Source organism: Opisthocomus hoazin, chromosome 12 (genome assembly GCF_030867145.1).
Source record: "Opisthocomus hoazin isolate bOpiHoa1 chromosome 12, bOpiHoa1.hap1, whole genome shotgun sequence".
NCBI lineage: Eukaryota > Metazoa > Chordata > Aves > Opisthocomiformes > Opisthocomidae > Opisthocomus > Opisthocomus hoazin.
In genome coordinates, this window is record NC_134425.1 from 28057867 (window position 1) to 28332427 (window position 274561).

At 58.7% G+C, this 274561-nt stretch overlaps 9 protein-coding genes across 12 annotated transcripts; 6 read left to right on the plus strand and 3 right to left on the minus strand.

Annotated features, from left to right (window-relative positions):
• The first annotated feature begins 56798 nt into the window (after positions 1-56798).
• Positions 56799-62504, plus strand: LOC142362813 (coiled-coil domain-containing protein 157-like). The gene is made up of 8 exons (XM_075433434.1): positions 56799-56838; positions 59212-59721; positions 60039-60116; positions 60336-60526; positions 60666-60833; positions 61650-61818; positions 61950-62089; positions 62336-62504. The coding sequence occupies exons 1-8, from the start codon at positions 56799-56801 to the stop codon at positions 62369-62371; spliced, it is 1332 nt and encodes a 443-aa protein (XP_075289549.1). The 3' UTR covers positions 62372-62504.
• A 1391-nt stretch (positions 62505-63895) lies between these two features.
• On the minus strand, positions 63896-68464 carry RNF215 (ring finger protein 215). Its single transcript, XM_075433435.1, has 11 exons — positions 68321-68464; positions 68132-68221; positions 67136-67264; positions 66903-66974; positions 66740-66825; positions 66143-66197; positions 65446-65550; positions 65187-65303; positions 64988-65110; positions 64661-64763; positions 63896-64577 (listed from the first exon to the last, which is right to left on the minus strand). Exons 1-11 carry the CDS (start codon positions 68462-68464, stop codon positions 64555-64557), a joined length of 1047 nt encoding a protein of 348 aa, XP_075289550.1. The 3' UTR covers positions 63896-64554.
• Positions 68465-71406: 2942 nt separating this feature from the next.
• Positions 71407-76729, plus strand: SEC14L2 (SEC14 like lipid binding 2). 2 transcript variants are annotated; one of them, XM_075433513.1, is made up of 12 exons: positions 71407-71496; positions 72985-73060; positions 73170-73213; positions 73400-73459; positions 73551-73739; positions 75053-75148; positions 75302-75362; positions 75442-75525; positions 75710-75816; positions 75902-76041; positions 76133-76302; positions 76403-76729. In XM_075433513.1, the coding sequence occupies exons 1-12, from the start codon at positions 71443-71445 to the stop codon at positions 76552-76554; spliced, it is 1233 nt and encodes a 410-aa protein (XP_075289628.1). In that variant the 5' UTR covers positions 71407-71442; the 3' UTR covers positions 76555-76729. The 2 variants fall into 2 exon arrangements, with proteins under 2 accessions (XP_075289628.1, XP_075289629.1); XM_075433514.1 differs by having other exon boundaries at positions 73671-73739.
• A 92-nt stretch (positions 76730-76821) lies between these two features.
• MTFP1 (mitochondrial fission process 1) lies at positions 76822-80350 on the plus strand. Its single transcript, XM_075433518.1, has 4 exons — positions 76822-77541; positions 78955-79082; positions 79149-79381; positions 80100-80350. Exons 1-4 carry the CDS (start codon positions 77490-77492, stop codon positions 80173-80175), a joined length of 489 nt encoding a protein of 162 aa, XP_075289633.1. The 5' UTR covers positions 76822-77489; the 3' UTR covers positions 80176-80350.
• Positions 80351-80367: 17 nt separating this feature from the next.
• GAL3ST1 (galactose-3-O-sulfotransferase 1) lies at positions 80368-87439 on the minus strand. Of its 3 annotated transcripts, none has more exons than XM_075433515.1 (3): positions 87206-87439; positions 84957-85090; positions 80368-82426 (listed from the first exon to the last, which is right to left on the minus strand). In XM_075433515.1, the coding sequence occupies exons 2-3, from the start codon at positions 85079-85081 to the stop codon at positions 81277-81279; spliced, it is 1275 nt and encodes a 424-aa protein (XP_075289630.1). In that variant the 5' UTR covers positions 85082-85090; positions 87206-87439; the 3' UTR covers positions 80368-81276. The 3 variants fall into 3 exon arrangements, with proteins under 3 accessions (XP_075289630.1, XP_075289631.1, XP_075289632.1); XM_075433516.1 differs by lacking the exon at positions 87206-87439 and adding an exon at positions 86126-86228; XM_075433517.1 differs by lacking the exon at positions 87206-87439 and adding an exon at positions 85708-85781.
• A 4352-nt stretch (positions 87440-91791) lies between these two features.
• On the minus strand, positions 91792-99202 carry PES1 (pescadillo ribosomal biogenesis factor 1). Its single transcript, XM_075433976.1, has 15 exons — positions 99133-99202; positions 98623-98702; positions 97709-97862; positions 97505-97614; positions 96801-96972; positions 96534-96623; positions 94957-95073; positions 94773-94850; positions 94331-94420; positions 94056-94186; positions 93803-93928; positions 93472-93656; positions 93253-93392; positions 92762-92929; positions 91792-92390 (listed from the first exon to the last, which is right to left on the minus strand). The coding sequence occupies exons 1-15, from the start codon at positions 99154-99156 to the stop codon at positions 92304-92306; spliced, it is 1752 nt and encodes a 583-aa protein (XP_075290091.1). The 5' UTR covers positions 99157-99202; the 3' UTR covers positions 91792-92303.
• Positions 99203-99437: 235 nt separating this feature from the next.
• Positions 99438-115694, plus strand: TCN2 (transcobalamin 2). The gene is made up of 13 exons (XM_075433589.1): positions 99438-100105; positions 100636-100822; positions 100908-100988; positions 101098-101234; positions 101310-101471; positions 101543-101718; positions 102203-102377; positions 102471-102663; positions 102831-102946; positions 110522-111336; positions 112487-112717; positions 114075-114146; positions 115045-115694. The coding sequence occupies exons 1-13, from the start codon at positions 100021-100023 to the stop codon at positions 115345-115347; spliced, it is 2733 nt and encodes a 910-aa protein (XP_075289704.1). The 5' UTR covers positions 99438-100020; the 3' UTR covers positions 115348-115694.
• A 2398-nt stretch (positions 115695-118092) lies between these two features.
• OSBP2 (oxysterol binding protein 2) lies at positions 118093-197784 on the plus strand. Its single transcript, XM_075433569.1, has 14 exons — positions 118093-118376; positions 138380-138588; positions 164079-164329; positions 182601-182799; positions 184103-184220; positions 184878-184944; positions 185340-185507; positions 189026-189271; positions 192629-192749; positions 193517-193620; positions 194017-194112; positions 194417-194601; positions 195437-195657; positions 195779-197784. Exons 1-14 carry the CDS (start codon positions 118108-118110, stop codon positions 195919-195921), a joined length of 2397 nt encoding a protein of 798 aa, XP_075289684.1. The 5' UTR covers positions 118093-118107; the 3' UTR covers positions 195922-197784.
• A 3473-nt stretch (positions 197785-201257) lies between these two features.
• Positions 201258-205870, plus strand: LOC142362815 (uncharacterized). Its single transcript, XM_075433437.1, has 9 exons — positions 201258-202041; positions 202274-202436; positions 202619-202691; positions 202928-203029; positions 203566-203697; positions 204162-204337; positions 204471-204590; positions 204731-204811; positions 204950-205870. Exons 1-9 carry the CDS (start codon positions 201258-201260, stop codon positions 205140-205142), a joined length of 1824 nt encoding a protein of 607 aa, XP_075289552.1. The 3' UTR covers positions 205143-205870.
• The last annotated feature ends 68691 nt before the right edge of the window (positions 205871-274561 follow it).

Here is a 274561-nt window from a genome sequence, read left to right on the forward strand (position 1 = left end):
GTTTCAAGTTTGAGGTGGTAAGACAAGCAAGCAGCCCCAGTCTCTGTGCCTCTGTGCGATCAGTGCCGTGGGCAGATGAGGCTGAGCAACAGCTTTCCAGGCTAGCCCCTTATGGCTGCGACCTTTCTGAAGACGTTCGCATTTTCAAAGCAGGGTTGCTGGAGGGGCCTGGAATGGACGCCCCCATCTCCGGGCTGTGTTGAAGTTTGAGGTGGCAAGACAAGCAAGCAGCCCCAGTCTCCGTGCCTCTCTGCGAGCAGTGCCATGGGCAGATAAGGCTGAGCAACAGCTTTCCAGGCTAGCCCCTTCTGCCTGCGAGCTATCTAGAGATGTTTGCATTTTCATAGCAGGGTGGCAGAAGGCGCCTGGAATGGTCACCCCCATTCCCGGGCTACTTTGGAAGTTTGAGGTGGCAAGACAAGCAAGCAGCCCCAGTCTCTGTGCCTCTGTGCGAGCAGTGCCATGGGCAGATGAGGCTGAGCAACATCTTTCCAGGCTAGCCCATTCTAGGCTTGAGCTTTCTGAAGAGGTTCACATTTTTAGAGCAGGGCTGCTGCAGGGGCCTGGAATGGACCCCCGGACTACGTTTGAAGTTTGAGGTGGCAAGACAAGCAAGCAGCCCCAGTCTCGGTGCCTCTGTGCGAGCACTGCCATGGGCAGATGAGGCTGAGCAACAGCTTCCCAGGCTAGCGCCTTCTGCCTGCGAGCCATCTGGAGCCGTTCTCGTTTTCGGAGCAGAGCTGCGAAAGGAGCCCAATAGGGACACCCATCCCCGTTCTACGTTTGAAGTTTGAGGTCGCAAGACAAGCAAGGAGCCCCACTCTGTGCCTCTGTGCGAGCAGTGCCATGGGCAGATGAGGCTGAGCAACAGCTTTCCAGGTTAGCCCCTTCTGGCTGTGAGCTTTCTGAAGACTTTCACATTTTTAGAGCAGGGCTGATGGAGGCGCCTGCAATGGAGCCCCCATCCCCGGGCTACGTTTGAAGTTTGAGTGGGCAAGACAAGCAAGCAGCCCCAGTCTCTGTGCCTCTGTGCGAGCAGTGCCATGTGCAGATGAGCCTGAGCAACAGCGTTCCAGGCTAGCCCCTTCTGGCTGCCAGCTATCTGCAGATGTTTGCGTTTTCGCAGCAGGGCTGCTGGAGGCGCCTGGCATGGACGCCCTCATATACGTTTTCAGTTTGAGGTGGCAAGACAAGCAAGTAGCCCCAGTCTCTGTGCCTCTGTGCGAGCAGTGCCATGGGCAGATGAGGCTGAGCAACAGCTTTCAGGCTAGCCCCTTCTGCCTGCGAGCTATCTGGAGAGGTTTGCATTTTCGTAGCAGGGCGGCTGAAGGCGTCTGGAATGGACACCCCCATCCCCGGGCTACGTTTGAAGTTTGAGGTGGCAAGACAAGCAAGCAGCCCCAGTCTCTGTGCCTCTGTGCGAGCAGTGGCTCATTGAGAGGGCTTTAAACTAGGTTCGAAGGGGGAAGGGGATATTGCCCAGCTCACTAGGTATGAGCCTAGGCTTGGCGTGCCAAGGCCAGGGGTGAGATTGACAGCCCAGCTCAAGTGTGTTTACACCAATGCACGTAGCATGGGCAATAAACAGGAGGAGCTGGAAGCCATTATACAGCAGGATGGCTACGACTTGGTCGCCATCACAGAAACGTGGTGGGACAACTCACATGACTGGCATGCTGTCATAGATGGCTACAGACTCTTTAGGAAAGACAGACCAACAACGAGAGGTGGGGGAGTTGCTCTGTATGTGAGGGAGCAACTGGAATGCATTGAGCTTGGCCCGGGGGCAAATGAGGAACGAGTTGAAAGCTTGTGGGTTAGAATTAAGGGACAGGCTCACACGGGTGACATTACGGTGGGCGTATACTACAGGCCACCTGACCAGGAGGAGGAGGTTGATGAGGCCTTCTACAGGCAGCTGCAAGCAGCCTCACGGTCACAGGCCCTGGTTCTCATGGGGACTTCAACCACCCTGACATCAGCTGGGAAGACCATACAGCTAGGCAGGCGCAATCCAGGAGGTTCCTACAGAGCATCGATGATAACTTTCTGATGCAAGTGGTGGAGGAACCAACAAGGAAAGGCACGCTGCTGGACCTCATGTTAACAAACAAGGAGGGACTGGTGGAGGATGTGAAGGTTGGAGGTAGACTCGGCTGCAGTGACCATGAAATGGTTGAGTTCAGGATCCTGCGTGGAGGAAGCAGGGCGATAAGCAGGATCAAAACCCTGGACCTCAGGAGGGCTGACTTTGCCCTCTTCAAGGAGCTACTGGGAGGAATCCCGTGGGCCAGGGCTCTCGAAGGCAGGGGGGTCCATGAGTGCTGGTCGCTCTTTAAACAACACTTCTTCCATGCACAGGAGCAATGCATCCCCCTGAGAAAGAAATTTAGCAAAGGAGGCAGGAGACCTGCATGGTTAAACAAGGAGCTTCCAGCGGAGATCAGGCAGAAGAGAAAGGTCCATGGAATGTGGAAAGAGGGACAGGCCACTTGGGAAGAGTACAGAAACGTGGTGAGAGCATGCAGGGATGCGACAAGGAAGGCCAAGGCTCACCTGGAATTGAAGCTGGCAAGGGATGTCAAAAACAACAAGAAGGGCTTCTTCAACTACATCAGCAGCAAAAGGAAGGCTAGGGACAACGTGGGGCCACTGCTGAATGAGGCGGGTGTCCTGGTGACGGAGGATGTGGAGAAGGCAGAGCTACTGAATGCCTTCTTTGCTTCAGTCTTCAGTGCTAAGACTGGCCCTCAGGAATCCCAGGCCCCGGAGGTAAGAAGCCTACAAAGAGGACGACTTTCCCTTGGTTGAGGAGGACTGTGTGAGGGATCGCTTAAGTGATCTGGATGTCCACAAATCCATGGGCCCCGATGGAATGCACCCACGAGTGCTGAGGGAGCTGGCGGATGTCATTGCTGAGCCACTCTCCATCATCTTTGAGAGGTCCTGGAGGACAGGAGAGGTGCCCGAGGACTGGAGAAAGGCCAATGTCACTCCAATCTTCAAAAAGGGCAAGAAGGAGGACCCAGGGAACTACAGGCCGGTCAGCCTCACCTCCATCCCGGGAAAGGTGATGGAGCAGCTTATCCTGGAGGCCATCATGAAGCAAGTGGAAGAAAAGAAGGTTATCAGGAGTAGTCAGCATGGATTCACCAAGGGGAAATCATGCCTGACCAATCTGATAGCTTTCTACGATGACATGACTGGCTGGGTAGACGAAGGGAGAGCCGTGGATGTTGTCTACCTTGACTTCAGCAAGGCTTTCGACACAGTCTCCCATGAAATCCTCCTAGGGAAGCTGAGGAAGTGTGGGCTGGATGAGTGGTCGGTGAAGTGGATAGAGAACTGGCTGAATGGCAGAACTCAGAGGGTTGTCATCAGTGGCGCTGAGTCTAGTTGGAGGCTGGTAACAAGTGGTGTCCCTCAGGGGTCAGTACTGGGCCCAGTCTTGTTTAACTTCTTCATCAACGACCTGGATGAAGAGTTAGAATGTACCCTCAGCAAGTTTGCTGATGACACCAAACTGGGAGGTGTGGTAGATACACCAGAAGGCTCTGCTGCCATTCAGCGTGACCTGGATAGGCTGGAAAGCTGGGCAGCGAGGAACCTGATGAGGTTCAACAAGGGCAAGTGCAGGGTCCTGCACCTGGGGAGGAACAACTTCATGCACCAGTACAGGCTTGGGGTGGACTTGCTGGAGAGCAGCTCTGCGGAGAGGGACCTGGGTGTCCTGGTGGACGACAGGTTAACCATGAGCCAGCAGTGTGCCCTGGCTGCCAAGAAAGCCAATGGGATCCTGGGGTGCATCAAGAAGAGTGTGGCCAGCAGGACGAGGGAGGTTCTCCTTCCCCTCTACACTGCCCTGGTGAGGCCTCATCTGGAGTACTGTGTCCAGTTCTGGGCTCCCCAGTTCAAGAAAGATGAAGAGCTACTGGAGAGAGTCCAGCGGAGGGCTACGAGGATGGTGAGGGGACTAAAGCATCTCCCCTACGAGGAGAGGTTGAGGGAACTGGGCTTGTTCAGCCTGAAGAAGAGAAGGCTGCGAGGGGACCTTATAAATGCCTACAAATATCTGCAGGGTGGGTGTCAGGAGGATGGGGCCAAGCTCTTTTCAGTGGTGCCCAGTGACAGGACAAGGGGCAATGGGCACAAACTGAGGCACAGGAAGTTCCGTCTGAACATGAGGAAGAACTTCTTCCCTCTGAGGGTGACGGAGCACTGGAACAGGCTGCCCAGGGAGGTTGTGGAGTCTCCTTCTCTGGAGATATTCAAGACCCGCCTGGACAAAGTCCTGTGCAGTCTGCTGTAGGTGACCCTGCTTCGGCAGGGGCGTTGGACTAGATGACCCACAGAGGTCCCTTCCAACCCCTACTATTCTGTGATTCTGTGATTCTGTGATTCTGTGATTCTGTGATTCTGCCATGGGCAGATGACGCTGAGTACAGCTTTCCAGGATAGTCCCTTCTGGCTGCCAGCTATCTGCAGACATTCGCATTTTCACAGCAGGGCGACTGAAGCCGCCTGGAATGGACACCCCCATCCCCGGGATACGTTTGAAGTTTGATGTGGCAAGACAAGCAAGCAGCCCCAGTCTCTGTGCCTCTGTGCGAGCAGTGCCATGGGCAGATGAGGCTGAGCAACATCTTTCCAGGCTAGCCCATTCTAGGCTTGAGCTTTCTGAAGAGGTTCTCATTTTTAGAGCAGGGCTGCTGCAGGGGCCTGGAATGGACCCCCGGACTACGTTTGAAGTTTGAGGTGGCAAGACAAGCAAGCAGCCCCAGTCTCGGTGCCTCTGTGCGAGCACTGCCATGGGCAGATGAGGCTGAGCAACAGCTTCCCAGGCTAGCGCCTTCTGCCTGCGAGCCATCTGGAGCCGTTCTCGTTTTCGGAGCAGAGCTGCGAAAGGAGCCCAATAGGGACACCCATCCCCGTTCTACGTTTGAAGTTTGAGGTCGCAAGACAAGCAAGGAGCCCCACTCTGTGCCTCTGTGCGAGCAGTGCCATGGGCAGATGAGGCTGAGCAACAGCTTTCCAGGTTAGCCCCTTCTGGCTGTGAGCTTTCTGAAGACTTTCACATTTTTAGAGCAGGGCTGATGGAGGCGCCTGCAATGGAGCCCCCATCCCCGGGCTACGTTTGAAGTTTGAGTGGGCAAGACAAGCAAGCAGCCCCAGTCTCGGTGCCTCTGTGCGAGCAGTGCCATGGGCAGATGAGGCTGAGCAACAGCTTTCCAGGCTAGCCCCTTCTGCCTGCGAGCTATCTGGAGATGTTTGCATTTTCATAGCAGGGTGGCTGAAGGCGCCTGGAATGGTCACCCCCATTCCCGGGCTACTTTGGAAGTTTGATGTGGCAAGACAAGCAAGCAGCCCCAGTCTCTGTGCCTCTGTGCGAGCAGTGCCATGGGCAGATGAGGCTGAGCAACAGCTTTCCAGGCTAGCCCCTTCTGCCTGCGAGCTATCTGGAGATGTTTGCATTTTCGTAGCAGGGCGGCTGAAGGCGTCTGGAATGGACACCCCCATCCCCGGGCTACGATTGAAGTTTGAGGTGGCAAGACAAGCAAGCAGCCCCAGTCTCTGTGCCTCTGTGCGAGCAGTGGCTCATTGAGAGGGCTTTAAACTAGGTTCGAAGGGGGAAGGGGATATTGCCCAGCTCACTAGGTATGAGCCTAGGCTTGGCGTGCCAAGGCCAGGGGTGAGATTGACAGCCCAGCTCAAGTGTGTTTACACCAATGCACGTAGCATGGGCAATAAACAGGAGGAGCTGGAAGCCATTATACAGCAGGATGGCTACGACTTGGTCGCCATCACAGAAACGTGGTGGGACAACTCGCATGACTGGCATGCTGTCATAGATGGCTACAGACTCTTTAGGAAAGACAGACCAACAAGGAGAGGTGGGGGAGTTGCTCTGTATGTGAGGGAGCAACTGGAATGCATTGAGCTTGGCCCGGGGGCAAATGAGGAACGAGTTGAAAGCTTGTGGGTTAGAATTAAGGGACAGGCTCACATGGGTGACATTACGGTGGGTGTATACTACAGGCCACCTGACCAGGAGGAGGAGGTTGATGAGGCCTTCTACAGGCAGCTGCAAGCAGCCTCACGGTCACAGGCCCTGGTTCTCATGGGGACTTCAACCACCCTGACATCAGCTGGGAAGACCATACAGCTAGGCAGGCGCAATCCAGGAGGTTCCTACAGAGCATCGATGATAACTTTCTGATGCAAGTGGTGGAGGAACCAACAAGGAAAGGCGCGCTGCTGGACCTCATGTTAACAAACAAGGAGGGACTGGTGGAGGATGTGAAGGTTGGAGGTAGACTCGGCTGCAGTGACCATGAAATGGTTGAGTTCAGGATCCTGCGTGGAGGAAGCAGGGCGATAAGCAGGATCAAAACCCTGGACCTCAGGAGGGCTGACTTTGCCCTCTTCAAGGAGCTACTGGGAGGAATCCCGTGGGCCAGGGCTCTCGAAGGCAGGGGGGTCCATGAGTGCTGGTCGCTCTTTAAACAACACTTCTTCCATGCACAGGAGCAATGCATCCCCCTGAGAAAGAAATTTAGCAAAGGAGGCAGGAGACCTGCATGGTTAAACAAGGAGCTTCTAGCGGAGATCAGGCAGAAGAGAAAGGTCCATGGAATGTGGAAAGAGGGACAGGCCACTTGGGAAGAGTACAGAAACGTGGTGAGAGCATGCAGGGATGCGACAAGGAAGGCCAAGGCTCACCTGGAATTGAAGCTGGCAAGGGATGTCAAAAACAACAAGAAGGGCTTCTTCAACTACATCAGCAGCAAAAGGAAGGCTAGGGACAACGTGGGGCCACTGCTGAATGAGGCGGGTGTCCTGGTGACGGAGGATGTGGAGAAGGCAGAGCTACTGAATGCCTTCTTTGCTTCAGTCTTCAGTGCTAAGACTGGCCCTCAGGAATCCCAGGCCCCGGAGGTAAGAAGCCTACAAAGAGGACGACTTTCCCTTGGTTGAGGAGGACTGTGTGAGGGATCGCTTAAGTGATCTGGATGTCCACAAACCCATGGGCCCCGATGGAATGCACCCACGAGTGCTGAGGGAGCTGGCGGATGTCATTGCTGAGCCACTCTCCATCATCTTTGAGAGGTCCTGGAGGACAGGAGAGGTGCCCGAGGACTGGAGAAAGGCCAATGTCACTCCAATCTTCAAAAAGGGCAAGAAGGAGGACCCAGGGAACTACAGGCCGGTCAGCCTCACCTCCATCCCGGGAAAGGTGATGGAGCAGCTTATCCTGGAGGCCATCATGAAGCAAGTGGAAGAAAAGAAGGTTATCAGGAGTAGTCAGCATGGATTCACCAAGGGGAAATCATGCCTGACCAATCTGATAGCTTTCTACGATGACATGACTGGCTGCGTAGACGAAGGGAGAGCCGTGCTTGTTGTCTACCTTGACTTCAGCAAGGCTTTCGACACAGTCTCCCATGAAATCCTCCTAGGGAAGCTGAGGAAGTGTGGGCTGGATGAGTGGTCGGTGAAGTGGATAGAGAACTGGCTGAATGGCAGAACTCAGAGGGTTGTCATCAGTGGCGCTGAGTCTAGTTGGAGGCTGGTAACAAGTGGTGTCCCTCAGGGGTCAGTACTGGGCCCAGTCTTGTTTAACTTCTTCATCAACGACCTGGATGAAGAGTTAGAATGTACCCTCAGCAAGTTTGCTGATGACACCAAACTGGGAGGTGTGGTAGATACACCAGAAGGCTCTGCTGCCATTCAGCGTGACCTGGATAGGCTGGAAAGCTGGGCAGCGAGGAACCTGATGAGGTTCAACAAGGGCAAGTGCAGGGTCCTGCACCTGGGGAGGAACAACTTCATGCACCAGTACAGGCTTGGGGTGGACTTGCTGGAGAGCAGCTCTGCGGAGAGGGACCTGGGTGTCCTGGTGGACGACAGGTTAACCATGAGCCAGCAGTGTGCCCTGGCTGCCAAGAAAGCCAATGGGATCCTGGGGTGCATCAAGAAGAGTGTGGCCAGCAGGACGAGGGAGGTTCTCCTTCCCCTCTACACTGCCCTGGTGAGGCCTCACCTGGAGTACTGTGTCCAGTTCTGGGCTCCCCAGTTCAAGAAAGATGAAGAGCTACTGGAGAGAGTCCAGCGGAGGGCTACGAGGATGGTGAGGGGACTAAAGCATCTCCCCTACGAGGAGAGGTTGAGGGAACTGGGCTTGTTCAGCCTGAAGAAGAGAAGGCTGCGAGGGGACCTTATAAATGCCTACAAATATCTGCAGGGTGGGTGTCAGGAGGATGGGGCCAAGCTCTTTTCAGTGGTGCCCAGTGACAGGACAAGGGGCAATGGGCACAAACTGAGGCACAGGAAGTTCCGTCTGAACATGAGGAAGAACTTCTTCCCTCTGAGGGTGACGGAGCACTGGAACAGGCTGCCCAGGGAGGTTGTGGAATCTCCTTCTCTGGAGATATTCAAGACCCGCCTGGACAAAGTCCTGTGCAGTCTGCTGTAGGTGACCCTGCTTCGGCAGGGGCGTTGGACTAGATGACCCACAGAGGTCCCTTCCAAACCCTACTATTCTGTGATTCTGTGATTCTGTGATTCTGTGATTCTGCCATGGGCAGATGAGGCTGAGTAGAGCTTTCCAGGATAGTCCCTTCTGGCTGCCAGCTATCTGCAGACATTCGCATTTTCACAGCAGGGCGACTGAAGCCGCCTGGAATGGACACCCCCATCCCCGGGATACGTTTGAAGTTTGGTGTGGCAAGACAAGCAAGCAGCCCCAGTCTCTGTGCCTCTGTGCGAAAAGTGCCATGGGCAGATGAGGCTGAGCAACAGCTTTCCAGGCTAGCCCCTTCTAGCTGCCAGTTATCCGGAGACGTTTGCGTTTTCGCAGCAGGGCTGCTGGAGGAGCCCGAAAGGCATCCCCATCCACGTTCTACGTTTTCAGTTTGAGGTGGTAAGAAAAGCAAGCAGCTCCAGTCTCTGTGCCTCTGTGCGAGCAGTGCCATGGGCAGATGAGGCTGAGCAACAGCTTTCCAGGCTAGCCCCTTCTGCCTGCCAGCTATCTGCAGACGTTCGCATTTTTGGAACAGGGATGCAGGAGGCGGCCGGCACGGACACCAAGGTCTACGTTTCAAGTTTGAGGTGGTAAGACAAGCAAGCAGCCCCAGTCTCTGTGCCTCTGTGCGAGCAGTGCCGTGGGCAGATGAGGCTGAGCAACAGCTTTCCAGGCTAACCCCTTATGGCTGCGACCTTTCTGAAGACGTTCGCATTTTCAAAGCAGGGTTGCTGGAGGGGCCTGGAATGGACGCCCCCATCTCCAGGCTGTGTTGAAGTTTGAGGTGGCAAGACAAGCAAGCAGCCCCAGTCTCCGTGCCTCTCTGCGAGCAGTGCCATGGGCAGATGAGGCTGAGCAACAGCTTTCCAGGCTAGCCCCTTCTGCCTGCGAGCTATCTGGAGATGTTTGCATTTTCATAGCAGGGTGGCTGAAGGCGCCTGGAATGGTCACCCCCATTCCCGGGCTACTTTGGAAGTTTGATGTGGCAAGACAAGCAAGCAGCCCCAGTCTCTGTGCCTCTGTGCGAGCAGTGCCATGGGCAGATGAGGCTGAGCAACAGCTTTCCAGGCTAGCCCCTTCTGCCTGTGAGCTATCTGCAGATGTTCGCGTTTTCAGAGCAGGGATGCTGGAGTCACCCGGCACAGGCCCCCTAAGATACGTGGGAAGTTAGAGGTGGCAAAACAAGCAAGCAGCCCCAGTCTCTGTGCCTCTGTGCGAGCAGTGCCATGGGCAGATGAGGCTGAGAAACATCTTTCCAGGCTAGCCCATTCTAGGCTTGAGCTTTCTGAAGAGGTTCACATTTTTAGAGCAGGGCTGCTGCAGGGGCCTGGAATGGACCCCCGGACTACGTTTGAAGTTTGAGGTGGCAAGACAAGCAAGCAGCCCCAGTCTCGGTGCCTCTGTGCGAGCACTGCCATGGGCAGATGAGGCTGAGCAACAGCTTCCCAGGCTAGCGCCTTCTGCCTGCGAGCCATCTGGAGACGTTCTCGTTTTTGGAGCAGAGCTGTGAAAGGAGCCCAATAGGGACACCCATCCCCGTTCTACGTTTGAAGTTTGAGGTCGCAAGACAAGCAAGGAGCCCCACTCTATGCCTCTGTGCGAGCAGTGCCATGGGCAGATGAGGCTGAGCAACAGCTTTCCAGGCTAGCCCCTTCTGCCTGTGAGCTATCTGCAGATGTTCGCGTTTTCAGAGCAGGGATGCTGGAGTCACCCGGCACAGGCCCCCTAAGATACGTGGGAAGTTAGAGGTGGCAAAACAAGCAAGCAGCCCCAGTCTCTGTGCCTCTGTGCGAGCAGTGCCATGGGCAGATGAGGCTGAGAAACATCTTTCCAGGCTAGCCCATTCTAGGCTTGAGCTTTCTGAAGAGGTTCACATTTTTAGAGCAGGGCTGCTGCAGGGGCCTGGAATGGACCCCCGGACTACGTTTGAAGTTTGAGGTGGCAAGACAAGCAAGCAGCCCCAGTCTCGGTGCCTCTGTGCGAGCACTGCCATGGGCAGATGAGGCTGAGCAACAGCTTCCCAGGCTAGCGCCTTCTGCCTGCGAGCCATCTGGAGACGTTCTCGTTTTTGGAGCAGAGCTGTGAAAGGAGCCCAATAGGGACACCCATCCCCGTTCTACGTTTGAAGTTTGAGGTCGCAAGACAAGCAAGGAGCCCCACTCTATGCCTCTGTGCGAGCAGTGCCATGGGCAGATGAGGCTGAGCAACAGCTTTCCAGGTTAGCCCCTTCTGGCTGTGAGCTTTCTGAAGACTTTCACATTTTTAGAGCAGGGCTGATGGAGGCGCCTGCAATGGAGCCCCCATCCCTGGGCTACGTTTGAAGTTTGAGTGGGCAAGACAAGCAAGCAGCCCCAGTCTCTGTGCCTCTGTGCGAGCAGTGCCATGTGCAGATGAGCCTGAGCAACAGCGTTCCAGGCTAGCCCCTTCTGGCTGCCAGCTATCTGCAGATGTTTGCGTTTTCGCAGCAGGGCTGCTGGAGGCGCCTGGCATGGACGCCCTCATATACGTTTGAAGTTTGAGGTGGCAAGACAAGCAAGCAGCCCCAGTCTCTGTGCCTCTGTGCGAGCAGTGCCATGGGCAGATGAGGCTGAGCAACAGCTTTCAGGCTAGCCCCTTCTGCCTGCGAGCTATCTGGAGAGGTTTGCATTTTCGTAGCAGGGCGGCTGAAGGCGTCTGGAATGGACACCCCCATCCCCGGGCTACGTTTGAAGTTTGAGGTGGCAAGACAAGCAAGCAGCCCCAGTCTCTGTGCCTCTGTGCGAGCAGTGGCTCATTGAGAGGGCTTTAAACTAGGTTCGAAGGGGGAAGGGGATATTGCCCAGCTCACTAGGTATGAGCCTAGGCTTGGCGTGCCAAGGCCAGGGGTGAGATTGACAGCCCAGCTCAAGTGTGTTTACACCAATGCACATAGCATGGGCAATAAACAGGAGGAGCTGGAAGCCATTATACAGCAGGATGGCTACGACTTGGTCGCCATCACAGAAACGTGGTGGGACAACTCACATGACTGGCATGCTGTCATAGATGGCTACAGACTCTTTAGGAAAGACAGACCAACAACGAGAGGTGGGGGAGTTGCTCTGTATGTGAGGGAGCAACTGGAATGTATTGAGCTTGGCCCGGGGGCAAATGAGGAACGAGTTGAAAGCTTGTGGGTTAGAATTAAGGGACAGGCTCACACGGGTGACATTACGGTGGGTGTATACCACAGGCCACCTGACCAGGAGGAGGAGGTTGATGAGGCCTTCTACAGGCAGCTGCAAGCAGCCTCACGGTCACAGGCCCTGGTTCTCATGGGGACTTCAACCACCCTGACATCAGCTGGGAAGACCATACAGCTAGGCAGGCGCAATCCAGGAGGTTCCTACAGAGCATCGATGATAACTTTCTGATGCAAGTGGTGGAGGAACCAACAAGGAAAGGCGCGCTGCTGGACCTCATGTTAACAAACAAGGAGGGACTGGTGGAGGATGTGAAGGTTGGAGGTAGACTCGGCTGCAGTGACCATGAAATGGTTGAGTTCAGGATCCTGCGTGGAGGAAGCAGGGCGATAAGCAGGATCAAAACCCTGGACCTCAGGAGGGCTGACTTTGCCCTCTTCAAGGAGCTACTGGGAGGAATCCCGTGGGCCAGGGCTCTCGAAGGCAGGGGGGTCCATGAGTGCTGGTCGCTCTTTAAACAACACTTCTTCCATGCACAGGAGCAATGCATCCCCCTGAGAAAGAAATTTAGCAAAGGAGGCAGGAGACCTGCATGGTTAAACAAGGAGCTTCTAGCGGAGATCAGGCAGAAGAGAAAGGTCCATGGAATGTGGAAAGAGGGACAGGCCACTTGGGAAGAGTACAGAAACGTGGTGAGAGCATGCAGGGATGCGACAAGGAAGGCCAAGGCTCACCTGGAATTGAAGCTGGCAAGGGATGTCAAAAACAACAAGAAGGGCTTCTTCAACTACATCAGCAGCAAAAGGAAGGCTAGGGACAACGTGGGGCCACTGCTGAATGAGGCGGGTGTCCTGGTGACGGAGGATGTGGAGAAGGCAGAGCTACTGAATGCCTTCTTTGCTTCAGTCTTCAGTGCTAAGACTGGCCCTCAGGAATCCCAGGCCCCGGAGGTAAGAAGCCTACAAAGAGGACGACTTTCCCTTGGTTGAGGAGGACTGTGTGAGGGATCGCTTAAGTGATCTGGATGTCCACAAACCCATGGGCCCCGATGGAATGCACCCACGAGTGCTGAGGGAGCTGGCGGATGTCATTGCTGAGCCACTCTCCATCATCTTTGAGAGGTCCTGGAGGACAGGAGAGGTGCCCGAGGACTGGAGAAAGGCCAATGTCACTCCAATCTTCAAAAAGGGCAAGAAGGAGGACCCAGGGAACTACAGGCCGGTCAGCCTCACCTCCATCCCGGGAAAGGTGATGGAGCAGCTTATCCTGGAGGCCATCATGAAGCAAGTGGAAGAAAAGAAGGTTATCAGGAGTAGTCAGCATGGATTCACCAAGGGGAAATCATGCCTGACCAATCTGATAGCTTTCTACGATGACATGACTGGCTGGGTAGACGAAGGGAGAGCCGTGGATGTTGTCTACCTTGACTTCAGCAAGGCTTTCGACACAGTCTCCCATGAAATCCTCCTAGGGAAGCTGAGGAAGTGTGGGCTGGATGAGTGGTCGGTGAAGTGGATAGAGAACTGGCTGAATGGCAGAACTCAGAGGGTTGTCATCAGTGGCGCTGAGTCTAGTTGGAGGCTGGTAACAAGTGGTGTCCCTCAGGGGTCAGTACTGGGCCCAGTCTTGTTTAACTTCTTCATCAACGACCTGGATGAAGAGTTAGAATGTACCCTCAGCAAGTTTGCTGATGACACCAAACTGGGAGGTGTGGTAGATACACCAGAAGGCTCTGCTGCCATTCAGCGTGACCTGGATAGGCTGGAAAGCTGGGCAGCGAGGAACCTGATGAGGTTCAACAAGGGCAAGTGCAGGGTCCTGCACCTGGGGAGGAACAACTTCATGCACCAGTACAGGCTTGGGGTGGACTTGCTGGAGAGCAGCTCTGCGGAGAGGGACCTGGGTGTCCTGGTGGACGACAGGTTAACCATGAGCCAGCAGTGTGCCCTGGCTGCCAAGAAAGCCAATGGGATCCTGGGGTGCATCAAGAAGAGTGTGGCCAGCAGGACGAGGGAGGTTCTCCTTCCCCTCTACACTGCCCTGGTGAGGCCTCACCTGGAGTACTGTGTCCAGTTCTGGGCTCCCCAGTTCAAGAAAGATGAAGAGCTACTGGAGAGAGTCCAGCGGAGGGCTACGAGGATGGTGAGGGGACTAAAGCATCTCCCCTACGAGGAGAGGTTGAGGGAACTGGGCTTGTTCAGCCTGAAGAAGAGAAGGCTGCGAGGGGACCTTATAAATGCCTACAAATATCTGCAGGGTGGGTGTCAGGAGGATGGGGCCAAGCTCTTTTCAGTGGTGCCCAGTGACAGGACAAGGGGCAATGGGCACAAACTGAGGCACAGGAAGTTCCGTCTGAACATGAGGAAGAACTTCTTCCCTCTGAGGGTGACGGAGCACTGGAACAGGCTGCCCAGGGAGGTTGTGGAATCTCCTTCTCTGGAGATATTCAAGACCCGCCTGGACAAAGTCTTGTGCAGTCTGCTGTAGGTGACCCTGCTTCGGCAGGGGCGTTGGACTAGATGACCCACAGAGGTCCCTTCCAACCCCTACTATTCTGTGATTCTGTGATTCTGTGATTCTGTGATTCTGCCATGGGCAGATGAGGCTGAGTAGAGCTTTCCAGGATAGTCCCTTCTGGCTGCCAGCTATCTGCAGACATTCGCATTTTCACAGCAGGGCGACTGAAGCCGCCTGGAATGGACACCCCCATCCCCGGGATACGTTTGAAGTTTGGTGTGGCAAGACAAGCAAGCAGCCCCAGTCTCTGTGCCTCTGTGCGAAAAGTGCCATGGGCAGATGAGGCTGAGCAACAGCTTTCCAGGCTAGCCCCTTCTAGCTGCCAGTTATCCGGAGACGTTTGCGTTTTCGCAGCAGGGCTGCTGGAGGAGCCCGAAAGGCATCCCCATCCACGTTCTACGTTTTCAGTTTGAGGTGGTAAGAAAAGCAAGCAGCTCCAGTCTCTGTGCCTCTGTGCGAGCAGTGCCATGGGCAGATGAGGCTGAGCAACAGCTTTCCAGGCTAGCCCCTTCTGCCTGCCAGCTATCTGCAGACGTTCGCATTTTTGGAACAGGGATGCAGGAGGCGGCCGGCACGGACACCAAGGTCTACGTTTCAAGTTTGAGGTGGTAAGACAAGCAAGCAGCCCCAGTCTCTGTGCCTCTGTGCGAGCAGTGCCGTGGGCAGATGAGGCTGAGCAACAGCTTTCCAGGCTAACCCCTTATGGCTGCGACCTTTCTGAAGACGTTCGCATTTTCAAAGCAGGGTTGCTGGAGGGGCCTGGAATGGACGCCCCCATCTCCAGGCTGTGTTGAAGTTTGAGGTGGCAAGACAAGCAAGCAGCCCCAGTCTCCGTGCCTCTCTGCGAGCAGTGCCATGGGCAGATGAGGCTGAGCAACAGCTTTCCAGGCTAGCCCCTTCTGCCTGCGAGCTATCTGGAGATGTTTGCATTTTCATAGCAGGGTGGCTGAAGGCGCCTGGAATGGTCACCCCCATTCCCGGGCTACTTTGGAAGTTTGATGTGGCAAGACAAGCAAGCAGCCCCAGTCTCTGTGCCTCTGTGCGAGCAGTGCCATGGGCAGATGAGGCTGAGCAACAGCTTTCCAGGCTAGCCCCTTCTGCCTGCGAGCTATCTGGAGATGTTTGCATTTTCGTAGCAGGGCGGCTGAAGGCGTCTGGAATGGACACCCCCATCCCCGGGCTACGATTGAAGTTTGAGGTGGCAAGACAAGCAAGCAGCCCCAGTCTCTGTGCCTCTGTGCGAGCAGTGGCTCATTGAGAGGGCTTTAAACTAGGTTCGAAGGGGGAAGGGGATATTGCCCAGCTCACTAGGTATGAGCCTAGGCTTGGCGTGCCAAGGCCAGGGGTGAGATTGACAGCCCAGCTCAAGTGTGTTTACACCAATGCACGTAGCATGGGCAATAAACAGGAGGAGCTGGAAGCCATTATACAGCAGGATGGCTACGACTTGGTCGCCATCACAGAAACGTGGTGGGACAACTCGCATGACTGGCATGCTGTCATAGATGGCTACAGACTCTTTAGGAAAGACAGACCAACAAGGAGAGGTGGGGGAGTTGCTCTGTATGTGAGGGAGCAACTGGAATGCATTGAGCTTGGCCCGGGGGCAAATGAGGAACGAGTTGAAAGCTTGTGGGTTAGAATTAAGGGACAGGCTCACACGGGTGACATTACGGTGGGTGTATACTACAGGCCACCTGACCAGGAGGAGGAGGTTGATGAGGCCTTCTACAGGCAGCTGCAAGCAGCCTCACGGTCACAGGCCCTGGTTCTCATGGGGACTTCAACCACCCTGACATCAGCTGGGAAGACCATACAGCTAGGCAGGCGCAATCCAGGAGGTTCCTACAGAGCATCGATGATAACTTTCTGATGCAAGTGGTGGAGGAACCAACAAGGAAAGGCGCGCTGCTGGACCTCATGTTAACAAACAAGGAGGGACTGGTGGAGGATGTGAAGGTTGGAGGTAGACTCGGCTGCAGTGACCATGAAATGGTTGAGTTCAGGATCCTGCGTGGAGGAAGCAGGGCGATAAGCAGGATCAAAACCCTGGACCTCAGGAGGGCTGACTTTGCCCTCTTCAAGGAGCTACTGGGAGGAATCCCGTGGGCCAGGGCTCTCGAAGGCAGGGGGGTCCATGAGTGCTGGTCGCTCTTTAAACAACACTTCTTCCATGCACAGGAGCAATGCATCCCCCTGAGAAAGAAATTTAGCAAAGGAGGCAGGAGACCTGCATGGTTAAACAAGGAGCTTCTAGCGGAGATCAGGCAGAAGAGAAAGGTCCATGGAATGTGGAAAGAGGGACAGGCCACTTGGGAAGAGTACAGAAACGTGGTGAGAGCATGCAGGGATGCGACAAGGAAGGCCAAGGCTCACCTGGAATTGAAGCTGGCAAGGGATGTCAAAAACAACAAGAAGGGCTTCTTCAACTACATCAGCAGCAAAAGGAAGGCTAGGGACAACGTGGGGCCACTGCTGAATGAGGCGGGTGTCCTGGTGACGGAGGATGTGGAGAAGGCAGAGCTACTGAATGCCTTCTTTGCTTCAGTCTTCAGTGCTAAGACTGGCCCTCAGGAATCCCAGGCCCCGGAGGTAAGAAGCCTACAAAGAGGACGACTTTCCCTTGGTTGAGGAGGACTGTGTGAGGGATCGCTTAAGTGATCTGGATGTCCACAAATCCATGGGCCCCGATGGAATGCACCCACGAGTGCTGAGGGAGCTGGCGGATGTCATTGCTGAGCCACTCTCCATCATCTTTGAGAGGTCCTGGAGGACAGGAGAGGTGCCCGAGGACTGGAGAAAGGCCAATGTCACTCCAATCTTCAAAAAGGGCAAGAAGGAGGACCCAGGGAACTACAGGCCGGTCAGCCTCACCTCCATCCCGGGAAAGGTGATGGAGCAGCTTATCCTGGAGGCCATCATGAAGCAAGTGGAAGAAAAGAAGGTTATCAGGAGTAGTCAGCATGGATTCACCAAGGGGAAATCATGCCTGACCAATCTGATAGCTTTCTACGATGACATGACTGGCTGCGTAGACGAAGGGAGAGCCGTGCTTGTTGTCTACCTTGACTTCAGCAAGGCTTTCGACACAGTCTCCCATGAAATCCTCCTAGGGAAGCTGAGGAAGTGTGGGCTGGATGAGTGGTCGGTGAAGTGGATAGAGAACTGGCTGAATGGCAGAACTCAGAGGGTTGTCATCAGTGGTGCTGAGTCTAGTTGGAGGCTGGTAACAAGTGGTGTCCCTCAGGGGTCAGTACTGGGCCCAGTCTTGTTTAACTTCTTCATCAACGACCTGGATGAAGAGTTAGAATGTACCCTCAGCAAGTTTGCTGATGACACCAAACTGGGAGGTGTGGTAGATACACCAGAAGGCTCTGCTGCCATTCAGCGTGACCTGGATAGGCTGGAAAGCTGGGCAGCGAGGAACCTGATGAGGTTCAACAAGGGCAAGTGCAGGGTCCTGCACCTGGGGAGGAACAACTTCATGCACCAGTACAGGCTTGGGGTGGACTTGCTGGAGAGCAGCTCTGCGGAGAGGGACCTGGGTGTCCTGGTGGACGACAGGTTAACCATGAGCCAGCAGTGTGCCCTGGCTGCCAAGAAAGCCAATGGGATCCTGGGGTGCATCAAGAAGAGTGTGGCCAGCAGGACGAGGGAGGTTCTCCTTCCCCTCTACACTGCCCTGGTGAGGCCTCACCTGGAGTACTGTGTCCAGTTCTGGGCTCCCCAGTTCAAGAAAGATGAAGAGCTACTGGAGAGAGTCCAGCGGAGGGCTACAAGGATGGTGAGGGGACTAAAGCATCTCCCCTACGAGGAGAGGTTGAGGGAACTGGGCTTGTTCAGCCTGAAGAAGAGAAGGCTGCGAGGGGACCTTATAAATGCCTACAAATATCTGCAGGGTGGGTGTCAGGAGGATGGGGCCAAGCTCTTTTCAGTGGTGCCCAGTGACAGGACAAGGGGCAATGGGCACAAACTGAGGCACAGGAAGTTCCGTCTGAACATGAGGAAGAACTTCTTCCCTCTGAGGGTGACGGAGCACTGGAACAGGCTGCCCAGGGAGGTTGTGGAGTCTCCTTCTCTGGAGATATTCAAGACCCGCCTGGACAAAGTCCTGTGCAGTCTGCTGTAGGTGACCCTGCTTCGGCAGGGGCGTTGGACTAGATGACCCACAGAGGTCCCTTCCAACCCCTACTATTCTGTGATTCTGTGATTCTGTGATTCTGTGATTCTGCCATGGGCAGATGAGGCTGAGTAGAGCTTTCCAGGATAGTCCCTTCTGGCTGCCAGCTATCTGCAGACATTCGCATTTTCACAGCAGGGCGACTGAAGCCGCCTGGAATGGACACCCCCATCCCCGGGATACGTTTGAAGTTTGGTGTGGCAAGACAAGCAAGCAGCCCCAGTCTCTGTGCCTCTGTGCGAAAAGTGCCATGGGCAGATGAGGCTGAGCAACAGCTTTCCAGGCTAGCCCCTTCTAGCTGCCAGTTATCCGGAGACGTTTGCGTTTTCGCAGCAGGGCTGCTGGAGGAGCCTGAAAGGCATCCCCATCCACGTTCTACGTTTTCAGTTTGAGGTGGTAAGAAAAGCAAGCAGCCCCAGTCTCTGTGCCTCTGTGCGAGCAGTGCCATGGGCAGATGAGGCTGAGCAACAGCTTTCCAGGCTAGCCCCTTCTGCCTGCCAGCTATCTGCAGATGTTCGCATTTTTGGAACAGGGATGCAGGAGGCGGCCGGCACGGACACCAAGGTCTACGTTTCAAGTTTGAGGTGGTAAGACAAGCAAGCAGCCCCAGTCTCTGTGCCTCTGTGCGATCAGTGCCGTGGGCAGATGAGGCTGAGCAACAGCTTTCCAGGCTAGCCCCTTATGGCTGCGACCTTTCTGAAGACGTTCGCATTTTCAAAGCAGGGTTGCTGGAGGGGCCTGGAATGGACGCCCCCATCTCCGGGCTGTGTTGAAGTTTGAGGTGGCAAGACAAGCAAGCAGCCCCAGTCTCCGTGCCTCTCTGCGAGCAGTGCCATGGGCAGATAAGGCTGAGCAACAGCTTTCCAGGCTAGCCCCTTCTGCCTGCGAGCTATCTAGAGATGTTTGCATTTTCATAGCAGGGTGGCAGAAGGCGCCTGGAATGGTCACCCCCATTCCCGGGCTACTTTGGAAGTTTGAGGTGGCAAGACAAGCAAGCAGCCCCAGTCTCTGTGCCTCTGTGCGAGCAGTGCCATGGGCAGATGAGGCTGAGCAACATCTTTCCAGGCTAGCCCATTCTAGGCTTGAGCTTTCTGAAGAGGTTCACATTTTTAGAGCAGGGCTGCTGCAGGGGCCTGGAATGGACCCCCGGACTACGTTTGAAGTTTGAGGTGGCAAGACAAGCAAGCAGCCCCAGTCTCGGTGCCTCTGTGCGAGCACTGCCATGGGCAGATGAGGCTGAGCAACAGCTTCCCAGGCTAGCGCCTTCTGCCTGCGAGCCATCTGGAGACGTTCTCGTTTTCGGAGCAGAGCTGCGAAAGGAGCCCAATAGGGACACCCATCCCCGTTCTACGTTTGAAGTTTGAGGTCGCAAGACAAGCAAGGAGCCCCACTCTGTGCCTCTGTGCGAGCAGTGCCATGGGCAGATGAGGCTGAGCAACAGCTTTCCAGGTTAGCCCCTTCTGGCTGTGAGCTTTCTGAAGACTTTCACATTTTTAGAGCAGGGCTGATGGAGGCGCCTGCAATGGAGCCCCCATCCCCGGGCTACGTTTGAAGTTTGAGTGGGCAAGACAAGCAAGCAGCCCCAGTCTCTGTGCCTCTGTGCGAGCAGTGCCATGTGCAGATGAGCCTGAGCAACAGCGTTCCAGGCTAGCCCCTTCTGGCTGCCAGCTATCTGCAGATGTTTGCGTTTTCGCAGCAGGGCTGCTGGAGGCGCCTGGCATGGACGCCCTCATATACGTTTTCAGTTTGAGGTGGCAAGACAAGCAAGTAGCCCCAGTCTCTGTGCCTCTGTGCGAGCAGTGCCATGGGCAGATGAGGCTGAGCAACAGCTTTCAGGCTAGCCCCTTCTGCCTGCGAGCTATCTGGAGAGGTTTGCATTTTCGTAGCAGGGCGGCTGAAGGCGTCTGGAATGGACACCCCCATCCCCGGGCTACGTTTGAAGTTTGAGGTGGCAAGACAAGCAAGCAGCCCCAGTCTCTGTGCCTCTGTGCGAGCAGTGGCTCATTGAGAGGGCTTTAAACTAGGTTCGAAGGGGGAAGGGGATATTGCCCAGCTCACTAGGTATGAGCCTAGGCTTGGCGTGCCAAGGCCAGGGGTGAGATTGACAGCCCAGCTCAAGTGTGTTTACACCAATGCACGTAGCATGGGCAATAAACAGGAGGAGCTGGAAGCCATTATACAGCAGGATGGCTACGACTTGGTCGCCATCACAGAAACGTGGTGGGACAACTCACATGACTGGCATGCTGTCATAGATGGCTACAGACTCTTTAGGAAAGACAGACCAACAACGAGAGGTGGGGGAGTTGCTCTGTATGTGAGGGAGCAACTGGAATGCATTGAGCTTGGCCCGGGGGCAAATGAGGAACGAGTTGAAAGCTTGTGGGTTAGAATTAAGGGACAGGCTCACACGGGTGACATTACGGTGGGCGTATACTACAGGCCACCTGACCAGGAGGAGGAGGTTGATGAGGCCTTCTACAGGCAGCTGCAAGCAGCCTCACGGTCACAGGCCCTGGTTCTCATGGGGACTTCAACCACCCTGACATCAGCTGGGAAGACCATACAGCTAGGCAGGCGCAATCCAGGAGGTTCCTACAGAGCATCGATGATAACTTTCTGATGCAAGTGGTGGAGGAACCAACAAGGAAAGGCACGCTGCTGGACCTCATGTTAACAAACAAGGAGGGACTGGTGGAGGATGTGAAGGTTGGAGGTAGACTCGGCTGCAGTGACCATGAAATGGTTGAGTTCAGGATCCTGCGTGGAGGAAGCAGGGCGATAAGCAGGATCAAAACCCTGGACCTCAGGAGGGCTGACTTTGCCCTCTTCAAGGAGCTACTGGGAGGAATCCCGTGGGCCAGGGCTCTCGAAGGCAGGGGGGTCCATGAGTGCTGGTCGCTCTTTAAACAACACTTCTTCCATGCACAGGAGCAATGCATCCCCCTGAGAAAGAAATTTAGCAAAGGAGGCAGGAGACCTGCATGGTTAAACAAGGAGCTTCCAGCGGAGATCAGGCAGAAGAGAAAGGTCCATGGAATGTGGAAAGAGGGACAGGCCACTTGGGAAGAGTACAGAAACGTGGTGAGAGCATGCAGGGATGCGACAAGGAAGGCCAAGGCTCACCTGGAATTGAAGCTGGCAAGGGATGTCAAAAACAACAAGAAGGGCTTCTTCAACTACATCAGCAGCAAAAGGAAGGCTAGGGACAACGTGGGGCCACTGCTGAATGAGGCGGGTGTCCTGGTGACGGAGGATGTGGAGAAGGCAGAGCTACTGAATGCCTTCTTTGCTTCAGTCTTCAGTGCTAAGACTGGCCCTCAGGAATCCCAGGCCCCGGAGGTAAGAAGCCTACAAAGAGGACGACTTTCCCTTGGTTGAGGAGGACTGTGTGAGGGATCGCTTAAGTGATCTGGATGTCCACAAATCCATGGGCCCCGATGGAATGCACCCACGAGTGCTGAGGGAGCTGGCGGATGTCATTGCTGAGCCACTCTCCATCATCTTTGAGAGGTCCTGGAGGACAGGAGAGGTGCCCGAGGACTGGAGAAAGGCCAATGTCACTCCAATCTTCAAAAAGGGCAAGAAGGAGGACCCAGGGAACTACAGGCCGGTCAGCCTCACCTCCATCCCGGGAAAGGTGATGGAGCAGCTTATCCTGGAGGCCATCATGAAGCAAGTGGAAGAAAAGAAGGTTATCAGGAGTAGTCAGCATGGATTCACCAAGGGGAAATCATGCCTGACCAATCTGATAGCTTTCTACGATGACATGACTGGCTGGGTAGACGAAGGGAGAGCCGTGGATGTTGTCTACCTTGACTTCAGCAAGGCTTTCGACACAGTCTCCCATGAAATCCTCCTAGGGAAGCTGAGGAAGTGTGGGCTGGATGAGTGGTCGGTGAAGTGGATAGAGAACTGGCTGAATGGCAGAACTCAGAGGGTTGTCATCAGTGGCGCTGAGTCTAGTTGGAGGCTGGTAACAAGTGGTGTCCCTCAGGGGTCAGTACTGGGCCCAGTCTTGTTTAACTTCTTCATCAACGACCTGGATGAAGAGTTAGAATGTACCCTCAGCAAGTTTGCTGATGACACCAAACTGGGAGGTGTGGTAGATACACCAGAAGGCTCTGCTGCCATTCAGCGTGACCTGGATAGGCTGGAAAGCTGGGCAGCGAGGAACCTGATGAGGTTCAACAAGGGCAAGTGCAGGGTCCTGCACCTGGGGAGGAACAACTTCATGCACCAGTACAGGCTTGGGGTGGACTTGCTGGAGAGCAGCTCTGCGGAGAGGGACCTGGGTGTCCTGGTGGACGACAGGTTAACCATGAGCCAGCAGTGTGCCCTGGCTGCCAAGAAAGCCAATGGGATCCTGGGGTGCATCAAGAAGAGTGTGGCCAGCAGGACGAGGGAGGTTCTCCTTCCCCTCTACACTGCCCTGGTGAGGCCTCATCTGGAGTACTGTGTCCAGTTCTGGGCTCCCCAGTTCAAGAAAGATGAAGAGCTACTGGAGAGAGTCCAGCGGAGGGCTACGAGGATGGTGAGGGGACTAAAGCATCTCCCCTACGAGGAGAGGTTGAGGGAACTGGGCTTGTTCAGCCTGAAGAAGAGAAGGCTGCGAGGGGACCTTATAAATGCCTACAAATATCTGCAGGGTGGGTGTCAGGAGGATGGGGCCAAGCTCTTTTCAGTGGTGCCCAGTGACAGGACAAGGGGCAATGGGCACAAACTGAGGCACAGGAAGTTCCGTCTGAACATGAGGAAGAACTTCTTCCCTCTGAGGGTGACGGAGCACTGGAACAGGCTGCCCAGGGAGGTTGTGGAGTCTCCTTCTCTGGAGATATTCAAGACCCGCCTGGACAAAGTCCTGTGCAGTCTGCTGTAGGTGACCCTGCTTCGGCAGGGGCGTTGGACTAGATGACCCACAGAGGTCCCTTCCAACCCCTACTATTCTGTGATTCTGTGATTCTGTGATTCTGTGATTCTGTGATTCTGCCATGGGCAGATGACGCTGAGTACAGCTTTCCAGGATAGTCCCTTCTGGCTGCCAGCTATCTGCAGACATTCGCATTTTCACAGCAGGGCGACTGAAGCCGCCTGGAATGGACACCCCCATCCCCGGGATACGTTTGAAGTTTGATGTGGCAAGACAAGCAAGCAGCCCCAGTCTCTGTGCCTCTGTGCGAGCAGTGCCATGGGCAGATGAGGCTGAGCAACATCTTTCCAGGCTAGCCCATTCTAGGCTTGAGCTTTCTGAAGAGGTTCTCATTTTTAGAGCAGGGCTGCTGCAGGGGCCTGGAATGGACCCCCGGACTACGTTTGAAGTTTGAGGTGGCAAGACAAGCAAGCAGCCCCAGTCTCGGTGCCTCTGTGCGAGCACTGCCATGGGCAGATGAGGCTGAGCAACAGCTTCCCAGGCTAGCGCCTTCTGCCTGCGAGCCATCTGGAGCCGTTCTCGTTTTCGGAGCAGAGCTGCGAAAGGAGCCCAATAGGGACACCCATCCCCGTTCTACGTTTGAAGTTTGAGGTCGCAAGACAAGCAAGGAGCCCCACTCTGTGCCTCTGTGCGAGCAGTGCCATGGGCAGATGAGGCTGAGCAACAGCTTTCCAGGTTAGCCCCTTCTGGCTGTGAGCTTTCTGAAGACTTTCACATTTTTAGAGCAGGGCTGATGGAGGCGCCTGCAATGGAGCCCCCATCCCCGGGCTACGTTTGAAGTTTGAGTGGGCAAGACAAGCAAGCAGCCCCAGTCTCGGTGCCTCTGTGCGAGCAGTGCCATGTGCAGATGAGCCTGAGCAACAGCGTTCCAGGCTAGCCCCTTCTGGCTGCCAGCTATCTGCAGATGTTTGCGTTTTCGCAGCAGGGCTGCTGGAGGCGCCTGGCATGGACGCCCTCATATACGTTTTCAGTTTGAGGTGGCAAGACAAGCAAGTAGCCCCAGTCTCTGTGCCTCTGTGCGAGCAGTGCCATGGGCAGATGAGGCTGAGCAACAGCTTTCAGGCTAGCCCCTTCTGCCTGCGAGCTATCTGGAGAGGTTTGCATTTTCGTAGCAGGGCGGCTGAAGGCGTCTGGAATGGACACCCCCATCCCCGGGCTACGTTTGAAGTTTGAGGTGGCAAGACAAGCAAGCAGCCCCAGTCTCTGTGCCTCTGTGCGAGCAGTGGCTCATTGAGAGGGCTTTAAACTAGGTTCGAAGGGGGAAGGGGATATTGCCCAGCTCACTAGGTATGAGCCTAGGCTTGGCGTGCCAAGGCCAGGGGTGAGATTGACAGCCCAGCTCAAGTGTGTTTACACCAATGCACGTAGCATGGGCAATAAACAGGAGGAGCTGGAAGCCATTATACAGCAGGATGGCTACGACTTGGTCGCCATCACAGAAACGTGGTGGGACAACTCACATGACTGGCATGCTGTCATAGATGGCTACAGACTCTTTAGGAAAGACAGACCAACAAGGAGAGGTGGGGGAGTTGCTCTGTATGTGAGGGAGCAACTGGAATGCATTGAGCTTGGCCCGGGGGCAAATGAGGAACGAGTTGAAAGCTTGTGGGTTAGAATTAAGGGACAGGCTCACACGGGTGACATTACAGTGGGTGTATACTACAGGCCACCTGACCAGGAGGAGGAGGTTGATGAGGCCTTCTACAGGCAGCTGCAAGCAGCCTCACGGTCACAGGCCCTGGTTCTCATGGGGACTTCAACCACCCTGACATCAGCTGGGAAGACCATACAGCTAGGCAGGCGCAATCCAGGAGGTTCCTACAGAGCATCGATGATAACTTTCTGATGCAAGTGGTGGAGGAACCAACAAGGAAAGGCGCGCTGCTGGACCTCATGTTAACAAACAAGGAGGGACTGGTGGAGGATGTGAAGGTTGGAGGTAGACTCGGCTGCAGTGACCATGAAATTGTTGAGTTCAGGATCCTGCGTGGAGGAAGCAGGGCGATAAGCAGGATCAAAACCCTGGACCTCAGGAGGGCTGACTTTGCCCTCTTCAAGGAGCTACTGGGAGGAATCCCGTGGGCCAGGGCTCTCGAAGGCAGGGGGGTCCATGAGTGCTGGTCGCTCTTTAAACAACACTTCTTCCATGCACAGGAGCAATGCATCCCCCTGAGAAAGAAATTTAGCAAAGGAGGCAGGAGACCTGCATGGTTAAACAAGGAGCTTCCAGCGGAGATCAGGCAGAAGAGAAAGGTCCATGGAATGTGGAAAGAGGGACAGGCCACTTGGGAAGAGTACAGAAACGTGGTGAGAGCATGCAGGGATGCGACAAGGAAGGCCAAGGCTCACCTGGAATTGAAGCTGGCAAGGGATGTCAAAAACAACAAGAAGGGCTTCTTCAACTACATCAGCAGCAAAAGGAAGGCTAGGGACAACGTGGGGCCACTGCTGAATGAGGCGGGTGTCCTGGTGACGGAGGATGTGGAGAAGGCAGAGCTACTGAATGCCTTCTTTGCTTCAGTCTTCAGTGCTAAGACTGGCCCTCAGGAATCCCAGGCCCCGGAGGTAAGAAGCCTACAAAGAGGACGACTTTCCCTTGGTTGAGGAGGACTGTGTGAGGGATCGCTTAAGTGATCTGGATGTCCACAAATCCATGGGCCCCGATGGAATGCACCCACGAGTGCTGAGGGAGCTGGCGGATGTCATTGCTGAGCCACTCTCCATCATCTTTGAGAGGTCCTGGAGGACAGGAGAGGTGCCCGAGGACTGGAGAAAGGCCAATGTCACTCCAATCTTCAAAAAGGGCAAGAAGGAGGACCCAGGGAACTACAGGCCGGTCAGCCTCACCTCCATCCCGGGAAAGGTGATGGAGCAGCTTATCCTGGAGGCCATCATGAAGCAAGTGGAAGAAAAGAAGGTTATCAGGAGTAGTCAGCATGGATTCACCAAGGGGAAATCATGCCTGACCAATCTGATAGCTTTCTACGATGACATGACTGGCTGGGTAGACGAAGGGAGAGCCGTGGATGTTGTCTACCTTGACTTCAGCAAGGCTTTCGACACAGTCTCCCATGAAATCCTCCTAGGGAAGCTGAGGAAGTGTGGGCTGGATGAGTGGTCGGTGAAGTGGATAGAGAACTGGCTGAATGGCAGAACTCAGAGGGTTGTCATCAGTGGCGCTGAGTCTAGTTGGAGGCTGGTAACAAGTGGTGTCCCTCAGGGGTCAGTACTGGGCCCAGTCTTGTTTAACTTCTTCATCAACGACCTGGATGAAGAGTTAGAATGTACCCTCAGCAAGTTTGCTGATGACACCAAACTGGGAGGTGTGGTAGATACACCAGAAGGCTCTGCTGCCATTCAGCGTGACCTGGATAGGCTGGAAAGCTGGGCAGCGAGGAACCTGATGAGGTTCAACAAGGGCAAGTGCAGGGTCCTGCACCTGGGGAGGAACAACTTCATGCACCAGTACAGGCTTGGGGTGGACTTGCTGGAGAGCAGCTCTGCGGAGAGGGACCTGGGTGTCCTGGTGGACGACAGGTTAACCATGAGCCAGCAGTGTGCCCTGGCTGCCAAGAAAGCCAATGGGATCCTGGGGTGCATCAAGAAGAGTGTGGCCAGCAGGACGAGGGAGGTTCTCCTTCCCCTCTACACTGCCCTGGTGAGGCCTCATCTGGAGTACTGTGTCCAGTTCTGGGCTCCCCAGTTCAAGAAAGATGAAGAGCTACTGGAGAGAGTCCAGCGGAGGGCTACGAGGATGGTGAGGGGACTAAAGCATCTCCCCTACGAGGAGAGGTTGAGGGAACTGGGCTTGTTCAGCCTGAAGAAGAGAAGGCTGCGAGGGGACCTTATAAATGCCTACAAATATCTGCAGGGTGGGTGTCAGGAGGATGGGGCCAAGCTCTTTTCAGTGGTGCCCAGTGACAGGACAAGGGGCAATGGGCACAAACTGAGGCACAGGAAGTTCCGTCTGAACATGAGGAAGAACTTCTTCCCTCTGAGGGTGACGGAGCACTGGAACAGGCTGCCCAGGGAGGTTGTGGAGTCTCCTTCTCTGGAGATATTCAAGACCCGCCTGGACAAAGTCCTGTGCAGTCTGCTGTAGGTGACCCTGCTTCGGCAGGGGCGTTGGACTAGATGACCCACAGAGGTCCCTTCCAACCCCTACTATTCTGTGATTCTGTGATTCTGTGATTCTGTGATTCTGTGATTCTGCCATGGGCAGATGAGGCTGAGTACAGCTTTCCAGGATAGTCCCTTCTGGCTGCCAGCTATCTGCAGACATTCGCATTTTCACAGCAGGGCGACTGAAGCCGCCTGGAATGGACACCCCCATCCCCGGGATACGTTTGAAGTTTGATGTGGCAAGACAAGCAAGCAGCCCCAGTCTCTGTGCCTCTGTGCGAGCAGTGCCATGGGCAGATGAGGCTGAGCAACATCTTTCCAGGCTAGCCCATTCTAGGCTTGAGCTTTCTGAAGAGGTTCTCATTTTTAGAGCAGGGCTGCTGCAGGGGCCTGGAATGGACCCCCGGACTACGTTTGAAGTTTGAGGTGGCAAGACAAGCAAGCAGCCCCAGTCTCGGTGCCTCTGTGCGAGCACTGCCATGGGCAGATGAGGCTGAGCAACAGCTTCCCAGGCTAGCGCCTTCTGCCTGCGAGCCATCTGGAGCCGTTCTCGTTTTCGGAGCAGAGCTGCGAAAGGAGCCCAATAGGGACACCCATCCCCGTTCTACGTTTGAAGTTTGAGGTCGCAAGACAAGCAAGGAGCCCCACTCTGTGCCTCTGTGCGAGCAGTGCCATGGGCAGATGAGGCTGAGCAACAGCTTTCCAGGTTAGCCCCTTCTGGCTGTGAGCTTTCTGAAGACTTTCACATTTTTAGAGCAGGGCTGATGGAGGCGCCTGCAATGGAGCCCCCATCCCCGGGCTACGTTTGAAGTTTGAGTGGGCAAGACAAGCAAGCAGCCCCAGTCTCGGTGCCTCTGTGCGAGCAGTGCCATGTGCAGATGAGCCTGAGCAACAGCGTTCCAGGCTAGCCCCTTCTGGCTGCCAGCTATCTGCAGATGTTTGCGTTTTCGCAGCAGGGCTGCTGGAGGCGCCTGGCATGGACGCCCTCATATACGTTTTCAGTTTGAGGTGGCAAGACAAGCAAGTAGCTCCAGTCTCTGTGCCTCTGTGCGAGCAGTGCCATGGGCAGATGAGGCTGAGCAACAGCTTTCAGGCTAGCCCCTTCTGCCTGCGAGCTATCTGGAGAGGTTTGCATTTTCGTAGCAGGGCGGCTGAAGGCGTCTGGAATGGACACCCCCATCCCCGGGCTACGTTGGAAGTTTGAGGTGGCAAGACAAGCAAGCAGCCCCAGTCTCTGTGCCTCTGTGCGAGCAGTGGCTCATTGAGAGGGCTTTAAACTAGGTTCGAAGGGGGAAGGGGATATTGCCCAGCTCACTAGGTATGAGCCTAGGCTTGGCGTGCCAAGGCCAGGGGTGAGATTGACAGCCCAGCTCAAGTGTGTTTACACCAATGCACGTAGCATGGGCAATAAACAGGAGGAGCTGGAAGCCATTATACAGCAGGATGGCTATGACTTGGTCGCCATCACAGAAACGTGGTGGGACAACTCACATGACTGGCATGCTGTCATAGATGGCTACAGACTCTTTAGGAAAGACAGACCAACAAGGAGAGGTGGGGGAGTTGCTCTGTATGTGAGGGAGCAACTGGAATGCATTGAGCTTGGCCCGGGGGCAAATGAGGAACGAGTTGAAAGCTTGTGGGTTAGAATTAAGGGACAGGCTCACACGGGTGACATTACGGTGGGTGTATACTACAGGCCACCTGACCAGGAGGAGGAGGTTGATGAGGCCTTCTACAGGCAGCTGCAAGCAGCCTCACGGTCACAGGCCCTGGTTCTCATGGGGACTTCAACCACCCTGACATCAGCTGGGAAGACCATACAGCTAGGCAGGCGCAATCCAGGAGGTTCCTACAGAGCATCGATGATAACTTTCTGATGCAAGTGGTGGAGGAACCAACAAGGAAAGGCGCGCTGCTGGACCTCATGTTAACAAACAAGGAGGGACTGGTGGAGGATGTGAAGGTTGGAGGTAGACTCGGCTGCAGTGACCATGAAATGGTTGAGTTCAGGATCCTGCGTGGAGGAAGCAGGGCGATAAGCAGGATCAAAACCCTGGACCTCAGGAGGGCTGACTTTGCCCTCTTCAAGGAGCTACTGGGAGGAATCCCGTGGGCCAGGGCTCTCGAAGGCAGGGGGGTCCATGAGTGCTGGTCGCTCTTTAAACAACACTTCTTCCATGCACAGGAGCAATGCATCCCCCTGAGAAAGAAATTTAGCAAAGGAGGCAGGAGACCTGCATGGTTAAACAAGGAGCTTCCAGCGGAGATCAGGCAGAAGAGAAAGGTCCATGGAATGTGGAAAGAGGGACAGGCCACTTGGGAAGAGTACAGAAACGTGGTGAGAGCATGCAGGGATGCGACAAGGAAGGCCAAGGCTCACCTGGAATTGAAGCTGGCAAGGGATGTCAAAAACAACAAGAAGGGCTTCTTCAACTACATCAGCAGCAAAAGGAAGGCTAGGGACAACGTGGGGCCACTGCTGAATGAGGCGGGTGTCCTGGTGACGGAGGATGTGGAGAAGGCAGAGCTACTGAATGCCTTCTTTGCTTCAGTCTTCAGTGCTAAGACTGGCCCTCAGGAATCCCAGGCCCCGGAGGTAAGAAGCCTACAAAGAGGACGACTTTCCCTTGGTTGAGGAGGACTGTGTGAGGGATCGCTTAAGTGATCTGGATGTCCACAAATCCATGGGCCCCGATGGAATGCACCCACGAGTGCTGAGGGAGCTGGCGGATGTCATTGCTGAGCCACTCTCCATCATCTTTGAGAGGTCCTGGAGGACAGGAGAGGTGCCCGAGGACTGGAGAAAGGCCAATGTCACTCCAATCTTCAAAAAGGGCAAGAAGGAGGACCCAGGGAACTACAGGCCGGTCAGCCTCACCTCCATCCCGGGAAAGGTGATGGAGCAGCTTATCCTGGAGGCCATCATGAAGCAAGTGGAAGAAAAGAAGGTTATCAGGAGTAGTCAGCATGGATTCACCAAGGGGAAATCATGCCTGACCAATCTGATAGCTTTCTACGATGACATGACTGGCTGGGTAGACGAAGGGAGAGCCGTGCTTGTTGTCTACCTTGACTTCAGCAAGGCTTTCGACACAGTCTCCCATGAAATCCTCCTAGGGAAGCTGAGGAAGTGTGGGCTGGATGAGTGGTCGGTGAAGTGGATAGAGAACTGGCTGAATGGCAGAACTCAGAGGGTTGTCATCAGTGGCGCTGAGTCTAGTTGGAGGCTGGTAACAAGTGGTGTCCCTCAGGGGTCAGTACTGGGCCCAGTCTTGTTTAACTTCTTCATCAACGACCTGGATGAAGAGTTAGAATGTACCCTCAGCAAGTTTGCTGATGACACCAAACTGGGAGGTGTGGTAGATACACCAGAAGGCTCTGCTGCCATTCAGCGTGACCTGGATAGGCTGGAAAGCTGGGCAGCGAGGAACCTGATGAGGTTCAACAAGGGCAAGTGCAGGGTCCTGCACCTGGGGAGGAACAACTTCATGCACCAGTACAGGCTTGGGGTGGACTTGCTGGAGAGCAGCTCTGCGGAGAGGGACCTGGGTGTCCTGGTGGACGACAGGTTAACCATGAGCCAGCAGTGTGCCCTGGCTGCCAAGAAAGCCAATGGGATCCTGGGGTGCATCAAGAAGAGTGTGGCCAGCAGGACGAGGGAGGTTCTCCTTCCCCTCTACACTGCCCTGGTGAGGCCTCATCTGGAGTACTGTGTCCAGTTCTGGGCTCCCCAGTTCAAGAAAGATGAAGAGCTACTGGAGAGAGTCCAGCGGAGGGCTACGAGGATGGTGAGGGGACTAAAGCATCTCCCCTACGAGGAGAGGTTGAGGGAACTGGGCTTGTTCAGCCTGAAGAAGAGAAGGCTGCGAGGGGACCTTATAAATGCCTACAAATATCTGCAGGGTGGGTGTCAGGAGGATGGGGCCAAGCTCTTTTCAGTGGTGCCCAGTGACAGGACAAGGGGCAATGGGCACAAACTGAGGCACAGGAAGTTCCGTCTGAACATGAGGAAGAACTTCTTCCCTCTGAGGGTGACGGAGCACTGGAACAGGCTGCCCAGGGAGGTTGTGGAGTCTCCTTCTCTGGAGATATTCAAGACCCGCCTGGACAAAGTCCTGTGCAGTCTGCTGTAGGTGACCCTGCTTCGGCAGGGGCGTTGGACTAGATGACCCACAGAGGTCCCTTCCAACCCCTACTATTCTGTGATTCTGTGATTCTGTGATTCTGTGATTCTGCCATGGGCAGATGAGGCTGAGTAGAGCTTTCCAGGATAGTCCCTTCTGGCTGCCAGCTATCTGCAGACATTCGCATTTTCACAGCAGGGCGACTGAAGCCGCCTGGAATGGACACCCCCATCCCCGGGATACGTTTGAAGTTTGGTGTGGCAAGACAAGCAAGCAGCCCCAGTCTCTGTGCCTCTGTGCGAAAAGTGCCATGGGCAGATGAGGCTGAGCAACAGCTTTCCAGGCTAGCCCCTTCTAGCTGCCAGTTATCCGGAGACGTTTGCGTTTTCGCAGCAGGGCTGCTGGAGGAGCCTGAAAGGCATCCCCATCCACGTTCTACGTTTTCAGTTTGAGGTGGTAAGAAAAGCAAGCAGCCCCAGTCTCTGTGCCTCTGTGCGAGCAGTGCCATGGGCAGATGAGGCTGAGCAACAGCTTTCCAGGCTAGCCCCTTCTGCCTGCCAGCTATCTGCAGATGTTCGCATTTTTGGAACAGGGATGCAGGAGGCGGCCGGCACGGACACCAAGGTCTACGTTTCAAGTTTGAGGTGGTAAGACAAGCAAGCAGCCCCAGTCTCTGTGCCTCTGTGCGATCAGTGCCGTGGGCAGATGAGGCTGAGCAACAGCTTTCCAGGCTAGCCCCTTATGGCTGCGACCTTTCTGAAGACGTTCGCATTTTCAAAGCAGGGTTGCTGGAGGGGCCTGGAATGGACGCCCCCATCTCCGGGCTGTGTTGAAGTTTGAGGTGGCAAGACAAGCAAGCAGCCCCAGTCTCCGTGCCTCTCTGCGAGCAGTGCCATGGGCAGATAAGGCTGAGCAACAGCTTTCCAGGCTAGCCCCTTCTGCCTGCGAGCTATCTAGAGATGTTTGCATTTTCATAGCAGGGTGGCAGAAGGCGCCTGGAATGGTCACCCCCATTCCCGGGCTACTTTGGAAGTTTGAGGTGGCAAGACAAGCAAGCAGCCCCAGTCTCTGTGCCTCTGTGCGAGCAGTGCCATGGGCAGATGAGGCTGAGCAACATCTTTCCAGGCTAGCCCATTCTAGGCTTGAGCTTTCTGAAGAGGTTCACATTTTTAGAGCAGGGCTGCTGCAGGGGCCTGGAATGGACCCCCGGACTACGTTTGAAGTTTGAGGTGGCAAGACAAGCAAGCAGCCCCAGTCTCGGTGCCTCTGTGCGAGCACTGCCATGGGCAGATGAGGCTGAGCAACAGCTTCCCAGGCTAGCGCCTTCTGCCTGCGAGCCATCTGGAGACGTTCTCGTTTTCGGAGCAGAGCTGCGAAAGGAGCCCAATAGGGACACCCATCCCCGTTCTACGTTTGAAGTTTGAGGTCGCAAGACAAGCAAGGAGCCCCACTCTGTGCCTCTGTGCGAGCAGTGCCATGGGCAGATGAGGCTGAGCAACAGCTTTCCAGGTTAGCCCCTTCTGGCTGTGAGCTTTCTGAAGACTTTCACATTTTTAGAGCAGGGCTGATGGAGGCGCCTGCAATGGAGCCCCCATCCCCGGGCTACGTTTGAAGTTTGAGTGGGCAAGACAAGCAAGCAGCCCCAGTCTCTGTGCCTCTGTGCGAGCAGTGCCATGTGCAGATGAGCCTGAGCAACAGCGTTCCAGGCTAGCCCCTTCTGGCTGCCAGCTATCTGCAGATGTTTGCGTTTTCGCAGCAGGGCTGCTGGAGGCGCCTGGCATGGACGCCCTCATATACGTTTTCAGTTTGAGGTGGCAAGACAAGCAAGTAGCCCCAGTCTCTGTGCCTCTGTGCGAGCAGTGCCATGGGCAGATGAGGCTGAGCAACAGCTTTCAGGCTAGCCCCTTCTGCCTGCGAGCTATCTGGAGAGGTTTGCATTTTCGTAGCAGGGCGGCTGAAGGCGTCTGGAATGGACACCCCCATCCCCGGGCTACGTTTGAAGTTTGAGGTGGCAAGACAAGCAAGCAGCCCCAGTCTCTGTGCCTCTGTGCGAGCAGTGGCTCATTGAGAGGGCTTTAAACTAGGTTCGAAGGGGGAAGGGGATATTGCCCAGCTCACTAGGTATGAGCCTAGGCTTGGCGTGCCAAGGCCAGGGGTGAGATTGACAGCCCAGCTCAAGTGTGTTTACACCAATGCACGTAGCATGGGCAATAAACAGGAGGAGCTGGAAGCCATTATACAGCAGGATGGCTACGACTTGGTCGCCATCACAGAAACGTGGTGGGACAACTCACATGACTGGCATGCTGTCATAGATGGCTACAGACTCTTTAGGAAAGACAGACCAACAACGAGAGGTGGGGGAGTTGCTCTGTATGTGAGGGAGCAACTGGAATGCATTGAGCTTGGCCCGGGGGCAAATGAGGAACGAGTTGAAAGCTTGTGGGTTAGAATTAAGGGACAGGCTCACACGGGTGACATTACGGTGGGCGTATACTACAGGCCACCTGACCAGGAGGAGGAGGTTGATGAGGCCTTCTACAGGCAGCTGCAAGCAGCCTCACGGTCACAGGCCCTGGTTCTCATGGGGACTTCAACCACCCTGACATCAGCTGGGAAGACCATACAGCTAGGCAGGCGCAATCCAGGAGGTTCCTACAGAGCATCGATGATAACTTTCTGATGCAAGTGGTGGAGGAACCAACAAGGAAAGGCACGCTGCTGGACCTCATGTTAACAAACAAGGAGGGACTGGTGGAGGATGTGAAGGTTGGAGGTAGACTCGGCTGCAGTGACCATGAAATGGTTGAGTTCAGGATCCTGCGTGGAGGAAGCAGGGCGATAAGCAGGATCAAAACCCTGGACCTCAGGAGGGCTGACTTTGCCCTCTTCAAGGAGCTACTGGGAGGAATCCCGTGGGCCAGGGCTCTCGAAGGCAGGGGGGTCCATGAGTGCTGGTCGCTCTTTAAACAACACTTCTTCCATGCACAGGAGCAATGCATCCCCCTGAGAAAGAAATTTAGCAAAGGAGGCAGGAGACCTGCATGGTTAAACAAGGAGCTTCCAGCGGAGATCAGGCAGAAGAGAAAGGTCCATGGAATGTGGAAAGAGGGACAGGCCACTTGGGAAGAGTACAGAAACGTGGTGAGAGCATGCAGGGATGCGACAAGGAAGGCCAAGGCTCACCTGGAATTGAAGCTGGCAAGGGATGTCAAAAACAACAAGAAGGGCTTCTTCAACTACATCAGCAGCAAAAGGAAGGCTAGGGACAACGTGGGGCCACTGCTGAATGAGGCGGGTGTCCTGGTGACGGAGGATGTGGAGAAGGCAGAGCTACTGAATGCCTTCTTTGCTTCAGTCTTCAGTGCTAAGACTGGCCCTCAGGAATCCCAGGCCCCGGAGGTAAGAAGCCTACAAAGAGGACGACTTTCCCTTGGTTGAGGAGGACTGTGTGAGGGATCGCTTAAGTGATCTGGATGTCCACAAATCCATGGGCCCCGATGGAATGCACCCACGAGTGCTGAGGGAGCTGGCGGATGTCATTGCTGAGCCACTCTCCATCATCTTTGAGAGGTCCTGGAGGACAGGAGAGGTGCCCGAGGACTGGAGAAAGGCCAATGTCACTCCAATCTTCAAAAAGGGCAAGAAGGAGGACCCAGGGAACTACAGGCCGGTCAGCCTCACCTCCATCCCGGGAAAGGTGATGGAGCAGCTTATCCTGGAGGCCATCATGAAGCAAGTGGAAGAAAAGAAGGTTATCAGGAGTAGTCAGCATGGATTCACCAAGGGGAAATCATGCCTGACCAATCTGATAGCTTTCTACGATGACATGACTGGCTGGGTAGACGAAGGGAGAGCCGTGGATGTTGTCTACCTTGACTTCAGCAAGGCTTTCGACACAGTCTCCCATGAAATCCTCCTAGGGAAGCTGAGGAAGTGTGGGCTGGATGAGTGGTCGGTGAAGTGGATAGAGAACTGGCTGAATGGCAGAACTCAGAGGGTTGTCATCAGTGGCGCTGAGTCTAGTTGGAGGCTGGTAACAAGTGGTGTCCCTCAGGGGTCAGTACTGGGCCCAGTCTTGTTTAACTTCTTCATCAACGACCTGGATGAAGAGTTAGAATGTACCCTCAGCAAGTTTGCTGATGACACCAAACTGGGAGGTGTGGTAGATACACCAGAAGGCTCTGCTGCCATTCAGCGTGACCTGGATAGGCTGGAAAGCTGGGCAGCGAGGAACCTGATGAGGTTCAACAAGGGCAAGTGCAGGGTCCTGCACCTGGGGAGGAACAACTTCATGCACCAGTACAGGCTTGGGGTGGACTTGCTGGAGAGCAGCTCTGCGGAGAGGGACCTGGGTGTCCTGGTGGACGACAGGTTAACCATGAGCCAGCAGTGTGCCCTGGCTGCCAAGAAAGCCAATGGGATCCTGGGGTGCATCAAGAAGAGTGTGGCCAGCAGGACGAGGGAGGTTCTCCTTCCCCTCTACACTGCCCTGGTGAGGCCTCATCTGGAGTACTGTGTCCAGTTCTGGGCTCCCCAGTTCAAGAAAGATGAAGAGCTACTGGAGAGAGTCCAGCGGAGGGCTACGAGGATGGTGAGGGGACTAAAGCATCTCCCCTACGAGGAGAGGTTGAGGGAACTGGGCTTGTTCAGCCTGAAGAAGAGAAGGCTGCGAGGGGACCTTATAAATGCCTACAAATATCTGCAGGGTGGGTGTCAGGAGGATGGGGCCAAGCTCTTTTCAGTGGTGCCCAGTGACAGGACAAGGGGCAATGGGCACAAACTGAGGCACAGGAAGTTCCGTCTGAACATGAGGAAGAACTTCTTCCCTCTGAGGGTGACGGAGCACTGGAACAGGCTGCCCAGGGAGGTTGTGGAGTCTCCTTCTCTGGAGATATTCAAGACCCGCCTGGACAAAGTCCTGTGCAGTCTGCTGTAGGTGACCCTGCTTCGGCAGGGGCGTTGGACTAGATGACCCACAGAGGTCCCTTCCAACCCCTACTATTCTGTGATTCTGTGATTCTGTGATTCTGTGATTCTGTGATTCTGCCATGGGCAGATGACGCTGAGTACAGCTTTCCAGGATAGTCCCTTCTGGCTGCCAGCTATCTGCAGACATTCGCATTTTCACAGCAGGGCGACTGAAGCCGCCTGGAATGGACACCCCCATCCCCGGGATACGTTTGAAGTTTGATGTGGCAAGACAAGCAAGCAGCCCCAGTCTCTGTGCCTCTGTGCGAGCAGTGCCATGGGCAGATGAGGCTGAGCAACATCTTTCCAGGCTAGCCCATTCTAGGCTTGAGCTTTCTGAAGAGGTTCTCATTTTTAGAGCAGGGCTGCTGCAGGGGCCTGGAATGGACCCCCGGACTACGTTTGAAGTTTGAGGTGGCAAGACAAGCAAGCAGCCCCAGTCTCGGTGCCTCTGTGCGAGCACTGCCATGGGCAGATGAGGCTGAGCAACAGCTTCCCAGGCTAGCGCCTTCTGCCTGCGAGCCATCTGGAGCCGTTCTCGTTTTCGGAGCAGAGCTGCGAAAGGAGCCCAATAGGGACACCCATCCCCGTTCTACGTTTGAAGTTTGAGGTCGCAAGACAAGCAAGGAGCCCCACTCTGTGCCTCTGTGCGAGCAGTGCCATGGGCAGATGAGGCTGAGCAACAGCTTTCCAGGTTAGCCCCTTCTGGCTGTGAGCTTTCTGAAGACTTTCACATTTTTAGAGCAGGGCTGATGGAGGCGCCTGCAATGGAGCCCCCATCCCCGGGCTACGTTTGAAGTTTGAGTGGGCAAGACAAGCAAGCAGCCCCAGTCTCGGTGCCTCTGTGCGAGCAGTGCCATGTGCAGATGAGCCTGAGCAACAGCGTTCCAGGCTAGCCCCTTCTGGCTGCCAGCTATCTGCAGATGTTTGCGTTTTCGCAGCAGGGCTGCTGGAGGCGCCTGGCATGGACGCCCTCATATACGTTTTCAGTTTGAGGTGGCAAGACAAGCAAGTAGCCCCAGTCTCTGTGCCTCTGTGCGAGCAGTGCCATGGGCAGATGAGGCTGAGCAACAGCTTTCAGGCTAGCCCCTTCTGCCTGCGAGCTATCTGGAGAGGTTTGCATTTTCGTAGCAGGGCGGCTGAAGGCGTCTGGAATGGACACCCCCATCCCCGGGCTACGTTTGAAGTTTGAGGTGGCAAGACAAGCAAGCAGCCCCAGTCTCTGTGCCTCTGTGCGAGCAGTGGCTCATTGAGAGGGCTTTAAACTAGGTTCGAAGGGGGAAGGGGATATTGCCCAGCTCACTAGGTATGAGCCTAGGCTTGGCGTGCCAAGGCCAGGGGTGAGATTGACAGCCCAGCTCAAGTGTGTTTACACCAATGCACGTAGCATGGGCAATAAACAGGAGGAGCTGGAAGCCATTATACAGCAGGATGGCTACGACTTGGTCGCCATCACAGAAACGTGGTGGGACAACTCACATGACTGGCATGCTGTCATAGATGGCTACAGACTCTTTAGGAAAGACAGACCAACAAGGAGAGGTGGGGGAGTTGCTCTGTATGTGAGGGAGCAACTGGAATGCATTGAGCTTGGCCCGGGGGCAAATGAGGAACGAGTTGAAAGCTTGTGGGTTAGAATTAAGGGACAGGCTCACACGGGTGACATTACAGTGGGTGTATACTACAGGCCACCTGACCAGGAGGAGGAGGTTGATGAGGCCTTCTACAGGCAGCTGCAAGCAGCCTCACGGTCACAGGCCCTGGTTCTCATGGGGACTTCAACCACCCTGACATCAGCTGGGAAGACCATACAGCTAGGCAGGCGCAATCCAGGAGGTTCCTACAGAGCATCGATGATAACTTTCTGATGCAAGTGGTGGAGGAACCAACAAGGAAAGGCGCGCTGCTGGACCTCATGTTAACAAACAAGGAGGGACTGGTGGAGGATGTGAAGGTTGGAGGTAGACTCGGCTGCAGTGACCATGAAATTGTTGAGTTCAGGATCCTGCGTGGAGGAAGCAGGGCGATAAGCAGGATCAAAACCCTGGACCTCAGGAGGGCTGACTTTGCCCTCTTCAAGGAGCTACTGGGAGGAATCCCGTGGGCCAGGGCTCTCGAAGGCAGGGGGGTCCATGAGTGCTGGTCGCTCTTTAAACAACACTTCTTCCATGCACAGGAGCAATGCATCCCCCTGAGAAAGAAATTTAGCAAAGGAGGCAGGAGACCTGCATGGTTAAACAAGGAGCTTCCAGCGGAGATCAGGCAGAAGAGAAAGGTCCATGGAATGTGGAAAGAGGGACAGGCCACTTGGGAAGAGTACAGAAACGTGGTGAGAGCATGCAGGGATGCGACAAGGAAGGCCAAGGCTCACCTGGAATTGAAGCTGGCAAGGGATGTCAAAAACAACAAGAAGGGCTTCTTCAACTACATCAGCAGCAAAAGGAAGGCTAGGGACAACGTGGGGCCACTGCTGAATGAGGCGGGTGTCCTGGTGACGGAGGATGTGGAGAAGGCAGAGCTACTGAATGCCTTCTTTGCTTCAGTCTTCAGTGCTAAGACTGGCCCTCAGGAATCCCAGGCCCCGGAGGTAAGAAGCCTACAAAGAGGACGACTTTCCCTTGGTTGAGGAGGACTGTGTGAGGGATCGCTTAAGTGATCTGGATGTCCACAAATCCATGGGCCCCGATGGAATGCACCCACGAGTGCTGAGGGAGCTGGCGGATGTCATTGCTGAGCCACTCTCCATCATCTTTGAGAGGTCCTGGAGGACAGGAGAGGTGCCCGAGGACTGGAGAAAGGCCAATGTCACTCCAATCTTCAAAAAGGGCAAGAAGGAGGACCCAGGGAACTACAGGCCGGTCAGCCTCACCTCCATCCCGGGAAAGGTGATGGAGCAGCTTATCCTGGAGGCCATCATGAAGCAAGTGGAAGAAAAGAAGGTTATCAGGAGTAGTCAGCATGGATTCACCAAGGGGAAATCATGCCTGACCAATCTGATAGCTTTCTACGATGACATGACTGGCTGGGTAGACGAAGGGAGAGCCGTGGATGTTGTCTACCTTGACTTCAGCAAGGCTTTCGACACAGTCTCCCATGAAATCCTCCTAGGGAAGCTGAGGAAGTGTGGGCTGGATGAGTGGTCGGTGAAGTGGATAGAGAACTGGCTGAATGGCAGAACTCAGAGGGTTGTCATCAGTGGCGCTGAGTCTAGTTGGAGGCTGGTAACAAGTGGTGTCCCTCAGGGGTCAGTACTGGGCCCAGTCTTGTTTAACTTCTTCATCAACGACCTGGATGAAGAGTTAGAATGTACCCTCAGCAAGTTTGCTGATGACACCAAACTGGGAGGTGTGGTAGATACACCAGAAGGCTCTGCTGCCATTCAGCGTGACCTGGATAGGCTGGAAAGCTGGGCAGCGAGGAACCTGATGAGGTTCAACAAGGGCAAGTGCAGGGTCCTGCACCTGGGGAGGAACAACTTCATGCACCAGTACAGGCTTGGGGTGGACTTGCTGGAGAGCAGCTCTGCGGAGAGGGACCTGGGTGTCCTGGTGGACGACAGGTTAACCATGAGCCAGCAGTGTGCCCTGGCTGCCAAGAAAGCCAATGGGATCCTGGGGTGCATCAAGAAGAGTGTGGCCAGCAGGACGAGGGAGGTTCTCCTTCCCCTCTACACTGCCCTGGTGAGGCCTCATCTGGAGTACTGTGTCCAGTTCTGGGCTCCCCAGTTCAAGAAAGATGAAGAGCTACTGGAGAGAGTCCAGCGGAGGGCTACGAGGATGGTGAGGGGACTAAAGCATCTCCCCTACGAGGAGAGGTTGAGGGAACTGGGCTTGTTCAGCCTGAAGAAGAGAAGGCTGCGAGGGGACCTTATAAATGCCTACAAATATCTGCAGGGTGGGTGTCAGGAGGATGGGGCCAAGCTCTTTTCAGTGGTGCCCAGTGACAGGACAAGGGGCAATGGGCACAAACTGAGGCACAGGAAGTTCCGTCTGAACATGAGGAAGAACTTCTTCCCTCTGAGGGTGACGGAGCACTGGAACAGGCTGCCCAGGGAGGTTGTGGAGTCTCCTTCTCTGGAGATATTCAAGACCCGCCTGGACAAAGTCCTGTGCAGTCTGCTGTAGGTGACCCTGCTTCGGCAGGGGCGTTGGACTAGATGACCCACAGAGGTCCCTTCCAACCCCTACTATTCTGTGATTCTGTGATTCTGTGATTCTGTGATTCTGTGATTCTGCCATGGGCAGATGAGGCTGAGTACAGCTTTCCAGGATAGTCCCTTCTGGCTGCCAGCTATCTGCAGACATTCGCATTTTCACAGCAGGGCGACTGAAGCCGCCTGGAATGGACACCCCCATCCCCGGGATACGTTTGAAGTTTGATGTGGCAAGACAAGCAAGCAGCCCCAGTCTCTGTGCCTCTGTGCGAGCAGTGCCATGGGCAGATGAGGCTGAGCAACATCTTTCCAGGCTAGCCCATTCTAGGCTTGAGCTTTCTGAAGAGGTTCTCATTTTTAGAGCAGGGCTGCTGCAGGGGCCTGGAATGGACCCCCGGACTACGTTTGAAGTTTGAGGTGGCAAGACAAGCAAGCAGCCCCAGTCTCGGTGCCTCTGTGCGAGCACTGCCATGGGCAGATGAGGCTGAGCAACAGCTTCCCAGGCTAGCGCCTTCTGCCTGCGAGCCATCTGGAGCCGTTCTCGTTTTCGGAGCAGAGCTGCGAAAGGAGCCCAATAGGGACACCCATCCCCGTTCTACGTTTGAAGTTTGAGGTCGCAAGACAAGCAAGGAGCCCCACTCTGTGCCTCTGTGCGAGCAGTGCCATGGGCAGATGAGGCTGAGCAACAGCTTTCCAGGTTAGCCCCTTCTGGCTGTGAGCTTTCTGAAGACTTTCACATTTTTAGAGCAGGGCTGATGGAGGCGCCTGCAATGGAGCCCCCATCCCCGGGCTACGTTTGAAGTTTGAGTGGGCAAGACAAGCAAGCAGCCCCAGTCTCGGTGCCTCTGTGCGAGCAGTGCCATGTGCAGATGAGCCTGAGCAACAGCGTTCCAGGCTAGCCCCTTCTGGCTGCCAGCTATCTGCAGATGTTTGCGTTTTCGCAGCAGGGCTGCTGGAGGCGCCTGGCATGGACGCCCTCATATACGTTTTCAGTTTGAGGTGGCAAGACAAGCAAGTAGCTCCAGTCTCTGTGCCTCTGTGCGAGCAGTGCCATGGGCAGATGAGGCTGAGCAACAGCTTTCAGGCTAGCCCCTTCTGCCTGCGAGCTATCTGGAGAGGTTTGCATTTTCGTAGCAGGGCGGCTGAAGGCGTCTGGAATGGACACCCCCATCCCCGGGCTACGTTGGAAGTTTGAGGTGGCAAGACAAGCAAGCAGCCCCAGTCTCTGTGCCTCTGTGCGAGCAGTGGCTCATTGAGAGGGCTTTAAACTAGGTTCGAAGGGGGAAGGGGATATTGCCCAGCTCACTAGGTATGAGCCTAGGCTTGGCGTGCCAAGGCCAGGGGTGAGATTGACAGCCCAGCTCAAGTGTGTTTACACCAATGCACGTAGCATGGGCAATAAACAGGAGGAGCTGGAAGCCATTATACAGCAGGATGGCTATGACTTGGTCGCCATCACAGAAACGTGGTGGGACAACTCACATGACTGGCATGCTGTCATAGATGGCTACAGACTCTTTAGGAAAGACAGACCAACAAGGAGAGGTGGGGGAGTTGCTCTGTATGTGAGGGAGCAACTGGAATGCATTGAGCTTGGCCCGGGGGCAAATGAGGAACGAGTTGAAAGCTTGTGGGTTAGAATTAAGGGACAGGCTCACACGGGTGACATTACGGTGGGTGTATACTACAGGCCACCTGACCAGGAGGAGGAGGTTGATGAGGCCTTCTACAGGCAGCTGCAAGCAGCCTCACGGTCACAGGCCCTGGTTCTCATGGGGACTTCAACCACCCTGACATCAGCTGGGAAGACCATACAGCTAGGCAGGCGCAATCCAGGAGGTTCCTACAGAGCATCGATGATAACTTTCTGATGCAAGTGGTGGAGGAACCAACAAGGAAAGGCGCGCTGCTGGACCTCATGTTAACAAACAAGGAGGGACTGGTGGAGGATGTGAAGGTTGGAGGTAGACTCGGCTGCAGTGACCATGAAATGGTTGAGTTCAGGATCCTGCGTGGAGGAAGCAGGGCGATAAGCAGGATCAAAACCCTGGACCTCAGGAGGGCTGACTTTGCCCTCTTCAAGGAGCTACTGGGAGGAATCCCGTGGGCCAGGGCTCTCGAAGGCAGGGGGGTCCATGAGTGCTGGTCGCTCTTTAAACAACACTTCTTCCATGCACAGGAGCAATGCATCCCCCTGAGAAAGAAATTTAGCAAAGGAGGCAGGAGACCTGCATGGTTAAACAAGGAGCTTCCAGCGGAGATCAGGCAGAAGAGAAAGGTCCATGGAATGTGGAAAGAGGGACAGGCCACTTGGGAAGAGTACAGAAACGTGGTGAGAGCATGCAGGGATGCGACAAGGAAGGCCAAGGCTCACCTGGAATTGAAGCTGGCAAGGGATGTCAAAAACAACAAGAAGGGCTTCTTCAACTACATCAGCAGCAAAAGGAAGGCTAGGGACAACGTGGGGCCACTGCTGAATGAGGCGGGTGTCCTGGTGACGGAGGATGTGGAGAAGGCAGAGCTACTGAATGCCTTCTTTGCTTCAGTCTTCAGTGCTAAGACTGGCCCTCAGGAATCCCAGGCCCCGGAGGTAAGAAGCCTACAAAGAGGACGACTTTCCCTTGGTTGAGGAGGACTGTGTGAGGGATCGCTTAAGTGATCTGGATGTCCACAAATCCATGGGCCCCGATGGAATGCACCCACGAGTGCTGAGGGAGCTGGCGGATGTCATTGCTGAGCCACTCTCCATCATCTTTGAGAGGTCCTGGAGGACAGGAGAGGTGCCCGAGGACTGGAGAAAGGCCAATGTCACTCCAATCTTCAAAAAGGGCAAGAAGGAGGACCCAGGGAACTACAGGCCGGTCAGCCTCACCTCCATCCCGGGAAAGGTGATGGAGCAGCTTATCCTGGAGGCCATCATGAAGCAAGTGGAAGAAAAGAAGGTTATCAGGAGTAGTCAGCATGGATTCACCAAGGGGAAATCATGCCTGACCAATCTGATAGCTTTCTACGATGACATGACTGGCTGGGTAGACGAAGGGAGAGCCGTGCTTGTTGTCTACCTTGACTTCAGCAAGGCTTTCGACACAGTCTCCCATGAAATCCTCCTAGGGAAGCTGAGGAAGTGTGGGCTGGATGAGTGGTCGGTGAAGTGGATAGAGAACTGGCTGAATGGCAGAACTCAGAGGGTTGTCATCAGTGGCGCTGAGTCTAGTTGGAGGCTGGTAACAAGTGGTGTCCCTCAGGGGTCAGTACTGGGCCCAGTCTTGTTTAACTTCTTCATCAACGACCTGGATGAAGAGTTAGAATGTACCCTCAGCAAGTTTGCTGATGACACCAAACTGGGAGGTGTGGTAGATACACCAGAAGGCTCTGCTGCCATTCAGCGTGACCTGGATAGGCTGGAAAGCTGGGCAGCGAGGAACCTGATGAGGTTCAACAAGGGCAAGTGCAGGGTCCTGCACCTGGGGAGGAACAACTTCATGCACCAGTACAGGCTTGGGGTGGACTTGCTGGAGAGCAGCTCTGCGGAGAGGGACCTGGGTGTCCTGGTGGACGACAGGTTAACCATGAGCCAGCAGTGTGCCCTGGCTGCCAAGAAAGCCAATGGGATCCTGGGGTGCATCAAGAAGAGTGTGGCCAGCAGGACGAGGGAGGTTCTCCTTCCCCTCTACACTGCCCTGGTGAGGCCTCATCTGGAGTACTGTGTCCAGTTCTGGGCTCCCCAGTTCAAGAAAGATGAAGAGCTACTGGAGAGAGTCCAGCGGAGGGCTACGAGGATGGTGAGGGGACTAAAGCATCTCCCCTACGAGGAGAGGTTGAGGGAACTGGGCTTGTTCAGCCTGAAGAAGAGAAGGCTGCGAGGGGACCTTATAAATGCCTACAAATATCTGCAGGGTGGGTGTCAGGAGGATGGGGCCAAGCTCTTTTCAGTGGTGCCCAGTGACAGGACAAGGGGCAATGGGCACAAACTGAGGCACAGGAAGTTCCGTCTGAACATGAGGAAGAACTTCTTCCCTCTGAGGGTGACGGAGCACTGGAACAGGCTGCCCAGGGAGGTTGTGGAGTCTCCTTCTCTGGAGATATTCAAGACCCGCCTGGACAAAGTCCTGTGCAGTCTGCTGTAGGTGACCCTGCTTCGGCAGGGGCGTTGGACTAGATGACCCACAGAGGTCCCTTCCAACCCCTACTATTCTGTGATTCTGTGATTCTGTGATTCTGTGATTCTGTGATTCTGTGATTCTGCCATGGGCAGATGAGGCTGAGTAGAGCTTTCCAGGATAGTCCCTTCTGGCTGCCAGCTATCTGCAGACATTCGCATTTTCACAGTAGGGCAACTGAAGCCGCCTGGAATGGACACCCCCATCCCCGGGATACGTTTGAAGTTTGGTGTGGCAAGACAAGCAAGCACCCCAGTCTCTGTGCCTCTGTGCGACAAGTGCCATGGGCAGATGAGGCTGAGCAACAGCTTTCCAGGCTAGCCCCTTATGGCTGCGACCTTTCTGAAGACGTTTGCATTTTCAAAGCAGGGTTGCTGGAGGGGCCTGGAATGGACGCCCCCATCTCCGGGCTGTGTTGAAGTTTGAGGTGGCAAGACAAGCAAGCAGCCCCAGTCTCTGTGCCTCTGTGCGAGCAGTGCCATGGGCAGATGAGGCTGAGAAACAGCTTTCCAGGCTAGCCCCTTCTGCCTGCCAACTTTCTGGAGATGTTTGCATTTTCGTAGCAGGGTGGCTGAAGGTGCCTGGAATGGTCACCCCCATTCCCGGGCTACTTTGGAAGTTTGATGTGGCAAGACAAGCAAGCAGCCCCAGTCTCTGTGCCTCTGTGCGAGCAGTGCCATGGGCAGATGAGGCTGAGCAACAGCTTTCCAGGCTAGCCCCTTCTGCCTGCGAGCTATCTGCAGACGTTCACATTTTCAGAGCAGGGATGCTGGAGTCACCCGGCACAGGCCCCCTAAGATACGTGGGAAGTTAGAGGTGGCAAAACAAGCAAGCAGCCCCAGTCTCTGTGCCTCTGTGCGAGCAGTGCCATGGGCAGATGAGGCTGAGCAACAGCTTCCCAGGCTAGCCCATTCTAGGCTTGAGCTTTCTGAAGAGGTTCACATTTTTAGAGCAGGGCTCCTGCAGGGGCCTGGAATGGACCCCCGGACTACGTTTGAAGTTTGAGGTGGCAAGACAAGCAAGCAGCCCCAGTCTCTGTGCCTCTGTGCGAGCACTGCCATGGGCAGATGAGGCTGTGAAACAGCTTTCCAGGCTAGCCCCTGCTGCCTGCGAGCCATCTGGAGACGTTCTCGTTTTCGGAGCAGAGCTGCGAAAGGAGCCCGGCAGAGACACCCATCCCCGTTCTAAGTTTGAAGTTTGAGGTGGCAAGACAAGCAAGCAGCCCCAGTCTCGGTGCCTCTGTGCGAGCACTGCCATGGGCAGATGAGGCTGAGCAACAGCTTCCCAGGCTAGCGCCTTCTGCCTGCGAGCCATCTGGAGACATTCTCGTTTTCGGAGCAGAGCTGCGAAAGGAGCCCAATAGGGACACCCATCCCCGTTCTACGTTTGAAGTTTGAGGTCGCAAGACAAGCAAGGAGCCCCACTCTGTGCCTCTGTGCGAGCAGTGCCATGGGCAGATGAGGCTGAGCAACAGCTTTCCAGGTTAGCCCCTTCTGGCTGTGAGCTTTCTGAAGACTTTCACATTTTTAGAGCAGGGCTGATGGAGGCGCCTGCAATGGAGCCCCCATCCCCGGGCTACGTTTGAAGTTTGAGTGGGCAAGACAAGCAAGCAGCCCCAGTCTCTGTGCCTCTGTGCGAGCAGTGGCTCATTGAGAGGGCTTTAAACTAGGTTCGAAGGGGGAAGGGGATATTGCCCAGCTCACTAGGTATGAGCCTAGGCTTGGCGTGCCAAGGCCAGGGGTGAGATTGACAGCCCAGCTCAAGTGTGTTTACACCAATGCACGTAGCATGGGCAATAAACAGGAGGAGCTGGAAGCCATTATACAGCAGGATGGCTACGACTTGGTCGCCATCACAGAAACGTGGTGGGACAACTCGCATGACTGGCATGCTGTCATAGATGGCTACAGACTCTTTAGGAAAGACAGACCAACAAGGAGAGGTGGGGGAGTTGCTCTGTATGTGAGGGAGCAACTGGAATGCATTGAGCTTGGCCCGGGGGCAAATGAGGAACGAGTTGAAAGCTTGTGGGTTAGAATTAAGGGACAGGCTCACACGGGTGACATTACGGTGGGTGTATACTACAGGCCACCTGACCAGGAGGAGGAGGTTGATGAGGCCTTCTACAGGCAGCTGCAAGCAGCCTCACGGTCACAGGCCCTGGTTCTCATGGGGACTTCAACCACCCTGACATCAGCTGGGAAGACCATACAGCTAGGCAGGCGCAATCCAGGAGGTTCCTACAGAGCATCGATGATAACTTTATGATGCAAGTGGTGGAGGAACCAACAAGGAAAGGCGTGCTGCTGGACCTCATGTTAACAAACAAGGAGGGACTGGTGGAGGATGTGAAGGTTGGAGGTAGACTCGGCTGCAGTGACCATGAAATGGTTGAGTTCAGGATCCTGCGTGGAGGAAGCAGGGCGATAAGCAGGATCAAAACCCTGGACCTCAGGAGGGCTGACTTTGCCCTCTTCAAGGAGCTACTGGGAGGAATCCCGTGGGCCAGGGCTCTCGAAGGCAGGGGGGTCCATGAGTGCTGGTCGCTCTTTAAACAACACTTCTTCCATGCACAGGAGCAATGCATCCCCCTGAGAAAGAAATTTAGCAAAGGAGGCAGGAGACCTGCATGGTTAAACAAGGAGCTTCCAGCGGAGATCAGGCAGAAGAGAAAGGTCCATGGAATGTGGAAAGAGGGACAGGCCACTTGGGAAGAGTACAGAAACGTGGTGAGAGCATGCAGGGATGCGACAAGGAAGGCCAAGGCTCACCTGGAATTGAAGCTGGCAAGGGATGTCAAAAACAACAAGAAGGGCTTCTTCAACTACATCAGCAGCAAAAGGAAGGCTAGGGACAACGTGGGGCCACTGCTGAATGAGGCGGGTGTCCTGGTGACGGAGGATGTGGAGAAGGCAGAGCTACTGAATGCCTTCTTTGCTTCAGTCTTCAGTGCTAAGACTGGCCCTCAGGAATCCCAGGCCCCGGAGGTAAGAAGCCTACAAAGAGGACAACTTTCCCTTGGTTGAGGAGGACTGTGTGAGGGATCGCTTAAGTGATCTGGATGTCCACAAATCCATGGGCCCCGATGGAATGCACCCACGAGTGCTGAGGGAGCTGGCGGATGTCATTGCTGAGCCACTCTCCATCATCTTTGAGAGGTCCTGGAGGACAGGAGAGGTGCCCGAGGACTGGAGAAAGGCCAATGTCACTCCAATCTTCAAAAAGGGCAAGAAGGAGGACCCAGGGAACTACAGGCCGGTCAGCCTCACCTCCATCCCGGGAAAGGTGATGGAGCAGCTTATCCTGGAGGCCATCATGAAGCAAGTGGAAGAAAAGAAGGTTATCAGGAGTAGTCAGCATGGATTCACCAAGGGGAAATCATGCCTGACCAATCTGATAGCTTTCTACGATGACATGACTGGCTGGGTAGACGAAGGGAGAGCCGTGCTTGTTGTCTACCTTGACTTCAGCAAGGCTTTCGACACAGTCTCCCATGAAATCCTCCTAGGGAAGCTGAGGAAGTGTGGGCTGGATGAGTGGTCGGTGAAGTGGATAGAGAACTGGCTGAATGGCAGAACTCAGAGGGTTTGCCATCAGTGGCGCTGAGTCTAGTTGGAGGCTGGTAACAAGTGGTGTCCCTCAGGGGTCAGTACTGGGCCCAGTCTTGTTTAACTTCTTCATCAACGACCTGGATGAAGAGTTAGAATGTACCCTCAGCAAGTTTGCTGATGACACCAAACTGGGAGGTGTGGTAGATACACCAGAAGGCTCTGCTGCCATTCAGCGTGACCTGGATAGGCTGGAAAGCTGGGCAGCGAGGAACCTGATGAGGTTCAACAAGGGCAAGTGCAGGGTCCTGCACCTGGGGAGGAACAACTTCATGCACCAGTACAGGCTTGGGGTGGACTTGCTGGAGAGCAGCTCTGCGGAGAGGGACCTGGGTGTCCTGGTGGACGACAGGTTAACCATGAGCCAGCAGTGTGCCCTGGCTGCCAAGAAAGCCAATGGGATCCTGGGGTGCATCAAGAAGAGTGTGGCCAGCAGGACGAGGGAGGTTCTCCTTCCCCTCTACACTGCCCTGGTGAGGCCTCATCTGGAGTACTGTGTCCAGTTCTGGGCTCCCCAGTTCAAGAAAGATGAAGAGCTACTGGAGAGAGTCCAGCGGAGGGCTACGAGGATAGTGAGGGGACTAAAGCATCTCCCCTACGAGGAGAGGTTGAGGGAACTGGGCTTGTTCAGCCTGAAGAAGAGAAGGCTGCGAGGGGACCTTATAAATGCCTACAAATATCTGCAGGGTGGGTGTCAGGAGGATGGGGCCAAGCTCTTTTCAGTGGTGCCCAGTGACAGGACAAGGGGCAATGGGCACAAACTGAGGCACAGGAAGTTCCGTCTGAACATGAGGAAGAACTTCTTCCCTCTGAGGGTGACGGAGCACTGGAACAGGCTGCCCAGGAAGGTTGTGGAGTCTCCTTCTCTGGAGATATTCAAGACCCGCCTGGACAAAGTCCTGTGCAGTCTGCTGTAGGTGACCCTGCTTCGGCAGGGGCGTTGGACTAGATGACCCACAGAGGTCCCTTCCAACCCCTACTATTCTGTGATTCTGTGATTCTGTGATTCTGTGATTCTGCCATGGGCAGATGAGGCTGAGTACAGCTTTCCAGGATAGTCCCTTCTGGCTGCCAGCTATCTGCAGACATTCGCATTTTCACAGCAGGGCGACTGAAGCCGCCTGGAATGGACACCCCCATCCCCGGGATACGTTTGAAGTTTGGTGTGGCAAGACAAGCAAGCAGCCCCAGTCTCTGTGCCTCTGTGCGAAAAGTGCCATGGGCAGATGAGGCTGAGCAACAGCTTTCCAGGCTAGCCCCTTCTAGCTGCCAGTTATCCGGAGACGTTTGCGTTTTCGCAGCAGGGATGCTGGAGGCGCCCGAAAGGCATCCCCATCCACGTTCTACGTTTTCAGTTTGAGGTGGTAAGAAAAGCAAGCAGCCCCAGTCTCTGTGCCTCTGTGCGAGCAGTGCCATGGGCAGATGAGGCTGAGCAACAGCTTTCCAGGCTAGCCCCTTCTGCCTGCCAGCTATCTGCAGACGTTCGCATTTTTGGAACAGGGATGCAGGAGGCGGCCGGCACGGACACCAAGGTCTACGTTTCAAGTTTGAGGTGGTAAGACAAGCAAGCAGCCCCAGTCTCTGTGCCTCTGTGCGAGCAGTGCCGTGGGCAGATGAGGCTGAGCAACAGCTTTCCAGGCTAGCCCCTTATGGCTGCGACCTTTCTGAAGACGTTCGCATTTTCAAAGCAGGGTTGCTGGAGGGGCCTGGAATGGACGCCCCCATCTCCGGGCTGTGTTGAAGTTTGAGGTGGCAAGACAAGCAAGCAGCCCCAGTCTCTGTGCCTCTCTGCGAGCAGTGCCATGGGCAGATGAGGCTGAGCAACAGCTTTCCAGGCTAGCCCCTTCTGCCTGCGAGCTATCTGGAGATGTTTGCATTTTCGTAGCAGGGTGGCTGAAGGCGCCTGGAATGGTCACCCCCATTCCCGGGCTACTTTGGAAGTTTGATGTGGCAAGACAAGCAAGCAGCCCCAGTCTCTGTGCCTCTGTGCGAGCAGTGCCATGGGCAGATGAGGCTGAGCAACAGCTTTCCAGGCTAGGCCCTTATGGCTGTGAGCTTTCTGTAGACTTTCAGATTTTTAGAGCAGTGCTGCTGGAGGCGCCTGGAATGGAGCCCCCATCCCTGGGCTACTTTTGAAGTTTGAGGTGGCAAGACAAGCAAGCAGCCCCAGTCTCTGTGCCTCTGTGCAAGCAGTGCCATGGGCAGATGAGGCGGAGCAACAGCTTTCCAGACTAGCGCCTTCTGCTGCGAGATATCTGCAGACATTCGCATTTTCACAGCAGGGATGCTGGAGGCGAACGGCACGGACACCCTAACCTACGATTGAAGTTCCAGGTGACAAGGCAAGCAAGCAGCCCCACTCTCTGTGCCTCTGTGCGAGCAGTGCCATGGGCAGATGAGGCTGAGTAACAGTTTTCCAGGCTAGCCCCTTCTGCTGCAAGCTATCTGCGGACGTTCGCGTTTTCGGAGCAGGTACGCGAAAGGAACCCGGCAGCGAAGACCATCCCTAGGCTTCATTTGAAGTTTCATGTGGCAAGAAAATCAAGCAGCCCCAGCCTCTGTGCCTCTGTGCGAGCAGTGCCATGGGCAGATGAGGCTGAGCAACAGCTTTCCAGGCTAGGCACTTCTGCCTGCGAGCTATCTGCAGACATTCGCATTTTCAGAGCAGGGATGCTGGAGGCACCCGGCAGGGACACATCATCCCTGTTCTACATTTGAATTTTGAGGTGGCAAGACAAGCAAGCAGCCCCAGTCTCTGTGCCTCTGTGCGAGCAGTGCCATGGGCAGATGAGGCTGAGCAACAGCTTTCCAGGCTAGCCACTTCTGCCTTCGAGCTATCTGCAGACTTTCACAATTTCAGAGCAGGGATGCTGGAGTCACCCGGCAAAGGCCCCCTAAGCTACGTGGGAAGTTTGAGGTGGCAAAACAAGCTAGCAGCCCCAGTCTCTGTGCCTCTCTGTGAGCACTGCCATGGGCAGATGAAGCTGAGCAACAGCTTTCCAGGCTAGGCACTTCTGCCTGCGAGCTACCTGCAGACGTTCGCATTTTCAGAGCAGGGATGCTGGAGGCACCCGGCAGGGACACATCATCCCCGTTCTACGTTTGAATTTTGAGGTGGCAAGACAAGCAAGCAGCCCCAGTCTCTGTGCCTCTGTGCGAGCAGTGCCATGGGCAGATGAGGCTGAGCAACAGCTTTCCAGGCTAGCCACTTCTGGCTGCAATCTATCTGGAGACGTATGCTTTTTCGCAGCAGAGCTGCTGGACGCGCCCGAAAAGCATACCAATCCCCGTTCTACGTTTGAAGTTTGAGGTGGTAAGACAAGCAAGCAGACCCAGTCTCTGTGCCTCTGTGTGAGCAGTGCCATGGGCAGATGAGGCTGAGCAACAGCTTTCCAGGCTAGCCCCTTCTGTCTGTGAGCTATCTGGAGACGTTCGTGACTTCGGAGCAGGTCTGCTGGAGGCACCTGGGATGGAGCACCCATCCCCGGGTTACGTTGCAAGTTTGAGGTGGCAACACAAGCAAGGAGCACCAGTCTCTGTGCCTCTGTGCGAGCAGTGCCATGGGCAGATGAGGCTGAGCAACAGCTCTCCAGGCTAGCCTTTTCTGGCTGCCAGCTATCTGCATACGTTAGCATTTTGGGAGCAGGGCTGACGGAGGCGCCCGGCAGGGACCCCCTAAGCTACTTTTCACGTTTCAGGTGGCAACACAAGCAAGTAACCCCAGTCTCTGTGCCTCTGTGCGAGCAGTACCATGGGCAGATGAGGCTGAGCAACAGCTTTCCAGGCTAGCCTTTTCTGGCTGCGAGCTTTCTGAAGACATTCGCGTTTTCAAAGCAGAGTTGCTGGAGGCTCCTGGAATGGAGCACCCAACCCCGGGCTATGTTGGAAGTTTGAGGTGGCAAGACAAGCAAGCAGCCCCAGTCTCTGTGCCTCTGTGCAAGCACTGCTATGGGCAGATGAGGTTGAGCAACAGCTTTCCAGGCTAGCCCCTTCTCCCTGCGACCTATCTGTAGACATTCGTATTTTCGGAGCAGGGCTTATGGAGGCGCACAGAATGGAGCATCCATCTCCGGGCTATTTTGGAAGTTTCATGTGGCAAGACAAGCAAGGAGCTCCAGTCTTCGTGCCTCTGTGCAAGCAGTGCCATGGGCAGATGAGGCTGAGCAACAGCTTTCCAGGCTAGCCCCTTCTGGCTGCCAGTTATCTGGAGACGATTGCGTTTTCGCAGCAGGGCTGCTGGAGGCGACCGAAAGGTATCCCAATCCCCGTTCTACGTTCTCAGTTTGAGGTGGTAAAACAAGCAAGCAGCCCCAGTCTCTGTGCCTCTGTGCGAGCAGTGCCATGGGCAGATGAGGCTGAGCAACAGCTTTCCAGGCTAGCTCCTTCTCCCTGCGACCTATCTGCAGACATTCGTACTTTCGGACCAGGGCTTATGGAGGCGCATAGAACGGACACCCCCATCTCCGGGACACGTTGGAAGTTTGAGGTGGTAAGGCAAGCAAGCAGCCCCAGTCTCTGTGCCTCTGTGCGAGCAGTGCCATGGGCAGATGAGGCTGAGCAACAGCTTTCCAGGCTAGCCCCTTCTCCCTGCAAGCTATCTGGAGACGATTGCGTTTTTAAAGCAGGGCTGCTGGAGGCGCCCGAAAGGTATCCCAATCCCCGTTCTACGTTCTCAGTTTGAGGTGGTAAAACAAGCAAGCAGCCCCAGTCTCTGTGCCTCTGTGCGAGCAGTGCCATGGGCAGATGAGGCTGAGCAACAGCTTTCCAGGCTAGCCCCTTCTCCCTGCAAGCTATCTGGAGACGATTGCGTTTTTAAAGCAGGGCTGCTGGAGGCGCCCGAAAGGTATCCCAATCCCCGTTCTACGTTCTCAGTTTGAGGTGGTAAAACAAGCAAGCAGCCCCAGTCTCTGTGCCTGTGTGCGAGCAGTGCATGGGCAGATGAGGCTGAGCAACAGCTATCCAGGCTAGCCTTTTCTGGCTGCCAGCTATCTGCATACGTTCGCATTTTGGGAGCAGGGCTGATGGAGGCGCCCGGCAGGGACCCCCTAAGCTACTTTTCACGTTTCAGGTGGCAACAAAAGCAAGCAACCCCAATCTCTGTGCCTGTGTGCGAGCACTGCCATGGGCAGATGAGGCTGAGCAACAGCTTTCCAGGCTAGCCCCTTCTGTCTGTGAGCTATCTGCAGACATTCGCATTTTTGGAGCAGGGCTTATGGAGGCGCATAGAATGGAGCATCCATCCCCGAGCTATTTTGGAAGTTTCATGTGGCAAAACAAGCAAGCAGCCCCAGTCTCTGTGCCTCTGTGCGAGCACTGCCATGGGCAGATGAGGCTGAGCAACAGCTTTCCAGGCTAGCCCCTTCTGCCTGCGAGCTATCTGCAGACATTCACGTTTTCAGAGTAGGGATGCTGGAGGTGCCCGGAAGGGATCCCCATCCCCGGACTAGTTTGAATTTTGAGGTGGCAAGACAAGCATTTGTTGTGGGGAACAAAATTAGTTCGATTTTGCTATAGCTTTATTTTAATTTTGTTATATTATTTTGCATCTATGTTAAGGCAAGTGTTAAACACTGTTATTCAGTTTAGTTCTGTTCTTTTGTAATCTTGCTAACAAGGACTGTTGTGGCTCAAATGTAGCCCACAAGGACTGCTTGTGAGACAGACGAAGAGAAACAAGGACTGATAACCAGAACTTTGTTGTCTGTAAGAAGCAACTCTCTAGCTGAAACTGCTTCTATGGTTTGGGACTCAGCCAACACAGACAACTCATGAATTTTTGGGCCAAAGGTGAAAGCACACAGCAAGAAAGACTACGAGCCTTCATCCAAAAGATCCCCACAGACGACCACCAGACGACACTGCGCAAGTGCTAAAGGGGGGTGTAGTATGATAATGAATTCCTAGAAATAACAATAGTCCAGCCTACTTAGATAAGCTTTGTAATAAATAGGTGCATGCTTCGTGACTCGGTGTGCAAGTGAGGAGGAGCGATCCCCTTTGCACCCGGCGCCGCAATAAACATACCTGCTTTATAACTCTCTGAGTTGTGAAGTTTGATTCTGCATGTCACAAGCAGCCCCAGTGTCCGTGCCTCTATGCGAGCAGTGCCGTGGGCAGATGACGCTGAGCAACAGCTTTCCAGGCTAGTCCCTTCTGGCTGCCAGCTATCTGCAGACGTTCGCATTTTCGCAGCAGGGCTGCTGGAGGCGCCCGGCACGGACCCCATAAGATAAGTTGGAACTTTGAGGTGGAAAGACAAGCAAGTAGCCGCAGTCTCTGTGCCTCTGTGCGACCAGTGCCATGGGCAGATGAGGCTGAGTAACAGTTTTCCAGGCTAGCCCCTTCTGCTGCAAGCTATCTGCGGACGTTCGCGTTTTCGGAGCAGGTACGCGAAAGGAACCCGGCAGCGAAGACCATCCCTAGGCTTCATTTGAAGTTTCATGTGGCAAGAAAATCAAGCAGCCCCAGCCTCTGTGCCTCTGTGCGAGCAGTGCCATGGGCAGATGAGGCTGAGCAACAGCTTTCCAGGCTAGGCACTTCTGCCTGCGAGCTATCTGCAGACATTCGCATTTTCAGAGCAGGGATGCTGGAGGCACCCGGCAGGGACACATCATCCCTGTTCTACATTTGAATTTTGAGGTGGCAAGACAAGCAAGCAGCCCCAGTCTCTGTGCCTCTGTGCGAGCAGTGCCATGGGCAGATGAGGCTGAGCAACAGCTTTCCAGGCTAGCCACTTCTGCCTTCGAGCTATCTGCAGACTTTCACAATTTCAGAGCAGGGATGCTGGAGTCACCCGGCAAAGGCCCCCTAAGCTACGTGGGAAGTTTGAGGTGGCAAAACAAGCTAGCAGCCCCAGTCTCTGTGCCTCTCTGTGAGCACTGCCATGGGCAGATGAAGCTGAGCAACAGCTTTCCAGGCTAGGCACTTCTGCCTGCGAGCTATCTGCAGACGTTCGCATTTTCAGAGCAGGGATGCTGGAGGCACCCGGCAGGGACACATCATCCCCGTTCTACGTTTGAATTTTGAGGTGGCAAGACAAGCAAGCAGCCCCAGTCTCTGTGCCTCTGTGCGAGCAGTGCCATGGGCAGATGAGGCTGAGCAACAGCTTTCCAGGCTAGCCACTTCTGGCTGCAATCTATCTGGAGACGTATGCTTTTTCGCAGCAGAGCTGCTGGACGCGCCCGAAAAGCATACCAATCCCCGTTCTACGTTTGAAGTTTGAGGTGGTAAGACAAGCAAGCAGACCCAGTCTCTGTGCCTCTGTGTGAGCAGTGCCATGGGCAGATGAGGCTGAGCAACAGCTTTCCAGGCTAGCCCCTTCTGTCTGTGAGCTATCTGGAGACGTTCGTGACTTCGGAGCAGGTCTGCTGGAGGCACCTGGGATGGAGCACCCATCCCCGGGTTACGTTGCAAGTTTGAGGTGGCAACACAAGCAAGGAGCACCAGTCTCTGTGCCTCTGTGCGAGCAGTGCCATGGGCAGATGAGGCTGAGCAACAGCTCTCCAGGCTAGCCTTTTCTGGCTGCCAGCTATCTGCATACGTTAGCATTTTGGGAGCAGGGCTGACGGAGGCGCCCGGCAGGGACCCCCTAAGCTACTTTTCACGTTTCAGGTGGCAACACAAGCAAGTAACCCCAGTCTCTGTGCCTCTGTGCGAGCAGTACCATGGGCAGATGAGGCTGAGCAACAGCTTTCCAGGCTAGCCTTTTCTGGCTGCGAGCTTTCTGAAGACATTCGCGTTTTCAAAGCAGAGTTGCTGGAGGCTCCTGGAATGGAGCACCCAACCCCGGGCTATGTTGGAAGTTTGAGGTGGCAAGACAAGCAAGCAGCCCCAGTCTCTGTGCCTCTGTGCAAGCACTGCTATGGGCAGATGAGGTTGAGCAACAGCTTTCCAGGCTAGCCCCTTCTCCCTGCGACCTATCTGTAGACATTCGTATTTTCGGAGCAGGGCTTATGGAGGCGCACAGAATGGAGCATCCATCTCCGGGCTATTTTGGAAGTTTCATGTGGCAAGACAAGCAAGGAGCTCCAGTCTTCGTGCCTCTGTGCAAGCAGTGCCATGGGCAGATGAGGCTGAGCAACAGCTTTCCAGGCTAGCCCCTTCTGGCTGCCAGTTATCTGGAGACGATTGCGTTTTCGCAGCAGGGCTGCTGGAGGCGACCGAAAGGTATCCCAATCCCCGTTCTACGTTCTCAGTTTGAGGTGGTAAAACAAGCAAGCAGCCCCAGTCTCTGTGCCTCTGTGCGAGCAGTGCCATGGGCAGATGAGGCTGAGCAACAGCTTTCCAGGCTAGCTCCTTCTCCCTGCGACCTATCTGCAGACATTCGTACTTTCGGACCAGGGCTTATGGAGGCGCATAGAACGGACACCCCCATCTCCGGGACACGTTGGAAGTTTGAGGTGGTAAGGCAAGCAAGCAGCCCCAGTCTCTGTGCCTCTGTGCGAGCAGTGCCATGGGCAGATGAGGCTGAGCAACAGCTTTCCAGGCTAGCCCCTTCTCCCTGCAAGCTATCTGGAGACGATTGCGTTTTTAAAGCAGGGCTGCTGGAGGCGCCCGAAAGGTATCCCAATCCCCGTTCTACGTTCTCAGTTTGAGGTGGTAAAACAAGCAAGCAGCCCCAGTCTCTGTGCCTCTGTGCGAGCAGTGCCATGGGCAGATGAGGCTGAGCAACAGCTTTCCAGGCTAGCCCCTTCTCCCTGCAAGCTATCTGGAGACGATTGCGTTTTTAAAGCAGGGCTGCTGGAGGCGCCCGAAAGGTATCCCAATCCCCGTTCTACGTTCTCAGTTTGAGGTGGTAAAACAAGCAAGCAGCCCCAGTCTCTGTGCCTGTGTGCGAGCAGTGCATGGGCAGATGAGGCTGAGCAACAGCTATCCAGGCTAGCCTTTTCTGGCTGCCAGCTATCTGCATACGTTCGCATTTTGGGAGCAGGGCTGATGGAGGCGCCCGGCAGGGACCCCCTAAGCTACTTTTCACGTTTCAGGTGGCAACAAAAGCAAGCAACCCCAATCTCTGTGCCTGTGTGCGAGCACTGCCATGGGCAGATGAGGCTGAGCAACAGCTTTCCAGGCTAGCCCCTTCTGTCTGTGAGCTATCTGCAGACATTCGCATTTTTGGAGCAGGGCTTATGGAGGCGCATAGAATGGAGCATCCATCCCCGAGCTATTTTGGAAGTTTCATGTGGCAAAACAAGCAAGCAGCCCCAGTCTCTGTGCCTCTGTGCGAGCACTGCCATGGGCAGATGAGGCTGAGCAACAGCTTTCCAGGCTAGCCCCTTCTGCCTGCGAGCTATCTGCAGACATTCACGTTTTCAGAGTAGGGATGCTGGAGGTGCCCGGAAGGGATCCCCATCCCCGGACTAGTTTGAATTTTGAGGTGGCAAGACAAGCATTTGTTGTGGGGAACAAAATTAGTTCGATTTTGCTATAGCTTTATTTTAATTTTGTTATATTATTTTGCATCTATGTTAAGGCAAGTGTTAAACACTGTTATTCAGTTTAGTTCTGTTCTTTTGTAATCTTGCTAACAAGGACTGTTGTGGCTCAAATGTAGCCCACAAGGACTGCTTGTGAGACAGACGAAGAGAAACAAGGACTGATAACCAGAACTTTGTTGTCTGTAAGAAGCAACTCTCTAGCTGAAACTGCTTCTATGGTTTGGGACTCAGCCAACACAGACAACTCATGAATTTTTGGGCCAAAGGTGAAAGCACACAGCAAGAAAGACTACGAGCCTTCATCCAAAAGATCCCCACAGACGACCACCAGACGACACTGCGCAAGTGCTAAAGGGGGGTGTAGTATGATAATGAATTCCTAGAAATAACAATAGTCCAGCCTACTTAGATAAGCTTTGTAATAAATAGGTGCATGCTTCGTGACTCGGTGTGCAAGTGAGGAGGAGCGATCCCCTTTGCACCCGGCGCCGCAATAAACATACCTGCTTTATAACTCTCTGAGTTGTGAAGTTTGATTCTGCATGTCACAAGCAGCCCCAGTGTCCGTGCCTCTATGCGAGCAGTGCCGTGGGCAGATGACGCTGAGCAACAGCTTTCCAGGCTAGTCCCTTCTGGCTGCCAGCTATCTGCAGACGTTCGCATTTTCGCAGCAGGGCTGCTGGAGGCGCCCGGCACGGACCCCATAAGATAAGTTGGAACTTTGAGGTGGAAAGACAAGCAAGTAGCCGCAGTCTCTGTGCCTCTGTGCGACCAGTGCCATGGGCAGATGAGGCTGAGCAACAGCTTTCCAGGCTAGTCCCTTCTGGCTGCGACCTTTCTGAAGACGTTCACATTTTTGGAGCAGGGCTGCTGGAGGCGCCTGGAATGGAACACCGATCCCCAGGCTACGTTTTAAGTTTGAGGTGGCAAGACAAGCAAGCAGACCCAGTCTCTGTGCCTCTGTGCGAGCAGTGCCAAGGGCAGATGAGGCTGAGCAACAACTTTCCAGGCTAGCCCCTTCTGCCTGCCAGCTATCTGCAGACGTTCGCATTTTCGGAGCAGGGCTGCGAAAGGAGCACAGTAGGGACCCCTCATCCCCGGGCTACGTTTGAAGTTTGAGGTGGCAAGACAAGCAAGCAGCCCCAGTCTCTGTGCCTCTGTGCGAGCAGTGCCATGGGCAGATGAGGCTGAGCAACAGCTTTCCAGGCTAGCCCCTTCTGGCTGCCAGCTATCTGGAGACGTTCGCATTTTCGAAGCAGGGCTGCCGGAGGTGCCGCGGTTGCGTGCGGCACACCAGAGAGCAGCCACAGCATCCCTCTGCCAGCACTTGCCTGCAGCACGGCCAGGAGCACCCGCAGCATCCACACGCAGACGGCTGCGTCACCTCTGGGACCCTGCAACGCCTGCACCAGAGCCCAGGGCTGCCTCTGCGACGTCGGCAGAGCCATCACCCGCATCTGCCAGAGCAAGAACAATCCCTCGGCCCTCACCAGGTTCCAGGAGAAGGTGGACGAGACCACAGGGAGAGGGACTCTCTATGCAAAGGACGTCAGCTGCTGGGCCTCAGAGCAGAGGAAAGATCTCTCCCGCATCAGCAAGCACCTCCAGCTGCTACTGCAGCAAGTCAGCCCTCTCAAGTCCCAGCTGGAGACGTCCCACAAGCAGAAGGACGAGCTGCGCAAACAGCTTGAGGACTTGTCCCGCGTGCTGCAGGCGGAGAAGGAGGCCCAGGCGCAGCAGACGAAGGGGGCTGAGCAGAAGCTGGAAGTGAAGAACAAAGAGTATCCAGAGGCGGTGGCCAGGCTGGAGCGGGACAAGGACGACCTACGCAGAGGTACGGTGCTGTTCCCAGCCTGCCCTGCCAGGCCCGCGGGTGGCTGCAGGAAAAGCACAGAGGCCCTGCTCACAGCTCGGCCCCAGCACCACGAGCAGGGCTCCCGCCCGGGGTTTTGGTGAGCGCCGGGGCCGTTCCCCGCAGGGGGACGAAGCCCAGGCAGCGGGAGCTGGCTGTCCACTTCCTCTCGCTGCCACTGAAGCACAGTCCCAAACAAGCACTGGGTGAGAAATGCTTTGGTGTGGCCGCTCGCTGCCTCCTTGTTCCAACTTTTCGGAGGAGCTGTTTCATTAGCAGCACTTCTTGTGCCGCTTTAGGAGCTGCTCTGCTGGAAGAGCAACTCTCGGCCTTCAAGGAAGAGCTGGCTGCGAAGCAGGCTGCTGTGCAGGAGCTGGGTAAGGAGCCCGGGGCTCCCCGGCTGCCACCGCTCTCCCCTCACGCGTGTGTCACAGCCACGTCACTCCCGGCTCCCCGGGAACCGCTCGGCTCTAGGCTGGGGGGAGCGGGGAGGAGGACCAGCCTCCTTGGCTGCGCTGCCCCAGCATCACCCAGCAGCAGAGCGGGCTGGGGCTGGGGCTGGTGCTGGGGGGATTCAGGGCGGTGTCCCTCCCCAGAGCTGAGCAAGACGACCTTGCTGGAGGAGCTGAGGACCACGACGGCAGCCAGGAGCTGGGTGCTGGAGCTGGAGGAGGAGGTGCGGCTGCTGACGGGCCAGCGGGACAGCCTGGGCCAGGAGCTGAGCGCGGCCAGCAGCCAGCTGCGGAAGGAGAAGGCCAAAGTGCAGACCGTGCTGAGGCACCAGGAGGTACGGCCAGGCTCCGGGGCGGCTCCACAGCCCCGCGGGGTGCTGGCGTGCAGGCTGGACTGGCGGGTGCCGCTGCCCGGCAAGAGGGCAGCCAGCGGCCGCAGCAGCCACCCGCTGCAGCCTCGCCTGCCCCACACAGTCCCTGCAGGCCAAGCACCAGCTCCTGCTGCAGGACTTCAACAGCCTGGACCAGGAGCACAAGGAGCTGCAGGCCAGCCTGGGGGAGGCCGAGGAGGACAGGGCCAGGCTGGCAGAGCAGCCGCAGCAGAGCCAGGAGCAGAGGGGGCGGCAGCTCCGGGAGCAGCAGGTCAGCGCAGGGCTGCTGGGAGCGGGGATCCCGGGGGGGTTACAGCCCTGCCACGAGCGGGAATCCTGGGGGGACACACAGCCCTGCCAGGAGTGGGGATCCCGGGGGGGGGGTGTCACAGTGCGGCCAGGAGCGGGGATCCCAGGGGGGGACACAGCCCTGTCAGGAACTGGGATCCCAGGGGGGGACACAGCCCTGCCAGGAGCGGGGATCCTGGGGGGGGGACACAGCCCTGCCAGCAGTGGGGATCCCAGCAGGGGGGGACACAGCCCTGCCAGGAATGGGGATCCTGGGTGCACACAGCCCTGCCAGGAGCAGGGTTCCCAGGGGGGACACGGCCCTGCCAGGAATGGGGATCCTGGGAGGGGGGGGGGGGTCACAGCCCTGCCAGGAACAGGGATCCCGGGAGGGGGGTCACAGCCCTGCCAGGACCGGGGATCCGGGGGGGGGGGGGGGGTCACAGTGCAGCCAGGAACGGGGATCCCGGGGGGAGACACACGGCCCTGCCAAGAACAGGGATCCCAGGGCAGGGGACACAGCCGTGCCAGGAATGGGGATCCCGGGGGGACACAGCCCTGCCAGGAACGGGGATGCTGGGGGGGGTCACAGCCCTGCCAGGAGCCGGGCTGTCAGGGACCCCCAGCTGCCCTGCTCCCACCCAGAGCCACAACCCTCCCTGGAAGGACGCGGCGTGGCAGTGCCTCGTGGCCATCCCCTCCCAGGCCCCCCAGTCCCGCAGGACTCCCCCAGCCCAAACCCCCAGAGGTTGGGGCCAGCGCTCGGCCCAGCTCAGCACCTCTCCGCTGCGCCGAGCAGGAGCTGCTGGACGCCCGGCAGCGGGAGAAGCGCAGCCTGGAGCAGTCCGTCGTGGAGCTGCGGGCCAACGGCGCCAGGCTGGAGCAGAAGGCACGGGAGCTGCGGGAGCACGAGCGGCTCCTCGTCTTCTTCCCCGAGCTCCACAGACCTGCTGGGACGCAGCTGCAGAGTAAGGGCCAGGGCAGCAGCGCCCGCTGGCCCCGGGCTCGTGCCGTCGGGCTCTGCCAGGGCTCGCGGGGCGTCCTGCCGGGCCGAGCTCCACCTGCTCCCGCTGACACCAAGACGCTGCTCCGTTGGCAGGCACCAGAAGCGTGGCCAAGGAGATGGAGCAGCAGGTGCAGGCCAACAGCGTCCGCATCGGCGTGCTGCAGCAGGAGAACGCCCGGCTCAGCGCCGCGCTGGCCAAGCTGCAGGCGACTGCACAGCAGAGCATGCTGCAGGTGAGGCCGCGCGCACGCCCGGGCCAGGTGGGCGCCGCGGGGGAGAGGGCTGCGCTGCCGGCGGGGTGCTGCCACCCCCACGAGCACCCCGCAGCCCCTGCCGCTGCCCCACGCCCTCGGGGGAGCGCTGCCCCGGCCGCCTGCCCCGCACAAAAGGCTCTGGGGAGCAGGCGGCCGTGGGGCACAGCCCCCTCTGCCACCGCTACCCGGGTTCGGACAAACCAGCCCTGCCTTTGCTCTCCACAGCTGCCTTGTGCCATCCCTTCTAACAAGTTGGCATAAATAAGGCCGTCGATGTGGGAAACCGAATAACCTGAGACAGAACAGCGCTGTCTCATGACCCTGAAGGCTCAGCGCATCCCGTGCCTCCCTGCTCTGCTCTCCCGAGATCAGCTGTTTGCACACATCCAGCTGCACCAGATCCTGGAAAACAGCCACCGTGAGCCGGCATTCGCAAAGCCACGGCTCCCAAGCTGACCGGCTCCAGTAACTGTTGTGTTGGTACAGAAGGTGTTCACTAGAGCAATAAAACGAGTCTGACCGAGCACAGGACTGGGGTCCGTGAAGTCACTCACCACATGCCTCGAGCCGCCCTTTCTAACACGTCAATATAAATAAGGCGTCCGACCCCCCGCCCTCCCGCAGCAGAGCTGCCAGCAGAAGGGACCGGGCCGCACGGCCCCCCCCCCCGCTCCGGGCAAGCCACTGTGGGCAACGCCGACGGCAACAGGCGGCAAAGCGCGGGCGGGAAGGGCAGCCCCGCACCCCGAGAGGCGGCTCGGGACGGGCGGGCAGTGCCCACAGCAGCCCCGGGAGCGCCGCGTCCGTCCCCCAGCGCGGCCTACCCCCTAGCCCTTTGCAGATGACACCAAGCTGAGTGGTACGGTTGAGACACCAGAAGGACGGGATGCCATCCAGAGGGACCTGGACAAGCTGGAGAGGTGGGCCTGTGTGAACCTCAGGAGGTTCAACAAGGCCAAGGGCAAGGTCCTACACCTGGGTCGGGGTAATCCCCGCTATCAATACAGGCTGGGGGATGAAAGGATCGAGAGCAGCTCTGCTGAGAGGGACTTGGGGGTACTGACAGACGAAAGGCTGGACATGAGCCGGCAGTGTGCGCTGGCAGCCCAGAGGGCCAACCGCGTCCTGGGCTGCATCAGGAGAAGCGTGGCCAGCAGGTCCAGGGAGGTGATTCTGCCCCTCTGCTCTGCTCTGGTGAGACCTCACCTGGAGCACTGCGTTCAGCTCTGGAGCCCTCAGCACAAGAAGGACATGGAACTGTTGGAGCGGGTCCAAAGGAGGGCTACAAAAATGATCTGAGGGCTGGAGCACCTCTGCTAGGAGGACAGGCTGAGAGAGTTGGGCTTGTTCAGCCTGGAGAAGAGAAGGCTGCGGGGAGACCTGATTGCAGTCTTTCAGTGCTTAAAGGGAGCTGACAGGAAAGATGGGGACAATCTTTTTAGCAGAGACAGCAGTGACAGGACGAGGGGTAATGGTTTTAAACTAAAACAGGGTAGGTTTAGGCTGGATAGAAGGAAGAAATTCTTCACAATGAGGGTGGTGAAACACTGGCACGGGTTGCCCAGAGAGGTGGTGGAGGCCCCATCCCTGGAAACATGCCAGACCAGGTTGGACAGGGCTCTGAGCACCCTGATCTCGTTAGCGGTGTCCCTGCTCGCTGCGGGGGGATCGGACTAGATGACCTCCGGGGGTCCCTTCCAACCCAAAACTTTCTATGATTCTATGATACCCCCGCGGCCTACCCCCTACCCCCGCGGCGACCCTGACACCAGACACAGCAGCCCGTCCGTGCTCTGCGTGTGTTTAATAGAGACGCTGCGTGCCACAGGAGCCGGTCAGGGCTCCTGGCGAGGCGCCGGCCACCGCGGCACACCCGTGTTCGGCCAAACAAGCCCTTGTTTGTTCTGTCTCGTGCCATCGTTTCTAATAAATTAGTATAAATAAGGCATTCGACCCCCCTGCCCTCCCGCAGCAGAGCTGCCAGCCAGCGCAGCCGCCGTGCCGAGGGGCTCGTGCTGCAGCCAGGTCCCCCCACCGGGCTCCAGCACGGCTTGGCAGGACCCCGAGCCAGGCTCTGCCCGCCCTGCTGCCCTCTCCGACAGACAGAAAAACCAAAAACCAAGCAGAATGGCTACAAGCGAGGAGGGGGTGTCGCCGGGCCAGAGCTCGCCCTGCCTCCAGCCTCCCAGCCCCCACATCCATGGGTGCCCCCACAGCTGCCGCTCCCGGCACTCGTGCCCCTGGCCCCCCGGCACCGGCCATCCACACACCCCCAGCCCTGTACTCACCCCCCCAGGGAGAGCCCTGACATCTTTCAACTCTGCTTGGCCGGGCACAGCCGCGCTGACCCCGCTCCAGCAGCGAGCGCCGCGGGCCGAGCACCCCCTGCCCCCTCTCCCCGCAGCGGCGATGGCTCCGTCCCCGGAGAGCGTCTGCCGCGTCAGCTAGCTCTCCGAGCAGCAGTTCCCTGGAAGGCAGCAAGATGGGGGGCCATCGCATGGGGGGGCCGGGGGGCTCCGCTTCCCCCCCAGCCCTCGCCCCGGCTCTCACCCAGGACGTGACGCTTGCAGAGCGGGCAGGTCTGCCGCAGGAGCAGCCACGGGTCCACGCAGTCCCGGTGAAACTCGTGGGAGCACGGCAGCACCCGCAGCCACTGCGGGGAGGGACGCGGGGCGGCAGACGTGAGCGGAACCGGGCCGCGGTACCGTGACGGAGACGGCTGGACCGCGGCCCTGCCACAGTCGTGCTGCCCGCAGGACGGGACGGTCCTCAGCCTCGCAGCTCCCGGGCAGCAACAGGACGGCACGGGCAGCACCGAGCGGAGCCCTGGCCAGGCTCCAGGCCTCCCAGTGCCACACCAGTCCCCCCAGTGCCTACCTGGCTCTTGTGGAACTGGTCCAAGCAGACGGCGCAGCTATCGATCTCGCAGGCCCGGCTCCGGGGCGCTTTGCCGGGGTGGTACCGTCGGGTTCTCAGCGCCGACAGCCGCCGCCGAACGTGCTGCAGAGGCAGAGCAGGGGGTCAGGGCCCGGCCAGCGGCTCCCCCCGGCAAGGAGCGCAGCGGGGCCGTCCCCACCTCGGCGTCCTGCTCTGCGGGGTCGTGCCGCGACTGCCGCTGCGCCTGCACGATGACGCCGGTGCAGAGGAGCAGAGCGATCAGCAGGATGGCGTTCCACAGCTGCTGCAGGTACTTCTGCGGGAGCAGCGCCGGTGGGCAGCCGGGCACCGCAGCGGGGGGTGAACCGGAAACCCCCGCTCCGCTCCCGGCCCCACCATCACCGCCACCCCAGGCCGGGAGCCCCGGCTACGCGAGGAGCCCACGCCGGCACCCATACCTGGACCTGCGAGCTGTTCTCCCCGGTGCAGATGACCCCCTGCCACTCCCCGTAGAGACCCCCGCGGGAGAGCCCGCAGGTGGACCACAGCGTGAGGGTCACCCCCTGCAAGGCAGGAGACGGCACTGCCGACGGCCGCGCCGGCTGGCGGCACTGCCCGATGCCAGGGCCCTGCCGCGCCGAGGGGAGCAGGAACTGCGGTCAGGCTCTGCGGAAGCCAAGGCACTGGCAGCTCCAGCAGCCCTCGTGGATCCAGCTCCTGCTCCCTGCGGCTCAGCCTCCCCACCGGACGAGCAGGAGAAGGAGAACGAGGAGGAAAAAGAGAAAGACAAAGAGAAGGAGGAAGACGAGGAGGAGGAAGAGGAGGAAGAAGAGGAGGAGGAAGACGAGGAGGAGGACGAGGAAAACGAGGAGGAAGAAAATGAAGACGAGGAGGAAGACGAGGAGGAGGAAGACGAGGAGGAGGAAGACGAGGAGGAGGAAGACGAGGAGGAGGAAGACGAGGACGAGGAAGACGAGGACGAGGAAGACGAGGACGAGGAAGACGAGGACGAGGAAGACGAGGAAGACGAGGACGAGGAAGACGAGGAAGACGAGGAAGACGAGGACGAGGAAGACGAGGACGAGGAGGAAGACCAGACCAAAGAAAACGACGACGAGGAGGAAGACGAGGACGAGGAGGAGAGGGCCTACGTACCAGGTTCTCCAGCAGCACCGCCTGGTACGTGATCTTCGCTGTCGCCCGGAGCCCCCTTCGAGCCAGAGGCGAGGAACGCGTCAGTCCCGTGGGCGCAGCGGGACCCAGCGCGCAGTCCCCCGCTGCCAGGGAGCCCCCCCCACAAGGACGGGCAGCCCCGGCTGAGCTGCGGGCGAGGGGGCCACGGGGGACCACGCCAGGCAGGGGACAGCGAGACCCCCCCCTCCCCAGCCCTCCTGCACCGACTGCTTCCTGACAGCACTGTGCCTCAGTTTCCCCATTGGCAATGCCACAGCAGCGACACCAATTTACTGCCCGGGAGGAGGACCGAGGGGGGCCCAACGCTGCCAGCGGCGGGGACAAACACCAACAAAGGCGGCGAGGATGGCGGTGCCGTGGCGACAACCGCGCGGTCTGGCTGACTCCCACCCGCCCTGCGCACGCGGGCCTCAGCACAGCGCAGGCTCCGCAGCAGCCCAGCGCTCGGGACGTGCTGGGCAAAAGGGCCCCCCTGTGCAGCCCCTGCGGCCACAGCCGGGCCGGGGACGACGCAGAGCCGCGGCGCTCGCCCAGCCCCCCCGCTGCCCCAGCCCGTACCGCAGCAGTGCTCCCAGCAGCTTGGTGACGTTGTCCGAGGACTGGATCACGATGACGGGCTTGGCCAGGAGCTGGGACACATCCAGCTGCACCGGAGAGGAAAGCGGCAGCCGTCAGCAGGGCAGGCGAGCGGCCCGCGGCCGCGGTGCTGCAGCTCCCGTACCTCCCGGATGGCGTTCTGGTTCAGCGCCAGGATGAGCAGGGCCGACGCGCCCAGCACCAGGGCTCGCTTCATCTGCAGGGACGGAGGGCGCGGGCTCAGACCCAAGGACCGCGACGGACCCAAGCGGGGCTGGCGCTGCCCAGGAGCCCAGCCAGGGACCCCCCACCCCCCAGCACGGGCCAGGACTCCCGCACCGGCGAGCGGACACCCCAGGAGGGGCCGGGTGCAGTCACCTTACTGACAACAGCGGCGGTGAAGGACTCCTCCCTGGCAGCCCGCGGCCCCTCGGCCGGCTCCTCGCCCACCGGCACCACGCCGATCCAGCTGCCGGCGGCCCCCAGCTCGGGCTCCTCGTCTCCCACCTTGGGCGCACGGCAGCGTCGGCAGAGCCAGACGCCTGGGGCTCCCGGCACCCCCAGAGCACCCCCACGTCGCAGGGTGCCTCGGGGAGCCGGGCACTGCCCGGGGACGGGACGGCGGCTGGCGGGGCGCAAGGGGGGGCCTGGTCCCCGCTGCCCCTCCCCTGACTGCAGCTCCCCACAGGGCCCACCACTGCCCCTCTGTGCCTCCCAGTTCCTGCTGCTCCCCCCCATTCCCTCCAGCGCTCACTGCCCCCACATGCCTCCCTGTGCCCCCCAGTTCCCACTGCTCCCCCCCCACTTCCCACAGCCTCTCCGCAGGGCCCAATACCCCCCACAGTGCCCCCCAGTTCCCACTGCTCCCCCCCACTGCCTCCCAGTGCCCCCCAGTTCCCACTGCTCCCCCCCATTCCCCCCTGTTCCCGCTGCTCTCCCCCATTTGCCCACAACACCCCCCGCCCCCCTGTGCCTCCCAGTGCATCCCAGTTCTCACTACCCACCCCCCGCCACCTCCCAGTGCCCTCTGGTTCCCACTGCTCCCCCCCATTCCTTCCAGTGCCCCCCAGTGCCCACTTCTCCCTCCCAGTGCTCCCCAATTCTCTCTGCCCCCCCATGCCTCCCAGTTCCCGCTGCTCCCCCCCCAGTTCCCACAGCCTCCCTGCAGGGCCCATCACCCTCCCAGTTCACCCCAGTTCCCACTGCCCTCCCCCTCGCCTCCCAGTGCCCTCCGGTTCCCACTGCTCCCCCTCATTCGTCCCCAACGACCACCGCCCCCCCATGCCTCCCAGTGTCCCCCATTTCCCGCTGCTCCCCCCATTCCCCCCCAGCCCCCCGCCCCCCCCAGCGCCCGCTGCCCCGGCCGGCGCTCACCAGCAGCAGACGCCCGCGGATCTCCATCTCCACCCCGGCCGCCGCCGCCTCGCCCCGCAGCCCGGCTCGGCCCGGCCCCCCCCGCCCGCCCTCCGCGCCCAGCACGGCCCCGCGCAGCGTGTAGGAGCCGCCGGCCGCCCCCGCCCCGCGCCCGGCCCCGGCCCCCGGCCCGGGCCCGGCCACGGCAACCTCCACGCGGGCGGCGGGCCCCGCTGCTCCCGGCCCCGCTCCCGGCCCCGCACCGGGCCCCGCTCCTGGCCCCGGGCCCGGGCCCGGCCCGGCCCGGCCCAGCGCCAGCAGTGGCGCCAGCAGCGCGGCCCGCACCGCCGCCATCGCCGCGCGCGCCAGCCCTGTCCCGCACCGCCCCACCCCGCCGCGCCCCCTGCCGCCGTGGAGGACCCGCCGCGCCGCCGATCGCCGCCAGCCCCGCCCCGCCCCGCCCCGCCCCGCAGCGCCCCCTGCCGCCGCGGAGGATCCGCCGCGCCGCCGACCGCCGCCGCGGGGCGCCCGGGAGCCCGGACCGGGACCGGGGCGGTGGGGGGGGGGAAAAGGGACTGGGATGGGGACCGGGAGGGGGATAGGGACGGGGGGGGGGGCAAGGGACGGGTATGGGGATAAGGGACGGGGACAGGGACCAGGACTGGGACAGGGACTGGGATGGGGACGGGGACAGGGATGGGGACCAGGAGAGGCATCAGGAGCGGGACAGGGACGGGGACTGGGGTGGGGACAGGGACGGGGACAGAGACCGAAACCGGGAGAGGGACGGAGATCTGGGGCCAGGATGGGTTCAGGGACAGGGACGGGGACCAGAACAGCGACCAGCATGGGCACCGGGACCGACACCGCGACAGGGATGGGAACAGGGACAAGGCCAGGGACTGGCACTGTGACAAAGAGGGGCAGTAGGACAGGGACAGGGACCGGGACCAGCACCAAGACAGAGACTGGGACTGGGACGGGCACTGCGACCAACACCGGGACAGGGACGGGGATGGGGACCGGGGACTGGGCCAGGCGCCCAGCCCAGGAGAGAGCCGGGGACGGGGCCGGGCACCAGGCCAGGGCCAGCACCGGGTGGGGGACACGGCCCCGCAGAGCCCCGCTTCGGCGCGACACGGGGTACCGCGGGGACACAGCCAGGGGCATACGGGGCCACGCGCAGCCCAGCGCAGACGGGCACCCCCCGGCCACGGCACACGCCTGCGCACGCCGGCACCCAAGCACCCCAAACCCCGCTGCCCCCCTGCCCGACACCCCTCGCCCGTCCCTGTCCCGGCGGGCACCAGGCACCCCACCGGGGCCACCGTCCCGGCCCCGCTCCGGCCACGTGTGCCCGGCACGCGTGCCGGCGGCGGGATTTGCCGGAGGATTAGCCGCCGCGCGGGCCCCGGCGCTGACCCGGCACCGCGGGGACGGGGGCTGGGCGCCCCGCCATCCCGGCCGCCACAGTCGCGGGGTGCCCCGCGGGACGGGTCTGGGTGTGTCCCCAGTGTCCCCCGCGCTCCCGGCCCTGTCGCAACCGCCAGGGTTTGACCGCGGGGCGGGCAGGGCCCCTCCGCCCACGGCTGGCGACTGGAGCCGGTTGAACCGCGCGGCGCAACACGCCTGTCGGCACGGCTTCGGCGGGGCCCGGCTAGGAAAGGTGGCCGCCAAGCTGGGGTCCCCACGGGGGGGACACGCGGGGTGGGGACGGCTCTGCAGAGCATCGGTGGGTCTGCGGCACACGGGTGGCTCTGCGGGACAGCCACCGCCCCGCGGGACACGCACGGCTCCGTGGGGCAGCCACGGGATACGGATGTCTCCACGGGACATGCACAGCCCCACGGGACACGCATGGCTCCATGGGACACGCGTGGCTCCACGGGACACACAGAGCTTCACAGGTCATCCATGGCCCCATGGGACATGCACAGCTTCATGGGACACGCGTGGCTCCACGGGACACACAGAGCTTCACAGGTCATCCATGGCCCCATAGGACATGCACAGCTTCATGGGACATCCATGGCCCCATGGGACATGCATGGTTCCATGGGACATGCAGAGCCCCAAGGGACACACATGGCTCCATGGGACACGCATGGCTCCATGGGACACGTACGGCTCTGTGGGACATGCAGAGCTTCACAGGTCATCCATGGCCCCATGGGACACGCATGGTTCCATGGGACATGCATGGCTCCATGGAACATCCATGGCTCCATGGGACATGCAGAGCCCCAAGGGACACGCGTGGTTCCATGGGACATCCATGGTTCCCCAGGACACGCAGAGCTCCATGGGACATCCATGGCTCCATGGGACATGCATGGCCCCATGGGACACGCATGGCTCCCCAGGACACGCAGAGCCCTCCTGGGAGGGGACAGCGGGGACAGGGGACCCTTCCCGTGCTCTGTCCCCGGCCGGAGCTGGGCTGGGGGTGCCAGGGCCGTGGGACCCCCGCAGGGACCCCTTCCCCGGGGCGGGCCCCCTCCCTGGCTGGGGTCCCCCTCTCGGGGACTTCCCCTCTCCCCGGGGAGCGAGGGACACTGTGCGGGCACCGGCAGCGGGAGGGTGACCGCGGTGTCCCCGGGGCCTCTGCCCTGTCCCCGGACCCTGCCATGTCCCCACCCCTGCCCCCATCCCCACCTCCCACCCCCGCCGCTGCCCCATCGCTGTCCCCTCTCCCTGCCACCTGCCCCCGTATCATTTCCCACCCCTGCCCCACGCCCCCCCACCCCCTCGTGTCCTCCCATACCCCCCACAGCCCCCCAGACCCCCCCGTGCCCCCCATAGCCCCCACACCCCCCCATAGCCCCCCCAGCCCCCCGTATGCCCCCATGTCCCCCCGTGTCCTCCCATACCCCCCACAGCCCCCTACTCCCCAGGTCCGCCATAGCCCCACACCCCCTCCTGCCCCCCACACCCGCCTTAGCCCCCACAGCCCCCCGTGTCCCCTGTATCCGCCCATATCCCCATGTGTCCCCGTGCCCCCATACCCCCCACAGCCCCCACACCCCCCCGTGCCCCCCACACTCCTCCCCAGCCCCCCCGTGCCCCCATACCCACCACATCCCCCCACACCCCCTCACCCCCCCATGTCCCCCCACCCCCTATACCCCCCCCTACCCCCCATGCCCCCCCACACCTCCACATGTCCCACTTATTCCCCCCCCCGTGCCCTCCCTCGGGGCGGCGGTCGCTGACCGGGCGGGCGGGGGCGGCTCGGGGTCCAAGGCCGGGGGGTGGGGGGGCGTGGCCGGGGGGCGTGGCCAGGAGGGCGGGGGCGGGGCACCGGCGGCTCCGCAGAGCCGGGGCCGGGTACCATGAGCGGCAGGGTCGGGGGGCTCAGCCCGCGGCAGGCGGCCGCGCTGGCCCAGGTGAGGGGGGGCCGGGGGGCTGGGGGGGCCGGGACCGGCTGCCGGGGGTCGGGAGGGGGGTCCCGGGACCGGCTGCCGGGGGTGCTGCGGGCGGGGGGGGGGGGCGGGACCGGCTGCCGGGGGTCGGAGGGGGGCTGGGACCGGCTGCCGGGATGCTGCGGGGGTTCGGGGGGGGTCCCGGGACCGGCTGCCCGGATGCTGCGGGGGTTGGGGGGGGCCAGGCCGGGCTGCTGCGGGCCGGGGGGAGCCGGGCCGGGCGGCAGGGGATGCTGCGGGGGTCTGAGGGGCGGGGAGGGGCCGCCCCGGTGCGTCGAAGCCCCGCAGCCGCTGCCCTCGGCCGTGGGGGGCACCGGACCCCGCTCCCAGCCCCGGGCAGCGCCCGCCGCCCCCCCCCCGAGCCTGGACCCGCGGGCTGATCCCCCCTGGGTCGCTGCCCTCCGGGGAAGGACAGGCCCGGGGGGTCTCGGCAGCCGGAGCCCCCCGCCGCCCTCCCACCCTTCGCGCCGGCTGGGAAACCTCCGGGCACCCCCGGGCCCCCCCGGGCTCCCTCCGAGAGGGCGACGCCGGCGCAGTTATCTTATCGTCGCCCTCCCGACCCCACCCAATGCAGCCGCGTGGCGGGCGATGACCCCGGCCGGGGGTGGGAGCGGGCGCGGGGCCGAGACCCTCCCCGGGCCGAGGCGCGCAGGCGAGCGGCCAAACCCGTCCGCCGGCACCTTGTTTTTCCCAGGGCGCAGCAGCTAATCCCGGGTTTAATTACACCTAAATCCGCGGGAGATAATCTGATCGGCCCCGCGCAGGGGAGGTCCCGCGCTGGTACGGGGAGCAGGGCTGCGGCCCGGCCGGGGGCAGCAGGGCCGCGTGCCCGGGGTGCTCCCCCGGACCCCCACTCCGGCACCCCGCACCCGGCTGGCCGGGGGCTGCGGCCCGCTGGGGTGTCACCGGGGCAGGGGACACGCGGCCGGTGGCCGACTCTGCCCCACGGTGTGCCACCGGTGACGGCAGAGCGGGGCGAGGGTCACTGGGGGGACTGGTGCCACTGGTGATAGCAGAGCAGGGGACCGGACCCCCCGGTCCCTGCGAGGCGAGGGTCACTGGGGGGACTGGTGCCACCGGTGATGGCAGAGGAGGGGACCAGACCCCCTGCTCCCTGCGAGGCAAGGGTCACTGGTGGGACTGGTGCCACTGGTGATGGCAGAGCAGGGGACCAGACCCCCCGTCGCTGCAGGGCGAGGGTCACTGGGGGGGCTGGTGGCAGCCCCCCCTCGCACCCCTGGCCAGCATGGGGACAGCCGGTGCGTGGTGGCCGGTCTGGGGACGGCCATCATGGCTGCGTGCGGTGGCAGGGCCGGGGCGTGGGGTGTCCCCTCCTCGCTCCTGGCTGGGACTTTTCGGGGGGGTATGGGGAGAGGGACAAACCTCCAGGCTCGGGGTTTGTGGGGTTGGAGCAGGGACCCCCTCCACCACGGTCCCTCCCGTCCCCCCCAGTTTCGGGAGAACCTGCAGGACGTGCTGCTCTCGCTGCCCTCCCAGGACGACTATTTCCTCCTGAAATGGCTCCGAGGTAACCCCGGGGTGTGGGGCGGGGGGGGGCGGGGGGTAGAAGCCCCCCCCGGGTGGGCTGCGGGGCCGGGGACGCTGGCGGCGGGGCTGAGCTCTCCGCTTTCTTGCAGCACGCTCCTTCGACCTGCCCAAGGCGGAGGCCATGCTCCGTAAGGTGAGAGGGCACCCCGCTTTCCGGGGGCACCCCCCCCCCGCCAGCGATGGGACAGCGTGCCACGGGCCGCCAGCCCAGCCCCTCTCCCCCAGCAAGGGTGCCCTGCCCCCAGGCTGCACCCCGTCCCGCGGGGTGGGGGGTCCCCAAGTCCCCTCACCCCGGCTCCCTCCCCCCCCGCCTCCGCAGCACATCGAGGTCCGCAAGCACATGGACGCCGACAACATCATGGCGTGGGAGGCCCCCGAGGTGGGTGTCGCGGCAGCGGGGCGGGGGTCCCCGAGGGGATGGTCCCCTCCGGAGCCCCCCGCGGCCCCCTGAGCCCCCCGCGCTGGCGCAGGTGATCAGGAAGTACATGTCGGGGGGGCTGTGCGGCTACGACCGGGAGGGCAGCCCTGTCTGGTACGAGGTGGTCGGGCCGCTGGACGCCAAGGGCCTGCTCTTCTCCGCCTCCAAGCAGGACCTGCTCAAGAACAAGTTCCGCGACTGCGAGCTGCTGCGGCGCGAGTGCGAGCGGCAGAGCCAGAAGGTGGGCGCTTACCCGCCCGCGCCCTGCCCGCGCCCTGCCCGCGCATGCCCTGCCTGCCTGCACCCTGCCCAGCCAGCTCCTGCCCACCCCTGCCAGCTCCAGAGCCCCACGTCCCATCCATCCCCACCACCTGACTTCCTTCTGGCCCCAGAAGCCCACATCCTGTCTGTCCCCACCAGCCCGTGTCCCCATTGTCCTCACCAGCCCATGTCCCTGTCAGTCCCAGAAGCCCATGTCTGGTCCATCCCCACCACCCAACGTCCTCCTGACCCCACCAGCCCATGTCTGGTCCATCCCCACCATCCAAAGTCTTCCCTGGCCCCACCAGCCCATGTCTGGTCCATCCCCACCACCCAACGTCCTCCTGACCCCAGAAGCCCACATCCTGTCTGTCCCCACCAGCCCCTGTCCCCATTGTCCTCACCAGCCCATGTCCCTGTCAGTCCCAGAAGTCCATGTCTGGTCCATCCCCACCATCCAAAGTCTTCCCTGGCCCCACCAGCCAACGTCTGGTCCATCCCCACGACCCAAAATCCTCTCTGGCCCCAGAAGCCCACGTCCCATCCATCCCTACCAGCCCATGTCTGGTCCATCCCCACCACCCAATATCCTCCCCGGCCCGAGAAGCCCACGGCCTGTCCATCCCCACCAGTCTGTGTCCCTGCCAGCCCCAGAAGCCCATGTCTGGTCTATCCCCACCACCCAACATCCTCCCCAGCCCCAGAAGCCCATGTCCTGTCCATCCCCACCAGCCCATGTCCCCATTGTCCCCACCAGCCCATGTCCCTGTCAGTCCCAGAAGTCTATATCTGGTCCAACCCCACCACCCAAAGTCCTCTCTGACCCCAGAAGCCCATGTCTGTTCCATCCCCATCACCCAATGTCCTCCTGGCCCCAGAAGCCCCCGTCCCATCCGTCCCCACCAGCTTGTGTCCCCACCAGCCCACATCTGGTCCATCCCCACCACTCAAAGTCCTCCCCAGCCCCAGAAGCCCATGTCCCATCCATCCCTACCAGCCCATGTCTGGTCCATCCCCACCACCCAACGTCCTCCTGACCCCACCAGCCCATGTCTGGTCCATCCCCACCGCCCAACATCCTCCCCAGCCCCAGAAGCCCATGTCCTGTCCATCCCCACCAGACCATGTCCCTGCTATCCATGTCCCCACCATGGACTGGGGGGGCCATGATGCCCCTTCTCCCTACACTGGCTCCTGGGGGGGGGGCTCTGGCCAGGGGGGACCACCCTGTTGGAGACCCACCCTCCCCGCGGGTCCCCGCACTGCCTGAGCCCCCCCGTCCTCCTGTCCCAGCTGGGCAGGAAGATCGAGATGGTGCTGATGGTCTATGACTGCGAGGGCCTGGGCCTGAAGCACCTCTGGAAGCCAGCCATGGACACCTACGGGGAGGTGAGGGGCTCCCCGCCCAGCCCCCCCTGCCTGGCCCCCCCAGCCTGTGGGGGTCACGGTGACGCGGGGATTTTTAGGTTGGGGGTCCCAGCCCGTGGCCCCCCGTGGGCGCAGGGGCCGGGGGGCTGACCTGAAGCTCTCCCCATCTTGCAGCTCCTGTCCATGTTTGAGGAGAACTACCCCGAGTCCCTCAAGCGCCTGTTTATTGTGAAGGGTGAGTTGGGCCCCGGGGGTCCCGCTCCCCCCAGCCGCGTGCGGACCCACGCCCTAATGCCACCGCCCAACCCCCTCAGCCCCTAAGATCTTCCCCGTGGCCTACAACCTTGTCAAGCACTTCCTGAGCGAGGACACCCGCAAGAAGGTCGTGGTCCTGGGGGGTGAGTCCCGAGCCCCCCTCCCTGGGGCGTCCCCGGCTGCAGGGGTGCACCAGGAGCCGAAAGCAGGGGGCCATATCCCACCCAGGAGTGAGACCCCAACCCTGGGGGGGTTCCCTGGCTGGGCTGGGGCTCCCCGTGGGGGTCTCGGCCCCCCCCCAAACCCCGCTGTCCCCCACCCCGTCAGCCAACTGGAAGGAGGTCCTGCAGCAGCACATCGACCCCGAGCAGATCCCCGTGGAGTACGGGGGCACGCTGACGGACCCCGACGGGGACCCCAAGTGCTCCAGCAAGGTAGGAGCCCCCCTCCCCAGCTCCTCGTGGGGGTGCACGGGTGGCTCCCCCACACCCACCTCCATCCCACCCACCCCCCCCCCAGATCAACTACGGGGGGGACGTGCCGCAGCACTACTACGTGCGGGACCAGCTGGCGCAGCAGTACGAGCACAGCGTGGTGGTCAACCGCGGCTCGTCCCACCAGGTCGAGTGCGAGATCCTCTTCCCCGGCTGCGTCCTCAGGTGAGGGGCTGGGGGGGAGGCTCCAGACCCGCGGCCGGGGGTTGCCCCCAGCCCCGCCGCCGCACCCCGCCCCAGCTCGTCCCCGGCGCAGGTGGCAGTTCAGGTCGGAGGGGGCCGACGTGGGTTTCGGGGTGTACCTGAAGACCAAGATCGGGGAGCGGCAGCGGGCGGGCGAGATGGCCGAGGTCTACCCCACCCAGCGCTACAACTCCCACATGGTGCCCGAGGACGGCTCCCTCACCTGCTCCGCGCCCGGCATCTGTGAGTGCCCCCCCCCAAGCCCCGGGGAGCCGGAGGAGGGGGACCCCGGGGCGCTCCCCGCATCCCTGACACCCCCCTGCCTGCCTCCCCCCCCCCGCAGACGTCCTGCGCTTCGACAACACCTACAGCTACCTCCACGCCAAGAAGGTGAGCTACAGCGTGGAGGTGCTGCTGCCCGACGCTGCCGCGGCCCAGCAGCTCCAGCGCCTGGGGGGCAGCGAGGGGGCCCCCGGCCCCAGCCCCCTGCCCTGATGGCCCCCCACGGCCCAGGACCCCCGGGCGACGGCTGGGAGGACGCAGAGAGGGGGCTGAGCCCCCACCCAGCTGACGGCCCAAGGCGGGGGCTGAGCGGGGCCCCCCCCTCTCTGTGCCTTATGGGGGCCCTGCCCCACACGCTGCTGCGGGGGGGAGTAAAGGGATGGACCCAGCTGGGCCAATGCCTCTCATCTTTGATCCACAGACCCACAGCTTCTCCTTGTTGCCCCCCCCAGCCCCATGACAGGCACAGCTGCCCCTCTCCAGCCCCACAACCACCCCCACTGCCCCCCCCAGCCCCATAACCGGCCCTGCTGCCCCCCCCCCCAGCCCCACGACAGGCCCTGCTGCCCCCCCCAGCCCCATAACAACGCCTGTTGCCCCCCCCAGTCCCATGACAGGCACAGCTGCCCCTCTCCAGCCCCACAACCACCCCCACTGCCCCCCCCAGCCCCATAACCGGCCCTGCTGCCCCCCCCCCCAGCCCCACGACAGGCCCTGCTGCCCCCCCCAGCCCCATAACAACGCCTGTTGCCCCCCCCAGTCCCATGACAGGCACAGCTGCCCCTCTCCAGCCCCACAACCACCCCCACTGTCCCCCCCAGCCCCACAACCACCCCCACTGCCCCCTCCCAGCCCCACGACAGGCCCTGCTGCCCCCCCAGCCCCATAACAGGCCCTGTTGCCCCCCCAGCCCCATGACAGGCCCTGCTTCCCCCCCCAGCCCCACAACTGGCCCCACTGCCGCGGGGTCACGTGTGCGGCCAGGCCCCGCCCCTCCCTCCCGCCGCCATCTCGCAGCCGGGCGGAAGCCACGCGGCCCATTCCCGCCCGGCGCGGGGCGGGGCTTAGTGACGCGGACTCGGGGCAGGGTTTGGTGACGCGCCATCGGGGGCGGGGCTGGCGGCGGCGGCGGAGCGGGAGCGCGCGCCATGGGGGCGGAGGAGCGCGACCTCTACAGGGACACGTGGGTCCGGTACCTGGGTGAGCACCGGCACCGGGCGCCGGCACCGGGTACTGGCACCGGGCACCGGCACTGGGTAGCGGCACCCCGTACCGGGCACTGGGCACGAGCACTGGGTAACGACACTGCACGCCGGCACCGGGTACTGGTACCGGGCACTGGTACCGGACGTCGGGCACCGGGTACTGGGCACCGGCACCGGGTACTGGTACCGGGTACTGGGCACCGGCGCTGGGTAACAGCACTGCACACTGGTACCAGGTACTGGTCCTGGGCACTGGGTAACGACACTGCACAGCGGCACCAGGCACTGGCACTGGGTACTGGTACCGGGCACTGACACCGGGTACCGGCACCCAGTACTGGTACCGGCACTGCACACCAGCACCGAATACTGGTACCGGGCACTGACACCAGGTACCAGCACTGGGTAACGGCACTGCACACTGGTACCGGGCACCAGGAACTAACACCAGGCACTGGCACCAGGTACTGGTACCGGGCACCAGTACTGGGCACCAGGTACTGGTACCAGGCACTGGCACTAGGTAATGGCACTGCATACCAGTACCAGCACTGGGAACTGACACCAGGTGCTGGTACCAGCACTGCAGGCCAATATCAGGCACTGGGAAATAACACCAGGTACTGGTACCAGGCACTGGCACCGGTTACCGGCACTGGGTAACGGCACTGCACACCAGCACTGGTACTGGGCACCGACACCAGGTACTGGTACTGGGCACCAGCACCAGTTACCGGCACTGGGTAGCGGCACTGCACACTGGTACCGGACACTGGGAACTGACACCAGGTACTGGTACCAGGTGCTGGCACTGGCACTGGGTAACGGCACTGCACACCGGTACCAGGCACTGGCACTGGGTACTGGTACCGGGCACCAGTACCAGGTACTGGCACTGTGTAATGGCACTGCATACTGGTACTGGGTACTGGTACTGGGCACCGGCACTGGGTAATGGCACTGCACACCAGTACCGGGCACTGGGAACTGACACTAGGTACTGGTACCAGGCACTGGCACCGGGCACTGGCACTGGGTACCAGCACTGCACACTGGTACGGGGCACTGGGAACTGACACCAGATACTGGTACCGGGCACCAGCACTGGGTAACGGCACTGCACACCGGTACCCGGCACTGGCACTGGGCACTGGCACCAGGTACTGGTACTAGGCACCGGGGCACTGGGCACCGGCACTGCACCCCAGCACCGGTACTGGGCACCGACACCGGGTACTGGTGCCGGGCACCTGCACCACGCGGTGACACGGGGTACCGGGACTGGGCACCGGTCGCAGCGCTGGTCGCATCCCAGGAGCGCAGCCGTGCCGGTGGCAGCCTGGGGACGCGGCGGGGGGCACGTCCCCGGTGCCCCGTTCCCGCTGACCCCCCTGCCGCCGCCCCCCAGGTTACGCCAACGAGGTGGGCGAGTCCTTCCGGGCGCTGGTGCCGGTGCGGGTGGTGTGGGCCAGCTACGGCGTGGCCACCGCCTACGTGACCGCCGATGCCATCGACAAGGGCCGCCGCGCCGCCGCCGTGAGTGCCGCCCCACCCCGCCGCCGTGCCGCCGCCATGCTGCCGCTGACCACCGCCTCCCTGCAGGTGCACGCGCAGGAGCCCGGGCGGGCGTCGCGCGTCGGCGTGGCGGTGGCCGACACCTTCGTGTGGCAGGGCCTGGCCTCTGTGGCCGTCCCCGGCATCACCATCAACCGGCTCTGCGCTGCCTCGCTGGCCCTGCTGGGAGCCCTCACCCGCTGGCCGCTGCCCTGGCGCCGCTGGGCCACCACCGCCCTGGGGCTGGCCGCCATCCCCCTCATCGTCACCCCCATCGACAGGTGAGGGGGCACGGGGGGATACCCCCAGCCCAGGGGGCACCCCCCGGCCCCGGCGCCGCGATGCTCCTCCTCGGGGAGCTGGTCCCAGTGCCGGACTGGGACGGGGAGGGGGGGTGGGGGTGTCCCTGGGTGGTGATGCTGCGCTGAGCCTGGCGGGGGAGGGCAGGGACCTTGGGGAGGAGGTCCCGGGGGGGTCCAGCCGGGGTTACCCCCCCCAGACCTGGGGGTCATCAGGGAGGGGGGTCCCAGGGGTGCTCCAGCCAGTGTTATCCTGCCCCAGACCTCGGAGAGGGGGGCTCGGGGGGGCTCCAGACAGCGTTACCCCCCCACCCCATACCTTGGGGGTCCCAGGGGTGTTCCAGCCAGTGTTACCCTCCCCAAAACATCGGGTAGGGGGTCCCAGGGGTGTTCCAGCCAGTGTTACCCTCCCCAAAACATCGAGTAGGGGGTCCCGGGGGCGCTCCAGCCAGCGTTACCCCCCCACACCTCGGGGAGGGGGTCCCAGGGGAGCTCCAGCCAGCGTTACCCCCCCCCAGACCTCGGGGAGGGGGTCCCAGGGGGGCTCCAGCCAGCGTTACCCCCCCCCCAGACCTCGGGGAGGGGGTCCCAGGGGGGCTCCAGCCAGCGTTACCCCCCCCCAGACCTCGGGGAGGGGGTTCCGGGGGGCTCCAGCCAGCATTAGCCCCCCCGGCCCCTGCTCCCCCCTCCCCCACCGCAGGACCGTGGATTTCCTGATGGACTCCAGCCTCCGGAAGCTCTACGGGCCGCCGGGAGAGCCCCCTGCCTCGCGCTGAGCCCCCCCGGCCTGGGGACACCGGGGCACGCTGCTGCTGTCGGCCCCACGACTGTGACCCCTCGCCCCGGGGCAGCCCCCCGGCCCTGCGACTGGTCCCAGTAAAGCGCCTCGAGCCTGAGGGGTGGTGGCGGTGGCGGGGCCGCCAGCCGCCGGGTTCTCTCACAAAAGGAGAATTCAGTTTTTATTTCTGGTCTTTACGAAGGGCGCAGAGCGGGGGTGGGGGGCCGGCGGGGGTCCCTGCGCTGCCAGGGGGGGCTCAGCCGCCGGTGCCACTGCCGTGCCCGGCCAGGGCCGCTCTCGCAGGATGCGGCGTTGCCGGTGTCATCGGGACACCCAAGGGCTGTGTGTGTGTCCCCCCGCCTCCGTGGGGCTGTCCCTGGTGGGACCCCCATCCTGGGCATCCCCCCGTGCCCGGGGGACGGCGGCACCGGACCCCGCTGCCCACTTCCTCCCCACACTGGCTCTCACCGGGCCCCATCGGCCTCGCGGGACGTCCCCTGCGTCACCGCGGGGCCCTCGCGCCAGGACGAGGGGGCTGGGAGGGTCTCGTCGCCCGTGGGGACGGTGGGTGCATTGATAAGCGCCGGGGGTCTTCCGGGGGGTGGGGGGTCTCCATCCCCCAAACCCAAGCACGGCTGCCGCATCTCCTGGCCGTCCCCAGCTCCCGACCCGCCGCGGAGTGACGGGAGGCTGAGAACGCGCCACGCTCATCACGCCAGTGGGCTGGGACGCGCTGGGGCAGCACGGCGGGGTCCGGAGCTGGAGGGAGACGGGGCGATGTGAGGAGCCCCCCGGGGTCCGGGCTCCCCGCTGCAGCCCTGCCCACCCCGGGCAGGGAGAACCCCCGGTGTGCACCCGGCCGCGTGGTGACGGATGTCCTGCGCTCGCCGTGACGAAGCCGCATCCTTCCCAGCCACCTCCTGCGGCCCTCCCAGCTCCGCTCTCCCTGCCGGGGGTGATGGCAGGCCCCCCAGAGCTCCCGCCCGAGCCCGCTGCCGGAGGGTCCCCGCGGTGCCAGAGCCTCCAGCCAGTTCTGCTGAAGTCCACCCAAAAGATGTCACCAGTAAGAAGGCGGCAGCACGCGGGGAGCGGCCGTCCCCTACCACCGCAGGAAGTCCCGCACGCGGCTCCACAGCTTGGTGATCCAGAGGTTGGCCCCCAAGTCGGTCAGGTACTGGATTTCGGGCGTCAGCATCTTGCGGCACAGCTTCTGGTGCTTCTTGTGGATTTTCTTCTTCAGGTTGTAGCCCAGGATGGAGCTCTCCCCCAACGGCTGCCAGGGCTTCATGGAGGACTCCTGGATGGCGCTGGCGTCCACGGGGTGCCCGCCGTCGATGCAGATGCTCTTCATCCTCTCGTTCTCCCGCCGCAGCTCGGCCACGTCCCTGGCCATCCGCTCCCTCCCGTAGGCCTCCACCTTGCGCCAGAAGGTGGCATTGAAATAGCGGTAGAGCTTGGCGTCGATGAGGTTCCAGGAGGTGGCCTTCTCGTAGAGCTCAGGCGTCAGCCGGGAGACGGTGGAGCCCTTCCGGGCGTTGAGCTTGAAGTAGAGGACGTCCTCCAGCTGCCAGCACAGCAGGTCCTTCAGCAGCACCAGCGACTCGTCGAAGTGCTCGAGCAGCATGACGAGGTGGAAGCGGCGGTCGACCTCCCGGATGCGCTCCTCCACCAGCGGGCTGTCGGCCTGCAGGTTGTTGTCGTAGCCCAGGTCGAAGAAGAGGAGGTTCTGGAGGTAGTGAGCGTTGAACCCGTCGGGGTCGTAGTAGCGCCGGGGGTCCCGGAGGAACTCGGCCAGCCTGTCCTCCCCCGTCAGCTTCCAGGTGGAGGGGACGAGGCGCCCGAAGTAGTGGAAGGAGGACTCAAAGAGGTAGGCAGGGTCCCGCAGCACCGTCATGAAGATGGCGTCGGCCGGCAGGAGCGCGCGCACCTCCTGGTAGCTGAAGCGCATGTGGTTGCAGATGATGTTGAAGCAGGCGCCCGGGCGGTAGTGCCGCACCTGGCTACGCTCAAAGTAGGAGGGGTAGTAGAAGTCGTTGCGGCCGTTGGGGAAGGCAAACTTCAAGCGGTGCTTCTCCCCGAAGCGGAAGAGGATGTTGAGGATGGTGCTGCTGGCCGTCTTGTGCGTCTTCATGAACATGATGTTCAGCTTGGGCCGGCAGCGCCGGCCCGAGGGGCTGCCCGTGCCGTTGGCCAACGCTGGCGCCTCGCTGGGAGCCAGGCTGGAGGAGCAGGAGGAGGGGACGGGGAGCCTGGTGGGGAGAAGAGACGGGACGCCGCGGTGAGGGCAGCTCAGCCAGCGCCGCCCAGCCACCACCAAGGCTCGGCCGTTGTCCTTCTGGGAGAAGCTGGACCTGCGGACAGGTGCTGGACCTGGGAGGGCTTCTGGACCTGGGGATGGGTGGTCACCTCGGAACGAGCTTCTGGACGTGGGGATGGGTGCTGGACCTGGGAGGGCTTCTGGACCTGGGGATGGGTGGTCACCTCGGGACCAGCTTCTGGACGTGGGGACGGGTGCTGGGCCTGGGAGGGCTTCTGGACCTGGGGATGGGTGCTCACCCTGGGGACGGGTACTGCACCTGACCCAGGGATGGGTGCTCCACCTCAGGATGGCTTCTGGACCTTGGGATGGGTTCTGGACCTGGAGATGGGAGCTACACCTCAGCATGACTTCTGGACCTGGGGATGGGTGCTCACCCCGGGACCAGCTTCTGGACCTGGGGATGGGTTCCAGACCAGGGGATGGGTGCTCACCATGGGGACGGGTACTGGACCTGACCTGGGGACACATGCTCCACCTCAGGATGGGTTCTGGGCCTGGGGATGGGTTCTGGACCTGCTTGCCTCCTGCACCCCTGGCTTCGGGCAGAGCCCCCTGCCCCCGAGCCCTTTGGCAAGCAGGGCAGAGCCCACCGCCCTCCTGAGCCCCCAACATCAGACGCACCTCCGAGCCACCAGACCAAGCTCATTGACCCCCTGGGCCAGCCCAGCCACCGAGGCTGCGCTGCTGGGGGGTCTCCACGGTGGTCAGCCCCCACCGTCATCGGCACAGCCCGAGCTGGGGGTCCCTGTTCCTCCCCACAGGCATAGCCCTGGCGCAGATGCTGTGGAGATGTCCCTCAAGACAAGCTCTCCACGGCCTGAACTCTGTGGACAGGAGCTGAGAATGTCCTTGTGAGGTCTGGAAGCTCTCAGCCCCTTGCAGGAGCCGTGGAGGACCCAGCACCGCAGCAAAGAGGGAATTGATCCCGGCACGCGGCGCCGCAGACGAGCTCGTGGGCCCTCGGGGAGCACCGAGAACAACGGGCGCGTTATCGGAGGTGCCTGGGGCAGTGCACAGAGCCCGCAGTGTCAAGTGACTTCGGACACCACGAACTTCGCTGCGGAGCCGCTCCGTGAGAACGCTGGCTTCCAGCAGCGCGGGGCACACGTAGCTCGCGGGAGATCTGCGGGCGCATCGCTTTTATGAACCCCGTGCCAAACCCAGCGCCGGGAGCCAAGCCGAGCCCTGCCCCGCGCTGGCTGCCGCAGCGCCGGAGCAGAGCTCTGAGCCAGCCCTGCCCGTCTCCGCTGCCAGAGCCTGCACGCGGCGGCTCTCCGGCTGCTCCCGGAGGATGCGTCCTCGCTAACGGGCGCCCGGATCACCACTGGGGAACGGCGCCCGTGGAGCTTCTCCTCCTCGCGGGGCACACGAGCAGGGCGTGAGGAACCTGATGAGGTTCAACCAGGGCAAGGGCAGGGTCCTGCACCTGGGGAGGAACAACCCCAGGCACCAGTACAGGCTGGGGTGGCCCTGCTGGAGAGCAGCTCTGTGGAGAGGGACTGGGAGTGCTGGGGGATGACAGGGTGACCATGAGCCAGCAGCGTGCCCTGGGTGCCAAGAAGGCCAATGGGATCCTGGGGTGCATCAAGAGGAGTGTGGGCAGCAGGTCGAGGGAGGTTCTCCTCCCCCTCTGCTCTGCCCTGGGGAGGCCCCATCTGCAGTGCTGTGTCCAGTTCTGGGCTCCCCAGTTCAAGAAAGATGAGGAGCTACTGGAGAGAGTCCAGCGGAGGGCTGCGAGGATGAGGAGGGGACTGGAGCATCTCTCCTATGAGGAAAGGCTGAGGGAGCTGGGCTTGTTCAGCTTGGAGAAGAGAAGGCTGAGAGAGGACCTTAGAAATGCCAATCAATATCTGCAGGGTGGGGGTCAGGAGGACGGGGCCAGACTCTTTCCAGTGGTGCCCAGCGACAGGACAAGGGCCAATGGGCACAAACTGAAGCAGCGGAAGCTCCAGCTGAACCCAAGGATGAACTTCTTCCCTCTGAGGGTGACGGAGCCCTGGCCCAGGCTGCCCAGGGAGGCTGTGGAGTCTCCTTCTCTGGAGATATTCAAGACCCGCCTGGACAAGGTCCTCTACAGCCTACTGTAGGTGACCCTGCTTCGGCAGGAGGGTTGGACTAGATGACCCACAGAGGTCCTTCCAACCCCTGCCATGCTGGGATTCTGTGATTCTGTCTCCTCCGCTGCCCCGTCCCCTCCATCGCCCAGGAGCCCAGCGCTGGCTGCCATGTTGCCGCAGGTCCCGCAGGCTTGAGTGTCCCCAGCCCCAGGGGGTTGGTGTTCCCCTTCCCTCCCACCAAAGGGACGGGGCGCAGGCCCCAGCGGGAGGTGGTGGGATGGGAACATCTCGGTGCGAAGCCACCAGAGCCCGGAAAGCCCCGGGAGCTTTCCCGGCTTGGGGTTGCCCAACATGAAACCGGGGGTCCGAGCTGCCGGGGGGCCATGGGGACCCCGCACTCACCCTGTCAGGCTGACTTGCAGCGGGGGGCCGGCGTAGGAGTAGAGCAGCAGCATGAAGCTGGTCAGGAGGGTCCCCAGGATGAGCCCCTTGCCCATGGACCTCCAGTTCTTCCCATGGTGCAGCATGGCGGTCACCTGCGGCCGGAGGGGGAGAGCCGTTAGCGCGCGGGGATGCGGCGGTGGGGATGGGGGGGGCCCGGGAAGCATCTCACGGGCGTGGGGGTGTCCCAGGAAGCATCTCCCTGGGCTTTTCATCGCTGGTGCTGCCGGAGAGAGCCGAGCCGGTGCTGGGCGTGTTCCCGGCCGCGGGCGCAACAGATGCGTGGCCAAAGGGCCGCAGCTCTGCCCGCCCCGCGCACCCGCTGCCCACCCAGGGAGAACCCACAGTAAGCCCACCACCGGGTGCGGGTGTCCGGGGCAGGATGGCATCCCCCATCCCCCCCCGGCGCTGGCAGATGCACACACATACAGAGACACGCGTGTCCAACCGCACACAGACATCCCCACACACACCGGACACACGCACCCATGCGCACACACGTGTTCGCGCACGCACATTGAGGGACACGCACCCGCACGCACCCACGACCCCCCCCCCCGGGGCAGACACGCGCTCGCACGCAGCGACACAGACACATGTCCCTGCACGCCCCCCCCGCGCCACAGCCACGCCATGGCCACCCCGCGCGCCAACACGCGCCCACGCACACACAGCCCCCGCGCTGGCCCCTCGCCCCGTCGCCCCGCAGCACCTGCCCGGCCGCTGGCCGCGGCCCCGTCGCGCCGGCCGCCGCACTGCAGCACGGCTGTCCTCTGCGGCGGCACGTGGGGACGAGCCACCCATGACCGCGGCGGGCGGTGGTGGGGGGCCACGAGCAGAGCCCGCTGCCCAGCAGCCCCCCAGCCTTGCCCCCCCTCCCCGTGCTCCCGCTCGCTCCGGCTCCCGGGGACCCCTCAGCAGACGCTGCCCGCTGAATACCCCCCCCTGCCGAGCAGCCAGCAGCCCCCGCGGCATCGGCCCGCAGCCCCCCGGCAGACCACCCCGAGAGGCCAACCCCCAGCTGCAGAGCCCTGGTTTGCCCCCAGACTCATTCCGCCCCCCGCCCCGACCCCCCGAGCAGCAGAGACCCCCCCGGGATGTCTCTGCCAGACCCCCAGCGGGTCGGTTACCCGGCCGGCACGAAGGGTGCCCAGGGCTCGGCCAGCCCCGGCCGCTGCTCCCGCCTGCCGGCCCCTCTCGCCGGCCCCCCTGGGTCGCCTCGCGCCGCACAGATTTCCAGCTCGATGAATAATGAATGGAAAATGCAACTGGAGCCCGCGGCCGCGGCCGGGTGCTGGGCACGGCTCGCCCTGGCACCCGCCGCCGCGGCTGGGGGATGCCGCTGGGGAGGGGGCACCCGCTGGCACCCCACCAGCGTGCCCACGCACGCCCTGCGGCCGGGACCACCATGGCGGGCAGGGCTGGCAGCACCCAGGCTGGGGTCACCGAGCTGCCAGCAAGCGCGGCAGGGGCACGGGGGTTTGCGGGGGGAGCAGGTGGCTCTGGCCCTGCCACAGACCTGGAGGGTCTCAGGCGCCCGGGAGCGGCCGGGGTTTGGTCTCAGGCACCCGGGAGCGGCCGGGGTTTGGTCTCAGGTACCCGGGAGTGGCCGGGGTTTGGTCTCACGCCGTGTCACAATGGCACCACGGTCACCGTCCGCGGCAGAGCTGCTGGCGACAGCTGGAGGGAACGCCCGCCTGCGCCTGTGCCACCGGATGGGAGCGGAGCTGCGTCCCACCAGCTGTCGTTGCCGCCATGCCGCGGGGCACGGCGCTGCCACCCACCCGGCCGAAGCGAGCCGGCGGGTGCCGATAACCCACCATGGCGCACGGGATGCCCAGGGATGCCTCGCCCCACCCCGGCCGGCGGCCCCGGGGCGGCTCTGGCGAACCGCTCCCAGCCCAGCGCCGCTGTTGACTTTGCCTCCGGCGAGCGGGTCAATCATTAACGGCTTGCCGGGAGCAGGGCGTGAGCGCGGCCACGTTCCCGGGGCTCCCATCAGTGCGGCGCGGCCACCGCACCAGCTCCCGGCCAGGGGGTTGGAGCTCCCCACCGCAGGACGCAGCCACGCTGGCCATTTCCCCGTGGGCCACCCAGCTCCCAGCCCCGTCCCCGCGTCCTGGAGACATCCCCGAGGCCTCTCCCAGGTTCGGGAGCCGCTTCCTTCACAGCCACCGCCCCGCCGCCATGTCCGCCCGCCGGCCCCTCACCTGCGCCTCTGCCCGGGCTGCCGGGGGCCAGCCGACGCTCTGCTCCGCAGGGCTGGCGCGGGGCGGCGGGGCCGGCGCTGCTCCGGCATGGGACAAGCTGGCCCCGGGCGGCTGTCCCGGAGCGTCCCGCCGGCCACGGTGCCTACGCCATCGCCGGGGTCCCGGCCACGTAACGGCTGTCCCGCAAGGGGGAGAAGCCCAGCAAGGGACGGGAGCCGTGGCCGGGCCCTGCCCGGCTCCCCCGGCACAGCCGGGCCAGGCCCCGGTGCCCGCCGCCACCGCGAGCCTCCAGCCTCCCCACCCACCGCCAGCGGCACAGAGGAGCCATTCAGCCCGCTGCCCGCCTGTCTGCCGCGGGAACAACGGCCACGTTTGTCCCCATCTGCCGCCGCCACCTCAACGGCGACATTGTCACCGCCAGCCCCGCGCCGGCCCCCGCGTGGCCGCGCCACCACCAGCCCCGGCACCGACCGGCGATGGGCGACGACGGCCCGCGCTCGATGGCCGCCATCCTACCTCGGCGGGGGCCTCGGTCCCGCACCCCGCGCCTGCTCCCAGGGCGTCCCGCCGGCGCTCTGCCAGCCCCGCTCCGTTCTCCCCTGCCCCACGTACCTTAGTGGCTTTTATGGCCTTGACGACAGCAATCCCTGCGCTCCCCCACCCTTGGCACAATAACTGCGGGGCCGCCACACTGCCAACAGCCTTTTCCGCTTTTCCTGGTCCCACTGGCTGCACGGCCCCGCGCTCCCACGCCGGACACGTCCCAGTGTCCCCAGCCCTGGGCAAAGGATCCCTCCAGCTCCTCAGAACCAGAGCCTCGGGTCGAGCTGGGATGGCTGCGGGCGGTGGAGAGGAACAGGCATCTCCAGGCGGTGGAGAGGAACGGGCACCTCCGGGTGACGGAGAGGAGCGGGCACCTCCAGGTGAGGGAGAGGAGCAGGCACCTCCAGGCGAGGGAGAGGAGCAGGCACCTCCGGGTGATGGGGAGCAACAGGCACCTCCGGGCGAGGGAGAGGAGCACACGAGCCAGCAGGAGCGAGCGCAAGCATGCGTTCCCCAAAAACCAGTGCTGGGATGTGCCCACCCGCCCCGCAGGAGGCAGGGACTGCTGCCGGGATGGGGACCGGAGACCCGTCCCAACTTGGAGGCAGCCGTATCGCCACGCACACAGCCCCCGGAGCACCCCTCCTACACGTGCCCGGCGGCACCCAGCCCTGGCCAGAGTCACGCCCGGGATCCAGCGCCCTTCTCCTCCCCCTGCCCCTCCAGGCCCGTTGGCCGTGGGCAATGGCCGCTGTGCGAAATAACCACGCCGCCGCGTTGAGTAACGGTCGATGATGGGATGCTCCCGGCTCCGGGATGCGATCTAAACACGCCGGGGAGCCGCGACGCCCCATCTCCCGCACCCCTGGGGTGCAAACCACGATGTCCCCCACCCCTGTCCCCTGCCCCTGGGAGCGGGCAGAGCCAGTCCCCCCAGATCTGGGGGTACAGACAGAGCGCTCACGCCCAAAACCGCGACTGCTGGGCAGCATGGGGGATCCCGGGGGGTCCGGCGAGGAGCCGAGCAGCGGGTCAGCACGCCCTGTCTGCGCCAAGGTTGGACCCCGTCAGATGCTCCGTGGCCAGGCGCAGCGTCAGGCGCCTGTACCGCACGGAGAAGCCGGCATCAGGGCTGGGAAAGAGGGGAACCGGTGGCCGTCGGGGTGGTGCGGCCACCGCGAGGTGAGCCGGCCGGGCAGCCTGACCGCGAGCCGCTGCCTGCAGCCGGCTCTGCCTGCCAGCTCCACCACCCCTTCCCCACCCACCGTCCCAGCGCGGGGTCTGCAGGCGCCTGGGAGCCAGGGTCAGGCAGCTCCAGGGGGCTGGGGAAGCCCCGTTCGGGGCAAAAAGAAAGGCAAGAGTTTCCCAATACACCAAAGGAAAAAAAAAAGGGAAAAAAGGAGGGAAAAAGAAAAAAAGAATAAAGAAAAAGAAAAAAAGAATAAAGAAAAAGAAAAAAAGGAAAACAGGAAAGAAAAAGAAAAGAAAAAAGAAAGAAAAAGAAAAAGAAAAAGAAAAAAGAAAAAGAAAAAGAAAAAAAGGAAAACAGGAAAGAAAAAGAAAAGAAAAAAGAAAGAAAAAGAAAAAGAAAAAGAAAAAAGAAAAAGAAAAAGAAAAAGAAAAAGAAAAAGAAAAAGAAAAAGAAAAAGAAAAAGAAAAAGAAAAAGAAAAAGAAAAAGAAAAGAAAAGAAAAGAAAAGAAAAGAAAAGAAAAGAAAAAGGAAAGATAAAAGAACAAGAAAGGAAGAAGGAAGAAAAAACAGAGAAAGAAGAAGAAAGAAAAAAGAAAGCAAGCAGCAGCAAGGTGGGCCGTCGCCGAGAGTTCCCTCTCCGTGCTGCGCTGTTGCTCGCTCGCTGCCAGGGTTGCCGGTCCCCGGGCCAGCCCCGTGCCCCCGCCGGGGAGCCATGGGGTGGCACGGCCTCCGCCTTGGCCGGGCTGTGAAGGACGGCGTCCCCCAAAAACCCCGCGAGATGCCGCAGCCCTCACCGCAGCTGGGGCCATGGTGTCCCCATAGAAGCCCCAGGAGACAACCAGCCTTCCCTCGGCTGGGGCCGTGGCGTCCCCATCAAAGCCCCACGAGATGGCACAGCCTCCACCCCGGCCGGGTACTGCGTGTCCCCACAAAACGCCCCGTGAGGTTACGCAGCCTTCACCCCGGCTGAGGACACGAGCATCCCCAGAAGAGCCCCGCGAGATACCCAGCCTTCACCATGGCCAGAGACAAGGCGTCCCCGTAAAGCCACGGGAGATGCCACCGCCTCCACCACAGCTGGGGATGAGGGTGTCCGCACCAGCCCCACGAGATGACACAACCCTCGCCCCCCGAGGCCGCGCTCTCTGAAACCCCACAAAAGGCCCTGGCCAGGAAATGTGTGGGGGGGCAGCTGTTTTGGGGAAAAAAAACAAGATTTAGGGGAAAGGTGGGGGTGGATAAGGCCACCGACTCCGGAGTTGGTGGCCCCAGCATCGGCCATGGCCACCCTAGTTTCTCCACGCTTTGCTTTGTCTCAGCCAAGAGCCCCAAAATGACCTCTCCTTCACCCAAAAAGTCACTCCCCCCAGTCCTTCGCTGGAGGAAGGTGGGAGAGGGATGACGAGCCCACAAAACCTTTACCTTGTACCTCCATGAGTGTCCGCGTGGGGTTGGTGTCACCTCTGAGGGTCAGCGGGCCCAACCTCGCCGGCCGCGTGGACGGAGACGCCATCAGTCCCCTCGCGCCGGCGCTCGGTCGCCTTCGCGCTGAAGGAGCGGTGCTTGGTGGTCAGCAGAACCTCCGGGGTTTGTGCCCATCGCCTCGTGGCCTGGCCTTGGACACCACCGGGCAGAACCTGGCTCCATCCTCGCCCCCGCCCCTCAGGTTGGTGAGAGCCCCCTGAGCCTTGTCCTCCCCCGCCCCAGCTCTGGCAGCCGTTCCTCCCCGGAGATGCTCCACTCCCTGCGGCTTCGTGGTGCCCTTTGCCGGACTCGCTCCGGCGCGGCTGCGTCTCCCTTGCAGCCGGGAGCCCATCGCCGGACACAGCGCTGCGCCGGCACCGAGGGGCAGGGTCGCCCCTCACCCCCCCACGCAGCACCATCGGTGCTCGTCTCTTCCAGGGCATGTTGCTGGCTCACGGTCAGCCTGGTGCCCGCCAGGACCTTCTCTGGGGAGCTGCTTTCCAGCCTGGTGCCCACCAGGACCTTCTCTGGGGAGCTGCTTTCCACCCCAGTGCCCGCCAAGACCTTCTCTGCCGAGCTGTATCCAGCCCAGTGCCCGCCAGGACCTTCTCTGGGGAGCCGCTTTCCACCCCAGTGCCCGCCAAGACCTTCTCTGCCGAGCTGTATCCAGCCCAGTGCCCACCAGGACCTTCTCTGGGGAGCTGTATCCAGCCCGGTGCCCGCCAGGACCTTCTCTGGGGAGCTGTATCCAGCCCGGTGCCCGCCAGGACCTTCTCTGGGGAGCCGCTTTCCAGCCTGGTGCCCGCCAGGACCTTCTCTGGGGAGCCGCTTTCCAGCCCGGTGCCCACCAGAACCTTCTCTGGGGAGCTGCTTTCCACCCCAGTGCCCACCAGGACCTTCTCTGGGGAGCCGCTTTCCAGCCTGGTGCCCGCCAGGACCTTCTCTGGGGAGCCGCTTTCCAGCCCGGTGCCCACCAGAACCTTCTCTGGGGAGCCGCTTTCCAGCCCGGTGCCCACCAGAACCTTCTCTGGGGAGCCGCTTTCCACCCCAGTGCCCACCAGAACCTTCTCTGGGGAGCCGCTTTCCAGCCCGGTGGCCCCTGCAAGTCCTGGTGCTGGGGCTGCTCCTCTGCCGGGCAGGACTCGGCCCTCCCTTGGTTGAACAAATGGGGCTCGGATCCGGCTCTTGGATGGAGCAGAGCCCACCCAAACCTGCCATGGGGAGCGAGACGCGGCGGAGGGTGACAAGATGCGAGGTCACAGCCACAGCGCCCGCAGGCCGCCCGTCTCTCCCGCTGGCGCAGGACGAGAAGCCATCCCCAGCCCTGCACACGTCCTGCGGCAGCCGGGCCATGGCCGGGAGCGAGCGGCCGGACACACGCCACAGAGAAGCGTCACCTGCTTTAATTAAAAACACAAGGGACGACGCTGGAGGGCGGCGCGGGCTAGGCAGAGGACGGGCTCCCCCTGCCACGGACCCCTGGGCTGGGTCACAGCACCGTGCCTCGTGCCGAGCCACCGCAAACCCCGGCATGCCGGGCAGCTCCCGCTCTGCCATGGCGGCTCAGCTCCTCCGCCGCACACGGAACGAACCCCAGAGACCTGCCGGAGCCCAGAGCCCTCCTCAGCCTCCTCCTCCTCCTCGCTGGCCACCCCAGTGGGGCGGGAAGCCGAGCTGGCACCAGCACAGAGGAGAGTCCTGGTGCCACTGATCCCACGGCCCGGGCAGCGGCACCCCAGCAGCCGAGGGAGCCGTGGGAAAGGCAAAGCGGGAGGCGTATTTATGGACGGGAAGCGTTGTAGTTCCGCATTTCTGTCCCAGCAGCGAAGCGGGGGGTTCTCACCCCGAGGCGATGGTCGGCAGGGCGCAGCCAGCCCCCGCGCACAGCGCCCGGCCCCGTCACGCTTGCCGCGCCTTCTTGCTTTTCTTTTTCTCCTCTTTGACAGCGTCGTCGTGGGCTTTCCTCTTCGCCGCGAGTTTGTTCGCCTGTGGAGAAACCCCCCCCGAGACCCCCGGTGAGAACCCGGGGGCTGTTCTGCCCCCATCCCACCAGACCCCCATGCGCAGGCGGGGCAGATGGACCCCTCCGCTACCGGCCCGGCACGGGGCAGAGCGCGGCAGCCGCTTCCCTCGCTGCGCACGAGCCAGGGCCCCGAGGGAGCACACAGAGCCCAGCCGAGGCCGCAGCCTGGCGAGGGGCTGGCGGAGCGTCGCCCTCGCCCACCGTCGCCCTGTGCCCTCCCCAGGCACTCCAGACGGGACAGACTCGGCTTCCGCCACCCGCAGCTCCGAGCCGGTGCGGGCAGAGCGAGCACTAGGCTCCAGACGCGGTCCCGGGCGCAGCCCCGCGCTCGTACCTCTCGGACTTTGCGCTTCTTGCCAAACATGATCTTCTTGTAGAGGTATTTCTCCCTCTTCTTCATCATCATGATGGCCAGCCGCTTCTCCTCACTCTGCTGCTCCTGCTCCAGGCGCTGCCTGTCCTCCAGCCGCAGTTTGCCGGCTGTCACCGTCACGGGAAGCGCCTGCGGGGAGCCACAGCGCTCGGGACCCTGCACGCCGGCAGCCCACCCCCCCTTCCCCAGGGACAGGTGCTTCCACGCCGCTCGCGGGGGGCCACAGAGAGCCTTGGCCCCCACAGGAGCTGGCGGTGGGCCCCAAGCGGGAGCTGTGGCTCGTGGGCCGGGCTCCAGGACGCCAAAGCGTGGCGGCTGCTGCAGGAGCGGCAGAGCCACAGCGGCCCCAGGACGGGGGCTCGGCCAGGACCCCCGCCGTGAGCCGAGCAGCAGCGACAGAGCTCACCGGAGCTCCTCCTCCGGGGCTGCCACCCCGCGCCCGGGAACCGTACCTTGCTGCTCTGAGTCTTCTGCTCTTCCATCTTCTTCAGTTTCATCTCCTCTTCCTTCTCAGACTCTTCTTCCTCCTCCTCCTCCTCTTTGTCATTGTCATCCTCCTCTTCCTCCTCGTCCTCCTCCTCACTCTCTTCCTCTACAGAGAGACCACCGTCACCAAGGGGAGAGCAGGCGCGGCCCGGCCCCGCTCCTGTGGCCGCAGAGCCCCCGGTCACCTGGGTTCTCGCCCCTCTGCATCGCCAGCAGCCTCAGCTTCTCGGGAGGGACGTAGTCTCCCTCCTGCTCCGCGACGAAGGGCGAGAGGTGCGGGGGCAGCAGCATGCCAGGGAAGTAGTCGGTGACGGGGAGGCACAGCTTGGCGTTGACGGAGTCGAAGACCCACTGCGGCTGCAGGTAGTACCTGCGGGGCAGGGCGAGGAGGGCTCAGGCGCCGTCCTCCCGCCCCAGGCTCCGCGGCCGCGGGGCTGCGGGGGAGCAGACGGGGCGTGCGACGGCTCCGGGGACGGCCAGGGCCACTCTGGGACCAAGGCCACCCGCCTCACCCACCTGCCAACAACCTGCGGCTGCACCCGGGGCCGGTCGACAATCTGGTGGGTGATGGAGGGGTCGCTCGCGTCGTAGGTGGCCCCGATGCACAGGGACTTGTCCCAGGAGACCTGGCCACCAAAGCACCTGGGGCAGAGCCCCCCCGGGAGTCAGGCAGGCAGGGGGGGCCCGCAGGGTCACCTCACCCAGGGGACCCCAGGCAGGGTGGCCCCCAAAGGCGCGACGCGGGGCCGCGGGGCTGCCCACCACGCACCGGATGACGAAGGCCAGCGGCTCTCGAGGCACCTCCCTGTTGAGGAAGAAGCGCAGCCCTTCGAACAGCTTCTTGTGCTTCTCCAGGGCCTCCTGCTCCTTCTTCCGCGCGTCCATCTGCTCCGCCGTCTCCTGCGCGGAGCAAAGCGCTCAGCCCCCGACCCATCAACAGCCCCCCGCAGCCCCTCTCTGCCAGGACGCCGTCCCCGGCCACCAGACCCACCGCAGACGGGACCCCCGGGGCGGGGGCTGAGCCCCCCCCCCACAGGCTCTTACCCCCTCCACGGGGAACTCGTCCATCTCCACCTCGTCCTCGTGGGTTGGGGCCACGGCTCGGGCCAGGCTGGCGCTCAGAGCCGACAGCTTCTGCAGCGGGAGGGCACCGGGAAGGCGTCACGCCCGGCCGGTGCTTCGGGATGGGGAACGGGGTGGCCGTGCAGCGGAAGCAGAGAGGGATTGCTCCGAGCAAGGGGTGAGCAGACCTCCTCCCAGGACCAGGCAGACCCCAGCCTCCTGCCCCACCCTGCAGCCCCCCACATGGGGCTCCGGAGGGTCCCCTGCCACGCGCAGGGGAGCCCAGCGGCCCCCACAGCGCCTGGGGACAAGGGGCGTGGGGCCACGCGGGGACCAGGCTCTGCTCCGCGGCCCCGGCACGCCGCGCAGCTCACACCCGGAGGGTTCCGCGGCCAGGACACCGCGGCCACACAGGGTCCCTCACCTCCAGGTAGCTCTCCGAATCCATGGCGTACTCCTTGCCCTCCGCGGGCTTCAGCTCGGCATCAGCCTGGCCATCCAGCTGGGGAGAAATGGAGGGCTGGGGAGGCAGCCCCCGAACGCGGAGCCCCCCGGCATCCCCCCGCAGCAGCCCCAGCGGCGCGGCCCGGGGCGGGCGGTGGCCTCACCTTGGGGGGGTAGAGCAGGTTGAGGGACTGGTAGAGGCGGAAGTTGACGAAGCCCAGGAGCGTGGTGTAGAACTCGGTGAAGGTGGCCATCACCCGGTAATCCACGTCCGTGGGGTGCTGCGGGCGCACGGGCAGGGTGAGCACAGGGGGAAGGGCCAGGCCCCCTCCGCAAGGACGGGGGCCGTCCCGGCAGCACGGGGAGGAGGGTCTCAGCCCCCTCGCAGCGCGGTCTGCAGACCCACGGCCACTGCTGTACTCCAGGCAGGGTGAGCTCTGCCGGGCGCTGGCCGGGGCCCCGCTGCACCCCTCTGCCGAGGGTCCTGCTCAGAGACGGAACACCTCGTCCCATCGGACGGGGACCTCGCTGGCTTGGTCCAGGCCTCCGCAGGCCACGGCAAAGCCAGACGAGAGCAGGGCCAGGAGGTGAAACCCGGCAGGGACCCCGCTGGCCCCCAGCACTGAGGGGAGCGAGAGGCAGCGCTGGCCGGGGAGCCGCGGCGTGGGTGAGCCTGGGGGCCGAGCCCCAGCGCAGGGTGCACCAAAGACCACCGAGCCAGGAAGCCTCCCTCCGGGTTCTCCTTCCCCTCTGCTCTGCCCTGGGGAGGCCCCATCTGCAGTGCTGGGTCCAGTGCGGGGCTCCCCAGTTCAAGAAAGATGAGGAGCTACTGGAGAGAATCCAGCACAGGGCTGCGAGGATGAGGAGGGCACTGGAGCATCTCTGCTACGAGGAGAGGCTAAGGGAGCTGGGCTTGTTCAGCCTGGAGAAGAGAAGGCTGAGAGGGGACCTTAGAAATGCCTCTAAATATCTGCAGGGTGGGGGTCAGGAGGACGGGGCCAGACTCTTTCCAGCAGTACCCAGCGACAGGACAAGGGGCAATGGGCACAAACTGAAGCAGAGGAAGCTCCAGCTGAACCCGAGGAAGAACTTCTTCCCTCTGAGGGTGATGGAGCCCTGGCCCAGGCTGCCCAGGGAGGCTGTGGAGTCTCCTTCTCTGGAGATATTCCAGCCCCGCCTGGCTGCGGTGCTGTGCCCCCTGCTCTGGGTGACCCTGCTTGGGCAGGGGGCTGGGCTGGGGGACCCACAGAGGGCCCTGCCAACCCCGACCATGCTGGGATTCTGTGACAGCACCAAGTCCTGCAAGACCCCGGAGCGAGAGGGCACTGCTGAGACGGTGAAGTCCCGCTGGCCCAGGACCTCGGCGAGGTGCCGCCCTGCTGTACGGCACAGTGGCACCCCCCCTCGCGCAGGGGATGCGGCGGAACCACCCTGGCAGAGGGCGTGGGGTCCGACCCGTCTCTGCCCTCGGCGCCACCAGCCTCGCGCCCGCTGGTTAATCTTTAATTGCCAAAGTGCATTTTAACAACCGACAAGAGGAAGTAAGGAACTAGGGAGACTGGTACAGCCAGGCACCGGGGACACAGGTGCAGCCACCCCGGGGAATGGAAGGGGGCTGTGTCCCCGCATGCTGCCCGCGCCGCCCCACGTGGTCTCCACCACGGCCTCGCCCGGCTGCGCAGCACGAGCGCCGCCGCACCCTCCCCGCGCGGGTCCTGCCGTGCTCTGCCCAGGTACTCACGTCGTGGGCGAAGGCGTAAGGGGTGATCCAGGTGACGGGCTGCCCCAGCACCTCCGCCTGGTAGTAGATGCCCTTGATGGAGAGGAAGACCTGGCAGAGAACAGGGCAAGGGCTCGGGGGGAGGAAGGCCACGAGCGGTCCCTGCCATCGTTAACCCTTCCCCGTCAGCGGGTTCGTCAGGGGAGCAGCCTGGCGGGACTCATTCCCCACCCGAAGCGGGCAGCGCCGCGCGCCCTGCGCCCTCCCGGGGCCCCCCACAGCGCCCACCTTGCGCAGGGAGCGGGAGGCGACAACGTAGTTGAGGAACTCGACGGCCAGGCGCCGGCAGAGCTGGATGGTCTGGACATGGCACTTGCCCGTCCGCGGGAATGTGGAGAAGAGGAAGCACATGGAGAGGGCATCGTCCAGGTCCCGCAGCGCGTCCACGAAGGTCGGGTACCTGCGCCCAGGCAGGAGCGGAGCGGGGAATCACACCCGGTGTCCACCAAAGGTGCTGGCGGAGACCAGGAGCGGGCACCACAACGGCTCCGGCACGTCCCCCCGCAGCACGGAGCTCGGCGGGGCAGCGCCCGTCCCTCGGCGCCGTCTGTCTCTCCCCTCGCCGCGCCGGCGCAGCGAGAGCCCCGGCACCGCCAGCCCTGCTGGAGCGAGCTCCCCCCCTCCAGGGCCCTCTCCTCGCTCGCTGCCCCCAAACCCACCAACACCGTCGCCATGACTCGCGCCCCACCGGCCCTCCCTCTGAGGCCGACCGTGGCAAACACGGCGCAGACGGGAGGAGAGCTCCGAGGCCCCATCCGTGCGGGACAGCCGGCTCCTCCCTGCTCGCCCGCGCCTCGCTGCGGCCTTCCCCTCCAGCCCGGAATCACCGGTTTCCACCAAAACCCCCCGAGTGTGCGCCGGGGTGGGGGGGACAGGCACGGCGAAGGCCCCGCCGGCGGCAGGGGAGGCTCCTCCAGAGAAGCGTGGCTCACCTCTCCTTCACGATGTGGTCGAGCTTGTAGCCGGGCTTGTTGTCTTTCAGCCGCTCCGCTGTGCTCCACTCGCTCTTCCCGTACGCCTTGCGCAGCTTCCGCACGAAGACCTGCGGGGAGAGGCGATGCCGGGGGCTCGGGGGGCTGCGCGGGGGCCGGGGGTCCCCCAGGGCCCGTGTCGGGGTCCCGCCGTGGGCCGCCCACCTTGTACTCGCGGAACTTGCCGACGATGGGCTCGTGCAGGAGGAACTTGATGTCCTTCAGCAGGTAGAAGGTGCGGGGCGCGGTGGAGCCCCTGTTCACCTTCTTCTTGTGCTTGGGCTCGTGGGGGTAAATCCCCTTCAGGATGCAGAGCCGCCTGCGGGCCGCGACACCGCTGAGCCCACGCGCCGGGCCGCAGCGCCGCCAGAGAGACCCCCGGGGCCTGACCCCCCCCCAAGCGCTGCACCCCAGGGCGGGGGACAGGACCCCAACCACCGCAGCAGGCGGCTGCCCCCCGCAGAAAGCGGCACCCTGAGCTGTGTTTCCAGGGGGGAGTTGGGCTCTGGGGGGATTGGGGGGTCCCGGGGAGGAGCTGGGCTCCAGGGGGTCCTGGGGGGGATTGGGGGGTCCCAGAGGGCTCCCAGGGGGGATCGAGGGGTCCCAGGGGGAGAATCACGGGGGATCGGGGGGTCCTGGGGGGGTCCCAGGGGGGATCGGGGGTCCCGGGGGGCTCCCAGGGGGGATCAAGGGAGGTCCCAGGGGGGATCAGGGGGTCCCGGGGAGGGGCCCAAAGGGGGTCAGGGGGTCCCGGGGGGGTCCCATGGGGGATCCCTGGGGGGGATCAGTGGGTCCCACGGGGGGTCCCAGAGGGGATCAGGGCGTCCCGGGGGGGGATCAGGGCGTCCGGGGGGGGGGGGGTCCCAGGGGGAATCGGGGGGTCCTGGGGAGGGTCCCGGGGGGGTCGGGGCGTCTCAGGAGGATCCCGGGGGTGTCGGGGGGTCTCGGGGGGGTCCCAGGGGGGTCGGGGGGTCTCGGGGGGGTCCCAGGGGGGGATCAGGGCGTCCCGGGGGGGGTCCAAGGGCCGATTCAGGGCGTCCCGGGGGGGATCGGGGGGTCCCGGGGGGGTCCCGGCGCACCTGAAGTCGGGCAGGCTGAGCTGCAGCTTCTTCCGTGCCCTATTGCGGGTGATGTAGTTGGTGGCGGCGCCGCGCTCGTACTGGGGAGAGACGGGGGGCGTCGGGGGGGGGGCTCGGGGCAGCACCGGGGCCGCCACCGGGGCTGGGGGGGGGAGGGGGGGGAGGTCGGGGAGAAACGAGAACCGGCTCGGGGGGGGGGGGGGAGCAGAATTGGGCCAGCGGGCACGGGTGGGGGGGGAGGGGAGATCGGGCACCCGGTGTGGCGGCGCGGAAGGGCACGGGCAGCGGGGGGGGCACCGGCACCGTAGAGGGGGGGGACACCGGTACCGGGGAGGGGGGGGGGCGGTGAGCACCGGCACCGCACCGGGAAGGGGGGGGGGCACGACACGGGCGGGCACCGGAGAGCACGAGGGCAGGCGGGGGCCGGGCAGGGGAGGGCGGGGGTTGCGGGGGGCTGCGAGGGGCCGCGGGGGCGGGAAGGGGGATGTGGGGGGGGTCCCCCCGCGGTACCTTCTTCTTCTCCACCCCGCCCATGGCCCCGCCACCGCCGCCGCCGCCCGCGTGCTACCACCGCGCCGCAGGACCCCGGGCTGTCCCGGCCCTGCCTGCGCCCGCCGTGGGTTGTGGGGCGGCCCCGCAGCGGTCCGGGGGGCAGCGGGGACAGCGCGAGCAGCGGGAACAGAGCGGGCAGAACGGGCAGAGCGGGAAGAACGGGCAGAGCGGGAAGAGCGGGCGGCAGGGTGGGGTTGGTCAGGCGCGCCGCGGGCAGCCCGCGAGGCCCTGAGGGTGGGGTCCTGCGGCGCGGGGCACGCCGGGATACAGCGAGGCAGGGCCCGGAAATGACGGCGCCCGGCGGGCAGCGGGGGGGGGGGGGGGCTGCCGTGACTCCCCCCGATACCGGGCCCGTCCCGCTCTCCGCGGCCTGCGCTTCCCCCTCTACCGCGCCCCGGGACGCCGCATAGCCGGTCCCACCGGGCTGGGCCGCGCTCGGTGCCCATAAACGCCCCGTTACGGGCGGGGCCTGAGCGGGGGGGTGCGAGGGGCTCAGCCCCGCTGGGCCTTTGGCTGCCGTGGGGCCGGGCCGGGGGGCTCGCAGGCTGTGTAGGCCGCGTAGGCCATGGAGGACCCGGTGCCTGGGGGTCGGTGCCAGGACCCGGTGTCCTCAAGGCCGGGTGACCGGGGTGTCCCCAGGGCCCGGTGTCCCCAGGGCCGGGTCTCCCCAGGGCCGGGTGACTCCAGGGCCCGGTGTCCCCAGGGCAGGGTGACCGGACGCCTCCTCCGCGCCCCGCTGCGCCGCAGCCAAAGTCCTCCCCGTTTCTGCTGACTCGGCCCCAGTGCGCGGAAGCGGCCCTTTCCGTCGCCGTCCCAGCCGCGGCAGTGTCCCCACCGCCCCGCGCCATGTCGCGACGCCCGCCGCCCCGCTCCGGCGCCTGGCTGCTGCTCGGCTTGCTGCAGGCTGTGGTCCTGCCCGCCCAGCCCTGTGGTGAGTACGGCAGCCCCGCCGGAGCCGGGGTCTCGCCCGCGGCGGGTCCCCGGGGAGCGGGGCTGGGGGTTGGCCGCCATCCCGTGCCCCGGGGAGGGGATCGCCCTCCTGGAACCCCTCCGCTGGTGGGCTCTGCAGGCCGAGCTCTGCCCCCTCCCCTGCTCCTGCGCTCGCAGCCTCCCCACCCAGGGAACCCCGGGGACAGGGGGGGCCCCGCCAGCCCCCCACCAGCCCCCCGCACGCTGGCGGGGCGGCTGTGCCCGGGCGCTGGGCTCCCCTCGCTCCCACCTCCCGCTGCGGCTGCTGTTTGGCTTCTTCCCCTTTTTTTGGGGGCGAGCGCTGGGGTTTGGGGACTCGAGGGCGGGATGCGGGGGGCTCGGTGCGGGCGGCAGGGCGGGGGGGGGTCGTCTCCATCGCCGCCGCAGCCCCACGCAGCCGGTGCCGGGGGTCGCCGGTGCCACAGGGCCAGTGCATGGGGCGGGCTCGGCCCCCTCCTGCCCCCTCACCGGGCCGGGGGAGGGGTTGGGTAGAAGCCCCGGGGCAGGCGGCGGCGGCGCGGGAGCTGAGCGCCCGGCTGCTGGGGCTGGCGGCGGACCCGGCGCGGGACCCCGACCCCAGCGTCTACCTGGCGCTCCGCCTGGCCGCCGACCATGACCTGCGCGGGGAGGAGCGGTACCTGGCGCGGCTGCGGGACGCCTTCCAGCACCGCTACGGCCGGTAGGTCCCCGGGGGGGACACCAATTCCCCCCCCCTCGTCCCTCGGGGCACGTCCCCTGTCCCCGTGCTGACGCCGTCGCCGCAGGAGCCCGCAGGCGGCCGACCACCCCCACGCTGTGCCCCATGGCCACCTGCCGCAGGACACCGACGGTGACGAGCACGGCACGTACGTGCGCGCGTCCCCCAGGGACGGTCCCCTCTGCCAGCGGGGTGACAGCCCCCCGGCATGGCGCGGGGGTCCCAGCCGCGGCGAGCGCTGACGTGGCAACTTGCAGGGTGGCAGCGCGGCCGGAGACGGGGCGGCTGGCGCTGTACCTGCTGGGGCTGCGGGCCGCCTGCCCCCCGCCCGAGCCGGGTGCCCACCGCGTGCTGGTGACCTGGCTGAAGTTCCACCTGGAGGAGGACTGGGCCGGTGAGTGCAGCCCCCGCCCACGCGCCGGCCGCGTGCCGCCACGGGGCTGCCAGTGACGCAACGCCTCGTCCCCAGGCTCCCGGCGGCACGGGCACCCGCTCACCAGTTACTACCAGTACGGGCTGGGCGTGCTGGCGCTGTGCGTCCACCGCAAGCGGGTGCGGGAGGAGGTGATCCGCCGGCTCCTGACAGCCGAGCGGCACGGCACGTTCGCGCACGCCGGCGGCAGCGCTGTGGGTAAGGGGCCCCGGGGACACGCAGGGTGGCAGCGGGCGCATGGCCGCCGCGGTGACGCCACGTCCCCGCAGACACGGAGACGGTGGCGGCACTGGCCTTCGCCTGCCTGGAGCGGGAGCAGCTGGTGGGGGCCGCGCTGACGGCCGAGCTGCGGACGGCCACGCGCCGGGTGAGGAGGAGGATGGTCGAGGCGCAGGGCCCGGACGGCCTTGTCGGCAACGTCTACAGCACCCCGTGGGCCGTGCAGGTGGGTGCCGGGCGCAGGAGCTGCGCTGGGCGCAGGCAGGCGTGGAGGTTTGGGGCACGCGTGTGGGTGGGCACGCGTGTGCGGGACGAGGCTGAGGCGCGGGTGTGAGCAGAGACGCGGGCGCAGGCGTGAGCAGGGCGCGGGTGTGGGCGCGGAGACAGGCGTGGGTGCGGGTGTGGGTGCATGCACGGGCGCGGATGTGGGCGCAGACGTGGCACAGACGTGTCTGTGGGTGCAGATGTGGGGCAGACGTGGCTGTGGGGGCAGATGTGGGGCAGACGTGGCTGTGGGGGCAGATGTGGGGCAGATATGGCGCAGATGTGGGGCAGATGCGGCTGTGGGCGCAGACGTGGCTGCAGACGCCGGTGCAGCTGTGGGTGCTGCGCTGGGGCCGGGCAGGCGGCCGACGCTCGGCAGCACAGTGCCCAGGGCCCCGACTCGCCACCGGCTGCTGCCTGGCCACCTTCCTTCCTCCCGCCCGCAGCTCTTCCTCGCCACCGACACGTGCAGGACGCAGCCGGCGTACAGCCGGGCCGTGGCTGCGCTGCTGGCGAACGCGGATGCCTTCACCACGGCCGCGACCATGGCGCAGGCGCTGCCGGCGCTGCACGGCCGCTCGTACCTGGACGTCGCGGCCACGCGGTGCCAGGAGGAGCCGGGTAGGAGACGGGGGAGCCGGGCTGGGGTCCGCGCGGTGCCGCCGCGGCGGCGGCTTGGTCTGGGTCAGTACCATGGTGACTTCCTCCCTGCAGACACGCTGACCCCCGTGAGCCCCGTACCGCCGGCTGAGACGCCGGGGAACAAGACGGTGCGGCTGGTGGTGGAGTGCCCCGAGCCGCGGTGTCCCCGGCACCAGCTCTACGACCGGCTGGTGCCCGCGCCCGCTGGCGCCTCGCTGCTCGACGTGCTGAAGGCGGCCGCCGCGCAGGACCCGCACGACTTCACGTACGTGGTCCCGCGCGCTCGGGTGGGGGGATGCTCTGGGGACCCTGGGGTCGCGCCCGGGGCAGCCGCATGCCCTGCACCCCGGGCTCGCCCCGCTCCCCACTGCCCCGGGCGGCAGAGCTGGCCCAGCGCCGGGGCCGGACCCTCACCCCGTCTCCCCCCGCCAGGTTTGAGACCCAGGACACGGCGCAGGGCCCCTTCCTGAGCGCGGTGCTGGGGCTGGCGGCGCGGCAGCGCAGCTACTGGCAGCTCCTCAGAGCCCCCGACACCAGCCTGCAGACGGGTGAGTGAGGGGCGCGGGGCGGCGGGGGTCCTGCAGCCCCCGCGGCCGCTCCCCCACCGCGCCGCTGTCGCTCTCTCCGCAGGCGTCGCTGAGTACAGACCCGGCGACGGGGAGACTCTCATCCTGCGCCTGGGCACGTGGTAGCGGGTGGGGGGCAATGAACCGCCCGCTTCGGGCACCCACCCGGCTGCCTCCTGCCGCCTTCTTCCCGCGCAGGCCCCTCGCTCCGCCCGGGCTGGGGTGGGCTGGGGGCGATGGCCGGGGTCCCGCAGGTGCCCTGGGGTAGGAGCACCCGACCGGCAGCTCCTCTGGCCCCGCACCAGGGTGGGGGGGGTGGGCAGTTTCGGGGAGCCCGAGCCAGCGCTGCCCCTTGCTGGGGCCATCCTCCGCCGTGAACCCTCAGGGGGACCCCGGCCCCCCCATTGCCCCCCACCCGAGGGCTCGGGGGCCGCAGGGCCTCGTGCAGCCCGAGGGGACCCCGGGGCCTGACCCAAACCCTCGTGATCCCCCCAGGTTCGATCCAACCCCAGGAAGCCCCGGGGCAGCTGGCGGGGAGCGGATCCAGGGCAGGGGGTGCCCGGGGCGGGTGGGGGTCAGGGGGCGATGGCGGGGTAGGTGATGGGCAGCGCCGGCGTCCGCCCGGCGTGGGTCACCCAGGGGCTCGGACGCAGCCCCCCTGCCGTCGTCTCCATGGCGGCTGCCTGGGCTCTGGCCCCGCTGCGCCGGTGGCATCCCCGGGCGGGCACCGCCGCCGCTCCCTGCCGTCGCCAAACCTTCTGCTCACTCCCGGCGCTGCCGCCCTGGCACGTGGCACCGGGGCCCCGGCGCTGAGCCCTGCCACCACCCCCAGGGTGGGTGACGCCACCACCATCACCGCCTGCCGGCACCGGCCACAGTCCTCGTGGCACTCTGGCCACCGCTGCCAGTCCTGCGCCATCCCAGTGCCACCCTGTGCCATCCCAGTGCCAGTCCCGCACCATCCCAGTGCCAGCCGCTGCCCATTTTGGCCCTGGGGCTGCCCCAGTGCCACCCCCATTCCAGGGCCACCTGTTGCCCCCCTGGTCCTGGTGTCACTCCAGGGCAATCCCTTGCCCACCCTGTCCCCAGTGCCACCCTGGTGCTGCCCCTTGCCCACCCTGTCCCCAATGCCACCCATGCCCACCCTGTCCCTGGTGCCACCCATGCCCACCTGCCCGCCCCCGCTCAGGGCTGTGCCGCGATCCTGGCCCCGAGGCGGTGTCACCCCGGTTTGTTGGAGCACCGACATGTTGGCATCCCTGCGGTGGTCCCCGGGGGGTGACTGGCTCCCGGTGACCCCTTCCCACGTCCTGGGGTTGTGGGGGGTGGCAGCGCCTCAGCCTGGCACAGGGACACCCCAGCTCCCCACAGCCGGGTCCCCTGCCAGTCCCCGCGCCGGGTGGCATTGTCCCCTCGCCAGGCCCTGCTTCCCCCGGGGCCGCCGGTGGCTGCAGTGGCCTTGGCCAGGAGCTGGCCGCGTTGTTTCTCAGCTGGGAAGGAAGCGTTTCCTCCAGAGCCCGTGACTCTGGCAGCGCTGGGTGCACGCCCTGTCCTGTCCCTAAGGTCCCCAGCAGTGCCAAGGGTGCTGCGGCCACCCGGGGGACGTCACCACCCAGCACCCACCCTGGTCCCGTGGTCGCCTGTGGGACACGGAGAGTGGCCTTGGGGGGGCCGGGAGCTGCTCCATCCCCCCAGAACACACGTGGCAGCCAGCCCGGCTGCAACTGCTGTCCCTGGGTGACTCGGGAGGGGACACGGACACGGAGGGGACAGGCCACACGCCCGGAAGCGTTTCTGCCGGCTGCAAAATCAGCGGAAAAAAGAAGGGGAAGGGGGTGGAAGCCATGTTTGCTCCAACGCCGGGTGGGGAAACTGCCTTGTCCCACCCTGCCCTGCGACACCTGGCACCCCTGAACCTGGGCATCCCCGAACTGGGGCACCCCCAAACCGGGGCACCCCTGAACCTAGGCACGCCCAAACCAGGGCATCCCCCGCACCAGGGCACCCCCAAACCAGGGCATCCCCTGAACTGGGGCACCCCCAAACTGGGGCACCCCCGAGCCAGGGCACCGCCAGCCCCGTGGCAGGGGCTGCCCCCCCTCCATTTCCGCCTTCGCTCTATTTTTGTCGCACTCCTCCCTGGCTCCTGGGCCGTCTCCCACCGCAGCTCCCGCGGGGTGAGCGCCCGGTGCCACGACGGAGACCGGGGCACGGGGATGCCGTGGGAAGCTGCGGTTCGGCAGCACCCGGGCCGGCGCCGGGGCCCTCGCGCAGGGCACGGGAGGGACGCGGTGATGGGGACAGGAGCCACGGCCGCCTGCGTCCCGCCAAGAGGCAGTCCTGCCGCGTGGCTTCGCCCTGGCCCGGGGCAGCGTACCATCCGCAGCGTCACCGTCTGGCCCGTGGCTGGCGTCCCCCCGCCGCCCTCTGTCCCAGCCATTTTTTCTGCCCGTCGGGGCGGTGAGTTTTGAGGCCGCTTCCAGGAGCGTCCCGGCTTGGCTCCTGCCCCAGCGCACGGTGAGGGAAGGGTAGCTCGCTGGGCCGCCGTGGTGTGCCCGCCGCCAGCGCCACCCTCGCCAGGGTGCCCCAGGGCCGCGGCTGGAGCCGTGCCCGGCCCGAAAGGGACCAGGAGGGCCCCGAGTTCCGGGCACTCGGCCCCCGCTCTGGCCGAGAGCGCGGCAGCTGCGGGCGGGTTTGCCTGCTGGGCGCGTGTTTCAGAGGCTTTTCACAACGGAGAGGGTTCAGAGTCGTTTTGGTTTTGCGATTCCCTGCAAAAGGCGAGTCTCGGCGTGTCCCCAGGGACAGGGCTGGGGGAAACCCCCCTCCGCGGCGTTCCCGGGACCTCCCACCCGCCCTGTCACCCTGCCCGGGACTGGAGAAGGCGACCTGCGAGCCAGCCCGCCCACGGCATCGCCAGGTCGAGGAGCCCTTCCCCGGGCAGCGCCCGCCCGTCGCGGCCCCCTGACTCAGTCCTGGGGCCGGGGTACGCCCGGATGCCGCGTCCGGCCCGGTTTCAGTGCTCCATGGTGCTGCCCCGTGCCGGCGCGGGGGTCCCGAGGGCAGCGTCCGTGCCGGGCTGGGGGCTCTGGTGCTGCCCGTGCGGGGCCTGGCAGCGGCAGCAGGGCTGGCCTGGCGCGGTCGCCCTCTCCCCGGGTATTTCAGGCCGTGATCTCAGCCCGGTGGCATCCCGCTGCCTCGCCATCGCTCTGCTCCGGCTACAGGCAGGGTCAGGTTTCCCACGGCGTGGCGGCAGCTGCCCGCGTGCCGGGCCCGGCACTGCTCCCGCTAAGCCAGGCGAGGGAAAGGCGTTGCAGCCCCGGCTCCGCAGGTGGGGAGCGGATGGGGGCTCCTCCGCTGGAGGGGCTGGCTGGCGAGGAGCTCCAGGCGAGGGGGAAAGGCCGTTTCTTCTGGACGCGCTGCTAAGCCGCTGCTGAAGCCTGCCTCTGCGGCGGCGGCGGGGCGTGCGGGGCGGCCCGCGAGCCGCTGCCCGTGGTGCAGGAGCAGCACAGGGGTGCAGAGGTCCGGGGTGCTTCACCACGCGCCGGCCCGGTGCCTGGGAGCGCACAGCGCAGTGTTCCGTGTCTCAGGACAGGGGATCAGCCGCTGCCCGCGGGGATGCTGGGCTGCTTACGGTGCCGGCACGGAGGGATGGCGGATCTGTGGCTGGAGGCAGCGAGGACAAACGCCAGCGAGCCCGAGGCGGTGAATGGCAGCTTCCCCCCGTATGCCGGGCTGTGGTTTGAGACCCGCCACGCTGCGGTCCTCAGACAGTGCCAAGGACCATCCCGGCTCTGGAGCTGAAAGGATAGAAAAGTGTTTCTGGGGGCAGACGTGAAGAAAAACGCATTCTCCGTGGCAGGACAGCCCGGCCCAAGGACAGACGACGTGAGCATTGTGACGTCCAGCAGTGCAGAGCAGCGCCCGAGAGTGCTCGAAGCACCCAAGCCCGGCAGGAGGCCGGGAGAGGGATGGGATGCCACCTCAGCTCCCTTCCAGCCCCACGTTCTCCACTTCTGCACCCAAAAACCCCTGTGGGATTTGCTCGTCCCCGTTTTGGGGCAGGCTGGCTTCACTGGTGGCCTGACCGCTGTCTCCGTGGCACAGGCTCAGCGCTCTGCCCCGAGCAGGCCATCGACCGCCTGCAGCGGAGTCTCTGGAAGATGAAATCCCACGAGTTGGAGGACATTCTGAAATGCCGCCGCAGTTGGGGCATGCCGGTTGAGCCTAGAAATACGCGCAAAACACGCCCAGCCCGGTCCCCCGCCGGCCCCGCTGCCCGGCAGCCCCGGGGCGTCGGGGTGTGGTGCAGGGGCCAGGCCGGGACCCCCATGGCAACTGCTGCCGCGCACAATGGCAGGGGCACCGCGGCCATGGCGGAGCGGGGCGACGCGCGGCCTCGCCTCACCTTCTTCCCACCGCCCCAGAGCCGGCAGCTTGGCGGGCCCCGGTGCGGGCGGGGGGCCCTCACACCCCGGGGATGGGGACCCTCACACCGTCCTGGGGCTGGGGACCCTCACACCATCCTGGGGCCGGGGACCCTCACACCGTCCTGGGGCTGGGGACCCTCACACCCTGGGGCTGGGGTCCCTCACACCCCGGGGCTGGGGACCCTCACACCATCCTGGGGCTGCGGACCCTCACACTGTCCTGGGGCTGCGGACCCTGACACCGTCCTGGGGCCGGGGACCCTCACACCCTAGGGCTGGGGTCCCTCACACCCCAGGGCTGGGGGGTACACCTCAGCCCCGCCCCGCACCCTGCTTGGTGTGACACGAAGAGCCCTCTTGCCCAGAGCAGCTCCGCAGCCGTGGACCTCGAGTGGGACAGCCCCTTGCCCGGCAGCCTCCCGCCCGACTCGGCCAGCCACGCCGCCCGCCGTGCCCAGCTGCTCCTGGAGAAGAAGGTGACGCCCCCCACTCCCCCGACACCCCTGGGTGTGACTGCTGTCCTCCCGACCGGCGTCCTGCTGCAGTGCGACGCGAGCCGCAGCCCGGGAGGCGGGGGGGGCTTCAGTAACTTCGTTCAGACCACTGCTTCGCGTGACAGCGGGGAATTCTGCGTGGCGGTCACCTTGGCCACGGGCAGGGCTGCGGCGGGATGTCTCGCTTCCCGAAGACAAGCACCACTTTGGAATTCTGGGTCCCGTCTGCTCCTGGAGAGAGGCAGCGCGGCAGGGCCTTGCCCTGGAGCAGAGCCCGGCCGTGCGGGAGCGGGCAGCGCTGGAGCTGTGTGGGCCGACGGGCGTCCCTCCTGCCGGGCAGCCCCGCAGGGACGCTGCTGCCAGCCCATGCCGCTCGGGACTCCTCTCCTCCGCCACACAGCGGGCAGCAGGCCGGAGCGGGACTCTGCCACCGCCACCGCCACGGACCGTGGCGCCAGGCCCCCCGCCGACAAGATGGCGACCCACGCCCCGCACCACCGCTCGCCGCCGCGGGGCTTCTCACTGGACAGCGGCGCTGCCCATCAAGCCAGCAGGGATGCTGAGAGGTGGACTCTGGCAACAGCAGATGAGGAGAAAGCTGAGGTACTCAACTTTTTTGCCTCAGTTTTCACTGGCAACCTCTCTCCTCACCTCTCCCGAGTGGATGGATGGCATTAAGGAGACCAGGAGGGTAAAATCCCTCCAGCTGTAAGTGAAGACCAGGTTCGGGACCTCCTGAGGAACATAAATGTACAGAAGTCCATGGGACCTGATAAGATGCATCCCAGAGTCCCGAGGGAACCGGCTGATGGAGTTGCCAAGCCACTCTCCATGATATTTGAAAAGTCACGGCAGTCAGGGGAAGTCCCCGGTGACTGGAAAAAGGGAAACGTTGTGCCCCTTTTCAAAACGGGTAGAAAGGAAGACCCTGGGAACTACCGACCCGTCAGCCTCACCTCTGTGCCTGGGAAGATCATGGAACAGATCCTCCTAGAAGCTCTGCTAAGGCACATGGAGGCCAGGGAGGTGATTGGAGACAGCCAGAGTGGCTGCACCAAGGGCAAGTCCTGCCTCACCAACCTAGTGGCTTTCTGTGATGGTGTAACAACAAGGGTGGACAAGGGAAAACCAACAGACGTCATCTATCTGGATTTTTGTAAAGCATTTCACACGGTCCCCCACAAAATCCTTCTCTCTAAATTGGAGAGCCATGGATTTGATGGGTGGACCATTCGGTGGATAAGGAATTGGTTGCATGGTCGCAGCCAAAGGGTAGTGGTCAACGGCTCAGTGTCCGGATGGAGACCAGTGACAAGTGGAGTCCCTCAGGGGTCCGTACTGGGACCGGTGCTGTTCGATATATTTATCAATGACATGGACAGCTACATCGAGTGCACCCTCAGCAAGTTTGCAGATGACACCAAGCTGAGTGGTACGGTCGAGACACCAGAAGGACGGGATGCCATCCAGAGGGACCTGGACAAGCTGGAGAGGTGGGCCTGTGTGAACCTCAGGAGGTTCAACAAGGCCAAGGGCAAGGTCCTACACCTGGGTCGGGGTAATCCCCGCTATCAATACAGGCTGGGGGATGAAAGGATCGAGAGCAGCTCTGTTGAGAGGGACTTGGGGGTACTGACAGACGAAAGGCTGGACATGAGCCGGCAATGTGCGCTGGCAGCCCAGAGGGCCAACCGCGTCCTGGGCTGCATCAAGAGAAGCATGGCCAGCAGGGCGAGAGAGGTGATTCTGCCCCTCTGCTCTGCTCTGGTGAGACCTCACCTGGAGCACTGCGTTCAGCTCTGGAGCCCTCAGCACAAGAAGGACATGGAACTGTTGGAGCGGGTCCAAAGGAGGGCTACAAAAATGATCCGAGGGCTGGAGCACCTCTGCTAGGAGGACAGGCTGAGAGAGTTGGGCTTGTTCAGCCTGGAGAAGAGAAGGCTGCGGGGAGACCTGATTGCAACCTTTCAGTGCTTAAAGGGAGCCGACAGGAAAGATGGGGACAATCTTTTTAGCAGAGACAGCAGTGACAGGACGAGGGGTAATGGTTTTAAACTAAAACAGGGTAGGTTTAGGCTGGATAGAAGGAAGAAATTCTTCACAATGAGGGTGGTGAAACACTGGCACGGGTTGCCCAGAGAGGTGGTGGAGGCCCCATCCCTGGAAACATTCCAGACCAGGTTGGACAGGGCTCTGAGCACCCTGATCTCGTTAGTGGTGTCCCTGCTCGCTGCGGGGGGATCGGACTAGATGACCTCTGGGGGTCCCTTCCGACCCAAAACTTTCTATGATTCTATGACTCTATGACCCCGCACGGGGCGGGGCAGGCGCCCATCGCCATAGGCTGTCGGAGAGGCCCCGCCCCTCCGCTTGGGTTGCCTAGCAACCCACGGACTCCGGCGGCGGCTGGGTGGGCCGGGGCCGGGCGCGCTGCGGGGCCTGGGGTCAGCCTGGGTGCGACCCCCCGGAGCGCGCTCCTCCCTCCCGGCGGGCCTTCAGCGGCCGCCCTGGGCTGCAGAGCAGTGTCGGTGTCCTGACCGGGCGCCCAGACCCCGGGAGCTCTGGTGTGACCTGAGCCCTCCACGCTTCCCACAGCGCGTAGTTTCTCTAATGCTGTCCCCACGTTTTCCTTTCAGAGGTAAAATCTGAGCAAGGAGAAGGCGTGACAGAGGCAGCAGAGATGTCCTCTGGCTGTCTCGCCCAGGGCAGGAGGTGCCGTGTCCCTTCTGACCTCAGCACACCCCGCTCACTAGCGTCTACCGAAGCCATGGCGGCAGCGGATCCTGCTGCGCGACAGGTACCGTCTCAGGGCGTGAAGCGAAGAAACAAGCCCCTGGTGAAGGGCATGGCAGCTCCAGGGAAGGCAACGACCGCGTCAGACGCCATGAAGATGTTAGATCCGTGTCGGTTAAAACCTGATAGCGTGGAGACGGAACAAATCGTCGCCGTCCTGGATGAGACGATCGTCAAGCTGGAGCGGAGCAGTTTGATCCCAGGTATCATTGACTCTCTGGGTAGGTTTGCTGACATGCTGGGACCTGAGATCACAAACGCCCTGATCGAGCACCGAAAGCTTGCAGCCGAAATGGAGCACCTGCTTGCCAGCTCCGAGGAAGGGGACAGCACTGAGGAACAGCGGGGCTGCCTCTGCTTGCTAGAGCAACGCCTGAAACGTTCCGTTAGAAACGTCCTCAGGCTCCTGCTGGCCCGGCCTTCGCTTTGCCAGGCTCTGAAATGCAAAGCCTGGGTGAGAGAGCCACCGGCTGAAGTGTTCATCAACGCCTTTGGGGAGTTCAGGAATTTCATGCTTGAGAGACTCCTGACCAGTCCTGTGGAAGAGAAAGAAAAGATTCAGTTCATGAACGACGTCTCCCTCCGGATTAAGACAAACACTGAAGCAATCGCAGCTCTACAGGCAGAGCTGGCAGCAGCAATCCGGACTCGCGAGGAGGTATGATGCTGTGGGAATAGGTTTTCCAACACAGCGTTACCGAACCAAAACTTTGGTAAGCTGAAAAAACGAGCCCTCTGTTGGAGCTCCTACAGAGGGAGTTCCAGAAATGATTTCTAAAACAGACCCTAAATTTAAAGATACTATTTTCATTGTCAATTGTAATGAAAAAGCTTATTGCATGCTTGATTTGTTTAAAACTTGAATTTGGCACGTTTTGAACCTGTTTTCGCTGGCCAACTTCAATAACAGAAGTCACCGAGTTTAAAAAGGAGCTGCAGGACAGGCACAAATTGCTGCAGTAGTGTTTTGGCAGGGCTACAATGTCAGCTGCCAGCCCGAGGCTTCATTTGCTGCTGCTGAAACGATGAAAAGTCATTCCAGGCAGAGATTGCTCTGATTAAAATCCATTTTTGATATCTAATCTGCCTTCACTCTTGCTCAAAACCAACATTTCTGTGACTTCCAGTCCTGTCATACTAGCTGGCTTCGAGCTTTCGTGATTAATACGCGATTGTATGAATTCTTCTTTTTTTTCCGAGGTGCAGATAAACGAAGGGGCATTTCCCAGGCTCTTTCTGTAAGTCCGTGGGCTGTGCCAGCACCCAAGCTCCTGAACTCCTGACAAGCAAGCCTTTGTTTTACACACTCGCTTTTCCCTCTCCTCCCTGTGAGAGGGGTGGAGCGGCAGGATTTGTCACGCGCGCGCTGCACTGAATGGCGCTGGCGGGGACAAGGGCCTGCTTTCCCCACTCCCTCCACTCCCTGGAGATCTGTGAACCGAGACGCCCGAGATTTTTATATGCAGTTTGGCAGCTTGTCCAGGGCATCGTGAATAAACCTGTTTCACTGGCCCCGGCTGAGGATTTCTCTGGCAGGCAGCACCCTGAGCTGCCTCGCCGGGCAGCCGCTCGGAGCCTAGCCCAAAGCTCCGGGGAGCCCCAGGGCTCTGCGCAGGCTTCCAACGCGCCCCGTGTATCTCCAAGGCTGTTCCCTCAGCCAGCAGTGGCAGGTCCCTGTCGCTCCCAGCGCAGCGGGGTCTCTTCTTAGGTCTCCTCCACCTTTGCAGGGGTTCTTCACTTCTGCTGCCCACCTTAGGCCTCACTGGCATTTCTCGACGGTATTTCTTTCTCCTGTTTTCTGGGTCCAGATTCACAAGGACAGCGTGATCAGAGACCTCAAGAACAGCATGCGAGAGCTGACCAAAGACTGCGAGGCAGGCATCCAGCAGACCAAGCAGGAAGGAGAAAAACAGCGGAAAGAGGAGCGGAAAGCCTCCCAGGCCAGGTGTGCCAGGCTACAGCAGGACATTCAGGAGCTCGGAGCACAGCTCAATACCCTTGTACTGGAGCATCGAGCGTCGGAGCTGGCTCTCAGAAAGGTAAACGGGAGGAGAGCTCCAGAACCAGAGGTTTAAAACCTTTTGTAGTGCTGTCAGGTCTGGCTGCTGCAGGTAATTACTTGCTTCCTGCTAGCTGCTGGCAGGATGCAGATGCTGTTTGTCAGAGCATACCTGCTCCGTCCTCATGCTCTGCTGATTCCAGGGGAAAGCAACGCTGCAGCGACAGCAGGGAAGCAGCCTGCTCGCAGGTCCTCCTCCTGCCTGCCGACCTAGCTCTGAAAACAGCTCTGCACAGCGCTGTGACACTGCGCGCCGGGGCAGTTGTGCGCTGGTCAGAGCGCAGAGCAGCAAGGCTACAGCCGAACTGGCAAGGCCCGTGTCAGGAAAGAAGGGATTTGGTGTGGGGCAGGCGGAGCAGGCATCATACTGGCTGTATGTAAAGCCGTCCTTCAGAGCTGGTTGTAGCGTTCAGGGCGGAGCGCAGCTGAGCTTGGGAGCTGAGCAGTTCTGCTCTGTCTGGCGCTTCGCTGAGACGCAAGCCAAGAGGTCGGGCTGAGCTGAATGAGGGGGAAATGCGATTTGTCACAGTGCTGAGCAGATACAGGAGGAGGAATCGGGAGCAGCAGGCAGGCTCGGGCCTCTGCGTCAGCAGCTCTGCCCTGAGCAGCGCATGCTGGTGCCACAGGGCACAGAGAATCGAGGACTGGAGAAAGCATTTCCCCCTCGTATTGCTCCAGCTGGGTGTTTGGTAGAGCACTGGCCTCCCACGGGCACACACGGGTGAGGGGCATCTCTCGCTCTGGCACCGGACAGCGCAGAGCGAAGCGGCAGCGGGGCTGGGCACTGACAAAGCACCAAACGCGAGTCAGAGCCGCAGCGCAAAATCCCAAATCCACCTTTTTACACCTCCTTTAATGGAGTGGCTTTAGCAGGCAGTTTCTTGTGAGGCTGCAGGCCCCTGCAGTATTTCTTGAGCTGCTCAGTTCGTTCTCATGCTCAGGGAGGGACTGACTGACCACAGCGGTCTCCTCTCCTCCTCCTTACCACGTCCTCTAGCCCCGCTGGCCCACCATTGTGCTTGTGGTCGAAATAGCTGAGGTCTGGCCCCAGGATGGCCTGGGAGCCCTGGGGACATCCTGGGTCGGTGTCATACAGGAAATTGTGTGGCACTTGTGGTAGGCTCTAGCTGGTCTTCTTCTTGGCGATTCCACCTTTTGGCCTCAGGGAACGTCCCATGAGAATCCCCAAACCAGCGCAAACAAAATACGTGTTAGCTGAAGGACGCCTGCCACGAGGAGGAGGTGTTAAACATCACGACACTGGGTCTCAGAGAGACTCTGCTTTCTAACTGAGGCTTCAGGTGCCTGTAAGGAACCTATCTTGTTCTGTGTTTCAGAGAAACTGTAGAGTGGAGACGGAAATTATGAACTGGGTCCAGAAATACAACACAGACATGGGAGAAAAACAGGTATCCTCCTTAAAGTGCTTTGCTCTCCTGTGAGGTGATATGTTCGGGTAGGTCCCTGTCCCAGTGGATACGGGGCCCTTACACAGGAGACCGTGGAAGTGAGGGGCAGCTTTCCATCTACAAGAAGCACAGGCTTTGGAGGCTTTGGAAGAAAAGGTATCCTTGTCCTGCCTACGCATTCAGGAGTTCTCCCCCCGCCCTCGTCAGGTGTTTAACAACGTCATTATTTTGGTTTCCTGTCTGCTGGGCGGCTGGAGCATCGTGTCCCGGCAGGTCTGGGGCAGAGCTTGCTAAGGCAGAGACGCATCCATGCTGCGGTTTCCCCTAATCTTCCGCCTCCGCGCAGCCTCCTCAAAGGCATTAGGAAAGGCATAACCTGCTGCTGAGCGAGGAAGGGCAGCAACACCGTTAAAACGACCTGTCCATGGCCTTCTCCCGGCTGATGTGGCCAGGCTCTCCTCGCGCTCTCAGCAGCATGCGGCGCATCAGCTGGGCTTCAGTGCCACTCACCTGAACGGCGTCTCAGCAAAGCTGCTAGCGCGGGCTCGGCCTTACCGAACCGCGGCGATGTGTCCTGCTGCTCAGAGCGGCTGCAGGAGGGGCTCTGCCCTGCCTGTGCGTTGCCTGCTCAGAGCTCCCAGCTTCTGCAGCACCCAGGGAACTAGGAGAGTATTTTTCAGAGGAGCATAAAGGTACTAGGACCTGGTGTCTCGTGAAATTCCCTGGGTACTGGGTACACGCTTCCATTCTCAGTCCCTTTGCAAAGGCTCAGCTCAGCTCCCAGTCGAGGTTCTGCCTGGATTTGGGATGGGTTTGAGAGCCCTCGCCTAGGGATGCGCAGGGAGGGGCGGCTGAATGCCCTCAGCATTGCTGTACCTGGTATCTGCTGTCTTGCTAGGCTGAGTACGAGGAGGTTCACGCTGCCTACGCCAAGGAGAAGGCCCAGCTGGCCCTGCTGATGGAGAAGCGCGCTGTGCTTCTCCAGGAGTATACCCAGATTGAGGAGGAGAGCAGGATATGCCAGGAGAAGAAGGAGCAGGCTTTGAAGGAATTCACCGCCATGACCCTTGCTGCCACGCGCATCCAGGCCTTCTGGAGAGGCTACTTGGTCCGGTCCCACTTCAAGTCAAAACGGAATAAAAAGAAGAAGGGCAAGGAGAAGGGCAAGGGCAAGCGCAAGGGCAAGAAGATCAAGAAATAAAGCACAAAATCTATTTTCTCTCCTCCTGGCAAAGCTACTGACTCCACTGGGACAGAGCTCCTCCAGATAAAAGCATTAGATTTGAGAGAGCATTTCCATCAGGGCCCAAGCTCTCCAGGGCTGGGGCTACCTCTCGTCGTTGGAGTATACTGAAGCAGCGGCGTGAAGACACGTCTCACCATTTGAGGTTTGGCTTTGCTACCTCTGCAAGGAGGAGGATGCCTCCCGATGAAGGGACTGGGCCAGGAGTGCGGGTTCCTGGCTTGGATCTCCTTGCCCATCCCTTGCTTGTGTGTCCGGGCCCAATTCTGTTCTTACTAAAGGTGGCAATAAAATAATTCCTGGGTCAGGATGAGGCACTTCATCTGCAGTGGTTTCTCCTTGTGTAGATCCATGTCCCTTTCCACAGGAGGAAGCTGCAGGACCATTGCTTACCAGCGAGAGAAAGGACACAAGCCCCGACGGGGCATCACCCAGCACTTTGCGTGTGTCGGCAGGGGCTGTCTGAGGGGTGGGACGTGGCTCAGCTCAGCTCGCGCGTGCCCCCAGCCCTAAGCCAAGCAGCACACTGTGCCCTGTGGAATGCAGACTCCTCTTCCGACAGCACGCTCTCCTTGGGGTTCTCTGGTGCCTAACGCGCCGAGAGCACACTGCAGCCTCTCCCTTTCACGGGGACATGAGTCAAGTGTTGTTATTTCCCCCCCTGGCCTCCCATTTTCGGCCATGCAGCAGCTTCATACCACGAAGCTCTTTACTCCTCTGCCTGCTAAGGCTGAAATCGGGCATGGACACAGTCATACACGCTGCGCTAGGTCTTACTTGTTTCATTTTCCTGGGAACCTAGGCTGTTACGTGCTGCCATAAAGCCCGGTCACCCCCTCTCACACGCTCTTTGCATTTAACATGCCGGGAGCAAACGGCACTTTGGATCCAGGCTCCCAGTGACACTTCTTCACTCCCGACTCCTGTGGCCCTTCCTTGCAGCCTCTCTCCCCTGGAGAGGGCAGTGACGCTGGCTGCAGAGCCCAGAGAGCCGCCAGGCCCCCGTCTCACCCACCCCGCTACTTCTGTTCATAATCGGGTACCTGTGGCAGAGGGGCTAAGGGGCTTTTTACCCCTGAACGCAAACGAAGTCGGAGTGGGGGCCTGGCAAGAGGAGATCCGGACACGCTTTTAGATGAGAGGATGCCGGGGTGTTGCAAGGGCTTTTGGATGCCGATTTTGATGCCTCCCTGTCTCAGTTTGCCTAAAACCTCCGGGTGTTGCCTCCAGGTGCCAAAGCTTACCTGGAGAGGTGTTCAGCTGCGTGACAGGCTGAGAACACCTTCTGGTGGGAGCGCGCCCGCCTTCGGAGTCCAAAGCTCTCTCAGACGCAGGACGTGCCCTCACGAGCTGCCTCGGTGTCTGCTGGTCCCAGAGGTGCTGGTGCTCGTGGCTGAAGGACTCCCAGGGACACCTCTTCGTTACCCGAAATGAAAAATAACTCCTGAACACACAAAGTATGTTTAGAGGGGAGACAGTTTGTATGCTGCGCAGGGTGCGAGGTGGACGTTGTCCACAAATCAAGCACACACACTTGCAATTCCATTGCATATTTATACAGTAAAAAATGTTAAAAAAAAATGTTAGTACCGCCTATTAGCCATACCCTCCTAACCACGACTGGTTAGTTCCCTTCTCACCTCGGTCTGATGGTGTCGTACTCTTAAAATTGAGGGGGCAAGGGCCTTTGCCTGGGCTGGGGTCTCCAGCTCGGGGGGCGATTTTCAGTAACACAGTGAGGGTAGTTCAGCTAAGGATACACGAAGTCTCCATTCTTCTGCCAAGTTTGCCACAGGCAGGAAAACCTCCTCATTCGCTGTCCTGCTCCAGGTCCGGCCGCTCCAGCATCTCGGTGGCTGAAGATAGTGAGTGTCCGCTCTGCTGACCAGAGCCGGCTCGCTGGCTCCCGCGGGCAGCAGCCTCCTCGCCGGGGCGCGTCTGAGGCCGTCAGGTGTTCCTCGCCTGGAACACTGCCTGCTGCGCGGGCGCTTCTCGCCAGTTCGTAACCACCCTGACGTGGTAACCTGATGCTTATTAGTTGACCTAATTAAAATCTATCCAAATGCCCATCGCCGAGGTAATACTGGGGGAAAGAACAGGGGGGAGAGGCTCAGGGAGCTTCCTCTAGTCCAGAGGGGCTTTGCCTGCTACTTCCCTGCCCCAAGGAGGGGCCCGGCCGCGCTCTCCAGGCCTGGAGCCGCGGTGCTGGTGGGGCGGCCGCGGGCCAGCGGCTCAGTAACGCGACCCGGGGCTTGGCAGGTCAGTGCGACCGGTGCACGGCCATGGCCCGGGCCGGGAGGGCGGCGGCGCCGAGGGAAGGGGTCCCGGTGGGCGCTCACGCAGGCCTCTCCTCGGCTTTCCGTGCTCGCGTGCCGCTCTGTGTTCCTCCCCGGCACCACGCTGGCAGGCCGCGGGGTCCAGCTTTGGCTGGGCCGTATGACCCCCCCCCCCAGCTCTCCAGAGCCGGCGGCTCGGCTGTGAAGGAGGGGGCTGCGAAATGGCGGCGGGGGCCAAAATGGCGGGGGAGGAGGAGGTGGGGGGGGGGGGGAGGCGCGGGCTCTTCCCGCCCCGCCGCCAGGGGGCGCCCGCACCGCGGCGCCGCCCCCCGCGCCCCGCCCCCCCCCCGCGTGAGGCGCGCGGCACCGCCCCAGCCGTGCCCGGCGGAGCGGAGCGGGGCGGGGGGGGAGCGGGGCCGGGCCGGGCCCCGCCGCGGGGTCTATGGGGAAGGCGGCCACGCTCTGCGGCACCGGCGGCACCCGCGGGCTGGTCTCTCTCCTCAGCGCCGTCCCCTGCTTGGGCTGCCAGGAGCTGCCGGCCATGAGCGCCGAGCCGGGGGGCCGGGGCGGCGCGGGGGGCCCGGCGGGGGGGCTGCCCGCCGCCCCGGGCTCCGACACCTACAAGGGCTGGCTCTTCAAGTGGACCAACTACCTGAAGGGCTACCAGCGCCGCTGGTTCGTGCTCAGCAACGGGCTGCTCAGCTACTACAGGTACCGCGCCGGGCCGGCGGGCCCTGGGCCTGCGGGGGGGCGGGGGCCGGGCCGGGCCGGCGGGCCCTGGGCCTGCGGGGGGGCGGCGGGGCCGGGCCGCCGAGCTCCCACCTCTGCGTTTCACCCAGTTTGGGGTTTCTTCTCCTGTTTTGAAGTGGGGTGGGGGTCCCTCGGGGCGGGAGGGCCACGGCTCCGGGGCCCGCCGGGCTCTGCTGGCGGCCGGGCCCGGGCTCCGCGGGGAGGGTCTGGGGGGGTTGTGGCAGCGGGGTGGTGCTGCGGGGTCGGGGCGTTCTGGCCTTGTAGGAAGGGTCCTGTCTGTTCCTGTCACCTGCGGGACAGGCACTTGTCACCTGCAGTGTCCTGGGGTCCGTGCTGGGTGTAGTGCAGAACGTGGGAACGATCCTGGGTGTTAAAGGTGGTTGGTGCTTTGTGAAGCAGCACATCTGTGACGAACCCAGCCCCCCGTGCGAGCGCTGCTCTGCGAAGGTGCAGCAAAAGCTGCTTTTCCTCCTGACACAAAGTTCATCCCTGGTTTCCTCTCTGCTGTGGCTGAGGACGCTTGGCCCAAGGCAGATCTCTGCGCCTCAGCTTGCTGCCGGGGGTTTGTGAGGAGTCTCCAGCTCCGCAGAGCGGTGTGGGTCTGAGCTCGGGCCGTGGCAGGCAGCAGGTCGTGTTCCTGTGAACTCCTCCAGCTCTACAGAGCGGTGTGGGTCTGAGCTTTGGCAGTGGCGGGCAGCAGGTCGTGTTCATCGTGTTCCCGTGAACTCCTCCAGCTCCGCAGAGCGATGTGGGTCTGAGCTTTGGCTGTGGCAGGCAGCAGGTCGTGTTCCTGTGAACTCCTCCAGCTCTACAGAGCGGTGTGGGTCTGAGCTTTGGCAGTGGCGGGCAGCAGGTCGTGTTCATCGTGTTCCTGTGAACTCCTCCAGCTCCGCAGAGCGATGTGGGTCTGAGCTTGGGCCGTGGCAGGCAGCAGGTCATGTTCACATGAACTCTTCCAGCTCTGCAGAGCGGTGTGGGTCCCCAGCTCGGGCCGTGGCAGGCAGCAGGTCGTGTTCCTGTGAACTCCTCCAGCTCCACAGAGCGATGTGGGTTCCCAGCTCCAGCCGTGGCAGGCAGCAGGTCGTGTTCACATGAACTCCTCCAGCTCTGCAGAGCGATGTGGGCCTGGGCTCGGGCCGTGGCAGGTCATGCTCATCGTGTTCGTATGGACTCCTCCAGCTCTCAGAGCTTCAGTGGTGTGTTTGTCTGCTTGGAGTTGTTTAAACCCCCCCAAAACTGAAGCCAAGCAAAAATGCTCCCTGACAAACAACCCCAGCAGAATGTCGTTACCTCTCAGTAATTCAGCCAATTAAGTTGTAATCCTTTCTGGTATGCTTGTGCTCTTTAGCTCCAGTCCAGCTCTGGACCGGCAGAGCTCTGTGGCTGGAGGAGGTTGCTGAAGTTTACTGCTCCACTTGTAACATCTCGGAGCAATTCTTTCTGTACTGGTGCCAGATCTGTCATGAGCACACAAGCAATTTTCTTCAGCTATTTTAGATCGGAACAACTGAGTTTATTTTGAGACAATTTGATCTGTTTTAGGCCGAAACAACAAACAAAACCACCCAAGGAAGTTATTCTGAGCAGCATGTGAAGGAGTTGGATCTGCATGACTTCGTGGAGCTTTCAGGCAGCGCGGACCGGCAGGAGCTGCTTGGGAAGAGTGATGCCGAGGGTGTTTGTGCCTCCTTTGCGTCGTTGGGCTCGATGAGAAATGAGTTAATGTGGTTGTGAGTCAGGAGTACAAAAATGTGGCGCAGAACATGTGGTAAAGTTTTCTGAAATGGAGGAAAGCCTCCATGATGCTCTTTGAAACCAGCGCTCAGCCTGCTGTGGAGTCTCGGCTTGGGCTGCTGATTGCGGAGCACTCCAGGGAGACGGGCTGGGCTAAACTGGCGTTTTTATTTTAATTTGACTTCTCCCGAACTGACACGAGCAAGGAAGCTCCGGGTACCGGGTGGTGCATTTTCCGTGCCCTCTGCTACGTGAGCAGACTGTGGGGCAGCAGCTGGGGTGCTGCTTGTCTGCCTGCTGTGCAGAGAACGCGAGGAAGAACTTCTGTAAGGTCTCTTGCCATTCTGTGTGCCTCGTGTCTCGCTTTCTGCTGGGTCTGTGTGCTCATCCTGGCTCTGAAGGTGCGTGCCAGAATTTTCTTTATCTGCCCTTCCAGGTTAAGCCGTGCCCTCCTTGTCTCTGTGGCTTTTGATGCCTCCGTAGCTTGAATTTGGAGGGTGGCTGCCGTGATGCACAAGCTGGATCATTTCGCTGTTGACTATTCAGGACGAGCTTGGTAGAAACTTCATTTTGCTTGTGCACAAAAAGTCATTTTAATTGGAAAAACTGCACTGTGATGCCCAAGTAGGCTCCTCGTGTGTACTGATTTAGTTCCGGATTGAAGCTTTTCGTTTCATTTGAATTCCCTGCTGCTTGCTGCTTAGCTTTAAAGAACAGCCTGTGACGTTGCTGGTGGTGATTCCTGGTAGGTTTTTTGTTTGCGCAGTTGAGCGTTTAAAACCCTGGGCAGCCCGGCGTGGCGGCCGGTGGGTGGGCGCAGTGCGGGCCGGCCGGAGCTGCGCGCCAGGGTGTTTGCACGCAGCCAGTGCAAGCGCCTGTTTTCCGCCTGGCTGCTTTCACAGGGACAGTTTGCTGAGCTAAGGCTTCTAATTAGGGTAGTCTTTCCAAACAGAATATTTAAAGCCTCCTGTATCTTTGCGAAATCTGCGAAGACGTCAGGTCTCGCTGCCGGCGCAGCTCCCTGCAGGACGCATGCTGCTGGTTCATATTCCCTGCGCTGAACCTGTGCAAAATGGTAACAGCGGAGAAATTCTTGAAGCTTTCCTCTGCAGTACCCCCCTCTGGAGTGAGGCGTGTGGGCTTAGGGACATCCCGGAGTCGCGTAGCAACAGAGCTGGACCATTTTAATTGCCCTTGGTTGTCCCTCTTAGGTTATATATATATTTTTTTTGTGTGTGTGTGGCTGATGTGGAAATCTACAGCACAAAGGTGATGCCGGGCTGGAAGGCAGTTTGAGCACAGCACAGCTAGTCTGCTTGATTCGCTGATGATCAAAACGCTCTTCTAAACTGCACTGGGAGGCTGCCACTTAAGAGATTTATCATTATCTGTAATTAGCGTGTCCATACAGGAGAATCTAATCACCTCAAACAGATAAGTGTTTTCAAGGAGATTAGGGATGATCCTTAGGTAGAGTATTAATTCATCAGAGGGTGGCGTTGGCTCCTGTGATCGATGCTCCAGAGGAGCGTTGTCTTCTCCAAGCAGGTTTCTCTCATTTCAAAGGGCCTGGGTTCCATGCTGTCCCCTCTGCCGGTTTGGGCCGTAGCCGGTACTGGTGGGCTGGGTGTCTGGAGCAAGTGATGGGTAAAGCGGTGCCAGAAGGCGAAGGGAAGTGCGCTTGGTGCGGTGTGTGGTGTGGTCCTGGCTGTGGGCTGAAGGGCTGCTCGTCGACAGCAGCCTTGGCTGCCGGTGCTGGGTCTGCTCTGCGAGGGGTGGTGGGTGCCAGGGGCGGCGTGGGCGCCTTGTCCGGGTCGTCCTGCTCAGGTGGGGAGGATGGGCAGCGCCAGGGCGCGGACAGCCCGCTCCCTGGAAGAGCTGTGTTTCCCAGGGCAGGATTCCAGAGCAGCTTGCTTTATCCAGCAGTCAGCTCTTGGTTAGCCTCGTGAGGTCTGCAGTACAGCCCGGGGGGTTTCTTCCCCCGCTTCTGGTGCTGAGGCTGCAGCTGAGAGCTGGGGCAGGGTGTGCGGGCAGGAGCTTGGAAGCTGCTGCTGGAGGCCTGAAGGGCTGCCGGAGGAGACCCTGGGGGCCACTGGTCCAACCCCCGCTCAGCGTGGGGCCACCCCGCGGGGTGCTCAGGGCCGAGAGCTGCTGGGGTTGGAGTGCCTGCGAGGTGCGGGGTTGCACAGCCTCTCCGAGCCCCTCTTCGTGTTGGACCACCCTGGGGGGAAAATGTTTCCTTACGCTTAGTTTGGACGTGAGGAGAGATGCACACTCTCCTGGATTTTTTTGTTTTGTAACAGCTTGTCTCTCCGCAGACAGAGGAGCAGCTGAATGTCCTTGACTGCTTTTCATCCGTGGGGTCTCATCCGTGGTTTGCAAAGCCAGCGCTGTGGCTGCACAGTGACTACTTGTTTTCAAACAGCGTTGTAGTAACGCTGGTTCCCATCCTCATGTTTTCCCACGGCACTGGCTTTACGCAGATGGTGCTTTGCAGATGGTCGTTGTTCGTCGCTCGCCCGTTTCTGACCGAGCTCGTCTTCCGCGCGTTGTGAGCGAGGACGCGGTGCCGGCATGGCTCCGTGGGGCTCGGCACGTCGGAGCAGCACGGTGCTGGGAGAGCAATGCTCTTCGCTGGGCTGCGTGCTGCGGGCTGCGTTGCTCCGGTTCCGTGCTGCGGTGGGGGGTCGGGCTCGCCGGGCTCCACACAGCCACGGCGGCTGCCAGCGCAGGGGAGCGTGGGGTCTGGTCCCTAAGGCTGTTTGCTTCGTGGCCTGAGTGTTAGCGCTGTGTGAGGATTTCTGTATCTGCTCCTTCGGCTGTAGTGCTCCTCCCGGTTCTGTGTGCTGGCTGCGAGCTGCCACCGAGAGCTAGGAACTACATTAATACTTTATTTCCACCCATATAATCTCAAATCAAGTATACTGGCCCGAGAGATCCATTTGGTGAAATTGTAGCAGAAGTAACTGGTTTGTCTTGTGCAGAGCTGAATTTTGAAGGGGGCAACGCGTTCTGGTTTTGTGTGGAGTGACTGCAGCCTGCGCTGCTGTCTCAAGGCTGATTGCACGGTGAGCTGCCCGGAGGCGTCACGCTGCAGCTGCAGTTCCTGGAGCTGTTTGCAGGTATGAACCACGTTTATGGGCTCAGCTGCTGGGACGCTTGGGGAGAGTGAGAGGTCACCCGTTTCTGGTCTCGGTTGTCCCAGCTTTTCTCACTGGAGAGCACGAGGGTGTTGTTACACCTTGGCTGTAGCCTTCCTCCCTTGTCCTCTGCGGGAGCAGAGAAGGTCGCTGCTCCAGCCCTGCCTCTCCTGCAGGGTGCTGCTGCAGCTTAGGCTGGCGCTGGTGACAGCGGTGGCTTTGCTCTCCAGCCCTTGGGCTGGGCTGCCTTCAGTGCGTGCTGCTGGGCAGGCTGTCTCCTCGGGCTGGGCGCAGAGGTGGCTGGCACCGCCTGCCTTGGGCTCTGGCTCCCGCGCCTCTTTCCCCAGGGTAATACTCCTTCAGGTCTGACTTCACTTGCTCCAGTTACAGCTTTAAATTTGTGCTTGCACGGCCCGTCATCCTCCGTACCCGCAGTGAGTCAGCGGCGAAGGCGCGGAGCTTCCTCGTCAGAAGAAATGCGAGCAGCCTGCTGTGTGTTCCCGTGCAGCATCGCTGCGAACCGACCTGATCTCCTGCACAAGGGGCCGTTGCAGTCGGTGCGACGTGCAGCTTCAAAAGCGCTGTGACTCGCCGCTGAACGGCTTGGGCTGCCGCTCCCTGTGCTCGGGTCCTCCTGTCGCAGCAGCTCAGGCTGCTGAGCAGCTCTCCTCTGCTGTTCTGTGCTGCCGCATACACTGCGCGGTAGCTGGGTGACGGACTCTGGGTGGGGACCTAATATATACTAATATATAATTACAGATATCTGCAGGGTGGGGGTCAGGAGGATGGGGCCAAGTTCTTTTCAGTAGTGCCCAGCGACAGGACAAGGGGCAACGGGCACAAACTGGAGCAGAGGAAGCTCCAGCTGAACACGAGGAAGAACTTCTTCCCTCTGAGGGTGACGGAGCCCTGGCCCAGGCTGCCCAGAGGGGCTGTGGAGTCTCCTTCTCTGGAGATACTAAAAGCCCACCTGGACGCGGTGCTGTGCAGCCTGCTCTGGGTGACCCTGCTTGGGCAGGGGGTTGGGCTGGGTGACCCTAGAGGTCCCTGCCAACCCCGACCATGCTGTGATTCTGTGACTCGGGTGATTTGGGGTGACCTAAGGGTGCAGTGGTGCAGAGCCTTTGCTGCTGGTGGGTCTCTTCAGATGCGGTGCCGGTGGCCGTCATCTCGCTCGTCTGCCCGGCAGCCGGGCTTTCCCAGCCCACGGTCCAGAGGCAGGCAGCTCGCCGCGCTGTGACGGCCTGCGGGTCTGGCCCTGAAATAGGTTGGTGCTTCAAAACCCAGGCTGGCTGGAGGCCTGGCGTGTCCCCGCGGGTACTCGTCGTGCTGATCAGTTATTCTGATCCTTCCCATGGCACCTTGGCAGGGATCTTTCTGCGTTTTGTAGCAACCTTTGTTTGGTTTCGATCAGAAAGCTTGTTTAATAATTAATTACTTCATATTTCTCTCTCTGACGACTGCAGGCTGGGCAGCCAGAGTTGAAGCTGGAGGATAACGAGGCTGGGTGTGCTTGCTGCTGCTGGGTCAGCGATGGCTGACTCACGCGGGCACGTGTGCGAGGACGTCAGCGCGGAGCCCCCGGGCTGCGTACGCGTCGACTGCAGAATGAACGATGCCAGTTGAAAGCGTGGTACTGCGGGCCAGTGGCGTGACTCGGCTGGCCGTGGCGGTCCTCGGATAAAAGCAGAACAAACCTCCTCCTTGGTCCCGTTCCGGGGGCTCACACGATTCCCTTCACCTTTGGGAGCGCCGCGTCGGGACCTGGCGCGTTGCTCTGGGTCCTGCCGGCCTCCCGCTCTCACCAGGTGACGTTGCTCAGAGCCTTGTGACGTTCGTTGGCCGCTGTGTGCGGGTCGCGCCGGGCGGTTCGCCGTGCTGACGGGGGCAGCGATGGGATCTGTGCGGGGTCAGCAGCGCTGGCTGCGTGCGCTGGAAGCGGGCCGTCGGGCCTGCCTGCCCTGCGTCCTGCTTCTCGCGCTCGTGTGGGCTGAGCTGCATCTCTGTCAACTTTCCTGTTGGCGTTTACTTTTTAATCTTTTTTCTAACTCTTTGAGGATATTTCTGCTTTGAAATCGTGACCGGATAGATGTATGTCCCTGCAGTGACTCAGGGGGAGGGCCTTCATTCCCTAGAAATAATCTTAATTCTCCAGATCTTTCTAGATGAAGAGGGCGTGCGCAGCGGTTCAGAGCAGCTTCTGCAACGCATGTGAAGATAAATGCGGTGGAGTGGGAGTCTGCGCCGCTCACTTTTCCTGCTTTAACACAAAGCAGTGATTCCTCCTCTGTTATTAATAGCTAGAGCAGGTTTCTGCTAAGCACTTTATAAGAAACAGAGCAGGAAGATGTTGTCCTTTGCTTCTATTGCTTGCATGTTATTGCCATATGCACAAGATCTTCTTACTTCAGGCTTCTTGGTTGGTGCGGGCACCTCGAGGCTGCAGCTGCGTGGTCTCCCAAAGCACAGTGGATTGCTTCTGCCCACAGCGTCGCTGGCGGGGGTGATCACCCGGCTCGCAGCGGTGGCCCTGGACGGGCAGCGAAGCTCCCTGGGGCGGGCGGTTGGCCCGCTGCTGCTGGCCGCGCGTCCGGGTCACTCGCTGTGTTTCTCCAGGGATGCTCCATGCGGCATTCGGTGCCGCTGGGCCGCGAGTGCCGCCGCGCTTTCAGAAACTGGGCACTTCCCAGCTGCTCTGTGCCTGTTGTTCCTCCAAACACAGAGTGTTTCACAGAATCACAGCATGGCCGGGGTTGGCAGGGACCTCTGTGGGTCACCCAGCCCAACCCCCTGCCCAAGCAGGGTCACCCAGATCAGGCTGCACAGCACTGCGGCCAGGCGGGGCTGGAATATCTCCAGAGAAGGAGACTCCACAGCCTCCCTGGGCAGCCTGGGCCAGGGCTCCATCACCCTCAGAGGGAAGAAGTTCTTCCTCGGGTTCAGCTGGAGCTTCCGCTGCTTCAGTTTGTGCCCGTTGTCCCGTGTCCTGTCGCTGGGCACCACTGGAAAGAGTCTGGCCCCGTTCTCCTGACCCCCACCCTGCAGATATTTAGAGGCATTTCTAAGGTCCCCTCTCAGCCTTCTCTTCTCCAGGCTGAACAACCCCAGCTCCCTCAGCCTCTCCTCGCAGGAGAGATGCTCCAGTCCCCTCCTCATCCTCGCAGCCGTCCGCTGGACTCTCTCCAGTAGCTCCTCATCTTTCTTGAACTGGGGAGCCCCGCACTGGACCCAGCACTGCAGATGGGGCCTCACTGGGGCAGAGCAGAGGGGGAGGAGAACCTCCCTTGCCCTGCTGCCCACACTCCTCTTGATGCACCCCAGGATCCCATTGGCCTTCTTGGCACCCAGGGCACGCTGCTGGCTCATGGTCAACCTGTCGTCCCCCAGCACTCCCAGTCCCTCTCCACAGAGCTGCTCTCCAGCAGGGCCGCCCCAGCCTGTACTGGTGCCTGGGGTTGTTCCTCCCCAGGTGCAGGACCCTGCATGTGCCCTTGTTTGTCACAGCAGAAAATATCCGTGGCTGCTAATTTGCCAGTTCTGTGAATCGTCATGATTTTTGAGGTTTCTCTTGTTCTGTCAAATGCACAGGGGGGGTTCCACAAACTTTTTTTCGGGACTTCCGCAGCTATCAGGAGCGGTGGCTCGGCTTGGAGGTGTGTGACCAGCTCCCCGGTCCCGGTTTGGAAGGCGGGTGGGCTTGGGCGTGCGTGGCTGGCTGAGCTGTGCTCTGCCGTGGGACAGAGCCAGGGCCCTGATCCGCAGGTGGGCTGTGCACGTGCGTCGATAACCACCTTTTTGTCCCAAAACCGTGGCGATGCTGTGCAGGAGGTGGGGCTGCCGCCTGTGCCCGCGGCTCGCTATGAGTGAGTTGAGTTGTTTCGGCCTGTTTTCTGTGCTTGATGGAGCCCGAGGAGCAGCGCTGGTGTGCCGGGGCTGCGGGCGGTGACAGTGTCACCATTCAGGGAGAGCTCTCGAGGCACAGTGCCGAAGGACGGGCTTCGAGCTCTCGGTGCCGCGGGTGAGCAGCTGAGACATGTCAGGTCCGGCCAGGAGGGGTTGGCCAACGTCGCTTGGGCATCTGCAGGATCTGAGCCAAGAGATCTGCCAGTCAGAATCACAGGCCAGCGAGCAGTTAACTCGCTATTTCTATGCTAAAAAAGCTCTTGGAATCTCCAGCGGCTGGCAAGCCATCTGCCAAATTTCTTGTTTTTCAAATGGTGTCATGAGGGATCGGAAAGGTCACAGAATCATAGGTTGGAAAAGACCTCTAAGGTCCAGTCCAGCCGTCACCACAGCACCACCATGCCTGCTCAGCCGTGTTCCGAAGTGCCACATCTACACGTTTCTTGAACACCTGCGATCTGACATCGTGTTGCACTGCCCTGTACACTTCCGTTGCAGGCATGCTTTAAGCTCCTGCTTGCATTTTCCCCTCTCTGTTTCATCAGTTCTTGGAGAAAAGATTGCTGTTTGCTGGATTGCTGCCCTCCCCCATGCTCAGGAGCGTGTCCTCGAAGGGCGTCTGGCTGCTTCACAGACACTGGAGACTGTGGAGGTACCTAGGAAGGGACACGTGTGTGCACAGTGTTCAAGCTCACGCTCCCTGCTTCTGCTCAGACCTGGGTAGCAATTTTGTGCCCGCTACCCAGCGACTCGATGAGGTTCTGAAGGGCAGGCAGCTGCCTGCGCTGGCCTCTGCGAAGCAGAGGTGATGTCTGCCAAGAGCAGGATACGCCGGTTGTGGAGCTGAACACGTATTTGTCATGGAGTGAAGTGTCTGGGTGGTCACAGGAGGCCTCGGAAGTCGCTGCTGTCGAGTGTTTGCCTTGGGCAGAAGCAGCTGCTGGTCGTGTTCGGTGAGAAGATGCCCCTGAGTGAACTGCTCTCCAGATCGGCGCTGCGTGCAGGCCCCGAAACCGGCCGCCACGCTGTACGGTGCGTGGCCCTGTGGCGGGGCAGCAGCGGGCTGAGGGGCTGAGTGACAGTCGGATCGGGTATTGTGCAGTGAAGTTTTAAATGCAAAGTGTTTTAGCTTTGCCTGCTGGTGCCCAGGCCTCGGAACAGAGGGAGAGGTGTGTCTGTGCAACGGCGCGGGTTTTGTGTCTCGTTTGGCTCTCCTGATCAGATCCATATCCATGTGAAATACTTCATACAGAAAGAGAGTCTGCGCTAGAATTCTAGCGCGGTGTGAAAGCTGGCAAAAAGTCAGAAGTGCGATGGCTTTAAGGCCAGGTTTGGGGTCACAGGCTGTAATTCATGCAGTGCCTCTAAAGAAAATCCGTTTGGGTCTCAGAACCTGAGCGTTGATGGTAGCTTGGATATCGAGAGCGGCTTGCAGTGGTGCAGAACCTTCTGGAAGCAAGCTCTGCTGTCCACACGTGATCTCAGAAGGACTGGGTGAGGCTTGTGCTCTGAGCAGGTATCCCCCAAAACTCTATAGCCTGGAAAACTGGCACAGCTTTACCAGTCTGGATATCCAGCGTGTGAAAGCACAGCGGTGGTATAGGAATAGAAATTGAATCTTCACGTTGACTGTGCTGTGCCCCATGCGTTCTTACGTGCTTGGACGTGGTGGTGAGAAAAAATGAATGAGCTGACTGCGGCTGATCTTTGTTCTGATCAGTTAATGCAGTTCCCAAGGGCTGAAGGACCAGTGAAAACGCAAAGGCAGAGGCTGTAACAAGAAAAATTACTGCTCGAGGCTCTCGTCTGCTGTCTTGCATTTATTTGGGTGTTCTTGTGCAGCAAGAACATTTGTCAGGTTAACCTTGTTCTTGGTCATTTGTTGGTTGTTCTTGCTTAAAAAAGAGCCATCAGCCATGCAAGTCGTGCGCATCGCCCAGGTCTCGGTTTAGACTGGCCTCCGTGGAGACGATGGGATCTGGACTGGACATTCCGTAAGCTTTGAACCGCTGCCGTAAGCGTGGCAGCCGTGCTGCCCACAGGTCTGGGTGGGTGTTTTCCCCTCTGGATCCTCGGCGTTTCTGCTGGAAGGCAGTGAGAGCGGTAAGCTGGGGTGCTGCCCCTGCGCGGGGGGCTGCGGGCGGGGAGCGTGCCGGCTGCGCCTACCTGCTGCCAGGCTGCCAGCGTCACTGTGGCTCCGGGCGCTGGCTGGCGGCTGCGGTTCGGCACGTGCTTGTACGCGTTTGTGGTTACCAGAACGTACCCCTGAACGTAGGTTTTGTCTGCGGGAACTACGTCGGGGCGACTGGTCGGGGAAGAGCCCAAGCGGGAGGAAGCCCAGCGCGCTCGGACTGTGGGCGACGGCGTGCCTGGCAGAACACCCGCACTGGGCGCAGGGCGAGTCGTAACTGTCTTGTAAACGCTAATCCCACAGCGTATCCGTCTGAGCAGATGGTTGCTGGGGCACCCTGTCGCGTGGCGTGGCAGGCTGGGTGGTGGGAGCCAGCAGGAGCAGAGCACCTCCTCTGGGGAGCACGAGGGGAAGGGGACTGGGGCCCGTCTGCGCGCTTCGCTGTGGGCCTGATGTTAGCCACGAAGGCGCTTACAAATCTGTGTGCATTCACACGCTGTGTTCTCGGGGATCAAGAGGCCCTGTGCTGGGGCACCCCGCTTGGCCACGCTGTGTGTTTGGAGAAGGCTGCCTGCTGACAGCCGAGTGGGGCTCGCCGCGCTGTCGGCCGCCTAGCCAGCAGGCCTGCCGCGCTGTCGTTTGAGGAGCGAAGCGAGGGGGAAGCCTGGGTGCTTCCAGAGTCCTTTCAGCTTGGCAGCGTTGTCGGTTTTCTTGACCTGAGCATCTGTTGAAGCTGTGTGCTCTGCCGACGCTGAGCTTGCTGGGGCTCACTCTGACCTGGAAGTGCCGATGTGCACCCAACGTGCTCGTGGGGTTTTGCGTTAAGGCTTTGCAGCGCATGGTGTCGGGGCCGGGTGCGGTGCCGTGTCCTGCAGTGCCGTGGTGCGCGTGAGGATGTCCTGCTGACAAACTGCCTTCCCCGAGCTCCTGTGTCCTTTTTTCCCCCCACATTGTGACGCATGGGGAGACGGGGTCTGTTGGTCAATGATGCGAAGCAGAAGTGTCTTCCAGGCTCTTCCTCGCAGAGACTTGCTCTGCGTTGAGCCAGAGTGGCAGAGCCCTGGAGAGAGGAGCGAGAAATCCAGATTGCTGCTCGCACCACGGCCGTCTGCTCGCAGGAGAGGTTTATGGCGATGCCTCTCCTAAGCCCTCACTTGGTGACCACGTGTGGTGTTGGCTGAGGCTCCTCGGTGCTGGGTCCCGTCTCCGGGTGGGGGCTTGTCCCAGACGCTGGCTTGGGAAGCTGCTGGACACGTCGGGGAGGGGTTGTCCTGTGAGCCGTGGTGGGGGCCCAAGCGCGGGTGTCCCTCTGGCTGGTGGAGGATTGCAGCCTGGCTTGCAGGCTTTTCCCCTTAAATCTGATCGTTACTAATCTGTGCCCATCCCGGCTGCAGCCAGTCGCAGATTAATCGGCCTTTAAATAGAAGTAAATCGTGTCTTTTTGCAGAAATCTCAGGACAATGCTTGCCATATGCTTGTTTGGGTTTTGTTTGTGGTTTGGTAAAGGGAAAAAGAGGAAGGAAAAAAACCAACCCCTGACTGTTTATCACATGGAGCTTGTGGTTTGTGAGGGCTGTGCTGAGCCCGCTTGTGGTGTGCTGAACATGGACAGCATTTACTGTGCGAGCTGGGAAAACACCTCCCGAGCTGCGCCTGCTTTCTCCTCAGCATTCGTGTTCTGGAATGGAGTTGTCATAAAAATCCTTTTTCCTTGGACCAAGGGAGAGCGGTAACCCCAAGAGGTTTGGTGTCCCCGCGTACATCCCCTAACTTCGGGCATGTCAGCTTTTAGCCTCAGAATAAAACAGTTTTAAAGTGCCCTTTGGAATTCCTCATGCACAGAAGCGAATGCAGAGATTGCGCTGGCTTTGTACCCCCGATTGTGCCGAGCAGAGGCCCTGCAGCCTCTGGGTTTACGGGGGAGCATGCCGTGAAGCCCTCGTGCAGACGCGTCGCTGTGAGCCGGCCGTGGGGCTGCCCTGCGTGAGGTGTATCAGGCGTTCCTCTCCTGAGGACGGGACGGTGGTGATGGTGAAACCGAGTGCCGAATTTCAGGGCGGGCGAGCTGCTCGGGCTGGGCGGACGCCGGCGCGGTGTCGGTGCCGGTGCCGCAGTGGGGAGGGAGCTGCTGGCCGGCGTGGGCGGTGTCGGCGAGGTGGTCGTGGCACAACAGCCCGTTGTTGGCAGCTCCCGTCCCGGCGCCGCGGGGGAACGCTGGCGGTGCTCTCTCGGAGAGGGTCAGAGAGTTCAGCCTAGCCCAGGTGGTCTTGTCAGGCAGTGAATTCCGCGCGGAAGTCCTGCGTCGGCATCATCCGGAGTTGGTTTGTGCTTTGTGGAAGGCAGGCGGGGAGCAGCGTCCCGTCGGAAGAGCGAGTCTTGCCGCTCAGCCACGCGGCCGATGGGCACAGACGGCCTCTCCTGCGCGGCCCCCCGCTCCCGGCAATGGAGCAAAATCCCCAGAGAGAAACTTCCATCCTCAATTAATTAAGGAAAGGATCAACCTGATGACCCTTGTGGACTGCAGTGATTCTTCTGCGTCATCTTGGGGGGAAAAAAAAAATAAGAGATGCTGGAAGTATCTCAGCGTGTTGCTGTTATAGTGGTCGGGCAGAGTCTCCTCTCGTCTGTCCCCGTCCGTCGCCTTGCCCACTTCTCCTCGCTTCGTTTGTCCGTCCTGGATTTCTGTTCTTGCCTCTGCCCGCAGCGGTCGCTGCAGCATGCTCTGAAGGGCGCTTCCCAGTTCAGCAGGTGGTGTGAAGATTCCTCTGTGGCTGCAGAGCCCCTCACGGAGTTAATGGTACGGTGTTTGCCAGTGTGGTGGGGAGATGAAAGGAATGAACTGGTTTCGACTTAATGTGTGAAAGGTGCGGTAGGAAGGTCTTCATCTCCGGGTCACGAGGGGTCAGTGGTGTAAGAAGCAGCGAGGCTGTCATCTGCGAGGCTTCCCGGTTTTCTGCTCTTGCAGGGGGACAGGAATTAAAGTGGATTTTGTCGGAAGTTCCGGGCGTTTCCAGGTGGCTGGATGGCGGGGAACGCAGGGGCAGAGGTGAGGCTGGTCCCTGTGCAAGCAGGCACGGAGTGGTGAGGGGGGTCAGACCGCTATGCTGTGGCCACCCAGGGGTGGGGTCTCCATGTTGTGCGCCGGGTTAACGGAGATGAAGCGATCTTGTTGCACAGAGACGAGCACGAGAGGCCTGCACGACTCCTGTGCTGGATGCCCGCACCGGTGCGAAGTGTTGGTGCGCATCGTAGCAAGGAGTAGCGTCAGCCGGGGGGAAGCTTCGCGGCCGCCCACCGCCGGGTTTCCCACCTGCGATGGACCACTGCTCCACAGGAGAACGCCCGCGTCCAGAGGGGTTTCAGTGTGCGTTTGTCCGGTAGTTACAGGGCTTACCCCGTTTCCCCGTATATCTCTGGTCGTGCGATGCCGGGTGGGAGCGCGGTGATCTGTGCCTGTGTCTGACCGCTGTGCCGTGCGGGGGGTGATGCTCTCCCGCAGCCGCCCGCAGAGAAACCCCCGGCTCTGGCCGGGGCTGGGACGTGCCCTCACTGCTCGGCTGAGCTGACGTAGCCCTCGAGCTGCCGGGCCTGCAGGTGGGTGCTCGGCTCTCGAGGTGGGGCTCCTGTGCTCTCACAGAATCCCAGCATGGCAGGGGTTGGCAGGGCCCTCTGTGGGTCCCCCAGCCCAACCCCCTGCCCAAGCAGGGTCACCCAGAGCAGGCTGCACAGCACCGCGTCCAGGCGGGGCTGGAATATCTCCAGAGACGGAGACTCCACAGCCTCCCTGGACAAGAGACCATCAGATCTCCCTGATCTCCTCCTCCGTGCTCAGGCTGTGAAGTAGGCTGGAGCATGCTGGCCGCCCGGCCTGCAGGCACTGTGCAGGTAGTCTCGGTGCCCTGCCGGCGTTCCTGGCCTGATCCCGGCTGAGGAGAGGTCAAGTCTTGGGACGGACAAGGCCGCCCAGAAACGGTGTTGAGCCTTGCTGCTGGAAAGGAGATCTCAGCAGAGAGACTCCAAGCGTCCGTCGTGCGTGCTTGTGGCGAGTGTGGTGCTGGGGAGCAGGCGCGAGCCAGGGCCGTTCACTGCCTGCTGCGTCCCGTTAACTTCCGCAGAGCCACGCTGCGATAGCAAACAGGCTGCGTCCGAGCGACAGCTTACCGGCATCTGACGCTGAATCGTTGGCTGTTGTGATATCACCGAAACCAGAACTGTGGAGCTAGTGGGTGAAACACAGTGTATTACCTACTTTTTCACCTTTTTCTCTTTGCGCTGTTGGTAAATGTTGTTGTTGGACGACAGGTTAACCATGAGCCAGCAGTGTACCCTGGCTGCCAAGAAGGCCAATGAGATCCTGGGGTGCATGAGGAGGAGTGTGGCCAGCAGGTCGAGGGAGGTTCTCCTCCCCCTCTGCTCTGCCCTGGGGAGGCCCCATCTGCAGTGCTGTGTCCAGTTCTGGGCTCCCCAGTTCAAGAAAGATGAGGAGCTACTGGAAAGAGTCCAGCGCAGGGCTGTGAGGATGAGGAGGGGACTGGAGCATCTCTGCTACAAGGAGAGGCTGAGGGAGCTGGGCTTGTTCAGCCTGGAGAAGAGAAGGCTGAGAGGGGACCTTAGAAATGCCTCTAAATATCTGCAGGGTGGGTGTCAGGAGGATGGGGCCAGACTCTTTCCAGTGGTGCCCAGTGACAGGACAAGGTGCAACGGGCACAAACTGAAGCAGCGGAAGCTCCAGCTGAACCCGAGGAAGAACTTCTTCCCTCTGAGGGTGATGGAGCCCTGGCCCAGGCTGCCCAGGGAGGCTGTGGAGTCTCCTTCTCTGGAGATATTCCAGCCCCGCCTGGACGCGGTGCTGTGCCCCCTGCTCTGGGTGACCCTGCTTGGGCAGGGGGTTGGGCTGGGGGACCCCCAGAGGTCCCTGCCAACCCCGACCATGCTGGGATTCTGTGAATCTGTCTCCTGAGCTCTCACAGAGGAGTTGCATTCTGTTATATCTGGTAAGGTTGCTTACAGTCGTTGAGAAGTGGGAGCATCTTCCTCTTGCGTAGCGCTGGTGTGCTGAGCAGCCTCGTGTAGCTCGAGCGCTGCTGCAGGGCTGCAGCCCATGATTTGCCGTGCTCTCATGGCGCTGCAGCCGGTCGCCGGCCTGTCGGGCGCAGATTGGGAGGTGCTGATCACCGGACTCCAGGAGTTACGCACCGAGGGCCTTTCTAAGCAGCTGCTGCCGACGGGTGGTCTTGTCAGGCTCTGGGTGTTTAGATTTGTGGTATTGAAGTAGCCCAAGTGGCTATTCCAGTCAAAAAAAAGGAGGAAACGCTACAAATAATTTCTTAATGAGAAGATGATCTTTGAAGATTTTTGCAAGATCTGGTGTTCTGCAAATCCCTGCGATAGAAGAGCTTTGTGGGCAGGATGCCCGAGTAACGGTGCCAATCGACGTTTCTGTTGCTGCGTCCTACATCTGTAGAAACAGAAAAAGTGAATGCTGCGGTCTTCAGAGCAGCCTCTCCTGATGGCTCTGACAAAATCCCTTCAGGAGCTGAGACCCTTGCGCCCAGAGTAGGTTTGATAGCTGAAACGGGGACCTGCTGGCGTCATGGTCAAGGTTATTTGTGCTTTTGGAGTAAGAAGTCTCCATTCTGAAGATCTCAGCGTATCTGTGAGCCGCACCGTTCTTGCCAGCGGCGTGACTGTGGGCAGCAGCTGGCACAGCCGACTCCACGGCTCATGGCCCATTGCTGGGGCCGGGTGCCCGAGCTGAGCAGCCCCCCTGGCTGAGCAGCCCCCCTGGCCGAGCAGCCTGCACCGAGGCTCAGAGCCCGAGGCTTGCCCGTTTGCCCCGGCGCCTGGAGGGGCTCGCTGCTGTGCTGGGGGAAGGGGCTTGTAGTCGTCTTCCCCTCCCTGGACGGGCACTTCTGTCCAGCTCTCCCTGCTTTTTAATGCCTGCAGGGGTTTTAAATTATTTTCTTCTGGTGTTGCATAGCCCCTCTTGCGGTGTTTGTTGGCAAGGGCTACATGCAGCGCAGTCCTCTTCCGCCTCTGCTGTGCTCAGCTATAGTTTTATATCTCCGAAGGCAAATCCCATGGATTAGCGGTGTGAGGGAGCAGCAGGAACATCCCAGATGCCCCATGGCAGTGCGGTCAGTGTCCACGTTTGACCTCCCTGCAGCTTGGCTGCTTCCTGCCCGCGTGCTCTGCCCGGTGTGCAGCGAGTCGAGAGTCGGGAGCCCTGCCTGGGTCGCGTCGCGCAGTGGTTGAGCTGCTGGACGGCTCTGCCTGTTCACCGCCAAGCGCAGGTGCGGCTGAAGGGCACCCCTCGCTGCTCCCTGCCCGCCGATGGAGGATGTTGCTTGCTGTCGACTCGGGGCCGGGCTGGGTGCTGGGTGGTGGGAATGGGTTTCCCCTGCGGATTGGCATGGGAAGGTGGCTTAAGGAGCAAACACCCGAACCGATAGAGTCTTCTGGGGTGGGAGAGCAAGGCTGTGTGAGAGGAGTGATTTAGTGAAGTCACCTTGGAGACCTCTGTTTTGTGTAGGAGAGAAAATCATTTCCGCAGCGCTCTCCAGGTGGGACGCAGTCCCTCCGGGGAATGCGTCAGCACACGCCGCATCACGAGGAGGGTGACGCTGGAAACGAAAATCACTGCTTGATTGCAGCTGGAGCCAATTCACCCCCCCGCGAGCACGCGTAACCCCCGCGTGTGCTGGGTCTGACCTTGGCCTGTGTGCTGCGAGGTGTGAACCGCGAGTCCTGCGGGGTCCCGGGAGGCTGCTGCGGCTGTGCGTCCGGCGGGTACGTGGCCCCGGATGAAGTCTGGTCTGCAGGGGGTCCAGGGCTCAGCGGGGGAGAGGGGCCCTCGGGTGCTGTGGGTAGCCTTGTGGGGTTTGAGATCTGAGCTCCTGTCCGGCCGGGACGGCTGCCGTCGGCAGGGAGCACCTCTCGGGGTTGATGCCCGCTCTCCCTGGCAGGGGCCGGGTCTCCGTCCCGCGGTGACCCCCATCTTTGACCCCCTGGCTCTGGGCTGTGCCTGTGGAAGCTCCTTTGGAGAGCCAGTGACTGCCGCCTGGCGCTGCGGTCCGTGGGGAGCCGGAGCCCAGGTCCCGCTCTGCTGCCGCACCAGCACATGGAGCGGGGCCGGAGGGTTTCGGGAGCCCAGCCAGCCCGCGGCGGCTCTCGGGTGCTGCCTGCGGACCGCGCTGGTGACTGGAGCTTCGCCGTGCCCCTGCCCGTGTGACGTGGCGGGGCTGTCGCTGCGCTCAAGGCCGTGGAGAGGGGAGCGGCGTTCACTGCCGTGAGCCTCGCGGGAGGTAGGGGAGATGCTCCTGGCGCTCGTGGCAATGGCCTTGTGCTCGCCGAGCTGCTGTGGTGGGGCTTCATGAAGGCTTCCAGTGCTCCGCAGCTGATGGCTTGTTCAGCTCCTGACTTCAAAGATCTGACTTGATCTTAAAATTTTGGGCAAGCTGTGGCTGGTGATTGCTTTTGAGCTCCAGGGCGTCGTTAGTGACCTGAGGGTTTGGAGGAGCTGTGCAGCGGGGTGGGGGATGGCTGCCGCTGGGACGGAGGGAGGCTGTTAGCGGTGGAAAAGAGGAGTAACTGGGAACGCCCCGACACAACGTGGAGCTGAACGAAGGTGGGGAGGATTCTGTGTGTGGAGGGGGTCAGGGCTGGACGGAGAGACTTGACGTTGCCGTGTGAGGATCCACAAAGACATCTGCCCGGCCAGAGGACCTCGGACCCAGGTGAGGAGGAACTGTTGCCTTCTGCGTCTGGGTGAGCCCCAGTTTTAGGAGCAAGTAGCTGGGCTGAGACACCTAGGGTAAAGAATCAAGGCTGTGAGCTTACTGCTCTGGGAGCCTGCACCAGCCTGGTGCATCTGGGGTGAGGTCTTCTCAGCATTAGGTGCTTCACCATCCAACAAGCAGCCTTCAAAACCAGTTGGAAACAGTGTGTGTTTTCCCCCCTCCTTGTATAGTGTTTGGAAAATACTTCAAGTAACGGGGTTGAACTACTCGAAAAAGCACATGGGCACATGAGGAGCACCAGCTCTTTGCTAGACCTTGTGCTCCAGGTTCCTCCGCTGCTCTGAGCAGATGTTTTGGGGTTGTCCCCACGCGTAGTCCCACGCAAGCTGCCCGTGGGCTGTAAAAACCACTCTGTACAGCGCCGAGGCCGAGCTGCGGCGTGGTGAGGTTAGAGCCCGGCCTGCTGCCGAGCCTGCCCGTAACCGGGGGTGTTGGGACGGGCGTCCGTCCACAGAGCGTCTGAAGGAGGGGGAAGGCTCTGCCGTGGCAGAGCAGCAGCCGTGGCGGATGCGGCAGGGTCACCGCTTCGGGCTGGCGTGCTGGGCCTTGTCCCCAGCCGGGACGGGCAGCGCTGCGGCGTGGGCAGGGGTGTGCGGGCTCCGTGCGGGCGGGGGGCTGTCGGCAGTGGGACGGCCGAGGGTTGGGCTGCTGCGGGGGGGTTCTCCCGGCGGGGGGAAGGAGGGTTGCTGCTCTGGGGAGTGAGCCCCGGGGAAGTTGTCTGCGCGTCTGGGTGAGCCTAGCAAAGCCCTAAGGAGTTTTTGGCGGTAGTGAAGGTGTTTCAGCAGCTGGAGCGGAGTTGTGCGGCTGTGCTTTGCCTTTGCGTGCGGGAGCTTGGCACCCCTAGACAAAAGGCTGTGACTGAAGGTGGAGGACATGACGAGGCTCACCCTACCGGGTGCTGGAGGTGGGAGAGCGGGGAGGAGGGAGGAGAGCCGCAGCGCAGGTGAGAGGAGAGAGGCTGGTGGCGTGCAGCCGGTTGCTGAACTCCCCGGGCAGCCGGAAGCGCAGCCGGGTGCGAAGCCAGCAGCCGGGTGCTGGGGGTATGCTTGCACGAGGGAACACGCTCCTTCCAGATGCTGCAGCCCCATCCCGGTGTTGCTGTTTGAGGAGTTCGTCGCGCGTTGGTAGCTCCGACGGGCTTGCTGCCTGCTGGGGCTGTTCGCATGGGTCCCTGCTGCACGGGGGGTGCCGGGGGTGGCATGGGGACAGGTGGGGGTGCAAGGGACTGACGCTTCCTTCTCCCTCTGCTCCATGCAGGACGCAGGCAGAGATGGCCCACACGTGTCGCGGGACCATCAACCTGTCCACGGCTCACATCGACACGGAGGACTCGTGTAACATCGTGCTCTCCAACGGGGGAAGGACCTACCACCTAAAGGCGACCTCGGAGGTGGAGAGGCAGCGCTGGGTCACGGCCCTGGAGCTGGCCAAAGCGAAAGCCATCCGCATGAGGAACAACCAGTCAGGTAGGGTGCGTCTTGGCGTGCCAGCGCGCCACCGGATCCTGTTAAAAACCTCCTGGTACACCAGGTCTCCTGTGCTTGCTAAGGTGTGCAGGAATCCTGCCAGATACTATTTCATACGCAGTTAACAGTAGCCGATGGTTTCACAGAGACACAAAGGGTTTGGAACAATACCGCGTGTGCAGGCGTCTCGGCTGGCTGTGCAGTGTGGAGCAGGTCATTAGAGCCCCTGGTGATGACTGTAAGTTGTAGAGAGCCAGTCAAAATGAGCTACTGATGCTTCTCCTGGAAGGCAGACGCGTGCACCTTTCTCCTGGAGAGTCTGGGCCAGCCCCGGGGACGGCAGCGCTGTGAGCAGCACTGAGCGCAGCGTCCGTGGCGCTGTGGGGGCCGCCGGTTCGCAGCGACGGGCCAGGGCCGCGCCTCTCGTGTTCACCGTAGTTCAGGACAGTTCGGTGGGTGAAGGACACGTGTGTTCAGCTGCGCTCTCTCTCCCTGTGTGTTTCTCCGTCTCTCCCCTGCGTGCTGCGCTGCGGTGTTGGTTGGTGTACGCCTGGGACAGCCGCGCTGTGCGGAGCTGCCAGAGCCCTCTGCCTGCCGTGCCGCTCCTCCCCAGCGCGTCGGTGCCACGGCTCCCTTGGCTCGGGGAGCGGCTGGGGGCTTAACACACAGAGGACTGCAGCGTTCATAGCTCCCTGATGGGATGTGGTTTTCTTCCACAAACAAGCACGATGCCAAGTTGCAGAAGACGAAACCTGTGAATGTATTAAGAAGCTGGCCACCCCCCCGTCCTGAAGTAAAACCACGCTCAGATCTGATTGTGGATGCTGGAAATCAGGCCTTAGACAAGAGAAGAGATGTAGCCAGCACCTGATTTTGTACTGCTCTGCTTAAAATGGAAACCTAGCTTCAAAAAATGCCCTGAACGAGTTTTGGAAAGGGGCCGTGTGAGGGTGAGCCCCGGGGAGCTGCGTGGTGAGGGAGCTGTGGCACAGCCTGGAGCTGCTGCGATGCGGCGCGTGCAGCACCTCGCTGCCCTCGGCCTGGGCTTCGGGACACTGCTCTGTGCTGTCAGCCGCAGGGGCTGTGCGCCGTGGGCAGCATGTCCGTGAAGGTGGGCGCTCAGAGCCAGCACCGAGGACGGCGGTGGCTGGTTCGGCGCACCGAGACGAGCCGCTGCTTCCCCGGGGGAAGGCTGCTGCGTGCGCAGAGCCCCAGCGTGCCGCGGTGTGGCTGCGGGGCGCCGCGCCGAGGAGACCGCTTGCTGATGCTGCTGGGGACCTAATAAATGCTTACAAATATCTGCAGAGGGGGGGTCAGGAGGACGGGGCCAGACTCTTTCCAGCGGTGCCCAGCGACAGGACAAGGGGCAACGGGCACAAACTGAAGCAGCGGAAGCTCCAGCTGAACCCGAGGAAGAACTTCTTCCCTCTGAGGGTGATGGAGCCCTGGCCCAGGCTGCCCAGGGAGGCTGTGGAGTCTCCTTCTCTGGAGATATTCCAGACCCGCCTGGCCGCGGTGCTGTGCAGCCTGCTCTGGGTGACCCTGCTTGGGCAGGGGGTTGGACTGGGTGACCCACAGAGGTCCCTGCCAACCCCGAACATTCTGTGATTCTGGCTTGTGGAAACACACAGTCAACCTAAAATTAGCATAGCCACATGTTTGGAAGGCAGGGTGCTCGTGTTTGCATCTGTACCAGCGGGACGGTCGCTTGGGCTGCTGGCTGCCAGCGGCGTGCGGGGTCTGCGCTTCGGGTGATGCTTTGCAGAGAGCAGCAGAGTGCCCGGGCACCGGCGGTTTGGCTTGTGGGAGAGTCAGCCCCCGGTCCTGGACTAACGTGGTCTGACTTTTTCACAATTAGCCATCCCCCAAGGTCCGACGGAAGGTGGTCAGTGTCGGAGCCACTTACCTGTTTCTCACGACGTGCCTTGTTCGGGGCACTAGCATCTGTGGTTTGAATCCCATGAAGTGCTGTGAGCGCCCTGTCCCTCAGTGCTGCCGCTCCGGAGCATGTGCGGACACCGACGGAGAACACGGCCGGTGGAGGAGACGATGGAGGTTTCTCGGCGCGCTTGTTTTGCCTGGTGGAGCATGGCATGGTGAGCCGGGTGTGGTGGCTGGTGGTCCTCGGAGCGTCACGTATCCCGTGGCGGGAGGCGAGTCCATCAGCTGGGTCGGTGTTTGGAGCGGGGTCTTGCGTGTGGCGGGGGTCGGTGTGTGCCTTCACCCTCGCGTCGGGAGCGCCGGGCTGCGGGCGATGCGGGCAGCCCGTGGCTGAGCTGCCGCCCGGCGCGGGGCTGCGGGAGCTGTCGGCGATGCTGCCGCCGGCGTCACGCGCAGTTATCTTGGTTTGTGTCTTCACGTAAAAATAGCAAAGGCCGAGGCTTCCTGTCTTAAGGCTCTGGACACGCTGACTTCGCAGCTCCAGCGAGCTCGGGCCGCGCGTGCAGGGTAAGGACAGCGCGGCAGCAGTGCGGGTGGGGGTGCGGACGCTCGTTCCTCCGCTGCCTCACGGTTGTGCTGACTCAGCTGTTTGCGAGGCGATGCTGTGATCCAGGCCAGGGAGCCGAGAGCAAATAAAAACCAAATGAAACTCTTGTGTTTTCAGGCTTTTCTGACCTGGCCCGAGGGGTACGATACTCTGTAAGCTGGCGCTGAATCCTTGTGCTGTGGAGTTAGCGCTGAGGACATCGATGAGTTACTTTACACGTTAGTGTAAACACCTGGCTGATGGTGTTTTGTCCCAATTAGAGGTGTTTTAGTTAATGAGAAGAACGGATGTGCGTTGGGTTTGACTGTTTCGGTTGAACTGTAATAAAACTGCCAGTGCTGTGTCCCTGAGAGTGCCGGGTGTTGGGCGGAGGGCCCTGGGCTGGCTGCGTACCAGTGGAGGGACGAGGCTCTGGGCTTGCTGGAGGAGTCCCTCGGTCCTTCGGGTCTGCTCGAGTGGGGAGACCTCCGAGCTGGTGCCTCTGGGCCTGCGCGATCCCAGGGCTGCTCTGCTGAGCACAGGTCGATGCGAAGGGCGGCGAGCAGCCGTGCGGGTTTGTGCTGGCAGGGAATCACAGAATCACAGAATGGTCGGGGTTGGAAGGGTCCTTTGTGGGTCACCCAGTCCAACCCCCTGCCGAAGCAGGGTCACCCAGAGCAGGCAGCACAGCACCACGGCCAGGCGGGGCTGGAATATCTCCAGAGAAGGAGACTCCACAGCCTCCCTGGGCAGCCTGGGCCAGGGCTCCGTCACCCTCAGAGGGAAGAAGTTCTTCCGCACCACTGAAAAGAGCTTGGCCCCATCCTCCTGACACCTACCCTTCAGATATTTATAAGCATATATTAGGCCCTCTCTCAGCCTTCTCTTCTCCAGGCTGAACAAGCCCAGCTCCCTCAGCCTCTCCTCATAGCAGAGATGCTCCAGTCCTCTCACCATCCTTTTAGCCCTCCGCTGGACTCTCTCCAGTAGCTCCTTATCTTTCTTGAACTGGGGAGCATCCTTGGCTTGGGAGAGCACTGCAGCGGGGGGGAGGACGGAGAAGCAGCTCTGTCTGACGCTGCGTGTCTGCGTGGGGCAGGACACGAGGAGGAGCATCCTCGCAGCGATCGCGGGGGCAAGCGGCCGCAGCCCGACCTCAGCATTGCTCGCGGGCGCTGGGGAGCAGGGGGCCTTGGCCGAGGTGGCACATCTGGGCAGGAGATGCCTGGGGTCGCGGCGGGTGCTTCGGTGGTGTCTCCAGCTGATGACCGCTGGGGCAGCCTCCCGTGTGGCACAGCTTTTTGGCTCCGTACAGTTTTTGGCAGATCTGTCTGGACGCGACGAGGAGCACCGGGGGGAGGGAAAGGGTGTCCATGCTTCCTGCTTCTCTGTGGCCCTGTGGAGTCCTGCTCTCCTTGCATCCAAAAAGAAGCAGTGTCTTAGGGTGGAGTTAATGAATTAAAAAAACCCCGAGAAGCTTGACTTCTTTTTGGAAATGCTTTATGCTGAGCCACGCTTGAGGCACTGCTGAGAATGAGCCGTGCTGGAGTGTGGGCTGGGGTTCTCTCTCCGTCTGTTCCTGCAGAAACCGGCGCTCCCTCGCTGCTCTCCTGGCGTTCGAGACCTGGTGGGGTGTAGGGCTGGCAGACCGGGTTGACTCTGCACGTATCTTGGCTGCTGGGAGACTCTTCTGGGGTGGGTGGGAAGAGTCTTTTCCCCCGGTAGCGCTCTTGGAAAGTGGATACAGGAGTGGTTTTAGCTTGACCGCTGGCTAGCTCGAGCGGTGTGCCGAGAGATGCCATTTTCACAGGCCTGGTTTTCATTTCTATTTTTAAGAACCAGCACAACGTATACCCGAACCGGGTGTGCGATGGAGGCTTTGCTGTTCCCTCCCACGCGTAACTGAAGCAGCGCTGGCTGCCCCTCTGCCCGCTGCGTCGCGGGGGCTGTTTGGGTGACAGACCCGAGTCAGCACTGATGGGTGCCAGGTGAGAAGGCTCGCTGTCCTCATCCTGCTGGACTATGAGAAACCTGCCTAGTGATACCGCGTGGATCGGCGGCAGAAAGTGAGAGCGGAGCTGAGCCGCTGTCTTGGCTCTCTCCTCAGTTACCACGCGGTGTCTGATTCCTTGGTAATGAACGGGCAGTGTAACGGGAGGACGGAAGGGCCCCGGGCCTGGCTGGGAACTGCTCTCTGGCCTCTGCCCAGTCCAGGCTGGCGCTCCTGGTTCCAGCTGGGTTTGTGACGAGCTGGCAAAGTCGCGGTGCTCTGGATTTGCCTGGGCGGTACCCAGCTCTGTCACCCCGCACAGCGCAGGCATGGGCTGTGCCTGTTGGTGCTCGGCGTGGCCCTGCGCTGCTCATCTGTCCTGAGACGAGAACGCCGCGTGAAGCCGAGAGATCCCAGCGAGCATCGCTCAGCGACACCTGGGCGGCTTCACCCCCTCTCTGGCCAGCAAATTCTAACGGTGTTTCGGCACTGGAGGCAGGGCCAGGCCGCATGCGCTCGTTTTTCCGGGCACAGCTGCGTAGCTTTCAGTGCTGCGCTGCTTACGGACCCCCGGGTTGCATTTTGTGCGCAGAAAGTTGCACCTCATACCCACGAGCGATGGAACTGTGCCCAAATCTGTTCAGTGTCTCTGGATTTTCTGGCTTCCCACAGCGAGTGCCACCATTTAATTCTGTGCTGTACAAAATATTAATTATTTCTGCTTCATTTAAACCTAGGACCTGATGATTTCCTCACAGTTCTTGTGACAAGCAACCGTCCCCAGGTCTTCCCGCAGCGTTTACTGCCTTCCACACGGCACCTTCAGCTGTCGCTCTTCCGGACGGAAAATTTCCTGTCCATCTCCCGTCTCCCCTCGGCGGAGGAGGGCTTTCTTTGCCTGGCTGATCTTGTGCCTGTTTGTTTGGGGTCTTGTTTTTAAGTTCTGCCGACAGCTTTGTGAGCTGGTGAGCCGAGAGCCAGGGCCTCTCCAGGGCACAAGCACCACAGCTGCACACGGCGCAAACCTCCCTTCTAGCTACATAATCTCTACGCATGTTCTTACTGCCATAAGATAGGGATATTCACCACAGTCACCCAATACTTTTAAGTTCGCGCCCTCCAAGCCACGGCTGCAGAGAGAAGACCGAGCATAAGGAGCAGATAGAAGCGTTCTCTGTTGAGAGGGACTTGGGGGTACTGACAGACAAAAGGCTGGACATGAGCCGGCAATCTGCGCTGGCAGCCCAGAGGGCCAACCGCGTCCTGGGCTGCATCAAGAGAAGCGTGGCCAGCAGGGCGAGGGAGGTGATTCTGCCCCTCTGCTCTGCTCTGGTGAGACCTCACCTGGAGCACTGCGTTCAGCTCTAGAGCCCTCAGCACAAGAAGGACATGGAACTGTTGGAGCGGGTCCAAAGGAGGGCTACAAAAATGATCTGAGGGCTGGAGCACCTCTGCTAGGAGGACAGGCTGAGAGAGTTGGGCTTGTTCAGCCTGGAGAAGAGAAGGCTGCGGGGAGACCTGATTGCAGTCTTTCAGTGCTTAAAGGGAGCTGACAGGAAAGATGGGGACAATCTTTTTAGCAGAGACAGCAGTGACAGGACGAGGGGTAATGGTTTTAAACTAAAACAGGGTAGGTTTAGGCTGGATAGAAGGAAGAAATTCTTCACAATGAGGGTGGTGAAACACTGGCACGGGTTGCCCAGAGAGGTGGTGGAGGCCCCATCCCTGGAAACATTCCAGACCAGGTTGGACAGGGCTCTGAGCACCCTGATCTCGTTAGCGGTGTCCCTGCTCGCTGCGGGGGGGTTGGACTAGATGACCTCTGGGGGTCCCTTCCGACCCAAAACCCTCTATGATTCTATGATTCCCTTGCTGCCGCTCTGCAAAGCTGAATTTGTCGACTCACCAACGCGTGAGCTGACGACAATCCGAGGGGCGATGTGGGCACCGTACGGTGAGTGTTGCTCGAGAGCCTGCAGCAATGCGAACAGAGGGCAGAGACGGCAGTCGGACCTCCTTCAGCCGGTCGCACGGTCCGGTTAGCGACGGCCAGGCGCTGGCGTGGGGAGCTGCTCTGTTACGGGCTCGCTTGTCACTTTTTTTGTAAATCAGGCAAGTTTCACCTGTAAGCAGTTTATTTAATACAGTTTTTAGTAACGTACCAGGGATTTTCACGTGGTTGGGAGCGCTGAAGGGGACACGTTTCCAGCTCATGTAATGGGTTCACTGGATTTCGGTGGTACTTGTAGGCACGTAAAATTCCCCAGTGCTTTTTTAACGGCCATGGAAAAAGGCTGTTGGAGGAAAGTCAATTCCAAACTCTGAAAGTAAGAACGGTTCTTACTAGTTAGAAATGAGTCACTGGATGGAGGCTGCTGGCCTCGGAGCCCGAAGGAATCTCGTTGGTGGCAGAGCCGTTTGGCCCTGGGGAGTGAGCCGTGCGTGGAGGGGGAACCCTTCCGGCACGTGGTTTGTGTCTAGCGAGGCTTCTGCTCCCCGCCCATGGAGCGGGGGACTGGGTCTGTCCTGGGGGGCACGAATGGCCTGTGGCACCCGCGCCGGGCACGGCGAGTCCCCCCGCGCCTCTTCCCGCGGCCAGGTTTGTTGTTTTCAGGTTGGGTGCGGCGGTTCCCTTTCTTACTCCAAGGTCGGTGAGTTGGTGGGACGCGCAGCCGGGGGGCCGACGGCGTCGGTGCGGCTGGAGAGCCACGCGTGGCCCCGTGCCCGTGGGCCACGCCGTGTCCCTCGGGGCAAGGCGCGGGTGTCTGGGCACGCCGCAGCCCTTCGGGAGCCTGCGGAGCTTCGCCCAGCGCTGCCCCGTGGGCCGTGGCCCTGCAGCTCGGCCCTGGGGCGGGAGAAACGCCACGGAAACCACGCTTACTCGCGCCTGGTTTGCTTACACCACCTGGTGCTTCGCTGCCGAGCGCTGCGTCCCTCTCCGCAGCAGCGATGCGGGAGTGCGACCAACTGCAAGAGACTTTAATGCTACTTCTGTTCTTTTCAGCTTTATCTTGTTGCAAGAAAATCTGTCTTTCGTAAGGGCATACAGCCAGCTCCGTCGGCGAGAGGCTGGCTCTGTGCTGGGAGCTGCAAGGGGCGGCTGGGGGGTCCCAGCCCACCACGCCGAGCACATCACACCCCCACTCCCCCGGGAAGGGTCTGGAGTTGCCCCTGGCTGGGAGCGGAGTGGGGGGTGGCAGGACTTGGGCTGCTGGCCATGGAGTGACTGTGCGTGGGGCAGCACGGGCGTGTGGGGCCCTGCAGCCTGGGGAGCGCCTGTGGACGGTGCCGGGGGCTGGAGGCAGCACGGAGAGATGTGGGGCAGCCGGGGGACAGGGACGGAGCAGGCTGTGAGGCTGGGACGGGGGACGGGGATGGGGCAGGCTGTGGGGCGGCCGTGGGGCTGAGCTGGGGGACAGGGACGGAGCAGGCTGTAGGGTGGCTGTGGGGCTGGAAGGGGGCAGGCTGTGGGGCGGCTCTGGGGCTGAGCTGGGCACCGGGACCCGCCTGTTCCCGTGTGCAGTGGCCCCTCCCGGTAGCGCAGCAGCGTTACACTGGGGGATGCCCTGCGTGGGGGGAACACCCAGTGCGTTCGACCTCAGTCACCACATCTGTAGCTTCAGCTGAAAATTCGGCTGCAAGGAGTCTGGGCAGGTTCAGTCTCATCTCTGCGGGGAGAGACTCCCCCTCTGGCAGTAACCCGTTCACTAGAAACCAAAATACTCAGCGAAGGCTGGGCAAGTTGTGAAGGGAGAACGAGGAGGAAGGAACGCGTGGCAGGGCGATAAAAATCCAATTTCTGCTTCTCCTCCGGATGTACCGATAGGAGCTTACGCTGCTGACAGAGCCGTGTCGCAGCGGAACGCAGAGGGAAGGGGAGCGGTGAGGAGATGGAGCCTGCGGAGAGCATCCCAGCGGAGGGGTCGCCTGCGGCCCGAGCCCGGCAGCTGTGGTCTCCCGGGGCTGAGCCCTCCGGAGCGCTGGAGGAGGAGGAGGTGCTGCCGGCGGCACGGTGGGAGTTTGATAAACACGGACTGTCCCAAAGCAGGCGCTGGGCTGAGTGCGGCATGCGAAGCCGCCGGCATTTCGGCGCTTTCGGAGCGCTGGGCTGACAGCTTGTAGGGCTGGGCCGCTCTCGGGGCGTGTAGCGGGCGTGAAGGTGTGCGAGAGGGACCTGGAAGTTGGGCAGACGCTTAGTGAGCGAGCGTGGGAGCTGCTGAAGCGATGAACGTCCCCGTGCGCGCGTGCTCCTGGCAGCGTGCCCAGCCGCAGCGGGTGCTGGCGTGGGGCAGCCCTTCCTCCCGGCCGCGCGCAGGGCCGCTTGCTGCAGCCCAGCGGGGAGAAGCGATTTCGGCTGCTTCTGGCTGATTTTCAGTGGGTGAGCTGGAGTTTGAGTTGTTTCAGTACCACCAATCCTATCAGCGCTCTGGATTTTTAAAAGTCATCTCATGTTTTTGTTGGTTGGCCTTGGAGCTGGATGTGCTGTGAAGCTGCACGCAGCTGTATGTGTAAAGCTTTATAGCTGTACACGGCTCTAACGATGCTGGGGAGTTACGGACTGGGGCTGCTCTTGCCATCGGTCGGGTAATAATGAGGAGAGGGGGAAATGGCCCACTGAAGCGTACCGTCCTTGGGCGTCGGGGGGGTGCGTCTGCTAGCGGTCGCGCTCGGGAACGGGAAGGTGGAAAACACCTGAAGTGTCTCCACTTCGCTTTAGGGTTTCTTCAGACTTGAACGAAGAAGTCGGACTGAACCCAAACCACAGTCGTCATCGTAACCTTCTGCCTCGCGTTCTCCCACGCGCGGGATTGGGAAGGCGGACGCTGCGGGGAGGGTGTGTTGGTAAAACCCGAGGCAGTTTTCTGGGAGCAGCCTGGTTTGAGGTCGCCCGCAGAGCCGGGACGCGTCCCGGGGGATGCCGGGGGTGCCGCAGGGAGATGCGTTTTCTCCTCTGGCTCCCCTCGTCCACCGTTTCCATCCCGGTCTCCTCCCAGCCCCCTCGGGCAGCCCCGGGTGCCCCCCTCGCCCTTCCCCACCCCGCGTGTACGTGCTCATACCCCGGCACACAGACGTGTATAGGCGTTGGCTCTGAGCTTCGTGTCACAGCGCAGGTCCTGGCTCCGTCTGGAGCTTGGACCTGAGGACAGACGTGGGAGGGCTCGTTTTGAGCTAAATCCCGTCAAGGCCGTCCCTTCCAGTTAAAAATCGCTGTTCTTGGGCTATTCCTCGGTTTTTCCCCTTGGAAGACTGCTGGTTCTTACCAAAACGTGAGTGTGCAGGCAAAAAAGTTAATAAAACTTCTGTGTGCGTTGCCAGCATTAGTTTTCCCTGCCTGGGTGGTGTGGTGGTAGCTTGATTTGCCAGAATTTGTCCTTTTTCCACCCAGAATGCTTGCAAGGTCCCTGCCTCTTATTTAAAATAACGTAGACACAGAGAGTGGTCGCAGTGTAAGAGGTGAAACAGAAGCCTTTCCTTTGTTGCTGTGAAAGCCTTGCAGCCCAGCTGAAGTGGGGGAGAGCTATCGAGTACGAAGTGTTAATAGCTGTGAGTGCTGGGCAGCGGGCGCGTCTCCAGCCCCCGCGCCGCGGCGCTGGGTTCAGCTGCACGGCGCGCCGTGGCACCTCGGCTGCGCCTGCTCGTCCGGGCTGGAGTTGGGATTTACGCCGCGTGTTTCCTCCGGGCTTGCTCGTTCCCCCGGGACCGGTGAAATATTGAAGGCTGGGCACATCCCGTTGTCCTGCGGCAGAGGGGCGAGAAGACGGGCATCGGGGGGCCCGCGGTGGCCAAACCTCCGAGGTGTTGTTACGGAGCTGCTGGGGGGCAGCGAGACGTTGCTGCGCGAGGACAGTGTGTAATGGAGTCTCTGATAAAAATAAAGAAATTCTGATACATATTCCAAGCAAGTGTCCTAAAAATAACCTCCAGCGGCGTTTAAAGGGCCAAGCTTCCAAATGTCATCCCCCCCGCCTCCAAGCCGGCATCCCTCTGGTTTTCGGACTGAACGCCCGACAGCCCGCTCGGCATCGCTTGGAGGCAGCCCCTGCGAACCCTCCCCTTGGCGGCCCCGGGTTGTCTTTTTCCCCCTGTTTTTTGGCAGGGTGACGCCCGTGCCCGGCAGAGATGGAGTTAAGGCCCGCTCCGTGGTGCATGCTGGTACCAGGGTGGGCTGCTGGTTGCCGAGCTGGGAGCCGTAGTGCTCGGCTCCAGCATGTGGCGAGGATTTATGATGTGGAATGGGGAGCTGCAAGCGCAGCGCTGCAGCCCTCTGCCTGGCTGCTGAATAAGGACAGGCTCCTTTTTATTTATTTCTTTTTTCTTTTCCCGTCCTGAAGCTAACAGCCATGTAGCCTCTGCGAGGGCGATCCCGCTGCGGGGATGACGGGTAGGGGCTGCTGGGAGACGGGATCCGTCCGTTCCTTCTGCAACGCCGGCTGTCTGAATAAGTTGCACAAGGGTTAGTGGCCTTCCCGGCGTCCCGCCGCCGTCGCTGCCGCCCGGGTCCAGCCCAGTGCACGCCGGGGGGTGGGGGGTCTCGAACCCCACGTGGGAGCGGCAGTGCGGGCGCTGCTCTGGGGGTCTGTCGGCGGGCTCGGCGTGGCGGCGCGGTGCCCGTCCTGCAGACGGGGCTCTCGGGCCCTGCGTGCTGCGGCCTCGCTCGCTTGGAGCTTCGCAAAGAGCGTGGCACTCGCTCTTGCCACTTTGCCAGGTGTTTAAAAAACATGCAGTAAATCACCCACAGTTCAGATTTACAAAGTTCTACTGCTGCGAGGTTTAAAGCTTATGATAACTTGTTCTTTTTATGCGCTTTTAATATGACAAAAGAAGAATGGGCTTGTTTGTCACGGGTAAATTAGTCCCTGCTGCAGATGGTCTGGTTGGACCTGCCACTTGTTCAGTAAGGGAGAGCTATTTTTTGCTGTAACTCAAATTACTCTGCAGCTGAGGTGGAACAGGAATGCCTCCGCGTGTGCCCTGCGACCCAGCCTGCCCGTGCGCTGGTCCGACGCGTTGTGCAAGGCACAGACGCTCGCCCGAAACGTTTCTTGGTGAGCAGCGCGTCCCCTGCGCGGCGGCGAGCTGCGCTTTGGGGCTGTGCACTGTAACCTCCCGTCTGCTCCCGCTCCCCGGGGTGTTCCCGGCGTTTCCTGTTGCCAGTCCCAGGAGAGCTCGGCGCCGGGCTCGGAGCAGTGTCCTTCACGGGGCCGGAGATGCTCTGCCCGAATCCGGGCTGGTTTGGGGCAGGAATCGCTCTGCTGTGAGTGCTGCTGAACCATTTTGGCGTGTTGTTTGTGGGTCGGATCCTGCGACGGAGCAGAGCAGGTCTGCGAGGGGCGGGGCGGTCCTGCCTTCCACCTTGGACCACGTTTGGGTGGGTTCAGCGGCAGAGGGGCTGCGTGACACCAGGCTTCTGATGGTGAAGAGAAGGGATGATGGGGAGAAAGGAGGATTGCCAGGATGCTCCCCACATTCCTTCCAGGTGAAGGACGGCTCCCCCGATCCCGGGCACTGCCAAGCCGTTGCTCACTGTGCCGTGTTCGTGTCGCTGCGGTGCCCAGAGGATCTGTTCGTGGCACTGGGTGATGCACACCTGGACTTCCTTGGTGGCCAAGTCCAACTGCTGCTCCTTTGAGGTGGCTTGGGATGATCGATAGGTGTAGGGAAGGACAAGGGGCAAATCCTGCAAGAAGTCGTTAGGAACCAAGTCACTGTCCCTTCCTACAAGAAGTCGTTAGGAGCCATGGCGCTGTCTCCTGCGTGGGATTCACCTCTGTCCAGGCGAGAGCATCTTACATCCAGTCCAAAGGCTGAAGCCTGAGCTTGTGGCCCGGAGTTGGTGGCGGCGGCAGAGAACCGGGCACCTCCGCGAGCTGGCTGCTCATGTGTGACTTCCGTCCCCAGAAAAAGGCGAGGAAAAGAAAAATGCAAGTAGGTCGAATCAAAATTTAGGCAGGTGAGGATTTACAGCAGGCTTCGGATGACAAAAAAAAAAAAAAAAAGCTTTTTTATCAAACCCAGGTTGTCCTCTGCCCTTTGGTTTTCCTTTAAGCTGGTTTTCTGGCGGGGTGACATAAGGACACGTGTGTAACGGGAGATCCGCGCGCACCGGCGCAGCGCTTCGTGCAGCGAGGCTTGGGTGGAGAATGAAATGCCCCAAACCAGAATTATTCTCCTAGAAAGCTGCAAGCAGCCCGGTTCCTGCTGGGTGAACGGCGAGTGGAGCCTGGGGAGACGTCTTCCCGGGGTGTCCGAGGCCGGAGGCTCCCAGTGTGGGACTGGGAAGGTGCTGGCTGGCCGTGCCTCGTTGCAGCGAGGGGTGATGGAGAGGAAGAGCTGGGGGGGGGAAGCGATGCCTCGGGGCAGCTTGGTGCTGGCACGTAGCACGCTGTCCCTGTGCGGCCGGGGCTCGTCCCCGTGCCATGTGGGGAGCGGGTTCAGCAAACCCAGAGGGTCTTGGCCCTGGGACGCCACAAGCAAATATTTTTCATCTTTTAGCAACAAACTGAGCCCCAAGGTGGGGAAAATGCGTGCTTTTAACATCAATTTACCTTAAGAAACATGGTGTTTCTGGCAAGCGCGTTCCCTGTTGGAAACGCAGTACTGTTTCTGGAAGCAGAAATATTTCCCAAGGATGCTTTGCTTTGCATTGGAAATCCTCTGCGGTAATGGCTGCTTCCTATGAAAATTTGGGCCTTAAATCCGCTTGTGTCACCGAAGGAGCCGGCTGCGGTGTGTACGACGCGGTGGCGGCTGCGCTGAGCAGCCTGGGCAGCGCTGGCCCTGGCGTTTGCCGGGCGGGAGACTCCTCGCGAGCCAAGTGCCCGGCCTGGGGGCTTCGGGTGGCTCGGGGTGCTTTCGTTTGTGCTCATAAGGCGCAAGCAGTGCCTGCCTCCCAACTGGGCAGAGACACAAAAAGGTGAAAAGGGAATGAAAGTGTGTGCTGGTTTTTTTTCACTCCTCTGTGTTTGCGTGTTCAAGGCCCCCTTCGGCTCGGTTAGAGCCGATGGGATCTTGGCTGTTGATGTCAGCCAAGTTAAGGAGGAAGATCCGAGGGGTTGAAATCTGTCTCCACAGAGTGAAGTGTTTTGTTCTGCGTTATGGAAATAGGGTTTATTCTGCGTTGCGATGACGGGTCATAGCAGGAATACAAAGACCACACTGACCGTGCATAAAAAGACCGGTAGGTAGCTGACAGATAAATTTAATTAGCTTATCGTCAGTTAATCTTGAGGATCTCGGAGCTCTTTCCAGCAGAAGCAGCGATGCTCCTGCTCGCAGAGGGAATTTGCAGCAGAAATATCCCTCGCCAGGTCTGCTTGGTGTCTGCAACGGTGGGGCCTGGGTGCCTCGCCGCGTCCCCCACTCAGCAGACGCCGTCTGTTGCTCCCGTTGGGTGGCAGCGAGGACGATAGTCACCCGAGGTAGGTTGGGTCCTGGGCTGCTGCAGCTAGGGCTCCCTGGGCTGGGTCGTCGGCGTGTCGGGCTGCGGGGTGAGAGCACCCACACCGCGGTGCAGACGCGGGGGGGTCGCTGCTGCCGGGCCATGCAGTACGTCGTGGAGGAACACATTTCTGTAGCAGCGTGCGCAGCAGTGTGTGTTTGTTTCATGGTCCAGCTGGAAGGCTGGGGGAGCTGGGCTTGTTCAGCCTGGAGGAGAGAAGGCTGCGAGGGGACCTTAGAAATGCTGATAAATATCTGCCGGGGGGGGGTCAGGAGGACGGGGCCAGACTCTTTCCAGTGGTGCCCAGCGACAGGACAAGGGGCAACGGGCACAAACTGAAGCAGAGGAAGCTCCAGCTGAACATGAGGAAGAACTTCTTCCCTCTGAGGGTGACGGAGCCCTGGCCCAGGCTGCCCAGGGAGGCTGTGGAGTCTCCTTCTCTGGAGATATTCCAGCCCCGCCTGGCCGCGGTGCTGTGCAGCCTGCTCTGGGTGACCCTGCTTGGGCAGGGGGTTGGGCTGGGTGACCCCAGAGGGCCCTGCCAACCCCTGCCATGCTGGGGTTCTGTGATTCTGTGAATGTTTGGCGTTGATGTGCAGACCAAACTGGCTGTGTAACGAGCGTTGGATTAAATTACAGGCAGGGACCAGGCCGGCGCGGCTGCTGCACCCTTGGTGATGGGCAGTGCTGCAGCCCGCTTCCAAAAGCAGAAGCATTGACTCAGCCTTTTTCCAGATCTTTTTAGAAATCTCCCGGGGGGGGTGGCTCTTGCTGGGAGTTTCGACAGCTCCTTCCTTGGCGTGGCCATCCCCCAGCAGAGGAAGCCCGAAATAGTCATACCTGATCCCTGTCCCCTGACGGCCGCGTCCCGTCCCTGCCCTGGGACGTGGTTCCTCTGCCAAGCATCTGGCTGGAGAGGCACCTTCCCGAGGTGTGAGAGCTGGAGGAGATGCTGAATCCTTGGTCGCTGGGTCGGCTGCGGTCGGGAGAGCTCTGTAGTGTGCACCGGGGCCATGCTGGCCAGAGCTGCCGTGGGTGTTCGTTACGACAGCGGCGGTTTATCCGCCGCTTGTGGCTGCTGTTTGCCCTCCGTGAGTGCGCTCAGAGTCTGTAATCAGGGCTGCTGGATCCAGCTGTTTTTAACTAAAGCCAGTGCTTGAGATCTGTTAGGTACGTTACAAGGCGTGGGTTTCCGTGTGCCCTGCCCGGGTCTCTTCGCTCCGAAGGGTTTTGCCAGCCGCAGCGGTGACACGGCGGCACAGGGGTGTCCGTGGGGCGTGCGGAGATGTTTCACGCTGGGAATTGCTCTCGTTGTAACCAGCGTGAGGGCAGGCAGGGGCAGCCGGGAGGCTCGCGGGCAGAGGCGAGGCAGGAGCTGGCCCTCCCGCCCCGCGCCCGGCGGAGGTGGCCGTGCCAGCGTCCCTGGCACACGGCGAGGCACCGCGGGCTTTGGGCAGCTCCGCAGCCCCCCGGGGCTGGTGGACGGGCGCGCGGGGCAGCACGTCCGAAGGGAGCCCCGCGTTGCGAACGGGGAGCACTGCGTTGCGTCCCGGGCTGGCCGAGCCACCTGCTCCCCGGCACCGAGCCCCGCCAGCTCGGCGAGGCAGCGGAAGCCCGTGCCGAGGGCAGGGACCCTGCCTTTTCTCTCCACGTGATGCCCGCTCTGCCCCTCGTTGCTGGCAGTGCTGGAGGTGGGTCTCCCCTCAGGGCTGATCGGCAGCAACTGCGAACAGTGAGGGCTTATTAGGGCTTATTAGCTCTGTCTTAAATAGGGAGGGGAGTAATTAGGGAGGAAGTGGCCATCTTGGGATGCTGATGGAGTAATTAGAGACCAGAAAAGGGTCTATAGAACTGGAGATGAACTCCCGGCTTTGTCCGAGCGGGTCTGCAGAGGAGACCCTGTGTGCAGCAGCACTTGGTTTGCTTTTTCCGTTTTTACCGACGAGGCGGCACAGGGGAGAGGACGCTGCGTCGGGTGATGGCCCTGCTCCCTGTCCGTGCTCTTCCCCGGCCAAACCCGGCTGCTGCTGGAGCGATTCCAGGGGCAATCTGCTGGTTTAGAGGGTCTTTCTGGAGCAAAACATCAAGAGCGACTGCTGTGTCGAGAGTGGAGCCGCTGCCTGTCCCACTGTGTGGTCCCGCAGAGCTGCTGCCGGGGTGCTGGTCTCTGCGGCTCCTGGTGGGACCCGTGTGAGCCCCGGAGGAGACTGGCCTGGCCGCGAGGAGGATGGGGCGGCGCACTCTGGGGAGCTGCTCCGGCTCGGTGCAGGGGTGGACGGACACCGAGGAGCCTCAGAGCGCTCGTTGAGGCTCCCGGGTTGCCCTGGCACAGGGTCGGGCAGCTTCAGGCTGGCTTTGACCTGCTGTCCGTCAGGGTGAAGGCGCGGGAGCTCGGTTCTTCAGACCTCCTCCCCGGCCCAGGGCAGCCAGCTACGTCATCTCCAGGAGAGAAGAACCAGGCTGGGTGATCCCCGGGTTCGCAGAGTGAAACCCGGGCGCGGTAGCATCTCAGGAAGGAGCTGTCGCGTTTGGGAGCACAAAGCAGCCCCAAGCAGTGCGTTGGCGGGTGGGCGTCCACGGCAGCGGGCTGGCAGCTCGGCCCACGTGGCTGCATCTCCGAACCCTGGGGTGAGCTGACTCAGGACCCTGCAGCTCCGGTGCTGTGCGGAGCCCCGGGTCTCGCGGCCAGGCCGCGTTAGCTGGCGGGTCTGGCAGCAGGGGGCTGCGGTGTGTCCTTCCCCGAGCCGCTCTGGGAAGCATCCCGGTGGCAGAGCTTCGGGGACGGGCTGCCCGGCCCCTGGTGTGCCCGTGGAGCCGACCCCCTGCGTCCTGGCAGACGCGCGCTGGTGCCTGCCGCCTGAAGCCCCGGCACGGGTGAGTTTGGCCATCGTCTGTGTGATCGTGGGGCCGGTGCGGTCGCAGCCCTGCGGTCTCTTCCTGCCGCCGTTCGGGTCGCTGCTCCCCCTCCCCAGAACCAGCTCCCAGCGGGACCAACTTTGGCTCTCAACGTTCAAACAAGAGCATCAGCTGGGCTCGTGTCACCTCCTCTTACGTTCCTGCCAGCTCTGCTCCTCAGGCCCTGGGACTCCCGTTCTGCAGGTTTGAGGTCTAGCTCCGTGGTTCTCCTGGTGGCTGCCAGACTTTTTATTCCGGTGGAAACAGAGAGCGGAAGATTCTGTCAAAGGACAGAAAGGACAGAGCGAACAGAAAGACAAAGCTCCACCCGCTCCAGAAGGCAGCAGACCGAGATCTCTCAAAGACAGCCCTGGCTTCTCTTGAGAAAAGTTTTGGAAAGCTTTTGAAGAAATCCGCCTGAAAGGCTTGTGAAAACAGCACTGCTGCTGCCCAGGCTTCATCCCATGTGTGTGTAATGTGTGTGTGTCTACGTGTGTGTGTGCAGAGGCAGGGGGAGCGTCCTGCCACCGCGGCAGGACTCGGGTCTGGCTCATGCCGTGCCGTGGCCTCCGTGGCTGCCCCTTTGGGCAGAGTCGCTTCCCGAGCGGTCTCTAGCCTGTGGTTTTGCTTTCAAGTGATCGGAGTCTTGTGGGAGGGGGCTGCAGGAGGCCTGTGGACCTCCCCGGCTGCCCCAGGGCAGGCTGGCTCCGTCGCAGCGATGCTCTGTCCCCGGGCGTCTCCCGGTCCCTGCCCGGCGCTGGGGCAGCCGTCCCGCACACCCAGAGGCTCCGCAGCCGTGGAGCTCGGCGCTGCCTCCGCTCGGCTCGCAGGGACGTGGAGAGCAGATCGGTCCCTGCTGTACTTCAGGCAGGTTGTTATTTGCAGGCTGCTGGCGTGGCCCCGGCTGGTTCTCGCCCACGCCTGCGGAACGCTGTCGTGCGGTCTCTCCCTGCGGGCTGTGCTTCCCGGCCCCGACGTCGTCCCCGTGGGTGAGTCTTTATGGGGCACGTCTGTCCGAGGAGCGCTGCATCCCACCCTGGGCGTAGGCCGGTGAGGACTTACCAGAAACTACATCGTGTGTCTCAGACAGGACTTTTCTGTTCCTATAACCCAGAATTTATTTGCTTTTTTTAGCTCGTTTTCGAAAGTTCCATTGTAATTTATATTGGATTGGTAATAAGCCGTGATTATCGGGTCCTTTTCTGCGAACCGGGCAGCTGCCCAATATCCCTTGGGCTGATTCTCTCTGCCCGGTGTACAGCGTGGTACCTTGCATTTGTCATGCATTTCAGTCGCCGTTTCTTCAACGTACCCATCTTACTTGAAGTTTAAACCCTGCCTTTCGGTGCGTCTTAAACCCGTCTGGACGTCTTCGTAGCCGAACTCAGCAGCTTACGGGAGCTGCTTCGGCGATTGGGAAAATGCCGTGTGTGCTGGGAAGAGCGAGGGACTGCCATCCCGAGGAAGTGCAGCGTTTGCTGCTGAGGCTGATGGACTGGCAGCATCATCGTTTTCTAATTGCAGCGATAAAATGTTCAATAGCTGGCCAGGGAACGCAGCAGTAATCGTAATGAAAACACTTTGGCTTTCTCCCGCTTTGATGCACTGCTGTGTGCACCCTGCGCTCCGGCGTGTGTTTTAGGAACGTGTTTCATAACGTGCGGTGGGTCAGAATTCGTCCCTGGTGTCGCGCCACTGGTCCCCGACCCGCGTGGCAAGGGTGGCCTGTGCCAAGAGCAGCGGGTGAGTTGGGGTCTCCTGTACGGTGCTGCGCTGCGGTGGGACGGACACCGTTTGCTTGCCAGCTGGATGGTGAGCATGGAGCTTGGCGCGGGTCCTGGCTGGAAGCGTGCTCCTCCGGCGTTCCTGCAGCACCTCAGGGAGGGTCTGCGTGCCCCGGAGCCAGCCTTCGTCTGGAGGCTGGTGGGCGCTGGGGCCGCGGTCCCGAGGCAGCTCCAGGTGTGAAGTGAGGCTGGTGGCCGGGGTGGGCCGTCATGCGACGGCGGGACGGAGCCGGCTGCTCACCTGGTTGGGAAATGAGTCTTCGTCAGCGCCAGGAGAGCGGCGGGGGCTGGTGCCGGAGCAGACCGAGACCCGTCGGTGGTTTCGGTTAGCCTCCGCCAGTGCAGCGACGCGGTGACGAAATCCCGCGTGCAGCCTCCTCTCGGGAGCAGTGTTCCCACCGAGGCGGCGGCTGGGGGTCAGGCTTCGGGGTCCCGGCGCCCTGCGGCACGTGCGCTGCCACGCTGGTCCGCGTTTGCCTGGTGGGTGTTCTGTAAGCTGCGGTCTGTGCCGGGTGTGAGGCGGAGGGATTAACCCCAGCTGCCTCTTGTCCCTGTCTCAGTGGTGTCGTCCTCGGTCTGTGCAGTCCGTGTCTCGCTGCGGTGTTCGCTTACCAAGAAAGCAAGCGCTGCTGGGGCTCGGGGAGGCGTCGCTGCTCCCCGTGGGTTGGCTCCAGCCAGCCGCACCGAGCTGCTGAGGAAGTCATGGCTGCAGAAATCGAGAGGCAGCAGTAAAGTTTTTTAAAATCCAAGCAGAAGAAGTTGCTCACCTTCTTTATTTCAGTGTGGCCTGGTAGGAGCAGGGTGCTGTGTTGTCCAAGCTGTCGTCCAAAGAAAGGCCCCAAAAGCGTTTAAGCCCGTTTTTGTATCCCGCTTATTCTACCTGTTAATTTTTAACCGGACACGTACGTTGAATTTCCCATGTTGTCACAGCCCGGTCTTGCACCCAACTGCTAACCAGAAGCAAGCGCTGAAGGTGGTGAAGCACGCGGAGCTGCGAAGGAGCTGGGGTCTGGAGGCACCTTGGAGGTCTCTGCGCCCAGCCCAGGCCATGTCGCTCACGTCCTTAGGCTTACCTTGCTGCAAGACCTCTTCGTTTCCCTGCTCCCCACAGTACCCCTGGATTTGGGGCGATCCTGGCGGGATGCTGTGCGAGGAGCAGGGCTCTCTGGGCTCTGGAGCTGAGCTCTGGAGCCCCGTCACCTCGGCTGGCGCCCACGGCCCGCGTCCCCGGCTGAGACCGGCACCCTCGCGCCTTGTCACGAGCAGGCAGCACTCGCTATTTTTAGGCCTCCGTTTGCTCGAACAGCTTCCCGTTTGCGTTGGCAGGGAGAAGAAATAGCCTTGCCAGGCTGGGGAGAATTGCGAAGTGATCGCCCGAATCTGGGCTGATTTGCGAACGATTATCTGCTGCACTATTTTGGTGATTAATTCCCAGTGTAATTCTTCATAACCACAGAAGCGCCGGCTGTGCCTGCGTCTGCGGATGCTGTGAGAAATCCATCTGTCTTCTGGCAGCCGGGCGGGGCCATTAAATAGAGATACTCATTTCCATTTAATATTCATAGCTATTAAAAGTGATGAAAGCAGATGAGTCTTCTAGAGCCAACGTGGAAATTGCTCCAGCCGAGAAGCGACGGGCGATTGGCATTCCCGAGGTGCGGATCGTCCCGGGCGGGAAGGGCTGGCGTGTTGGCGTGGGGCCGGCGGCTGGCTGGCGGTGGGACGAGCCGGGGGTCTCCTGAGGAGGGGGGTGGGCTCTGGTGAGGAGCCGGGGCTCGTGGTGCTGTCTGGGGTTGCCGCAGCAGAGGTTGGCTTCGATGCTCCCTGGTCCTCCTGGAGCTCCTCCACTCTGCCTGTGCGAGGGAAGAGGCTTTTGCCAGATAAATGGGGTTTCTTCGCCTGTTCTGATACAGAAGCCCTCGGTGGGCTCCCTGGTTTCGGGGTGCGTGGCAGTGCCTCTGGCGGGCACCGTCCTGCTGGGTTTCCCTGCAGTCCAAAGCCCCGGCGCGGGGACGTGCCTGCCGCGTGGCTCCAGCCCGTGGCGTTTCCACCAGCTCCACAGAAATGGCGCACCATGGGAGACGCTTACCTGAGGGACGTGTTCGAGGCAGAAAAGGGAGGCGTGCAGGGAGCTTCGGCCCTCGAGGCCTCCTCGTCAGAGGCTGCTCTGGGCGCTGCGGTTCTGTGCTGCTCTCCGGGCTGAGGAACAAGCCCGAAGAGGCGTGCGGCCGATAGCGGCCGGTCCATTTGACACAGATTAAATAGCGTCACGGCTCCAAAAATAATCTTCCCAGTTTACCATGAGGCTGGCTGTTCCTATGGCAACCGCTCCATGCCAGTGCCCCGCACATAAAAATCGCAGCGGATGGCCGGGAAGTTGGTTCACAAGTCAAGACAAAGCACGAGACGGGGAGCGACGGGGCTGGGCTCGCAGGGCTCGTGGCGTGAGGGCTGCAGTGTGTGCGGGTTCCCGGAGAGGAGGTCCGTTAACATCTGCTGCTGACGGTGGCGCGTGGTGCGGCGGAGCCCTGGGTTGCAGATGGTGCCCGTGGGCACGGCGAGCGACACAAACTGAGGATCGCAAGGCGGCGGCTGCATTTGTGGACCCTGCCCGGCGCGGGAGGGCGAGGGGGGGTGGGAAGCCGTGGTAGCTCTCGCGTGGGTTACCGGGCGCCCGCGCTGCCTGTCCTGGTAGCCCTGCCTGGTGCCGCAGGCAGATGGCTGCGTTCTGGGCTTGCGTCGTGCTCCCGCGTGGCTGGTGACACCGTGCACACCGCCTCGGCCCACACAGAATCACAGAACCACAGAATGTTCGGGGTCGGCAGGGCCCTCTGTGGGTCACCCAGCCCAACCCCCTGCCCAAGCAGGGTCACCTACAGCAGGCTGCACAGGACCTTGTCCAGGCGGGTCTGGAATATCTCCAGAGAAGGAGACTCCACAGCCCCTCTGGGCAGCCTGTTCCAGGGCTCCATCACCCTCAGAGGGAAGAAGTTCTTCCTCGGGTTCAGCTGGAGCTTCCTCTGCTTCAGTTTGTGCCCGTTGCCCCTTGTCCTGTCACTGGGCACCACTGGAAAGAGCCTGGTCCCATCCTCCTGACACCCACCCTGCAGATATTTGTAAGCATTTCTAAGGTCCCCTGGCAAAAAGACCCCCAACTCGGGGCCGCCTCCAGCCCAGGGTCCCTGTGGGGACGGACGCCGGCACCGAGCCCTGCTCCGAGCAGCGTGCCCGCCGTCGGTGCGACGCTTGGCTGCAGGAGGGCGAGCGGGGTGCACACCAGTCAGTGGTGGTCCCCAGGGCTGTGAGGAAGGCTCTGGGGACCGCTGGCTTTGCCTTGGGGACGCGGTGAGAGCCAGGCTGGCTCATCCAGGGCCCCGGAGCGAGAGGAACCCGAGCGAGCAGGGCGGCAGCGCGCTGTGCAGCACTCGCTGCCAGCCCTTTGTGTTTGTCGTCTTGGGTGGCTGCTGCTCGGTGCAGGGGAGTGACGCGGGGTCCTGCTGAGCCTCCTGCCTTCCGCTGGGAACCGGCCCTGTGCTGAGGAGCAGGATGAGCAGAGGGAAGCTGCTTAGCTGGGGACATGCTGCTCCTCGGGGGGGCCCGGGGGCACCCACATCCATCATGTGGGGGTCCCGGGCTGGGCAGCCCCCTGCCAGCCCGCTGAAGGCTTGCGGCTGTCTTCTGCGGAGAGCAGATGGTGGAGCAGCTGCTGGCAGCACCGGCTGCGCGCGGCGCGGGGGGTGAGGGTCCGGTCGAAGCACCACAGAAGGAGGGGGATCCATCGCAGAGGAGGGGCAGGGGGTGCTGGGGCGGCGCTGGAGCATGGTGGGGCTGGAGACCGTGCGTTAGAACAGTCCCTGTGGCCTTGGAGGGTCTCCGGTGTGACGGGAGCGGGGATGCCGTCCCGGCTCCAGCACAGCCTCTGTGCCCTTTGATGGTGCCAGGCACGCGGTCCCCAGCCCGCCCTGGCCCTGCCCAGCGGGTGGACGTTGGTTGGGGGTGTGATGGGATTTAGGAGCTGCTGGGAGGCAGCTTGGGCTCGGAGCTGAGGATCCAGAAGGGCCAAACTGGTGTAAGGGCAGCGTCCAGAGGCAGCGAGCACAGAGCATCCTCTGCCTCAGCAAGCCCTCACCGCCCTGCTTCTGGCAGCTTCCCCCCCATCCCCTGCTCGTGTCTGAAACCCCTCTTCAGAGCTATCGTGAAAACTCCCTTTGGGTTGGGGCGCGCTCACTGCGCTGGAAGACGTCGCGCCGGGGTCTGCGGGGCGATGCCAGGGGCCTGGCCGTTCCTCGCCCTCACGCACTCCTCACTCTGCCGACGCTCCCTTGCCGTGGGGCTGGAGCGGGCTGGCGAGGGGTGCTGCGCTGCCCTGCCTTGGTGGTCACGCAGCAGAGCCTCGCCGATGCCCCGCCGTGCCGCGTCCGTGCTCGGCCTCGGTGAGGAGCGGCTTTGCCCTTAACAGGGGTCTTCCAAGTTGAGCCTGTTGGCCATCGCCAGGGATGGATAAAATAGTTGGGAGCTGTGATTTCCCCCTCCCTAGCTCTCAGGCATTTGGGAATATGATCTTCTCCAGCTTCCAAGACGTTTTGTGATCTTGACCCGCTGTGACCAGGAAGCCTCCCACTGGGGCGGCTGCTGAAGCCCCGCGTGCTGCCAGGCTGCCGGGCCAGCTGCAGGTTTGCCTCTGCGAATCGCCTGCGGTTTTTGTCCTCAGACGAGGAGCCCTGGACAGACCCTCTCTCTCCGTGAGTATTTCCTGACCTTCGGGGTGTTTCACCAGCCTTAGCAAAGGGAATTGCAGCTTTCCTTCGGGCTCCCAGGAAGGAGAGGTGCGGCAGCGCTGGTCCGCACGCTGGCCCCGGGCTGGATCGGAGCGTGCCGCCGGCAGCCCGCGGCTGGAGGGTGCCGAGGGCTCCGGTGAGCGCTGTGTGCGCAGCGAGCGCGGAAGGCTGGGCTGCCAGAAATGGCTTTTTCCTGGCCCTTGGAGGATGCATTTCCCAGTGCCGCACCCGTAGGTGAAGCTGAGACGTCTCTCAGCCTCCCAGCCTTCCTGAAGCCAGGATTGCGCAAGTAACCACCTTCTCAGCCAAAAAACCTCCCGGGAGCGAGGTGAGGTCGCAGGAGTTTCCAGGGACTTGTTCGCTGCTGCCCGGGCTGTGCCGGTGCTGCGACGGCGGCGAGGCGTGGGGTGTTTCGGCACTGGGAGGTGTTTCAGCGTTGGTGGGGGGTTGGAAACCCAACTTCAGAGCTGGTGTCAGAGCTCTCGCATGGGGGACGGCAACGAGGTTGTTCGGGTGCTTTGCGTGATCGTTTCTGCGTTAACTTGCTCCGATCCGAGGGTAGCTGTGCCGTTGTGTTTCCTGCTTTCTGTGCCTGGATTGCAGATGATCACAGCTAATGACGTTGCTTGGGATATTTTTGTTCTGCTGTCGGTCACAGAAGCCCGGATTGGCCCTGGGCGCTGGGGCTGCAGAGGTGGTGCCGGCCACGGGCACGCGCTCGGCTGCGCGGAGCTGCCTGCGCTCTGCTCTGCGCCCTGAGTCCCGCAGGGCTGGGACATGTTTGCCATTGTCCTCGGGCAGCTGGGGTCAATCCTGCTGGGTGGTTGAGCCTTGTCCCTGGGCCGGGCTGCCGTGTCCCGTCGCGTCCTTGCTGGGCAGCCCCGTAGCCACAAGACGCGGTGCCGCACCGTGCTGTGCTTGGCTGCTGCCCGCGCTCCGGGTCGGTGGTCCCTTGGTGCCGCCCGGGTTGCTCCGGCTCTTGCCGTGGAAGCTCCGCTCCGGCACCGTGAGGTGCAGGGTGCCCTTGGTCTGGTTTCCTCGCCTGGCTCGGGAGCGCTGGAATCGGGAGGAGCGACACCAGAACACCGCTCTCGGTATCTGCAGCGTTTCGAAAGGTCTGAGAAGTGATCCACGAATGAAAACCACACGCCCACCACCAGTGGAGTGTGGGCTTTCCTCCTTTTCGTGCAGCCCAGACAGGGGCTGTGCTGCTCCGCCCTTAGAGCCGAGGCATCCCTGCAGGCCGCTCGCTGCGGCATCGGGGGGTCCCTGAGCCCGGCAGGCCTGGGGACGTCCTCACCCCGGCTCCCCCGGTCCTGGCCCAGGAGATGGGGCGGGTTTTGCCAGTCCCCATCTCCATTTAATCCAGAAGCGGGTGGTGGAGGGAGGGGAGGTGGAGGGGCTGCTCCCTGCTCTGCTGCCTTGGAGGCTTGGGGTGCGCCTGGAGAAACCTCAGCTGAACTTCGGGGGCGGGGATGGGGCGCAGGACCTGCTCCACTCGCCCTGTTGTGCCCGCGTTGGGCAGCGCCATCGCTCGGAGCTGCTCAGCTCTTCGCGGTGCGGCGGTCCGAGGAGCGCTGCCTTGCACTCGCAGCTCGGTTCGGGGTTGGGTTTCTGGTCTGAAGTCACCCGGGTGTTGTGGAGTTGCAGGAATAACGGCTTCTGCTGTACCTGAGGTGCTGGCCGTGGAGCTTTCCGCCCTCGGAAGGCGTGAGGAGGGTTTCTGGTGAAGGCCGTTCCTCCCCGCTGTGCCTTTGCACCCTTTCCCTTGGGTGCAGCAGTTTTTCCTGGTTTTCTCCTTGCAGAGCCCCTGCGAGGTTTGTCCCCAGCACTGGGTGCGTCGAGGCGGCGCCCGGCTCCGTGGCCGTGCGTGGGTTTGGCGTGTGGCCCGTCCCCGGTACCACCGGCACGCTCGCCCCGTGACCCCCTCGCCCAGCCCTGAACCGCATCCCGGCGACAGCCACGGGCTCCGGGCGACGTCCCGGATCGCTCCCCGGCACCATGCTCCGCTCCTGGGGACACGGGGGCCCCCAGCTCACGGGGGGAGGCAGGAGGTCCCCTGCCCGCAGCGCCGGCGGGGTAGCGCGGTCCGGGGGTAACCATGGAAACCGTTTTCTCTCCATCCCTCCCTTCGCAGACGACTCGGGCGACGAGGAGCCCGCCTCGCAGTCAGACAAGAGCGAGCTGCACGGCACGCTGCGGACGCTCTCGGGGAAGCTGGAGGACCTAAGCACCTGCAATGACCTGATCGCCAAGCACGGCGCGGCCCTGCAGCGCTCGCTCAGCGAGCTGGAGAGCCTCAGGCTGCCAGCCGAGAGCGGCGAGAAGATCAAGGCGGTGAACGAACGGGCCACGCTCTTCCGCATCACCTCCAATGCTATGATCAACGTAAGTGCCGCCGGCCGAGCCGCCGCGGGTGCGAGGGGCTGAGGGAGAGGCGGGTTTCTCCTCCGCTTCCTCCATTGTCCTGCTCCCCCCCCGGCACGGCCCCGTGTTGTCCCTGGGCGCTAGCTCTCTGCGGGAGCCGTGTGTTGGCTGCGTTCGCGTGCGGCTGGGGCGCGGGCGGGAGCTCAGCGCTGGCTCAGCGCCGCGGCGAGGGGATGGGGATTCGGGAAGGTGCAGCCCGGGCAGCGGGCATGGGCGCGTAACCCCCCGAGACACCGGCCTGCTGTGCCCTCACAGCGTGGTTTCTGGGGAGGCTGCTCTGGAAGAGGCCGTTTTGGGTGCAGAGCTGGGTGACGCGGAGGCTCAGGGTGCAGAGGGGGTTTTCTGCTGGCCCTGGGGGTGCCTTGCTGGCTGCACGGCAGTTCGCAGCCCGCTGCAGGGTCAGACCCCCCGCCCCGTGTCGCCTGCGTCCTCGCCGACTGCCGCGAAGCTGCTCTGGTTCTACACAACCGGGGGACTTCACCCCGCGGGATGCGAGAGCTGTCTCGTGCCGGCGGCGCGCTCCTGGACCGGAGGTCGTGACGCGGTGCCAGCCCCGGCGCTGCGTGTGGCGGGACCACGCGCTGGGGTTATTTTTGGGACGGCTTCTGCCTGGGGTGTGGAGCTGCCCCTCTCGCAGCGAGACAGCCCTTCGCGGGGAGCCTGACCTTCCCTGGGGAGCGCTGGGGAGGGGAAGGGGGAGTGAAACGAAATAAAATATTTAAAGCAAGAGGGAAAAAAAAGCGAACTGAAAAGCCTGACAGACCCGGAATAACAGAGGAAGGCAGAGCTCGGGGAATCGTGAATGGAGCTGCGCCGTCGCTGTGCTGCCCCAGCCCTGAGCAAGAGGAGCTCGTGCGCTGTTTCACGTGGGCTTTTGAGAAATGGCAGTAACCCGCAGCGGGAGTCGGAGGGCCAGGAGGAGCCCCGTGGTCTGGCGTTCTCCCCCTCCCTGCTCACGGGGTGTTGTAGCCGTGGGGCACAGGGCTTGCTGAGCGGGCACCCTGCGTTCCGGGGGGGCACCGGGGCTGCCTGCGCCCTGCTCCCCCCCGGAGCGCGTCCGAGCGGTTGGAGCGGGGCTGGCAGCGCGTTGCGAGCGGGCGGCGGGGTGCTGGGCGCTGCCGGGGCTCGCTCTCAGGAGGCAGAGCGGCGGTGGAGGGGCTGAGCGGGGCGGTTTGCGGTGTCTGGCCTAGAGAGGAGGGGGCTGGGGGGGCTGCGATGGGGTAAAAGCTTGAGCGGGGCTGTCTGGGGGGTGGGGAATAGCACAAAATCCGTTGGGCAGGGATAAAACTGGTTTGTGGTTTGTCCGACACGCCGAACGGGTGAGAGGGCCCGGGGAGGAGCGGGGGGGGTGGGTTTGCGGCAGGGGCCAGGGGTCCGTTGTTGGCAGCGACCTGCGGTGCCCCGGCCCGCGGCCGCGCGTCTCGAGGAGGTGTCGGGGGGTAGAGGCTGTGCCGCCGCAGGAGCAGGCTGGGCTGGGGGCTGCGGCTCTGCCAGCCTGCTGGTGAGCCCGTCATTTCGGGGAGGGGGCTGTGACGGAGCGGTGGGCAGGGGGACGCCGACCCCCGCGGAGCAGTGATGCTTTGGGGGTGGGCTGGAAAGGCAGGAGGAGGGGGAGCAGGGCAGGGGCGGGGGGCTGACGGCCTGACCCCCCTGTCGTGGTGGGCTGTGATCCCGCTGCGCTGCCGCCAGTTCCTGCGCGGGTCCCTTCCTGTGCCGTGATTTATCCTTTTACAGAATCCCAGAATGTTGGGGGTGGGCAGGGACCTCTGTGGGTCCCCCAGCCCAACCCCCCTGCCCAAGCAGGGTCACCCAGAGCAGGCTGCACAGCACCGCGTCCAGGCGGGGCTGGAATATCTCCAGAGAAGGAGACTCCACAGCCTCCCTGGGCAGCCTGTTCCAGTGCTCCGTCACCCTCAGAGGGAAGAAGTTCTTCCTCATGTTCAGACGGAACTTCCTGTGCCTCAGTTTGTGCCCATTGCCCCTTGTCCTGTCACTGGGCACCACTGAAAAGAGCTTGGCCCCATCCTCCTGACACCCACCCTTCAGATATTTGTAGGCATTTCTAAGGTCCCCTCGCAGCCTTCTCTTCTCCAGGCTGAACAAGCCCAGCTCCCTCAGCCTCTCCTCGCAGGAGAGATGCTCCAGTCCCCTCCTCATCCTCGCAGCCCTCCGCTGGACTCTCTCCAGTAGCTCCTCATCTCTCTTGAAATGGGGAGCCCAGCACTGGACCCAGCACTGCAGATGGGGCCTCCCCAGGGCAGAGCAGAGGGGGAGGAGAACCTTTTCAGCGGGGCTGATGCCTGCTGCGAGCTGCTGCGCGGGCCCTGCCGAGGGAGCCTCGTGGGGTGGCTCTGTGCCGTGTGAAGGTCCCAAAATCTGCGGTGTCGAGGCCTGAAACGTCACTGCGGGAAGCGTGGGGAGACCAGGCATCTCCTGCAGTGGGCGCAGACCCAGCCGTCCCTGCCCACCTCCTCCCCGCGGGCTTCGCAGGGCCACGCGTCGGTGGGAGCCTGGGGGGCTGTGGACTGGCTGGTCGGACCCTGCAGCAGAGAAGTTGAAGCTCCCTCGCCTCCAGCGTGTCCGCAGAGAGCTCCCAGCCCGCGGCGGTGGCCGGCTGCTGCCCTGAGGATGCTCCCCGTGCTGCCCCAGCACCGAAGCTCACCGATCCGCTCCCACGCGGCGTGGCCGAATCCTGCCTCTTGCGCAGCGGAGCTTTGCCTTCGCCGGAGGTGCCGGGGCTCGTGTCCGCGCCGTGGCCGGCTGGGGACGGTGGCACGTTGAGGTCGTGCCATGTGCGCTTCTTTTCCCGTTGCACCCCTGAGCGGTTCAGGGGGGTTTGGACCCGTGAGCCGTCGGCTGCGAGAGACCCCCGGGAGCCGCCTGTGCCCCTGCCCAGCTCCCCAGCAGCCCCGGGCTCTGGCCTGGGGTCCCGCTCCCGGCTGGGGCGCGTGTGGCCGCTGTGCCCCCGGCCGCAGGCAGGGACCGGGGCGGCTGGGCTGCCTGTGGCGGCAGGGGATGGGTGCTCAGGAGGGGATGGGTGGCTGCTCAACGGGGGATGGGTGCTCGGCGGGGGATGGGTGCTCTGGGGCCGGCGCTGGCGGTTTCCATCCCGCCGCCTGTGATCCGATTATGCAAATGTCCCAGAGCCGCGGGGAGCGGCAGCGAGCAAGTAGAAATAAATAAATGCAGATGTAAGTGGCCAAGCTTCGCTGCGAAGGTGACCTCCTGGCGGCGTGCGCTGGGTGCTGCCTTGGCCGACGCTGGGTGCTGCTCCGCCGGCCCTTGGGAGGAGGAAGCAGCTCGGGGCGCCCCTGGATGCTCGGGAGGACGGAGGAAGGTTCGGGCAGAGGCAGAGCGGGACGTGTTGGACCTTTGCTTACAGGTGAGGATATGAAACGCGGCGGGAGTGACCGTTGCAGGGCTCACATTGAAGCCCGGAGCGCTGCGAGCCCCCGTCCGCCCTCCTCTCGCCCGTCCCTGGATGCCCTGCGGAGCTGCGCCGGGTGGCACTCGCGGCAGAGTTTGGCCTCGCCGGGACCAGGAGGCTGCGGGGCTGCGAGGGGGAGACGCGGAAAAGCGAGTCGCAGTCTGCCCTGGGGGAGGAGTGGGAGGCTCATAAACGTAAGAAGCAACAAATTCGAGGGATAATTAAGAGGCACAGAGACGAAGAGCGCTCGCTGAGTCGCGCAGACTCGCCCGGGGAGCAGGGAGAGCTCCCGTCTCCTGCGTCGGCAGCGGCAGGAGGGCCGTGCGGACGCGCGGCGGAAGCCAGCTTGGGCGTCAGGAAGAGTGTGCGGGGCCGGGGGCGGTGCTGGAAATGGGTTTTTAGTGGGAAGGGGGTTTGCTGCGGCCGAGCTGCGTGCGAGTGTGCAGTAGCTGCGCTCTGCTTTGTGCCTCCTCCAGGGATGTGAGTACAGAGAGCAGCGGGGCTTGGGCTTGGCCCTGCGCCACGCGCAGATCAGCGTGCGTTTCTCCTCGAGGTTTACGAAGAGCAGAGGTGGAGGAAGGCTCTGCCGGGCCGGCGCGGGGGTCAGAGGGGCGGCTGGGAGGTGCTGAGCAGGCAGGGTTTTGTGGAGAGGGAGGAAACACGTGTGGGAGCACCGACACCCACCTGTGACACCCTGAGACATGGGCGAAGAGCGTCCTCAGCCCTCTTGAACCCGCAGGCAGGGTTTGTAGCACGCGACGCACAGCGCTTGGAGCAGGATGAGATCCATGACCATATGGCTGCTTCTCCCCCGGGGAAGGCGGCCACGGGCCGTTGGTCGGAGCCTCTGCGAGATGCCCAGCAGCGTCCCGGAGGCTGCGTGCTCCAGCCCCGGCAGCGTTTCTGTCCGTTGGAGCCCTGCGGGGCTGTGCTCGGCTCGGCAGCGGTTACAGCGTGGCCGTGTGCCGGGGCTCGGCCGGTCGCTGCCGCCACGCTCGGCGCCTGGAGACGCTGGGTGGCATCTGCCCGGTGGAGGCGTGGGGTGGTGGGGTTTGGGGAGGGTCTGAGCGCCGCAGCCGGGGGTCACAGCCGCTGGCTCGGTTGCTGTGGGGACCTCCTGGGTGCCTGTGCTGGAGCGAGCTGCCTGGGCGAGGGCTGCGCTTCTCCGGGGCCGCTCCTCTGCCTGCCCGTGTCCCAGCTGCGCTGCTGGGCCGCCTCCGTCCCCGCCATTGAGCCCTGCCCCTGGGGTGGCTTCCTGCTTCAGCCGGGCTGGTGCTGAGCGCCTGCTCTGAGCGGCGGCCGGTTCACCGGAGCAGCCTCCAGCCCGGTGTGTGATGGTTGGTTTTGGTGCGAAGTTACCCGCTGTGTGTCTGTCTGCTTACAGAACTGCGTAAAGGTGGTGGGAGAGAGTCCTCGGGCTCGGACGCCGGGGTGCTGCCGGCGCGGTGCCGTCCCGCAGCGTCCCCAGGCCCATCGCGACCCGGCAGACCCGACCGTGCCGAGCAGCGAGGGCACAGCGGCCTGCAGCGCTGCTCCCAGCGCACCCCAGCACAGCCGGTGGGGCTGGAGCAGCCCCCACCCTGCGCGTCCGTGTGCCACAGGGGTTAGTTCAGGCGCTGGGGAGCAGAAGCGCCGGCTGGAGCCCCTGGCTTTGCCCCGCGGGGCAGGGGTTGCCCCAGCCACCCCAGGCCGACGCTGCGCTGCTGCAGATCGGGGCAGAACCCTGCGGCGGGGCAGGGCGTCTCTGCCCGGTGACTGCGGCGGTGGCCATTGCGCAGGAGGAGCCCGTGTCGGTGCTGGAACACGGCCCGCGTTAATGACCTGCGCTGCGCTAACGACGCGCGCTAATCAGCGCATTGAAAACCATGTCAGCGACCCAGAAACACCCCGGCCTTGGGATTATATCTCGAACCAAGCCCTAATCCTCCTCGGAGGGGAAAGCTGCAGCGAGGGCTCTGTGGCCGCAGCGCTTTCACCACGGACGCGCGGCGCTGGTGGACGAGTAACTGGGGGGTGCTGGGCTGTTACCGGGGCGGCGGTGGAGGGTGGCAGGGGTCAACCCGGGGTCCGTCCCTGGCTGTGTGGCTGCCAGAGCGGGGCTGGGGTCCAGCCCCTGCACTTGGAGCTGCGGCAGCTCTCTCCGGAGCATCCTTTGTTGCCTTTTGAATTTAGATCGGATCTCTGATCAGATCTGACCAGAGAGGTAGGACCTTCCTCTGGCTCCCCGCATCATCACCATCATCATCGTTCTCTGTGGTCGTTGCGCCCTTCCAGCCAGGTTACATCGCGCGTCTGGGTGCCCAGACCTTGTGTGTGTCCGTAGGGCCTCCGTGGGGCTCTTGGTGCTGCAGACACCTTGTGCAGCTTTGTCACCGCCGTGCCCTGGGTCTCTCGCCTCTGCTGCTCCCCCTCTTCCTCCTCGCTGGGTTCGTCTGAACCCCGGGAGGCTTTGGGCTCTGTCCCAGGGGTCCCCTCGCAGCCTGGTGGCAGGAGGTGGGGGACGCGTCTCACCAGCACCAAGGGTGCCTCTCGCAACTCTGCCCTCCCGCTTTTTGCCTGCAAGTGGTGGTTTTTCCGTCGCAGGTTGGGAGGAGAGCGGGGAGCATTTCTGCTGGGCAGCTGCTGGGTCAGCAGGGCTGTGCGCCGGGGGGCTGAGCACGGCACGGACAGGGGCGCGCGTCAGCAGGGCCCGGGGGCGAGCGGCAGCTCTGAGCCAGCCCAGGCGGGCGCTGCGGCCGGGGGAGCCTGCCCGTACCCCGGGGGTCCCCGGGCCGGTGCCCCCACACGCAGGCACACGTGTCCCTGCCTGGGGTGTTGCACCCTGGGGTGGGGGGACAGGGGGAGGCCGTGACGTGATGTGGGCTTGTTCAACCTGGAGAGGGCTGCGAGGGGACCTTAGAAATGCCTCTAAATATCTGCAGGGTGGGGGTCAGGAGGACGGGGCTAGACTCTTTCCAGTGGTGCCCAGCGACAGGACAAGGGGCAACGGGCACAAACTGGAGCAGAGGAAGCTCCAGCTGAACCCGAGGAAGAACTTCTTCCCTCTGAGGGTGACGGAGCCCTGGCCCAGGCTGCCCAGGGAGGCTGTGGAGTCTCCTTCTCTGGAGATATTCCAGACTCGCCTGGCCACGGTGCTGTGCAGCCTGCTGTGGGTGACCCTGCTTGGGCAGGGGGTTGGGCTGGGTGATCCACAGAGGGCCCTGCCGACCCCCAACATTCTGTGACTCTGTGAACAGCAAGGCCTTGAAGGGTGAATCCCATCTGGGGCCCTGGCATCAGGAGGGCTGTGCTCGCCTCTTGCCCGGGCTGGGGCACCAAGCTGCTTCTCTCCGGGTCCTTCTTCATCGTCTGTCGCAGGAGAAGGCGCTGGCATGGGCGGCACCACTCCCCTCGGGTTCCCCCGGAGAGACGTCACGGTGCTGGGAGAGGAGCCGGGATGGGGGATGCTGCTGCCGGCAGCCCCTGCCCCGTTTTGCAGCCCCTGCCCCGTTTTGCAGCAGCATCGCTGGAACGGAGACGCGAACCGAGGCAGCTTCCTCCAGACCCGGGGTCGGAGCCGCCCGTGGGCGATGCCAGCTGCTCGCTGGCTGTGGCCGGGGACAGACGCTCCTCCAGCCTGGAGCTCCTTCCGTCGGGCAGACGAGAAAGGCAGAAGCCAGCGAGAGCCTCGCTGAATCTCTGTTCCGGAGAGCGGTTTGCGGGCAGCGCGCTCTGAGCAGGCTGGAGCCAGGGCTGGGCCTCCAGCGGCGCTGGAAGCGGAGAGCGGCCGCGCTGGTGGTGGTGGCTCCGCTGCTTGGCCGACCCCGGCGAGGGTCCGCACGTGGCTGCCGAGGGTTGCAGGGGTTCAGGTGGGCAGAGAGGAGGGAAGAGGCCGCAGCAGCTGTCTGGCGGTGCCTTCCCGGGGGGAAGAACCGTGCCGGGAGCCTCCGGGGAGGTGTTCTTGGCACTCGTGACAGCGGGGAGGCCCCGCGGCTGGCCGGGAGGGCGAGAGCGTCGGGAGGCAAAGCCGAGGGCGAGCAGCGAAGCCCTGCAAGGGCGCGGTTCGGAGCCGGCCGCTCTGTAGCGGGGGGTCCCAGCATGAGGCCTCAGCTCTCGCTGTGCGTCTCCTGCGCCAGCCCTGGCGTGTCCCGGCAGGCTGTGGGGCCCCGCCAACCCCCCAGCACGGCCGGCGGAGCTGCCGGGCTCTGCTCGGCGAGGTGGGGGGGAAGGGGCCTGGGTGGTCCCGCGGCCGGAGGGCGATGCGTTGGGAACAGACCCCGCGTCTCTGCCCGGCTGCCGCTGGCATCGCTGCCGTCCGTGACCCATGGGCAGCGCTGGCTTGTCTGGCTGCTCAGAGCCGCGAAGAGAACTCCCTTTTGTCGTGCGGAGCAGGCGGTGGGGGGGGATTCGGTGCCCTGCGCGAAGGCCGCGCGAGTACGGGATCGGAGCCTGTCCGCACAGCCGGGAGGCTCTGCCGCTGTCCCACCTAACCCTCTCTCCGTTACGCGGGGCGCTTCGCCCGTCTGTCACGGCTCTCGCTGCGGGCAGAGCCTGGCCGTCTCGGCAGCGCCGGTGCTGGGCTGCCGCTGCTGCTCCGGGCCCGGGCGAGGTCTTCGTGGAGGAGGGCGTGCGTGGCGGGGGGAGCAGCACGGAGCCGGCCGCAGCGAGGGGGACGCTCGTGGCTTTGCGGTGTGGAGGCAGGTGGCCCAAAATGACACCGTAAGGTAATCAAACTCCCAGAGACGCAACCGGGGACCAGAGCTGACTCCCACCCAAGAGCAGGTGTCCCCGTCGTGTGTGTCCCCGTCATGGGCGTCCCTATTTGATGCTCAGGGAATCCCCGGTCCCTGGAGAGAAACGGGCGCTGCTGGGTACATGGCGCTGCCTGGAGCGGGACCCTCAGCGGCATCAGGAGCCCCTTGGGCTTTGCTGGGACGCTGCTACCAGTCACCGGGCTGGAGCCTGCTCTGCTCTGGTGTCTTCCCACTCCCCACGGGGGCATTAAGGGGCTTCTCCACATCCGTGCGTTTCTGCGGGACCCGTCTCGCCTGGAACAGGGAGCTCCTTCACGCGTAATGCTTAGAAGCATGGAAGGAGAAGCAGTAGGGAGTGGGATGATTTTTGGCGTCGAGCCCACGCCTCCTGTCTCCGCTGGTCTTTGTGCAATGCCCCCATATTTTCGGGTGTACCCACCCCGTGCAAAGCCTGGCGAGGCTCAGCCTGGCAGCTCCGCCGGGCTCTCCTCATGCCCCCGGCCCTGCCCCAGGCAGCAGCAGCTCTCGCTGTGGCTGCGGGCAGCCGGGACGCTCGGGAGCCGGTGGAGGGTGGCTCTAGGGGCTCGGGACAGGTTTGTCCTTATGGAAGCGGGCTGCGTGGAGCTGGGGGCTTCCCTGCGCTGGTGCTGCTGGTGCTGCCTGGCCAGCCTGGCCCCGGGCCCCCGGCGCGGCGGTGGGTGCCGGCGCTGCCATGGCAGACGACTGCTCTCAGAATCATGTCCCGCTGCGATCCAGCTGTTCGTGTGAGATGATTGGGGATTCAGACCGGCTCCAGCCTGGTATTTTCCCCCTCGCTTTCTGCTCAGAGTGTTTTGGGGGGCGGGGGGAGGCCAGGCGGACCCTCCCTCGGCGCATCGCACCGCTCTGACTCCCAGCTGCTGATTTTGCGCCGTGGAGCGCTGACACAGCGCGAACGTGTTCCGAGCTGAGAAGAGGGTGAGCAATGGCCATCCCTGGGGGGCTCCGCAGCGAGCGGCCGCACAGATGTGTCCCGGGGCTTTGAGGACTCCAGGAAGGGAGGGAAGGAGGGAGGGAGGGAGCGCTTACCTCAGACGCACGCAGAACAGCGAGGCCCTCGTTGCCCTGAGGAGTGAAGCCACGGCTCTTGCTGTATCATTCGCCGCTGAAAAAGAGATGGTTGAACGCATCTGCGCTTCCCTCCTCCCACGTCACTCCTGGGCGATGAAGAGGTCCCGCTCACACGCAGGCAGAGGAGGGCTCCGGGTGAGGAGCAGGAGATGTCACTCCCGGAACAGCGGGCGCTGCCCTGGTAGGTTTTTCCCCCCGAAGGCTCGGTTTGTGGGGCTGTTCCTCCGGGGTGCTCGGGGCAGGTGGGGCGGCAGGGCTGAGTGCGCTCCCTCGGGACCCATCAGCGTCGCGCTGGAGGCGGCGAAACGCCCGGCCTTGCCAGGGCTTCCCGAGAGGCTGTCGCCCCCGGGGCTGGGACCGCGGGGCAGAACTCCGGCACAGCCTGGTGCCGTCGGGGCACTGCCAAGCGGATTGACTGCGTCTCTGCGTTCTTCACGTCCGATATTGACTGTTTGCTCCCGTTGAGAAGCCGTGAGCCCGCCGCTCTGCGGAGATGCTCGTGGGCTGTGGTGCCAATCCCAGAATCCCAGCATGTTCGGGGTTGGCAGGGCCCTCTGTGGGTCCCCCAGCCCAACCCCCTGCCCAAGCAGGGTCACCCAGAGCAGGCTGCACAGCACCGTGTCCAGGCGGGTCTGGAATATCTCCAGAGAAGGAGACTCCACAGCCTCCCTGGGCAAAGCACCTGGGCAGGATGCGGCTGACCTCCTTGGGTGATCATTTGCAGCTGCATCAGTTACCTACGGGCCATTAACGATGTTGGTCGTCAGCAGGCTGTGAAGTCCGGTGTATTTATGGTGACAGAGGTGTGAAAGACGCTCGCTTTGCCGGTGGTGGGGGTGGCTGCCAGGTGTGGGGACAGCCCGCAGAGCTGGTGGCACCACGTCTCGCCTCCTGCCCCACCACGCGGGACCCTGCTGGCACCTCGCCTCTTGTCCAGGGGAATCTGCAGGAGCCCCGGTGCTGCTTTTCCACAAAACCACGCTCTTTGGGCTGTGTGGGCCATGCCTCCTGGTATTGACAGTGGTTTACAGCCCCGCCATCCAGTGTGGGATTAGGACCTGGTTCCAGCCACGGAGAAGAGGGGAAGCCACCTCTGTCCCTCCTGCCACACACTGCGGGTAATGCGGGGCTTCCCCAGGACCTCCCACCCGTACCGCAATCGGATGGAGCTTGGTTTGATCTTCAGTCGTCAGTGGCCTGCCAGAATTGCAAGACAAGCGATGAGCGTGGGCTGGGATGTCCAGGGGTGACAGCCCTGCCTCTGGATTATTTTCCACCAGGGCTGCTTGCGGAGCACGAGAGCATCATGGCCGCTGCTCTCCAGCCCTGGATCCGGCCAGCTCCGGCCCCATGGCAAAAGCTGGGCACGTTGTGCCACCTCCCGCGCTCTGCCTTCGCCTCTGCACGTGGGGAGACAGCCCGTGGGTGCCGGAGGGCTGGAGCCCGTCTCCGGTGGCGTGGGGTGGGATGCTGCGTGGGGATGGGCGCAGCTTTTCGTTCGCTTTCACGCTGCGACCTGGGGGCTGGGCTCTCCGTCGCCCTTCGTGGGAGCCCGCTGACCTTTGCGAGGGTGGCCTGTGTCCCCGCGCCGGTGCAGCGTGGATTTGTGGCCGTGTCTCGCTTACAACTCAGATTGGGTTCAGCTGTAACTAAATTTAGCCGCTGCTCCGTCAGGGTTTTGTAAGCTGGATTGCGAGGCGTTGCTCCTGCTGGGCGGCTGCAGTTTGGAACACCGAGCCGGGGGGATTAACGCGATGAACGAGCGGTGACCCGGGATGCTGGAGCTGCGGCCAGTTCGTGTCCCCTGCCCCGGCCTCAGTCCGCACCGGGACTGGTCGGTGGCCGGCGCCAGCGTCCGGCCGTGTCCCGCGGCGAGGCCGCGGGCGGGGGCGTGCCGTCGCTGCTGCGGAGAACCGCTGCCCACCCTGACCCCGGCTGCCTGTGAGAGGGGACGACGCGGGGCACGTGAGCGGCAACGCAGAAGGTCCGGGCTCCGCCGGGTGCTCCCGGCCCCGGTTCGAGGTGAGGTGGGAGTGGGGGGTGCAGCGGCTCGCCAGCCCTGCAGCCCCTGGCTCCCCCCGAAGCAGGGCAGGGCGGGGGGCCGGCGAGCGGGAGCGCAGCCCCTGAGCAGCTCCTGGGTACTTTCAGCCCAGGTCCCGAGCGCTGCCTGAGCCATTGCGGCAGGGTCGGGGGTGCGGGAGGGGAGCGGAGCTGGGATTCGTCCTGGCGCGATGCGGAGTAGGGAGCCCAATCTGCCCGAGGTCGGGACTCGGCGGCGTGGGGTACAGAGGGATTTGTCTCCTTGCCTGGGACCTTGTCATGCCACCTCCTGCCGCAGCCCGTCCTCCGCGGCTGCCGGGCGGGCCGGGGTGCCGCAGCATTGCCCTCGGCTGGAGCACGGACGGGGAGCCAGGGTTGGGCGTGGGGCAGGGCAGCGGGGAGAGCGGCCGCTCCCCGTGCACAGCATCTCCCACCCTGCACACGGAGCTGCACTTCTGCCCCGTGTCTGGCCCTGAGGTGAGATGGACCCTCGGGGCTGGGGTCCCCTTGGAGTCTCCCAGCTCTCAGTGCCCTCCACGGGGTCACAGAATCCCAGAATCCCAGCGTGGCAGGGGTTGGCAGGGACCTCTGTGGGTCCCCCAGCCCAACCCCCTGCCCAAGCAGGGTCACCCAGAGCAGGCTGCACAGCACCGCGTCCAGGCGGGTCTGGAATATCTCCAGAGAAGGAGACTCCACAGCCTCCCTGGGCAGCCTGGGCCAGGGCTCCGTCACCCTCAGAGGGAAGAAGTTCTTCCTCGGGTTCAGCTGGAGCTTCCTCTGCTCCAGTTTGTGCCCATTGCCCCTTGTCCTGTCGCTGGGCACCACTGGAAAGAGTCTGGCCCCGTCCTCCTGACCCCCACCCTGCAGATATTTAGAGGCATTTCTAAGGTCCCCTCTCAGCCTTCTCTTCTCCAAGCTGAACAAGCCCAGCTCCCTCAGCCTCTCCTCGTAGCAGAGATGCTCCAGTCCCCTCCTCATCCTTGTAGTCCCCGTTGGCGAGGCTGGACCCCCGTGGTGCTGGTGCCGTGTTGGGGCTCCCCAGCGGCTGCGCTTCGGGGACCTTTCGCAGCCGCAGTGGCCGAGATTTAGGGCCGCTCGTGCAGAGGGGGGAAGCTGCTCTCCGTTTCGCGTGCGCCCTGCCCCGAGGCAGCGTGGCGGCTGCTGGAGACCCCGCGACCACTGGCTCCCGCAGCAGCAGCGCCTGAGCCTCCCGTGCCACTTCAAGGGAGCGGATTTGCAGTCCTTGCTTGCAGACATCCAGGAGAACCAGCTGGAGGGCGGTGGGGAGACCCCTCTGCGCCCGCTCGCTCTCCCTCGCTGCGATGCCTGCGGGGCCGAGCAGACACCCGCCAGCTGACACTAGGGAGCCCAATGGTTAAATCCTGCCCTGGACTGCGCACGGGTGTCTGCCGGTCCCCGCTGCGTTAAAGGGAGCTCCGCGGAGCACCCCGGGACCCCCAGCTGCCCCCCAGCCGGGTGCTGCTGTTTGGGGCGCAGGCAGTGCTGGGGGATGGCCTGGCGTGTTTCACCCATTTGCAATCGGAAATCGGGGTGCTGGGCGCCGCACGCGCGAAAGCCGAGGCCCAGGGACCACAGAGCCTGACCGGGTTTGGAAAACCGCGGGGTGGGTGTTTGGTGTCCTTCTGGTGCCGTCCCCTGCGGGCCTGATCCTGAGCAGCCGGGCACGGGAAGCCACTGCTGGGGGCATCTGGGTTTTGAAGCAGCGGCTCTGGGGCTTCTCCCGCTGCCGGACCCCGCGGCGCTGCGTGGGGTAAGGCGTGTGGAGAGCATCCCACCGCCATGCCGCCTCCTGCTCCGGCTGCCGCGCTGCCTTCCTCCCTTCCCCGCTGGCCGCTCACTGCGCAGGAGCTCGCCGTCGGCCCCCAGACCCGCGCCTGGCGGGACGTCCCCCTTTCCAGCCCTGTCTCCCGCTCCACTCCCGTCTCCTCCGGGACCGTTTTCCTGGCCGCGTTGTCTGGCTCCGCGGTGTGTCCGGGGGCTCCGTCCTGCGTCGGAGGGGATGGGGACAGCGTGCTGGGAGCGGGGTGCATCCGGGGGGGGTGCAGCAATCGGCGCTCGCAGCCGTAACCAGGAGCGAGTCGTCGCGTCCGTCGCGGAAGGCAGCAGCCGCCGGTGCTGTAATTGCTGCGTCTGGCAGGGGGGGAGGACGCAGCCTCGGAGGATGCCGGGCCATGCCCCCCACGTTTGGTGTTTCTTTGTTTTGGGGAAAGGTCAGCGTGGCTTCTTGCTGGAGCTGACACCGTGTGAGCAGACGCCGTCATGCAGCGGCTGCCGGTCGTGGTTTGTCACTGGCGAAGGTGGGAACGGCAGCGACAGCCTTGAGCAGGGGGGAGGCTTGAGCCGCCGAAGGGGCTGGGGTTCCTGGCCGGCAGCGGGCCAGGACGGAGCCGAGATGTCGCTGAGGCATCTTGGGCCGAGACCTGGCTCCTCGTGGGGCCTGGGGCAGAGTGGGCAGAGCAGCCCGAGCTGAGGGCTGGGGTCCTGCTCCCTTCGACGCTGACGTTCCCGGGGGAGATGCCTGTGTCTGAGCTGCTCGGCCCCGGCTCCCTGCACCCTGAGGAGCTCCAGGGCTGGTGCTGCCCCTGCTCCGGGGTCTGGGGCGCATTTTGGCCCAGGATTGAGCTCTGTCGGCAGAGATGGCGCTGGAAAAGCACACCCCGTGCCCCGTTCAGTGCTCATCTCCCCTCCGGCGAGCAGCCCCGTGAAGCGCTGCGCTGGCTGGCTGGGGGAGGTACAAAACCAGATTAATGGCTTTAATTTGCGTGGCTGCTGTGGGCAGCTGCGGGGCTGGGCTGGTGGGGTCTTGCTTGCAGGGGGGTCTGTTAGCCACCCTCGGCATCGCTTCTCCTCCAGCGAGCGAATGTGGCACCTGCCCGCGTTAACCCAGGTGCTTCGTGCGGTGGTTTGGATCAGCCCCGGGCAGGGTGCTTGTGCCAGGGTCTGAAGTGCAGAGGGGAGGCTGCAGGAAGGTGGCCCAACAGGGAAAACGGGGAGTAAACCCTGTTCACGCCCCAGGCAGCGCCTGAATCTGCTTGGACACGAGCAAGCATCGTCCCGACCTGCTGCGTGGAGGTACTGCCGCGCGAGGACTGTCCCAGTTGTCGGCCCAGAACCTCCCCACGCTCGCTGGAGAAAGGCTGCAGGGCCCACGGCCGCTTCTCTTCAGGTTTTTGTTTTACACGGCTGTGAATGAAGCCTGTCGGCGCAGCTTTCCCTTTGGGAAGCAGCGTGGATCCTCTGCGGAGCTCGGCAGCCTGGGCTGGGAGGACCCCAGGTTTTCTCTGCTGTGGTTTTTATTTAGGACGTTGATTGCCGGCGACTGATGGGGCGATTGCTCCTCTGCATCCCGTGGCTCCCGGGCGACGCGCTGGAGGGCTGCCTTCGCGTGGCGCCTCTGGAGTTACCTCCTGTTCCCCTCATTTACCTTGATACCTTTAACTGCAGCAGGATAATTACAGGTGATCTTCTAGCGCATCGTTTTAACGCGCTCAGCCCCCTGAGCTGGGGACAGCCGACAATTTCCGTCCTCGGTGCCAGCGAGCTGTGCCAACCTGGGTATTTCTGTGCCCGCTGTGTGCCGGCTGCGTGCAGAAGGAGACCCTCGGAGCGGATAATGAGCTTTGCCGGGCTGGGAAGGTCACGGCCGCGATCTCATTACTTGTCCTTGTGGTTTCATCCTCTTAGCGCAATGCATCAGCGCAATAAAAGAAGCCAGCGTGCCAGCTTGGGGCGTGCGTTAGTTTTAACTGGCAGGAGGCTTCAGCTTGAGGCTGGGTATGAGGGGACCGGGGCAGGGTGTGCCCGTGGGCTCTGTGGCCGTGGGTGGCTGCTGAGGGGCCTTTTCGGGGTGGGCAGAGGAGCTGGGCTGTTTCCAGGGAACGAGGTGAAAATGCGCTGCGAAGTGCCCTGAATATCCGCGGTCCGGTCTCACAGCTCCCCGTGCCCGTCCACGCAGCCCGCGGGGCCGTGGCTCACGTGGGGACAAGCTGGTGGTCCATGTTGGGCTGGGGGCTGTAGGACGGGAGCACAGCTTGGGATGTGGGGGGACGGGACCCTGACACCTCCCTCGTGCGATCAGAGGGACAGCGAAGCAGGGGACCTGCCGCCCTGCTCCAGGCTCGCAGGAGCCACGTTGGCCGTCGTGGCACTGGGGACGTGCAGAGGGCCCTGCCCCTCTCACAGAATCACAGAATGTTGGGGGTCGGCAGGGACCTCTGTGGGTCACCCAGCCCAACCCCCTGCCCAAGCAGGGTCACCCAGAGCAGGCTGCACAGCACCGCGTCCAGGCGGGTCTGGAATATCTCCAGAGAAGGAGACTCCACAGCCTCCCTGGGCAGCCTGGGCCAGGGCTCCGTCACCCTCAGAGGGAAGAAGTTCTTCCTCGGGTTCAGCTGGAGCTTCCTCTGCTTCAGTTTGTGCCCATTGCCCCTTGTCCTGTCGCTGGGCACCACTGGAAAGAGTCTGGCCCCGTCCTCCTGACCCCCACCCTGCAGATATTGATTGGCATTTCTAAGGTCCCCTCTCAGCCTTCTCTTCTCCAGGCTGAACAAGCCCAGCTCTCTCAGCCTTTCCTCGCAGGAGAGATGCTCCAGTGCCCTCCTCATCCTCGCAGCCCTCTGCTGGACTCTCTCCAGTAGCTCCTCATCTTTCTTGAACTGGGGAGCCCAGCACTGGACACAGCACTGCAGATGGGGCCTCCCCAGGGCAGAGTAGAGGGGGAGGAGAACCTCCCTCGCCCTCCTGGCCGCACTCCTCTTGATGCATCCCAGGATCCCATTCCACCTGCTCCCCTGGCTCACAGCCTTAATGCCGTTGCAGCGTGGTGCTCGCAGGGAGATGCTTGTTGGGTGCCGGCGGTGTGGCAGCACCGTGGAGTTGCTTCCTCGAGTCGCTGGTGGGCACACATCGAGATGCTGAGGCTGAGAAGCTGAAGCCGTCGGACAAACCCGGTTGCAGAGCTTGCAGACGCTTCTCGGCTGCGTTCTTTCTGCCTAGCAAAGCCGCATGCAGTTGCGTCGCGTTGGAGAGCCGTCGTGGTGCTGCAGACTGAGGTGCCTTGGAGCTCACCCTTGGGCCGCGTGCATACACCCCGCAGTGCTGGAGAAGACAACAGGTTGGCCAGAGCGCGGTCTGTGGGTTTGAACTCGCTCCGGCCAGTCTGGTGATGGGACTGGTCCTGCAGAGCTGCCCCTGGACCGGGCTCCGTGCGGTGAGAGCAGGCCGGAGCCGTCGGGACTGGAGGTGACACTGATGGAGGGCCAGGTCCTTCCGCGCTGAGGGTCTCGGGAAGCAGGAGGCGGCGGAGATGAACGCAAAGCAAAGCGTCTTTTTGAATACGATGGGTGACACTGGTGTGTGTTTTCTTCCCAAACTCGTGGTGTTTGTCCTTCGTTTATCTGACCCGAGTTTGGTTCCGGCCTCTTCCCACGACCGGGGGCTCCTCAAGGCGAGGCTGGGGTGGGTGCTGAGCTCCTGAGGACGTGGCAGTGTTCGGCCATCACTGAGGGCATGCCTGCCCAGCCCCTGCCTTCTTCTGGCTTAGCGCGGGGTCCCTCCGCTTCCCGCGCCTTCACCTGCAACGGGAAAACCTCGGTGTCACCGGCCTGCTGAGCCGCTCCTGATGGGCTGAGACCCAAGTCCTGCTCCTGTCCAGAGGAGAGGTTTGGTGAGGAACTGGGGTGTTGGAGCCTTTCTCCTGCGAATCCTGGTAAAACCAGGCCAGGCCCTGGAAGCTGAAGCCCTGAGCCTGTTGCTTGACCAGGTGATGCCTCGATGTTCAGCTGCCATCTGCAGCCCAAACTGAGAGTAACCGGCCAAGGGCTGGGTAAATGACAGTGAAATCCAAGTGGACAGAAACAGAGAAAACAGCCGAGCCCTGGGGATGCTCAGGAGTCTGTTAGGCGTTCAGAACTCTGGTTTTAGTCCTTTGGAATAGTTTTTGAGTTTTTTGGGCCAGCGTTTGTCTGAAGGGCTCCTCCCTTGGTACGGCGCTGAGTTGGAGCTAGCTGGAGCACAGGCATGGTTAATTTGCCTGCAAGGTGCCAGCCTGCCTCCAAACTGCTGCAGAATTTCCATAAAAATCATATTTTCCTACTTTTAAACATAAGAAGTTGTTTAATGTGTCGCAGCTTGTGGAGATTGAGGGGAGGGAGGAGGAGGAGCAGCCCAGCCTCCGTGCTCAGCTTCGCCTGCAGCTGGTCGCAAAGGAAGCGGCGAAGCCGAGGGTACTTGGTGTTTCAGTCTAATGGAAAAAATCACCTGAAAACAGAGCTCTGAGAGCTGGTGTGCTCGCGTCAGACAGCAGAAGGGCGGCTCGCGAGAGCTGGCAGCGTCCCGTCCCCCAGCAGACGTCCTGCGCCAGGCGGTCTCCGGCTGGGCGTCCGGCACGCCCGGGGCTGGGTGATGCTTGCGGTCAGGGCGATGCCGGGGGGTCTCGGGGCGGCTGCGGGGTGGGTTCTGCGGCTGGTGGTCCCGTTCCTCGGAGAGGGGCCCAGCGTGGGGAGGAGAGGGCTGGTGGCCATGGTGGCCGTGGTGTGGGGGGCTCTGTGGCTCCGGGGGGAGCTGGCCATCCTCCTTCTCTGCCTCCTGGGAGCAAAGGGCTCGCCAGCTCCCGGTTGAGCATCCTCTCCTGCCTGTGGCTGTCACCCCAGGGACCGTCACCCCAGGGACCGTCACCCCAGGGTGTGGATGGTGAGAACGGAGCTGTTTTTAGCCCCGTGGGTCCGGGGGATCGTGCAGAGCTCTGGGATTGCGTTTTGTAAAACCGGGGTCCTGGGGCAGGAGGAGGGGGAGCGGTGGGGAGCCAGCTCCGGAGTCACTGTGTGCCGGCGTTGGCTCTGTGACGAGCTCCCAGGCTGCGAGGGCCGTGCTGGGTGCTGACGGGTCCCTTCCTCCCCTCCAGGCTTGCCGCGATTTCCTGGACTTGGCCGAAACACACAGCCGAAAATGGCAGCGGGCGCTGCAGTATGAGCGGGAGCAGCGGATCCGGCTGGAGGAGACCATCGAGCAGTTAGCCAAGCAGCACAACAGCTTGGAGCGAGCCTGCCGCGGAGCCCCCGGCCTCTCCGCCGGCACCACCGGCATCGCCAGCACCGCCAAGGGTGAGCACCGGCCTGCTGGGGCCGTTGCAGTGGCAGAGCCCCGTGGGAAGGCCCGGGGGGGATGAGGGCTTTCTGCTCGGTCGCTCGCAGCGAGTCGGCGGGGGTGGGAAGGATGCACCAGGCAGTGCCCTGTACGCCCTTGGTTTTTGTGCAGTGCATTCCCTCATTCCGCAGTCGCCCTGCCGCTCCTTGCTGGGGGGGGCTTGGGTGTCCCCAAGGTGCGGGTGCGGGAGAGGGCTGTGTCCCCAGCGTGCTCACGCTAGCTCAGACTGTTCCGATCCCCTTGACCCTCGCCAGTGGGTGCATTTCTGGCTGCTGGAGGGCAGCCGGCGGCTTGGAGGAAGCCCAGGGTCCCCTCCCGCTGCCGCGTTCGCAGCTGCGCAGGGTGCTGGGGGCACGGCCGGGGCCTGTTCGCTGTTTGGAGGAATTGCTGGGCAGTACAGTCTAACAGCTTTGTGGGTTCATGCCAAACCTCCTTCCCTGTGGGAGGCATTAGTTACAGCCTGGTGGCCAAAAACTGCAAATAGTGCCTTGTCGTATTTTTAAAGGATGCAGAGACTCGAGGGAGGGAATGGTGACTGTGGCTGATGGTGGTGCCAGGCACGGCTGTCCTGCACGTACAGCCTCAAGGAAACGGCCTCGGGTCGTGCCAGGGGACGTTTAGGTTGGATATTAGGAAAAATTCCTTCACAGGCTGAGCGGTGCAGCCCGCGGCGAGGCTGCGCTCGGGGAGCAGCGCAGCGAGGGCAGGAGCAGGGGGGCTGTCTCCAAGGTCACCCCAGTTAACGTCTGCTCCTGGCTTCGTAGCAATCCCTCCCACCGCAGCGGAGAAAAGAAACACTTCTAAGAGCAGGGCTGGAGAACCTGACAGCCGGGAAGCCACTCTGAGCATCGCCTGACACATGGGACCTTTTTTCCTGCTTTAATCCAAGCCAGATTTCCCGGCAGACGGGCCGTGCCGGAGCGGCGGCCGCGCTGGCTGCAGCTAGGCGTGCGGGTCACCTCGGTGTGTCTGGCTTGGGTACCCGGTGGCATTTCTGTAGGTGCTCCGGGCGCGGCAGGGAAGCCGTGTGTGCCCGGAATGGGGCGCAGGACACGTGCTGCCAGGGCACGTTCTCGCTTTTGGGAGCTAGAAATTGATACGGCGTCCTCCTGTCGTGGAGAGGAGGGGGACGAGCTGTACAGGGAGCCAGCACTGGAGGGGACGCAGCGGGAGGAGGGTGGGCTCCGGGGACAGCCTCGTGCGCGGTGCGTTCCGAAGGGGAGTGGCAGCACCGAGGCGTCTCGACCCCTTTGCTGACAGGGAGCGTGCAGTCTGCCAAAGGAGAGGCCAGCGACGAAGATGAAGAGACAGAGTATTTCGATGCCATGGAGGATGCGCCAGCTTTTATCACTGTAACCGCAGACCCCAAGCACCACAGGTATGAGCCCCCGCCCCGGGGCCACACGCTGCGCGGTGCAGGGCAGGGGCAGAGCAGGGCAGAGCCGGCTGGCCCGGGGTTGTGCTTGGCTTGAGGGCAGCATCCTCGCTGCGTGCATCTCCCCCAGCAAACAGGCGGCCTCTGCGCTGCACCCGCCTGCTCCTGCAGCTCTGGCGCGCGCGAGGCTGAGGATGGCCCCAGCTATAGCGAAGCAGGCGAGGAAGGGCAGACGTCAAGCCTGTGCTGCGGTAAAGCCGAGTCCTCTGCGCCAGCAGCTGACGCGGGCTCGAGGGGAACCTGGGCAGGGACTCGGAGGGAGATCCTGCGGAGCACAGGGCAGAAGCGGGGAGCACCTTGCCTCTGTCTCTCTTGACCTGCCCTTACACCTCTCTGGGTGTCTGTCTGGGCTGGAGGCACCTCTGCTCCGGCCCATGGTCACACCGCCGGGCTTGCCAGCAAGCGCAGAGGCTCTCGGCGCCCAGGCTGGGACACCCCACGCTGAGCATCCCCTCCCGACGCCCACAGATGGCCTCTGTCACCTCGCTGCCTTCCCGGCAGCACCCGGGGGTGGAGCAGGGACGTGCTCTGGGTGACAGCTCTGCTCTCCCCTTCTCTGCCCTTTCTGGTGGTTACCAGCTGGTACTTTCTTCTCCGCAGGCGTTCGGGCAGTAACCTGAGCGGGGCCAGCGAGGGCCACCCTGAGGACTGGAACCTGGAGGACAGTGTGAGTCGGCCGGGCGAAGCGGGAGGGACGGTCCTGGCGGGGTGACACCAGGGCAGAGGAGCAGGAGAGGAGGAGGTTGTTGGGGGGACTCTCTGTCCGGTCCCTCCCGCGGCTCCGGGATGGAGCGGGGTTGGTCGCTTCGTGAGCCTCGGGGAGGACGGGTGGCAGTGGCCTTAGCGCAGCGCCCCGAATGCCCTCCTGAGGGAAGCAGGATGGGGCTGGGGGGCAGCTGCACCATTGTTCCCCCGTGCCTTGGAGAACAGGCTTCCAGTGATGCTGCCCAGTACGTGCCCAGCTCCTGGGCTGTGGCTGCCGCTCCCTGGTGCTGCTGGGTCTGCTTAGGTCGTGCTGGGCAAGTCTGGCTTAGAGTGGTGTTTCTTCCGCTGCTTCCGCAGGTCTTTGAAAGCTCAAATCAAAGCAGCTGCAATGAGTCCACTTGCAAAGATCTCCTGCCGAAGAAAAGGAGGCGGACTCGCATCCCCGACAAACCCAACTACAGCCTTAACCTCTGGAGCATCATGAAGAACTGCATCGGCAAAGAGCTCTCCAAGATCCCCATGCCCGTAAGTGAGCCTGCCCCGGCGCCGAGGGCCGGCCGCGACGGCGACGCCAGCGCTGAGGGCTGAGTTTGGGCACAGCCCTTGGCTGCGCGAAGGATTCGGGTTACGGCTCTGGGTGGTCCTGCCAAGTGCGGTGGCAGCCGCCAGCCCCGCGCGGGACAGGAGCACGTCGCCAGCCGCGTGCTGGGGGGCTGCCGTGTCACTGGCAGAGCCCTCTGAAGCCATCTCACCCTGCTTCCCAGCCCTGCTCCGCAGCACTGGCGTGTCCTCGCGGCTCAGCTCTGCTGACTCCAACCCTAGGTTTCTCCCTGCAGTTTATTTGTCGCCCGCTTGCTGCCGGAGAGCGGGTGCAGCCGGCCGACCCAGCCGGGGGCCAGCGGCACGGGGCTGTCGTGCTGGTGGCTGCGTGGCGTGGCTGGCACCGCAGGGACTGGTCGAATCGAGCTGGCTCTTTGTTCAGGATTGATCCCTTCTCCTGTGCTGGCTGCGGAGAGCCCTGCAGTGCCCGTGCCCCTGGCAGCGTGCTGGCACGAGTGCCGGGGCGAGCTGGAGCAGAGGGGACGGTGCCCAAGCGTCCTCTGCAAATGGAGCCGGTGCCGAGGCAAGGGGAGAGCGAGGACGCCTGGAGTCAGTCCTTGAGGATTCCAGGGTCTCCCCCAGGGGCTGGAAGAAGAAGAGACCTTATTGCTGATCGTGCTTTCCCCCGTGTGCATCCTGGGGACACAATGCTCGGAGAGCAGCCCCGCTTGCAGGGCCGTGCTTCCCCCCAGGGACCCCAATTACTTTAATTTTCCTTGCAAAGAGCGGGTTTTTAGTGAAGGAGCTGCCCTGGGGCCCTGCACAGCACCGCTGGGCGCTGCTGGGCTCGCTGCGTGGGGCGAAGGCTCCCTGCGGAAGGACGGGAGAGCCCCCTCGCACCGGCTGGCGCGGAGGGGAGGGGGAGGCGTGTTTAATTCGTGCAGATCAATACCCCAGTGCCCAGCGCCCGGACGAAATGCTGCCCGCGCCACAGCTCCCGCAGCTGCCGCCCCTCTTTTCCGAGCAAACCGGCACTTCTCCGGGCTGCGGGCTCCAGCAGGTCTTCGCCCGCCCAGCAAGCGGCACGGGTGGGACTGCGTGCCAGTGTGAGGAGTCTGTCTGCCCACAAGCCAACTTGGGAGAGCTGTGAAAGGGCTGGGGGGGGCTGGGGGTTATCGTGGTGTGGGCTGGAGTGTAGCCCAGCAAAACTTGAACCGTAGTCCTGGAGCCGTGTTCGGGGTCGTTCCTTTGCTGGGTACAGGGGAGGCAGCGTGTTACAGGGGCGTGGATACCGAACGGATTGGATTTTGTCTCTGCTTAAAGCAGCCCTGGCGCTCTCCGCGTGCGAGAGCGGGGTTTGTCTCTCCTCTGTGCTATTTCCAGCTGAGATGGGCAGCCCAGCGCCCTCCATTAGCGTTTCTGCAGCAACGTCAGTGTCGGGTAAAGGCGCGATGGGTACAGAAATAAGCTCAGGACGTGAAATACCAGCAGCTGCCGGTGCCTGGAGGGAGGAAATTTATACCTTCCCTATCAATCAGATCATTCTGGGAGCTGCCAAAGCGGAGCCCAAACCCGAGGGCAGCGGGTTCTGCTTGCGCAGCAGCCGCCGGTGCCGGCTCGGGGGACGCGACTGCCCCGACCCTCCTGGGGGGAGTGGATCTGCGGCCCCAGCGCTGCCGTCTCCGAGGTGTTGGGCAGGGCCGGGGGTTGTGGAGAGGGGCTCAGCGCTGGCTGCCAGCTCCTCTCGGGGAGCGGTGCAGGTACAGAGGCGGGGAGATGCTCTGCACCTCCGCGCGGCGTTTCTCCGGGAGACTCACCCCGAGAGCGAGCAGCCCGTGGTAAGGCAGCAGGGGAATTTGGTCTCCTTCGAACGGCCGCCCGAGCACGCTCTCCATAGCGCGAGGCGTGCTGGGAGCGCAGGAGACGCTGGCACCTCTGTGGGGCGAGATGGGGCTGCCGAGCGCAGGCTCTCAGGCTGCCGCTGCGGCAGACGGGGCGAAGGAGGGGGAGAGGGCAGCGGAGCGGCCGCTTGGAAGCGTGGTGGGTTACGGTACCGACCGGCTGTGAGCCCGCTGCGCGCGCCGGGCAGTGGGAGCGGCCACTGCCATGTGCTTCACCTGACTCTCGGAAAACTAAAAGCATTGCTGAGACCCCGTCCCCTTCCTGGGGGACGTGATGGACTGAAAAATCCACTCCTGGATTTTTTCCTCTGAGCAAACAAATCTGCAGCATCGAAAAGGAAGCAAACGGCTTGAGGGATGTTGTGTTTCAGTGGGTTCCTCTTCCCTCCTCCGTGGAGACGTTCTGCGTTGCCGTTGCCCGAGCGGTGCTGGTGGAGAGGACGCAGCGCCGGCTCTGCTCTCGTGCCGCCGGCCGCTCTCCCAGGGTGGTCTCGGCCCAGCAGTGCTTTGCTGTGGTGTGCGGAGGTGACGCTGCCCTTTCTGCGCAGCTCCTTCTTTCTCGGGTGCTGCGAGATCCCTGCTGCGTAAATCCCCGAGCGGAACGATCTGGAGCTTGTTTGCTTTGGTGGGAAATGTGTAACTTGGCCGGTAGCAGTGGCTCTCCCATCCCTCAGCCACCTGCTCCTTCGGAAACGCATTTCTGTGTTCTGAACTGAAGGTAAGAAGTGAATTCCACGTGGTTTTGAGGTAGACCTCCCGAGACACCGTATCTCTGCCTTCCTCTCAGTTATTTTTACATTTCAGTTCTTTTCAGAACAAGAAATACTGCTACATCAATGTTTGTTTTTTTCCCAGAGATGTTTGCAGCCTGTCCAGCCTGGCAGCGTGGGGCAGAGTTTTCTCATGGACGAAGCAAGGGCTCGGGGGTGGAAACATGAGCGCTTGAGCTCTGCCAGGGCAGAGCTTCCCCTGCCACGCTGTCTCTGGCTCAAACGTGCAGTCCAAGGAGCTGGGGGATGCTGAAACGGTGGCTTTTCGGGGTTTTCTGAGCAACTGGGCTGCAGCCGGCGTGGGGCTGGCGTTGCCGGGAGGCGATGGAGGGCAGCCCGGGGAGCAGCCCACCTCCGCCCCGCGTCGCCGCTTGCTCGTGGCCGGGCACCCGGAGGGAGCTGGTCTCGCTGCTGAGGCTCGTTCGGGGGTCCCCGGAGGCGGGTGATGCCTGGGGTGGTGTCTGGTTAGCTCAGGGGATGCCGCTCCCCGGCACAGCTCTGCTCAGCTGGGAGCCTCGAAGCCTTCCCGTGCCCGTGGCACGGTTCGGGAAGCGCGGCAGAGCGCGTCTTCCTTGCCTTCATTTAGCGTTTGTGCGGTGCCGCGGAGGCAGCATCTGGCCCCGCGCCGCGAGCTGCCCTGCAGGGCCGCGGCTCCGCTCAGGCGCAGCGTCCATCCGCCCTGCAGCCCTGAGTCTGGAGCGCATCGCGCTGGGGAAGCGAGTGGGTGGGATGCTGGCGGTGAGCCGGGCGCGGTGCTGGGAGGAGGGGGCAGAGGGTGAAGTGCCCGCCTTGGCCCTCTCCTGCTGCGCCAACCCTGGAATGTTCCCTCCAGGTGAACTTCAACGAGCCGCTCTCCATGCTGCAGAGGCTGACGGAGGACCTGGAGTACCATGAGCTGCTGGACAAAGCCGTCAAGTGCGAGAGCTCCACGGAGCAGATGTGCTTCGTCGCGGCGTTTTCGGTGTCTTCCTACTCGACGACCGTCCACCGCACCGCCAAGCCCTTCAACCCGCTGCTGGGGGAGACCTACGAGCTCGACCGGCTGGAGGAGCTCGGCTTCCGTTCCCTCTGCGAGCAGGTGAGCCCGGGTCTGCCCGGCTGCTGGCGTCCTGCCCTTCCCTGCGGGAGACCCGGCATCCCCTCGCCCTGCGCCGGGCTCCGGCCCGAGACGCCCCGCGCGCTGCTGGAGCTGGTGGCAGAAGCAGCAACGGGCACAGCCCGAGCTGATTTTCGGAAGCGAGGGGATAGCATGCCTGTGCCAGCGTTGCAGAGCAGGAGGTGGGGAAGAAGGGGAGGGAGGAGGAAGGTGCCCATGGCTGCCGGCTCTCCTGGCAGCCTGCCTGGGGCTGGGCTTCCCGTCAGAGCTCAGCGCTTGCGCAGAAAGGTGGAAGCTGTCCTCACCCGAGCTCCCTCCCAGGCACGTCAGTGATGCCCGCGGGCTCTGGTGCAGTTCTCCCTGTTTCAGGAGGTCTTTGGTGTCTTGTGGGTCAGAGGGTGTCTCAGGGTCTTGTTTCTTCCTTGTTGGACTTGAAAAGTTTTAGTTTGAGAGCCTTGGGGGGGCCCCAGAACCTCTGGCAGCCCCGCACTCGAACCGCAGAGCGCATCTGGCATGCATCGGTCCAACAGCAGGTCTTAACTGGGAACCTGGAGCACTTAACGAGTTGTGAAGTGTGTAGAAAATGGGCTGTTTAATATTTAGCACACTTGACTGGTGCAGCGTGGGTTCCTGGGAGTGGCTGGGGCCGGGGGTCACCCCTTGCAGGCAGCACGTCGTGTTGGTGGGGGCTCTGTGTCCTCCCGGAGCTGGCTGTGCCGTCTCGGGGGCAGAGCGACCGTCACGGCTCTCAGGGTTCAGAAGCATTGAACAAAACCGCAAAGCTCTGTCGCTCTGCAGAGGCTGATGCCGGTGCGAGACCCGCAGAGCTGGTCAGCAGACTGCGCCCCGAGGCCCTGTGAGCTTTCTGGGGGGGCACTGCGTGGGAAGAGGACCTTGCTGCCAATCTGGACGTGCCGTGCTGTGCTGCGTGATGCCCGCGGCGGGTGTTTGACGTGCGGACGGGGTGCGCTGGGAATAGGTGCTGAGGAGGCTCAGGCTTGCAGCAGCAGCCCTGTGTTGCCCTGACGTGGTTTAGCTTGTCTGTGTCCCTCATCTTCATCTTCTCCGAGTCACGGCCCTTCGTGCCCGGGTGTGGAGCAGCCGCTGTAGCAGGTGCCATCGGCTCCTCGCAGGACCCCTGGGTGTGGATGAAACCTCTCTGTGGTGACGGGTGTCCAAGCCCGGCCAACGCTTGCAAAGCTGTGGCCCGAGGCAGGAGGGCATCTCCCGTCTCACCCCGTCTCACCCCGTCTCCCTCAGCCACACTGCTCCGGGCAGTGACCTGCGCAGGCTCTCTGGGGTCTCCTGCAAATGGGACCCCTTGCTCGTGAAGCTGTTTCAGTAGATCATCTCTCTGCTGTCCCTGTGCACCGTCCGGAGCTGCGTGCCCCACATCAGCCGCCTCTGATCGTCCCCGGCCGTGCCCGCGTGCTCTGTCGCAGCCTTGCAGCTGGTGCGCGGGGCCGCGGCGAGCCCGGGCCCTGCTGCCCGGAGCTGAGCCGTGGCCGTGCCTCGCGTCGCTGCTCCGCGCTGCGCGGCGCCTTGCCTGCTCCTGGGACGCAGAGCAGAGGCGGCAGCGTCCCTCCGGGCATCCCCGCTGTGAGTGTCGCAGAGCTGGGGGTCGTGGCAACACTACACCTTCAGCTCCCCTGTCCCGGCAGCCGTTCCCCGTCCTGCCGCACAGCCCGACCCCGGCTGGCTTTCGGCGCGGCCGAGAGGAACACGGGATCTCTGTTCTCCGGCAGCTCCCCGGTGCCCCGTCACCCTGGGCTGTCACCGGCTCAGCCCGCTCTTAGGGAGGGGTGGACGGTGCCGACGTCACCGGGATGCTCAGTCCGTCCCTTAGCCAGCAGCACCCCCATCCTCCCCGGGGTGCCGTCAGAGCAGCAGGGTGGGGTGGTCACCCTCGTTGGGGCTGCGGTGATGAAGCCCAGCGCAGCCTGTCCGGTACCACTGGACGTGCCCGGCCACATCACTCCTTGCCGTCCCTTTTCTCACGCCTTCACCGTCTTTTTCCCCACCCTCCTTTCTCCATCCCTGTTCCCTCCCAAATAAATAACCTGCCCTGAGTTACTTTCTCCAGTTGGTCCCAGTTTTCCTACATCTGTACCCAAATTTGGTATTTCTGACCCCTCCACGTTAGCTGAGCCGCGAGCCGGGCTGAACCCCTGCCTGGTCCTGGAGTCCTCCCCTCGCCGGCACAGCACGTGAGCTGCGTCCGACGTTGGGTTTACCGAGACTCGGAGCAAGCCTGCTCCCTGCAGCACTCTGCAGCCTTCGCTCCAGGAAACCTCCCTCCTGCAGCCGTCTCAAAGGGCACATTTGGTGACAGTGTGGCTTTGCGCCAGGGCAGCGGTGCCGGTGCCTCGTGCTGTGGTTGGTGTGGGACGGACGGACGGACGGACGGACGCCCTGCCCGCTGCGCAGCGCGTGCTGCTCCCCGCCGGTGCGCTGAGCAAAGCGCTGGTAATCTCGTGCCTGCAATCCCGTTATCCAAATAGGATTTTCTCCCGCTGGTGGTGGTGGGATTTAGCGCAGAGGTCTCTGCTCTGCTCGTGTTTGTAATCCAGCGGCGTGGGGCACTCAGCCTGTGATTACACCGGCGCAAATCATCTCTGAACTCGGTGGCGTGGCCATCGGGGCCCGGGGGGTAGCGGGTTCCCGGTGATGGGCGCTGTGCCGTGCTGCCGCGGTGGGCTGGGCGAGACCCCGTGCGAGGGCATTGCCGTGGCTGGGCCGTCCTGCTCCCACCTCGGTTCTGGGCAGGTGTCGGAGCGTAAGCACTGTCACCCCCGGGACAGGGGGGTCCCAGCCTGGTGTGGCTGTAGGGGCAAAGCCGAAGCCGTGGCTGGGCAGGTCCGCGTGTCTCGGGCAGCCTGGGGACCTGTGTCCCTCGGATTCCCAGGCAGAGCGCTGGGAGCCGCTGCTGGGGGCAGAGGTGCCATTATCCCGGGATTACTGGGGATCCGGGCTGGGTTTTGGCACATCCCCGCTTCTCAACCAGGATCCCTGGGGAGCAGGGCTGTCCTGGGGTGGCAACACAGCATCGTCTCCCAGCGGGAGCTGCTCAGGTTCAGTGTTTCAGAGCTGGTGCTTTGCTCACGAGCCTTGCAAAATCCTGGCAGGAGCTGTCACCTCTGCCTGCTGCTGGGGCTCCGGACCGGGAGGTCACCCCAGTGCCCGGGGGAATGTGGGGGGGTTCGGCTCAGCGCGGTGGAGCATCCTCAGGGCCCCAGCCGGCGTGGGGCTGCCGCCTCTGCTTGGAGCCACGCTGCGATGGGCCAGGGCTCGCTGGTGCTGGTGGCTGTGGCCTCAGGGGCTGTTTCTGCTCTCCTCCAGGTGAGCCACCACCCGCCGGCAGCCGCCCATCATGTCTACTCCAAGCGAGGGTGGACGCTATGGCAGGAAATCACCATCGCCAGCAAGTTCAGGGGCAAATACCTCTCCATCATGCCTCTGGGTAGGTGACGTGTGCCGGGAGGGTCGGGGCTCGCTGGTTTTGCTGCAGTGTTCCTGCGGTACCCCAGGAGTTGATGCAACGTGCTGCTCCTGTGGGCTCTGGCAGGGCTCAGGGGGTTCCTCCTGGCGCAACGCAGGAGCACAGATCTGTGCTCCCAATCAGACAGCCCCGTGGCACCTCATCTGCCCTGGGAATGGAAACTGTGCCCACTGCAAAGGGAGACAGCTGTGCTGGCTGCTGGCACCGTACGGGTGTGCTTGGGACACCTCCTGCCTGCCCATGGGTTGATTTCTGCTTAGGTGGTATTCAAAGGTGTCTTGCTGCCCGCGTTAGCCCTTGCCCTGGGAGCCAGACGCAGCAGGCTGCCTCCGTGCCGGGTTTCATTTGCCTTCTGCCTGTCCCTGGCCTAGGCAGCACACCCGGCACTGGTCCCAGAGCTCGCTGGTGCCTGGCTGGTGCCACGACGCGGAGAACCAGCCAGGCAGCACACTCTTGACCTGCTTTTAAAACCAGTGCCCTTGCGGGGGGCAGGCAGAGGGCAGAGGGCCGTGCGGGTATGGCAGCGCCCGTGCTGCCGCGGGCCATGGAGCGGGCAGCGAGGGGAGGGATGAACCCAGACCCGGCCCTGGCCGGGGGCTGATGGTGGGCGATGCAGGTGGAGGGGCCAGGCAGGCTCTGGGGTCGAGTGCGGAGCTCCGGGGCAGCGTGCCCGCAGCCCGGCCCGGCTGTCTGCCCGCGTTGAGCTCACGGCACCCCTCTCTCCGCAGGCGCCATCCACCTCGAGTTCCACTCCAGCGGGAATCACTACATCTGGAGGAAAGTCACCTCCACCGTGCACAACATCATCGTGGGCAAACTCTGGATCGACCAGGTCGGTGGCTGCGGGTCCGGGGTGGCGGGTCCTGCCTGGCCCGGTCCCGGGGAACGGCAGGGGGCTGGGCGGGTGCCCCCCTCCCGGGGTGCCTGCCGCCGCTGCCCCGTGTCCCCACCGCCCTCCTGCCACCAGAGGAAGGTGTCCTGCCGTGGCAGGGACCGGGGGAGGCTTCGTGGAGCTCTGGGTGGCCCTTCCCCAGGCCAGCAGCTCTGTGGGGCAGGGTGGTCACACGCGTGGGGGGTTCTGCCGTGGGGCTGGTGGGGCCGGCCGGCGTGGGGGCTGCAGCCGGCAGCGGTGCCGCGGCTGCTGTGGCTCTGCACGAACTACAACTAACGCCTGATTTGTCTCCTTGCCAAGCCTCTCACTCGCTGTGGTTCTGTGTCTTCCATCTAGTCTGGTGAAATAGAGATTGTTAACCATAAGTCCAAAGATAAATGCCAGCTGAAATTTACCCCCTACAGCTACTTCTCCAGAGACGTCCCCCGAAAGGTGCGTGTCCGGCCAGCTCATGGCCGCCTTGCGCAGGGTGAGACCCGGCTCGTCCCCCTACGCCGGGTACCGCAGCCGGGATGAGCCCCCGCACAGGGCCAGGGAGCTGCGCTGGCCCCTCTGCCCTGGATCTCCGGGGAGGGTAACGGGGACCTCCAGGCACAGCCCGTGCTTGGGCTCCACTCGTGTCGGAGCTGCGGCACTGACCGAGGGCTGGGGACGGTTCGGCTCCGCGCGTGCCGGAGCTGCTGTCCCTGTCCTCTGGGCACTGCCGAATGCACCCAGCGCCGTCTCCTCCTGCCAGGTGACAGGCGTGGTGAGTGACGCCGACGGTAAAGCCCACTACGTCATGTCCGGCACGTGGGACGAGAAGATGGAGTGCTCCAAGATAGTGCACAGCAGCCACGGCAGCACCAGCACGGAGGGCAAGCAGAAGACCGTCTACCAGACGCTGTCTCCAAAGGTCCTGTGGAAGAAGTACCCCCTCCCGTGAGTCCCCTCCTCGGCGCGGGGCTGTGCCAGGGGTGCGGCGGCCGGAGGGGGGTGATGGTGTCACCCTGAGCCCCCCGGGATGGGGATGGAGGGGGCTTCTGTGCCCCGGCCTGAGGGACCAGGAAGGGCACCAGGACTTGGGTGGCCGCATGGCTTTGCCCGGGGGGTGAGCACACAGCAGGAAGGCGGAGCAGGTCCCTGCAAGGGGACAGTGGCTTTGGGGAGCCCTTGCAGAGAGGCTTTGGGCAGCCAGGGGTGCTGGCTGGGTTTTGGGGGCTGCTTTCCGTGTTGGTGAGTCCCTGGCCATGCTGTCCCACCGGGCACGGACCAGCCCTCTCTTGCCACTCCTACCCACAGCAGGGCCACTGTGGGGCACCAAACCTTCCCCAGCCTTTGGCAGCACTCTCGGCTGGTCCCTGCGCTGGAGACGCTCTGCTGGAGCGGTCGCTGTGGAAAGCGTCCTCCGCTTGGTGCCTCCAGCTCTGCGGTCGGGGATCCAGCGGCCCTCGGGTGAAGCCGTTGTGCGTCTCGGCTGTGCGAGGCAGCACTCGGAGTTCGTAGCCTTGGCTTCTGACTTCCCCGTGTGGAGCAGATGGAGGAGGGGTCTGCTCCCCTCCGAGATGCCCATTGAGGCGTCATCGGTGTCTCCGCTTAGCGGGTGGGAGGCAGGGGTGGGAGGCAGGGCTCCCCAGACGGCCCCTGCACGTCTGGTTGGGGCTGGGGGAGCAGCGTCAGTGGGGCTGGGGCGAGACGCCGGGGTGCGAAGGGCTGGGGAGCTCTGCTCGAGGCAGACTCCAGCTCCACCATCCCGATCGGGGCTCTCCGGCCGCAGGGAGAACGCCGAGAACATGTATTTCTTCTCCGACCTGGCCCTCACCCTGAACGAGCCCGAGGAGCGAGTGGCCCCGACGGACAGCCGGCTGCGACCCGACCAGCGGCTGATGGAGAGCGGCCGCTGGGATGAGGCCAACGTGGAGAAGCAGCGGCTGGAGGAGAAGCAGCGAGCCGTGCGCCGGCGGCGGGAGGCCGAGGCCGTGGAAGCCCTGGAAGAAGGTGAGAGATGCCTTGGGACGCAGCGAGGGAACGCCGCGGGGGCTGGGGGGTGAGGGCAGGACCCTGCGTCGGCGCAGGCGGCCGAGGACGCAGCGCTCAGCCCCGCGTTTGCCCCCGGCAGGGAAGGACTACGAAGGCTACATCCCGCTGTGGTTCGAGCGCAGGGTGGACGCTGTGACGGGGGAGCTGATCTGCGTCTACAGGGGAGGCTACTGGGAGGCCAAGGAGAAGCAGGACTGGAGCGCGTGCCCCGACATCTTCTGAGCTGCTCGCCCGCGCCGGGGAGGCCGGGCCGGGCAGAGGACAGTGAGGACACGCCGGCAGCGTCCCGCCGGCTGCTAGCCGTGCAGGTGCACGCGCGGAGTCGATACCTGCAGAAATTTGAAAAGGAAATCGAAACAGGGATTCCAAACCTATTTTTTTACGCACTAATAGATAGCATCCTTTTTTTTTTTTTTAACGATGGCTTTTTCAGCGCCTAATGAGGACCGAGAACCCGTGACTGGTTTGTTTTTAGCCTAGCGTATTTATTGCGGTCGGGAGTTGCTGCCTCTACCTTTCAACGCCTCGGCTTGGCCAGCTGAGACGCCGACTTCCAAAGATGCTCGTGTTGTGGGGATGCCGTGCACTGGTGTGAGCTCTTTTCTTTGACGTTTGTTTTCTGCCCCCTGTTTGTGCGTGGACTTTATGGAGTTATTTTTAAAAAAAAAAGTCTGCTCCTGGTTCAGGTTCCTGCAAAGATGGACACGACCAGCTCCGCGTCCTGCTCAGAAAGCTGCTCCAGGGGCGGTGGCACTTGATCCTGGAGGCTCTTGGTGGATCCCACAGTGCCCAGTCATCCCAGTAACACCAGTTAGGCTATTTCAGCTGGTGAACTGGTTTTTTTTTTTCTTGACTTTTTTTTTTGTTGTTGTTTTTTAAAAAGAAGTGTGTGAGCAGATTCCCCTCGGTCTGCTGTGTTCAGTCAAAGTTTAGGACTGTCTTTAACACGAAGCTGCGCGGGAGTGATGTAAGTGAGGTTTGGTTTGGTTTTCCTGCAACGGCATCCGCAGGGGGAAGCGGCCTCGACTAGGTCGGGAGCGCCCGGCAGACCCAGCACAGAGAGGTTGGTAGCCTAGCAGCGCTCCGGGGTCCGTGTGCCCGCGCTCTCCCGCTGCGTCTCGCCGCAGCGCGGGGCTGGCCGGAGCTGGGACCTTGGTGCTGGGTCTGCAGGCAGCAGCTCTGCGCTGAGCTCTGCCCGCGGCCGGGCGGCAGGGAGGGAGAGGAGGGAGGGGATGCTGCGGAGCTGCTGGGGCGCAGCCTCCCCGGGACGCAGCCCTGCTCCGGGGTCTCCCCGTGAAGCCGGACAGGTCTGGTCGGCATTTCCCCAGCACGGGGGACTGCAGGCTGAGCCTGGAGGGCACCCGCAGCCCCGTGCCCAGCTCCGCGCCTGCCCTCCCTCCCAGGAGCAGTTTCAGGTCATCGCTGAGCAGGGGGACCCCCACGTCCCCCGCGCACCCCTCCTGCCTGCCCTCGCGGTGCTGCGACCCTGGACCTGCCAGGAGGAGCGGAGCAAGCTGGCCGGTGATCAGCAGACCAGGAGCGAGCGGTGCTGGGGCACCGGCCCGCAGGCAGGCACCGCCGGCACCCAGCGCCGGGGGCGAGGACAGGGGCGGCAGGACCCCAAAGGTGGGATCCGCTGGACCAGACGGTGTCAGGGAGACCCAGGCACGCCTTTGCCCCGTCAGATCTCATTTTTGATGTCGTCTTCTCCGGGTCTTCGTCGTATCGCGCTGGCTGCTCCCCCCCGGGGGCCGGAGGCCACCCGCAGCCGGACTGGCACCCCCACCTTGGACGATAATTAGCAATAATGAACTTGGGGGCCGTGGTAACTGGAATACCCAGGCTGCTCGTGGGACGTTTGTGCAATCAGGTTCCTCAGCCATCCGTCTCCTCCCGGTCGACTTCTCCTCTGGCGCCTCCGTACCCGCTCCCACAGCAAACCGACGCGTGCGTAGACGTAGAGCCCGTAACCCCAACAGCAGCGAGTGGCTGGCGGGGTGGCGACACCCCCTGAGCTCGATGTACCCCTTCATCTTATTTATTTGCTTCTAATTTATATATATACATAAAATATATATAAAATTATTTTGCTTAAATTTCTATGGTACACAATAGATGAAAATAATGAAGACAGAAGCGTCTGTCTGAGTTTTTGTGGCACGAGTATGACTGCGCTGGGCTTGTCCTGCAGCCAGCGCGTAGGGGGGCGGCGACCGAGTAATTCCCGAGGCCGAGAAGCAGCGTTTGGTTCCGAAGCTGGATGCGCTCGTGGTCCAGAGACATTCCCTGCTAGAAGCGAGGCATCTGGCGTTCGAAGGGCGGTCTGCCCCGCGTCCGGGAGCGGCTCTCTGGGTGTTCCAGCAGCCGGTCCCAGCCCCTGCCTGCGGCTCTGCCCGTCGCTCGGGGAAGCGGCTGCAGCTCTGCGGCCATCCGGGCTGCTGCGCTGGCTGTGGGGTGCAGCCTGCGGCGAGCTGCCGGCGGTCCCGGCCCCGCGTCATGCGCATCTCCCGCGTCTCTCGCCGTCCCAGCTGAGCCGAGGATGCTCCACAGCAAGGCTGGGTCCGTGCCGGCGGCTGGCGATGCGCGGCCTCGGTCGGTCTTGTGAAACGGGCTAGGAATGGAGCTCTTGGCAATGCCGCGTTTTCCCGGCTTGCTTTGCCGATGCGAGCGTTGCCCGGGAGCTGGGAGGGGTGAGGAGCTCCGGCACGGGCTCTCCCCGGCCGGGATCCCGGCGCTCCGGCGGCAGAGGGGAGCGGGGAGCGGGACGCTGCTCCATGGGTGCTGGCAGCAAGGGTCCTGCTGGGCTCTGGGACCCAGGGAGTCCTCTCTGATGTCCCCCCTGTCACTGCATCTGTCTAGGAACCACCATCGCGGACCCGGCGCAGCGCAGGGGAGCGTGAGGAGCACCCCCCAGAGCAGAGACCCCCCCGGTTTTTAGGCTAATTGTAAAAATCGCTGTATCTTCCCGAGATCGTCTAGCAGCAGCACTTGATCAGAGCAGCGTCCCCTGGTCCTTCCGTGCCCCCCGCAGAGGAGCGCCACGTCGTCCCGCTGTTAACGCTGCTCAGCTGCTTCTTTTTGCACACTCTTGTGAGTGATCCCTCTTCTCCTACGCCGTGATAAGACTTGGATCTGGGAGTCTGAACAGCCGCAGTGCTGCGGTGGTCGCTTGCTCCTCAAGGCTGCAGGTGGAGGTCCCGGAGGAGCCCCAGGGTGGGCACGTGGTGGGTGGCAGGTGAGGTGGTCAGGGAAGGGACCACAGGAGGTGGCCTGGAGGAGGAGACCTGGTGGGGAGATGGGGAGGTGGCCTAGGGAAGGTTGTCCAAAGGAGGAGGTTGCCTAGGGGAGGAGGACTCTGGGAGGTGGCCCGGAGGACAAGGAGGTCCAGGGAAGAGGCGGTTCAAGGTTCTTCAACGAAGGAGAAAGATCGGGGTGGGGGAAAAGGTCCAGGGAAGGTGGCTTGAGGAGGGGGGAGGGCTGCAGGAGGAGGTGGCCCAGTGGAGGTTGTCCAAGGCAGGAGACGTCCAAGGGAAGGTTTCCCAGGTGAGGAGGTCCAGGAAAGCAGGAACATGAGGGGTGGCCCAGGGGTAGGTACCCATGGCAGGAGGTTCTCCAGGAGAGAGAGCTTAGAGGAGAAGGAGGACCAGGGAAGGAGTTACCCAGGGAGGGAGAAGGGCCAGGGGAGGACAGCATCTGGGAGGAGATGACCCGGTGGAGGCTGTCCAAGGGAGAAGATGGTTGCCCAGGGAGGGAGGAACAGAAGAGGTGGCCCAAGGGAAGGTGCCCAGGGAAGGAGTTTCTCTGGGGACGGTGGGACGGAGATGGCCCAGGGCACGTTGTCCGGGGCAGGAGGTGGCCAAGAGGAGGTGGCCCAGGAGAGGAGGCTCTGGGCGGGGGCTGTGCCGGCGAAGCCCTGGGCAGGCTGAGACTGGCCGGCTGCTGCGGCGTTGCCAGGTGACAGCACACACAGCGCCGTCTGTCTGTCCTGCCGTCCGTCTGTCCTGCCTCATGTCCTGCCCGCCCCGGCACCACTCGGCCAGGTGAGTATGGGTCGGGGCTGGGCTGGGGGCCCCCCGCAGCGGGACCCGCTCTGCCGGTGCCGGCAGCGTGCCCGGTGACGCGGAGCCTCCCTGCCTGCGCTGCCTGCGGCCGTGGGGCGCTGGGGCCGAGGGCCGGGCAGCTCCCGGGCGCAGGAAGCCTGCCAGTGTCTGGGGTTTAATGAAAGGCGAACCTCCATGCCCCGCAGCCCTGCCCGTCACCCCTGCGGCGTGGCCCTCAGCCTGGCACCGCGGCTCCGCGAGGTGGGTTCTTGCCGTGTTCACTCTGAAGCCTAATGAGTTCGTGGGGTGTTCTAGAGTGTCACCCTCTGCTTGCATTGCAGGCCCGGGCGGCGTGGCAGGCGTGGGGCTGGAGGAGGCCGTCTCCGCGCGCCGGGAAGGCAGCACGGCCTGTGCAGGTGCCTGGGCTCCCGCGCTGCCAGGGACGGGCTTGTCCCAGCCGCTCCGTAGCGGGGCAGTTTGCAAGCGCAGGGTGCCAGAAGCCAGGGCTGCGGCCTGCTGCCCTTCCTGCCTGTCCCCACAGGAGTGTGTCCCCCCGAAAACGGGGGATTTCCCCCCCCAGGGCTGTCAGACCTGCTGCTCTGTCCTGAGCGGCAGCGCCGCTTTCCTCCCCTCTGCGGAGCGGGGCGCGGGGAGAAAGCTGGGGTTTGCGGGATCCTGGGCAGGGGGACGCCGGCACCGTGGGCTGGACCCTGCCGATCCCCGGCTCAGCCAGGTGCGGGTGCGGGAAGGGGCTCACGGCGCGGGGCCAAGATGTTGGGGTGCAGCGGGAGCCCGGGGTGCCCCTGCCCCGTCCCGCTCCCCACTGCCCTGCGCCATCGCCCCATGGCCCCGCTCTCCCCCGCAGCGGCACGGCAGCGGGGACGGTGCCCTCTGTCCCGACGCCTTCCCAGACGGCTCCCGGGTGGCTGGTGAGTGGGGACGGGGGCTGCGGTGCCTGCTTGGCGCTGCCGGGCCCCCCCGGGCCAAACCCTCCGGCGGAGCGCGGCTGGCTGTGGTAGCGGGCGCTGATGCTCAGGCGCAGGATTCGGCAGCGACCGCGATTAAATAGATGAGCAGCGCAGCACAGAGACCAGAACAGCATGCGCTGGGAGAGCGAAACCCTGCTCTGGGGACGCGGGGCGGCGGCACCGGTGGTGCCAGGAGGGGCTTTTGCCGAGCTGCGAGGGTTTGGGGTCGGGACCCTCCCGTCAGGCAGTGGCTGCCTGATTTTTGAGATGGAGGAGCGAGCGGCGTCCCACCCGCGTGCCCTGCTGCGCCCACTGCTGCGCCGGGCTGCCGCCGCGACGCCCGGGGTGTCCCTCAGCGTGGAAAAGTACCCCAGTTTAGGGAAAACTTCAAAAAAAAGTATGGTGTGGCGGCTTTTGCTTTGGGAAGTGGTTGAGGTTGGGGATCTTGCTGGCGAGGGCGCAGTGCCTGAGCTGTTGGTGCGTCGGTGGGCACCGAACGCTCCCCGGGGAGAGCGGGCGCTGCCGGCACCCCAGGCTGGCGCGGGGGCTGATGGCTCCGCTCTCCGCAGCGCTGGCGGGACCCCGTGCCGGGTGTCCCCGGGGTGTCGCCAGCCCTGTCCCACGGTGCTGGGGGCTGGCTCGGCCCCTCGGCTCCCGGCCCGGGGACCGCAGCAGCTCCAGCTCCGTCTGCACGGAGGACTTGGCTGCCCGGTTTCTGGAGGACATGGTGGAGCCCCTGCTGCTCTCCAAGGAGGAGCCCGATGGGGACGTCCCGGCAGAGGGAGGTGGTCCCGGGCAGGAGGGGTCCGTGTTCCCCGCAGAGAGAGGAGCACAGGTCCGGCGGCAGTCAGCGGAGCGGCCGGGCAGGCGTCCGTTGCAGGGCAGGTCTCCACCGCTGACGAGGAGGGAGAGCCTGGAGTCTCTGGGCGCGAGGATATCCCGAATGAGCCGGAGCGATGCTCTGGGGACAGCCTCGGTGGGTCCCCGGGCAGCCCCCTCCACACCGCCGGCCCTGGCCCGGGAGGACTCTCCCCCCCGGCGCTGGTGCTCCAGGGAAGACCAGTTGGCCATCGGCTCGCGTGGCGAAGGCTCTGCTGCTGGGCATCCCTGGACAGCCCCTGCCGTCGCAAGGAGGGGCCCTGCCGACGGCCGTTGGGCAGCGTCCAGCGGTGCCGGGAGCAGGGGACGTCCCGCCGGCCAGCCCCCGGCGCTGAGATGGCCGGAGCCACCGGATCCCCGGGGACGGCGTGGAGGGGCCACCAGCCTTGCTCTGGGTGATGCGGAGGAGGAAGGAGCAGGCAGCGGGCGGAGGAGAGCTCCCCGCACGGCTCCCGGTGAGTCTGGGCTGGCCCCAGGTGCTGGGTGATGCTGGAGGAGGAAGGAGGACCGGGACCGAGCCGGGGAAGGGGCATGGCTGGGCCGGGGACCCTCTCCCTGGGCCGGGGTGTCCTGGTGTGTGCAGCGAGCTGCGTGCGGGGCACGGTGGCAGGGTCCAGCGCCCGTCGCTGGTGGGGTTTGTCGGTGCCGTGTGGGGTCCCAGCTGGGAACGCCGCATTTTCCCCACAGGGGCCGACACAGAGGGGTCCCGTGGGCGACGCGGGAGCGGGACGGATGCGTCACCCTGCCCAGGACGAGTGCCGCTGCCTTGGTCCCCGTGGAGGAGCCAGGAGGGAAGGCGAGAGCTGGGACCCGCTGCCGAGGGGTCTCGGAGCCAAAGGGACAGAGCCAGGTACACGGGGGGCTCCGGGGACGGACCCTATGCCCACGGGTGTCTGCTGGTGCCTGGGGAGCAGAAGATGGCCCGAGAGGGTCCTGGACCCCTGGCGCTGGGTGGGGAAGCCGCGGGGTCTCAGCCTGCGGAGCCGGGGAGTGGTGCGGATGGGGACGTCGGTGACGGTGACCCCGTCGCAGGGCCAGCGCGGCGGTGCTGGCGCACACCCAGGATGGCTGCCGTCGGGACCCCGGGGACCTGGCGAGGAGGACGGTGAGGTGACCCTGGAGCGGGGCCGGGCACGGCTGGGGGTGGCAGGGGACAGGCTGGGGGTCTTCAGGTGCGTGGTGCTGGGGTGGGCTGGGGGACGGCGGGCTGCGGGGGACTGTGCTGGCCATGGCCGCCGGCTCTGCGTCGGGAGGGACGAGCGGCACCACTCCGGGCACCGTGCGAGGGTCCTGGGAGAGGCGAGGACGTGGGAGGTGGGAACGGGAGATGTTTCCTTGCAGTCCGGGCAGGGGCAGAGAGCCTGTGCGGGCTGCGCGCAGCGGCTGGAGAAGGACAGAGGGAAGACGTCGGCTTTGCAAGAGGAGAAAGCGGAGCTGCAGGAGGTCGGTGCCCTCCTGGCTTTCCCGCGGGCGCGGGGTCGTGCCGGAGGGACCCCGGGAGGGAGCACGTTCCTGGCCGGAGGCTGAGCCCGTGCCCCGGTGTGTGCGGCCCGTGGGAGGTGCTCGGGGCTGCCCAGATGCCGAAGGAGCCAAGCGAAATTTCTCCACAGGGAGGTTTTATTTGCTGGAGTTTTTAGGAGCAGAATTTGTTGGGTAAACCTCTCGTGTGGGTGTGCGCTGGCGGGGGCTGTTGGTCTGTGGGTCCCAAGGTCCCCAGAAAGTCCCGGCAATGGCAAAGGGAAGAACCGGGGTCCTGGGCGCAGGCAGGGACTGCAGCCCCACGCTGAGGACCCTTCCCCAGCAAACCCCAGCTCTCGCTGGGGGTCACCAAGCCCTGTGCTGGAGCAGGCTGAGGCGGAAGCGTCCTGGCCAGGAAGGCCCCGGCGTCCTGCATGGAGCCTGCCCGCGGGCAGAGCCTGCCTGGCGCTGGGGTGGAGGTGGCTGCCAGAAGGGCTGGCGTGACCCCAGCTTCTCTGCAGAGGCTGCGCGAGCTGGAGCATCGTACCCGCTCCCTCCTGCAGCAGAGGCGGGAAGCCCTGCACCGGCTCCGCGTGCTGCTCCAGAAGGAGAAGGTGGAAGCCCTGCGGCAGCTCCGGGAGGCCCCGGAGCAGGTCAGGGGAGGGAGAAGGGAGTGGGTGGGGACGCGGGGTAACTTCAGCTCCCCAAAGCTGCGTTAACTGCCACGGCTGAACTCGGATGGCGGCTTGGGCAGGGAGGGGGAGCGGCGCTGGGGAGCACATCAGCCCAGATGTGCTGCTCCCCCGGGGTCACCCCGGCGTTTCGCCCTGCCCGTGAGTGGGGCTGCGCGGGGATCGTGGGGTCTGTCAGCGAGCCCAGCAGCTGGGGGTGCCTCGGGAGGGCAGGGGAGAGGAGATGCCCTTCCGGGAGCCTCCATGCTCGACCTGCCCTTGCCAAGCCTCCGCGGCTCGGCCCTGGGTGTCCAAGGCAGCTCCGGGTCTTTCCTGGCTGCAAGGCCAATGGTTTTCATACGTGAGGCTGAGCGGGCTCGGGGGGGAAGATCTGAGGCTGCAGGGGCTGCTCTCATCCGTCTCCATCCCGGCGGCTGCTCCCCCAGGAAGGGACTGGCGGGGGTGCCCAGCTGCGGCGGCCGGAGCCCCTCCTGACCCACCCACGGGAGCTGCTGGTGCCGGGTCCCTCCCTGGCTGCGGGGACCACCCCAGAGTGCCCGCGCTGGCACAGCCCACCCGCTGACGATGCCACGGGGAAGGGCCCTTCGCCGGCAGCGGTCGGGTGAGTCCCGTCACCGCAGGGTGCTGCGTGGGCTCCTCCGCTCCGCATCCCCGGGGCACCCTCTGCGGAGGAGCCGCTCGATGCCTTCGGGCACACCGGTCCTTCCCCTCCACCCGTGTCCCGTCTCCTCCAGCTCGTCTCTGCTCTTCGCCAGCCACGCGCTCCGTGTCCTGCGCAGCCTCCGAGAGCAAATCCGGCACCACCCTGGGGAGCTGCGGAGGGAGCCCGGGGACCCTCTGGCCGCAGGGGGAAGGTAATTTGGGGACGGGGGGGGGAGGGTCTCACCCTGCACGGCTGTGGAGCCAAGGTGGGCTTTGAGCGATGGTGCCTGACCCAGAGAGCAGCCCCGGTTCCTTGGGCTTCGCCGTCTGCCTGTGCTTCGCCCACATGCAGGAGCGTGAGCAGAGGCGGCAGCGAGAGCAGTGCTGTGTGGGGAAGGCAGCGCTCAGAGCCCGGAAGGAGCAGCCGAGCCAGGTGAAGCTCCAGGTCCTGCTCCGAAGCACCCCTCGCAAGGCTGGGGTGGGGGGCTTGGGGGGTGCTGGTGGCTGTTTTTGGGGGGGCTGCTCTGGCTGGGGTCTCAGAGACCCGCGGGGATGTCCCGCTCACCTCCAGGAGAAGAGCTGGGCACCACGGCACGGGAGGAGGTGCAGGGACAGCCCGGGGCAAGGACTCGCCTCCTGCCACAGCCGCACCCGAGGGACTGACCCAAAGCCAGCGAGAGGTGCAGAGCTCCAGCGCAGAGCGTGCCGAGGAGAGCTCAGCCCCGCCGCGGGGTCGGGCCGGCAGGGTTCTGCTTTTAACCTAGGGACCTTGGGCAGATCGCACCACCACCATAAATCTGTGTCCGGCAGTTAGAGAGACCGGGATCGTCGGCTGAGGGACCTGCCGGTGGGAGGGCTGTGGAGGTCCTAGGGAACCCCCTCCTGAGTTTGCCGGGATGGGGGGGGTCCCTCCACCCCTCGTCCCACCCTGTGGTGTCTCCTCTGCTCGCCTGGGTCTCCCACCTCCTCCCCCGGGACGCAGCTGCGGGGCTTGTCTCGCGGGCAGGGGGAGGTGGCATTTCCCTCCCTGTCCCACCACGAGGACACAGGTTTTCGTGGGGTCTGGCTCATCCTCCGCCATGCCAGAGGCTCCTCTGGGGCAGCGCGGGGCTGTTCCTTCCGCGTGCCCTCTTCCCGCTGGGCATCAGGGCTTCGGCAGGGGCTGTGGCGAAGCCCGGGCGTCGCAGGTGCCGGCGTGGTGCGTGCTCCCAGTGCCTGTAGCCGCAGAGCTTCTCCGAATTGCTCGTTAGCGAGCACGGTGCGGTCGTGACAGCTCTTGAAGCTGGCGAGTGCTGCAGGCAAGCAGGATGCGGCCGCGGAGCTGGGCCGGGAGCGCTGGCCCTGGGACGGCTTCGGGCAGCAGGATGTCGGAGGAGAGCTGCCCCGCGCGTGGGGAGGAGAGCGAGGATTTCTCGCGGTGTGTTACTGCTGTGCCTCCTGCCAGGGGAGGGGAGGGCAGCAGAATCGAAATGTCTGGATGCGTTCTTTCCAATTAAAGCCAAAGTGATTTTCATGATGTTTCTCTGCAGTGTTGGACTGGGGAGGTTTCTGAAATCACTTGCGACGCGCAGCCGTTCCCTTGCTGACGTTATGGCGTGACTTTTTTTCCCCTTTAAGTTTCAAAAGAGAACGTGGTGCAGGCCACAGTTTTTTCTGAAGAGCTTTTCAGTAAAACCCAAACGCTTGCAAGGCTCCGTGGCCGTCTGTGCGAGCGGCGGGCTGAGGGTCCTGGTCGTATGAACAGTGCTGGGGAAGACAGAACTGATCCTGCAGCAGAAGGTTGGCTCAGAAGCGGCTCCCAGATCTCTGAGTGATCACAGCAACGCTTCCATTGCCAGGAATTTTGCCTGTGGGGTTCCCTGTCTGCGTCACAGCCCTCCCCTCTTCCCTACCTGCGTGAAGTTTTTGACTCTGGAGGAGGCTGAAGACGTAGTGTGTGGGTGATGCACAGCAGTTGGCTTTGGTTTAGCCCTGGTTGCCCCACGTGGGGTCCCGGGTGTGGGGCGCAGGGTGCGGATGCCATGGAGAGATGGAGCGGGGGGCTCTGGGCGCGTGGTCCTGGGCGCGGGACCCGTTCACTGCTTGCGGTGCAGAGCCCTGGTGCAGGGTGCTGAGGAGCGCAGAGCCCCGGGCTGCGTGTTGACGGGGCCCTGCGCTGCGGAGGGTGCAGATACGAGGGAGCTGAGCCGGGAGGAGGGGGCCTCCCACCTGCCCCCGCCCAGAAGAGCAGGGCAGGAGCCAGCTGTGGCCGGGAGACCTCCAGGCTTGGGGGCAAGGCTGGGGGGGAGTCCCTGCAGGCAGAGCACCGAGGCTTTGCTGTGGGTGAAGCTGGTGGTGCTGTGCCTTGGCCATGCCCAGCCGTGCAGTCTGCCGCAGCCGCTGCAAGGAGCAGACGTTTCTCTGGCTGAGGGTGCAGGACAAATGCTGCAGCGATCTCCCGGGGGGGATGGCTTCTCAGGTGGGTGTTTGGCAATGACCCTCTGGGGCTGGCACACGTGTTCTGCCTGAATTCATCACCTCCCTGCAGAACCAGGCAGCACCTTCACAGAATCCCAGCATGTTGGGGGCTGGCAGGGCCCTCTGGGGGTCACCCAGCCCAACCCCCTGCCCAAGCAGGGTCACCCAGAGCAGGGGGCACAGGACCTTGTCCAGGCGGGGCTGGAATATCTCCAGAGAAGGAGACTCCACAGCCTCCCTGGGCAGCCTGGGCCAGGGCTCCGTCACCCTCAGAGGGAAGAAGTTCTTCCTCGGGTTCAGCTGGAGCTTCCTCTGCTTCAGTTTGTGCCCGTTGCCCCTTGTCCTGTCACTGGGCACCACTGGAAAGAGTCTGGCCCCGTCCTCCTGACCCCCACCCTGCAGATATTGATTGGCATTTCTAAGGTCCCCTCTCAGCCTTCTCTTCTTCAGGCTGAACAAGCCCAGCTCCCTCAGCCTCTCCTCGTAGCAGAGATGCTCCAATCCCCTCCTCATCCTCGCAGCCCTCTGCTGGACTCTCTCCAGTAGCTCCTCATCTTTCTTGAACTGGGGAGCCCAGAACTGGACCCAGCACTGCAGTTGGGGCCTCCCCAGGGCAGAGCAGAGGGGGAGGAGAACCTCCCTTGCCCTGCTGGCCACACTCCTCCTAATGCACCCCAGGATCCCATTGGCCTTCGTGGCACCCAGGGCACGCTGCTGGCTCATGGTCACCCTGTCGTCCCCCAGCACTCCCAGTCCCTCTCCACAGAGCTGCTCTCCAGCAGGGCCGCCCCAGCCTGTACTGGTGCCTGGGGTTGTTCCTCCCCAGGTGCAGGACCCTGCCCTTGCCCTGGTTGAACCTCATCGGGTTCCTTCGGGCTGTTACTGAGTGCAGATGCTGCTATTCGAGTTTTGATGCAGAGATGTTGATGGCTCAGCTCAAACCACCCTCGCCTGGCAGTCTTCAGTCTGGTCTGGCTGCTGCCAAAACTGTTTGGTTTGGTTGGAGGCTGCCTGCAGCCGTGATCAGTTGCAATTATTTTACAGGAAAAACTATGTGACTTCATGAAGGTCTCTTTACTGTGTTTGACTGTGAAGTGGGACGTCTCCCTGTGAGCGGGAACTGGGCTGGGAGTACTCGTGCGGTGGGGCTTTGCACGAAGAGTCAGCGCTCTGTCCCGTAGAGGCACTGGGTGCTGGGGTCAGTTTAGTGCGTGCGTGGAAGAAGCCTGTAAAGAGCTAGACCATAGCACTGTTTGTTGAAATATTCATATATTCAATGTTTTCCCCCAAGTTTTGACCATTTTTTTGGTGCTGGGGTGCAGTGGGAGCCTGCTGGGCGCTGGCACCTGCAGCTCCTGCTCCAGCTGGGTGAGGGCCGATGTTGTCGCATGGCGTGCGTGCTGCAGCGAGCCGTCTTGCTCTGCTTTGGAGCCATCCAGGGGACTGCAGGGAGAAGACTCTTTGCTGTCAAAGGCCAGGAGGAGCAGCTGGGCATGGGAGCTGGCGTGCCACCACACACCTCCCACGCAGCCCTGAAGCTGGGCGGTGCTGTCCACGCAGTGCTGGCAGCTCCCCGTACCGACGTCCGCCTGCTTTCCGTGCCTTGCAGAGGCAAAGCCTGACCCAGAGCGCGAGACGCGGCCCCGCTGCCCCTGCTCAGCACGCTCAGGGTGCTTGGCTTCTGCTTCATGCCCTCGTAACGTCTGAGGATGTTGCTGTCAGCTCCTCGGAGGAGAGGAACCGGGGGGAAGGTGTCAGAAGGGAGAGTTGGAGCACAGCTGAGCTCACGCTGCTCTTTGATTTTGACAGTTTGGTACTTCCCCTCCTGCGTAGGAAAGACGTTTGCTCTGGGGATAAAGCTGGACAGGCCAGGTCGCCTGTGCAAATGCTGCTTGGTGCTGCCAGAGCTGGATGCAAACACAGCCCTGCTCATCTCTCTGGGCTCCCGTTGCTCCTCCGGTAGAGCTGCTCCAGAGCTTCGCAGCCACTGGCCAGCATCCCACACAAACCATCCCTTTCTCTTCCTTTTTCTTGTGCCAGCTTTATCCTTTCTGCTCTGCAGAAGAATTCGTCTTCCCCACAAAATACCCTGGTGTCTCTGCGCCCACCAGTGTCCCCAGGATCATGCTCAGGGGGCTGGTGGGAGCCCCATCCACCCACCTCCGCTGGTGGGTACCAGTGTGAGAATTGCAGAGACCCCACTGCCGGTAAAGAGGGAGTCTCTCACAAGCCTTTTCCCCCCATAATAAACAGGGCAAGAGAAAAGAAAAAATTTCTATTTCTACAGACGAGAACTGTTACGTATCTTTCAATGTTATGATTACTCTGCATCGTCTACTCTCTTGCTGGCGTGTGTCAGCCAGCAGCGGGATAACTGTGCATGTCGGGGTGGTGAAGTTAAAGGTTTCCATTCTTGGGGGTTTTTCTGAGTGTTTTTTTGCAGGACGGTGCTATATGCGATCTCCCTCAGCAGCCAAGGTCATCCTACTTACAGGTGTGTTACCGCAGAAATTTGGGTCTCTAAATCACCAACTGCCTGTAAAATTCCGACTCTTTTCACCTTCAGACCGCAGCGTGCTGCCGGCCAGAAGACGATGACGGCGGAGAACAGGAAGGCAGGGCTGTGCGTGGTGCCCTCTGCGCATCTGCATCGGCCTCAGCGCTGAGATACGCCTGCATCCCAGCCCAGAGCCCTGCTTCTGCAACGGGCAGTGAGGCGCAGCGTCCTGGAGACCCCGGAGCTCCTGGGAACGGTGATGGACGACACGTGCTTCGGAAGCAAATGCTGGGGCGTTTCTGAATATCGCTTGGAATGGTGTGAAAAATGAGCAGTCAGAGATTCTGAAGGTTCTTGGTAGCGATAAAGGGCTGAGGGTGGTACTGGGAGACTCTTCTGCCAAGCAAAGGATGTGTGGCCTGAAACACAGAAATGGTTGTTCTCATCCAATAATGATATGATATGATATGATATGATATGATATGATATGATATGATATGATATGATAGGATGTGATAGGATATGGTAGGATGTGATAGGATATGGTAGGATGTGATAGGATATGGTAGGATATAATAGGATATAATATATGATATAATATGATATAATATAATGTAATGTAATGTAATATACTATAATGTAGTATAATATAATGAGATATAATGTAAAGTAACATAACGTAGTGACGTGCGGAATCAAACTTCACAACTCAGAGAGTTATAAAGCAGGTCTGTTTATTGCGGCGCCGGGTGCAAGGGGGATCGCTCCTCCTAACTTGCACACCGAGTCACGAAGCATGCACCTATTGATTACAAAGCTTCTCTAAGTAGGCTGGACTATTGTAATAATTTCTAGGAATTCATTCTCATACTCCACCCCCCTTTAGCACTTGCGCAGTGTCGTCTGGTGGTCGTCTGTGGGGGTCTTCTGGATGAAGGCTCGTAGTCTTCCTCGCTGTGTGCTTTCACCTTTGGCCTAAAAATTCATGAGTTGTCTGTGTTGGCTGAGTCCCAAACCATAGCAGCAGTTTCAGCTAGAGAGTTACTTCTTACAGACAACAAAGTTCTGGTTATCAGTCCTTGTTTCTCTTCGTCTGTCTCACAAGCAGTCCTTGTGAGCTACATTTGAGCCACAGCAGTCCTCGTTGGCAAGGTTACAAAGAGCAGAACTAAATTAATTAACAGTGTTTAACACTTGCCTTAACATAGCTGCATAGCTGTATAACAAACTAAACTAAAGCTGTAGAAAAATCGAACTAAAAGTCAATTTCCCACATCAAGCCCCCCCTTTTCTTTCTTCTTTTGCAAATTCTTTTGCTATAAAGTTTCCCTCCTCAAGGGTTTTGGCAAAATATTTGACACTGTCACTGTTTTGTTTTAACTTGTGGATCTCAGGCTTTTCTCATTTAGCCCTTCCCATTGGGGTAGCACATCTGACACGAGATATTGGTGATTACCTACGGCTAAGAGTGGCGATCGTAACGGGTGTTGTGTTCTACTGAAATCTTGCGTAATGGTGGACAACTTCTTCGCCAGCACCTCGGAATCTACACTGTTCAAAATTCCTAAACCCGTTCCCACAAGGCCTGTTGTATCCCTTTTTCTCCTTTGAGATGTGAGAATCATTATCCAGTACACTAGTGTATACACACTAATTTAATATAACAATAACATAATAATCCACTATAATAACATAATACCTATCCATCCCTGCCCAGGCCAGAGACGCAGCTCTGTCGTCTCTGGGGGTGTGCAGAGGGGAGAGCCCTGCCTGACAGAGGGGGGAGGTTGGCTGAAGGCCCCAGGTCTGGTGCTCGGTGACTGTAAGGCACGCGGCGCGTGCTTTGCCGAGGGAGGAAGCGGGGACTGTCCCCGCCGTGCTGGTGAAATGGGCACCTCGGACCATGCGGGCTCGGGACCTGCGCTGGGAGCTCCCCAGTCCCACTGCCCGTGGTGGGCGTGGGTCTCCGAGGGGGTGCAGCTGAAGACGCTCCCCACCTCTGCTCGGATGAGATGAACCCAGGCCAGGCTGGTGTGTGAAATTCGGTGTTTTCTGCTGCTGACAGAGCCGCCCGCCCGCAGCACTGCTGCGCAGCTGGAGGATCGCTTGCCTTCTCCTTGAGTCATTTTTGTATATTTTTGTGGAGAGCGCTCACCCATCAGAGATATTTACTGAAGGAGAGCATCTCCTGAGGCCTGGGGATTGCGGATACTCGTGGCTCATCGCTGGTATATTTGCTTTGTGCTGATTGAATTCCCCCCTCGAGAAATGCAGAGTAATTGTTGGCGTCCTCGTTTCATGTTCTCCTCTTTTCTGAAAGGGAGACGGCAGGCAGAGCGGTGAGGAGCAGTTGCACCAGGATTATCGTGTCCCAGCCACGTTCGAGACCTCTGCGTAACTGGTGGTGCTTGTCGGAAGGAAGGCAACGTCTCCGTCCTTCCGCAGGAGCTGCGGGTGAGGGTACTTTGCCAGAATTATCGCACAAACCTGTGGGAAATCGCTCACCTGGAAGCGCCGGCATCCTTGGCGGGCTGGTCGCCGGAGCGCGGCGCTGGCTCCTGGCATTCAGCAGACGCCGTTTGGATCGCCGCGTGTGGCTGCGGGCGGGGGTGTGCGAACGTGCACACAGCTGGGCCAAGGGCACCAGCGCTGAGCAGAAGCATGAAGGTTACAAGTCACAGCACGTGCTGAGAACAGCAAGGAGACCCCAGGGCGATGTGAGAAGGACTTACTGCAAGCCAGAAAAATACGCTGTGAAGCCGGAGGTGGCTGGATGGGAGCAGACTGCAAATACGGACAGCCTGACCCGGGCAGCAAAAGGCTGAAGTCCTCCTCAGCTGAGCCTGGGGCTGGACCGGCACCGCTGGCTGCCTGGAGGTGCTGGACCTGCCCAGCACTGGTCTGAGGGCCGGCCAGGAATTAAAAAAAAATGCGCAAGGCTTTGGGTGGGGTGGGCAAAGCCATTTGCAAGGCTGGGCTTGAAGGCTGGAGAGCCAGCGGTGGGTAGGAGGCCAACTTGTCCAGCGTCAGTGCACCAGGGTCGCATCCAGAACCCCTCAGCAGAAGCTGAGAAGTCCCAGGGGGTCAGAGCATCCATGCAGGGCTGCCAGGAGACTGGGAGGAAGGGGCTCAGCTGGTCTGCAGTCACCCCCTGGGCACCTGGACTGAGGGAAGGAGCACAACAGGAGGACCAGCCGTCCCTGGGAATGGAGGAGAAGGGTGCTTAGTTGTATATGTTGCATATATTTACCTCCTGCTCATTAATTATCCTGCTGCTTAAGCCACGCTGGTTAATCAGAGCCGTCTGGGGCTGTGGTAAAGACGCCGATCATTTGTATGAATTACAGGTAGTGGCTAACTGAAGATATATTTATGCTGATACAGTCTGGTGCTCTTGCCGTTTTCGGTGGCAGTTAATTTTAGTCACATTTGATGGTAGCAGTTTCCTGGGAAGTGCCAGGTAAGCAGACAATTTCTGCTTATGGTGAGAAATACCCACAGCTCCTAGTCAGCGCTGGCTAAATGAAAATGTACCCGCCTTATGTTAGTTAGCTGATTCCCACTCTTCCTGGGCAATGCTGGTTAATCAGCTGTGTTCCTTTGATTACCATGACTAACTCCAGCCAGTCAATAGGGAGAGTGGAGCATGGTGATTTTATGGACTTACATTTACCATCTGCTGATTAATTTCTACTGTTCTGACACAACATCAGCCTGTAAAAGGCATTTTTTTCTCCTGGTTAGGTATTAGCGTCATACAGTAATTCAGTGTGCAGTAGTGCTTAATTAAAGGCATACTTGCTGTCTGCTACCCAATTCCAATAATTTCTGTAGGATGCTACTGAATCAGCAACATTTTTTGCCCATGCCATCTCCTGCTGTTTCTTGGGGGTTTGTGAATATCCAGGTGATCTATAGCTGCGCCCTTGTTTTAACACAGTCAGGTACCGAGCACCTCTGACAACAGCAAGCAGTGAAGAGCGCTTCGCTCGCAGCGGGCAGCTCTGTTCGGAGGGAAGCCCTGGTTTTGGTGGCGAAGAGACTTACGTTTCTCATGACAAAAACTCCCACCAGACCTCGAGAAACCCACACAGTCAGCAGCGTGGGTTTTTGGTTTGCATTTCTTTTCATACCTCTGGCTTCTGTGATCAGTTCCCACCGGCCCTAAGAGCACGGCTTCATCAGGTACCTGTTCTGTTAATCAAGCATAATTTGATCATTTGCATGGAATGGCTGGTATTGTTGTTACACAGGGCTAGGTTTGTCTCATGCTGATTAATTCTCTTAATTTCTGGGTAATTAGATTTATTGGATGCATTCTGTTCTTATACTGAACAATTCCCATTATTATTTATAGTGGGGGCACTGGCAGGTGACTGGGAGTGTGTTTGTCTCAAGCTGCTTCGTTCCCAATCTCCGTGGACGACATCAGCTAATTGGTTCATGCACATGGTGAGTAATTCCCCCGCTTTCCCAGGGAAATGGGAGCTAATGATGGTTGGTCAGGAGCAGATTTGTCAGTGGCTGATTGATTCCCAGCGTCCCCAGGAATTGCAGCCAACTGAACATGCCCAATTCCCGGCATTCGTAAGGACATGGTTGTGACTGGAAACCAGTTCCGTTGTGTGCTGTTTGACTGCCATGAAGGCAGGGCGTGCTGGAGGGACCAGTGACTTTCTGCAAGGGGGAATTACTCCAGGGGAGCTGCACGCAGTGGAAATATGTGTAATTTGTGCTGATAAATGCCATCATCTCTATAGGGGGTCAGGATATCTGGTTTTGCTCTGGTTAAGGTTTTTTCCTTATTCCTCACAATTTTGAGCAATGAGAGTGACAATGAGCCACACTTAGCTTGTAGTGGTAATTTCTCAGTTTCCTAATGAATTTCACCGAACGCTTTTTTTCCGAGGGTCGTACCTCTCGTCCTAGCGCGTTGTGGGTAGCAGTGGCTGAGTGGAGGTGTTGGTGGGTTTCAGCAAAGATTTCCTATCAATTCTAAGCAATGGAGATTAATCAAAGGTGTTTTCCTAATAATTTCCACCATCCCTGAGGAAGTGACAGTAATTAACTGAGCACGTTTGATTTATGGCAGTTTAGTCTTGCTGGTGTTGGAGAACGCCAGCCCATGACAGCTTTTCTACTCCTGTTGCTCACATACCCCAGTTTTTGCAGAAACATGGTCAAACAGCAGTGAGTGTTTTCATGTCTCTATTAATTCCCACACCCTTTAGAAAAAGCTGGTTAATCTATCTGAAGCAATTTTGCTGACCAGGCTGCATTATCCCCAGGAAACTGCAAGTGATGATGGGCAAATGGAGACATCCCTGTGCTGCTGCTGGCAGTTCCCCACGTCCCCAGAGAAAGTTGGAGAGACGGAGGCGGTTTCCTGGCAGAGCCCTGCCCAGCTGCTCCCTCAGGGGTCTGGGAAAAGGTGGGTGTTCAGAGCTGTTTATTCTTTCTACTGATTTCTTCCCCATTTTACTGGCAAACATTGGGTTATCAGTAACCTTGGGTCATGGGCTGCAACTCCCATCCTTCCTGGGGAGCTGTGGGAAGCGAAGCCTACTCAGATTTGCCTTATTCATTGAATTGTTGCAAATGCTGAATCATTTTGTTTAATAACCCCCAAGACGCTTTGAGAAAAGCCAAACACCTGTCCTGCCAGCCCCTCGAGAGCCACTTCCAAATGAGCAGCAAACCCTGCCCTTTCCTTGCCTGCTCCCAACCCCATCGACAGGCGTCCCGCCAGGAGACTGTCCAACACGCTCAGAGGTCTTCTGCATGCCTGCCTGGAGCACATTTTGCATTTTCTCACGTCTCCTGACGGCCTGTAGCAAGCAGGGGTTTGAAAACGAGCCTCTGAACAAGGGGACCCTCCATTCTGGGCACGGTCTCGCCTGCCCAGAGAGGCGTGAAGGGTTTGGATCTGCTTATGGCTTTCCCTCCATCAGGAATGAGATGAGAACAGAGTAGAGGGGAAAAAAAAGAAAAGAAAAACCACCCACCCAGGCAGGAGCAAAGAAAAGCTGTTGCCGCTTGGGTGACATGAGAAACTGGGTAGAAAATGAAGGAAAAAAAGAAAAGAAAAATGAGAGGAAGCCACTATCATGTTGTTCCACCGGAGGGATCACATGAAAAAAGAAAATGAAAAATGATGGGAAAGAAATAAGGAAAACGAGAAACAATATTTGCCACCCTTTTGTCCATCGGGGAAAAAATGTTAAGAAATGAGATAAAGGTTGCTGCTGCCCTGCTGTGCTCAAGGAAGATGACAGACAGGGAGCAACAGGGCGGGGAAAACGCCCTGCTTCCTGGCTCCGGTGGGGAGAAATGGGGAAAAACCCCTTTGCTTTGTCCTAAAGAAGAAGTGAAGCAAAAAATCGGGGGGGGGGGGGGGGGGGGGAAGTCCACTGCGCTTCTGTGAAAAAAGTGAGAAAGTATGAAAAAGGTGAGGAAAAAAAATTAGAGAATCAATTACAAAAACTGTGGAAATGGGAAAATAATACATTTCATGGAAGCTGATCTTTTGGTAAAAAACAGGAACATGGACAAAATAAGGAAAAGTAATAATGGTATTTTTCATTAGGTGTAAAAAACCCCAAGTGAATCCAAGGGAAAAGAGATGATGAATCAAAGCAAATATTAAATCCTTTTGATCAGAAGAGGGAACTGTCAGTAAATGGAGAAGAGAGAAAGAGAGAAAGAGAGAAAGAAAGAGAGAAGCAAGCGCTACCTTGCCTTCCTGGGGAGAAAGGAAAATGCAGACAAAACCACCGTCTTCCACACCAGTGGGTGAGGTAATGAAAGCTGCACGTGCCTCCCCTCCTCCTTGTGATACAAGCCAACAAAAAAAAACAAAATGAGGAAAAATAAATGGAGGTTGATGACAATTCAGTCCTCAGGGGGAAAAAATGACCAGAAAAATGGAAAACAGAGAAAAGAGAAAATATAATTAAGAAGAGAATCACCCCTTGAGTAAAAATGATCCTTTTCTCCTCAGATCATCCCTCACACATGGGACCAGATGTACGTGCCAACATCCCCAGTGCAAACCAGTGCAGGGGCTTGGGATGGGGAAACCGAGGCACATACAGCGATCCCACCACCACAGCCCTGGATCCCACACCCCTTCCGATGGGAGGGCTGTCGTGGGGGGAGACAGAGGTGGATCAGCCCGTAAAAGATGATGCATAGGGCACTGGTTTGGGAAGGCAAAGGCCCCGAGACCTCCTACCCTCCTTCATTTGTAGGCTCTTCTCCCCATGCCCAAGAAGGACAAGCACTTTTCGCTCTTGCAGCCCCTCACTCCTTGACTATTTATACTGCTAATTCTCTGATTTCTCTTAACCCTGATTGAAACTGGATCACATTTAATGGTTTCATGTCTGAAATACTGTCGAACAGAAGGTTCTTGGCCATGAAAGCTCTTTAGGGCTCCAGAGAATGAGAATAGCGGTTGCCATCAAATGAAGAGCCTTATCGCTTAATATTCCAATGCATTAACTGGCTTTCCCATTCTTCCAGGAACTTTAACAACAACGTTTAAATGATTTTCAAGAGTTTTTACGATAGGCAAAAGTCAGTAATAACCGGACACCAAACATATTTCATGCTTGCAGGGTGAGAAGGACTTCTTTTACCCCGCTCCGCCTTGCACTCCAAACTTGTCTTTACATTTCATGAAGTGCGAATGGCCTCTGAGTTCGCAGGTGGGAGTCTCTCTCCGCTCACTAACTCCTGATTTGTGTAAGTGTTACTGCTAAGGAGATCTTGCACGACTCCTTGGGTGATAAATTCCTGCTCTTGCTGTGGCCCCGTGGAGCTTCTGCAACCAAAACTCGCCCTGGTTGCTCCGTAGGAGCAGGGGTGGGAAGAGGGAGCCTGTTCCTGCGCGACGCTGCTGAGCTCAGAGGATGCTGTCGCTCCTCCTGGAGAATTTCTGGTGCTTGCTGTACCAAAAGACAGTGAAACATAGCTTCTGCCAAATCCTCTCAAAACTGGGGATAGTCAACAGAAGGTATAGATGTGATATGGCCACCACTCCAGGACGTTATGGTCTGAGTGCTTTCTTGGGCTTCTAGTGGAGGGTCCTCACTGTAACGCTGCAGAGAAGCACACTGTGTGTACTGCTAATTTGTGGGAGCTGTCAGGAGAAAACAGTTTCTTTTCTTTTATTTTTTTTTAATATCCAATTACCTGCAGGAGATGCATATAACGGGTGTTGGAAATAGGCAAAGTTCCCACTTTAATTAGAGCTATGAAAAATACGACAATCAGGGAAGCAGTAAGATCTCCGCAGTCACTGAACCCTGCACTGAAGCTCCAGTTGCAGCCGCAGCGCCCGAAAGCAAGCCACAGACAGATGGTGAATCCCCAGGACAGCGTCCCGTGGCCTTTTGCTGCCTGTGGCCGTGTGCGCGGAATCCGTCTTGCCTACTCTTAGCGGGCTGCAGGTGAGCTTGGTGTCAGAGCGGGGCATTCGGTCTCTTCGTAATGAGTGGACACAAACCGGTCTCACCAGTCGTTGCGGGAAGGTGCTCTGCTCACCCCAAAGGCTAGGTTAGGCGGACACTCTCCTTCTTAGGTGATACCCATTAGAGACAAATCCAGCTCTGGTGACCATGGCAGGTGAACAACCTGAGCCATCTCCATGGAGATGCTCTCCCCACTAGATGGCAAGTTTGCTCTGCACAACGCCGGGCCCGTGCTCAGCGCTCCTCATCTGCAGAGCCTCGGAGAACTGCAAATGCATTGCGAAAAGGCGGCAGGTCCTATTTACCGAGAGCCTTAGAGGATTTTTCTTCTGCAAAAGCAACAGGATATAGAGCAGCATGGAATCTATAAGCCAAAGTGGCAGATCTAGGCGCGGTGGGCTCTGCTTCAGGTGGCTGCAGCAGGCTGCAGGTTAGCAAGGAGGGACGTGCCTCTTCCTTCTGGGCCAGCTAACTGCACAGGTTCAACAGGAAGCCATGGCTGAGCGCATCTCGAGTGTACCAGCCTTGCTTTCCCTTCGAAGACTGCTGTTTCCCAAGCACTGCCTTTTGGTTTTCATCATCACCTGGTGGTGGAGAGCAGACTGACCTCTGCGATAACATGAAGATGTGACATGGAGAAATGCCACCTGCCAGGGTTCAAACCCCACAGGACCCTGCCCACATCTCTAGGATCCAAACCTTGGATCCAGCACCCAAAAGCCAACTTCTATGGCTTGGGCTTATATATAGCCCCATAAAAGGGTGTTAAGACACCCTCTTCGTTAATATTTGCCGTCTTTCCCTGTGCAGGTTTCTTTCTGCCCAGATACAATTTGCACACCATTCACCACCTGCAAGCAGAGAAGCTGTGGTCAACATCTCCAGTGGGCTTGAGCAGAGCAGGAGATTTATCTCAAAGTGCAGCCTTGTCCCCGGTGAAACTTCACATGGGTTTTACCTACACAGCAAAAGCAACGTGAAGAAAAATCTCTTCTATAAACCAGCAGATTTACACATCCAACCTTACTGGAGCCAAGGGAGTTTTAAAGCAGAAGGTGCTCCTCTCCTTCACGTTCATCTTGTCTCTTTGTCGGCACCCTGCCCTCTTGGACCACCCCTGCCTGGACAGAGGCTGTTTTGACCTGACTCCATCGTACACTCAGAGTCAAAGCAAGCAGCTGGGAGGGGGAGTTGTTGTAGGGAGCTCTTTATGGTCTTCATTTGTAAAGCAGATGGAAGATGTTTCTCTGTGGCAGGACCAACCCTTTCCAGCAGCACAAGGCATTGCTGGCTCCTGCGCACCTGGACTGCAGCATCCGAGGGAAAAAAAAATGGGGCTGGAAAAATCAGGCATTAAATACTCTGGTTACGAAGCATAATCATTGTTGACACTCGTGGTTTGCTTGCGAGGCTCTGCACAGAGCACACCCCAAGGAGAAACCGGAGGCTTCTCCATCCCCTAGAGCAGGGGGAGGAAAGCATTAAAAAACCGGTGGCACCTTTTGTATGTGGCGACGCAGTGACCAGAATGCTAATGCGATGGGAACTTGCTCTCATACGTAGGAAGTGCCTGTAATAGAGAAGCAAATCCTGTTTCTGCTAGACACAAATTCCACCGAACAGTTCAAAGCCTAACTGAAATATTTGAAGAGACTGTAATTCAATTAGAGCCGTTGGAGAAAGGCTGTGGCTCTGAGCTGTGAGGGGCTGGGGAGCCTTGGGCTGGGTGGAGGGAGATTTACGGAGCACAGCTGAGGCTCTTGCAGGAGAAGGAGAGGATGGAGCGAGAGCATGGAGCTGCCTGGTGGAGAGCATGGTGATAAGCTGCTCACCAGGCATGGCTGGAGACAGGAGACAGCAACGCTGGCATGGCCAAATGGACCCTTGGGAGCAGCGACCACCAACCCAAGATGAAGGGATGCATCCTGTTTCTGATGGTGACAAGGTGGGATCTGGCACTCCCTATGAGGACTTTTTGCCTAATGTGTCTGCCCTGTGACAACAGTGGGGTGGGTTTAGGAATGGGGTGAGGGAAGAAGCTAAAGTGGAGGTTGCTTGATGCCTTGGTGTTTAGTGAGGTCTTCCCAAGATCAGCCCCTTAGCCCAAGGCAGGTTCTTCTGGGTGGTGGTGGGGGCACCACTTTTGGGGGGGACTGTGAAAAAAGGGGGAGGAGGAACGTTCCTGTTTGAAGAAGGTATCTGTGATCGATCCCGCCCCAGGGCAAGGGACCAGGCAAGTCCTTGTGCCCTGCACACACGTGGCAGCCACACAGCAACCACACAGCTTTACTCCCTTCTGGTTCTGCAGTTGTGTGCCCACCTTATCCATGCCACATGTTGCCTGTACCCTAAGACCTTTCTGATATTTGCCTGATTACCAGTCTCTTGGCACCACTCACATGTTGCAGCTACACGAAGGTCTGACCACTCTACCCTGCAGGACTCGTGTTAACCCGTAGGTGATGGTTGGTATTGCAGGTGGGGATGGCAGACTGCAGAAGGGGCCAGCAGCAGAAAAGGGTGGTTGGTGGCAACACGGTTGCATGTCCCTGGCTCCTCTATGGGGAACAGAGCTGCCCCTTGAGGGCTGGGGGGACACCCCCGTGAGCAGCCCCCCCAGTGCAGTCAGCACACATGAGCTGGCAGATGGTACAGCCACCACTGGCCATGCACATGCTTACTTTTGTCTTTCAAAATATGAGCTTCACTGTCTCCGGGGTGAGAAACAGCTTCCCAACAGCATCATCCACACCACCTGTATGGCCACCCTCATCCCCACAGTGCCCGCTGGTAGCTCAGGCCTTGCACGCCAATGGTATTTTCTTTCTTAAACACATCTGAGCAGGAAGACTTTGAGCAGAGCTCTAGGACCAGCTAATAATCTAGATGCAAAAGCACCAAATGAAGAGGATAAACCTGCACCAGAGAAGCTGAGCAAATGTTTTCTGTCCATGTGGAGGAGCTTACAGGAGTCCCCAGCCTGGAACACTTCTTTATGGGGGACGAGTCAGAAAATGCGTCTCAGAGTGATGTTTCAGTAGATGAAGTTATAAAACAACTTGACAAAATAAACGGTAACAGTTCGGTAGTACCGGATGGTATTCAGTCAAGAGCTCTAAAGGAATTCAAGGATGAAATAGCTAAACTATTAACTGTATTAAGTCTACTGTGAAACCTCTCACTTAAAATTTTCTCACTATCAGAGGGAAAGAAAGCAGTGAGACCTTGATTTAAAAAAACGCTTCTGAGCAGATCCAGGAATAGCAGATTATTAAGACTGACTTCCAAATGAGGTAAAACTGTAACATGGAGGGGAATTAGGGAGCATATAAATGAGACATGATTTATGGGAAAATTCAACAAGGCTTTTGTAAGTGGAAGCCCTACCTTAGGAGATCCTGGGAGTTTCTGAAGGAGTGAGCAAGGGCAGGGGATCTAGTTGCCCAGAGATCCAGCTGACATAGTCTGCTCGGATTTCCTAAAGATTTTTAACAAATTCTCTAATCAATGGATCTGAAAGAAATCTTGATAGGTCCCAAAGTCACTACAAAAAGAGAAGGAAGGTCCTTCAAGAGGTGTGTGAGGAAACAGAGAAAAGGAGGAGGAGGTCAGTCTTCATGGTGAAGGGCTCCACAGGGCGTGACCTTCATAATGTTTGGAAAACCCAGGCTCCAGACTGGGCCCACAACAGAAATGTGAAAAAAGATTAAAGACCTACAGTCCCACACCGTGGCAGAATATGAACTCCTTAGTGAGTACCTGTTGAAACAGCCTGTGAAACATCCAGCTGGGCCATCTTCGACAAAAGATGAAGTCAAGAGACACGAGAGCAAAGCACGCGACAGAAGAAAAAGCCTGAAAGGAGAGCCTACTGCTCGCCTGGACCCACAGGCTGGTGCTCGTGCATCCCCGATCTCTGCACAGCTCTGCTTCGTGGGCTGGCCTCGTGCACCACCCCAGCAGGGTCCTGTCCTGCAGCTGCTCACCCGGCGTAACAGGGAGCACAGTGCTCAGTGCTCGGGGAAGCCCGGGGAGACGTGAGTTCCTCGGCTCCAGCAGCCGGTGCCTCGGGGACTCCATTTGGCCTCTCTGTAATAGCTCTGGATCAAACAGCACCTGGTTTTCCTTCCTTAGTGCTGTGCTGAATAAATCCTCTGGCTTTGCCGTGTATCCTTTGAAGCTGGGATGAGGACAGGGAAGACTAAGATTTTCCATTTGCAGGTGAATCTCAGTGTTTTACAAGGATGGTTTCTGTTTTGTTCTCTCTTTGTTCCCAACATTCAATCTTCTTATTTTTTGACCACTGAAGAGAGCTGCACTGACATTTTCACAGAACTGTACATTATAACTCCAGATTTTGTTCCTTCCTGAGTGGTAATTTTTCAGAGTCCATTATGGTATATCTGAAGTGAGCATTTGTTTTTCCCGTGTGCATCACTTTGCATTTATCTGTATTGAATTTCACCTGCCATTTTGTCATCCACTCTCTCAATATTATGAGTTCTTTCTGAAACTCTTTGCAGTCAGCCTTTGCCTTTACTGCCTTCCGTAACTCAGTTCAGCAAATTGTGTTATGGTTCCATTCATTTCCTTTGCAGATCACATGTGAGTGTCCTGCCTTAAGCAGAGATCCCTTCAAAAAGCCACCTCCTCGCAGTCCAGAACCTGAGCAATTAGTCCAGTCCTTTGCTTCCTGCCTTTTGGGCAGACATTTGTCTATGGGGATCTTCTCTTATGGCATCTTAGATGCTCTACAAACCTTTGGTGGGACCATTTTCTTGCTTCAGAGGCATCTTGCAGATTTCTGAGACCTGCTGTAGCCCCCAGTGGATCTCTTCACCAAAACCTTTTCCACTTTTCCCTGGAGCCTGTGTGAGGTTTTAGCACTTGCAATTTTCCTTGGCAAGGAGGTCAGCAAGTCCTGTTGCATGAAGAATGAGCTCTTTTTTGTTTGCTTTGAGCTTGATTCCCTGTAGCTTGACCTGATGCCCCTTGTCCTTCTATAGGAAGAGAAATGAAAAACCGAGCCCTACACATCCTCTCAGGGCTCTCATGATTTTGTTGACTTCTTTCATATGTCCATTACAGCAATCACTTTTCTCTGCTGATGAGTCCTGTCTTCCAGTTTTCCTCACATAGAAGCCATTCCAGACCTTTGGTCACCCTCTTCTCCTTCTCTGGTGTTCTCCCAGCTCTAGTATATGTTTGAGATGAGAATATCAAAACTGCACGCAGAAACCAAAATATGGCCAAGCCATGAATTAATACAGTGGTGAGACTGCATTTGCTAGTGATCAGATAATTTATCATTTTCTATATGGTTCTCAAAGGGGCAACACATGATGTGTTGGCAACACAGATGACCCATCTGACATTTCAGATGCTTTCTTACAAATGACCTTCCTCCACCTTCAGTTAGTTTTGGAGGCCTCTTGTCATAAGGACTCAAACACTCTCTTCTCTGAGATTTGCTTAGTGATTACCTCCCTGTGATTTACAGGTCTCCTTTTGCTGTTCCTACTTGACATCCCAAGAGCTATGCACTGTCTTCCTCTCCTTACCTTGTAATTTTATAGCGTTTGGGCTCACATTCTTCTTCCAAAACCAATTTGCAAGACTGTCCAGTGTGTTCTTTTGCTCCCTGTTTGGGAGGGAAGTTGACTTCATTATTAATGTAGTCAATTTTTAGAGAGCGATCCAGAAATACAAAGTGGTAGTCACAGTTGCAATAGAAGAGACTGATGCCCAGGAGTTCTGTTCTGGCTCAGGTCGTCTTTCATGGGACTCTATAATGCTGTGGGTTGAGCTGCTTTACTTGGTGCCTGATGGGTTACCACAGCCTCTTTATAACATTTCAGTGGTCATTTGCTGTAGAATATGGTCTCTTGTCGGAGGTTAAAGGAGATTACTGCTGAGCACTTGGCTCTGAAGAGAAGCAAGGCTGCCTGCACAGACAGCTGGCTCAACGGGAGGAGCACTGGCGACGCAATTAGGAATAAAGCTCTAATACATAATGTTGTGAGACATAAAAGGAACTCTGTTTGGACTGAACACTCTGTTACCCTTTAGAAAGTGGATGCCTGAGTGACCTCTGTTTCCATCTGCAAGGTGTTTCATATTTTTTTTCGCCGTTGAGATATTAATGGCTCCTTTGAAATCATTGAACTGGATGTTTCTTTACCAAGTGACAAATTACCTGTAAAAGTTACTGCTGAAAACTTGTTCCAGAGTCAGAGCATTGATTTCCAGATATCTCAGCACTTCCTCCATCATCTCAAAGACAGCCGTTCTCCAGGACTCCTTGTTCTTTCACATACTCCAAGTACCCGATAACGAGGGAGCACATCTCGCCCAGGAAGATGGGCAGCAGTGTAGGCGAAGCGTGGAGGCTGGCTGAGATGATTCTGTTGATCTCACGCGCTCAGGGCCAGGGTTCCTCACTGTTGACCACCTTTCTGCTATGGAGCGTTACACCCCAGGAGTGGCCCAGGGGTCAAGAGCTGCGGGGAGGTGAGTGCCAGCAACGGAGGGAACTCTGCAAGGGAGGGAACTCTGCAAGTCATCTCTGTATCTAACTCCTTGTCTACGATTAAAATATGTTCGAAAGAAACCCGTGGAACAAAATGTGTCCACTGTTCAAAGAGCTGTCTGAAGCTCTCATCTAGGTGAGATATTGATGATATGCACAAAACATGTGCAATGAACAGAGTGCTAAAGGATCCCAAAGGGACAGAGCCAAAAGCTTTTTTCTTTTTTTTTTTTTTTAGATATGCAACATCCTGCTTTTGAAACTCAAGAATACTTTCAAATGAAGTCGTCTGGCTCTGAACTGGCATCAGGACGGCTTGATTTATGGTGCCATGTGCGAGCTGCTGACAGGTAACAACTTCAGCTGACCACACGTACCCTTGCTTTGAGTCGTGATCAAAAACGTGTGTTTGAACCTGCGCAGTCATCTGTTTCATCCTTAACGACTGCAATAGGTGGAGCCTCAACAGTGACTTTGGGCTGAGGTTTTTCTCCTTGCAAACCAAGCATGTAAACTGCCTGATGCTGACACCGCTCCATGCTGTAGCTTTGTTCTTCACTTTGCTCCTCAGAAAGTCGTACACAAAGAGGGAGTGCTGGGTTTTGACCACAGCATATTCGCAAAGGTGCGCATTCAAACTCAGTCTCTGACTCCACCCATTCACAGTATAGTTAATTTGTGGGAACTACTCGAGGAAACCTTCTCTGACTCTGGGCACCTAGCTTGCTCTGCCTTCCTTATGCCTTTCTCTTAAGCAGAGACCCACGTATGATTTACAGGATTATGGAGAAGCTCCTCTCCCCAGCTTTGAAGCACTTGCTGAACTCTCCATTTTGCTGTTTTGCAACTGATACCATCACTGATTGCAATGCTGAAGGTCGTTGATCCACCAGGTGAGTTATGGTAGTGGTATCACTCGTGGTACATGTACTCAGTCACATCTGGCACCCATGATTTGCTGCTGTACCCACAAACACCTCACTCCACTCTTCTCCTGCAGACCCCCTGCTAGTTACGATTTCCTCCTGTCCTCTTCCTGAGCTGTCTCTGAAGTGCAGCCTTACCCTCCTGCTCCTTCCTTGCGTGTGAGAGTAGCCCATGAGCCATAAGACACCAGGGAACTGTATGTTCAAGCTGTGAACTGTTGCCCACTGGTGTCTCAACGTCCTCCCTTGGAAGCTAGAGCTGTCCCTCTGCAGAGCGCAGTGTCATCAGAGCTATCTTCAGGGATCAGCATCACTTTTCTTATCTTTGCAAGGTAAAGTGGGAAGCCACGTTAGCTATTTTTGAAGGATCTGTGGAGTCCCGTCCCTTTCTGGTGGTATAAATACTTGTACTGGCATCTCACTTCCAGAAAGTGGGTGAGAGATGTTGTTGAAAAAATATGAAATTTCCCCTTCATAAGAAAAAAAATTTTTTTGAGAAATGCAAAAAACTTTGCAGAAAACTGTAAATGAGATGGAAAAACCCTGTGTATTCAAACACACACAAAAGCAAGCCACAAACTTCTCGGGGTTTATATTCTATCCGCCTTGCCTTCCTCCACCGTTTAAGCTCACCTCTGAACGCTGCTCTGAATTTGTCCCTCGCTCTCTGCTGAGGGAGGCTCGCAATCTCCTGCCAGCACTCCTGCGCTGCGTACGAGATGCATTTGATCTCTCCGGAGCCACAGAGTGGGGCTGTTATCCCACCTGATGGAAAGACGCCTCGGAGAACCAAAGCTGAGGCTGGCTGGGCCCTTTCTGCAGCTGCATTTCGTGGCAAACACATCCCTAATTTGCAGCTCTTTTTGACCTCCCCCGAGGTGTGTTCGACACTGCAGGGTGTCAGGCTTTTCCCATCTGCAGGGTCTGTGACCCCTCCGGACATTGGCCAGTTGCATCTCTGCTCCCTGCTTGGGTGCAGCCAGTGGCTGAGGTTCTCCTGGTGTCCATCTCCGTAGTGGAGGAGGCAGCTGAGCCACTCATTGTTTGTGGGATGTCTGGTTGTAGAAGCTGGCCTCAGTAATGAGCATCTGCTCAGCGCCTTGGCATAACCCCTGGCATACCGGATTTGGGCTTGGAGGAGCCCAGCTCCCAGTGGTTGCATCCTGTTCGATGGGATGGTGCCTGCGCACTGGCCTTCTCTGGGCTTAGCAAGATCTCACTTCTTCTTGGACAACCCCATCTGCTTATCTCTTCCCAGGATTTATAAAACACCAACAGCGTCCTGAGCTGAGTACCAGCCCAACAGCCCGGCGGGCAATGCTCCAGCCTTGTGTGGCTCCAGGCTGCACCAGCTTTCAGAGAGGTAAGATCAATAATTTTGAGTGATGCAGGTACTAGGGTTACCTACCCCCTCTGGTACCTCTGTCACTCTGCCTCCCTTCCGACCACCGACCACCCCACGCTGGGGAACTGCTCGCCGAGGCGATTCCTGCGTGTGAGCCTGTGCAGCAGAAAATGTCACCAGCCCTGTTGTGTGTGGGTCCCGTTACCCTGTACTGCATGACGTTGTCAACTGGTTTGCCCAGGTGCCTTCCCTGGCATGGGTGGCTGCAGGGGGACAGCACTGTGAGCCTGCCAAGGGTTAACGGGCTTTGGGTGCAAGACATAGTGGGAAGTTTGCAAGAACAGTACCCATGCCATATGCCGAGGATTTAGCTTTATAATCATCTTGGCTTTAGCAGCAAAGCTGGAAAGAGAAGCATTTTTGTGTTTATTATACATAAGAAGATCTCAGTGGTTAAGCATATACAGGGCTGAAAATGGAAAAAAACCCCTTTGATAAGCCTTAAAGATTTAAGAGATGGAATCTGCATCTGTGTTACCAAAAATATCTTTGTTAAACCTGGCTGCTGGGGTGGGCGAAGCATGAGAGCGGGGACGCCCCCACCCCGGTGCAGCGTGTGCCCCGTGCTGCCATTAGCCAAGCAGAAGTCAAACCCCGCCGTGACTTTACGGGAGCGTCAATCCATTCAGCCTGCAGTATCGCTTTCAAGTCAATCTAAGCCTGGTATGTTTGTTTTCACTTGGTATTTTCTTCTTTAAATGAATCCTTGTTTTTTTGTGGGAGAATCTCCCAGAGAAGGGCACAGGTGTCAAGAGCACACAAGCGTTCTTCTCCAGACAGAGGAGATGAACAGGGTGGCTGAGTTTTCTATTCCCTGCGTGGTCCCACGGCCCCTCCAGCCCCTGCTCTCGCAGGGCTGCGCTGGTGCATCTTCTGCCTGGGCACGGCACCGTTGGGTGCTGCAGGTCCCAAACCCACTTTGACCATGGGAAAAAGGAACAGGCTGCCCAGGGAGGCTGTGGAGTCTCCTTCTCTGGAGATATTCCAGACCCGCCTGGATGCGGTGCTGTGCCCCCTTCTCTGGGTGACCCTGCTTGGGCAGGGGGTTGGACTGGGTGACCCACAGAGGTCCCTTCCAACACCAGACATTCTATGATTCTGTGAAAATTGCACAGTACGGATGCCCCCTTCTCCACCTAGTCCTGAGACCCAGAGACAGGCCTGGGAGCTCCGGGATCCCCGTCTGCTTCAGGGTGGAGAGCTGCAGTGTGCCCAGAGCTCTGTTTGCAGGGACGTTCATGACCCATTAGGCTGAAGGGCTGTTTACACGGTGGGTGCTCGAGAAATCCGGGGATCCCGGCAGGTGTTCAAATACGTGTCATCCAAACAGAAGGGCTAACTGCTGCAAGTGAGAATCAACTCCAGCATGCCATGGCTGTTGATGGCAGAGGCATTTGTATGGCTGTGCTTGGAGAATTGTCCCCCTTTCCCGTGGGAGGTTGCAGCACGGTCTCAGGGCAGTCAGGGGTTGCCCTGTCGAGTCCCTGGGTGGTGGTACAGGGTGGCTTGGGAAACAGTGACGGGTGGCTGTGATAATGTCCTGATGATGGAGGCCAAAGCCTCCCTTCATGCCTTGGTCATGATTCCAAACACCTCCCTGTACACAGACGTCTCCAAGCAGGGGATGGTGGTTTCGAACGTCTGATGGGGCAGTGATCTTGGCAGGGAAAGCTGAGGGTATTCCACCCACGGCTCTGCAGTAAGTCCAGAGCACCATCCATGGTGTCTCTTCCCCAGCAGGCAACTTCTCAGGTCTGCAGAGCTCTTCCTTGTCACCAGTTGTGCTGAGGGCCAGGCCATACTGACCCTTGCTTCCCAGTGGGCGGTGGAAGAGAAGAGCCCATTGCAGGAAGGCTTGACAAGATGCTCAGGGTGATGAGGTTTGAGCAGCAGAAGGGAAAATGAAATACACCTCCCTGATGTCTGGACCCAGCTGGAAGTACCCACCTGTGAAACCGTGGTGGTGCTCACCAATGCACAAGTATTTTCTCGTATGGCATTTTGGCCTCTTTGCTTTGAAGGGAAGGAGCAAAAATATTTGCCAAACCCACTGCCTTATGTGTAGAGCATTTCCAGAAAAAAATGGAACTCCCCCCACGTTTCCATTGTAGGCTTTGTTGTATTAGTCTTCTAGCATGGCCTGGCTCCAGCGATATGTCTCATTTTTCTTTTCCACACTCACTCCCCTGCCAGAGGATTTTCCTTGTAAAAATAATTCATTCAGGCCTTAGATGTGGCCTCATACCAAGGTTGTCACAAGTCGCGAGGTGCTCTGGCTGCTTTAATAACTCAAACGGGATTAAAGTTCAAGGGTAAGGATTTGTCACTTTCTGAAAATCAGTTCCTTCTTGGCTTGGGCACCCAAAAAGCAGGGATATGTGAAATTAAAAAAAAAACAACCAAAGCTGTTGGGTAGAGTTCCTCTGCTAGAACATACTGGTGAAAGAAAGCAGACCAAGTGGTAGAAAGTAATTCTGCCCTTTAGCCCCTTAGCCTTAAAATATCAGGTGGCTTTTGCCTATGTGCTTCATGATTTCATGCTTCCAAGGCTAATTTATTACAACACGGGCTTCTTATTGGCCAGTTCCAGTTTTTTAACCATCCTGAAGTTGTCACTGTGGTCTGGGACATTTACCATGCCAGTCGAGAGCGTTGGGCAGGTGGGATGTATTTTTCCAGGTGAGGATTTTTGATTTCACAAGTTGTAGTTCTTCTTAAAAATATTGATGTGTATTTACAGCCTTCAGATGAACGGTTTATTTTCCTGAGTATGTTCTCGAGCTTTATGGGAAGGCACGCATTTACGCTCAGTAAACCTCCAAACATCTCTTTGGAGTACTTTGCTGGTGGATTCTCAGGAGGACACGGCCGCGCCGTAGGTCCCTGGAGCCACCCAAGCCCCGTTGGTCACAGGTCGGCCATGCCAGTTGGTTTCCCTCAGCAGCCCCAGTCGCTCCCATCCTCTATGGGTGATGTGCAGGGGACTGGGCAGGGCACTGATGGGAGGTGCACCATGGATGTGCTGTTCACAGAGGAAGGTTATATTTCAGGTGTATTGAGTTTTCTGTGCACTGGTTAAAATATATGAACCTTTAATGCATATTATATGCCAACGCCTAATTAAACATCTGGGAACAGGACTTTCCTGTTAAATTTTTCAGCCTTACCTCTTCAGTTAAGATACAGGGAAGTTTAAAATGCTTATTAGCGATACCTTCCCTTCCTTTCTTCCCACGGTCTTCAACAAAGTCATAGGTCCAGAGTTACAGTTTTCATGTTTTTTACATTTAAATGGACGAGTCTTTTCCCATGGGTGTCCCTGAGCTGCGTTTCCCTACCGAGCCAGTTCAAGCAGGACCCTTGTGTGAACTAGCTGCACGGCCCCGTGGTAACTCTGAGTCTGTTTTTACCTACCTGGGGTCTGGTCTTCGTCTGCTCCCACATATTTTGGTGAGAGATCAATAGCTGAACAATTGCTGCTTTTGCTGTCTCGTCCTGGGATAGAACTTTTCGGATAAATTTGCCCCTCCCCTGCTTTCCGTGCTTGCAACAGCTCAGGCTGAGTTGCTATCAGGAGAAACAGAGCTGATTCTGTTATCTTTCTCAGTAACCCTGATTAAAGACATTTGGTCAAAGATGACTGTACCTCCTCTCTGTGTGCTCAAATCCACCCCCAATAGCTCGCACAGACATCACATCAAAGTTGCTAGGGAAAACAGCTGCGGAGAGATGCTGGAATGCAAACAAAGCCCCTGCATTTCGTCGTTCACTGCAAGTAAATGCAGAGGATTTTCACCGCATAAAATCTGGCTTACAACATTAAAATGTAGAACATTAAAATCTACTCCAGGCCCACCCAAGACGGGAAGGCAGGGAAAGTGTGAGGGACCAACGACGACCCTCTGATGGGTTTTCCTCCCTATCAGCTGTCATGGTAACCCCCATAGATGATGCTGCTACATCAGCACCGGCAAAGAAATAACACAATGTCAGGTTCGGCAAGGAACTCTGCTGCCTCCTCAGTGGGAACCGCAACTCTTCCTCCTCCTTCAGCTGGAGGAATACCAGCATGACCCAGGCCAAGACCTGCTCTGGCCAGCTTCAGCATCTGCAGCCTGGCAGCTGCCCATGGCTCTCCTTTGCCCTGTGGCCAGCCCTGCGGACCCCGCACCAGGGAGCACATCCAGACCGCCATGGCCATGGCTCCAGCTTCTCTAGCTGTGAAGAGCATGACCCCTCTCAGCTTCCTCAGGCTGCATTGTCAATGCTTGGTGGCTTGCCTTGCCTTGAACCGAGAGAGGATGTGTTGGGGGTTGGATGAGGGGTGTGCTTGATGGTGGATGTGCCTTACAGCAAGGATAGGAAGATGATTTTCTTCCTAACATCAGAAGCATCTGGCTCCTCTGCCACTCTTTTTCACCTCAACCAGCAGGTTATCAGTGTAGCTTGCTAGAAATGTCCTTTTTGAGGTTGGTCTGTTAGATGCAGTGTAGCAAAGTGTGTACTGGAAACACTCTTTCCTTTTCTTTCTGCATGTGTGTAGCTAGATCTCAGCTGTGCTGGTATCCAGGAGGGAGGAGAGAGGAAAGTGGATGGGGAAAGCCCTTCCAAGCATGCTGAGAAGAGCAGGTCCCTCCTGAGCACTGCTTTCTCCTGCTCTAACCTTTCCACACTGCCTTTTATTTACACCCTGCCAGTTGCCTCTGTCTCTGAGCCCTGTAGTCAGCCAGTTGTCTCTGCTGAGTTGGGTCCTCGGTTGGGGGAAACGCGTGGGAAAATGCCTGTCACCTTCCTGGGCTTGCAGGATCTCCTTACTCTACACATAGAACTCTTACAGAGCCATGCATGTGCCCATATGGACAGCACAGCGGAGCAGGCTGACTCCAGAGTGGGATTAGGTAAAGTTTCTTTTTAGATAGACTGGGCATCTGTGTTTTTTTGTAAAGGAAAACTTCTGAACCAAAAAGTTAATTCCTTCCATTTCGTGTTTATTATGGTCTCCTTTATTTTCTAGTAAGTTCTATAGTATGGTCAAGCTTGAATTCTCCGTGTTAGCTCCATTGCATTGCTCTCAATTTATCATTTTACTGTACAGTATAAATTTTAAGTGTCATTCTTTTGACATATTTCTGTGAGGACTGAATCTCGCTGGGGATGGCTTCTCTGCCATTTTGGGTCCCTCATTCATACTGGGCAGAACTGTCATAAGCAATTTGATAGTCAAGTTGGGTACGCCTTTCGCAAACTGTGTATTGCTCTTTTTTTCTGGTTGGCTTGATATATAGTCCTTTGATATCCTTGAGTCCCCTCACTGAAATAGTTTGCTGGGGATATAATGTGCCAAAAAGGTCATAAACTTCTGCAAAGTTGGTACGAGTTCCTGGGAGGGTGCTGTGAAAGTCTTAATCCTTGTCAATGATCCAAGTCAAGCATATATTAAATCATCCCATGAATTTTGCAGGTGACAGAAATTGGTGCACAGAGACAAGTCAGTTTTTACAGAATGATCTGAATTACTTGACAATAGGGGCTGCCATGAACATGTATTTTAATATTGCTAAATGCAAGATTATATTTCTAGAAAGAACGTAGCTTGTACTTGTGAAGTGAAGGGCTGTACCCTGCAGCGAACAAAACCTGAGACGGATGTGAGGGTGTTGGCGAGAACCACATGAATGTGCAATGCAGCAACTGCAGAGCTGATGTGGTCCATAAAGATGCAGGATGGAAACAAGCAGTTATAATGGGATACTGGGAAAAATAACGATGGTCCTGTACAGAATGTTTTCCAACTACTTTAATTTATTGGCAACAACATATAAATGAACTCAGGCAAGAAAAGAAAGAGAAATAAGTTGCTGATGAGTGTTTGGAAGATCACTCTGGAGATTTCCGTTGCTTCTTTTTTTTTCTTTCTTTACAGTGACATCTCTGACATATTCAGCCTTTCTTTCCTGTTCTCATATTTGGGAATGGTGATTCACTGCCTCTAAATGATTTTTTTTTTTCAGTTTCTTTCTTCCCAGAAGACGACCTTTCTTTCTTCCAAAGTGACCCCCACAGGGAAGCAGCACCTTTGCTCCACGGCCTCTTCGTGGCATGCTGGGTGTTCACAGAGAAGCGGAAGGTGCCACAGCTCATCCATGGGTGTCCCTCAAGCAGCACCAAGGACGCATGAAACCAGGTCATGGAGCACGTCAGAAAAAAGCTTGCTCCTTGGCCCGGCCACCTGAGCTTGGCATGGGCAGAGCCCAGGCTGTCATTTCTTCAGGTGGTGTTGGTCCGAACTCCCTGGTGTTTCTGGAAGCTTCTCAGTGCCTGTGACAAATTACACAAGAACAGGTTTTTCCTGAGCATCCGGTGACCTCAGCATCACAGAGATGTGCTCTCTTCTGCAGACAGCCCCTCCTGCGTGAAGTACCTACCGCAGATGGTTTTTGATGGTAGGACTGTGATGAGGCTGGTAGTCTTTGGGTTCCTGAGATCCCTGTGACAGTGATGAGAACATTACCTGAAGACCTGCCATATCTGAGGACCAGTTTGGGGCTGGGGACCTGTATATGTATGAAGGTAAGGGTTAAGGGTGGGAGGAGAGGGAGGGCTTTGGACACATCGGACTCTTGAATCTGTAACCTTGGTCCCAAAACTGCTGACTAAGAGAGTGATAAATTAAAACCACAGATAAAAGGACACATCTTCTACTGCGTGCTGGGCAGTGAGGAGTGGGTGTTCAGCTCCAGTTAAAAGCAGGTGACCACCATTCAGCCTTGACCATAGCTCTGGGCATGACATGCGGATGGTGGACTGGGCAGACACCCAAGGGTGCAGGAGATGCTGGTGTTGTCAGGCGTTGTGGGGACAGGTGAACAACGTGTGGCTGTGTCCAGCAGACAGCGCGTGGATGGCTGCAGCAGCTCCAGGTACCGCAGGGAGCAACCGTGCACCTCCTCCCCCAGCACACGTCAAAAATCACAGTGGTTATAGCTGTCTTTTTTTTATTTCTAAAATGGCCAGCACTCATCTTCTGCCTGGCTTCTGCATGCTTTCTTCTCCTCCTGACACTGCCTGTCCCTCCCTATCCCTTCCTCCCTTCCCCCTGCGCTGGTAGAATATTCATTTCCCAGAGATCCCTATCTACGCTGAGTGGGGAAAAAAATAGTTTCAAATTTGCACATCAAAAGAAGGCCACGTCTGCTATCGGGAAAATTAATAAGAATTAAGACCCTTTCAAAAGCTGTGCAGCCCAGTTTTTGAAATGGAACCAATTAAAAATATTCTTGAGCTGGAAATGCGCTTGTGTGCTCAGTCCAGGCTGAACAGGTCCTTTCGGTGATGAAAGAAGCTCTTTCCCAGCTTAGACAACCAGGAAAACCTCCAACCACCAGTTTCTTGGGGAAGAACAGACATAAATTTCTGGCTGGGAACACCCTTCCTACGAGCTGCAGAGAATCCTCTGATAATAGAATAATGCAAAGACAATTGCAGGCACCAGCATGTGACAAATTAGGAAAACAATTTATTTATAGAGTGCCAGAGCAGGAAGCTAACCCTTTGTGATGTCGCTTCAAGTAGGGAAAAGAAAATAGAATCTGTCAGTTCTCTGAGGACACAGGCGTCAAAAAACAAAAAGCGTATTCTGGAAGATGCTGCACGCTAGTTTATTATTATTTCTTTGTTTAGAGAAACTAAGCTGGATGCTAAAGCTGCGTTTCATGATCTCTGCCTTGTTCCTGGGCAGGGCAGGAATGTAAATCTACAGCAGCAGCAGGGTGGACGTAGGTTGAACTCAGAGAAGAAGGAAGATACAGTCTTTGAGCAGCACCAGCAGCCCTGGCTTCTGCTCTGGGTTCTTGTGAGCATCCCACAACTGGCCAGAGCTGAGGGTTTCGTGTTGAATTGGGAGGGCTGGGAGGTTTGGGGTGACCCAGCCTGCACCATCATCTCCTCTCCCAGCACTGGGACCTGCAGCTGAACAGGGCCAATGCAAAGGGTGAAGGATATCGGGGAAGGCATCGAAGAGGGCTCCAGGGTATGGATGTGTACCAGCTAAGGAGCTTCACCCTTTCTAAATGCTGTGCAAGTGCCTTTACATATGTGACCAGCTTCAACACGGTGTGCCGTTCTTCCTCCAGCTTCCCCCTGCTGCTCACACATCTGCTCCCCAAAGAGGTCCAACACACATCACAGAATGTTAGGGTTTGGAAGGGACCTCTGTGGGTCATTTAGTCCAACCCCCAACATCTCCAGTCGGGGACCAGCAAGGACCAGGGGACATCCTGGGCACTGCATGCTCACTTGCACGGTGCTGGCTCCGACTGTGAGAGCTGAGGCTGGCTGTGCCTAGCTCGAGGGGGCAGAGTCCTCATCTGCCACCCCCTGCCTGGTGCCTGGGTTTAGCAGAGGTGCCGTGGCTGGTGTCAGGGGAGCATCACAACCTCTGCTTTCCCTGGCAGCAGGTCCCAACAGCTCTGCCAGCTCTCATCATCCCTCCCCAGAACAACCAATGCAGCTTTGTACTTGTGGAGCTCAGGGGCCCATTTTGGAAATGATGTTTTGGCAGCAGCTCGGCTGGGGACGTGGCTGTGGCTTCATTCATCTGCGGCCAAGGCACAATTCGAGTTTGCAGAGGCTGCACCCCTGGGCCACAGCCTGTGCTCCTCTCCTCCCCCAGCGACCCATCCCCATGGCTGCCCGCCGCAAGCAGCCCTCCAGTGCCAGGCTCCAGGCTCTGCAGAGGTGGCTTCTCACCTGGCTGAGACCTGAGTACCTTCAGGTGGAGCAAGCTGGAAATGTGTAGGTGATGAAGATGGGTCTTCCCTAGGGTGCCCTTCAGAGGCCATGGCTGCGGTCTGGTCTCAGAGGGCTGTTGAGACCTTTGTCCCTTTGCTGGGATGTGCAGCAGTGAGGGGGACCGCTCGCCACGGGCTGTGGTGTGTGCACACCACAGGGTGGCAGGGAAGGTTGGTAAATCATGCGGAGGTCCTTGGAAAGGAAAAGGAATTTCTTTTCCTGGCTGCTGCCCGATATGCTAGGGAAGAAAGACTAACAGCCCAGCAGAGTATCAGTAACACTGCTTTTGAATAAAATAATTCCCAAATAGATACAGATGTAGAATAGAATAGAGTAGATCTTTTTCACAATAGAAAAGGATCCATGTGCTCCGCTCCTGATGTGCAGCTATTGACATTGCACAGGACACCTGAGAAAGGGTGCAGAATGGTGAAGCAGCCTCCTACCTCCCTGGTCATCCTAACCCTCTTCAGCACAAAGACCGGGCCGTCATGCCCCAGAAGGCTGTTACCCACGTCTTCATTCTGGTCACACAGAGGACGCAAAAATGTCACATTTCTCTCGGAGGGTGTTGCCTTCACATTGGACGAAATTTCTATTTCATTTTAAAGCTCTGTGCCTGGCAGCAGACTCAGTGCTGGGATGGGCTGTGGGACCAGTGCTCCCATCCAGCTGCAGCAGTGCACAGAGATCAGAAAGCACAGTGAGCGTTTAATAATGTGCCTACGCACAGCCTGCCTTGGTGGCTCTTCCCACTTTCTGTTGCTCCAGGAAGATAACACTTTGCAGAAGCTATAAAAGACATATCACATCTCAGTGACACTTTGGGACAATGCAGGATAAAATTCAATTAAATGCAAAATCCAAAAGAAGTCTGACAGAGTTTCAGGTGCTTTTCAATTCATCACTTTTCAATATTTCTTGAAATTCCCCAGAACCAAATATCCAGAGGTCATTTCAAAAGCTACCACGAAGAATGTGCCACAGGAGTTTTCATCAGGGACGTTGATTTCCCTTATGATAGAAAACTCTCTCCATGAGTCTGAAATTTGGGACCAGCAGAAATGTTTCACTAGATAATTACAGCTGTCTGTATCATCATTGCATGTTTTGATTTTGCTGGAGCTGATATTGAATCTGCGGTGCCAGGGGTGTATCTTTCAGGTTTACCATTCTCCCCATCTCCTGCCATGCTGTGATTAAATGCCTTCTGTACCCAGGGAGAACGTCCACACCAGAGGACAATTGCAATTAACACTTCATTTTCAGAAAGCATGGGGCGGTAACTTCAACTCTCTTATTTTGTATGTGCTAATGAAATCCATTTAGATTTTCTTTTGCATTTGGAACACTGTGTGGCAGGAAAGTCTGCGTGGCAGGGAAGCGTAGTCCTACGTTCTACATTTAAATGCTTTTCAGGAAAGGGCTTCTAGTTTCATAGACTATCCCAAAGACTACAGCGGGTTTTGGATGATGTATTACAGCATCAGTGAACTCCGTGCTACCAGCACAATACCTATCACAGTACTTGAAAAAAGCTGTATTGGCTGCAGTATGGATTGTCTTCAACATTAAATGCCTAAGTTTACTGAAGACGGTTTACAGTAAAGAAGGGCCAGTTGCTCAAATGTTGTAAGCCTGTGAGTGCCGTGGAGAGCAAACACTGTACAAGGGCAGAGCCACCTCCCAGTTCTCCTGACATTCTAATCTGTAAGTTTGATACCAAAGAAACGTGAAAGGTTGTGGGGTGGGAAGCTGGCAGAATTTGCTAAAGGGGTGGAGGGCAGGAATTTTGTTAATGTTTGGGGTTGAAATTCAGCCCCAGAAAGACTGATAATGAAAAACATCTGCCTTGTAAACCACCTGCTAACTCTTTTTGGTGGTCATTTCTTCCTTGGCTTCTGCAGATCTGGTGAGCTGTTGGTGTCTGACATACCATGATGAGCCTCAATTTTAGCCTAAAAATAATAATAAAAAAAAAAGTCTTGGAAGCCAAATATTCCTGCGTGAAGCCATCCATATTTAATCGAGCTCCGAGCTCCTTCCTCCTCTCCCTGAGCCCAGTAATCTGTGGGGGAGCTCGCTGCAATCCTGGGGGTTCACTCCCACGGTGATGGCTTTCTGCTTTCCGCTGGCAGCCACTGGTTTGGCCCCAGAGATTTCAGTAGTTTGGAAATTTCATGACAAATTTATTCCTCAGCCAATTAAGACTGTTATTTCTGTTTCAGTGCCCCAGGCAAGTGGCAGTAAGTTTTCAGTCGGCTTACAGTTTCCAGTCTCCCACTCTTGTTGAGTTGTCCAGACGCAAGGTGTCGAAGGAGGAGGTTTTTTTTCATGAGACCCGTGTGCCGACTTATCCACGATTTCTCCTTTGACACGGGGTGTTTCCCAGCTGCTGTTTTGAGTGTATGGTTTAATGCTGTGACCTCCTAACACAGCTCCAGGAAGCCACTGCTAGGACAATGAGACAGAAATTTGAAGGCCAGGCCCTTGATCTTAGGAACAAGAAGAATTTCTCAGCCCTTCTGTCCAAAGATTAGAATCTGTGCAGATGCGATGGATTCTCGAATCTGACAGAGCACTGTGGTCAGTCTGCTCGCACCTTCTCTTACAGAGAGCTGCAAAGAAGCCAGAAGAGGTTTTTAGATGCAAACCTCAAACCCTTTTAGAATAAAGCCTATAGTATTTAATTTTAAAATACTCTTTCTAGCTCCAAAGGGACTTTCTGCTATATTCACAGTTCACTATATGCAGAAGGTGATGCTTCAGCACATTGGCACCTTCAGAGCTGTCTTATAAAGCACTGTAATTTCAAAATCCTGATCAACCTAGCCTGAATTCAATGTTCACCCTGCTTTAAGCAGCAGGTTGAAAGACCTCCCGAGCTCCCTTCCAACGTGAATTGTTCATGGTTTCATGTTCCTCTTGCTGAAGACTGTATGACATGAGATATCTCAGAAAGCCCTGCTCTACCTGCAGTGCCGGTACAAAGCACGGAGCCAGGCACTATTCCTGCTTTCCACCATCGTGCCTCTAAATCAGATCTGTAATAGCAGCATGACTCAATGCTGGCCGTAGCTGCCATATCACTTTGTGTCTGCTGCTGTTGTGCTCATTTTCGTCTGCAATGTGAGCTGTGAATAAATGCCCTGTGAGGTGTGGTGTGATGGTTGAGCTCTGAAATGATTTTTCTCGCTGTGCTTCCCCACCTGTGGGTAACCTGGCAGCTCCATTAAAGCAGGACGGTATTGTGCACACAAAACCACCTGCTTTTTTTCTCAACAAGACTGAAATTTTGTAGTGTTCAGCTGCCACTTTCATTAGAGACACAAACCTTTAAGACCACAGACAGGAGTGCCAGCTGAAATTCGTCTTTCCAACAGCAAGCGCAGTGCATGCATGGCCTTCTGCTCCCAGGCCCTGCCGACACAGCAGATGCTTTCAAACCTCGAGGAGCCCTGTGTTATAAATGCTCACATATTGCTTTCGAACACTGGGATCGAAGCTTTGAAGAGCGACAGAGACAGAGCTCTGCTCTCCTCCGAGAAGCGTCTCCTCTGCCCCACTGTCCCTCAGGTTTGGTCCGTGTGGGACCAAATCGCATCTGCTTTTGCCTTGATTTTTCGTCTTTGGGTTGTGAGGACAGAAAATGACTGTAGTGAGGTGCTGCAGGAGAGTTCTTTGCCAAGCTCAGGTGTCTCCTCTGCAGAGGAGGGGCAGGAGGGCCTACCTGCAGCGTGGCTCTGCTGTGGGGTAACAGTGGCACCCAGCCAGCGCTCAGGGGGATGGAGGGCATGTCTCTAGCTGTGTTTTAAAAAAGCAAAATGATGACGACAATCACTGTCTGGACAGGGATTGTTTTCAAGGTGTTGTTTAACAGCGATAGCTAAAGGCAGTTATTTTAAAACCACTGTATGCAGATGATCGCATCAAAGTCTTTAAAAAGATCAGGTTGAGGAATTCTCTGAAACACTAATGGAGATTTCCAGTAAATGTGAGGAAAGTGGGAAGCTCCGGAGAGCTGGGAGAAGGGCTAAATGACTGTTACAGGTAACTCCAGCCACGGGGAAAACCACAATAAGCAGCTGCGTAATGCAGAGTTAAAGGAAGACCAATAATAATTGAGGATTGATGCCGGTTTACTGAAATTTGGTTGCAACCAATTTTGTTTTCTTTTTGATGGGACGAGTAGTACTGTACAATTCCTTCTGGGCAGTACTTGAGTTGTCATTGTCCTACAGGAGAAATGCAGGTGAGGTCCACCAGCTTAACTGAGATAGAGGTTTCTGCGTTGTGACATGAAGAACTGCAGTTGCAGATACTGTTAAATACATTTTCCGGGCAAGCTCAGGGCTGCAGAGCTCCCCTGGAGTTTTAACATCTCCACAGTGCAGCAGCGCCAGTGATGAAACATGTTCTCTGCTTAGATCCACAGATGGGTAGTGACCAGATGTAAAGACCCCAAAGGTCTGCAGAGGTCCCTCGAGGGATCTGGTTTCCCAGGCATGCCCTGGCACATGCTGGCAATGGGAGGAAGGACATCAGCAATTGTCATATGCACTGAAAAAGAAAACTAGAGCTGAGGATAACTGCACCTACCCCTTGCTTTCTGGGCTGATGGATAGCAATCCCACATCCCTGAAGGGGAAGCAAGTAAGGATGGCGCGTGTCTGTATCCTATTGATTAAAGCTCCTGACAGGATAATTGTCACTGTTTAATGTGAAACAAGGAAATAGTTCAGTAAGGGCCTGTGGCACCTGGCTCCTATGTTCCTGGATAGTGCCTGGGGAGCAGAGCAGGGGACGTGGCCAGGAGAAGGTGGAAGGAGCAAGGAGGAGGTGGGTTGGAGGGGGCTTTGCAGGTATCTCTGCCTGAATCCCTGGGGACCCCTTGGCTGCTGCTGTCCTACTCTCAAGGGTCAGGAGTGAGTGCAAGGCTGTGGAGTGCATGGCTGCGGAGGTCCTCTACTCCTTCAGAGGCAGAGGGGTTGAATATGACACACAGTGGAGAGCTGATTTATCAGATAGCATGTAAGACTATTTGCACTCCAGTGATACGACAGCTGACAGGGATTAACTGTGTTTCTTAGCTGATAGCACCAAGGGTTGACCCTTGTCATCCTGATGGGATGCACAGCAGGGACTTGGATCAGTGCAGAGGTGCCTCGCACCACAGTGTCAACAGACATTGAAGAGAAAGAGCTGAGGCAAAGGTGAGTTAATTAGTTACCACGATACTTTGCAAAGACTGTCTTGGATTCACTAAGATTGTACATTTTTCAGTTTAGCTTTTGTTCTTTTTCTAAAAGAGCTAGTCTAATTTTGGCACTGATAGTAAAACCTGAAGAGGAACAAACACAGGTAATACCCTGGGAAAGCATTTGTAGGTGATCATGGTGATCTTCCTGGTCTTACTACTTGTGGGATTACCCTTCCTTCATGTGGTACGTGCTGACTGTGCCACAGTGGGTGAGGAATCCAAGCAGTCCCTCCTGTAATTATTTTAAAGCGTAATTCTGAAGCAGAAATTTGAGAAAACCTAGAGGAGGTCAAACGATGAAATCCTAAATTGCAAATGTTATCCTGAGCGATTGATGGGTACATTGAGACGACTTTATCTTACAAGTGTTATCAAGTAGCCTGAAGATAAAGGAGAGTACATCTGTTTGCAAATGACCTTCATGAGACAACTGAAAAGAGGAATTATGTGGAAAATGTTTCTCAGCTATTTTTATGAATCTGCCCAAGGGATGGTGTATATTCCCAGACAGCACCGGGAATCAGCCAGGGAACCACTGACCATGAACACATTGGTACCTAGAGCTTGGTGGCAGACAGGGGTCATCATACACAGACCCAAATGTTGTGCATTTGGGACTGTCACTGAGGGGTTCACAGCTCTCCAAACTATCTTTTATCAGTCTCTGTTAGAAGCAAATCTGGGCTCCACCACAGGGTGACGACGCTGTTGTAGACCATGACCTACACAGGGGAAGCGCTGGTCATGTTGGATGGTTGCAGAAGCTCCTGAGGGCCCTCACTGTGCTGCAGACGGGTGTTAAAACATCAGCATTGCCGTTTCCTAGTAGTTTCAAGGGGTTGCAAGCGGTTTAAAGGTTGCAACCACTGGAATGGATGTTTTTCTTCGACAGTTTGCTGAGAACTTACTAAAGCATAGAAGTAGTCTTAACTGAGTGTTTTCAGAGCAAATAAGATTAAGACTCTCTAGTATAGAAATGCCTTCTGTGAGGACAGGCTGGGGACAGAACAGTCGTGACACACTCCAGCTATGACTCCAAGTGAGTACATCACTCTTGAGTGCACCCACATGAAGCAGGTGAATCGCTCATGAAGTGGGAGATAAATGTAAACTAGTCTCAACCCAGCTACCCATGGCATTTCATCTCTTTGTAAGCCAAGATAATTATGACATGTATCTTGAATACGGCAAACAAATATGCCCCTTGGCTGTTCTTTCATCCTGGTGTGAACTCAGGGTCAATTTAAGGGAATGGGCTCATACCATGTGCCTAATGAGTGAGATCTCATTAGAAGACCTAGGAGAGTGCACCACTGTCCAGCTCCCCACATCAGTGCCCCAGGTACTCAGGGTCTTCCTTTGCCCAAGCAGACGTCTGAAGGTCCTGCTCTATCCAAGCAGTGCAGCTCTCTCAGAGAGCCACCACGGGAAGTGAGCCAGTGTGAGGGAGTTCGCTGTGGCTCTCTGGTCAGGAGGAGTTCGTTAGTAAGCAAATAACCCATTAAGGAGTTGATCTGATGAGCTGGACTACCCTTTGCACTTTGCAGTTCGGCTTCGTGGCTGCATAGGGAAAGGGTGTCCTGACGGAAGATGCTGTGCTGAGCTAACACCACATGAGCAGAGCCTCTGCAGCAGAAATATTTGTGGACTTTTAAGAGCCTGGGGATGGAGGAAAGGGAAGGCAAGAGATCAGGAGGCAGCAGTTTGGTCATTTGGAGGGTGAGGATGAAAGGTGGAGGAGAAACAAGAGGACACTGCTGTGGGACTGGAGATCCCTGGGAAGCACTGGCCTGGGCAACCGGTGCAGAGGGACATGGAGAAGAGCGTGGAGAGAAAGCCAGGGTGCAGTCTGCAGAGACAGCACTGATCCTCCTGCAATGAGTGCCAAGATGAAGTGGGGAACTGAGGTATGAAAAAGACCATCAGGTCCAAGTAGGATTGTTTTGTACCCCTTCACTGCTCCTCCAGTCTTTCCTGGGTCACAGGGAGGGACATGCTGGAATGGTCTTCGCCGACTGCTTTAAAAATCATGACTGCTAATGTACTGCACTTCCAGGCCCCAACATAACTTCTTCCAGAGTAATTACTTTCGATTTCCTCACAATAAATACACTGCTATTTTTTCCTTCCCAATAATTGAATGTATTTATTCTGAACTAAGATTAACTGTCTTTTGGAGCCCAAAATGAATGGGGTTGCCTTGGGAGATCAATACGAATTCTCAGAACAGTTGTCTGTTTGTGAAGCCTGTGGCGGTCCTGAAGACCCTCCAGCTGTCCTTAGATTACAACTTCTCTCTTCTTCTTGAGAAACCTGATCTAGTGGAAGGTATCCCTGCCCGTGGCAGGGGAGGTTGGAACTGGATGATCTTTAAGGTCCTTCCAAGCCAAACCATTCTATGATTCTGTGATTCTTTTGATGGCCTAGCCACTGTGGTCCATCAAGGCCTGCAGAAAACCTCTGTTTAGGGTGGACCTTGTGGATGGAGTGTCCTGCTAATGTCACCCTGGGGGAAAGCAGAGGTTTAGATTCGTCTGTTATTTACTCATTTTGTTCTTTCTCCTGTTTTTGTAAGTTGTCCTCATCTTTCTTCTCTTCTGAAGTTCTGCAGCAGTGCGGGTTCCCCAGTGCCACCAGAAACAAAAGGATTTGCCCCGTGGTTCCATGTTAGAGAGTGTCTTCAGCCTGAGGACAGCATATGAAAATAGGCAGCGATGGGGTGGCATCAGAGACACGGGCTTCTCAAAAGAATTGTGGAGGACTCCGCTCTGGGAATATGTCTACAACAAGCCAGATGTATGGTTGCCCTAGATCTTTACAGCTGACATGAACTTCTCAGGAGGAAATGAGAGGATGCAGCTGAAATAGACTCGTTTGGCCTTGGCAGAGGTTTGCACATGTCAGAAATATCTCCCATTTCTTTGGTGCTGGGATGGCCCTAATTCCAGTGGGATCTCAGCCATGACTGCCTGGTAGGATATTAACGCATTAGGTTACCGGAGAGTTACTTGGCAATCTATTTAAAAAAAAACCCAAACCCTCTGTCTGCACAGATCTGCAGATGCTGTGCATTTCCACAGCAGTCAGGACCGTCCTTCTACTTACAGAATCACAGAATGGTAGGGATTGGAAGGGACCTCTGTGGGTCATCTAGTCCAACCCTCCTGCTGAAGCAGCGTCACCTACAGCAGGCTGCACAGCACCGTGTCCAGGTGGGTCTTGAATATCTCCAGAGAAGGAGACTCCACAACCTCCCTGGGCAGCCTGGGCCAGGGCTCCGTCACCCTCAGAGGGAAGAAGTTCTTCCTCATGTTCAGACAGAACTTCCTCTGCTTCAGTTTGTACCTGCATGGAAGGGATGCTAAAATGTGGAGGTGAAAGTCCTGGGGAAAACCAGCACTGGCACAGGTCTGAGTCGTTAGTCTAGAGATTAATAAAGTCAGTGAGAACAAGGGCTGCACTACGAATGCTGCTGGATTTGCTGCTATTACTGAAATTACATCGACTGGCAAACATGACTCTTGCGTAGCCTTTCCCAGGGCTCAGTTTTCCCTTTAGTGACAGGCATATGCTGATAAAATAGAAAAGGGTAATGAAGGTGGTATGATACCATGAAATACTGCACTGCAAGAAAAATGATACCTCCATAATGCCAACAGGGCTTCATTTTTCTTTCGAGGTGGATAAACGTGCTCTTTTCTTCTTGCTACAAGGCAGCTGGAGTCTTATTTGACCCTCTCTACTGTGCTCAATGTCTGGCCTTTTAGCAGCAATTGTTGAAGTCTTGAAGTTCACGGTACAAAGTCTGTGCTTTCCATCTCCTTCTGCATAGGGTGAAGATCTCAGCCTGCTCAGAAAACGCAGGAATTGAGAGGTGGAAGAGTCATTTGATCCACAGACAAAAGTTAAGAACGTAAAGAGTTGACTGGGCCAACTAGACTTGACCTTAACTTCTACACCTGCCAAGCGCAGGGAATATGCAGAGAGTGAAAGGGACAACTGGCTAGTATTTTACAGTGTCAATGACACAAAAACCGATTTTTGAACATTATTTGAACTGTTGCATGTATATGTTTAATACAGCTTGTCTAACATTGGCAAATGAGGTAGAGAAGTCCTTGCATGTCAGGGATGACTGCAGCAAGGGGGTGAAATGGACACCTGATCTGGCTGTTAGAAATACTGAGAGGACACCTGCAGATCATTAAAAAGCAAATAATAGCTCCTTGGACTTTTGTCTAACAACCTCTTGGAGGCTCCACAATTTACCTTTCATGGGCCTTGCACTATGACATTGTATCCCTGTGCCCATTCAGGTATCTTTAGGAATATTATTAAATATTAACTATAAAAATCATCGTATCAGGATTCCTTTCACTGTAGACATTCTAAACTACCTAGCTTTGAGCCAATTGCCTTAAGAAGTTGCCAGGTTTCTAGGTCTTCAGCAGAAGTTCACTTACAGAGACACAGCTTGATTTCCACCTGATGCCTTGGGTGCAATCCTTTGTAACAATATACGAAGGAGTAGGAAGCTGCAGTGAAATGTTGATTTACACCCTTGTTCCCAATGTGTGACAGAACAAGAGAGTTGTAAAGGAAGGACTAAAACCCAGAGCAGCAGTTTCATGACGAGGGTTTGATTTGGGTTATGCAGAAAGATGGCTTTAGTATGCAGGCTGGGGACACTCCCTTTCCAAAGGCACGCTGGTTTAAAACTCTTCTGCTTCAGAAGAAGCTTTCTCCCAAAAAACTGCATCAGTTTCAATGTGCATGAGGAGAAGAGCCACCCCACAACCTGTCCAAAACCTGCATACAAAATGCACAAGCCCATGGGCCTGCAAGCTGCAGTGGTTCCTCTGACTTCAAGGCAATTTGTAACTGTTTGCTGAAGAAACAATCCCAGTGCATTTTCTCAAAGCCTCCAGAAAAGGTCTCCCTACCCCAAACACTCCAAACTTGGAGCTTTTGCCATCTGGGGGAATTCTGAACATGCCCAGAGCACTGCCTGGAAGAATTCCTCTGCGTTTCACTGAACTGCTTCCAGGGTCCACCAAGACCTCTTGTGAAGCAAAGCTTAATAACAGCAATTTGCTAAAACCTCAAGAGCACGGAGTGCACCAAGAGAGGTGTCCCTCTCTAATGGCTGAGTAGCAGGGTCTTTGCTCTCTCATGTCACATAAATCTTGGCCCTCTAAGCACACTCCCCACCATTCTCTGCAGCAAACCACAGCATGGAGATCAGGAGAGGCTTGGAGTGAAGGGCACCCATCAGGAGTCAGTCCCACAGCTCCCAAAAACTTTGTCTTTTCTGTCACTTTCCTGAGTCCTCCAAGGGAAGGCTCGGTGATCCTATTCCACCTATTAGCAGACATTTAATCAGTATTAGCAATAACTGGATGGTATTAATTTTAATAATAATTATTACAATTCTTAATGCAGCCATTAATCAATTCATTATTATTGAGATAATAATTGCTCAAAGATTTATAACTCCGGCTAATGCTTTTTAATTAATTCAATTTGGTGAGGTGAGGAAGTGAAATAAAAACACACAGCACTGTTGGCATTTGTCAAAGTAAGCGGGACTTTTCTGATTTTGTTTTGGGGTGTTTGCACAATTCGTGTGTTTTTTCCCACATTGCTGGGCTTGTCCCAGACTTGCAAACGTATGTATCCTCACAGCCACCTTGAGAGGCAGGGCACTGCTGCTGTCCCTAGCTTATTCTGGGGTGCCACAGCATGGTTATGGAGCTGAGCATCACTGTTTAGGCCACTGGAGAGGAACTGTTACCCTGGAGCTAGCAATCCCCTGCGTAGGATATTGGTACCTCAAACTGGCAATGGGGGAGAGGATGCCCTGGGTGGGAAAGGTCCCAGTCTGCCTAATGGGAGACCCTGAGATGGAAGTTTGTCTTGGACATCCCCCATGGGTGAGGCACCATGTTCAGACTTGCAGTAGGAGTGAGATTCATGGCCTGAAAGCCTCACCGGTGACCAAACTGTCATAATTAATGCTTATCACAAATTCATTTTAACATGCTTTGGTCAGATCTGCCGCTATCTCAACCCTTCGAGCCCTGCGTTGGGCGCCAGAAAGGACTGTTGTGGTTTAACCAGACAGCTGGAAACTAAGCACTAGACAGCCGCTTGCTCACCCCTCCCATTCATGGGGAGAAGACACAGATGAAAGGTAAAACTTGTGGGTTGAGGTAAGGCAACAAAGGAAATACTAATACTAATGGTAATAAATGAATATGCAAAACAAACTATATACAATTTTCTTACCACCCGGTGACAGATTCACAGTCAGTCCCTGAGCAGATATCATGAAAACTGGAACTCACGGATTTTGTGAATTTTGCAAAACTCCCAAGAAAGACCAAACTCCTGGAAAAGTTCAGACTCCTGACAAGAAAGGATTTGAACTCACAGAAAGGGAAAGAGCCAATTCCTGCCCCCCAGCCAACCTTCATTCATAAACTGAGCGTGACACCTATGGTATGGAACATTTGCACTGGCCAGCTTGGCTGTCTGTCTGGCTATGCTCCCTCCCAGCTCCTGCACACCTCCTCTTTAGCTGAATACAAGAAACTGGAACAAACTCCTTGATTTCTTAGCAACAACTGAAAACATCAGCATTATCAACATTCTTCTTGTACTAAATCCAAAACACAGCAGCTACTGGGAAGAAATTTAACTCTATCCCAGCCGAAACCAGGACAGCACCAACCATGGATCTTCTATCAAGCACTGAAGTGGGATCACATCTTTCATATAAACTGGCATCAATACCTAAGGAACACTGCTGTGAACGGGATGCGTATTTGGTCTCAGGGTAGTAAAGATCTAGCCCCGATTCCTGCTCTGCCATGGAGGAGTCATTCCCAATGACAAAGGAGAGTCCCAAATCGTTGTTTGTTGTTGGTTAAGATGTTCCTTTCTGTGGAAACTGTGCTACTTTTTGTACCTTTTGTGAGATCCAGGAATTGGGAAAAACACGGGGCTAAGCCTGTCACTCACCCTCACTCAGCGGGAGTGACTGGTTGAGGGGTCCCTGTGGCAGAGTAGCTGGACTGTGGCCTCTCATCAGAACCAAACTCACTTATAATATTCAGATATTTAAACATTCATATGTGACCCCTTGTAATTCTGTCAACACTATTAAGGACATACCCCCTCCATCCCCTGTGCTGTATTCATCTATCTGCGAACATCTCAAAGCCTCATGCCCAAGTCTGACATATTCCTTCCAGGGTCAAGTTGTCTAACTTTCAGTGCCCAAGTTAGGGCAGATGAATTGCACTTGTAATATCAGCCATCTCCAGGCAGGAGAGTAAAACACAGGTAAGACTCTCCTGCAGGGCAAGAGAGAAGAGGAGCTGTGCTTGCAGAACTCCTTTGATACGAGTTGAAAAAAGCCTCTTGATGTGAGGAACAGCAGAGATGCAGGAGCTGAGGCTCAGCACACTGGGGAGCATTAAAGGACGCTGGTCAAAGAGGCATTACAGATGACAGAGTCAGGATAACAGCAGAGGACAGCCCAGGAGCATAGCTTACCAAGGCCTTGGAGATGACGGCCATCTCCCATGGAATTTCCCTTGCTCAGGTCAAGAAGTTTTCATTATAGCATTTATACTCTTCCTCCTGAGCATTTAATCTTCAAGGATTACTTCAAAGAGTCTCTCTACTGCTTCGCTGATGAATGGAGCCTTTCATAGTAGACCCCCAGGTTGTAAAACATTTCAATTAATTTTCCTTCTCTCCTTTATGCACAACCCTCCTAGTCCCCTCAAGAAGCATCGCCATCCCCTCCTGCATAAAATGTAACAGGTGTCAGCTTTTTATTTTCAACTGACATTTACCTGGGATTTCGAAACGAGTTAAGATGCAATATGAGTTTCATTTTGTCAGGGGTATATTTTGTACAGGATTTGCAAGTTATGAGAGGCAATTCTCCTTCCTTTGAGAGGCATTGCACCTGGGAGGGGGCTTCCAGTCTGTGCTTTTGAGAAGGGATCCTAACAGGCTTTTCATTTTGTTCCTCCAGACAAAGATATTTAATAGAGTAACACAGGAACATAAAATGTCTGCATTCGAACACAGAAATCTGCATGTCTGAGATTACGACTTTCAACAAGCTTGGGGTTGTTCTGGAGTTAAAATGTATCATTTTCTGCAAATAGGACAGTTTTCCATCTGCTTATGTCTTGGGATCTAATAACAACAGCCGTAGTACAAGAGAAGAGCTTTCTTCTTCCTGGGTGACCTTGCAGGTGATTCCCAGCTTCACCTCTCTCCAGTTAAAGCTATCATCAAAGGAACTCATGCAAATAAGTCAGGAATGTCCTGATGGATTTCCCACTCTTTTTCAGAAAATACAAGTGACAAGCGGCAATGATCTCTGAGGACTGGGTCTCCAAGAAAGAGGATATGGCTCGTCAAGAATGGGGACTGGGAATAAATGAATGGTACCAGTGTTCCTCATGCTCACTGTGGTGTGGATGCGGTTGCCCTCAGGCCTTCTAGGACAGCCTGAAGAATCTCTCTTGCTTGGCATGCAGATGTAGGAAAGTGCCACGATTGAAGTGAGCACGCGGGCATCCAACACAGAAGTGGTGCATTGCTGTTAGGAACAGAGAAGTCAATTCTATGCTCTTTAGCAATGTTACTGTCCTTCTGTATCTCACTTGTCTCACAGCAGGTTCAGAGTCCTTTGCAAGGATTTTTCCTTTAGGTTGAATTTGTATCCTGACATAAAGTGTTTACCCATAAATGGGCGATTCTCTCTCCAGGAAGCCTGAGGCTGTTGTTTCAAGACAACCTGTAGCCATCAGGGAGGCATGTTCTTGCATACATCCATGGGTCAGGCATACAGCTTTAGAGGATGGAGAATACTTCCAGCCTGTCTGGTATACACTTACTATGCTCTCCTTCAAGAGGATGGAGAATACTTCCAGCCTGTCTGGTATACACTTACTATGCTCTCCTTCACTTTCTGGTTTCTTGTTATCTTTTCTCGTTCCTCTGGTGTCTCATGATTGCTTTCAGCGATGTTTACTGGGCTGCAGTGCCAGTGCAGGGAAATGCTGCTCAGCTCCGCTCGCTCTGCCTGTCCCACTTGTAGTAGTCTAACATCTTCTTTTGTCTCTGTAATTTTGGGTCACGTAGCCCTTCTGGGACTCTCAAGTTATTTAAATAGCCTCTGTGCTGAGAACAACCATCATTTTCTTGCTTTTTTGAACTAACTTCCTAGTTTAGTATTTGCACAGAGTAGCTCTGGGGTTGAGTTTCAAAGGAAAATGTTTGAGTATTTTGCTGTTCACTTCGGTTGTGCTTACCCTTTTCCATGGCAATTGCACAGAGCCTGACTTTTAATTAGCTCCAAAGCTGTGTGATAACTTTGAAAGCAGTCAATACAGCTATCGGACTTCCTTTACTTGTGGAAAAGATGTGAAAAATATGCAGAATAGACTGTATACTTTCCCTCCAGAAGGGAGGGAAAGAAATAGTCCAATTTTATGTAGCAGCAAGTTTTCTGCAAGTTTGTTTTTGCAAGAGAAAAAGAAGGAAAAAAAGAAACAAAAAGAAAAGACTAGGAAAAAAGAATCATTTATTACATTATAATGAGGTAAAACTGAGCTCACATACCAGTGGAGGAGCTGACAATAGTATATGACTTTAATTAGCAATCAGGATTTGAGGAAAAGCTTATTATGCTAATAGTTTCAAAGCTTCCCAGTAAAAAGCGCCTATGGAGAGATTTGCTAATGACAAGGAGATCTCCATTTTGTAATATAATCATGTAATTCTCTAGACAATAATTACACATCTCCTTGCATGTTTGTTATGAAACTCTGGACTTCAGATTCTGTGCTGTGTACTCCCAGTGGATTACGAAAAAATATCATGACCTAAAACTTCTATTCCAAAAGACAGGGAAGTAAGTTATTTTATTGTCCAGAAGGAAGTCTGCCATGCCATGGATTTGAATGGAAAAAGCACCGAAGTTTGATCCTGAGCTCAATTAGTTGGAAACAAAGCAGGACCTGACTGCTGAAGCCGGTAGGATTTGGCCATATTGAAGCTGGGGTAAGTTCATGGTCTGATCTGTAGTCTCAAGGCTGAGCAGTGCCTGGTGGGGAGGACATACTGACAAGGTGTTGGCTAATTAAACTAAGAGCTGCAGGATTCAGGGCCAAGAAGCTGCTTTGTGGCCCACATAAAGGATTTGGTGAGTAATAATTAATGCTTCTAGGGTCACCATGCCTTATCCAGGCTGGAGTGAATCATGCTCCTAAGGTCCGCTCCCTTGGGCTGCTATGATCATTGTGTGACCCCATGGGGAGCTGGTTCAAGGTACTGCTCTGCTGACAACCCCCTTTTTCAAACAGTGTGCTTCCCTCATCCCTCGCAGCTTCCACTTCCCCAGGGTTTAAGGTCTTCCTGAACCAGAGGCTGTCTCCACCCATCGTTTGGAGGCTCTGGCTCATCCCTTCATTGAATACATTCACACTTCTTGACTCACTCTGCTCAGGCCAGGCATGTATTGAGGGACTGCAATGCTGGAGTTGACAGTCCCTGTACCTGCCTTCTCTCTGGGTAGAGCTTTGCCCTACAGTCTGCAGAAGTTGGGTGGTGACCTACTGCTACTCTTGTCTGCAAGATCCCAGCCACAACACTTTTGTCTAGGTGGGAGTACTATGTTTTGAGCTGTAAACATACAACAGGGTGCAGAGGACCACGGTGCATTTGAAATTTGCAGGCTGGGGTGTTTCTGGTGATTTTTTTGTGCATTAGCTTGTTCTCCCTGGGCTAATTCACGTCCCTGCAGCTGATGTCAGCTGGCACACAGAGACACCCGGGGCTTTTGGCCTTCCTACACTAGTCTGTCCTGTTATTCTAGTCCAAACACTTGGCCTGAAACTACTGAGCCCCAGCTCCGTTCTCCATAAAATAAAGATAATTCTAAGTGCAAATTACTTTTTACTGTGAAAGGTCATCCAGAATTATTGCACTTTTGTCCATGGGTCTCACTTGGGCTTAACCACAGATGGGCTCTGGGCAATTCCCACCAGCCAGCTGATCGGCGCTTGCCACCTGGCAGGGCAGCACAAAACTGCAGCCCACAGGGCATGCGGCATCTGGGGACACACTGCCTGCTCTCACCTCCCCCTCCCAAAGATGGAGAAATCGTTTCCAGTCTTCCAACTGGATAAGGAAACCTTCTAGGAACAGCACAAAAATTAGTTGAATAAACAGTTTTGAATGCAGAGACATTAATGAAACAGGGAGGAAAATTATCAAACCTTCCCCCCAGAGCAGCAAAACCAGGAGGCTGAAGGCAGCACCCCTGGTTTAGTCTATGGAGAGGAACAAAAAAAAGTGGGCTCACAAAAATCTCCTAACCCCCCCCCAAACCATCCATCCCAGTACCATGGGATTGACAGGAATAATCACACATCAGTCCTCTCACTGTTGAGCTGGAGGACCACTATCTGGCACCCGCTTTCGATCTTTTTTTGGTGTGCATGTCTTGCGTGATGTCAGGCTGCTCGAAAGTCCAGGTCAGTGCCTGGCTCTCACAGCAGCAACTCTGGACAGATGCTTTCATGAGAGTAAAATAAATACTTTCAGGACTGAAAGCTGAAGCTGATTTTCATCATCTTCTGTACTTTGGGCAGCAGCATAATGACAAAATCTGAAAGGATTTCAGGCTTCTTCAATAAGAGTGATTTAACCTTGCTCTTCCTACCCAGATAATGTAGAGCGTGTGCCCAGAAAGTGGGCTACATTATGTGATAACGTTACGTGGGAGACCACAAGGCCGCACTGTTTGAGGATATCAAAACAAACCTCTCAAACCAAAGATCACGCCCCTACAAGCGAACTGTGTCCTGTAGTCCACTGTACACGAAGAGGACAGGTAGTGGGAGAGTTCAAAGATGAGAATAATGCTCTTCCAAGAGTGCAGCACAGAAACACGAAATAAAAGCCAAAAGTTCAAATAAATTAACATTTAAGCCAGAAAATGAGGCATTAATATGCTTTATAGTTTTCTTGTCTGCATGGTTCTTACCATCAAGCAGCTGCAGGATATTTAGTGACTAAGGGATGGAGTAAGCAAACATATTAAATAGTGAATGTATTTCATTTTGCAGTACAGTCTCCCAGCTGGATGACAGAGAGAGCATAGCTGGTAGGTGACAGCTGGAGTGACAAGGGACAAGAACCCTCCAGAGCAAATGTGCTCTTAGAATACAGCTTTGCAAGAGCTACTGATAGATGAGACCTATCGCACCCTGCTCCCCGGAGAAGCCCTGGGAATACTCCAAGATGACGTGTCGCAACAAACATCCGAGTTAGCCCACACGATTTATTCGGTAATCCACAAATTTCTTCAATATTGCTGAGAAAACCACAATGGTGAAATATTGCTGCTGAAAACTGGTCTGTCAGCTGCCTGTGGTGGAATCGTATTTTGCTCTTGAGGAGAAAGCAGCATCCCTCCTTGCATCTCAAGGGCCGTCTTTTGTGGACCCCAAATCCTGGTCAAAGGGGTTATATGAGTGAGAGCTCTGAAGTTTTGGTTGTTTCTGATTAATGAAATCACATCATCAGTGGAGCATACAAGGGAGACTGGCAAGCCCTTTAAAAGACAACAGATACAGGGGCTGGCGCTCAAGTCCTTTGTATAAGGAGGAAAGAGGCTGAGTGCTCCAAGATTGAAAGGGTCCCAGGCAGATGGCAAAGCTAAAGTCTTAACAAAGTAGATCAGCCAGTTTACACAGCCTACAGCCCATAACAGAATAGAATAAGAAAAAGTCTTTTTATCAGGATCTTTAGTTCCATAAATTTAACATTCGGGCTGTCCTGCTTTCGGCTGGGGTGGCTGGCTGGTGCTTAGCTGCCGGCTGGGGTTAAGCCAAGACAAGGGCCTTCCAGTTCCACTTTTCCCTCAATCACTTTTTTCGGTTCAGGTACATTTGGTAACTCATAAGCAATCAATACATATACTCATTCAGGAAGTATCACACATGTGCATAAGCATGATTTGACAGAGTAAGTTAGAATTATATGGATAAGTAGAATGATACATCTTGAGTGTGCAAGAAGCCTTTCAGTTTTCTGTAGTAAAAAATGTAAAGTAAGATACAAATTGTGAATAGGGATTTTTTTCACTCCCCTTCACTAATTGCATTGAAGTGGAGAAGAAGCTGACCCCAGGGATTCTACCAAATCTAAGGCGTCTGTGTGAGCTCAGTTTCCCCACACTGTGGCCCTGTATCTGCTGGAGGAGAGTTCCTTTATTCCTCTTGGGCTCACAGATTTCTCCATTCTGTTTCAGTAACACATTTCCCTCAACACCCAGGAGATGGCATCAGCACGTAACAACTTTCTTTGATCTTTTTCTTATCAGAGCATATTATATTTTCTCCATTTCAGAGGTTGCATTGCTGTACTAAATTCACCCTATTCATTTCAACTAAGCAATTTATTTTAATATTCCAGGTTATTATACAGCAAGTTTAAGTATGTTCAATGTTCTTACCCTCCTTGTGCTATGAAGCTGATTTAATTCTTCAGTGTTACAAAAATTTAGAAAAACTGTAAAATCCAGTAGTTTCTCTATTTAGAGTAGTTTTCGTACATACATTCTTTTTTATAACTAATATTTTTCAGCTAACACTCTTGAAGGCAGACAACAGAGCAGGAGATGGAGCAATTAAAGAACAAGACAGATGATGCACATATAGAAAAATGCATATCTGAATCATAAGATTAATAAAACACTGCGTTTGGTGCTTAGAGTCTTGAAGTTAATTAGGAAATTTGTTCTCTAGAACTTTTCATTTTCTGGTATGAGTTTATTTTACCTAGGATGAGTAATCTCTTTCAAATTCATCTTCGGTCCTTAGTTCAGTTGTAAGGTGTAATCTAGTCTGCTCAGAAAAAAGGAGTGTTTGTCAGCCTCTGACATTTCCACCTCGGCAGGGAGAAATGACAGCTGACTGCAAAGGGTTGCTGAAGGATCTCCTGATCCTCAGTGACGAAGTCAGAAAATGGCCGGTGAAACACAATGTCAATAATTGCAAAGCAAGGCACAATCATTTACAAAGGTGTACTCTGAGCTAGCTGTTAGTGCTCAGGAAAGATCTTGGAGTGACTCCGGGGAGTCTTCTGCAAATGCTAGCTCCGTGTTCGTTGATGTCTCAGAGTCTTTAGGTGGTGTTACGATGAAGTGATGAAGAGGGCAGAAGACATGCTTGTGCAGCTCTCTACTCCACTGTGTGCCTGCACCTTGAGTATGTGTGCAGTTCTCATCCCTATGTCAGAAAGGCAGGAACAGATTTGAAGAGGTCTAGAGAAAGGCAGCTAGAGTAACTGAGAGCTGGAATGGTCTCCACACCAGACAAAGCAGGCTGTACCCATTCAGCCTGGAACAGATACATGAGCATCTATTAAATACATATAAATGCAAGAATGGCGTAGGAATAGGAGTTGCAATGACTATCGGCTATCTCTCACAATCTGAAAAAGGGGAGCTAGTAAGCATGATGATGTGAAAGGAGATACAAAACAGACTGTGTTTTTCTTTCATGTGAAGTAAGACTAAATTACATAACTCTTGCACAACGTACTTGGTGGCTGAAAGTATTAGTAAATTCAATCTGTGGTTAAAGAAATTCATGGAGGAAGTCCAAGAAAAGTTATCATGCACAAAGATTCACCAGAAGCCCTCGGGCAGGTGAGTTCCAAGCTGTGGTAGCTGGGAAATACAGCAGTTAAAGGAATAAACTTGTCTTTTCCTTTATTACACTTTGTTCTCAAGTGTATTTTACTGGACACATTCAGAGAGAGTTAATGGGTAGATGGACCTTCTCTGTCAAGCCTCCATACCACAACACAGAGGCACAGGGGAACTGAGATCCTAGATGGAGGTGGCAACTTGGGTGCATTGGCCACAAGCACGACTGGAGAGCTGCCCTCTGCCTCCGCTGTGTGCCACCACCTACTTTTTGGAGGGATCTTCCATTGCTGAATAAGACTCAACACACCTCAGTTGGCCAGAGCTCCTTCCACTGTGCCATTTGCCCATGCCCACCCCAGGCCACACACACGTCCTGCTCTGCTGGAGACACTTGCTGTGAAAGCCTCCAAGATACCCCCCTGCCTCCTGCTCTCGTGGGCCTCCAGTTGTTCAGGGTTGTGTTGTTTTTGATTCCTGCAGGAAATTGCATGGAAAGTTTTCACTTTTCATTTTTAAACTGTTGTCTTCTACACTGCAGAAAATGTAACACGGTTTATAATATAATATATTGTAATTGATTATACAATTTAAGAATCAAAATCACACTACATTGTGCCAGAACAAAATGCTTTCATTGGCTGCTTTGAATTTTCCCCTCAAGAATTATCCATGAAGAATATATAAATGTTTGGTTTCTCATTCCTATTGGGACTATTTCAAGATCTCTAAAAATCTTTGTGCTAAAAAACAATTCCTCTCTTCTACACTGCTCTGGTTAGCAGAGCCCTATTAAACCCACATGGAGCAGAGCTGTGTCCTTGGCAGGCAAAAGGATCAGGTATTGCCTGGAGCTCACTAGGGATTTAATTCTTGTTATTAATTTTATATAGAAGCTGTCCAGATACTACAAAGAAAGGGCAGGAGCATGAACCCCGCAAATAGATCATCGGCAAAAATTTATTAGCAGTAACATATGTTGCAAAGGGAGAAGAGGGTCTGATGCGTCTGGCTTTTGATTCCACCCAGTATTTCTTTTAGTCTTTGACACAAGGAAAGGAAAAGACAAATAACGGAGATGTGGATCACCAATGCCTCACTGCGTGTTGTGCCGTTAACAAGAAATTACCATTGGTTTAGAAGTATGAGATTTTTTTCTTCAATAATTTTTTTCCTGTTGACAGCCAGGTTTGTAGCCTGCAACAATAAACCAGGACAACTTCAACAAGCGTGGTCATGTGGGATTCACCCAGTGGGGGTCCTCACCCATCAGAGGCCCTCACAGGTGTCAAACAAGATGCGCACAAGAAGTAAGTGTATTGAATTAAAGCAAGACCTGAATTAAAAGTAGAATTAAAAGCAGAATTTAAAGCAAGCAAACACATAAAAATTCCCATAGCGACAGGATCTTGCCTTGAAAGCCTTATTCCTTTGTATCATTTGTAGAGGTGTTTTTTTGGTGGTTTTTTTCCTTTTTTTTTTTTTCAGCGGTATCTGGGGGAACACAGCTATGTTTTTGTGTTGAAGATATAAACGTATGGAGCAGAGTCCATAAGGAACAATGTTCAGGCCCTGGACCCACATCTTTTCTTCTGGAAGGCTTCTGCAACAAGATCTCTGTGCAGAGCACTTCCCGAGCATCATACCCTATGCTCTGCTGCCTGGGCTTTGCACCCGTGCAGCTGCAGAGAGAAGCAAAGAGCTTCATCTTTGACACTGCCACACACGACATTTATTGCGCTGTGAGAACTAAGGTCTGGTACAGATGCTAGGTACACACTGCAGGGCTCTGCTACCTCTGCTCTGAGCAGCTTAAGCCAAAGTAAGACACTGGAGCCCATGAATGTTGTCTTTGTGTTCAGCCCCAGTGCAAAGACACCTGGTGCTTCAGCCTAAAAGCAGCAGTACACCAGCATCAACAGCTGAACCTGCCTCTGGGAGGAAACAACTCGCAGACCAATAGGATTTTTCATGGACAATGGAGCAACAGAGTCATGTCCCACACTGCCATCTGCCGTCCTGGTCCCCCCATCTCCACACCCATCTGACAGTGCAAGCAGGGAGCTCTGAGCACTGCCCAGATTCCAAGGATTCAGGACACCACAACAAGCCTAGGACATATCTGGGGGTGTCACTCCTGGCCAGGTGCCCTGCCCATGTGCACTGGGGGCATGGGTATGGCCAAGTCATGGAATACAAGAAGTGTATCCTTGCACAGAGCAGATTCCCTGGTCCAGATCCCAACAAGATTTCACACTGCTTATTCTGTAGGTCCAGTGGTGGGCGTGGAGACCTTCTGGCCTACCTGCAGCTCTGGAGGAGAGCCATCTTCCCCATGAGCAGTCCCCATGGACAAGTCACAATTACCCTGACACTGGCAAAAATAGCTTCACACCTCTTCCGAAGCAGTTTGCCTGCAGGATCAGTCTCTAGTCAAGTATTTTTTGAAATATTTTGAAAACGGAGCCAGAAGATCATTTAAATGACTGGGGTTTTGAGTGCGGGTTTTTTTTTCCCCTTCTTTTTTTCTTTGTTACAGTAGCAACAGTTAATAGCAAGTTTACATGAATGATTCGTGGTTTTCAATACAATTAAACTATACATGGAATCTTACAGGAGTATTGTGAAACAAATTAAACCGTGATTGCTCTTCCAATTCACACGTAATGATTCATTAGTTCTTATCAAAGCAAGTGCAGTGAGTACAGGCCCACACTCCTAAAGTAAATCAATTTTGATGGCTTTAATGTGGTTTTTGCATCCACGTGGATGTTGCTCATTAGAGTGACTTGTAAGTAGGTATCATGGTGATGTGCCCATGGATGCCCCAAATCTTGCACCTGTGCAAAGTGGACAAAAAATAATGCTGTCCTTAGGTGCTTTTGCATCTGATGGAAGTGGCAAAGATTTAGTGGGAAAACAGAGAATTGGGTCTGAGGATCCCAAAATGCAATACATAATGAAATATTCAAACCTACAGCAACTGGTACAAATATGTATTCTGAGAATACGAGCTTTTTGCCAGGCCTGGATTTACAGGGAGGGCCTGTTTGCTGTGCATTGGGGGGGATGTGGGTGACGGCAGCTGCCTACCTGCAGATCAGGGCTGTGTCCAGAACAGCTTTGATCCTTTTGTTGAGTCACTTTTTGCTCTGATAGTTTCTGCATTTCACTGAGACCCGAGCTCATCAGGTGTGTCGAAGGACTCACCATCCAAGCCTGGATCATGTCCATGTTTCAGCAACAGATGGTACAGAGAGCCCTGGGAGGTTGGACAGGCCAGTCCACTCCTTTAGTGGGCTAAACCCAACCTGTAACAGCTCAGCTCCCCTTCCTCCACAGAAAGTCTCCTCCTCTCACCGAGAACTTTAAATTTCTGACAGCCATCTTGACTCTTCCTGTATTTAAAAGTGGAAGCCTTTTCCCCAGCATCAACCCTGACTCTAGCTCAATGACTCCGAGCGCAGCATCAGCTGTACCGGGCGGTCGTACAGCTGCCTGCGCTGGACACTGCAGTGCCTGCGCTGGACACTGCAGTGCCTGCGCTGGACACTTAACGCAATGGCAAGAGCTGCAAAATGTGCACTTCTGAGTGCATGAGGTGCTTTTCCTTTGATTTAGAGGGGCTCCCCAGCTGTCTGGAAAGCAGCTGCAGCTATATGGAGGTAACTCCTTTGAAGTGCAGAATTAGAACATGTAATTAATAATCCCTTGCCAGGGTGATGCTCTTGCACAACTAAAAACTAATCCAGAGCGTGTTTCTGCCTCCCTGCAACTTTTAATCTTCCACAAACGCTGCTGGGAATGTTTCTATGGTTACCTCCTAGAATATCAGTTTGCCAACATCAGATCATTTCCATCTCGGAACCTAAAATCAGGCTAGTTTTTTAGCCATGCTGAACTTTAGGACTGATTTTTAGACTCCTGAAGAGCTGGAGGTGTAAAGCTCAGATGCGAATACACCACCATTTTTGTAGTGCCTGTCAGAACTTTAACAGCGATGTAGAACACAGTCACAGCAAGAGAAGGGCAAAATATCCAGGGTTTCATGTCCAGAAATTGTGGTGTTGTGTGGCAGCTCACACAGATGCTCTGGACATGACCACAGCAAAAAAGACTCCCAGTCGTTTAATTAGGTTATCTCCAATCACAGGCTCTGGAATTGCCACCAGGAAGGAGAGCAGAAGGACACCTTTTTAGCAGTGAAAGCAGTAAGACTGAGTATTTGCCGCCAGTAGCTACGCATGCTCCTCCGAGGGGTAAGCCATTTGCAAACATGGCAGTGGATGAGGTGTACATCCCGCCTCAATATATTTTGAGGATAAGGAGAAGTGGGAATTTTGATGCTGCCTGGGCTACTGCATTTCTGCATTCAACAGCTAATCATAGTAATACATTTCCTAAGCCAAAACTTTTCCTGACCTGAGTTTGAATGTATGAGCAGAACTGAAATATATCCCTTTAAGTGCGGTTTGTATTACTGAGTTGTATTAGAAATATGCTGTGAATATGAGAAAGAATGTGAAACCTCATTGTCAGCTCTAAGCAGAACAATCACGTCTTTTTCTTTTCAGACCAGGGAGGTCATGTTGCTGTTAGTCACAAAAATAAGCTTTTTCGAGTCAGCAGCTTTGCCTGATCTGTCGAAAATGTCACAACTTGCTTGTAAATATTCCAAAAGCCAGAAGACTTTGTTTCAAAAGCCAATTATGGCAGCTGACTGACAACACTGTACTCACTTATCACAGCATCCAAAACACCTGGCCACTTAAAAGCAACAAAGGGAATGGCTAGGGGCATTATAAATCTTGCAGTGCCCACATAACAAACAAAATTATTCTTATTAAGCATAAAATTTTATCATAGTACAAGGACCCTAATTCTGACCCAAATGGAATATTATTGTTCCACCAGCAAATTCAAAATGCAAGCACAACACAAAGTCATTTTACAACAGGGGCATAAAAATTATAGATATGTAGTTTCAGGACATATCCACATCGCAATGACAGTATTCCCGGTGCCAGTGCAAAACAAAAAGTTTGAGGCACAGAACGGATTTCTGAACACATCTAGAGAAAGTTCTTTAAAACGTTTCAACTACCTCTGCAGCTCAGAGCCTTTTAAAATACCTTCAGTAAAAAGCAAATAGAGTAAAGGTTTAACAAATGCCTAGAGATGACCCTGGGTGTCAGGCTGACCAATCCTGTTGCTAAAGGCATAAATTATCACTTTACCTAGATATTCACAAGTGACCTAGGACCCTGCTAGGAAACCCAAAGGACTAAAAAAAGGAAGATCTGCAGAAAAGACCCCAAAAGAGGAGTTACCAGGCCCGACTCCATATTCCCAATGGAAAAGAGCTCAACCACTGGGCTGAAGCTTTAAAGAGAACTACAAAACCTTACCAGAATCCCTTTCCAGAATTGAGGCAAGGGCTGAAGCATCCCATACACGCCAATGAAGGCTGCCCACGCAGCCTGGGAGCCAACTGCAGAAAGCCTCTTTAGGACCCTTTCCGTGGGCTAAATACTGAGACCATTCAATTGCAGAGGAAGGGGTGTGTTCTTAATAACGAAGTAAAGAATGCAGTAACGAGGAAATGTGGGGAGCCTGTGAAACCTCACCGGGTCACAGGTGGTGCTTGGTGTGAGCAAGCCTCGCCGACCGCAGGCGCTGCCCAGAGCTCTGCGTGCAGACATGCTGCCTGCTACACCTCTGGGGCGAGCTGTGGGACGAGGCAGAAGCAGCGCAGCGGGTTCCCGGGTGTGAGCGTGGGATGATGCGAGCTCCATCCCTGGTGTGGATCTCTGGGGTGGGGGTGAACACCTCGGGGGCCTCGTGGTGCTGGCAGGAGGGGTGCGATGCCCAGGCAGCCCTGCAGCCTGTGCTGTGCAAGCTGCAGACTCAGGGCTCACCAAGCCTTGGGTCATGCCCAGCGTGGCCAGAGCCGTCGAGTCTCTACCCAAGTCTGAGCAAAAGCTCTTGAGTCTCAAGAGATCCTCACAGTGGGCTCACTGAATCCCCACCACCAGCGCTGAGACAGCCACATCATATGGTCTAAGTACATTCCAAGCCAGTGAATTACACTGTAATTGCCTTGTTATCCAATTAGCAAAGCCCAGATGATTTCTCTGTGTCAAAGAGAAATCCTTGCATGCATCCTCCTCCTCCCGTTCCCGTCACAGCAAGGCTCTGGCAGGGCTGGTGATGTCCTGCTCGGAGCTGGCACAGACACGGAAGGACTCTGGGCACGCTTCGGTGTGCACGCTGTCCTGCTCCCAGTGGCAGCGAGGTTTTGTCTGGGCGTGATGCTGAGCAACTCGGCAGCACGCCTGGGTCAGGCAGGTCACGGCAATGACGCTCCTGTACACCCTGCAGACCCCGCACGGCTCAGAGGGTAGACCAGCAAGGCAGCATTGAAAAGGATTTCTCTTACTGTACCCTGTTATTCCACTCAGGGACAACTGTCCTTTCCAGAGAGGAGGGCAGGTGACCCAAATGTTCTCTCCAAGCCATAGAATTGGCACACCACATTTTACTTGTTCCTCAGTTGATTAACTTAAAACAGGGCTGCATGCAGAGTGGTCAGTGTTTGCAGTGATCTCCCGTCTCCCACGGGATGGGGTCCTCTTTTGGGGGGGTCTAAACTGAAGGGTAGGAAGTCAGATAGTGCTGTCTGCAGCCATCGGACACACAGACCATGGCTCTGTCGCAGGAGTCAAGCGAGATTTAAGGCAAGCCTCTGCTTTGACGCTGCAAGGCAACACCAGGAAGGCTTATTTTTTTCATAATCTGCGAAACAGCGAGAAACCATGAGGTGGTGCAGAAAAGCAAGGAGGATGCAGGCGCTGGGTCTGTCTGTGCTGTCAGAGACGCTCTGCCGTGGTGCTGGGAGGGAGGCCACGCAGACGTGTCTTTGTCAGAGCACGGGAGCGCAGCCAAAGGTTCATCCCAAGCATTTGTACCAAGCTGTGTTTTTGAGGTTTCATTCCCACAAGACTTTCCTTCTCATTAGTGCTTGATTTGTCATTTTGTGTTACTAACAAGTATCTTAACTGTAAAACTGGAAAAAAAAAAAATCTTCTGCAGATCTATTTAATAAGACATGGGCACAAATGGCATTACAAGATAATTCCTTAATATGTGAAAATTAAATCTGATGGAGAATTTACGCAATTGAATCACTTATTTATTTAGATGTTCAGAGCACCTATCCATAACAGTGAGTAAATTAAAAATACACAGGCAGGGATAATCCCACAGGATCAAGCCAGTATTAATCTCTCAGCCTCTTGCTGGAGACAGGCTGTCTGAAAGATTTTTTCCTTTCTCAAGTATTCTGGCTCAGTTTGATCCCCATTTTGCGTGAGGCAAACATTTGGTATTTCTATTAAGTCCCTGTTATTAAACCACAACCAGCCTGTTGTAAAACTCAGCCCTTGGAACTACACAATGAGATATGGTTTCCTCCTCTGGCTGCGGTGTGCCAGGGACGTCTCTGGGGAGCGAAAGAAAATGCAACGTTTTTAAATAGACAGGTTTCTTTCTTTCCCTGGCTTTTCAATAGATACTTGAAGGCAAAGGAAGGAGTTTCAGGCTCCATGCCAGATTCCGTGTCTATAGGAACCCAGCCCGTTTGCTTATTTCCCATAAAATAAAGATTAATGAAATACGATTAATTCTACTTTTTTTATTATTGCTGCACTGACGCCACTTCATTCTCTCAGCTAGGTAGGCAAACAGCCTGTTCCAGAGAATGAGGAAGGGAAATGCCCAGTGAAGAAGTTTTAATGCCACCTGTAGGCAAATTCAAAATTTCACCTCAAAGTGCTAATCTTTTCTTTATGGCTTTAATGACAGTATACTCTTTGTTCGTGGCAAATACTGCCATGTTTATTTAAAAACCAAGCATGTAAAAACCCTGAAGTGTTTCCGGTAAAAAGAACCCGAATATTTTATTCATTCTGAAATGTTTCCTCAGCGTTGCAGAGAGCCTGTAATTAAGGTGTTGCTACCTGCGGCTGCAGGGCTTCCTGCGGCACAGGGCTCCGAATTCAAAACCACTTTAAAAAAGAAAAAAGGTCTGGAGAGATTTGCTGTTAGCCTAGCAGGAGTCACCCAGCAGATACTTTATATTTCAGCAGAATCAACAGCAGCTGTGGAAGAGACAAGGGAGCCAACGTTCCGTTAAGGACTAATGCGATCACAGCAGAATTCAGGTTGGAGGGGTCCTCGGGGGGTGTCTAATCCAACCTCCTGCTCAGAGCAGGATCAGCTTGAGGTCAAACAAGGTTGCTCAGGGCTTTTATTCGATCTGTTCTTGAAACCCCCAAGGTCGGAGGTTGCCCAAACCCAGACATAGACATCTGCCCTGCATGGGGACACCGAAGTGTTGGTGTCTTAACGCAGAGCCAAAATCCGCTCTTGGCTCCATGCAGCAGGCTTTCGCTGGGGCTTTTCTCTCTGTCTTGTACTGGCAAGGTTTATATATATATCCCTGGGTATAGTCAGGTCCTGTTTGAGAGCTTTGCTCTCTTAAAGGCTCCACAAAGACCTGAAATAATCAGGCTCTGTATAAATGGCTCTTAATTCAGTTACTTAATATAATTAATTTAGTTAAGAGCACAGACTAGATGGGCTTATTGCTCTCAGAAGGAAGAGTTAGGGCTCATACCACTGAAAGTTTGGACATTGACAGTGTCAGCATTTCTTTTAGAGCTTTATCTCCTGCATCCCCTTTTACTGTCAAGGGAGAGAAACTGAAAGTCCGGAACAGAAATCACCTATCTGGTCCTTGCCCAGGCTCCTGATGCAGTGCACCAAGCCATCTGTGTTGTTTTCCTGTTGAGGGCACAGAAGCATTGCTGGTGCTTAGCTGCAAACATCTTTACTCTCCTCATTCAGGAGAGCAAAAAAAAAAAGGACTTTTTTCAGTTTCCCATGTTCAGCTAATGAGCAGATGCGCAGGAGCTGGGAGAGAGCATAGCCAGACAGCTAGCCCAAGCCGACCAGTGGAAGTATTCCATAACCATAGACGTCATGCTCAGTATATAAATGGGAGTTGGCCGGGGGGCAGGAACCCTTTTCCGTGAGTTTGAAATTTTACTTTTCCATGAGTTTAGTCTTTTTCCGCAAGTTCAGCGAAATCCGTGAGTTGCATGATTGCTGCTCGGGGACTGGCCGTGCAATCGGTCATAAGGCGGTGAGAAAAAATTGTATTGTGTATTGCTTATTTTGCATATTCTATTCTTCTTCTTCTTCATTCCTTTGTTGTCTTATTAAACTGTCTGTATCTCAACCCATGAGTTTCAATTTTTATCCATTCTCCTACCCCTCCCACTGTGGGGGGGAAGGAGCAAGTGAGCGACTGCATGGTCTAGTTGTCAGCTGCTGGGTTAAACCATGACATCTCCCCAGGCTGGGACTTGTCTCTGGAGCATGACACACTGCCTCATAGGTGCAGGATGTACCCAGGACCTCACATGGCCTGATGACTGTTTCCACCTCTTTGTGGGGTGGGAGGGATCCTGAGAAGAGTTTCTGCTGTAGAGACGAGGCCAGATCTTCACATAGGACCTTGCTCATCCTCTGGTCTCTGCCATGAGCCTGGGATCACTGCAATCTCAGAGCTGGAGCCCATCTTCTAGCTCTCCTGGCCATCAGGACCTCTTCCCGGATATTCACGCAGTTTGGCTCCCTGCCTCCCTGGGGGTAGATCCAAGCCTCCTGATACATTTTTCCCCAAGGAGAACAAAGTGATTTAGAGGTCAGGGAATCACAACTTTGAAACACTTCAGTCTCTTGCTCCCCCTGGAAGGTGGAGTCATTATAAAACCCAGCTCCTGATAACTCATCCTGACAAAACAGGGAAGGTTTTGGTTTAATTAGAGTTGTTAATTAATTTTATCACTGCAGAATCTGCAGCCTGATTGGAAAAGGGAAATTACGGTTAATGAATGCCTCCCATCTCTCAACACCGGGTGGACAGTTTGCAAGGTAAGGCATTCACGCTCCTGTCCTTGGCTAGAAGTGCCTGGCGTGCTCCCCCAGCTCCTCTTCTCTGAAAAACCCTCCAAGCTGGGCAAGCTCAGGCTGCCAAAGAATCCCCCTCCCTCTTTGCTGTGGGTCTTTGCAATGACAACAGAAGGCAGGCAGTGACCAAACCGGTGGGTAAAGGTGTTTGGCAAAGCGGCTGTGCAGTAGCATCAAGGCTGCATGGATCAAGGTCTCGTGAAGGACCCTTGGGGGTCCTGCTGCAAAGGAAAAGAGAGATGGGTTCAAGTTCTGTTTCTTTTCAGGCCATAAAACTAAATAGTTAGTGCTGCTTGTGGGAGGCTGCATCCTCATGGTGAGTGAAGGTACCACCTTTCCTAGGAGAGCAGAAGAAAGTCTTGGTTCTCAAAATAACTAGCAGCAGCAAGTCCTCTGCATGCAGAGAGCTGGCAAGGGGGAACTAGATCTTCTGCAAGAGCCACTGTCTCCATCACAGCCTGTCCCTGTGCCAAGCAGATGTGAGACCAAAGTGTGGGGAGGCCAATTTGGTCATTCTTCTTGTCCCATACAGTCCCTTTGGCTTCCTCTCCTCTTTGCTAACTGAAGGAATGGGGTCTCACCAGTCTGGTTCTTGCTTTTCTTCTTTGCTGCAATGGTGGAAGGTTTATCAGCCACCGTTTCTGTTTCCTTATAATGTCCCTTTAGTTCTGTTGCCCTCTGCTCCTCCTTCTGGCTCCAATAAACCTCTCCTTGCAACACCCACTCTTTCCCATTATTCCTTGTTTACTAGAAATGTACATATTTATTGCATTTTATCTTGTTTTATCTATCAGGTCTTACAGTCCCTATTCATTGTTGCTGCTTCCCTCCTAACTCCCACCCATTTATCTGCCTCTGTTATTGCATCTGCTCGAGTACAATTTGATTATCTTCTGTCAGTTCTCATGCCATCCCCGTGCTCTGTGCTGTGACTCGATGCTGCAGAACAGTTGGTGTCCCAAAATCATCATTACCTGAGTCATGGTGGAGACAGGAAGAACTGGAGACAGTTCTCTCTTCCCTACTTGGTGGGCAAATGGAGTTAATGTTTAATGAGTTGTCTGTCATTGGGGGCCTAAAATATTCCCAGATATTTTGTTCCACAACTCTGTGCACCCAACAGGCAAACAGCCACAAGAGGTCCATCTAGCTTAGTGTCTCTGACAGTAACCTCCAGCAAATCTTTAGAGAGAAGTTCTGACAAAAGTCAGACATAGAAAATAAATTCCCAAAATAAACCTCCTGTCTTCTGCAGTTCTGCCCATACATCCTCCCACTAACAAACACCAGCATCTTTCCCGCACTTTCCCTTGGGGAACCCTTTTCTCTGGTCAGTGCTTGCTGTAATTTTGAAGTGACACCTCTCTTCCAGGCCTCAGGAGCCCCAGCTCACTGCCACAGAGCTGCTGCCAGCGCTCTCGGGTACCGCAGGGGCAGAGCCCTGTCCTGCATCTGCAGCGTGAACGTGACCCCACTGCTTCACCTCTTCTTTACGGAAGCTCTGGGATGAACATCTCTGCTGTGGAGCTGCCCAAGGCCAGCCAGGGCTTAGACCTGAGCCCTGTGAACAAGCTGCTCTTTCCTCATAGATGCTATCTGTCTCAAAAGACAGAGCGATTGGGAGTGGGGACATGACTTTGCTGGGGAAAAGATAAATCATGAGGCACCTGGAGCTCAGGGAAAACTGTGGGCTTCTTTCTAGGCCACAGATGGCCCTCAGCAGTAAGATGGATCAGAAACGCATCTGCAAGGACTGGCTCGGGCTTTGAGACTACGCCACACTGATTCCATTGCCTCAGCTGCGGCCCCTTTTCCGTCTTTCTCCGTAGCACGGAGCGAGGACGCGCACTGTGGCAGCTGAACGCACCGACGTGACCAGTGCCACAGCAAATGCTGGGCAGCGAGTCAGGAGCCAGCCGGGCCTCTTGACAAGCGCTTGCCTTCCCATGTGGTTTGTTCAGGGCCTTCGGCTACTTTCCTAACTCCAGCTAGGTCATAATGTAATATTCCCACAAGACATGAAGCAATTCAATCACGTAATTAGCTGACTTGTTAGATGGAAGACTTGTGCAATGCAGATTGGTATCAAGCCATAGCTCTGGGGGCAAAGGCAAGGCAACCAAGAACATCTGCTCAGAGGAAGGGCAGCTGCCCACTGACCCTGGGGGCAGGACGGGAGAAAAGCTGCTGGCAGCATTGCTGGCTTTGGCACACATCCGTGGTACGGGTGAATGGTGGGACTTGTGATATCCATCTGCAGCTGGCTAGAGCTAGGGCTGCAGGTTGGACTCATTGCTGGGAAGTCTCCGGACTGAATCCAGCTCAGTTCTGCTGAACTGGGAGACACTGGGATACACTGGGGAGAGCCAATACCATGTGCCATCCTCAACAGGCCTTAGATCCTTTACAAACCTCTTGTCTCACGGACCACTGACATGCAGCCACTTCTGCTGTGGCTTCTGGCTGCCGGCCAACCATTCGCAACAAGCACATCTAGATGTTAGCAGTAGATGAAGAAAAATCATGTGTTTGGTTGGAGTTAAGGAGAGGGAGGTCCATGCTCATACTCTATTGGAAAGTGGGTGGGATTGAAGCTCTGAAATGGGATCTCTAATTAGGGGAAGCCTCTTAAGGATGTCAGCGTGACGGGCGGCAGACTGTGTACTGCACATCACTGCAAATCCAGCCATAATCTGCTCCTGTGGTGCCCAGAGGAAACATCACTCTAAAAAATCCTTATTCCTGAGTGTCTATAACTACCTGATGCCAGGTCCCTCTGCTCTGCCTAGTCCTCCCCAAAACTGCCGCCATCACTGCTATTGGGGTACAGCCTCCGCCGCATGCCCCAGCGCTCCCCCCTCCGTGGAGCACATTGCCCTCAGAGCTGTGAGCTGCAGCACGCAGCGGCTCCTCTCCCTTTCCAAGACTCAGAAAGTAGGTCAGACTCAGAAAGTGAGAGATCAATGGGTTCCCTTTCATGTTGATGGCTGTGCATAGCGCTATGGGGAGGAAAGCAAATGCCATCCTTCTGTTTCTCTTCTAGGAGCAGGGCAGATGCAGTTTAGCAAGAAAAATACAATAGGACAACGATTCAGTTGCTTGTATTTGAAGGCTTCATGGTCACCGTGGACTTCAAAGTTTAGACAGCCTCCTGGAGGGGTGCAGCTTAGTGGTAGCAAAGGGAAAAGATGAAACAGTCACTGAGCGAAGGGTAGAGAGCACATAAGTCACTACATGGTGCTGGGCAGAGTGGCTGGCTAGGGTCAGCAGCCAGGCAGGCTGTCACAGCTGATGGGTTTGGACCTTAGCAGGGGACAGACTCCTCACCTGAATCCAGAGGAGTCGCTCAGTGATGGAAGGAAACAGCAAGCCAACCAACCTACCAACCCAAATTCCCCATCTTCATCGCCTGTGAGTCTCCTGCTGTGACAATGCACTGGTCTCTGGCTGATGGATCACAGCACCGTAAGTGAGAAGTGGATCTCCTGGCTCAGCTGGGAGCTGGGCACATCCTGGAGGGCTCTGGAGGAGCTGGGAACCAAGCAGGTAATTGCCTGCGGCCAGCAAGGGAATCCCTGGAGCCGCTTGGAAACTGTGAACACAGGAGTCAGGTTTGGCATTGACCATAGAGATGGGTCTGCACCTCCCTAGGGCATTCATGGCTGGAACTTCTCGAAAGAAGAAGTGATCACAACTCCCCTTTTCAATTCACCCTGTCCAGGGTGGGTAGGAGTCTCTGACACAGTTCCCTGTGGCAGTGGTGACAACAGGTATCACTTTGGCAAGGACATTCCCGACTCACTCCCAGTGACGCTGGAGCAGAAGGGTGCTCTCTGCTGGGGGGCTCTTCTGGACAACACTGGCTCCTTGGTGGGGTGCTCCCATCCCACCCTGGCAAGGAAGGGTGCTGCACCCTGATCCTGCTCAGCTGTGCTCTGGTAGGACACAGGAAGGGATGATTAATGATTATAATAAATGTGTTAATCTGAAGAAATGAAATCTTTCTAATTAAGAAATGTCTTCTGAGTCTTTTGCTTCTCCTTTCCCAAGCTGCTGTGTGTGCATGGAGCATCTCCATCCACTCCAGTGTGATTAGCAGAAGGACCAGTGGTGCCAATCACACACCATTCATCCGAGTTCAACAAAGGGGATTATTCTGAGCTCCTTCTCATTGGCAGAAAAGGGTAAGTGTGCTCCTGCACTGCTGACTCCTTTCTCCTTGTAACAGTATCAACTATGCTGGAGAAAAGCAGGATTTAAGCTAATGAGAGAATTAGAATAATCTCTGTGTAACCCAGGGCTCCGTAGCTGCTCAGATCTGTAATGCGCAGCCCTCCACCAGACATTGCACGCCTGTGCAACCTCCACCAGCCTCAATGCCAGCCCCTCTAGCATGTGTCACATCACAGTCCAGGAGAAGAGATGGACCAACGAGTCCCCTGTGCTTTGCAGGGATGTCCTGGGGGCCCTTTGGTGCTGATCCTGCCCATTTCTCCATCCACCAATGCTGTGGTCCACCCTTGGATGTGGACATCATGACAGTAGATGCTCCTGCTCACATGGCAGAGAGCTCACGTTATTCTGTCCTGTCAGTGTTGCCATGGAGGTTCCTTAGTATTTGCCCAACGCTTTGCAGACACACTCACATACCCTGAAGGACAATAGAAGGGTCCTGGATTTGAAGGCAGGGAAGATCCCCATGACCGGCTAGACCAATCTTTTCAGGCAGGTCAGGCCAGACCATCCCGCTTGGTGCCTCCTGCACAGAGCCCACCACTTCTGTGCTTGAGTGCACCTTGTAGAAAAAGTGCTGGGGTTCAACTTGTTCCTGGTGAAGAACCACAGGGGTTAATCCGCTATTAAATACTTCATTGTGCATCCAGCCCAGATGTATCTACCCGCAGCTTCTAGCTCATAGGTGCCTTTGCCTTCTAGCTGCAATGAGAAGTCAGGCTCTAGTCAGAAATCTCTTTGCTGGTAAGTCCCCAGGAACTGCAGTCATATCATCATTTCACATTTTCATAGAGCATACCAGTCATTTTTGGTTTGCACACCCCTGTTTTTTTTCCTGTCAAGGTGCAAAACTTCCTGCAGCAGTTGTAAGCTTCTTGACTACATCTGTCTTGCTTGGCTGGACAGAGAGAAAATTTTAACAGCGGTCCAGTGACTCTCCTCTGTCTGAAAACCACAAATGTAATGTTTTGGCCTTTTGCTAAAAGGGATATTTTCTGACCCTTAAATAACTTCTGCAGGTCTTTCCTGAATTCTTCGGTTTTGATGCTTTCTGAAAGATGGATTCTGGAAGTGGTCTGTGTATCACACTCACTGTCATACGGGACTGGACGCTGATAAATTGGAGGGTGATGGAGGGGTGGAAGGGATATTTATGGCAAGGCAGGAAAAAGAGGCTCTGTTGGATCAAAGGATAAGAGTCTGCTCGTTGCTCTTCTTGAATCCTGGACCTCCTTTCTATTCTGAAGCCAGAACTACCTAGGTAAGAGTATCACATAGATCACCTCAACATTTAAAAAAAGAAAAAGAATTCTATGCCTTTCCTTTTTTTCTTCCGCTCTTCTGAACATGTTTTCTATTGGAAAACCCCACATTCCAAAACTTAAAAAACCTCCAAACAACAGAATTTCAGACTATTTTAAACTAGCAAACATTCTGGGATAAAAAATTGTAACATCACTTCTGTGAGGTCTTATCTAATGGCATAACTGGCTGGCTGAAGTGATACACAAGATTCATCTCCCAAGAACAGGAACCAAGAAGAAAAGGTTGGAAGTGACAGATGAAAGACAAGAAGAGAAATTTCATTGAAAAAAAATTTGTCTTAAGTGTACGGAAGATTGTGAATGTAGCTACAATAAAGACCCCCCCCCCCCCCCGCTTTCTAAAGTGGACAAGTTTAATGAAAAGTAAGAAACAAAATTAGATATTGGAGTCAGAGCTCAGTGTGGCTTGGAGGTGCCTTTCTGATCAGCTTTCACTCCCGGCAGAAATTATTGCCAAATTTTCTGGAAGGAGGTATATTTTCAGATCCATGTTTACTTCACATTTGTAAAGTTGGTCTTCAGCTCCATTTCCTATCAGAAGAAATCACTTCTGACAAACAATGAAGCAGCCTGTTAATTAGTTGTCTTTAATTCTCTTAAGCTTGTTGCTATAATTAATGTCTAACTTTCTGAAGTATACTTACACTGGAATTGTTCCATGTTTAATAGCTGAAATGTCCCGTTAGATAAAGTTAGTGCGACTGTCTTGGAATGGCAAATAGAGGCCGTGAGGCCTTCCTTTCAGAGGCATATAAATAATCTTAATAGAAAACATGCAAGCTGAAATGTGGATAGAATAATGCAAATATCATTAGAAACAGCCTTTCACAGGATTGTGTGAACATTAATTGTTGGGCTTAACAGCTAATTACAAAGACATTCGCATTTTCATACTCTGCTGCACAGTGTCATGGTACCTGAGCAGCGATGCTCGATCTCCTCCCTCCATCCACCTCCTGAACTGAACACAAAAAACACCGTCACCCCAAATCCAAGCGAAGCACTGAGGGGGCTCCCAAAGGCCATGGGACTGACCCTGCTCTGGCAGGGGAGGCTTCGAGCCCCACTGCCTGAAGCCAGCCCAGGTCCCCATCTAGCCAGGGAGTATCTTCCCCTTGATCAGAGCAGTAGGTGGCTGGATCTAAAGTTTTACACGTCATTGTGGGAAGGCAGCTGCCGGCCAAGGCATTGACTCCTTTCTTTTGGCAATAGTGATACGAGATAAGAAAGGACTGTGGCCTCCAACCTGCAGCCAGCTGTAGCCGCTGCTGGTGTCCCCATCACTCTGCTAAGTTGTGCTGGCCGGACAAAAGTGCAGTGAGACATGCTGGCCACTTCCACCGGTTTCTGTCCTAATCTTAGTCTTAACGTCATGGCATCATCAACGAACAGGTGAAGAGCTTCTTATCTAACATATTCCTCAAACACCCGTCATACCAGTACTGATGCTATTTTCTGAAGCTCTGCCTGTTTCCACCAGAACCTATTTCTTCACCGTTTAGCTCATTTTTGATGTGTTTTTTAGTTTTCATACATTGTTTTCCAGAAAGCCAAATTGATACATCTTGGTTTGTATACAAAAACATCAGAGATTTGTCTCACGCCTTCTGCAGAAGGAACCCATGTCATCTTCCAGTCTACCACGTCCCACAGGACAAAGGACATAACTCCTTCAGGGCATTGACCATTTGTGGATGAACTACAGTATATATTTTAGGAAGACATTCAATTTACTGCACACTGCAAGAAGCAAGTAAACTGCCATCCCTGACTGTCGTATTTCAGTTTTAATCTGGATTAGCCTGGTTTTCAGGATTTTGCCACTGGTTCCTGATCTCCTTTTGATGGCTGGATTCAGCACTTCATTGTTTCAGATCTTCCCTGCAGGTAAAGCCATGCTTAATTTGTCATCTCTCTTTCTCCTTTACACATTAAATTGTGTTTTTACAGCCTGTCCCCAGCAGGACTATGATGTTTATGCATGGTTTACTCTTCTACCACCCCAAACCCTGAGACCTCCAGTCCTCATGATTTAATTTTTCTTGGATTGGTACGGTATGTTTTGAGCTGGGCATTAGGCTGCAACATCTTCTTACTGTCCATAGCTAATACCTCAAGGATCTGGCTCAGTCTGAGTATTTGTAGTTATGCCTTTCAGGAATTTGAAGCCAATGATCTGAAAGCTTCCTGCAACCAGACTTTCTTTAGCAGAATGATCAAAGCATTATAGTCAAAATAAAGACTTGTAAAGCAAGAAAAAAGGAATATCTGTATTTTTCTTCCCTTGAGCTAGTTCATTCGCAAATTACCGTCGAGGCAAGCCTGGCACCTTGCTTCAGAAGAAGTCTCAGATACCTCTGTTGTACTGTTCACCTGAAGCAGTCACTGACTCTCTTAGAAGGTTTAGCTTTTAGTCCAGCTGTTTTTCTTTCTTCTGTTATTGCAGGACTTTCCTTTCCTTGTTCAAAATAGCTTTGGCAGTTACACTGAGATGGAAGCAAAGTGATCAGTCTAAGTGCTTTTGGCAGGATGCCCCACCAAGTTTGTGTCTGCCTCCAGCGAGGGCTATCTGACCTGTTCTCCTTCCTTCTTCCTCCCCCCGCAGGTCTCCACTGTCTCAGACCAGAGAGTGGTCACTTGGGAGCTTGCAGGGAAACACTGACTGTTTGGAGATCCTTATGCAGAGATTTTCAAACCTTTAGTTATTTCTGTGGACATTTGCTGAACTCTTTGCAGTGAGTCAACCTGCTTTGAAAGCCTGGGACTTAGAACTGGATTTATGAGCCAGGGACAGTCTCATTATTGTCATGCCAGAGGAAATACTATATCTCATCTACTTAACTTTGATCCCCATTTTTCTCCGTGTCACTGAACTCTGTGCTGGCAGCTCACAGCTCACCATCCCTCTGACCTCCTTGAGCCACTCTCCTCCAACACGTGGTTCTGCCATCTTGGCTCTGGCAGCATCATTCTCAATTTGTTTTTGGCAAGTTCAAATCATCTGTTGAATCCTGTAACCAAGCAGTCAGGTTGTATAATGAATTTACTCATCACAGTCATCATTTACCATCCCAACAAATGCCATGTCATTGGCATGCCATGTCATTTAGTACTGAATTCAATGTTATCTCACACTAAGAATAACTTATGGTGAAACCCGTTAGAAACACCTCCAACACACAGCGGATCTCCATGAGAATTACTTATTAAAAAACCTCCCCAAAGATGTAGGGGCATCATTAATTTTGCTTAGTGATAGCCTTCATATCAAGATGATGCCGGTCACCTGCCCTGTGCAGGACTCCTCGTGGTGGCCAAGGAGGGCTGCCACAGTGGAGTCTCAGCCTGGGTCTCATGTCAGGGATCTCCTCTCTAACACCTAACAAAGCTGCAGGGCCCTTCTGTCACCCACTACCATCACCAAGAAACCCTTTTCCCTCCATAATTTTCCCCATTTCTTCCCTAGCACTGGAGCTGTTGACATCTTGCCATGCAAGTGTTGA

Bases quoted from the DNA above. Each gene is read 5' to 3' on its own strand.
- LOC142362813 (XM_075433434.1), top strand. From the start codon at position 56,799: ATGGAGGCGCATAGAACGGACACCCCCATCTCCGGGACAC. The intron at 60,117-60,335 runs GTAAGGAGCCCG...GTCCCTCCCCAG, and splicing joins GGCTGCTGTGCAGGAGCTGG to AGCTGAGCAAGACGACCTTG. The intron at 60,527-60,665 runs GTACGGCCAGGC...TGCCCCACACAG, and splicing joins CCGTGCTGAGGCACCAGGAG to TCCCTGCAGGCCAAGCACCA.
- RNF215 (XM_075433435.1), bottom strand. From the start codon at position 68,464: ATGGCGGCGGTGCGGGCCGCGCTGCTGGCGCCACTGCTGGCGCTGGGC. The intron at 67,265-68,131 runs GTGAGCGCCGGC...CGTGCGCCCAAG, and splicing joins TCCGCGGGCGTCTGCTGCTG to GTGGGAGACGAGGAGCCCGA. The intron at 64,578-64,660 runs GTGAGAGCCGGG...GCTGCCTTCCAG, and splicing joins CTGCAAGCGTCACGTCCTGG to GGAACTGCTGCTCGGAGAGC.
- SEC14L2 (XM_075433513.1), top strand. From the start codon at position 71,443: ATGAGCGGCAGGGTCGGGGGGCTCAGCCCGCGGCAGGCGGCCGCGCTG. The intron at 71,497-72,984 runs GTGAGGGGGGGC...CGTCCCCCCCAG, and splicing joins AGGCGGCCGCGCTGGCCCAG to TTTCGGGAGAACCTGCAGGA. The intron at 76,303-76,402 runs GTGAGTGCCCCC...CCCCCCCCGCAG, and splicing joins CTGCTCCGCGCCCGGCATCT to ACGTCCTGCGCTTCGACAAC.
- MTFP1 (XM_075433518.1), top strand. From the start codon at position 77,490: ATGGGGGCGGAGGAGCGCGACCTCTACAGGGACACGTGGGTCCGGTAC. The intron at 79,083-79,148 runs GTGAGTGCCGCC...GCCTCCCTGCAG, and splicing joins AGGGCCGCCGCGCCGCCGCC to GTGCACGCGCAGGAGCCCGG. The intron at 79,382-80,099 runs GTGAGGGGGCAC...CCCCCACCGCAG, and splicing joins ATCGTCACCCCCATCGACAG to GACCGTGGATTTCCTGATGG.
- GAL3ST1 (XM_075433515.1), bottom strand. From the start codon at position 85,081: ATGCTGCACCATGGGAAGAACTGGAGGTCCATGGGCAAGGGGCTCATC. The intron at 82,427-84,956 runs GTGAGTGCGGGG...TCTCCCCACCAG, and splicing joins CTGCAAGTCAGCCTGACAGG to GCTCCCCGTCCCCTCCTCCT.
- PES1 (XM_075433976.1), bottom strand. From the start codon at position 99,156: ATGGGCGGGGTGGAGAAGAAGAAG. The intron at 98,703-99,132 runs GTACCGCGGGGG...GTCTCTCCCCAG, and splicing joins GCGGGGTGGAGAAGAAGAAG to TACGAGCGCGGCGCCGCCAC. The intron at 92,391-92,761 runs GTACGAGCGCGG...GTTTCTCCACAG, and splicing joins AGAAGCGCAAAGTCCGAGAG to GCGAACAAACTCGCGGCGAA.
- TCN2 (XM_075433589.1), top strand. From the start codon at position 100,021: ATGTCGCGACGCCCGCCGCCCCGCTCCGGCGCCTGGCTGCTGCTCGGC. The intron at 100,989-101,097 runs GTACGTGCGCGC...GGCAACTTGCAG, and splicing joins GACGGTGACGAGCACGGCAC to GGTGGCAGCGCGGCCGGAGA. The intron at 102,947-110,521 runs GTGAGTGAGGGG...TTTTCCTTTCAG, and splicing joins CGACACCAGCCTGCAGACGG to AGGTAAAATCTGAGCAAGGA.
- OSBP2 (XM_075433569.1), top strand. From the start codon at position 118,108: ATGGGGAAGGCGGCCACGCTCTGCGGCACCGGCGGCACCCGCGGGCTG. The intron at 164,330-182,600 runs GTAAGTGCCGCC...CCTCCCCTCCAG, and splicing joins CCTCCAATGCTATGATCAAC to GCTTGCCGCGATTTCCTGGA. The intron at 189,272-192,628 runs GTGAGCCCGGGT...GCTCTCCTCCAG, and splicing joins TCCGTTCCCTCTGCGAGCAG to GTGAGCCACCACCCGCCGGC.
- LOC142362815 (XM_075433437.1), top strand. From the start codon at position 201,258: ATGGCTCCGCTCTCCGCAGCGCTGGCGGGACCCCGTGCCGGGTGTCCC. The intron at 202,042-202,273 runs GTGAGTCTGGGC...TTTTCCCCACAG, and splicing joins AGCTCCCCGCACGGCTCCCG to GGGCCGACACAGAGGGGTCC. The intron at 202,692-202,927 runs GTGAGGTGACCC...GTTTCCTTGCAG, and splicing joins GGGACCTGGCGAGGAGGACG to TCCGGGCAGGGGCAGAGAGC.